Raw genomic sequence first — 288,358 nt, 5'->3', positions numbered from 1 at the left:
CTGGTGACAATACACAGCTGAGGGGGACGAGGGACTCCTGACGCAGATATCCTGCCCTGGCTTAATGGCCCTTGTGTCACTAAGAACAAAATGGGGGCCCTTTTAGCCGAGGCTACCTGCGTGGGATCTGAATGTGTCCACGGTTTACTTTGGTGCCTCCTTGGTTTTGTGTTGTCTTTGGACTGTTTGGGCACTGTCTCTTCCTTCCCTTTCCCTTGCCCCCCTGTCTGCTGTGTTGTGCCTGGAGTGAGTTGGCTGGGGCTGGGTTGAATGGATGTGTCCTGGGAACCTGACTGGTACAGCCTTGGCCCATGGGGCTGTATGACGGGGGACCCTTTAAAGACCAGCCTCATGAATTAGCCCTTATTAGTCTGCTGTCTGACACCCCGACTCGCCGCAGCCTGTCAAGGAAGCACACACATACACCACACACTCACACACAGTTGACAATGGCAGCCCTTAACAAGCAGAGCGCCAGCGAGAGCAGGAGGCATGGGAAGAGAGAAATTTGCCAAGAGATTGAGCTTCCTCCCCACAGACAGAAAGACACACACACACACAGTTCCACACACACACACACACACACACACACACACACACACACACACACACACACACACACACACACACACACACACACACACACACACACACACACACACACACTCAAGCCTGAGTGCCTCTGGTGGTATACTATGATGCTAGCTAGATCTTCTCAGGGTTTTCTAAAGCTAGCCACCTTCAGTTAGTTTCACATTCCAGCTCAGGTTACATCCATATTATGACAATGATTACTGCTTGTCCGCCTGCCGCTAAATCTAGCAGGTTGTAACTGCTCGTAAATGTCGAACGTGGCTAGTCGAATGCCGGACTCTTCATTAAGACAACGCGTAAATATCAATCCACGGGCGAGTCAGTGCCACATTTTCAGAAATCAACACGGAAGAAAAGTTCTCTCGCACATTCAGCAGGCTATGGTGTAAAATAGGCTACTGGAAGTGCCGTCTTTCTTTTCTAACGTAGCGTTAATGCCGTCTTTGGTGTGGTTATCAATGCACAAGCACCGTTTATCTCACGTCTATCGATCATTTGTTTTATATATAACATATATTTAGCTATTTGATTTTGAATTTTAGGACCCAAGGACCCAAAAATATTTTTTTTTAAATATTTGAAATATTCAATTTGGTCTACATAATACATTCATACATCGCAAAACAGAAATGGTGGTATGTTTTCAAGTGTCTGTCCTATATCTGAAAGATATAAGAAAGCAAAAAAAAAATATATATATTATTATTATTATTAACCCCTTTGTTTATGGCACATTCTACACACCATTTATTTGTGTTAATTTTTACCACCCAGTACCAGGTTACCTTCAGACTTGTTTATGGCACATTCTACACACCATTTATTTGTGTTATTTTTTACCACCCAGTACCAGGTTACCTTCAGACTTGTTTATGGCACATTCTACACACCATTTATTTGTGTTAATTTTTACCACCCAGTACCAGGTTACCTTCAGACTTGTTTATGGCACATTCTACACACCATTTATTTGTGTTAATTTTTACCACCCAGTACCAGGTTACCTTCAGACTTGTTTATGGCACATTCTACACACCATTTATTTGTGTTAATTTTTACCACCCAGTACCAGGTTACCTTCAGACTTGTTTATGGCACATTCTACACACCATTTATTTGTGTTATTTTTTACCACCCAGTACCAGGTTACCTTCAGACTTGTTTATGGCACATTCTACACACCATTTATTTGTGTTAATTTTTACCACCCAGTACCAGGTTACCTTCAGACTTGTTTATGGCACATTCTACACACCATTTATTTGTGTTAATTTTTACCACCCAGTACCAGGTTACCTTCAGACTTGTTTATGGCACATTCTACACACCATTTATTTGTGTTATTTTTTACCACCCAGTACCAGGTTAACTTCAGACTTGTTTATGGCACATTCTACACACCATTTATTTGTGTTAATTTTTACCACCCAGTACCAGGTTACCTTCAGACTTGTTTATGGCACATTCTACACACCATTTATTTGTGTTAATTTTTACCACCCAGTACCAGGTTACCTTCAGACTTGTTTATGGCACATTCTACACACCATTTATTTGTGTTAATTTTTACCACCCAGTACCAGGTTACCTTCAGACTTGTTTATGGCACATTCTACACACCATTTATTTGTGTTAATTTTTACCACCCAGTACCAGGTTACCTTCAGACTTGTTTATGGCACATTCTACACACCATTTATTTGTGTTAATTTTTACCACCCAGTACCAGGTTACCTTCAGACTTGTTTATGGCACATTCTACACACCATTTATTTGTGTTAATTTTTACCACCCAGTACCAGGTTACCTTCAGACTCGTTTATGGCACATTCTACACACCATTTATTTGTGTTAATTTTTACCACCCAGTACCAGGTTACCTTCAGACTTGTTTATGGCACATTCTACACACCATTTATTTGTGTTAATTTTTACCACCCAGTACCAGGTTACCTTCAGACTTGTTTATGGCACATTCTACACACCATTTATTTGTGTTAATTTTTACCACCCAGTACCAGGTTACCTTCAGACTTGTTTATGGCACATTCTACACACCATTTATTTGTGTTAATTTTTACCACCCAGTACCAGGTTACCTTCAGACTTGTGGAGGTCATAGAGCAAAACAGCCAACATCTGCAGATTCTCATCTTTCAATAATGGGGTCCAAATAGTTTGTAGCTCAAACTGGTTGGCCTAGACAGACGTTATAAGACATTAAAACAAACTATATATACACTATCTACCTCTATGATGCCTACTCATGTTATAACGTTTTTCATAAAGTTTCTCAGTGTGTTCAGTGTTTGTTTAGATGACCCCAGGGTCATTCTCCAGGGGTCATAGCTGAGGCCCTGATATATCCAGCTGGAATGTGGACAACACAATGTGGCTTGTTCCTCGGTTTCACTGCCCTCAGGTTCCAAGGTTCCCACAGGTTAACATACCTGGGCGTGGTGGTTGGACTGGGGGGGACGTAAACCCCCCAAAATCAGCAGGGGACCGTTGGGGTAATCAGCGAGGAGGAGGTTGAACCGTGGACGCTATGTGTAGCGATCGAAGGGGCGGTCGGGGATGGCTGCGTGCTGGGAGCGTGCCGGCCAGTAGGCCAGGAATCCCCCCGAGGCTGGTACTCATTACGCAGGGGTCACAGCCCACGCCTGGCCGCTTCCTGCCTGACGTCCCGCATGCAGCACGGCATGCTGGGCCATGGAACACTCGCGGGCCCCTGTCACAGAACAATCCCACATCCTGTCCCTGGGTTGCTGCTGGGGCTAGGGGCCTGCTGAGGGCCTTCTCTACCGCAGCTTGCTGTGCTCACTTCCCCTGCTCTCACACGCTCTCCCTCTCACCCTCTTTCATTCATTAAGCGCCCATTCATTCACCCTAGTCCAGTCTGGCACTGGTAACAGACTGAGGGCCTGTCGCAAATGGCAACCTATTACCTACAGTATATAGTGCACTACTACCTATGGGCCATGGTCAAAAGTAGTGCACTACATACAGAATAGGGTCGTATTTGGGACACCCACCACCAGGGATGTGAGTCACGCTTCTCCAGCCACTTTGAGAGGTCTTATACAGGGGACTGTGGTTCCTTTATGAACGGACAATAAATTATTTTAGTAGATGCTCTCCTAACCAGAATAACTTGCGGTCAGTGCGTATACAATCGAAACGTCACTAGACTAGAATTCCCTGGGTTTCCTGAATACGTCAAAAGCGTGGTTCTTTATGAGTTGCAAAAAATGCAACCTATGACTTGTGGGTAATTGCTCTAATAAATGCTTATGAGTGCAGTGCTGAAAATATTTCTTAAAGCCCTTTCAAAGTATTTTGCATTATTATGCAGATAAATAGTTTATGTATGTTCCAAAGAGTCTAGTTCATGTCATACTGACGATTGATTCATTAGTCTGTTACATGGGATGTACAGTATGTGCTTTATACAGTAGGTACTATTTCCATAGATGACAGTTACCGCACTCCTCAAGACTGAGAGACTCAGTGAAACAACCATGACCAAAACATGCCACAGAGATGCATCATCACGTTCCGACCATCTCCAATCTGAAGCGTCTGTCACTCACGTAGATTCTCGACAGCCATCTGTAAGGAATGTACGAACACACAGAGGGCCTTGTATCAAAAGACGCATGAAATGAAGACTGATGTTCTCAATAGCATCTCAGGACAGCTCATTCAGTCCAGATGGGCCCTCAGAGTGCTGGGTTGGCCCCCAGAAAGGCCCCTGCACAAACATTATTGTGTGCCTGTGTGCCCGGCCATTGTTGGGCTCTGCCTCTGTGGCCGCCACACCAGGCCGGCATCCTGCCAAATTAGGCCCAAGCCACAGGGGTGCCCCGATCCCCTCGCTTTCACTCCCTCCGGCCCATTTGGCCCCCTCGTCTTGACCATTGGCCCCCGAGGGCCTTTTGTCAGTGGTCAGCGGCAGCTAACCAGCTACAATGACCCTCCAGGAACCCTGGTGGCCCCCCTCACAGCAGGGTGCCAGCCAGGCATGCAGAGGGCTGGGAGAGGGACAGGGGGGCACGGGCTGGTGTGGAGCCCTTTCCTGGGTTGTTGACACTGGGGCCTGACCCTGGCCTCCCCCCTGTGTGCGGGTCAGGCCTGGTGCTCCAGGCCGGTCTCTCCTGTGGAGAGCAGAGGGATCAGGTCGTATTCAACACAGGCTAACTAGAGCTTGGACGGATAAGTGCCCAACGGGGAGGGACCCAACATGCAATTCTCCAGCTGCTGTCCAGAGCTCTGGACGTGAAAGGAATCACACTCATTTGTAGCCGCGTCCCGACTGGAAATATGTGTGAAAAGTCCCAATTAGGTGGAATTATGTATCAAGTGAGAACATGGCCTCAGTGGTCCCAATATGGCCACATCTTCATTCTGTGCATTAGATGTGTCACAATGATCCATATAAAAGTCCCAATTAGATGGTCTTGCACTTCAAGTCCGCACATGGTGGTGTGTGAGGTTGTGTGTAGTGCTGTGTGTGGAGCTGTTTGGAATGAAGTTGTGGCCTGCGGAGTGAAGAGCAGGCTGATTAGGCCGCCCTAATGGGGCCATGAACTGGGACTTTGGTGTAAATAGAAGGGACGTTCATAGTGATTGTGGAATATGTTCATTAGACAATTGTCATAGTGAACAGAAGATCCCAACGCAAACCTTGGATTAGTTATGAGGCCGTGGTGTGGGCTATGGTCATGCACTGATGACCCTGGTAGAGAATAGAGAGGGGGTAGAGAGGGAGAGGATGGAAGAGGACTGCCTGATAAGAGTATGACTAGGACGGGTTTCGCCTTACCCCCTCGGCCCCCTCAGCCCCCTTTTCAACCCCCCTCCTATACATCCATCTATCCCTGCCGACAGACAGTGTTTGACCGGGCACAAACATTGGGAGGAAGCCGCTGTTGAATTATGGCTCTTATCAGTATTGGGCCTTGCTGCCTACCTAGCTCCCTGCCTCCATCCATCAGCCAGAAAGCCGCCTGGAAGACTGACTACATCTCACCTCACGTTAGAAAGGCTAAACCTTGATTGGACTGCCTGTATCGCAGAGAGAGACGTGGCGGAAAAAGAGAGAAGTGTCGGTCATGTAGGCATTATACATGTATACAAAGACATACAGTGAGCTCCAAAAGTATTGGGACAGTGACAAGATGTTGTGGCTCCGTACTCCAGCACTTTGGATTTTAAATGATACAACGACGATGAGGTTAAACTAACGCACATTGATTCAGTACCGGTGTCCCCTGTATATAGCCTCATTATTGTTATTTTATTGTGTACTTTTCACAGTAAGGTCCACAGCTTATTTGAAGTGCAGGCTGTGAGCTTTAATTTGGCTGTGTTTTCATCCATATTGGGTGAACTGTTTAGAATTTATAACACTTTTTGTACATTTTAGAGGACCAAAAGTATTGGGACAAATTCAGTTATTTGTTTATTTAAGTAGTCAAAAGTTTAGTATTTGGTCCCATATTCCTAGCATGCAATAATTACATCAAGCTTGTGACTCTAGTAGTGAGTCACAGACACACAAATATCATACCCCCCCCAAAATTATAACCTCTGCTGTTATTGTAATGAGAGGTTAGCATGTCTTGGGGGTATGATATTTGTGCGTCTGTAACTTTCTCACTCATCATCATTCACGATTCATTCAGGACTATCTGTAATCATGGTAGCAGTGTTTAATGCAGAAGTGACTCTGAAATGACACAATACATTATTTACCATTCGTTTCTATTGGACACAGAAAAAACAGCATCTAACACATTTGTAGAGTCCCCGGCTTGGTGTAATCATGGCGTGCTAGGAATATCGGACCAAATACTAAAACTTTAATACACATATGTAAGAATTTTGACACAATACTTTTGGTCCCATAAAATGGGGGGGACTATGTACAAAAAGTACTTTAATTTCTAAACAGTTTAACCTGTTATGGGTACCCACAAATACCCACAAATTGAAGCTGACAGTCTGCACTTTAACCTCATAGTCATTGTATCATTTCAAATCCAAGCGCTGAAGTACAGAGCCAAAACAACACATTATTCACTGTCCCAGTACTTTTGGAGCTCACCGTAGATGGACATACTGTACATAAAACCTACACAATAATCATTAGATATACACGATACAATATACTCAACAAAATCTGTATGGCCACATAAACAATAGGCCAGGGGTACCCAAGTACTATTTGAGAAGATCCAGTCACACAAATTTCCTAGGTGGCAAAGGTCTGAATGGATATTGTCATTTCTCTGCGTGGGATCAAACCACCCACCTCACAACCCATGCAGCCCCAAAGTGTTCAATTGGTTCACACCCCTATTGTTGTTGGAGAGAACATTTAGCATTTTTAAAGCAAATTTCCTGCAAATCTACACTTTACCATGTCTTATGAGTTCTAAAAATATATATACAGTAGAGTATATACAGATTTTTTTTATTTGGACTGCGGTCTGCCAGTTGAGAATGGAGACGATAGGCTATGAGGAAAAACAAAACAAAAAATGGAAGAGCTTAAATGTATACAGTCTAGGCCTCTGCAATGGATAGCTGCCGTTTCACGGACTCTTGACCAATTCTGCTATTTTGTGTGTTTTATTGCACTGATCTGAACTTTCTTTTGTGCATAACGTTTCTGAAATTGTTTCCTATGACCCGAAAAGAGCTTCTGGACAGAACAGCGATCACTAACCTGGATTTGGATGAAGATTTCTACTTCAACGAGTCGGCGGCGCAGGACCTACTGCTCACCCCGGATAGGCCCGAGTCCCAGAGACTCAGAAAAGAAGAAGACGGCGTAATAGAGGCCGCCAACGTGCGGGCACCCTGACGAAACCGCGTCGGCGAATAAATAATCCGCTCTACTCTCTGTTCTATTGGCATGTCTATTCAATGCTAGTCTGACCAATCGGAATCCATGCCACAAGATTGTTCTGATCACGCGGACTGGGATATGTCCCGGATAGACTCTGGTAATAACATTGATGTATACACGGACACGGTGACTGAGTTCATCAGGAAGTGTATAGGGGATGTTGTTCCCACTGTGACTATTAAAACATACCCAAACCAGCAACCATGGATAGATGACAGCATTCGCGATAAACTGAAAGCGCAAACCATCGCATTTAACCATGGCAAGGTGACTTGGAATATGGTTGAATACAAATAGTGTAGTTATTCCCTCCGTAAGGCAATTAAACAGGCAAAACGTTCGTACAGAGACGAAGTGGAGTCGCAATTCAACGGCTCAGACAAGAGATGTACGTGGCAGGGTCCACAAACAATCATGGATTACAAATGGAAAACCAGCCGCGCCACGGAAACCAACGTCTTGCTCCCAGACAAGCAAAACAACTTCTTCGCCCGCTTTGAGGATAACACAGTGCCATCGACACGGCCCACTCCCAAGGACTGTGGGCTCTCCTTCTCCGTGGCCACCATGAGTAATACATCTAAGCATGTTAACCCTCACAAGGCTGCCGGCCCAGACGACAACCCGGGGCGCGTCCTCAAGGAAGGCGCAGGCCAGCTAGCTGGAGTGTTAACAGACATATTCAATCTCTCCCAATCCCAGTCTGATGTCCCCACTTGCTTCAAGATTACCACCATTGTTATTGTACCCAAGAAAGCAAAGGTAACTGAACTAAATGACTATCGCCCAATAGCACTCACTTCTGTCATCATGAAGTGTGTTGAGAGGCTAGTTAAGGATCATATCACCTCTACCTTACTTGACACGCTAGACTCACTTCAATTTGCTTACCACACCAATAGATCCACACACAATGCAATCACCATTGCACTGCACACTGCCATATCCCACCTGGACAAGAGGACTACCTAGGTAAGAATGCTGTTCATTGACTATAGCTCAGCCTTCAACACCATAGTACCCTCCAAGCTCATCATCAAGCTCGGGGCCCTGGGTCTGAACCCCACCATGTGCAACTGGGTCCTGGACTTCCTGACGGGCCGCCCCCAGGTGGTTTAGGTAGGAAACAACAACTCCACTTCACTGATCCTCAAAACAGGGGCCCCACAAGGGTGCGTGCTCAGCCCCTCCTGTACTCCCTGTTCACCCATGACTGAGTGGCCACATACGCCTCCAACTCAATCATCAAGTTTGCAGACGACACAACCATACTAGGCCTGATTACCAACAATGACGATACAGCCTACAGGAATGAGGTGAGGGCCCTGGCGGTGTGGTGCCAGGAAAAAAAACTCTCCCTTAAAGTCAACTAAATGAAGGAGCTGATCGTGGACTTCAGGAAAAGCAGAGGGAGCACGCCCCTATCCACATTGACGGAACCGCAATGGAGAAGGTGGAGGCTGAAGAAATTGGGCTTGGCCCCTAAGACCCTTACAGACTTTTACAGATGCACAATTGAGAGCATCCTGTCGGGCTGTATCACCGCCTGGTACGGCAACTGCGCCGCCCACAACCACAGGACTCTCAAAAGGTTGGTGCGGTCTGCCTAACGCATTACCGGGGGCACAGTGCCTGCCCTCCAGGACACCTGCAGCACCCGATGTCACAGGAAGGCCAAAAAGATAATCAGCCACCCGAGCCACGGCCTGTTCATGCACTTCTGACCCACTGGGAATGTGATAAAATAAATAAAAGCTTAAATAAATCACTCTACTATTATTCTGACATTTCACATTCTTAAAATAAAGTGGTGATCCTAACTGACCTAAGACAGGGAATTTTTACTAGGATTAAATGTCAGGAATTGTGAAAAACTGAGTTAAGGTGTATGTAAACTTCCGACTTCAACTGTACATTTAGCTCTTTCTATTCATCGTCAATACCGTACCGCAGCGTCGAGTAAGGTTAGTGGGAGGGGTGTGCTTCTTTGTTAACAACAGCTGGTGTGCAAGCTCTAATATTAATGAAGTCTCGAGGTTCTGCTCGCCTGAGTTAGAATACCTCATGTTAAGCTGTAGGCCATACTATTTACAGAGAGTTTTCATCTATATTTTTCAGAGCTGTCTATTTACCACCACAGACCGATGCTGGCACTAAGACAACACTCAACAAGCAGTATAAGGCATAAACAAACAATAAAGTGCTCATCCAGATGCGGAGCTCCTAGTTGCCGATAATTTTAACGCAGGGAAACTGAATTCTTACATAATTTTTTTTTTTTTTTTACATCATTTCTACCAGCATGTCAACTAGAGAAGACAAAACTCTAGAACACCTTTCCTCCACATACAGAAACGCAAAGCTCTCCCTCTCTCTCCATTTGGCAAATCTGACCATAACTCTATCCTCCTAATTCCTGTTTGCAAGCTACAAATTGAACAGTCCCAGATGAGCTAAATGCTTTCCATGTTTGCTTCGGGACAAGCAACACTGAACCATTCATGGTTCACCAGCTGTTCAGGACGAGTGTGTGGTCACACTCTCTGGGCGGCAGGTAGCCTAGTGGTTAGAGCGTTGGACTTGTAACCGAAAGGTTGCAAGAACGAATCCCCGAGCTGACAAGGTAAAAATCTTTCGTTCTGCCCCTGAACAAGGCAGTTAACCCAATGTTCCTACGCCGTCATTGACAATAAGAATTTGTTCTTAACTGATTTGCCTAGTTAAATAAAGGTCAAATAAAAGTAGCCGATGTGAGTCAAAGCTTTAAACAGGTTAACATTCAAATGGCCGGACGGATTACCAGATTAGGCATTCAGAGCACGCACTGACCAGCTGGCAAGTGTCTTCACTGATATTTTCAAGTAAAATCTAATTGTATTGGTTGTGTACACATATTTTGCAGATGTTATTGCGGGTGTAGCATAGTGCTTATGTTCTTAGCTCCAACAGTGCAGTAATTTTGAACAATACATAACAATACGTGCTATTCCAAAAAAGTTAAAGAAAGGAATTAAGAAATATAGAAATATTAGAACGAGCAATGTCAGAGTCCAGAATATAAATATACTGAACAAAAATATAAACGCAACATGTAAAGTGCTGTTCCCATGTTCCATGAGCTGAAATAAAAAATCCCTGAAATGTTCAATACACACAAAAAGCTTATTTCTCTCCAATTTTGTACACATCTCTGTTAGTGAGCATTTCTCCTTTGCCAAGATAGTAACAGGTGTGGCATATCAAGAAGCTGTTTAAACGGCATGATCATTACACAGGTGCACCTTGTGCTGGGGACAATAAAAGGCCACTTTAAAATGTGCAGTTGTGTCACACAACACAATGCCACAGATGCCTCAAGTTTTGAGGGAGCATGCAATTGGCATATTGACTGCAGAAATGTCCTTCAGAGTTGTTGCCAGATAATTTTATGTTTATTTCTCTACCATAACCTGCCTCCAACATCGTTTTAGAAAAGTTTGGCAGTACGTAAAACCGGCCTCACAACCGCAGACCACATGTACTGTAACCACGCCAGCCCTTGATCTCCACATCCGGACTTCTTCACCTGCGGGATTGTCTGAAGGGGGGTGGAGGGGGTGCTGAGGAGTATTTCAGTCTATAACTTTGATTGGCTGGGTCTGGCTCCCCAGTGGGTGGGCCTGGCTGTCAAGTGGTTGGGTCTATGCCCTCCAAGGCCCACCCATTGCTGCACCCCTGCCCAGTCATGAAATCCATAAATCAGGGCCTAATGAATTCTTTTCAATTGACTGATTTCCTAATATGAAATGTAACTCAGCAAAATCATAGAAATCGTTGCATGTTGCGTTTATATTTTTGTTCAGTATAATTCCATCTTCCATTGATTAGATATCTCCTAATTTTTGCTCCACACGAGGCTCTATGACTGTAGCCTATTGCCGTGCTGATGACTTATGGTTAGCCAACAACAAGCTACACCCTCTAGACTCCACTGTCGTGAAAAGCAAGAGCAGCATCATAAACGATAACATTTCTCTGTTTCAAATGCAGCTGTCGCGTTCGGTTTCTGAAACGGAAACACATACCCAAGACCCATGACAATCATATCAGAGACGACCAAATTAAAAACATATATCACTGTCCCAATACTTTTAGTGCTTGCTGTATCTACTTCAATTACCTCGTACCCCTGCACATCGACTCGGTACTGGTACCCCGTGTATATAGCCAAGTTATCATTAATCATTGTGTATTTATTATTATGTGTTATTGCTTTTCTATTATTTTTCTATTTTCTCTCTCTCTGCTTTGTTGTAAGCATTTCACTGTTAGTCTAGACCTGTCGTTTAAGAAGCATGTGATGAATAACATTCCGTGGTAACCTGGTGTCTGTTCCTTACATGCTGCCCTGGAACATGTTTTCACAACCGTGAGGTGCGGAAACCCTCGGATTCCTGGAGAGGCGCCCTCTCCTCTTCCTCATCTCGCTCTCTGTGTATTTCCCTTCATCAGAACCTTAGTGGGCCGAATTATGGATCACCCGAGCAACATCCATCTCCATCTAGCCTTTCCCTCCAAAAGTTGCCAATTAACGCCAAGATGGCCGTGTGCTGTTGTCCTGATCTGACTGTAGATTAATGACCGGCGAACAGTTTCCTTCCCCAGGCCCATTTATCAGGCAACTAGGTCACCTCATGATTAAACGTCCGGCCCGAGGCCTCCAGGGGCCCCTAGTCCCAAGCAATAGGCTCCAATTGGATTTAATTGCTCCTCTTGGTTGTGTGAGAGGAAAGAAAAGGAGAGAAAAGCCTTCCATTGGCCGATCCTATTAGCTTGTAAGGCGCCAGGGAACAGGCGTCCGGGCTCTCGCAAGTCCTCTGTAGAGCCAGAGGCCCAACATTGTGCGCTTCATTAGAGGAGACACACTGAGGTACAGTAGCTCTTCCTCCTAGGTCTGGCTGCAACGTCAGCCATTTTGTGTCTAACTGGGGATGAGTTTCTGGTGGTGTTTAGAGAGCAGGGAGATGCCATCTCATTAGGGTAATGAAGAGTGTTACTGGGAACCTACGTTTGTGTGTATATTCCAGGAAAGCATCAGATGTATTGTATCTAGGGGAGCGGGTGTTGATTGACTGAGACATCAGATCATTAGATCAATTTGAAAATATTATAATTTTAACTTGCAGCCTACGGACATTCAACCATCATCAGTTCAAATGACAGAGCCACACAAATTGCAATCCTCTGTAGTAAGGACTCCAGACAGACAATAAGCTACTGTAACCTGTGTGAAATGGCCAACTAGTTTGTGGTGCCCGCTAGTCGCGTTTCAATCGGTGACGTCACTCTCCGCTCTCCTACATCCCTCTCCGCTCTCCCTCATCACTCTTTTGTGGAGCAATAGCTAACGATGCTTTGTGGGAGGCGGTTGTTGTGTTCAGAGGTTCCCTGGTTCAAGCCCAGGTTGGGGCGAGGGGAGGGACGGAAGGAAGCAACACTGTTAAATTGATGCTGTTGACCCGGATCACTGGTTGCTGCGGAGAAGGAGGAGGCCAAAGGGGGGTGCGTATAACCGGCGTGAAATGGCTAGCTAGTTAGCGGTGCGCGCTAGTAGCATTTCAATTGCTGATGTCGCTTGCTTTAAGACCTTGATCTGCAAGGACCGCGATTTTTGTGGAGCGATAGCTAACGATTCTTCAAGGGTGACTGTTGTTGTTGTGTTCAGAGGGTCCCTGGTTCGAGCCCAGATTGGGGCAAGGAGAGGGACGGAAGCAACACTGTTGCACTACACTAATTCACCTTCAGATCGAAATATCTTATCCCCCAAACTGTGCTACACAAATATCTGCCACAAATCAAACCTAATGTTCCCTCTCCCGGTGGAATGTGTGTAAAAACAGTCAGTCCCTTTAGCTGCCTGACTTCACCCTGACTACTTTATCTCTCAGGGCACTTTATCTCTCTCCATTGATTACTATTAGTTGTACTGAAATGTGATTAGTATGTGTAAGTTAACACGGGACACTTGATGGAATTACCAGGCGCTGTGGAGCAGACAGCTCTAATAGAATTAGCGTTTCTAGGCTAGCTCTCAGAGGGGAGGCTAAAGACATTAGCGGCTGTGTTCAACCGACTTGGCCCTGTGCGTTTATCAGCCCTAATTGAGTTCTGTGTCAACAGATGGAGCACATGTCTGGAGTGTGGAGGGATTGGGGACTCCTTACATAGCTAGGGCTGCACTCAATTAGCACACCTCTAAAAACCTGTGTAAGGATACTGAGGGACTTGTGGTATTTGGAGGTATCTTTATGTCCTGTACAGACTGTGAATCCAATATAAAGCCATTCTGATTTACCTTCTGTCATAAGAATGTTTTAGTTATTTTTTGCTGATGGATACACACACCAATGTTACTATATGTGAAGTAACTATTGTCCGTAGTGTTTGTAACAACTAGTGTCCATGGATACTGTCGTTGCAGAGTGGACCGGAGCAGGGCAGGGCGGAGGGCGAGGAGCGTGAGGGCCGAGGAGGGGGTATGTATGGCATTTCAAAGGCAGTGGAGCACTGCGGCCAGTCTGACCTTTTCCTGCCCTCCCATTCAGCGCCAGGCCTTTGAGAGGGCAGCTGGACAAAGCCAGCCGGGCCTAGACCAGCCTCTGAGCACATTACAGACTGGACCTGCCACGGAGAGAGAACCCAGCTATGAGGCCCCCTGCCCTCGCTGGATCCCTATTACGCCCTGATGCTCCCGGGACGCCCTCTCACCCGGGGGCCACCAAGGGCCAAGGCCAGCGGCCAAAGCGACCTCTGACCTCCTACCATGTTTGGACACGTCCGGAGACAAAGCAGCACTGGCTCTAATCCAGCAGATTATAATATGTGGGGAATAAAAGAGGGCAGAAGGCTCCGGACCCTCGGTGGCGATGTGGGGAGGAGAGGAGGAGGGAAAGGGTTAGAGCAGGGTTGGCATGGATACGTGGTCAGAGAATGACCACCACCACCGGCCTGACTGGCTTTCTTTGTGGGGGCGGTGGGTGGGGGGGTGTGGGGGGGTCGGGGGCAGTAGGGCGGTATTACAGCAGGGATGATCCCATATTACTGGGCCCTCTCTGTCCTTCACTACTCTTTCAGGTTGGGCTTAGTTTTGTTGTCTAGCCTCAGTAGTCTTATCCTCCTTCCTATGTCTTCACCACTGAGCTGGGAGCTTTGATGTCCTGATACACTGACCAACAGGGTGGGATTGAACAGAAAGCTACAATACACATTTACCAGTGATGGAATGATATCCAGCAGAGCATGTGAGCAGAGTTGAGCGGTTGGAAATCCTGCTCATGAGTGCTAAAAACCACTCCAAGCTCACAGGAAGAAAATGAGCTCCATTCATTAAAATCACAATCTAACCAACACCCATCTATTTTTGTGACTACCGGAAATGAATTATTTAGGCTTTATTATTTCAAGGCTATAGCCAACAAAGAAATATATTGTGAAGCATAGGCTGGTAGGGACATAAAGAGCACAGCACTTAAACAACATTTCGTTGCATTAAATCCTTATAGTGTTTAAATTGTGCATATAGGCTGTGACTTATAATTAAATTAAACGAAAAATAACTTATTAGTGCCTTTGAATTCATTTTTAGAAACACGAGTTTGGCCAGTCTGTGGCCTCAGGCTCATGCTTGGAGAGCAGGCCAGCAGTGGAGAATAACCTCTCCACACTGGCAGAGCCATTGTTTCAAGCGGATCTCTTTCAGTTAGTCCTGGGGAAATAACTAAGTTCATCAAATTACATTGGTAACTGGTATACAGTACCAGTCAAAAGTTTGGACACCTACTCATTCAAGGGTTTTTCTTTATTTTTTTTAAACAATTTTCTACATTGTAGAATAATAGTGAAGACATCAAACCTATGAAATAACACCTGGAATCATATAGTAACCAAAAAAGTATTAAACAAATCCAAATATATTTTATATTTGAGATTCTTGATAGTAGCCACCCTTTGCCTTGATGACAGCTTTGCACACTCTTGGCATTCTCTCAACCAGCTTCATGAGGTAGTCACCTGGAATGCATTTCAATTAACAGGTGTGCCTTGTTGAAAGTTCATTTGTGGAATTTCTTTCTTTCATAATGCGTTGGAGCCAGTCAGTTGTGTTGTGACAAGGTAGGGGTGGTATACAGAAGATGGTCTTTTACCAGTCCATATTATGGCAAGAACAGCTCAAATAAGCAAAGAGAAATGACATTCCATCATTACTTTAAGATATGAAGGTCAGTAAATACAGAACATTTCAAGAACTTTTCAAGTTTCTTCAAGTGCAGTCACAAAAACCATCAAGCGCTATGATGAAACTGGCTCTCATGAGGTCCGCCACAGGAAAAGAAGACCCAGAGTTACCTCTGCTGCAGAGGATACGTTCATTAGTTACCAGTCTCAGTAATTGCAGACCAAATAAATTCTTCACAGAGTTCAAGTAACAGACACATCTCAACATCAACTGTTCAGAGGAGACTGCGTGAATCAGGCCTTCGGGGTCGAATTGCTGCAAAGAAACCACTACTAAAGGACACCAATAAGAAGAAAAGACTTGCATGGGCCAAGAAACACGAGCAATGGACATTAGACCGGTGGAAATCTGTCCTTTGGTCTGATGAGTCCAAATTTGAGATTTTTGGTTCCAACCGCCGTGTCTTTGTGAGATGCAGAGTAGGTGAACGGGTGATCTCCGCATGTGTGGTTCCCGCCGTGAAGCATGGAGAAAAAGGTGTGATAGTGTGGGGGTGCTTTGCTGGTGACTATCAATGATTTATTTAGAATTCAAGGCACACTTAACCAGCATTGCTACAACACAGCGATACACCATCCCATCTGGTTTGCGCTTAATGGGACTATCATTTGTTTTTCAACAGGACAATGCCCCAACACACCTCCAGGCTGTGTAAGGGCTATTTGACCAAGAAGGAAAGTGATGGATTGCTGCATCAGATGACCTGGCCTCTAAACACCCGACCTCAGCCCAATTGAGATGATTTGGGATGAGTTGGACCGCAGAGTGAAGGAAAAGCAGCCAACAAGTGCTCCGCATATGTGGAAACTCCTTCAAGACTGTTGGAAATGCATTCCAGGTGAAGTCGGTTGAGAGAATGCCAAGAGTGTGCAAAGCTGTCATCAAGGCAAAGGGTGGCTACTTTGAAGAATCTAAAATATATTTTGATTTGTTTAACACATTTTTGGTTACTACATGATTCCATATGTGTTATTTCATAGTTTTGATGTCTACTATTATTCTACAAAGTAGAAAATAGTCAAAATGTGTCCAAACTTTTGACTGGTACTGTATATTTATTTAGTATTTGGTACATGTGTGATAGATAAAAGGTATTAAATAACAAAGTTAGTAGGGAGCCTTAAGATGGTCTCTCTGTTCACTAACATGGGCGATGCCTATATCTGATGTGGGCCTACCTGTATAATAAAAAATAAATAACGGAAACTGTGGCCTTTTCCTGGCTGGGATGACGACGTGTGTTGACTGAGTATTGGTAAAATGCCATTTACCTTGCTTTGTATGTGTGTTTGCATACAGTGCCTAATTAAAGTGGTCACACTCCTTGCACAGCTTTCACATTATACTGCCTTAAAATGTAATCTAAAAATGTATTCAATTCGATTTTTGTGAAGACTGTGCAAGGGGTGTGTAGACTTTCACTAGTAACTAAGTGTATGCGCCCTGTAATAAATGTCATATCTTAGGGCTCCTATAATCTTGTCCCCAATCCTCATGGCCTGCAGCTGTCCTGAGTCCTGACCGCCCAATTTAGACTGTATTGACCTATGGCCCTCACTAACCCCTCACCTCTGTCTGTCTGGGTGGCTGGTGCGTGTTAGGTGGAGGGGGAGGGGTAGAAGGCCTCAGGCAGGTAGACACTCTTAATTGGTCCCTGGAGACCTCAGAAGAATTTTGTGCCTGTCGTGTGTGTGTGTGTGTGTGTGTGTGTGTGTGTGTGTGTGTGTGTGTGTGTGTGTGTGTGTGTGTGTGTGTGTTTATGAGGAGGGGGGTGGGGGGCTCATCTTGACAGGCGTGGAGCAGACTAGAGAGAGTAAAAGGTGCGTGTGTGTGCACGTGTGTGTGTGTGTGTGTGTGTTGGGAGAGGGAATGGTCAAGGGGGTGAGGGGAGTAGGATTGTCAAGAGGTCAACATTTAACAGGGGAAAAGAGGCCTGCAGGGAAACTCAACACTACGCTGGAGGTCAGGGTGTGTAGAGGTGGAACTAGTGGAAACGTCCTCCAAAAGAAGACAGCTTATGGAGACAGTCAAGCCATGATGAATGTGTCCAGCCTAGAGGTGTGTGTGTGTGTATACGTGACAGAATGCACGAGAGCAAGAAAGATATGTAACTCCAAGGTGCCAATCGACTGACTGATAGATGGATCAGTTTATTTTACTTCATGAGTCGTTTTTTTTTTTTAAATGTATTTTTTATTTAACTACGCAAGCCAGTTAAGAACAAATTCTTATTTACAATGGTTACAAGTCTTTCCACAGCATCAACATGATAAGACTGTCAGAGTGTATTTTCAGGACTAAGACAAGGCAACAGTTCACCACTGACAATGCCTTTACCCAGTGTCTATGGGCAGTTAACCAACCAGGTCAATGCCCCCAAGCCCAGTGTTCAGCATGTGAGGAGTCACCAGGTTATAAAATGCTGTAGGTCTGTTATAGGCTCCCATCCTATCTGCTAGCATGGGAGATAGTAAAACTTGAAGGGCCAGTTTCCTTGACTCAGATTAAGACTAGTCTTGGACTAGGAAGCACTTTCAATGGAGAATCTCCTTTGAACATTCATTTTAGTCTAGGACTAGGCTTAATCTGTGTCCGGTAAACTGGCCCAAACAGGTTACTACAGAACAATGCACAAAATGGATAAAGTCTGAATGAATAAACTGAACTGCAATTTATTTGGCCTTTATTTGAGCATGAATTCCTCATCACAAGCCCTCTATGAGCAAAAGAATCCCACTGTGCCAGTCACACAGTCTCGCCTCAATCAACAAAACCAATACAAAAGACCAAACTCCTCATCTTTCATTCTGTGCGTGTATGTTTCAGATGAAAGCCCAGAATGTGTGTGTTTCAGATCTTTAAAATCTCCCCGCAGTCAGATCTCTTTGGTCACTGTAGAGGGAACGTGCTGTAGCCTCCTGATCAGAGGATGGGCCTGTTTGCACAGTCCCTGTCAGCCTCTGCACCCGGAGACCACATTATCCACCTATTAAAGCCCTGCCATTATTTACCTTCCTCTTCTTAAAAGGAAGAGCCACGTCTGGGAGATAAAGGGGCCTCCTCTCGGCTCTCGCCAAGGCAGTGTCTGTTTGACGTGAGGCTGGAGAGGGGAGATGCAGGGAGACGGGACTACAGTTGATCTGTAGTGTCAGAGCAAACATTCCTGAGCACAGGACCACAGTGATAAGGGAAAGAGAGACATAGTGACAACACACACCCAGATGGATGCGCGCACACACATGGTGTATGCAGTAAACACACACACACCCCCTCCCCTGGTTTCAGAGGGCAGGTCCTGGCGTGGAGAGGCCAAGGGGCCATGCACCCGTCCTGGACAATAGGGACAAAGCCGTTAGCCAGCAACTGTCAACCACAACAGGCAGTGTAACTGCTTGCCCCAAGACACTGACTCAATATTTGAGGAAGCTAAGGGACGACCTGGTCTAAGAAGGGGCGTGTGGAGGCCGGAGAGGGGGCAGGGGAGACAGTACCTTATTGTCTCGCGAAGACTGTCTGAATCCTACATAGGATCAGATCAGACTTTTGTTTATATGTAGGGTTGCAGAATTCCAGTAACTTTTTTTAAAAATCCCCAGGTCTTCAGGAAATATTGGTTGGAGGATTTCAGATTTCTTGCTTATTTACTCCTGATTCCAGGAATCTTCCAACCGGGATTTCTGGGGGAAAAGTACCAGATTGTGTGTCCAAACCATGTAATATTGAGTTGCACTCCCTTTTGCCCTCAGAACAGCCTAAATTCGATGGGGCATGCATGGACTCTACAAGGTGTCGAAAGAGTTCCACCGGGATGTTGACCCAAATTCTTACCAGTTATGTTAAGTTGGCTGGATGTCCTTTGAGTGGTGGACCATTCTTTTATTTTGTGAATTTCCCCCCTTTTTTTCTCCCCAATTGGTAGTTACGATCTTTTCTCATTGCTGCAACTCCCCAACAGGCTCGGGAGAAGGATGAGTCATGCGTCCTCCGAAACACGATCCGCCAAGCCGCTCTACTACAGTACTTAAACCCTGAATCTCCCCGGCCAAACCCGGACGACACTGGGCCAATTGTGCACCACTCTACGGGGCTCCCGGCTGTGTGACAGCCTGGGATCAAACCGAGGCTGTAGTGGCACCGCGATGCATTGCTGCGCGACTCGGATGGTGAACCATTCTTGATACGAACGGGAAACTGTTCAGCGTGAAAACCCCAGCAGCATTGCAGTTCTTGACACACTGGCACCTAACTACTGTCTCTTCCTTTTCAGTGATTGAAATGGATTTAACAGGTGACAACAGACATGAATAATGTGCTAATGGTGTCCCGTGTGGCTCAGTTGGAAGCGCATGGCACTTGCAACATCTGGGTTGTGGGTTCGATTACCACAGGGGAACAGTATAGGAAAAAGTACCCCCCAAAAATGTATGCACTCACTACTGTAAGTCGTTCTGGATAAGAGCGTCTTCTGAAATGTAAAATGTAAAAATGGATCATAGCTTTCACCTGGTCAGTCAATGTCATGGAAAGAGCAGGTGTTCCTAATGTTTTGTATACTCATTGTATATGACCCATTGATTCGCAGTGAAGGGTCAGTCAGAGATGCCTGTGTGTATGTGGTTTATGTTATTTCTTGCTGTATGCTCAACCAGACACTCTGGTTCAATACTCAAGGCCTAAGACTGATTTTAAAAAAAAAACAACAGACCTCATTATTCACAGTTAGGGATATGTATTCATCAAATAGACAACAGTAATGTACTAATGTATAAAAACAGATTCTTAATGAGAAAATGCACAAAAGTAAATCACAAATTCAATGTACCCAAGGGAAAGAAATTGTAAATGTACAATAGCCATATGCACAGAAACAGGAAGGAAACATCATTCTCTAGACACATAGCGGCCATATCAGAATACCCGTACTTGCGTTCTAAATAGTAGTTTATAGTACGTGAAATTTGAAACATTTAGAATGCTTTCAAGGCCAGGATGTCATACACATTTCATCTAGTAGAATTCGCTGCACACTATTGAGGAAGAGAATAGTCTTGAGACCCAGGTGCGTCTGACAACGCGCTGTACGAAAATTCTACGCATTCAATGAAGCATTCTCAGCAGAATGAGCCTAGTATGCTGACACTTGATGGGCACTGCACATGTTTTCACTAAAAACAGTACGCTCCAAATAGTACGGAGTACGATTAGTACACAGTATGCAGGTTAAGTAAGTAGTAGGCAAGCCAGATTCCGGCCACGGCCACATGGCTCCGATTTATCCTAGTCTCAGGGAAAAAAGCTTCCCATTCTCTCAATGAAAGGTCGTCTTTTTTAATGCTTGACAGTTCCTGGCAAAAACAGATAACACACCAGTCCATTTAGAAATGCAAAGCCAATTAAGAGTATCAGTTCCATCTAAATCAGCTCAGCATTTCCTAAAAGGACACAAAAAAAGACCGTTTGGCATTGTTCACTTTACCAGCCGAGCTGTCATCTCTACTCGACTTTACCCCATGTCAACGCTGCCATGCTATAGAAGCCGGTCAGAGAACCCTAGCATTGAGCCTGTGTATTCACTCCGAGTCCCCCTGTTTGCATAAGGTTTTAGAGCCTGCTAAGATACCATTCTGGCCAGTCAAGTAATGTCGCCAGACCCTTTTTGCTGTGGCCACACTATGCCACTTAGACAGTGAAAGTGGGTCCTCAGTGTCCCCATCCCGGGACAAGTGTTGGCCCCATCAGAGCAACTCTACCGGGAGGGATCAGCCTACTGCCTCCCTCCCGCCACTGTGGACACAGATACACATTCATCCTGGCAACGCAGCCTGGACATGGCAACCCACCCCATCCTCCAAACCTGGCAACGCCAGCCCCACCAGAGCAGTTTACCTAAAGGATGAGCTAGCTGAGCCTAGACCTCACCTGCTGGCCCCCGGGTTTCCATGAATGCCGGTCGTAATCCCTCTAAGTCCATGCAAACCCGTTACCCCATGAACTAAAAAGCTCAGGCCAGCCCTCGCTTTCTCCTCTCGCTTTAAGAAACACTTTGTGTGGCGATGTGTTTTCCATGGCAACTCCTTATCAACACAAGAAAGTTCCTGGTCCCTGTCATGAGCCGTTTTTTCTCCCTTCCCTCCCTCTCTATCCCTGCTGTTTCAATGTGTTTCATTGGGTCCGTTTCGATATTACTGTTTACCCTCTATCCTGGCAGACGGCGGGTGTCTCGTTAATTGAATTCTAACAGTGTGTTAGCGTGGTTATTGAAAAGGGTGAACAAGCCCGGTGTTTTGTGCGTTGGGGGCGACCCTGTGCGTGAGAGTGGACAACAGCGGTCTGGGGAGAGATTAAGGCAGAAATATAGATCAGCCATTGGGAATCCATTAAACGGACCCATTTCCCTCACAAAGCGCTAATTCATTTATGGCTTTCCCTGCCGCGAGACGGTGAGGTCATTTTATGGATTCCCCCCCCCCCCCTTTTCATCCGGATCATAGGAATGAATGGTGAGAAGAAATGTGCCAGAGATACACCCTGCGTTATACACTGCCACCCTTGTGCTATCAGTGTCAGGCACACACAGGATTCACACAGGTTCACTGTTTTTACAATGCACCCATCAGATGGTCAAATATAAAGTCTAGGCATTTAGAGTAGTTTATAGCTGACCCAGAATCTGAAGACAGTGGTGATAGGATACTGTGTGTGTGTGTGTGTGTGTGTGTGTGTGTGTGTGGAGGGTCGCCGACCTCGGTGACTTGGCCGAAATCCCCACGGGCCCAATTCAGCGTTGGAATAGACCCCACAGCGCAATGGGAAGATGCCTGGGACATAATGAGCACAATAGCCAATTGTGACATCTTTTCTCCCCTGCACAGAAAGCACTGGGCCCTGGGGACAGTAAAGTGTTTGTTGCTGAAAATGGAGAATAGAGCCTGTTGCTTCTCTTCAGCCCTCTGTCTGATAAGATACAGATTGTCAGTTTGCCTGCAAGGGTGCAAATAAATTAAATACTTACTGTCCAATTGAAAGTGACACATACACGTGCTGAAGTGTTTTATTTCAATTCATAAGTTAAAAAACAACAAAACGAACTCTAATAGCAGATAGAATTGAAAAATGAGTAATGAGGTCAAAAATGAAAATGAGGTCAAACACTAAAACTTTTCAAGCATAGTTTTGGGGATTTGAAGTCTTAAATGGACCCCTTAAAAGCAGACCACAGTTCTCTCAACACCTCTTCCCTGATCTCCCTTCCATTGATGGCCCACTGAGTGTGGGGTTCTCAGTACAAGCTCTCTCCCACCTTGTCCCTCAGCCTCTCCATCTCCATCTCCATCCTTCGCTCTCTAACCTAGGACACAGAGAGCGGAGGAACAAAGCAATCCTCTCCAACAAGCCGGCAAACAAACGCTAACATGACCCAAACTGCTAGAAACCACAACCTCTGAATTTCTCGCTTTCTCCCCAAGACTCATTCACAGTAGTGCTGTCCACACCCACCCCTCACCCTGACCTCCCTATCCCGCCAAAATGCAGGGGAGGGAGGGGTGCGAGTGAGGGGAGGATTAAAACAAAAAAAAAGAACAAGACTACTCTTTTGAGAAGAGGAGAAATGAAGCTTTGTAAGCGTCTGCTGCAGTAGCACATTTGACAGGTCTTTACCAGTCTTCCATCCCCTTTGTGTCAGGCGCATAATGGTGGGGGGAAACAAACTGAGCCACTGTGCCGTTGTGTGGCCGACTATTAGTCAACGTGACAGCCTTTGGAGATGCTAATAGTTGTATAGTGTGTCCTCCCTCCTCCTCTGAACATGGTTATCTGATAGCACAAAGGCATTTTCGTCTGGAGGTTGACTTTCTCCCCATTCTTCTGAGACTCTGTACAGAGTCATTAGGTTAGGTTTTTTCTCCTTCTTTACAAACAGGGTACATAGCCACCCACGAATGCAAAAATAAAAAAATAAAGCCAGTTAACGCGGATGTGTGTACGCCCCCTCAAGTGGTGGCAGCGAGCAGGCCCCTAACGTCCCACTACCACCGCCCCCCTTTGCCCCCTGGCGACGTGGAAATGCAGTAACAACCAGGTCCTTGTGAAAGAGGAGAGGAGTGGAGGACCTCTAGCCCCTTTGTTATTAATCAGTCAGCCAGGCCTTACACCTCAGCTCCCTGCCTCCCCACATCTCCCTCCCCCATACTACCTCAGGGTGGGCCGCATCCAGGAGTCGAGAGAGACCTGGACATGCAGGCTGTTGGGCCAGACCAGGAGCAGCGAGGGCTCGATTACACAGGTCACCAGCACCGAAATACAGTACTGTAGCTTAAAGACAAGATACAGTTGAAGTCGGAAGTTTACATACACTTAAGTGTGAGTCATTAAAACTCGTTTTTCAATCACTCCACAAATACCTTGTTAACAAACTAAAGTGTTGGCAAGTCGGTAAGGACATCTACTTTGTGCATGACACAAGTCATTTTTCCAACAATTGTTTACAGACAGATTATTTCACTTATAATTCACTGTATCACAATTCCAGTGGGTCAGAAGTTTACATACACTAAGTTGACTGTGCCTTTAAACAGCTTGGAAAATTCCAGAAAATGATGTCATGGCTTTAGAAGCTTCTGATAGGCTAATTGACATAATTTGGGTCAATTGGAGGTGTACCTGTGGATGTATTTCAAGGCCTACCAAACTCAGTGCCTCTTTGCTTGACATCATGCGGTCTGGCATCATGCGGTCTGGCAAGTCTGGCTCATCCTTGGGAGCAATTTCCAAACGCCTGAAGGTACCACGTTCATCTGTACAAACATAGTATGCAAGTATAAACACCATGGGACCACGCAGCCGCCATACCGCTCAGGAAGGAGACGCCTTCTGTCTCCTAGAGATGAACGTATTTTGGTGCAAAAAGTGCAAATCAATCCCAGAACAACAGCAAAAGATCTTGTGAAGATGCTGGAGGAAACAGGTACAAAAGTATCTATATCCACAGTAAAACGAGTCCTATATCGACATAAGCTGAAAGGCTTCTCAGCAAGGTAGAAGCCACTGCTCCAAAACCGGCATAAAAAAGCCAGACTACGGTGTGCAACTGCACATGGGGACAAAGATCGTACTTTTTGGAGAAAATGTCTTCTGGTCTGATGAAACAAAATAGAACTGTTTGGCCATAATGACCATCGTTACGTTTGGAGGAAAAAGGGGGAGGCTTGCAAACCGAAGAACAACATCCCAACCGTGAAGCACGGGAGTGGCAGCATCATGTTGTGGGGGTGCTTTGCTGCAGGAGGAACTGGTGCACTTCACAAAATAGACAGCATCACGAGAAAGGAAAGTTATATGGATATATTGAAGCAACATCTCAAGACATCAGTCAGGAAGTTAAAGCTTGGTCGCAAACAGGTCTTCCAAATGGACAATGACCCCAAGCATACTTCCAAAGTTGTGGCAAAATGGCTTAAGGACAACAAAGTAAAGGTATTGGAGTGGCCATCGCAAAGCCCTGACCTCAATCCTATAGGAAATCTGTGGGCAGAACTGAAAAAGCGTGTGCGAGCAAGGAGGCCTACAAACCTGACTCAGTTACACCAGCTCTGTCAGGGGGAATGGGCCAAAATTCACCCAACTTATTGTGGGAAGCTCTGGAATGCTACCCGAAACATTTAACCCAAGATAAACCATTTAAAACTTCTGATCCACTGAGAATGTGATGAAATAAATGAAAGATGAAATAAATCACTCTACTATTATTCTGACATTTCACATTCTTAAAATAAAGTGGTGATCCTGACCTAAGACAGGGAATTTTTACTAGGATCGAATGTCAGGACTTGTGAAAAACGGAGTTTGAATGTATTTGGCTAAGGTGTATGTAAACGTCCGACTTCAACTGTAGATTTGAGCAACAAAGACAAACTAAACACAGCTGTCTAAAGAAGAGTGCTGTATACAAATGGTGTGGACATTTAAACGACTTCATCTACTCTCCGACAAGCACCAGCCACTTTTTGTTTTTCTCTACCATTCAAGTTGTACATTACTCAATGTCGACAAATGAGAAAGACCTGAAGGAGGGTGCACGGGGGTTTCTGCAGCTGAAGAGGATGCATACTATGTCTGCGAGGAAAAAGTCTTTAGTAAGGTGAGACCAACAAGAACGTTGGCCGTGCGCAGAAGATCGCCTGCTGGGTATTAACAGTTCAACATGTAGAAATCGCTGGGAAATTAACCAAAAAACGACGGCCCGATGTTCCGGGGTCAGAGGCGATCAGACGGCCACCCCGCAGCGCTCGGCCGAGGTTGTGTGTTAGTTTGTCTTGTCCTCAACATTTCGACAACACTGCGGTAGCAGAAGGTAGACGGATGTAGTCAACAGAACATGGACATAACTTCATGGAAAATGCTATTTTTATTAACGTCAATTTGATTTTCACTTATTTTCTTAAACACAATCAAATCTGTAATAAATAAAGCACATCTGAAAGGGTATACCATGCAAACACCTCAATCTACAACATAAGAGAACTGTACGTGCTGAACCAACCGATGGATATACTGTTACAAGCACATTGAACTCTGACATTCCTCCCATAAGCAATAACAGATGCATGATTGGTATTAACTTTACATGTACACAATGTACGGTATACATACCCACATACACATATGAATGAGCTGGGTTAAGAATGTGACTAACCCCTTTAGTGCATCTTATCATGAGATGCGCTTTAGAGCCGGGAGCAAAGAGTGAAGGAGAGAGGGGAAAGAGAGAGAGAGAGAGAGAGAGGGGAAAGAGAGAGAGGATGAGGTGGACAGAGGAGAAGAGAGGGCTTGATAGGAGAGGAAGAGAGAAGAGCGAGAATAAAGAGGCAGAAGATCATGGAGAAGCAGAGGCAGAAACAGTGAAAGTACGAGTCAAAGGAGGGGGGGATAGTGTGGTTGAGTCCAGTACCAGGAACCCAATCCGTGCATTATCATCACGTTTGAATCAAGCGAGGGTCACTAGCGTCTTTCCCCCACCAATGTGGTTCCATCCACTGCAGGTTGAACTGGATACTAGTCCAATAGAAACCAAAGCTGGATCTTTTCCAGAACGAACATCGTATAGAGGTTGCTTAGTCCCGTAGTGAAATGAAATGCTATCACAAACTCGTGATGATGATGTGCACACACACACACACAGAAGGTCACAGAGAGAGGTACTTAGTGGGCTCGTCCACACTTCCTACCAATAGCAGGCACAACTCTCAAATCAAGTCTGCTTCGACAAAATAAAAATCTATATTATATTGTGTGGAATAGATGCACCACTTTTAATATATGTGAGTTTTGGGAGGATGGAGGTTGACTGTTGTACCAGTGTGAACTATGGGGTTAAGTGAGCCGTCGATACGCTGCCAGTGTAGAGTTGGACTAGAGCTAGCCACTGGGCTAACTAAAGTGCATTAGCAATAAGACGTCCTAATTGGGGCTAGGGCTACAGGTATGGTTAGGGCTAGCATTAGGCAGGAGAATAGTCCATTCAAAAATCGTGCACTACATAGGGAGCCATTTGGGAAGCAACCCTCTGACGGGTGCTGAAGCCAATTAAACACATTCCCAACCAAAGGAAAGGAAAGGAAGTGTGAAGAGAGAGAAAACCTGTACAACATCCTCATTTATAAGAAACAGGGGAGCAAGGGGGGAGGGAGAGAGGGAGAGAGAGAGAGAGCGAGCGAGCCATGAGATGTCGCTCGGTCAGTCAGGTGGCTGTGTAACTTCAAGCTTGTCTTTTTTCCTCCCCATCTCTTAGTCTTCCGTGTCGAAAAAGTGAAAAGACGAGCAAAAGAAAAGAGAGCAGGAGACGGTTGTTGGATTGCTGTGTGAAGAGGACACGTCTGGTGAACACACTCGGGGCCTTTAAAGCCCTGTGGAGAAGGCATGAAGCTGTGATAGGGAGCCCACCCAGATCTGAGAAAGTGCTCTATGCTCTGCCACGCTGGAAAACGGACACAGCTCAGTTTAAAGGGCTCTGTCCGACACACTCCACTTCTTTTCCCTGTGCTGCGGCTCCTACTTTCCTTTCATTTCCCTCCTTTCTTTTCGGTGAGGTGTGTAAGGGGAGCGGTAAGCTAAGCCATAGACATTAAAATCAGATGTGGGGGTGGGGGAGTAGTCATTTACAGAGAGGGGGGGGGGGATTTGTTTTCTTTGATCAGTGCATTGCTTCTGTGATCCGCAGGTTTGCTTCCAATGGTTTCTGCAAGGACAAAAGGGTGAGATAGTTAAAATTATTCAACATAACACTCGTTACTGGTGGGACAGTGACACTATGAACCAGCACTGAGCTGCATCATTTGAATAGAAGCTAAGGGATGTGCATCTAGATACATGGACTCCGATACTGGAACAATACTCTTAGTTTGAAACCATTTGATGGAATTTGATTAGTGGAACAAATCGATGCGGTTTGATTCATTTCAATTCAATACAGCAACAATTGTTTTCTATTTTAAATGTATATCTGATACTGTTGGAGTTCAGGAGCTGAATCTGTCTGAGGGGGGTCAGAGAGAGAGAGGTGCGTGAATGATGTAGTGTTTGAGCTGAGCCATAGGGCAGACTGAGCATTTACCACTATAAGATTAGGGAGGGGGGCACTGTTTTTGTACCCCCACTTTTTATTAAAAAAAAAACTTTCATTACCCACTGATTAACTTGTCAGTTAATGGCCCAACACTCTTAACCGCTGGAAAAACTCTGGAATGAGTAGGTGTGTCCAAACTTTTGACTGGTACTGTATGTATTTACATAATTGAGGTATATTAGAGACATTTCTGTACAATGCTGGCCACTAATAGTCAATGTACTGTAGCACATGTGAGATATCTACAATGAGATCATTGAGAGTCAGATACCTGATGCTCTACTTCTCCTTGTGAAGAGCTTCTATGAAGGCTTCAAGTTTCTCCTGAATCTCACGGACTTTCTCTGCAGGAGGAGGAAAGACCAAAGAGTGGGTTAGTTGCGAATTTAAAACCAAAACCAAACAGTGGATATGGAGCAGGGTTGGGTCAATTCCAAATTGAAGACAGTCAATTCAAGAAGTAAAGTAAAATTCTGACTTTGTGGCAAAAAGGTCATGTATTTTCAATGACTTCTCAACAAATTGACAAGGAGAACCTATATGTTTATACATTTTTGAATTTTAAAATTAAAATAACTTCCTGAATTGACGGACTTCGACCCTGATATGGAGCATCCAAGATGCCTCATTTCATACAGTACATCACAGAAAACCACTTGTGAGTGGTTGATTCTGCTAAAAGAGGCCTACTCTATTCTACTGTGTTAGTATTTGCGAGACACCCCAAGGACTTTGAGATGTTTCTCAAAACCGTGGCTTCCAGTGCTTCCAACCACCAGTGACGGCAGTTACAGCTAAAATATAAAAACGCAACATGCGACAATTCCACATTTTTACCGAGTTACAGTTCATATAAGGAAATCAGTCAATTGAAATACATTCATTCGGCTCTAATCTCGGGATTTCACAACTGGGAATACAGGTATGAATCTGTTGGTCACAGATCCTTGCGACATGGGGCCATGCATTATCATGTTGAATCACGAGGTGAGGGCGGTGGATGAACAGCATGACAATGGGCCTCAGGATCTCGTAACGATATCTCTGTGCATTCAAATTGCCATTGATAAAATGCAATTGTGTTCGTTGCCCGTAGCTTATGCCTGCCCATACATTAACCTCACAATGGGGCCCTCTGTTCACAGCGTTGACATCAGCAAACTGCACACATACACTCTGTCTGCCATCTGCCTGGTAAGGTTGAAACCGGGATTAATCCGTGAAGAGCACACTTCTCCAGCGTGTCAGTGGCCATGGAAGGTGAGTCCACTGAAGTCGGTTACGATGCCGAACTGCAGTCAGGTCAAGACCCTGGTGAGGACGACAAGCATGCAGATGAGCTTCCATGAGACGGTTTCTGACCGTTTGTGGAGAAATTCTTTGGTTGTACAAACCCACAGTTTCATCAGCTGTCTGGGTGGCTGGTCTCAGACGATCCTGCAGGTGAAGAAGCCAGATATGGAGGTCCTGGGCTGGCGTGGTTACACGTAGTCTGCGCTTGTGTGGCTGGGTGGATGTACTGACAATTTCTTTAAAACGACGTTGGAGGCAGCTTATGGTAGAGAAATGAACATTGAATTCTCTGGCAACAGCTCTGTTGGACATTCTTGAAGTCAGCATGACAATTGTACACTCCCTCAAAACTTGAGACATATGTGGCATTGTGTGTGACAAAACTGCACATTTTAGGGAGGCATTTTATTGTTCCCAGCACAAGGTGCACCTGTGTAACGATCATACGGTTTAATCAGCTTCTTGGTATGCCACACCTGTCAGGTGGATGGATTATCTTTGCAAAGGAGAAAAGCACACTAACAGGAATGTAAACAAATTTGTGCACAAAATTGGAGAGAAATAAGCTTTTTGTGCATATGAAAAATTTCTCCGATTTTTTATTTTAGCTCACGAAACATGGGACCAACACCTTACATGTTGTGTTTATATTTTTGTTCAGTGTATATAATAGCCCATGGCATACCTTCACAGTCCGAGTGTGAAACCAACACCCTGAAATGTTGTATGTCTTTACTTGCAGAACAACAGACTTGTCACAGGCCATTGTGCCTCCACTGTCACCTCTTATTTCAGCCCAACAGCAGATGGTCCCCACTGACAGCCCTCAAACCTAAAAAAAAACTGACCACTTCAGTGAAATATTCTGATGAAGAGGAGAGTTGTGGGCCATTTCCAGTAAGCTCACAGCCACCACCACATCAAAGACCCCCCCTCCGAACCGATGACATGTTATGTCCCTCCAGGCACACGTCAAGCTAATGGACGGGAGATACCATGACAACATTCCACATGAAAGGGAAAATATACTGGAGAAATGTTGAGTCACCACGTCCCGCCGTTGGGGTCGTTTTGAGGAGAAATCCGTCCATATGACAACATGTACTGTCACACGAGGGGCTGCAGTAACAGAGACTCTTTAATCACTGATTTAACAATGGCAAGAGTAAGTCTATGGGCCAGCGAGAGAGAAAAGGAGGCCTACAGGGGACTAGCAGTGCCAGCTGCACCCATCCTTGGCCCCGTCTCTCCTTCGCTCTCTATTCCAGTAGACTAATCCGACTGGAGCTGCCCCAAGCACAAACTCAAACAAAACTCTGAGGCACAAACTGCAACTCAGCTACTTCCAATCAGCCTCACGAGATACAAATCAGAAGAGTATCTTCAAATACTTTTGACTCAAAAGGTCTGAAAGCTTCAAAACCATAAGTCTCCTTGATTTCCACGGGACAATAAATCATAGCGGTTTAGGCATGGGAACAACAATGTCTTAAGTGTCCATTTCAAGTCAACACAAAGGTGGGAGCTGCATGCGTGCTTTAGAGGGTAACCTTATCCTAGAGCGAGGGGCTCGTGCGAGACCCTTTGAGGGGGAACGGGTGCAGAGGTATCCCTTTCTGACTGATGAAAGGCACGCGGCAGCCTTTGAGGACGCGCGCGCACACACACCTCGGAGTCCTGAAATATAACACTAAAAGTGCTGAGAAAACACTGACCTCACACACACACACAGTGAAAAACAGCACAAGCAGTGGCAGAAAAGCACCTATCCCCTCCTCTCTCTCCCTCCACACACACACACTCCTGGCAGGTGGCAAAACGAAATTCCCCAGCCTTTGATACTCAGTTAACACGTCAGGGCACAATAGGGAGGCGGTAAGGGGAGATTACGACACCTAATGGAGGCATTAGGGCTGGGAGAGAGGGCACGCTGACACGGTTCCACGGCTCCACCACCACGGCAGGTGTGGCGAGGCTGAAACCTTACCCGGCTGTAGCCCCACTCTAGAACCATACCGCTCAAAAGAACGTTATGGAGCACACATACCAGGAGGAGGAGTGTGGGCCAGGCTCCGGCCGCAAAACATCATAATTCAAATCGGAGCCAATCGGATCAGGATTACTAGCAACATCTGTCTGAGCCAGACCCATGGGAGAAGAGAAAAAAAAGGAGGAGGAGAGGGGACATCTCTGTCACATCAAAACAAGCCCGGGAAAACCCCTGGCTCACCTTCAAAGCGTCACTGCTGAGCGGAGTCTAGATGTGACAGTGATAAGGGAGCTATTGTGTCGAGTTAATTGCTCGATGTGGTCCACTTACTGCACCAGGTCAACCACAGGGGGTAACCTTACCTGAAGTTCACTTTACAGTGTTATAGCAGTTCTCTTACCTTATAGCTGTAGGAGGTCTCAATATTTTTTTTTAGCAGAATTTGATAGGTAAAATGGTCCGCAATTCACTTTAATTTATAATGGTGTTATAATGAAGGGCCTGCCATCTTGCGGGACAAAAGCGAGGGCACGCACGGCTCTGAACGGCAGCTTTCAGAAAAAGCCAATATTTTGGGCAGCAACAGTGAGAAACAGATATTTATTTCTCTTCCCCATCTGTTTGTCCTGCAAGACGACAAGGGAAAGAAAAGGCCACAACAAGGCGGCTTTCCTTTTGAGGCGTACGGAAATGCAACACACGAAGTGGACAGAGTCGCCGTTCCTTGCCTGTTGCCTCAGAGGAATAAAAAAATAATCTATATAGGCGCATGTTTACCTAAGAGATGAGCCCTGAGACACTGCTATTCAGCCACCCTCCCCTTTATCTGGTCATGAATATTCCCATAATCCTTTGGCCTCTATCCCAGAGGCCCCTTTTCAGGTGGCGGGCTGAGGGGGGGGGGACGGGACTCCGGGCCTTTCCCAATCCCCTCTTTCAGGTCCCTCTCTCGGCTGATCTCCACATTAAATTATATCTCTTTCACTCCCACTCTGCTGAGCTGTAAAGGCTGTAAGCCTTCGGTGGCCGGAGCAGGAACAGGAGAAGGGACTGAGGGAAAAGCCTTTAATTGACCTGTAATTAGACTGTGAAACAGTGTGGTCCAGGCTGAACAACCGCACCATACAGATGGAGAGAAGAGAGGAGAGAGAAACCTTAATCTCTTTAATATGGGGGATGCCCCTCTCTGGAGTTTGACGTGAAAGGAGAAAGGCAGACGTTAGAAAAGGGAGACTGTATTAGAAAGTGTCAACGCAAGGCTTTCTGTGGGTAACGTTCGGTGCCAAGACTAGCCCCTGTTGTTTTTGCATGGTGCCCCAGTCCAGCATCAGCCAACTCAAGACAGGACCGAGTTCACTGCCTGGTCAGGAGGCTCCCGTCCCAAACTGTCATCATTCAAACAAAACGAGTTAACTTCTCTTCTCACAAGCAAGGTTACAGTCGGGGGGGGGGGGGGGGGGTGATCCGACTCTTTGAACGTCTGCATGCGCGATCCTGTCCTGACTGAAAGCCGATCTCTTAATGCAACAAACAGAAGAGTAGTCCGTCGCCATGTCACTTGACTTGTCTCTAAATCTGTATTGTAACACGCTATAAAAACGTAAGGGCTGCAGGAGGCGGACGCAGAAAGCGGGAATGTCGTCGGAAAGACGCCCCATCAGTGGCAAAGCCATGAATCAGGGCTGGCTCTGGAGGGCTCATCTAGGAACCAGATGCTTAAGGAGAGCAGAACCAAGGAGTCGAGCCCTGGGCCTGAACAGGTTCAACCTGGGGTCACCAAAGGGGCCAGACTAAACAAAGAAGCAGAGCGGGGAAAACAAAGCGTGACAACGCCAGGTGAAGACGTGTTGTGTAGTTTCGTGTACAGTTTTATTGACAGACATTGACACAGCTTTAAAGGGTGAGATGTCAACAACTTTGTGCATGCAGGGGATTGTAAAATTGGTTAACGAGCAAAATCTGGAGATTTCATTTCCTAAGTGGATTTATTTTAGCTAGAGGCACACTACTGGATTCAACAGGTTTGATGTTGGAAAACAGCAGTATGATCAAACACAGAGGACGATGAATTTGAGAGGGTTTTAATAAAAAGGAATCCATACACATCCCATATTTCTTAAGTCTTCCAACAAAATCACAACATCACTGCTCTTACTTTACCTGTGCACGATTGAGACTGTATTTCACATACAAGCGCAGAGTAATGACAAGTCTTTATACCGTAAAAACTGTGCAAGACACTCAAACTGGAAATTCAGAAAATATCTATGTAATTTGTGAGTTGTTTAGGGGGGGGGGGGGGGGGGGGGTTGTAAATCATGGTAAAATCACAGAGAGCTATAGTTCCCAGGCTTCTAAAGCCAACCTTTTGCACTCAGATGGTCTGTACTGCAGCTAAGTAGCCTGGACAATCAATCTTACTGGGTAACGTCGGCCTGATAATCTCGGGGTGACAGAGTGTTTATGTTAAATCACTGTCATAATCCCTCAGAGCCACAGGTGTGGACTGCCCGCCGCTGAGCACTGGGCGTGTGTGAACGCGCACATCAGCAGGCAGACAGACACATTGAACAGAATCAACTGTAATGTGTTCAATTCCAAGGCATAGTCTGATTGTGGCACACAGCACATCCACGGTCGACACCTTGGAAGAGCCCCCCCCCCTCTGTCTCTCAGTCTCCACGACTTCTATCACACACAGATGAATCTGGAGGTCCGACTCATGTCAGTCAGTTCCATGAAGGTAAGTACCATGAAGGAGCAGCGCCGGTCCCAAACGAACCACAGAGACGGCCGATGACACTCATCAGAAGACACACACCACTCCAACTCCCTCAGCTAAATACGGGTTTCCAGCTGGTCTTGAGAGCACACACCTGTCCCGTTGACACACGGTACAGCAGGAACTGCAAACAAACATTGAATTCCTTAACGCCACCGCAAGAGTGAAATGTGTCATTGCAAGCACAATCAAACTCCATTTCTGAAAACATACATCAAGTTTCTTCATCCATAACCAGGTTTTTATCCAACTATTTCATGCAGAGGAATTACCTGACGCATGAAAAAAGTCAGAACCGGCCCGATGGACACAGGAAATATTCATAAAAGCCGACAGACAATTTGTTCCTTCGGCATGGTGGGATCTTTTTGTTTGTAAAATGAATAATGTAATAAATGGCGGTGGAAACCATAAGTTCGAAGTAAACTTGGAACCACGAGGGATGATATGTTCTGTGGTCCTCCCACTACGACTCTGGAAAGCATGCAATTTATTAGGCTTCAGAAGACATGGTGACGAGCTTGAAGATCCTTTCCAATAAATATTGAGGGTCTTATTCTGGTGACATGATGTGCGATGCTTGGCTGCCATTTGACAAATAAAAATTCTCACTCTAACCCATAATAATCTCATCATGTTGGCTAGCCTAACTGCACCGTATCTGTGAGCTGCTGGCTAAAGCACATGTGCCAAGACCAAAATGGACACATTTTCCATATAACGCAATAGTTTTTGTGATAAAACCATCGGTGGAGTTGAAAATAAGTCTGGAAATTGAACTTGTATTTTTTATGTGGTACATTTAAATGGCAAAAGTGGTTTTTATGTGCACTATGTCATTACGCAAAGCCTTTTATCCGCAAAAAGTCCGTTTGATGGAAACATCTCTGGCGGGAAAACGTGCATATTGTTTTGATGCAGATTTTAGAATTCGTATTGAAAATCTGTCGCCAATTGGATGGAAATCTAGCTATTGTCAGTGGGCGACGGGAAGAGGTCTGATAAAATATCTAATACACAAAAACTAGAAGACCTGCCACCTTAAAGCATTCAGCAGTAAACTGAATCCAAATCTAACCCCTGGTAGCCAATGTGCAGGGAAGACATTGAGAAAATCCCCCATTTCATCTGTTCAAAAAACTAAAACAAAAGAGAAGACTTAAAACAGACTGCTCTATTTTTACCATGTGAGGTAGGAAGTGTGGTTTTCCTATTACCGCATCCTCTTATCCGAGCCGTGGACAGCTAACAGGGGCCTAAGTGTGTGAACAGTAACGGTGCTGTCAGACAATGCGTCCCAAATGGCATTCTAATTCTCTATATAGAGCACAACTTTTGACCAGAGCTCTATGGGGCCATGGTCAAAAGTAGTACGCTACATAGGAAATTTGGGAGACAGACAGTGTCTTGAGTGACAGGAGGATCTGCAGGAATGGTCCCCTTGGGGCCCTGCTGGGAGGGAAACAGACGGTCGGAATCCTCACTGGTCGCTCATCTGTCCCACATCACGACTTTCTACACTTCCTCTTTTCCCACCGAGCACCAGGGACGTGTCTCAACACTCCTCAGAGGCTTCCATTCCTCGTAACCTTTTCTTGATGATCACTGATAGGTGACAGGTAAGGTTGCGTAAACGTGTCCCCCAATGGTCTGAAACAGCTTCCATTGCCCTTTACTTCTTTCACACACATTAGTGCTTTCATTTGTTGCTTTTAGTGGTCTTGGAGGAGGCAAGGAGAGGAGGGTATGAGTATTGAGACAGGGCCTGGGAAAGGCAGGTCCAACAGCCTACTCCTTCTCTTTCTGGCTGAGTCTCTGACAGGGTGGACAGTCTCCAAAAATGTCCCCTGCCCCTCTATCCTCCACACACTCAGGCAGAGCAAGGAGAGATTTACAACCATCCGGGGACTGCTGTTGCGGGCCTGTGAAACAGATGCAGGGGAATAGGGGGATGTGGTAAGAGCGCGGGGTCACCAAAACACCAGGGACGTGTCGGCGGGAGCGTGGACAGCCCGCCCTGGCGCCCAGCCTCAGCGAGGAAGGAGGGGACAGGGGGAGGAAAGGAGAGAGGGATGAGGGAGGAGGTTAGGAGGTCGTGAGTGGGACTGGGAGCGGCTGGCTGGCCGGGTATAGGGAGGGCCTCTGATCCAGCTGTTGGGAAGACGGAAGTTGTTTCCTCCACTGGCTGTCAGGGAGGGGTATAAACAGTCCTCTGTTAGAGAGGAGGGGATTGGGGGGGGGGGAGACCCACATGTGCTTTTAACATCAGCCATGCTCCCTGTTCTACGAAAAAAAATATTTTAAAAACACACAAATATGTGTACGCATGTGTTGCGTGTGAGCTTGTGCATGCCGTGTGCGTGTGTGCGTGCAAGAGCCCATCCATGGTCGGGAGTTTGGTGTGTGTGAGAGAGTTAAGACAGGAAGAGAGCTGGCTGCAGATGAAAGGAAAGACAGAGCAGTATGTTTTAAAGCGGCGTTATGACAACTCTAAATGTAGTGTTTGTCTACTCCCAGCCCCGGAGAAAATGGACAAGTTGGCCCAGAGTCAATCTTTGATGTTTCCTCTTTACGAGAAAACGTCTAAACTAGCACTACAATTAATGCCAGAGTCTGAATCCCAAATGGCACCCTATTCCCTATGTAGTGCACTACCTTCGACCAGGGCCCATAGGTCTTCCCATTTGGGGCACAGTCAGAGGATATACACTCAAGAAAAGAAAAAAAACTCAGCTTTGAAAATACAGCCACTAACGTCCATTTATGATAAAAGCACTTCTTTCACCATCTATTTGTCTATGTGAGGACATGAGGGGAAAGCCGACAAAATGCTTTAAAAAAACACCAAATTGATGTAGAGATCTAGAGGAGAGTAAAAGCTTAACCTAAAGGGGCAGCCAATTAATTTGCCAACGCATTCAAACGCAACGGGGCCCTTGAGAGCAAGAGCAGCATCAAATGGCCCCTAAGTGATTAAAGGGACAATTCAAAATCTGAAAAATCAGACAGTGGTCATCCCGCCACTTTTTCTGGTAAAACGGCTGAGGGATTGAGGATTGGCAATCCGCAAAGGACAAAAAAAGTAGCTCCAAATCAAACATATAGCCCAAGCATCCTCCCATGTAAAACGCAACAGTGTGATGAAATGTTGCTCCTTAGGAATCCAAAACCTCAGTACATAAAACGAATGGACATGCTACATCGCTCCATATACACGCAACAGACAAGTGCCATCTTGTCGTACAGCAGATGCTTATGCTTCCTCTAAGAGAAGAGAGCAAAAAGATAGTGTGTGTGTGTGTGGGGGCGAGCCATTTCTGCGGTGACCTGCCGCCCAGAGCAAACACAGTAAAACCTTGCGCACACACACACACACCTAATACTCCTATACGTCTTCCACTACCGCAGGAGGAAACAATCACTCCAGAGGAAGAGCAGCTCAAAGGAGAGGAGGGAAGGGGGGGAAAAGAGAGACAAAGGGGATAGAGGGAGAAGATGTGAGATGGAGTAGTGTGTGAGGGCATTCCACGGAGCAGGTCCAGACAACCTAGAGTGCTATTGTACACACACACACAATACCAGTACTAAGCTCACAGGGAGAGCTAGAAAAGACCAAGGGATGAAGGTGAAGAGAAGTGCGTATGGTGTGTGTGTGTGGTGTGTGCAGGAGCACTCCACCTGCCTGTGTGTTGCAAGACACGCGCTCTCCATCACTGTGACAAGCTGCATAAACACCCGCAACTTCCCTTTCAGGGCCACAACTTCATGACATCTGAAAAGCAAAGACTTATGCTTTCAGAGAGGAGGAAGACCATAGCTGGTGGCGTTTACACAGCACATTTTCTCCCATCCTGAGGAGTCAAAGGGGCGTGAGTCTGTCACAAGGCAAAAATGATGACGGCGAGAGAGAGATGGGGAAGAGGGAAAGAGATAGCAGGGGGGGGGGGGGGGGGGGGAAAACAGAGCAAGGGTTAAAGAGAGGCACGTAGACAGAGGGAGAGTGTGTATTATTGGGTTGTTGTAATTGAGTTGTGTATTACTGGAATTAAGGCAGCAGCCCACATCCAGTCAGTCGTCTCCTGACGGGCCTGCAGTTCCATATTAGCACTGGGCTCCTTTCCAGGGAGAGAGAAGAGGAGGCATCCTGCCATGCAGCTGCTCTGGCCTGTGGTGCGCTCCTCTTCTCTCCCCCTCACAAATGCACGCTCCCCCCCCCCCAGTACACATACACACACACACACACACGTCGCTTTACCTCCACACACCCTGCACCACCGTTAATACTCCTACGATCCGCCTCCTACACACACACCTCCCCCGTGTGAAACCTGAGTGGCACTGGGCTCTACTCGTCTGCTGCGAGTAGGGGCAAATCGCTCTTAACACCAGACTGCCCCAGGGAGCACATTTCTGCCTTTGTTAAGAGAAGTGTGTCTCCCCCCCTTCCCCTCAAAGCACGCTGCCAGGTGAGGCTCAGGTCGTTTTGAGCAAGAGAGAGAGCATTGAAATAAAGTTTCCCTGCCCTCCATTAACGAGATGACCCCTGGCCTAATATCTTTATGAGGGGACGTCCTCTCCAGCCTTCAGATGACGATTGTGTAACACCGTGTTCAGTTTCTCTCTCTCACACACACACACACACACACACCTTCCCACCCAGCTAAACTGGTGGAATCTCCTCCTGTCGAGTCTTGCAGGGGGAGGGGCCAGACAGCACACAGGTGTGTGAGAGGAGGCTCACGTCAGAGTTCAGCCAGACATTAAAAGACGTTCACTTGTATCATGTCTAATATCGCCACTAAATACATCAGCTTAATATGTTCTATTTACCAGGAAAATGTATTGGATCTCGTTATATCATAGATGGTTAAAGACGATCCTCAGATGACTGTTGGATATTCCGACTAGATCGAGAGCCTCAAATTAATTTTTCCCGGGGCCTGCATTTGGCTTTGTGGGCCTGTAGTTTGAGACTAGATGGAGGGTAGAGTGGTATCCAGATTTTCATACCGTTCCTGTACCATAGCGCGGTATACGGTATTACCGGCAGTGCACACAAGCCCCGCCATTTTTTTCCAAATGTTTAAAAAAAAATCATAATACACATATTTAAGAAGCTGTAACCAAGAAGCTTGATCTTGCAATCTAGCCACTAAGCTAGCAAGTTAGCAAACCAAATGCATAGCTGGAGCCCTGAGCTGGTGATCAGTTATTTGGCACATCTCAGATAGGGCTCCCGAGTGGCGCAGCGGTCTAAGGCACTGCATCTCAGTGCTAGAGGCGTCACTACAGACACCCTGGTTCGAATCCAGGCTGTATCGCAACCGGCCGTAACTGGGAGTCCCATAGGGCTGCGCATAATTGGCTCAGTGTCGTCCGGGTTTGGACGTCATTGCAAATAAGTATTTGTTCTTAACTGACTTGCCTAGTTAAATAAAGGTTAAATTAAAAAAATGATGATTTAGGGTGCCTCAAAACATATACGTTTTTAAAGAGGTATTAAAATCATACCGTCTGTAGTTAAAAATACCCCAGTATACACGGTATACCGCCCAAGCCTAATTGAGGGGAGAAATGGCAAAAAATAGCCTAACTTTATAGAGAAGACCAAATTTCCAAGTTGGACTTCGACACTTAGTCTTGTGGCTGTGCGCTGAGCCGTATCTCAGAGCCCAGTAGAGTCTATCTGGTCATTTAGAGTGATGGGCTCCACTGCCCTTCTGAGACCTCCAGGGAAGCATCCCAAACGGCACCCGATTCCCTATATAGTGCACTACTTTTGACCAGGGCTCATAGGAAATAAGAGTGCCATTTGGGACACAGCCCCCTCTAGCACACATCTAGGTCTACATTGCTGACAGGCAACCACCTCCGCACTGTCAGAGGGCTAACCAGCACGATCCTCAACTCTTACCGCATCAAGACTGACAACCGTACATGAATGGACTGAACCCATTTGACCTAATGTAGCTAGGGTCTTAAAAAAGTGCTTCGCAAACTGTAAGGTTGGAGCGCAGAAGCGTCAGGAAAGTTCCAACGAACGTTTGAGTTCAGGAGCACCATGGCCCAACGCCTTGTTACATAAGGTAGTGTAGTCTATACCCGCTTGATAGTGTATCCTCCATCCCTTCAGAACCACTATCCTCCTCCTAAACAGCTTTTAATAAAGTGAAACTACACGGAAAATCAGCCTCTACTTCTGAAGCGTCACTTCTGCTGACTTGTACTCTGTATAACTTGTCACTTATCTTAAAGGGATAGCGCGGGATAATTCAAATAACAGTCAAATGAATTTCCAGATACATTTTAATGTCTTTTTATGCAGTATGAAGGGAGTTGAAAGCAGTTTCGTGAGCTATTTGCTAACTACGGACAATGAAAGGAACTCTATGGAAACAGATAGCGTTCTGGTTGTTCACTTAGACTTCCAGTTATTGTGCTAATGCTAGTTTGCAGCTAGCAACTAGCATGCTAGATATCCCTTTAAAAAGCAGAAATATTTGTAAAAAAAAAAAAAAAGTGGCGGCAACAATTTAGCAGCCACAGGGCTATAGGCGAAACGCGGTGTGTTTGTGAGTGTGTGTTGTGTGTGAGTTTTGAAGAAGGGTCATACAGTCAAAAGAGAGGCGTGTATGTGTGTTCAAGGCAACACCTGAAATGCCAGTCTAGCCGGCAAACACAGATAGGAGCCAGACACAGCAACAACCATATCATAGCTGCAAGTGGAAAGCGCCGTCAATGCACACACCTTTAACAAACTAAACTGAGGAGGAACTAACAATAGGCTAGCGTGTGTGTGTGCCCTGATTGGTTGAGGGTACCCAGCACCCTCATTTTTTAACTGTGTGTATGTGTGCGTCATGGTAAATGGTGTGTGAGCACGCATGCACGTGTGTGTTGGAAACAGAGAGGACAAGGCCCTGGCAGGCTGGCAGCACGCCTCTCCCATGCTGCTCCACTAATGCACTTAGCAGGGCTTCACTAAATAAGCAGGCTACTGTAGTGTGGACGCCTCAGTCTGTCACTACACAATAGCCTGTTATTATGGACCGCTCTCTCTGCCTACCAACAAAGAATTACCAACACTGAGCCAGTTAGCAACGACCCAAACACACACACATAAAAATATAGGCTACTGTAAATGCCCACACACTACAATACAAGATAGCCACAACCCCAACACACACTCTGTCAACAGGCCTGGACTTGTCTTTATTGGAATAGTCCTCTGTATGACTAACGGTCAGTTCCCGGGGGGTCAGAGTGTGTGTGTATCCCGGCCAACAGCATATGAATTCTCTCCCAGGGTCTCCCGTTACCACGGTGGCAGGCACAAACAGAGAGGAACAAGGCCTAGTGACTCATTGCAGCCCCACTGGCATACAGGAAAGAGACACGACTGACTATGCCTGCTCCTCAAGGGTAGGTATCGTATTGACCACGAGTCGAGACAAAAGTACATGTGAATACGCACAGAAACACATATGGTGCTAACAGACGGGTATATTGTTGACCACGAAACACACACCTCTGAATATGTATGAAATCATAAACAGATAGAAAATGGAGAACTAAGCTCGCGCACACACCCACCCAAGGAGGTGTTTTTTAAATTCACACACGCTGCAACCTCTTATCTTTTCCCTTTCACTCCTAGGTCTGCATCCCAAATGGCACCATATTGCCAGGGTTGCCTAGGCTACTTTGAAACAAGGTAAGACTTAACTCATAAAATGAAGTAAAACTTTCAGGGTTCAAATAATTAAGTAATAAAAAACTGAAATACCTTATTTACATAAGTATTCAGACCCTTTGATATGAGACTCGAAATTGAGCTCGGGTGCCTCTTGTTTCCGTTGAGCATCCTTGAGATGTTTCTACAACTTGATTGGAGTCCACCTGTAGTAAATTCAATTGATTGGACATGATTTGGAAAGGCACACACCTGTCTATTAAAGGTCCCACAGTTGACAGTAAATGTCAGGGCAAAAACCAAGCCATGAGGCCGAAGGAATTGTCCGTAGAGCTCCGAGACAGGATTGTGTCGAGGCACCGATCTGGGGAAGGGTACCAAAAAATGTCCGCAGCATTGAAGGTCCCCAAAAACACAGTGGCCTCCATCATTCTTAACTGGAAGAAGTTTGGAACCACCAAGACTCTTCCTAGAGATGGCCGCCCGGCAAAACTGAGCAATCGGGAGAGAAGGGCCTTGGTCTGGGAGGTGACCAAGAACTCGATGGTCACTCTTACAGAGCTCCAGAGTTCCTCTGTGGAGATGGGAGAACCTTCCAGAATGACAACCATCTCTGCAGCACTCCACCAAAATCAGGCCTTTACGGTAGAGTGGCCAGAGGGAAGCCACTCCTCGGCAAAATGCACATGACACATGATGCTTAGAATTTGCCAAAAGGCACCTAAAGACTCTTAGACCATGAGAAACAAGATTCTCTGGTCTGATGAAACCAAGATTGAACTCTTTGGCCTGAATGCCAAGCGTCACATCAGTAGGAAACCTGGCACCATCCCTACGGTGAAGCATGGTGGTGGCAGCATCATGCTGTGGGGATGTTTTTCAGCGGCAGGGACTGGGAGACTATTCAGGATTGAGGGAAAGAGGAACGAAGCAAAGTACAGAGAATCCTTGATGAAAAGCTGCTCCAGAGTGCTCAGGACCTCAGACTGGAGCGAAGGTTCACCTTCCAACAGGACAACGACCCTAAGCACACAGCCAAGACAACGCCGGAGTGGCTTCCGGACAAGCCTCAATGTCTTTGGGTTGCCCAACCAGAGCCCGGACTTGAACCTGATCGAACATCTCTGGAGACCTGAAAATAGCTGTGCAGCAATGCTCCCCATCCAACCTGACAGAGCTTGAGAGGATCTGCAGAGAACAATGGGAGAAACTCCCCAAATACAAGTGTGCCAAGCTTGTAGCGTCAAAACCAAGAAGACTCTGCTAAATGACTTAAATGTAAATGTAAGACTCGAGGCTGTAATCGCTTCCAAAGGTGCTTCAACAAAGTTCTGAGTAAAGGGTCTGAATAGTTGTGTAAATGTGATTTCATTTTTTATTTATTAATTTGCTAAAATTTCTAAAAACTTGTTTTTGCTTTGTCATTACGGGTTATTGTGTGTAGATTGATGAGAAAAAAAACTATTTAAATACATTTTAGAATAAAGCTGTATAACGTAACAAAATATGAAAAAAGTCAAGGGGTCTGAATGCTTTCCAAAGGCACTGTATATACACAGTATCAGTCAAAAATGTGGACACCCTACTCATTCAAGGGATTTTCTGAATTTCTTAACTATTTTCTACATTGTAAAATTCTACATTGTAGACATCAAAACTATGAAACATATGGAATCATGTAATAACCAAATAAAAGTGTTAAACAAATCAAAATATATTTTATATTTTTCAAAGTAGCCACCCTTTGCCTTGATAGCGTTGCACATTCTTGGCATGGTCTCAACCAGCTTGAAGAGATGGAATGCATTTCAATTAACAGGTGTGCCTTGTTAAAAGTTAATTTGTGGAATTCAAGGCACACTTAACCAGAATCTTCAGCGATACACCATCCATCTAGTTTGCGCTTAGTGGGACTATCATTTGTTTTTCAACAGGACAATGACCCAAAACACACCTACAGGCTGTGTAAGGGCTATTATACCAAGAAGGAGAGTGATGGAGTGCTGCTTCAGATGACCTGGCCAAAATCACCCGACCTCAACCCAATTGAGATGGTTTGGGATGAGTTGGACTGCAGAGTGAAGGAGTGCTCAACATACGTGGGAACTCCTACAAGACTATTGGAAAAGCATTCCTCATGAAGCTGGTTAAGAGAATGCCAAGTGTGCAAAGCTATCATCAAGGCAAACGGTGGCTACTTTGAAGAATCTCAAATATATATATAAAAAAAGTGCTTTCCCTATTATTCTACAATGTAGAAAATAGTAAAAATAAAGAAAAACCCTTGAATGAGTAGGTGTGTCCAAACTTTTGACTGGTACGGTATATTCAGATGGGTCATATAGTGCACTACCATAGTAAAATGATACTATGACCATGTTGAAAGTTATAGACGCACACGCACTTAGAGGTGGCAGGGGCTGTCACTTTGCTTACTCTGTTATCAGTGTGTGTGTGTGTGTGTGTGTAAGAGCAAGTCTGGGCTTGTCAACTCTCCACTCGGCCGCTCCACATATTGCTGTGTTTAAATCAGCAGAGCTTCTTACCAGAGAGCAGGGCTGGGCTAGTAGACATGACAGGCGGCGGGCAGCACACTGTTACCTAAATGCTGCTGCCAGACACTCTCTTTCCCGCTCTTTTGCTTACCACCTCCTCTCCTGAGAGCAGCAATTAAAGTCTCAAGTCCCAATGAGAGATGAAAGAGAGAGCGAGAGAGTGTGTGTGAGTGTGTCCATACGCACATGCATTCACGTGTCATGAAGTAGAGAGCGTGTCTGCTAAGTTCCTAAAGTGTAAGGTCATGTAAAAATGTGTGTGTCCAGAATGCACATGCGTGTGGTGGGGGGTATACAGTAAATTCAGCTACGCGGTGGTCAGAGCGTGTCTAAGACTTCAGTGGCACGAAGCAGACATCCCACTGTTAGCGGTCAATCCGTAGCAGTAACAGACACGGGATAGTGAAGCGCTGACATATGGTGAATGAGAAGACTTCACCTTTCCTTTACCACCACTGCCATCTAGTGGCGTCTGGTACGTTGCAAAAACACACGGTCGTCAAATCGGCGAAAGAGAAACGCACAGCCCAATCCATCATATTCAAAACAATATTTGTTCTACATAAATATTTGTTCTTCCACTAGGTACCATAATATAAGTGATCTATTCGTTAGTAAGGCATAAACAGGAGGGGCCACAAATGTGACTGTACCATTCTGGTTAAACCGAAGTGTGTGTATGTAGCTGGTGGGGGTGTGTGTGTGTGTGTGTGTGTGTGTGTGTGTGTGTGTGTGTGTGTGTGTGTGTGTGTGTGTGTGTGTGTGTGTGAGGTGACTCACTGAGGTCCTCTGCCAGCTGTACTCTGCGTCCGGTGATGAGGTGAACCTTCCTCTCGTTGTCCTCCCCAAAGTCCTCCAGCACCTCCTTCACGTTCTTCTCCAGGCGCCGCACTGAATACGTGAACACACACCACAAAATGTCAGACATCAAAGACACAGCAAACACAGACCTACAAAGAGTCTACAAAACATTAAGGACACCTGCTCTTTCCAAGACAGACTGACCAGGTGAAAGCTATGATCCCTTATTGACGCCACTTCTTATATCCACTTCAATCAGTGTAGATGAAGGGGAGGACACAGGTTAAAATACGGATTTTTAAGCCTTGATACAATTGAGATGGATTGTGTGTGTGTGCCATTCAGAGGGTGAACGGGCAAGACAAAAGACTTAAGTGCCTTTGAACGGGTTATGGTAGTAGGTGCCAGGAGCACTGGTTTGCGTTAAGAATGGCAACGCTGCTGGGTTTTTCACACAGTTGCCCATGTGTATCAAGAATCATCCACCACCCAAAGGACATATACATACATATATATATATATATATATACCTAGGAATATGGAGCAAGTGCTCTTTGAACAAGACAGTTGAGCTTACAATAAGGCTGGGTGACATATCAAAATCATTTGATTAGCTCAAATCTATATATTGTTTTTATGAGCGATGATGTCCGCTTGTTCTAATGTCGTCTTTTTGGTCTCGTCTCCTTCGTTCCGTCTGCGCTGTGTGCACCTTCCCATTTACACCAGATATCTACATAATGAGAAGATGCTCATGTCTCCTCCGTAACAATGGGAGTCGTTGTTCCAAAGGTGGGAGGGCAAGCGACAAGCTGAGGTCCAGAATAAGTCCATAGAAAGGCATTGGGGTTATTTTGGACAGAATGAAACCTCTCGCGTCACCTCTTCCTCTCGGTTCTCACACACACACACACACAGCCCCTACCACTGCCACTCACATCAACAAAATCTCCGACAAGCGGTTTCAACTCGCTATTTGCATTTGCGGTTTGGTCCAACAGAATAGATCATATGGACACTGAAACACAGTGAGAAGTTATTTTACTGTAATAAAGGTTAGCCTTCCTAATGATACCCTTTTTATGTCTCAACTCCTCAAATTGCGTGCTGAGCGAGACACTACTAAAAACGTGAGTACCAATGAACATCGACTCCGTTTGTCGCGCACGGCATTGCGGTATCACTTACTGCTAGCAGCATTTTAGCCTCAGACTGTTACACCAGGTGTCTCGTCTGTCTTATAAATGTACAATAATCATAAAGAACAATTATATAAGGAATTGGCAAGACGTCTACATTCGGAGAAATAAGGTACGCCGCTTGATTTCAACATGTGAACAAAGTAGACCGGATAGCACGCTGTTCAGACAGCTGGAGACGGACAGTATGTGTTCATAACAACTCGACTGTTCTGCCTTGTTAGCTAGCGAGTAGATTGAAGTCGGCTAAACTTCAAATAGAAAAGATCAGCTGGCTACTCACTAGCACGTGGGCTTGTGCTTGAGATATTGTTCATGAGACCCGTGTTAACTTGCAACAAGAAGTTATTCATTATTAGTGAATGTATTATGCATAGTTCTTTTTAAATTTGGAACAGAAAGGGCATTTTCATAGACCTGAAAGCCATTATATAATTACATTATTAGTGGGTCTTATGGTTGGTAAGGCATACAGTACATACGGAAAGTATTCAGACCCTCCTTTGACTCAATCTACACACAATACCCCAGAATGACAAGGCGAAAACCGCTTTAGACATTTTTGCAAACGTATAAAAAAATAGAAACAGAAAAACATTATCTATATACGTTTTCAGACCCTTTGCTATGACTCGAAATTGAGCTCAGTTGCATCCGGTTTCCATTGATCATCCTTGAGATGTTTCTACAACTTGATTGGAGTCCACCTGTGGTACAATCAATTGATTGGACATGATTTGGAAAGGCACACACCTGTCTATACAAGGTCCCGCAGTTGACAGTGCATGTCAGAGCAAAAACCAAGCCATGAGGTCAAGGGAATTGTACGTTGAGCTCCGAGACAGTATTGTGTCGAGGCACCGATCTGAGGAAGGGTACCAAAACATTTCTGCCGCATTGAAGGTCCCCAAGAACACAGTGACCTCCATCATTCTAAAAAGGAAGAAGTTTGGAACCACCAAGACTCTTCCTAGAGCTGGCCACCCGGTCAAACTGAGCAATCGGAGGAGAAGGGCCCTGGTCAGGGAGGTGACCAAGAACCCGATGGTCACACTGACAGAGCTCCAGAGTTCCTCTGTGGAGATGGGAGAACCTTCTAGAAGGACAACCATCTCTGCAGCACTCCACCTTTATGGTAGAGTGGCTAGACAGATGTAAAAAGCACATGACATCCCACTTGGAGTTGGCCAAAAGACACCGAAAGGACTCTCAGACCATGAGAAACAAGATTATATGGTCTAATGAAACCAAGATTGAACTCTTTGGCCTGAATACCAAGCGTCTGGAGGAAACCTTGTAGCGTCATACCCAAGAAGACCCAAGACTGTAATCGCTGCCAAAGGTGCCTCAACAAAGTACTGAGTAAAGGGTCTGAATACTTACATAAATGTGATAGTTTATTTGTAATCATTTGCCCAAAAAATGCAAACCTGTTTTTGCTTTGTCATTATGGGGTATTGTGTTTAGATTGATGAGGGGGGGGGGGGGGGGGGGGGGGAATAATTTAATCAATTTTAGAATAAGGCTGTAACCTAACAAAATGTAGAAAGAGTCAAGGGGTCTGAATACTTTCCGAATGCACTGTATATTTATCCTAAGTATAATTTCACGAGCTCTGAATTCAATAGATTATTGCTGTCTGTTTGAAGTGCAGCGTATTTGACCTTTAATTGTAGAATCAACTTATTTTCGAGAATACATTTGAAAAAAAACGTGATATACTGTGAAGTCTATAAAAGTTTTAGACATGACTTTTAGGCCATATCGCCCAGCCCTAGCTTACAGCACATCTGGTTCCACCATATAGCTCAGCTAGTGGCAATAGCTGCATCCCAAATGGCACCGTATTCACTACGGGCCCCGGTAAACAACTACGCACTAGGTCAAAAGTAGTGCACTATGTAGGGAATAGGGTGCCATTTGGGACATGGGCTATAATTCTTCTGTGTCTGCTACCTAGCTCCCCAGTACACCGTAGCTCACTCAGACAGGGTCAGACTGAGGGCAGACATTCTCCGTTCAAACTCTATGACTCAACGGACTGTTCACCGTCCCTCTCATTTGAACCAGTTAAAGAGTTATAAAGCCTTCAATTTCAGGCCGGTGGGGCCGGTATGCAGCTGCCTGCCTGTATGCTCTAGTGAGGGCTTGTGTGTTGGCAGACAGATGGTACATGACAATAATATTGACCATGGGCGGTTGGTTCTGCCCTGCTAAGCCCCAGTTCCTTGTAGCTCAGTCTTGGATGACCCCGCCCAGTTCTGTCTAGCCCCAACGTTAGCTAACTCATGATAATCACGCTAGCCATGAAGCCTATGCTGGCTTGGGAATCTCTGCAACAACGAACACAGGAAGTCTGTTCCACTGGTTTCCAGTTTGAGTTCCACATTTTGTAACGGCTGAAACCCTAATTCCCAGCCCTATACCCCGGTCCCAGCCCTACACCCCGGTCCCAGCCTACCCTCTGTGTTGGTTAGCTGCTGTCTGAGTGTGTTGGCTGTGATCAGCAGCATCCTCTGGATCCTCCAGAACAGCACTACGTCATTGCACTCCAGCTATGGAAGAAGAGAAACAGACTTTGAAACTGAGACAGGGTAGAAGTTTTTACTGCAGGCAGGGGAAAGGGTGGTGTAGATCGATGGACAATGGACTACAGTCCAAAGGTGCGTTCAACAAGGGAAATAGTTCGCAACCGTTATCTCACATACGATGACACGTTCCATTTATTTCGTGTTAACTGCAGCGTCAATGCAACAATGCTGCGTAATACATTCTTCAGTCAAACTGTTTTTATTATGCAATGCAATTTTTGAACTGAATACGCGTGCAACAACAGTTCAACATTCACCTTTTGCTTCCACTTCGGTCAAATCTACGCGTACAATTTGACCACACAGAACACATCGAAGACTGCCTCTGCATCTAGTAAGAATGAATAATCCTTACAAAAATGAGCTGTTTGTGGCTTCATCGTAACATTTTGGAACGTTCATTCAAATCGTTCAACTGGAATTGTTACTATGGTAACATGTTCGCCGAAACGGAAGCCTTGTCGAATTCACCCTCAATGTGTCTCTGAAATCTTAGTTGAGAACAGCTACCTCTGGCAGCTTACCTTGGAGCCTAGGTCACTTACCTCCGAGTCGACAAAGTGTCTCTGGTAGTAGTAGAAGCCTCGTCTACACAGGTTACAGTGCTGCAGGGCCTTCTGCAGGAAGTGACGTCTGTACAGTTGGTGCCATGTGTCCTTGATCTGGAACACAGGAAGTAGTAGAGGGCCAGAATGCGAGAGGGACAGGCTATGCTTCATGGTGTCTTGGGATGTGGGATAGTGTGTGTGTGTGCATCTATATACAATTTTATTTTAATTAACCCTTATTTTACCAGGTAAGTTGACTGAGAACACATTCTCATTTACAGCAACGACCTGGGGAATAGTTACAGGGGAGGACGAATGAGCCAATTGTAAACTGGGGATGATTAGGTGGCCATGATGGTATGAAGGACAGATTGGGAATTGATATACTTGTGTCTTTGAGTACTCATCTATCAGTAGTGATCTGAAAACACAACTTCCACCTGCCCAGTTCCTCAATAAATGCATACGTACTTATTGCAAAGTTATTACATGCATTACTCCACTGGAGTTCCTAAGACTTGTGACCAGAAAATGTGACCAGAGTTGGTCTCCCTCACCAGGGCAGGGTCCACCTCCACCCCTCGGCCCTCCAGGTTCTTGCGGACAGTGGTGACCTCGTCGTTGGCCAGGTAGGCCGTGTGGTCCTCGTGGAGCTTCAGCAGGCGCTCCAGCTCGTTTCTGGTTTCGTTGCGGGTGTGCTGCTCGGGCGAGCGGTTCTTCCAGCTCATCCAGCGCTGCTTCCAGTCAGGACCCACCATGTCATTTATCACAGAGTCCGCTAGGAGACACACACAGAGGTAGTAAGATCGTAGTATTAGAGGTAGTGTAGAAGTAGACCGGTGCAAAGAGGGAGGGAGGGAGGAATAGAAATCAGGTTTTTCACGATACCAATATCGCGATCCTCGGAAGTATCGCGGTAAGAAAACAAAACATAAAGCGGATTTCATTTCTTGAGGAAAACAGTCCCAGTGTTAGAAACAAACAGCATTATGTTGTCACCTCGAGTCACATTTGTTTATTTGGCAAGCTATAGCACCCACCATTTTACATAAAGTAGCTTTTTAATAGGACCATAGATTTTAGTCTAATTCCTGTTTCCGCCATGGAAAATTTGGTGTCGTAGTACAGCGATTCTGGTATCGTGACAACCCTAACAGAGATGGACAGGTGCAGAGAGAGGGAGACACACACACAGCAGCTACACAGTCAGTGAAAGATCAAGGAAGGGGTTGATTGTAAAGGCGGTAAGCCATGGTGAAGGTGGGTGTGTAACCCACTGTCTTTGAGGCGCGCCTGCAGGGTCTCCTCCATGAACTGGATGGCTGCGTCCCACTGGGGCTTGTCTGTGATGGAGCGGTCCTCCAGAGCATTGTGCTGGATCACCCTCTGACAACCCACACAGACAGGAGAACGGACATTACGCACAAGGGAAGACCGGAAACCTGAACGTATAATAATGTTTGCCTGCTGTATATGTGGTTGAATATGAGAAAGATAATTGCAATGTCAGTCTTTTTACTGTGTGTGTGTGTGTGTGTGTGTGTGTGTGTTTAAGTACCAGGCTGTCCATGGCCCTCTCGTTCCACTTGTGCCTCTTGATGCTCTCGTCCTTCACCGCCTCCTTGAGCTTGTCAAAGATGTCGTCCTGGTCCTTCCCTTTATACTCAGCCATAAAGCGGGCGAACTCCTCCTGCAGCGTCTCCCAGGCAACCTGGGAGGGAACAGAGAGGAGAGGATCGGGCCTTGTATCAACACAGCACCATGGCCGGCTACAGAGACAATGCCACAGTATCCGCATACCATTACTGTCATACCAATCAGAACGGTCACCGACATAGTGATTGCGAGGAAAACGCAAATTTGGAACAAAAAGGACATAATTGACTACCACAGTAAAACCATCCATCGCCAATAATAATACATTTGTTTCCATCACCTGAAATAATCACAACAGAGTCCTGACGAGACACAAACAATTCCTTATGACATTTACAGTGCATTTGGAAAGTATTCTGACCCCTTGACTTTACCCCCCCTCATAAATCTAAACACAATACCCTATAATGACAAAGCAAAAACAGGTTTTTAGAAATGTCCGCAAATGTATAATTAAAAAAAATAAAACTTTACTCAGTACTTTGTTGAAGCACCTTTGGCAGCGATTACAGCCTCGAGTCTTCTTGGGTATGACAGTACAAGCTTGGCACACCTGTATTTGGGGGAGTTTCTCCCATTCTTCTCTGCAGATCCTCTCAAGCTCTGTCAGGTTGGATGGGGAGCGTCGCTGCACAGCTATTTTCAGGTCTCTCCAGAGATGGTCGATCGGGTTCAAGTCCGGACAACTCAAGGACATTGAGTCTTGTCCCGAAGCCACTCCTGCGTTGTCTTGGTTATGTGCTTAGGGTCGTTGTCCTGTTGGAAGGTGAATCTTCGCTCCAGTCTGTGGTCCTGAGCGCTCTGGAGCAGGTTTTCATCAAGAATCTCTCTGTACCTTGCTCCGTTCATCTTTCCCTCGATCCTGACAAGTCTCCCAGTTCCAGCGGCTGAAAAACATCCCCACACCATGATGCTGCTACCACCACCATGCTTCACAGTAGGGATGGTGCCAGGTTCCCTCCAGACGTGATGCTTGGCATTCAAGCCAAAGAGTTTTATTAGACCAGAGAATCTTGTTTCTCATGGCCTGAGAGTCCTTTAGGTGCCTTTTGGCAAACTCCAAGTGGGCTGTCATGTGCATTTCACTGAGGAGTGGATTCTGTCTGGCCACTCTACCAAAGGGCTGAAAGGTGGAGTGCCACAGAGATGATTGTCCTTCTGAAAGGTTCTCCCGTCTCCACAGAGGAACTCAGGTGATCTGTCAGAGTGACCATCGGGTTCTTGGTCACCTCTCTGACTAAGGCCCTTCTCCCCGATTGCTCAGTTGGCCGGGCGGCCAGCTCTAGGAAGAGCCTTGGTGGTTCCAAACTTCTTCCATTTGAGAATGGTGGAGGCCACAGTGTTCTTGGGAATCTTCAGTGCTGCAGAAATGCAGCACCCTTCCCCAGATCTGTCTCAACACAATCCTGTCTCAGAGCTCTAGAGACAATTCCTTCGACCTCAAGGCATGGTTTTTGCTCTGACATGCACTGTCAACTGCGGGACCTTATATAGACAGGTGTGTGCCTTTCCAAATCATGTCCAGTCAATTGAATTTCCCACAGGTGGACTCCAATCAAGTTGTAGAAACATCTCAAGGATGATCAATGGAAACAGGATGCACCTGAGCTCAATTTCGTGTCTCATAGCAAAGGGTCTGAATACTTATGTAAATAAGTTGTTTCTTATTTTTAATACATTTGCAAAACATTCTTAAAAAACAGTTTTTGCTTTGTCATTATGGGGTATTGTGCGTAGATTGATGAGGGAATATGTTTATTTAATCAATTTTAGAATAAGGCTGTAACGTAACAAAGTGTGGAAAAGGGGAAGATGTCAGAATACTTTTCTAATGCACTATAGCTCCACAGCCATGAAGAGATTTAAAGAGATTGAGATGGCAGCAGTCTAACTCTACCTCTAATGCCTTGTGAGGCAGCTGCTTGTCCGTCCACTGTTTGAGCTTGATGTCCACGGTGGTGTTGAAGGTGCCAGAGTTCATGGTCTGGGCTGCCGGCAGGTAGATGTTCTCGATGACGTGTGTGGACACGCGCTCCCACAGCTTCTTCTGTAGGATGGCCTCCCTGCAGGGGCAAAGGGCAGATGGGCGAAATACAACCTAGTGAGCGCTTTGTGGTCGGACACCGCTTTGGAGACAACACTATGCGGGTGCATCCCAAAATGACACCCTATTCCTTATACAATGCTCTACTTTTGGTCAAAAGTAGTGTACTAGATAGGGAACAGGATGCCTTTTGGGACAAATCCCCATGAAAGCCCAGCAGCTTGTTAACTAAAGCTTGGCTCTTTATCTGACCAGGGCTGTATGACAATGGGACAAACCCCTACTCAATCCCCCTGGGCTGCTGGTGAAGACTCATTTATCACAAAACACACACACACTCATATTTCATACACAACCCTTTGTTTTTGCTCCCAGCTCCACTCGTATCAATACAACACACTTCTCAGACGCTTCGATTGCATTGCTGGCTAACAGGGCCATCTTGGCTCCCCCACCAACCCCAGTCGCACCGTAGCCCATTCATCAGATCATTGATCCAGTGCTACAGATGGGGCTCGGAGGGGCTCTTAGCCTCTCACCAACCACTGGACATCCATCTCATTTAGCCTACTGCTAACCTCTGGGGAGGGGGGGGGGGGGCTGAGACCAACACACATATACACAGACAGGCGCACACACACTAGCCACCTGCACCATTCAGAGCTTCTACAGCAAAGCCGTCTAAGGGCCGCGGAATTCCTGAATTAATTTAATGACCTTTGAATATGAAGCATAGAACACTCAGTTGATGTTGGCCATATTATTTGAATGTCTTATAAAACTAAATAATAATGTACATAAAGCTGTAGGTGATACAACGTCATTTGAAGGGGAACATAATTCATCACGGGAAACATGAGGGCAAACACTAACCAGTGTTTCGGTGTCACTTGACTCAAGCTAATAACTTCATCCAAAATTTCGTTCTTGGCTTTTTCGAAGAGTTCATTCTGGAGGATAGGATAAACAGAAAACTCATGATTAGCTGGTGGAATCTGGCACTGTTGACCATTCTCTCAAAATGTCAGAAAAAACCTAGACATGAAAACTGGACTGGTGAAGGACATTATTGTGGACAGAAGAAGACAGAGTCCTAACTAGACTAGTTACCTATAATTAAGTAAAACAATATATAGGCCTAAAGAAATATAATAGTACACAAGACAGAGATATATATATATGTACAGTGTATTCGGAAAGTATTGAGACCCCTTGACTAGTCCACATTTTGTTACGTTACAGCCTTATTCTAAAATTGACTGGATTAAACAAAGTTTCATCAATTTACACACAATACCCCATAATAACAAAGCAAAAACAGGTTTATTTTTTTTGCAAATTTATTAAAAAAAATAGGATAAAAGAAATCTACTCATTCAAGGGACTTTAAAATGTTTTACATGTTCTACATTGTAGAATAATAGTGAAGACATCAAAACTATGAAATAACAGATACGGAATCATGTAGTAAATCAAAATATATTTCATATTTGAGGTTCTTCAAAGTAGCCACACTTTGTGCCTTGACAGCTTCGCACACTCTTGGCATTCTCTCAACCAGCTTCATGAGGTAGTCACCTGGAATGTATTTCAATTAACAGGTGTGCCTTGTTAAAAGTTCATTTGTGGAATTTCTTTCCTTCTTAATGCATTTGAGCCAATCAGTTGTGTTGTGACAAGGTAGGGTTGGTATATAGGAGATGCCATGAGGTTGAAGGAATTGTCCATAGAGCTCCGAGACAGGACTTTGTCGAGGCACAGATCTGGGGAAGGGTACCAAAAAATGTCTGCAGCATTGAAGGTCCCCAAGAACAGTGGCCTTCATCATTCTTAAATGAAAAATGTTTGGAACCATCAAGACTCTTCCTAGAGCTGGCCGCCCGGCCAAACTGAGCATTTGGGGGAGAAGGTCCTAGATCAGGGAGGTGACCAAGAACCCAATGGTCACTCTGAAAGAGCTCCAAGGTTCCTCTGTGGAGATGGGAGAACCTTCCAGAAGGACAACCATCTCTGCAGCACTCCATCAATCAGGCCTTTATGGTAGAGTGGCCAGACGTGCCTTTTAATGAGGAATGGCTTCCATGACAGCCCAATTGGAGTATGCCAAAAGGCACCAAAAAGACGAGAAACATCAGACCATGAGAAACAAGATTCTCTGGTCTGATGAAACCAAGATTGAACTCTTTGGCCTGAATACCAAGTGTCACGTCTGGAGGAAACCTTGCACTACCCTTACGGTGAAGCATGGTGGTGGCAGCATCACACTGTGGTGATGTTTTTCAGTGGCAGGGACTGGGAGACTAGTCAGGATCAAGGAAAAGATGAACGGAGCATAGTACAGAGATATCCTTGATGAAAACCTTCTTCAGAGCACTCAGGACCTCAGACTATGTTGAAGTTTCACCTTCCAACAGGACAACAACCCTAAGCACACACCCAAGACAACGCAGGAGTGGCTTCGGGACAAGTCTCTGAATGTCTTTGAGTGACCCAACCAGCCAGAGCCGGGACTTGACCCCGATCGAACATCTCTGGAGAGACCTGAAAACAGCAACGCTCTCCAACCTGACAGAGCTTGAGAAGATATGCAGAGAATGGGAGAAACTCCCCAAATACAGGTGTGCCAAACCTGTAGCATCATACCCAAGAAGACACGAGGCTGTAATTGCTGCCGACTTACGTAAATGTGATATTTCAGTTTAGTATTTTTAAATGTAAAAATTTCTAGAAACTTGTTTTTGCTTTGTCATTTTGGGGTACTGTGTGTAGATTGGTGAGGAAAAAAATACAATTGAATCTATTTTAGAATAAGGCTGTAACGTACCAAAGTGTGGAAAAAGTCAAGGGGTCTGAATACTTTCCGAATGCATTGTGTGTGTGTGTGTATATATAGATATACTGCTCAAAAAAATTAAGGGAACACTTAAACAACACAATGTAACTCCAAGTCAATCACACTTCTGTGAAATCTGGCAGTGCTCCTCCTTGCACAAAGGCGGAGGTAGCGGTCCTGCTGCTGGGTTGTTTCCCTCCTACGGCCTCCTCCACGTCTCCTGATGTACTGGCCTGTCTCCTGGTAGCGCCTCCATGCTCTGGACACTACGCTGACAGACACAGCAAACCTTCTTGCCACAGCTCGCATTGATGTGCCATCCTGGATGAGCTGCACTACCTGAGCCACTTGTGTGGGTTGTAGACTCCGTCTCATGCTACCACTAGAGTGAAAGCACCGCCAGCATTCAAAAGTGACCAAAACATCAGCCAGGCAGCATAGGAACTGAGAAGTGGTCTGTGGTCACCACCTGCAGAACCACTCCTTTATTGGGGGTGTCTTGCTAATTGCCTATAATTTCCACCTTTTGTCTATTCCATTTGCACAACAGCATGTGAAATTTATTGTCAGTGTTGCTTCCTAAGTGGACAGTTTGATTTCACAGAAGTGTGATTGACTTGGAGTTACATTGTGTTGTTTAAGTGTTCCCTTTATTTTTTTGAGCAGTGTATATATATATGTGTGTGTGTGTGTGTGTGTGTGTGTGTGTGTGTGTGTGTGTGTGTGTGTGTGTGTGTGTGTGTGTGTGTGTGTGTGTGTGCGTGCGTGTATGCATGTATCGATGGTCCTTACCCTGTCCAGCTCTCGCAGACGGGGGTAGTTGTTCTTCCACTCTGTCTCCAGGTTGAAGCGGGACGCTGATGGAGGAGAGGACAGACAGTTCTTTGTCATAGTACAGGCTAATTCAAATAATATATACACCATGCTAGGGCTGTCCCCGACTAAAAGAAAATCTTGGTCGACCGAGAGTCATCTGTTCTTTCGACCAATCGATTGGTCGAAATGTTAAAACTAGTATTTTTCCATATATAGACACCTCATGTTTGAATAAAATCAACTACACGTAGGCTACTAAGCTTCTCTGATGCTTTAAGCACTGCGATTAAAAATGAAGACAGACAAATTACTAGTGGGAGTCAGATCAATATACCTAACGAAAATGTTAAAAAACTGTTCCGCCCCTCCTCCCGCTGCTGCTGGCCTTCACAGATTCTACTGTTATGCTCCTGAAGTTGCCAGTAATAGGCTACACTAGCGGTCAACAACCTTTTCCATTTGGAGTGCCAAGCTAACGTACCAGTTCTACTGATCTGCGTGCTCATTTTCATATGCACATTTTCCTGGAACAGTTTCATTTAATTTATAATAAAATTATATCTAAATGAAAATGATACAAATCTAAAAGTAACTTCTATTGCCATTGCAAATACGTAAAAAGAGCCTACATAAAGACAACAAATAAAAACATTGCAGCCCGCAGGTAGAAAACATCCTGATAAACACAACCTATAAATCACATAAGCCATGTCTGCAAGTTACTTGAAACACTGTATCAACTATTAACTTGGTCAAGCCTAAGCTAGTGCTAGCCAACCTACAACATTGTAGAACATATTCTGGGCCCTCAGAGTTTCCTGAGTCAGTGAGCTCCGAACAGACAGACACTGCTGTAGGCTATTTGCGCAAGGGATAAGAAGTAAATCAGATAGGCCTCTTATGTTTCCACCGGATCAGAGCATGACATTTTATACCCCTTTCATGCTGAGTGGTTATCGAAAGGGAGAGAGCTGGGACGATCTTTCAAATTGACAATAGTTCCTCAACGTAGCCTTTCTCAATGGACGTAAAAACAGACTTTGTTCACTTGCTGTTTGAGACAAAGAAAAAACGACTTTGAGAAGCTATACAGTGATGGCGAGTTAATAATCAGAAACAGTATCAAATCCCCAAATGGGCACATGTATAAGCCTACATTTGCGTGCAGGCCAGGTAGCCTAGGCCTACTTCTGTGTGTAATCAGGTGCGTGTCCTTACTCCAGATTGACAGGAGCGCTCCAAACATTAAACAATGAATAAATTGCCAACTCGTAAAAGGAATTAAATAAACCAAAACGGTGTAGCCTAGGTTGTGCGCGCCGCAAGCAACGTGTCCACTCCTATAACGACAACGGTAAGACCAATAATAATAAGTTGAACGCATGAAAATAAATTACCGTAACCAAACAAACATTGTAGGTTAGAAATGGTAATTAAATGTAAAACTGGTGATACTGGTGTGCCATACCCGTGGCCTCCGCAAAGGATTAGTCCACTCATACAGGTGTGAATCAGACGGGTGTCTCATGTGCCATCCTTTTTTACAATATATTTTACACTGCTTGACAAATGTTTTTAAAATATTGGTCGACCAACAGCCTATGGACCAAACAATCAACCAGTTGACTAAATGGGGCAGCCCAACACCATGCATATAGCGGATGCTTTTATCCAAAGCGACTTACAGTCAAATGTGCATACGTTTTTTTACATATGGGTGGTCCCAGGAATTGAATCCACTATCCTGGTGTTGCAAGCGCCATTCTCTACCAACTGAGCTACAGAAGAAAAAGGACAGAGGAGAAATATCCCCTTAATCAAGGACGGATTTAGATGTGGGACACCAGGTGGGTGTAATTAATTATCAGGTACGACAGAAAACCAGAAGTTTGGCCTAGGCTACTGTTGATTGCGAAGATCTTATTTTTCATTGCAGTATAACAAAAGTTAAACGCAGGCTACTGTGTGCTATTCAGTTAGGATGCAATTTTGGAATTTACATTTATTTATAAACATTTGTTTTACCATGATTATTATTATTATTATTGCATATCATTATTATTGTAGGCATATTTATTAATCTAAACCAGTTCTTTAAATATGCAAAACGTGTTTTGTTTCATTCTGTTGAGATATTTTTGCTGGCTAAATTCAGTATTTTTAAATTGTGTGCTCCGTATTTATACTGAACAAAAATAAACGCAACATGAAACAATTTCAAATATTTTACTGAGTTACAGTTCATATAAAAGGAAGTCAGTCAATTGAAATAAATTAATTATGCCCTAATCTATGGATTTCACGACTGGGCAAGGGCGCAGCCATGGTTGGAGCCCGGCCCACCTACTGGGGAGCCAGGTCCAGCCAATCAGAATGAGTTTTTCACCGCACAAAAGGGCTTTAATACAGACTGAAATAAGATTCAGTACCACCTCAAACGATCCCACAGGTGAAGAAGCCAGATGTGGAGGTCCTGGGCAGACGTAGTTACACATGGTCTGTAGTTATAAGGACGGTTGGACATACTGACAAATTCTCTAAAACGACATTGGAGGTGGTATATTGCAGAGAAACAAACAATTCTCTTGCAACAGATCTGGTGGACAATTCCTGCAGTCAGGATGCCAATTGCACGTTCCCTCAACACTTGAGACATCTGTGGCATTGTGTTGTGTGACAAAACTGCACATTTTAGAGAGGCCTTTTATTGTCCCCAGCGCACCTATGTAATGAACATGTTAATCAGCTTCTTGATATGCCACACCTGTCAGGTGGATGGATTATCTTGGCAAAGGAGAAATGCTCACTAACAGGGATGTAAGCAAATTTGTGCACAACATTTTAGAAAAATAAGCTTTTCTTTTTTAATATGGACAATTTCTGGGATCTTATTTCAGCCAATGAAAAATGGGAAAAACACTTTACATGTTGCGTTTATATTTTTGTTCAGTATACTTTCGGATCTAAATGCATATGGACGTCCGGTAAATTGATAAAATGTCCGGTAAATTTAAATCTTCCCGGTCACGTTGTCCGGAGCCAAATATTTCGAACGGAAACCCTGACACACACACACTCCCCGACATACACACTACCCATTGTCCCTCTCCTCTCCCTACACAATGAAGATGACGCTAATTGCCAGTGGGTGGGTTATTGGGCCAGAGTGGCGCCAGACACTGGGCCTGTGAGGATGGTTTTTGACGTGCAGCAGATCAATACGCCACACAATGGGAAGGAGAGCCACACCACAGCCACAGGGCAATAAATCTAGTCCTTGCTGCTACTGTTAGTGAGGACCACCGGCTGTCTGGGATAATTGCGGCTGGGAAGCAGCGCCAGTCGAGGGGAGAAGTGTGGCAGGGTGGTTGAGAGCAGGAGGGGGGAGCAAGTAGAGAGGAAAAGTGTGCATCGCTCGCTAACAAAGGTGGGTGGTGGTGGTCAGCCATGGCTGTAAGAGACTAGGACAGGAGTGTCAAACTCATTCCATGGATGGCAGAGTGCTTGTCCAATTAAGACCTACACAACCAGGTGAGGGGAGTTCCTAACTAATCAGTGACTTTAAGGCCAGGCACCACAGGCTGAAATTATATTTTTGCATCTACCTGTCAATTTTTAGATTTTTGTATTTTGGTCCATTAATAAAAGTATTATCAAAAAGTTACTTTTTTTTTTTAAATCATGAAAATGTATATTTTGTTTCGAGTATCATACTACCGTCATTAACATTAATACATTTGAACCACTTTGGACAATGAGTAGATGGGTGAGGCTTTCTTGTGCAAAGCAGTTTGGATGAAATTATTGAATAGTGCCTTCAGAAAGTATTCATACCCCTTGACTTTTTCCACAATGTTGGTTTACAGCCTGAACTCAAAATTGATTCAATATATTTTTTCCCCCTCACCAATATACACATTTTGAAAATGTATTGAAAATGAAATACAGAAATATGTAATTTACATAAGTATTCACACCCCTGAGTCAATACATGTTAGAATCACCTTTGGCAGGGATTACAGGTATGAGTCTTTCTGAGTAAGTCTAAGAGGTTTGCACACCTGGATTGTATAATTTTGCACATTATTCTTTTAAAGAAATGTCAAGCTCTGTCAAGTTGGTTGTTGATCATTGCTAGACGGCCATTTTCATGTCTTGCCATAGATTTTCAAGCTGATTTAAGTCAAAATTGTAACTAGGCCACACAGGAACATTCAATGTCGTCTTGGTAAGACAACGCCAGTGTATAATTGTCCTTGTGTTTTAGGTTGTTGTCCTGCTGACAGGTAAATGTCTCCCAGCGTCTGTTGAATACCAGGTTTTCCTCTAGGATTTTGCCTGTGCTTAGCTCTACTCTGTTTCTTTTTATCCTAAAAAAAACTCCCTAGTCCTTGCCGATGACAAGCATAACCATAACATGATGCAGCCAACACCATGCTTGAAAATATGGAGAGCGGTACTCAGTGATGTGTTGGATTTGCGCCAACCATAAAACTTTGTATTCAGGACAGTTCATTTCTTTGCAGCTTTTCTTTAGTGCTATATTGCAAACAGGATGCATGTTTTGCAATATTTTTGTATTCTGTACAGGCATCCTTTTCACTCTGTAGATTATGTTAGTATTGTGGAGTAACTATAATGTTCTTGATCCATCTTAAGTGTTGTCCTATCACAGCCATTAAACTCTAACTGTTTTAAAGTCACCATTGGCCTCATGGTGAAATCCCTGAGCGGTTTCTTTCCTCTCCGGCAACTGAGTTAGGAAGGATGCCTGTATCTTTGTAGTGACTGGTATGTGTGGGGTACAGAGAGGAGGTAGTCATTCACAAATCATGTTAAACACGATTACCGTTTAATCACGTTTTAACCTAGATACTGTTCTTCGGAAAAATGCACCAAAAAAGCCTTTTACATATTTAGTATTTTCCAGATCGATTAAAAAAATATTTATCCACAATCTGCTTTGTACAAGTCCGGTCCTGGAGTGTCTTAAAAAAAAAATGTAACTGAAAAATGTAGGCTGACTTCTTCCAGTTCAGAAAAAATGGATTTGCACAATATGCAAACACATAATGAGATGTTGCCTCATTTGCATATGTCAATTAAATATTTCAGAAAAATTGTATTAAAAAAAGTATTATATTTCTGTGTACAGTCAACTGGTAAAAGTTGATTGTGATATGACCAAGGAGAAAAAAATACCCTATAAGGGTGTGGTGCCTGGCCTTAATTCAATCAATCAAGTACAAGGGAGGAGTGAAAACCCGCAGACATTCAGCCCTCCGTGGAATGAGAGTGACACATGTAGGCTAGGAGGTAGATGCCTAGACGGCCTATCAGGAAGGAAAAGGAGGAGGCCATTTAAGCCTTCGGCGACCCAGCCTCATATAGACGTAGGCTGGACAATAGAACGAGTCAAAATTCACCCAAGGCTGAAAAACTTCAAAAGAACATTGGCTAAGCTGGAACACTAGCGCGAGCCCATGGCAAATGAATGGAATCGAACGTTCGCAGAGCCTGTTTTGACTGGAGTGATGCTTAGAATTCAATTTAGACAAAATGGCACAAAAAATGTATCCCTTATTTTACCACTGCAATCTGTTCGTCGGACGAAACTGGAAAAAAACAACTTGTGTAGAAAGTTAACATCCGCACCTTGATGGTGTCAACTGTGCTTATGTCTGCGTAATGAGAAAGTAGAGAAAAATTTAAAACTTCTATTTCTGGTCTAGTGATCGATGACAACCGAGTTCACTGCCCAGACTTACATAACTACAAAGAGGAGATTCTCCTGATTAAAAAGGTGCCTGACTTGAAAAAAATCTAAATATAAACATTGTGAGATATTTGGTGAAATAGAGTGGCATGCCTCTCCATAGGAAAACAATGAGGGGAGCTCAGCGTTGCAAGGGCAAAACTTATTTTGGGGCTAGCATTTCATGACAACCGAGCTTGCTGCACAGACTTGCATAATTAGAAAGAGGAGATTCTCATGATTAAAATGGCGTCCGACTTGAAATAAATCTATATATACACATTGTGAGATATTTGGCAAAATAGACAGACATGCCTATATTTCCCCTACAGGAAACAATGGGACGACCTCAGAGTTCCATGAGTATTTTTTTGTTGTTGTTTACATTTTAACTACCAACAACATGAGCAAGTCTCATTGCCAACAATAGCAAAGCAGGCATTGTGACATAGAACAATAAGCTGGGAATAGAGCGTTCGGAAGGAGAGTTGGTGCCACGGTGCTCAATAGAACTAATAGGAGCTGGCAGGGTGAAAAATGCCCTAAAATAAGGCCTGTTTTTTCGTGATTACTTCAAAACGACGGCAAGCAGCTGGGAAATATGGTCATACTATGAAACTGGGCTCCACGGCGGATGCAGTGAACTGGTTTATATCAGGAAAAAAAGCGTTGTTAAAAATGTCATGTGTCCAACCTAATAGAGATGTATTTTGGGATCCTAACCCGTCTGGTTACCTTTGAAGGCGTCGGCCTGCTGCTCCACTGACTCCCTGACCATCTTCCAGAAGCAGTCGGACACGGCCAGACTGAGGTTCTTAGTGGTCACCTGGTGGGCTTTCAGCATGCCATCTCTTTGAAGGAGAGAGGGACACAGGTCAGGATAACATGTTACATTTCAGCCAGATTTTAAAAAATCAAAAATCTAATTGAAAACCATTGCCGTTCACCAAATTAATGAATTTACCGGCTATTCATTCTCTAAACCAAATGTGCAATAATAGGGAGTCAGGACACCCACTTAAGAAGTCTAGAGTTCTGGAAGAAGTCCTCTTCGTAGTCTTTGATGGAGTCGATGCTTTCACCGGCACTGCCTTGGGAAGAAGGGACAACAGATGCACATGTCAGTGATTAAATACCTGACTAACTCAGGCCAGATTCAACTAATATACATTATTGTCATGAGGGAGGCAAAATTCCGGTAACTTTCCCCAAATTCCCTGATATCCTGGTGGCATGTTACTGGAATTTTGCCACCCTAATTGTAATGCATCTTACCTTTCCCCGTCACCACAGCAAAATAGCCCAAGGCCTTCATAGGGAACAGTTTCCCTTCAACAATCTGTTGAATCTGTAGGGAGAGAGATACATCAAATCCGAGACGAGGGCGAATGCAATCAAGTGTCATTGGATTTCATCCAGTCTGTACCTCTTGACTGTTTGAGTGTACCATCCAGCTTTTAAAACTAATGAAAGGGCACCCCTTTTTGGCTAAAGAGGATTATAATTGTTTTCAGACCATTTGAACTTCACAAATGCATTTCGTCCATGCTCGGTTTCAGGACTACCTAGACTTGTCCAACTCATTTCTGCTTCACGTCACAAAAAAGTTTCAAATCAAACATTTTGAACGTGTGTGTGCGAATCTCACCCGGTTAGGGCTGGCCAGGTTCTTCTCTGCCAGGTCTACTTTGGTCAGGACAAATATGGTCCTCTTCCCCTGCGGATCCATTTGACTGACCAGGTCTGTGACGATGCTGCGCTCCGCATCCACTGACCCATCTGAGGACGAGAAACAGAGATGGAGGGTTCGGGAAGAGAAGGTGAGGTAAAGGAATAGAGGCGGCAGCAGAGAGGAGAGATGAGAGAAGGGAACAGAGGAGCAGAGGGGAGGGGAGGGGAGGAAGAAAAGGAGCTCAAGGATGATCTGTTCATATTTGATCATGAAAGGGGGACTCCAGTGTTGACTCACCCTGGATGCAGAGGATGATGGCATTGGGGTTCTGCATGTAGTTCTTGCTGATGCTGAAGATGGTCTCCTTGGTGTCGGCTGCCATGCCCGCTGTCACAGTCTGAGAGGAATACATAGCATCACATTTCCTTAGAATCACTGCACCTACCACTGTATGGTCACTGTTTATGTACACAAGAGTGTGTGCGAGTGTGTTTCTGTATGCACCTCTGTGCGTGTGTAGCTGTGGGTGTGTGTGTGTGTATACACTCACACTGATGACTCCTGGTAAGTCCACTAGTACCATCCTCTGGATGCCTGGTCCTTTGACACTCAGAGAGATCGTCTGCCATATGGAAACCAACATTTAGGCACAAACTGAAGTATAATTTTTCAAGCTGAAAGCTATAGAGGCTCTGTCCTCACCTCAGGGCTGACTGTCTGTCCCTCCTTGACACTCTTCCTCATCCTCAGCTCGATCTCATGTCTCAGGGCAGCCAGCTTCAGGGACCAAATAATTAATGAATGAATGAGTGAATAAACAAGAAAACAATGGAATGAATTAAGATTTGTTTACAATCCAGTCATCCTTCCCGCACATATGTATGCTATATAAAACTTACGTCCTCCTCTTTGCCCAGGTCGAACTCTCGGCTGCTGTCCTTGAACATGGCTACGTGATGCGGACCCTCGCTTAGCGTCACCTAGTGGAGGGGGAGAGAACAGCAGGCGGCAAAATGTAATTGACCACTTTCAAAGTCCCCAGGCCAAAACCACAACAGTAGTCTGGTAATGCTGCCCATCCATCCAGACCACACAGGCCTCATTCAACCAATCAAACTGAGGACTAGAACGTCCCATATGGAACCGTGTAGACCTACAGAGCCTAAGAAGATATCCATCAAGGCATTGCCACAGCAGTAGGCAAGGTTTGGACAGGTTGCCTTAAAAGGGGCAATCTGGGATTCAAAACAACAACAAAGCAGTCACTCCGCCACTTAAAAGTTATATTCTTCAAAAATCAACAGCTATACATCAATTACAAAATGGATGTACCAAATCCCAGATAAAATAACAAACACCAAGTAAGCGTTGGATCTTACACATCTTTGATATCTTTATAGCTGCAGTACAGGAAGTTAGGGATCTTGAGGTTAAGGTAGTCTAGTAAATGAGTTCTTCTACCTTGACAGGAGAGCGAGTCATCATTTCTCCAGAGCCCCGGGGGAAGATCCTAGCCTGGGCGATCATCTCCAACACACTGGTCTTCCCTGCACTCTGGTCTCCCACCACCACCACCTATAGTATAGCACAGTGGAGGGAGGGAAGGAGGACGATGGAGGGGAGGTGGAGGGTTGGATGAAATGGGTGTGACAGACAGTAGAGGCTTAGCATTTCATAACAACGCCTTTACAAGAGGAAATAATGGGGCCATACTTGCAAACATAAGCAACCATTTCAATTTAAACAGTTTCTCCCGGCTCAAAATGCGTATCAGCCAATTAAAATTGTTGATTTACTTGCACGTGACAGAACGCTAAATTGTAGCTGGTCCCATCAGCTCAAATGGCACACGTTACTATGCTAACCAAGTGGCAGTGATACTATTCTGGAACAAGTTCTGCATCAGCCAATTCAAATTGTTCACGTAGCTGGTGTTCCAACACTTGTTCATGGGAGCGTCCTAAACCTAGAGAGCACGTTTTGAACATCAAAGCAACCATCACGTGTATATGACTGACTGCTCTCTGGTCCACGTAATTGTCGCAGATCGTAGCAATGGATCAAATCTCACACGAGTTTTCCCCCTCCGTTTGAAACGTAGATTCACATCTATTGGGGTTAGCGTGTTGAAAAGGGACGTAGCCTGCATCCAACAGCTTGAAGATCGAGAACGGATTTAGTACACACACCCACTGCTATTGCCTAATAATCATAGTGCATATGCTATATTACACGGACGTGCACACCTAAATGTAGGCGTACAACATTTTATTGCCAACTACTTTGTCACATACGAGTTATTTGACTCGAGGAGGATGGGCATTAGCGTACAGTAGCTAAACAAAGTGCACATAGCTATAGCATACATTCATTCACCGTTTAGCAGTGTGCCACCTAGAAGAGATGGTGATAATGGTAGCCTACATGACAAATCCATAAGGCTCTTTGGTTTTTATTTTTTGGATACTTCAAATGTTGTAAGGTCCTCATTTATCTGTTTTGCAAAAACGCACATGGATGTGTGTGAAACGGAAACACACACGTGGGATTTTGTCATATATGCGAAAGCTTGAAAATGTGGTCTAATGTTAGTAGCCTAGTCAAGGATGCATCAAATGACTATCCAGTCTTTAGATTTTCTTTAGGAATGATATATTTTTCAAGAAACTAGAGTATTTCTCAAATCAATTAGTGTATACTAGCAACAAAACACAACCACCAAACCAGACAGGCAAATTCAGGGCATCAAATACTTTCAAAATATAGAAATCATCTGCGTATGATACATTTTTGCATCATATGATTCTGCGTTTGCATCATAAGGGGATGATTTCTGTATTTTGAAAGTTACATATCTTGAAAACTTGCTAACAGTAAAACATTTTGGGACTATTTAAACAACGGACTAATGAAACAAATACCAAAAGTGAGTTTTTGGGTGGAATTTTCCTTTAAATGTTTGTAGTGCTCGACCGATTATGATTTTTCAACGCCCATACCGATATCGATTATTAGAGGACCAAAAAAAGCCAACACCGATTAAATCTGCAGATTTTAATTAATATATATATATATATATATATATATATTACATATATATATAAACAGCACTGTGCTTCAAGCATTACGAAGAGCTGGTGGCACACGCAGGAAAGTGCTGTTTGAATGAATGCTTAAGAACCTGCTGCTGCCTACCACAATTATAATATAAAAAACACACAGAAATACGAGCCTTAGGTCATTAATATGGCCAAATTCAGGAACTATCATTTCGAAAACAAAACGTTTATTCTTTCAGTGAAATACAGAACTGTTTCGTGTTTTATCGAACAGGTGGCATCCATAAGTCTAAATATGCTGTTACATTGCACAACCTTCAATGTTATGTCATAATTATGTAAAATTCTGGCAAATGAATTACAGTCTTTGTTAGGAAGAAATGGTCTTCACACAGTTCGCAACGAGCCAGGCGGCCCAAAATGCTGCATTTACCCTGAATCTGCTTGCACAGAACGCAAGAGAAGTGACACAATTTCCCTAGTTATATTGCCTGCTAACATTAATTTATTTTAACTAAATATGCAGGTTTAAAAAATATATACTTGTGTATTGATTTTAAGAAAGGCATTGATGTTTATGGTTAGGTACATTGGTGCAACGATAGTGCTTTTTTGGGGAATGCGCTTGTTAAATCATCACCCGTTTGGCGAAGTAGGCTGTAATTCGATGATAAATTAACAGGCACCGCATTGATTACTTGCAACGCAGGACAAGCGAGTTAAACTAGTAATATCATCAACCATGTGTAGTTAACTAGCGATTATGTTTAGATTGATTGTTTTTTTCTAAGATAAGTTTAATGCTAGCTAGCAACTGACCTTGGCTCCTTGCTGCACTCGCGTATCAGGTGGTCAGCCTGCCACGCAGTTTCCTCGTGGAATGCAATGTAATCGGCCATAATCGGCGTCCAAAAACACCGATTACCGATCGTTATGAGAACTTGAAATCGGCCGATTACCGATTAATCGGTCGACCTCTAGTTTATAATGTCTTAATATAAATTGTAATCTCTTTTTAGTTCTGTGTTGGACCCGACGAAGATTAGATTAGCTGACGTTATGTCGTCAGCTAATGGGAATCCTAATAAAATGTAAATGCAATATGGACAACATTTTCTTACAGACCAAAGGAACAAAAGTAAACCTTGAATTAGAAGTTTCAAAATATACTTCTAGTGGTCAGGGTTGACCCATTTTAAGAAATTCCATTAGTTGGTGGAAATAAAGTCTAAGATCTTTGATAGGCTGATGAAGAATTTGATCCAGGATATAATCACTGCCACCTGGTGAGGTTAGCATAGGGATAATGTGTGCCATCTTATTTAATGGGACCAGCTCCAATTTAGCGTTCTGTCATAAATCAATTTAATTTAATTGGCTGATACACATTTTGAGCCGAAGGAAACTGTTTAAATTTAAAATGGTTACTTCTGTTGCCAAGTATGGCCCCAATATTTCTGGTATCTACTAAAGAAACATGTACATAAAAAAAGAATGTCTCCCTAATTTGATTGCATTTCCAGACAGCCATGACCCTTTGGTTTATCTTTACCCTGGGTAGGTGGTCCTGGGTGTTGTAGTTGGAGTCAAAGTCTGAAAGGATGTCCAGGACCTCAGAGTACATGTCAATCAGAGACTTCTGTAGAAGGAACACAGATGGAAAAATACTTTAGGGTAATGCCTGATGGGAGAATGAGTTAGTTTCAAAACACTGTCTCCTGAAGAAATAAACGCCTTGATTAACTTGTACTACCATGCAGAACACTGGTGTGTGTATGTGCATGACTGTGTAAGTGTGTGTGTGGTGTGCGTGACTCACACACACCTTGATCTTCCTCTGGTGGATGCCCTTCTCATCTTTCTGCAGCATCACTTTCCTCAGGTCCTTGTTCTCCTTCTCCAGTCTCTCCAGCATGCGCTGGTACTTCATCTACGTACAAGAGAGAAAGACGTTCAAGCTTTAACAACTAATCCTCTCTTTCACTCAGTCCATTTATCAAAGTAAACTGGACTTTTCTAAACCTGACTTTACAAGGTCAATGTGGTACCTTACAAGTGGAGTCTATTTAAGGAAAGATATGGACCATTCAGTCCATTTACCAAAGTAGACCGGATGTATTTATTTTAAATCGGCCCATCCATTTGATACTGGATCCAGCGTGCCTGGCACCGACGATCATACGACGCTCAGGTCACTCGTTTCGCCCATTCTTACAATAAATTGAACGGTAACTGAACGCGTTGAGGCCTGTCTGCCTGCTTTGTTTAGCAAGCCACGGCCACGTGACTCCATTTTCGCGAAAGGGTTGGTGAACCTAATAAACTGTCTGGTGAGTGTATATAACATTCTGTTGGTGGCAAGAATTTCAGATAATAATTTAAACTGAAAAACTTCAAGTGTTGAATCAAGCGTTGTTTTGTGTATCAGTTCACACACAATGTGCCATGGAATCGTTACATCGGAAATCTCTTCCCAGCTATTTTGCAACCAGTAACCCGGATTTTTATTATGTGGAATAAAAACTTGGGGTCTATTAAACAAGGAAGGATATGGACCATATTTGGCTGTACCTGAGTTCGGAGCAGTTCCTCTTGAAGCTGGTCCACCTTCTCCTTGTCTGAAGACTGGAGACAGAGAGCAAGTTTATTAACCCTCTCTCTCTCTCACATGTCTGGGACATTTAACCTGTCACCCTCTGTGAGCCACTCCAAACCCACTGTGACCACTAGCATCATCACAGACAGCTAACGTGCACGTTACATTACACAGACCAGTGGGCACCGCAGCGGAGGAAAGCCAAGTTAATAGAAAAAAGGGGGAAAACTGATTCCAGTCCAGGTTGTAGTCATTGGTTTGGTCTTAACATGTAACACAGTAAATCATAGTGCAAAAATCACAGGCACAAGTAAAATCAGGCCCTGGAAAAGACGTCTGAATTATACCAATCATCAATCAAGAGATCATCATCAAGATTATTACAGCATGATTACAGCAGCCCCCCAGATTAAAGAGTTCCACATCTGCAATGCATTTTTGAGAGGTGGAGATCACAAAGCAGAGACAGAAGGAGACAGAGCACCAGTGAGCGGATGGATAGGGACAGCAAGAAGGGACAACAGATTAAACACACACACAAACAAGTACAGTACACACACTGATAGATGAGAGACAGGGGCTATAGCAAAGGTGATTGTGCTAACTACGTGCAAATTGCAATGTCTTGGTAATAGGCTATAGCAGTTCATCTGATTAGTGGACTAAGAAAGATCTAGTACTGATTCCTACATCCTGATATAGGCCTATACCCAATTAGATAGATTTCACCGTATAACTGACATTTAGGATAATTCCAGAAGTGCACAGCACACCATGCAGCGGGGTGTCCCTCCACTCCATGCAGTGTAGGTTGTCCGTACGTTAGTGAAGTGTTAAGGGAGGACCGTTGGCCGTAGTCCAGCGGTTCGCATGAGATAGGGAGCCTAGGCTATGTTACTGCGGTACTGAACTGGTGACAGGTGATTCTGAGATTTCCAGACATCAGACATGCCATCCCACCAGTGGCACAACATAGCGGTCACAGCACACTGCCCTGAGGGACACCATGTGGATGGATGATGTTTTCCAACGTCTGCTCACACTAATGGGAAGTTTGCGGGGGATGACAGGGTAGTATGTTTGGGAAGGTTGAATAAAGCGAGATGTGTGCTACTGCAATGCAGCATACAGTGCCTGGTGAAAGTATTCACCCCCCTTGGCATTTTTCCTATTTTGTTGCCTTACAACCTGGAATTAAAGTTGATTTTTAGGGGGTTTGTATCTTTTGATTTACACTACATGCCTACCACTTTGAAGATGTAAAATATATTTTTTATTTTCAAACAAACAAGAAATCGGCCCCAAAAAAACAAAAACTTGAGCGTGCATAACTATTCACCCCCCCAAAGTCAATACTTTGTAGAGCCACCTTTTGCAGGAATTACAGCTGCAAGTCTTTTGGGGTATGTCTCTAAAAGCTTGGCACATCTAGCTACTGGGATCTTTGCCCATTCTTCAAGGCAAAATTGCTCCAGCTCCTTCAAGTTGGATGTATGCTTAGGGTCATTGTCCTGCTGGAAGGTGAACCTCCGTCCCAGTCTCAAATTTCTGGAAGACAAACAGGTTTCCCACAAGAATTTCCCTGTATTTAGCACCATCCATCATTCCTTCAATTCTGACCAGTTTCCCAGTCCCTGCCGATATAAAACATCCCCACAGCATGATGCTGCCACCACCATGCTTCATTTTCGGGGTGATGAGAGGTGTTGCGTTTGCACCAGACATAGCGTTTTCCTTGATGGCCAAAATGCTACATTTTAGTCAAATCTGACCAAAGTACCTTCTTCCATATGTTTGGGGAGTCTCCCCACATGCCTTTTGGCGAACACCAAACGTGTTTTCTTATTTTTTTCTTTAAGCAATGGCTTTTTTCTAGCCACTCTTCCTTAAAGCCCAGCTCTGTGGAGTGTACGGCTTAAAGTGGTCCTATGGACAAATACTCCAATCTCCGCTGTGGAGCTTTGCAGGTCTTTCAGGGTTATCTTTGGTCTCTTTGATGCCTCTCTGATTAACGCCCTCCTTGCCTGGTCCGTGAGTTTTGGTGGGCGGCTCTCTCTTTGGCAGGTTTCTTGTGGTGCCATATTCTTTCCATTTTTTAAAAAATTGGATTTAATGGTGCTCCATGGGATGTCCAAAGTTTCTGATATTTTTTTTTATAACCCAACCCTGACCTGTATTTCTCTGTCAGACAACTTTGTCCCTGACCTGTTTGGAGTGCTCCTTGGTCTTCATGGTGCCACTTGCTTGGTGGTGCCCCTTGCTTAGTGGTGTTGCAGACTCTGGAGCCTTTTAGAACAGGCGTATCTATACTGAGATCATGTGATACTTAAAAAAAGTCCACCTGTGTGTAATCTAACTAATTATGTGACTTCTGAAGGTAATTGGTTGCACCAGATCTTATTTAGGGGCTTCATAGCAGGGGGTGAATACATTTGCACGCACCACTTTTCCGCTTTACATTTCTTTTTTAGGAAACAAGTTTTTTTTCTTCATTTTACTTCACCAATTTGGACTATTTTGTTTATGTCCATTACATGAAATCCAAATAAAAATCCATTTAAATTACAGGTTGTAATGACACAAAATAGCAAAAACGCCAAGGGGGGTGAACACTTTTACAAGGCACTGTATATAGGCTAAAAAGCATATGCAAACTAACTTAGTAAGACACAAGCAGCTAGACCAGAATGAATTCAAAACTGACCAGATATCTGCAAAGTGATACAAAAGATGCTGTTAATTAAATATTTGCTAAATATCATTGCATTGTATTCAGCGATCAGAAAGTAACAATGCACAGTACAATTTGTTGCTAGTAGCATATAGCCAAAGCTATAAAAAGACTGCGGTTTAAATCAACAATGACTAGAGATTCAATAAAGTGCACCACAGTGCCTTCTGTCCACATCACATAGGATAGTGAGCTAGGAAGGAGCTCTAGGGTTGCTAAATGAGACAAATCCAAACGGTATAGGACCATAGGAATTTCATCCACCAATCTCATAAACAGCATTCCATATTAAATTACTCAACAAATCTCCATTAGTGTGAATTTAAACGGCATGGGGTTTGTCCATCCTGGTTTTGTGGGCAGTTCTACTGTTTACGTTCTGAAGGGGGCTTCTACAGATGAGGGCTGGGTGGTGGGGGGGGGGGGGGGGGGGTAGGACCTTCACCTTGCGTTTCTGCTGAGGGGGGCTGGGACTGGGGTTCGGGGTGGTGGTTGGCATTGGCTCGGGTATCAGGCGCGGGGGCGGCGGCGGGCGTGGGGGTGGGCTGGGGGCGGGATCTGGGCTTGGCCGTGCGTTTTTGGATGCGGCGGCCCGCCGGACCTCCTCCTCGGCCTGCTGGATCTGCTGTTGAATGAGAATGAGCTCGCCGAGCAGACCCTGAGGGACGTCACAGTGAGAGAGAGGCAGGAGCAACACAGCCATCAACACAACCTAATGTACTCGTCAGTCCAGCAACCCACTGACCAACCAACTAAGCTGGAGCTGGGGCCAAGGCTGACCTACAGATAGACAACCCAATGTCGATCTATGCCTAGCCTATGCCAATCATCATCATCATCATCGATGGTCACCATTCTGTCAAAGCTTGGGGGTAAACTGAATCGACGTCTAGCTCCTAGATCTTGCCACCATAATCGGTACCCAACAAAGTCAGTCTTTCTCTGTCAAAGAGTCTCCAGAACAGACTTTGCCAGTCTGGAGATCTGAAAGCGGACGAAACAACTGATACCACAACCAGTGTCTCTCAGCCAGTGGCACACGGGGAAGGATTCTGTAGAGTAATGGTTTCTTAGCAGTCTTCCATCACTATGGCTTTTTTAGTCGTACCAAAACACAACTGATACCCTGCAACTTAAAGAATGATTATGCTCTACGAGGCAACGTAGATATGACAAATGAACACTCAAGAAATTATGGATTGAGGCCGTGAAGAAAAAAAGTAAATGTGTAGATGTACTGGATACATTATTGAAAGTGGATAAACTATTTCAAGTGTGGCTGATATTCAACACATGTATTTATATTGAACATGATATTCTCTGCTAAAATCAGCCTGATGATTAGCGAAGCAAGCTGCACTGGGAATAGGGTTGCACATTTCTCAGCTTTTCCAGAAATCCCATTTGGAATATTGCTGGAATCAGGAGGGAATAAGCAGGAAATCTGTGAATCCGCAAACGAGGACTTCTGGAAAACCTGGGAAATTTTGCCACCCTAGCTAGCAATGAGTGATCTGTCAAGGATGGAGCAGAAAGCTTGCTGCAGGCCAGTGGGAGATGAGCTAAGCTTCAGCCCAACAGTCCCCAAGTTGGTCTATGATCATGTTTTTTTTATTTTTTTAAATCACGTTGTGACCACTGCTTTCGATTAAAAGCAGGGTAGAGGTATATGGATGCCATAGATTGTCTAATATTCAGCCTATTGATCTACAATAGGTCACTCTTTTTAACATATGAAAGTCACTAAGGTTGAACAGTGTGAAAACATTAAAAAGCAGGACTATTCCATTGAACTCGAGGACAACAGCGGAAGAGCCCCTTGGGAGCAGAGGAGCAATACAAAATGGGCAGTATGTGAAGACAACGGGAATGGAACAGAGGAAGATACAAAAGTGCTGTTCAGAAGCTAAAGAGTATCATCTCCTGAATGCAGCATGAGACTTCTGGAAAAACAACACATAGAGGAGCATGAGGGGGGGGGGGGAAAGCAAGGGCAAATATCAGCATAAGTGCATATAGCCCATATGATTGTCTAGCCATGATGTAATTACTATGTAAGATTGAAGACTGAATGATCACCTCCATGTCACAAATGGTAAAAAAAAAAAAAAAAAAAACATACCTGCATTCCCTAGCAGGAAAAAATATAATTTTGTACATGTGACAAAATAAAAGCTGGTATACGAACCTCAGTCGTACAGAGTACAAATCTCTGCTATTTTCAATGGTCAACAACATACAATATGAAAAAACACTTATCCATAAACAGGCAGCCAGAATGGGGGTCAATTCCATACACAGCCCAGTAAAAATAAACAGAAATTCAGTTAACAACCTGAATACTGCCCTTTACCTCCAGTAGTTTTCAACTCAAGAACTGAATCTCACTTCATTTCCCAAATTGCCTGGAGCTGAAATGGAATTGCCCCAAACTGCGAACTCAACAAGCAGCAGTTTCTTTCTACAATGAGACACAGCTATATGTCACAGGGAGCGAGGCTGAGCGAGGGTAAGCCAGTAAGGCGGTGCAGAGCATACTTGCCTTCTTGAACTGTTTGTCGCTGGCCTCCGGTTTGGCGGTGACCGGGGCCTCTGTGGCTGCTTTCACTGGAGTGTCCCCAGGGGCTTCTGCTAGGAGACAACAACAAAACAGTCAATTATAACACTTGACAAACATAAGTTTACCCACACACGATAATACATTCTCTTTAATAGTTTATTAGTAATAAGTAATAATGAGTCAAAAGTATTGGCATGCCCAACATTACATAGGCCTTTACCTACGGCCCAGATCAGAAGCAGCACCCGGTCCCACGTGACAGAATCTCAAATGTTTGGAAAATATTGCTCACAATAGAATTTGCTGAAAGCCGTGGTATATAAGACAGTATACCACGGGTATGACAAAACAGTTATTTGTCCTGCTCTAATTACTTTGGTAACCAGTTTATAATTACAATAAGAAACCTCGGGTGTTTGTGGTATATTGCCAATACACCACGGCTAAGGGCTGTATCCAGGCACTCCGTGTTGGGTCGTGCTTTAGAACAGCCGTTAGTCGTGGTGTATAGGCCATATACCAAACCCCCACGGGCCTTATTGCTTAAAAACTGCCCTTGAGTGTCATGGAACAACAATCTCTCGTCCAGCCAATGAAAGCCCCGTCAATAACAAGCCTCGCACATACCGTACAAGGCTGCGTCCCAAATGGAACCCTTTCCCTATATAGTGCCCTACTTCTGAAAAGAGCCCTATGGGCCCATGTCAAAAGTAGTGCACTACATAGGGAACCACTTGGGACATGAAAGGAATACACCTATTGTTTTAGCAAGTCAAAGAAGAGGGAGGGATGTGGTTCGAGGTGTTTGCATCCATCAAAGACACTGCGCTTCTTCCAAACATCTGAGAAGCATCAGCTACCAGCAGACAAGGAGAGCCCTCTCAGCCAAGGATAAGGGATCCCATAATGTAAGTACAGGAGGGGGGAAGAGCCAAGTGAAGCCAGGGAGAGAGGAGGAACTTGAAAGTCAAAATACAGAAACACACAAGCAGAACAGACAAAAGCCACAGTCAGACTAAACGACATGACAAGGGAGAAGAGGAGATTGTGCAAAACAAACACACTGTCTCTGTTGTTAAGAGCACTGTAGACCAGAAGGATAAAGATCGTCATTATCATATCCAATTCAATTCATTCCAAGTATGTCCAATTCAGTTTTCAGAGGAATTGTGTTTTTAGAGGAATTCAATGACACAATGAGACAGTACACAAAATATCCTTCTCTGCGCCCTTTTGACATCAATATGACGTAAGGATAAATCCTCTGCATCAATTAAAGCCTATGTGTCAATCAAAGCACACTCTGGTACTATGGCCACCCAAAAGACAAATCCTTCCATTAATCATTTGTCATTGGCGTCTCAAACAGCAGCATAGCGTACCACAGCATGAGTCGTAATACCCATAAAACCTAGCAGTCAAACGGGGAAATGGTTCCAATTGTTTTTCCACCGTTCATTCCCCCCTCCCATTGGTGATTTTAGAAACACTTAAAATAATGTCTGTGTTTCATGTAGGCTTACCCTGGGGTAACGTTTTGATAACCGTGTAAGTCTCTCAAGGAACAGGTGACTTTTATCAATATATTCACTTGTATTGCCCCGCAAAAAATATGAAATGCTTATTAGCTTCTAACGTGGCTATCACAAAGAACTACAAATACCATCGTGATCTGGACCAGACTGCCGAATCGAGGCAAAGGTAAGAATCTCTGGATTAACTATCTAATGTTAGCTAAATGTAGTAATGAATAAATTGGAGACATTTCTTTAAATTGACAATTCCATGAACAGTCTTGTGCAACTTTTAAACAGCTAATTAGCATTTTCAAATATGAGAATAAATACAGCAGAATATATGTTAATAAAAGTCACCTTGTCCGAGAGAGATTTACATGGTTATCCAAACATACCACCTGTGTAAGCCTACACGAAACACAGCGCTTATTTTAAGTGTTCTAAAATCCCCAATGGGAAAAATGTATGGTTTAACTGCTAGGTTAAGGGTATTATGACATTTCCACTGTGATGCTCTATTGGACAGATAAATCAGTTGGTAGTCTGGAAAGCCAATCGTGTTGAGTTAGGAGGTGCCAATCCAGGAACACGTGACATCGTCTTTGGCTCCAAACCACTGTCAACCACTTCTGCAAGGGTGCTGCTGCACACACACCAACGTTGGGTAGTCAAACAGCACCAGGGAAGAGAGTGGAGGGGCTGAGTGTGGGGTGTACACACCTAACAACAGACGCAGACCAGAAGCTCCTTCACTACCCACACTCACACCTGTGAAGAATGCGGAGGGGGAGGGGGTGGGGGGGGAGGAAGAACACACACACAAAAAAAAAAATCAAAAGACTGAAGCAAAAAGGGGTCACTGCTGGACACATGTGGCAAGGCCCTGCTGTCAGAATGTGAGCTTGTTGTTGTGGCTGCATCCTGCAAGTCCAGAGGCGATGCCGTTGACTACTTGTGCAATCTGGGCACGTAATTGTGATACTACTCATTATACAGGATAACTAATCGATTGACCTAATTTGACTGTGTGAAATCAATGGATTGGTACTGTTCACTTATGCTCATCACATGCATACAATAGTAACATTGTAAAATTATTAATATTGACCCAAATTAGACCCAGTTACTTTGGAAATTATACTTAGCCCAGAGATCCTATTAAATTGCTAGAGGGGCAATGTCATAAACCATCAAAGTTCCAGAATAGGGTGAAAATGGCAGCCATATTAGTCAGGGAGAAATCCAAACTAGTCTAATAATTGGAATGAATGGCAGTAGAGGCCAAATCCCTCTTTTTACAGGACAATAAAAGGAATGTGATATCAGAAAGTGTGTAACACAATTGTCTACCTGAAATATTGTCATATAACTATAAATGCAATCTATAAGGGTTTCATACAAATTTGATGTATAAATAGCTTCTAAAATATCTGTAAACGGACCATAAATGTCTCCATTGTTTTTGTTTTCTTGGAAAACAACAGCAGTAGTCGTTGCATTTACAACTTGTCTAAGTTGTGACATCAACTGATTTCAGCCAGTGTATGGCTGTGGATTGACTGGATTGTTTGAATGGAATGTTGGCTGTTCATTTGAAACAGTTATGGAATCATTCCTCCAAAAAAAAAACTGTCTGGCTCGCTAGGTAACAAATATACAGTGCGGACACATAAAAAATAAATTACTTTACACAATATCTTATCACAGCACTGGAAAATCACCGATGCCCAACTCCCTGACCAAAATGGCTGAGCTTTAGCCCAGCATAAGAAGGTTCCTGTCCATTCTAGTACTCAAATGCCTAAATCTGTGACTTAGCCCACAAAAACAACCGCCGTTAGTACATACTTAATTATAGTATGCTTTGAAAAATATCAAATCATAGAGACGGGTGGAAATTGCTCCATAGCTCTCGAGGTGTATTCATTCGTGCACACCGTCAGAAAATGTTCTGCAAGGGAAAACGTTTAGCAATGAAGACAATAGTTTCTTATTGGACAAATTCAGGTAAGTCCCTCCCCATTTCAGCCCATTTGCTTCCAAGTGAATACACCCGACAGTATGTCGCCTCTCTCCTCACTTCCAGAAAGCAGCATATTGAGCTGCACTATTTCAACACAAGGCAGCCCAATTGTGGTGTAAGATGCACTTCACAAGAACATCAACGATGCAAAAGCCCATGTAGGAGGCGGGAAAGTGAAAAGTGATTGGAACTGGCACCCGTAAATTAGCGAAAATAAAACATTTAACTCTTTTGTTTGCTGGAAAGTAGATTACCTACTGTAGCAATGCAGGTGTGATTAGACAAGGATTGACAAAAGTAGCCCACTTCAAATTCAGATTACCAATGACGTGGAGTGTGACTTTCTACCACTTGGAGCAGGTGCTATAGCTATTCTGGATTCATAAAGCTCAAAACATTTAGCACTTTTGCCACTTCATCTAAGATCTATAGAAAAAAAAAAAAAATTGAATCCTGGGCAAAAACAGTTGATTAACTGGTTTGTCCAACATTGCCATTTTATGCTTCAGTATGCCCATCTTTTCTTTTTTATCTGACAAGACTGTGTACTCACCGGTGGAGAGGATGCTCTTGAGGAAGGTGAAGTTCTCTCCTATCTTATCAAAGTCAGGTAACTCGGGAAGGAGCTTGGCAATCTCCTCTAACTCAGGCAGAATTTTGGTTAGTTTATCTGTGTGTAGAAAAATGAGATATGTTTAGTGGAGTTCACCATTTGAACCAATGTTGTGCTCCTTGCGTCAGACTTAAATGAACCAAACTAAATAGGCAGCCTTAAAAGATGGAATCCGCAGCAGGGGAAACAGCGCCACTGTCCGCCCCATGGCCATTGTTATTGTTTTGTTAACAAAGCAGAGCTGGGGGGCGTTGCACATAGAAATATTGTTCTATCACGTGTGCAATGATGTCAGAGGGGGGGGGGGGGGGGGGAAACAGTGTTCGTTGTTTGCAGCAACTCCGTTGTTGGAATATCGCAAACGGACGTGCCAGTTTCACCAATAAGGATTCCAGTTTAAGAGAAAAATAGCAATGGCTCAGTATGAATGCTTATTTTTATTTTTTTTATTACAATTCACATCTGAACAACCACACACTACACTGACTGACAGGGAATAAACCAACATGACAAGATGTTTAACAGTTTCAAGTTCACAGACTTCTAATGAGGCATTTTATGGCATACAGGGGACACACCTACCTAGGTCAATATGATCACTCAGCTCCCAGACAAAATCAGGTATTACCCAATTGTATGCACTCATATCAGGCAGCATATCCTTCCACTCCTCATAGGTCTGGAAGAACAGAACATAAGTGGCATATGGTCAATTTACAATTCTATATGTGATAATGGGACAAAAAAACATACCTCCATTAAAGACTAACAAGAACAATATTTCAAGGGATGGGCTAAGAGACAATAAGTAAGGGGTATGTGTTCTAGCGGAGTGGCACTTCCACAGAGTTGCATTCTTTTCCAGAGAACTTTTCAGAGTTGATTATCCCGCTTATACCACGACTACAACCTAACTACGGCTGTGATGGTCATGGAATTGTGGATGATGGTAACTGGCCAACCAAAAGACCACGGTCACCGTAATAACTGTTAGAAGAGCAGCAAAAAAATAAATGCATGTGCAGCTATAGAAATAGAATGAATGGGGCGTCCCCATTCAAGACAATGGTGGCATAATGGGTGGACTGGCGGCCATTGCAAGTCTACGCATAGGAGCAAAGCAGGAAGTTATCACGTTGTTAAGAGTTACGGCAGAAACGGACTCAACTGAACGAATGCCCGGCCGTCCCTTCTTCAAGCATCTATTCGTTCCACAAAAAAAAAAGTATAATAATTCTTTAAAGGTTATTTTATTTTCATCCATAACTATCAGTTACACGGTTATAGAGTAATTGTGCCAGCCCTAAATTCAACACATTTGCACCTAGAAACGTGTTCAACATTCACTGAAGTAGCCAGCAAGTTTACTAGATAGTAGGGCTGTGCAGAGTACTCGGACAAAACAAGTATCATAACTGATATGGAGAATGTATGAATTCATGAATTGAATGTATGAATTCATGTATGAATCAGAATCTGTAGCTAGTCACTGTTGCTCAATCTAGTTATTTTCTGTCAACTTTATTCAATTGCTGACGATGTGATACAAGCCATGCTTGCTTGCTATTAATATTTATTCTTGCCCAGGCACGTTTACAGAGCGACAGATCATTAGAAAATAAAATTACAAATGTAGATAGTTTATTTTGATTGTACAAATGTTGAGGCATAAGTGTCGGGAGAAAAAAGATTTGCTCCTCTTGAAAGTGAAACAATATATGGGACAAACGAAGTAGACTACCTTCATCTAAACCTGTGTCTGGAATAAATGCAGGCAGTAGTAGCCAGCCAGCCATGCATTAGGCGAATAGCCTATTTTGTTGATAATTGAATAGGACTAAGTATGTAAATCATGTACATTTTCATCTGTCGGGGTCATTTAACTTTGAACAATGCGTGTAAATGAGTGAAGGAACATAACGATGTGCTCGGAGCTGTGATCTGAATGATGGTGCATTAATACATACTTTTTGTACTGTTTATGTTTACCGGCATTTAAAGCGCACCTCCGTGTATTCTGATCACAAGTAAATACGATTACAAGTATCAAATGTGATAAAACCGATACGATTACGATGAGATTAGCACACCCCTACTAGGTAGCTACAGTAGTTGCCCTGGTAACCAAACAAATAGACTTGCTAGCTTAGCTAACCAAACCATTAGTCCTATATTGCTATTATGAAAATGTAATTCAACAATGTCAATAATGTTTTCAAAATAGGCTTTTGCTTTCAAAAGCAGCTCAAACATAGAACATGTAAGAATGAACTTCATAGCCATTGAATTATACCGTGCATTATAGGGAATTATACAATGGAATACTCGTTTCTGATTGGCTTGAAGGGCATTCTAGAGTGTGCCCTATAACACACGGTATACCAGCACGGTAGAATTCAATGGGTATAGTTCCTTCTTACATGTTCTGATTGAGCTGCTTTTTCACTGGATGTTGAACACATTTCTACCAGCAAGTGTGTTCAATTATAACCATGGTATAAAAGGAATAATCAACTCTGAGCTCTGTGTTCTGTTGATTATTAATTAACTTGGGGCTCTATGCATTCGTAGACTATCCCTTAAATAATGTACGCTCTAGAATGCCCTTCAAGCCAATCAGAAACGAGTATTCAACAATGCCATGGTATTTAATAGGGCATATTTCCCATTCTAAGTGACATGAAAGGGTTAAGTCTTTAAAAGGTCCCTTATGTTTTCTTCTATCTTGAAAGAGTCTGGGTTAAAAATAGAGGCGTGACGGGAGTCTGGACATCTAGCCTACACAAGCTAAACAGAATCAACAGAATCATATGTTAACCTGGTGCATATAGTGAAATGGGTTTAAGATAACACGCTCGTAAGGGCATCTCATTGTGCTGGCAGCCTAGCACGTCACGTGACCTGAATAAATATACACCCTTGCAGAGCAGCAGTCAACTGTAGAGCAATTAACCCCGGTTTCACTGGATGTTAAGAACAGTAGGTGGACTCATACATTAGGATTACAAAAGCAGCATTCAAATTGAATATCACTTGATCCTATGCCCAGTGTGAATGGTAATAAACCACTTTATCTATGTGTTTGTTATTCTCAATGCTCTTACCAAGCAGGTAAAGCCAATTAGTGTCAGAGTGCCAACCAGTATCTAGATTTTAAACAGCTTCTCTATCAAAATTATGGGACAGTAACCCAGACACAGATTAAGCCTAGTCCTGGACTACAAAGCAGATTCAATTGAAAATCTGTGTCTATGATACTGGCCCTTAATTAACATTCAACTCTCTCTTCTCCACCTCAAATGTGAGGTACCTTTTTGGCGGTGTACCCGCCTCCCACTGCCGAGCCCAGCACGATGTACCGGAGCTTGAGCAGCCTAGAGGCTAAGCGCAGCATCCAGAAGTTGCGGTGCTGCTGGTAGCGCCAGCCGCCGTGGCCTGGGGGAGGCTTGGGAGGCCGCATGGGCAGTCGGGACATGGAGGTGAAGTGGCGGGCTGCCGAACAGTGCGGGGGCCGCTGGGGGTTGGCACTGGCGTTGTACCGGTGGTGGATGGCACGGGACAGCGGGTGCAGCTTCTGCAAGGGCATCCTGAACCTCACCCCCATGTTGTTGGAGACCAGGTTCTTGCAGGCCATGCTGACAGGCCAGAGAAAACGAGTCAGGGATTAAGACCCCACAAGTAAATTCAACACTGTACCTTCTGCAGACATCAGTTTGGTGTGATTAGTTGAAAGATTAATTATAACTGTACATTACAACATGATGATGAACAATGGCATGACAGTGTTGATTGAAAGAAAGCGAAAAAATGATGATCGCTAGCTGAACACCTGTCTGGCTAAATACACTACAGTAACGTTGGTTACCTAAAAATACTACAGTAGCTAGCTCATTTATTTGACTGTGTTAACTGGCTAATGTTAACTGGCTACCAGCCTTTGCTTTTGTTTTGCAGATGGCCAGCACACGCCCCATCCAACGTTAGCTAGCTAGCTGGAAAACTATTTACGAGCAGGCCGCTTGTCAGTGATTGCCATTTGTTTTACAACGTACGTTAACTAGCTAATGGCCAGTTAACCCACTTCCTGACCATCAACAGAGGAATATAAACATTTTCGTAATCAGCCGCTACCGGCTCTAGCCAACTAACGTTACCTAGCTAAGTTAGTCATTTAATTAGAAGTTGTACATCACTGCCATCAACTATTGCTGTTTGAAAACGTTTAGCTATGTATAATTGTTTAACTTGTCTAGCTAGTATTGTGGTCAGCATTGGTAACTAGCTGGATATAGCCTAGCTAGCTAAACTAGCCAGCTGGCGCTAAAGGTTGAGCTTTTGGAAATATTATTACCCCACTTACCAGGCCACTGCTCTTCCAACTCGTAACATAGCTAGCTATTGCTATTAAGTTACCAACAAGGGGTGAGTGCAAATGTATTATAAAGTCGCGCTTAGGCACTATTTAAATCATCTTTCCAGATGGTACACATTGGTTATTGCTAGCTAGCTAACAAGGACACGGCAAGAAATCGGAATGACAGGTCTACTTCCCGGCAATGAGTCCAACCTCCAAATTAGCACTGCCAAAACACAGTCTATGGTGGTTTAGGTTCCTACACAGTATCTCAGTCGTACATACTCAATCACATCTCATATGATATTACACTTTCTCTAATTTGTCAACATGTAAATCAATTGGATACATTATTATTTCAAACATTTATAGTAAGAATTTCCACACTGTAATCTGACTAAAAACACCATTGTGTCTTAATTGTTCTTCCATAGAATCTGTGGACCTCCCAAAATTGCTGAAAAAGTAGCACAAATCCAGTACTACTCATTCTCTAGGGTGTGAATGGTCTAATAATACACAATATCAACTTCATGACTCCTCAATGTTGTACAATTATGATGGGTCATTGCTTCGCTCTCTGAACCCTCCAATTTTTACAATGTCCAATTTTTACAGATAGCTTCTGTCCTCCTCTGGGTACATTGACTTCAAATCAAAACCTAGGAGGCTCATGGTTCTGACCCCATTCCATAGACTTGCACAATACTTATGACAACTTCTGGAAGACGTCCTCCAACCTATCAGAGCTCTTGAACTGACATGTTGTCCACCCAATCAAAGGATCAGATAATTAATCTAGTACTGAAAGCATAAGCTACAGCTAGCTAGCACTGTAGGGCATAAAATGGGGTGAGTAGTTGACTCAAAGAGAGAGAAAGACAATAGTTGAACAGTTTTGAACAAATTAATTTCTTCCAATATGAAGAAGAAGCAAGAGTGAGAGAGAGAGGTTGTCATTTTTTTCAATTTCACTTACTTAGCTAGCAAATGCAGCTAGCTAGTTTAGCCTACTCAAACACCCTGCCAAAATAGAGGGATGCTATGTTAGCTAGGTGGCTATGCTTGTCCAACATAACACTGGAACTCTTCCAAGTCAAGGTAAGCTTTTGGTTTTACTAATTTATTGCCACTGGGACCGCCGGTGTAAGTGCTAAACTGCTTACTGACTGTACACTGTAACGTTACTGCATGATTGTAACGAGTTTACTAACTCGTTAGTTCTATTAGCTATGTTAACTATGACATTGCTTTCGCTAATATGGTGACAATGATGTTGGCTGTGTGTAGCGGTTATGATATTGTTTGGATTTTTCCGCCTGGTCACATACAGCTGATGTGTTGTGCATTGAAGTCCACAAGTTTAGGGAAAAGGTGAGAGGAGGAGAGCACATAGATGAGAGAAGGAATACAATGTGGCTGCTATGAAAGTGAACTGTGTTTACGCTTTATCAGGGGTGTATTCATTCTGCCGATTGTGTGGAAAACGTTTCTTAAATGGAAGCAAACAAAACAAAACGGGGATAAACATACCCGAATTTGTCCAATAGAAACTCTCGTTTGCAGCTGTTGGACTCATGATTACACCTTAGATCAGCTAGAGTGTTCAAGGCGGTATTGAATGTGTCACTGTCTGTCACCTCAAATTTTTCTCTCGACCTGTGTGCACTTACGTTGTAAACTTTCATTCATAGGCTAGGTTGTAGCAACATCATAATGGGTATAGGGAAAATTTGAGTAACATGTAGTAGCCTAAACCAATCGCTGTTACATTGAACTGGGTGAATGGAATATGAATGACAGTCATCCACAGGGTTGGGTAAGTTACTTTCCAAATGTAGTCCGTTACAGTTACTAGTTACCTGTCCAAAATTGTATCAGTAACATAACTTTTGGATTATCCAAACTCAGTAACGTAATCTGATTACATTCAGTTACATTTAGATTACATTAGAGAAGACAAAAATGTATGTTACCAATTGAACAACATCTATTGCAGGATAAATCAATGTTAAAATGGACATAGCTGGCCATATATGGATGTTAAATGTTACTTTATGGGTTGGTTATGTAGGCTTCTTCTAATCCATCGCTTTCTACTACACATAATAATACGATTAAATTATATCTTTACATTAATATACAATATATAATTTATAAGTCCAAAAATGAATGTAGGAACTACAGATTGCCCCTTTAAGTCTATCAAAAGTGTGCGAGTTTGAACATGTGTCCATTAGGTCTATGGATTTTTTTTAAATATCAGCATGAATTAGATTGAGCAATAAAAGCCACACTTTTATTCCATAGGCTGGGATCCGCACTATGCAGCTGTTATTCCATAGGCTGGGATCCACACTATGCAGCTGTTATTCCATAGGCTGGGATCCACACTATGCAGCCGTTATTCCATAGGCTGGGATCCACACTATGCAGCTGTTATTCCATAGGCTGGGATCCACACTATGCAGCTGTTATTCCATAGGCTGGGATCCACACTATGCAGCTGTTATTCCATAGGCTGGGATCCACACTATGCAGCCGTTATTCCATAGGCTGGGATCCACACTATGCAGCTGTTATTCCATAGGCTGGGATCCACACTATGCAGCTGTTATTCCATAGGCTGGGATCCACACTATGCAGCTGTTGCAAGAGCGCATTTTCCACTGGCTGTCTACTGGTTTCAAAAACAATGATTTATAGGCATCTTAAACTTCTTGAATTCAACCATTTTTGGGTTCAAATACACATTTAGATTTGTGAACAGCAATCCACAACAACCACAATCCGTAAGGTGCAAATAGCTAAATGAGAGAGCAGCAGTGTGATTCACATCAATGCGCTATGTAGATATCAATAATAGGTGATATCTGTATCGCCGTAGACTACACCACTGTTGTCATCCTTACCTCCAAGCGTTTATTCAAATTGGATCATCTTTGGATGCCAACAGCAGTCGCATCATTGGAAGACATAGCTTGGACTGTAACCTACAAAAGCCTATTCCTGCTCTTTTCCCACGATCCATCAAACACATTTGGTGTGTCATCATAGTGGTCTCTGACTTGTGGTCAGACTCGCTCAGGTGGAACAAACTTACATTTGCGCCTTTTTTCAATGCTGATTTGAATGTCATTGAGAAAACAGAGAAGTGATATTAAAAGTAATCCTCGAAGTAATCTTCTAGTTTTTCAAAAGTATTTGTAATCTGATTACAATATTTTTGCTGGTAAAGTAACAGATTACAGTTGCCCGTTACTCCCCAACCCTGATCATCCAATATGCTGTAATGGAAATAAGGCCATGCTCATGAAAAAAATCATCCTCCCTCATCTTAAACGGCACCAACTGCCACTGACACACACACACACACACACACACACACACACACACACACACACACAATAACACAAAAAATGGTGCATTATAAAGGGAATAGGGTGACATTTGGGGCGCAGACTATAAACTGAGCAGAATACAACAAACGCATCCATATATTTATATGTATATATTCTTATTCCATCCCTTACTTGGATTTGTGTGTATTAGGTAGTTGTTGTGGAATTGTTAGACTACTTGTTTGGTATTACTGCACTGTCGGAACTAGAAGCACAAGCATTTTGCATCACTCGCAATAACATCTGCTAATCATGAACGAGACCAATAAAATAAAATTTGATTTGATTTGACATTTGTTCAAATGATTTAATGATTCTCCCATTAAATAAAGGAGCCAGAGGGGTGTCCGGGGTGGCATCCCTGACATCTGATTGGCCACTCCAAAATGTCATTCGCAACTGGCAGTTTCATGCTGATTGACCTCTCATTTCACCTCTTGTTGAAAGAAGCATTTATTTTGATGTTCGGCGGCGCAGGTTTTCAAATCGAGGACAAGGAAGAGAGAATATTAACGTTGGTTGCGAGATACAGAAGAAGAAGAGATAATATTTCCACAGTTCCACGAGCTCTTTTCGCGATTGGCGAAAGCATCATATTTTTAAAAAGTTTTAAGGTTTAGCACCGGGTTAGGTTTCCTGAACAACTTTTACGAAAGTTGAGTCGCTGTGTAAGTTAACGTTAGACATTTGGCTCCATTAACAGACAGTTAACCAGATAAGAGAGATCGGTTCCCAATTTAGCCTAACATTATGTTTACATCTGTGCTAGTAATACAAGCATATAATGTACAGTGCAGTGTCGTAAGTTACAGTATTTGAATGTTTAGCTAATGTGGGGTAACTAGTAGGCTACAGCTGTCAGTGTTCAGCAAGTTAACATTCAGCAATTTGAAATCCATTAACTCAGTTAGATTTTCGTACTTGAACTCAAAACGAACAATTGTTATTATCATCAATCTGTTAACGTTACTCAAAAGATTACCACCATTTGTAGATAGCCTGTTTGCTATTGTGAAGGTGTAACAAATTATAGCTAGCTAAGTTACTTACTGCAGAGTACAGTCGTGGCCAAAAGTTTTGAGAATGACACAAATATTAATTTTCACAAAGTCTGCTGCCTCAGTTTGTATGATGGCAATTTGCATGTACTCCACAATGTTATGAAGAGTGATCAGATGAATTGCAATTAATTGCAAAGTCCCTCTTTGCCATGCAAATGAACTGAATCCCCCCCAAAAAATTCCACTGCATTTCAGCCCTGCCACAAAAGGACCAGCTGACATCATGTCAGTGATTCTCTCGTTAACACAGGTGTGAGTGTTGACGAGGACAAGGCTGGAAGTCACTCTGTCATGCTGATTGAGTTCGAATAACAGACTGGAAGCTGCAAAAGGAGGGTGGTGCTTGGAATCATTGTTCTTCCTCTCAACCATGGTTACCTGCAAGGAAACACGTGCCGTCATCATTGCTTTGCACAAAAGGGCTTCACAGGCAAGGATATTGCTGCCAGTAAGATTTCACCTAAATCAACCTTTTATCAGATCATCAAAAACTTCAAGGAGAGCGGTTCAATTGTTGTGAAGAAGGCTTCAGGGCGCCCAAGAAAGTCCAGCAAGCGCCAAGACCGTCTTCTAAAGTTGATTCAGCTGCGGGATCGGGGAACCACCAGTACAGAGCTTGCTCAGGAATGGCAGCAGGCAGGTGTGAGTGCATCTGCACACACAGTGAGGCGAAGAATTTTGGAGGATGGCCTGGTGTCAAGAAGGGCAGCAAAGAAGCCACTTCTCTCCAGGAAAAACATCAGGGACAGACTGATATTCTGCAAAAGGTACAGGGATTGGACTGCTGAGGACTAGGGTAAAGTCATTTTCTCTGATGAATCTCCTTTCCGATTGTTTAGGGCATCCGGAAAAAAGCTTGTCCGGAGAAGACAAGGTGAACGCTACCATCAGTCCTGTGTCATGCCACCAGTAAAGCATCCTGAGACCATTCATGTGTGGGGTTGCATCTCAGCCAAGGGAGTGGGCTCACTCACAATTTTGCCTAAGAACACAGCCATGAATAAAGAATGGTACCAACACATCCTCCAAGAGCAACTTCTCCCAACCATCCAGGAACAGTTTGGTGACGAACAATGCCTTTTCCAGCATGATGGAGCACCTTGCCATAAGGCAAAAGTGATAACTAAGTGGCTCGGGGAACAAAACATCGATATTTTGGGTCCATGGCCAGGAAACTCCCCAGACCTTAATCCCATTGAGAACTTGTGGTCAATCCTCAAGAGGCGGGTGGACAAATAAAAACCCACAAATTCTGACAAACTCCAAGCATTGATTATTCAAGAATGGGCTGCCATCAGTCAGGATGTGGCCAAGAAGTTAATTGACAGCATGCCAGGGCGAATTGCAGAGGTCTTGAAAAAGAAGGGTCAACACTGCAAATATTGACTCTTTGCAACAACTTCATGTAATTGTCAATAAAAGCTTTTGACACTTATGAAATGCTTGTAATTATACTTCAGTATTCCATAGTAACATCTGACAAAAATATCTAAAGACACTGAAGCAGCAAACTTTGTGGAAATTAATATTTGTGTCATTCTCAAAACTTTTGGCCACGACTGTAGGGCTAGACATGATCTAACTAGTAACTTACATTTGGCTGGTAGTTGATTTTAAGGTACAGTTATGATAATGGGGATTTGTAATTAAGATTGAGATTGGACAAAAATGTGGGTAATTGGATGCTCACATGTCTTATTTTTGTATAGGGTCAATTAAACATGAAAAGAAAGGGAGAGAAATCAGACTTCTGTTCCAAAAGGACACAATGGTAGGCCAGGCCTATACTTTAAACTACACATTTTAGTTAGCAGCTCTTAGTATCTAATCTTGTGGATGCCTTAATTATACATTTCCATGGAGATATGACACATTATTTAACGTGTATTTCAGACATTTCAAGATCCAGAGAAGAGGGTCCTGTACAGCCGTGTTTGAAAACATTTCCCAGAACTCAGCGTGGTACTAGGAAAAGGGCTTTCAACAGCTCCTGGAATAAGGACAATTCATGGCTTGAATATTCTGTAAATCAAGATTCGACTTATTGTTTCGCCCGTATGCATTTTTCACAGTCAGGTTATTGTAACTGGAAAAAGGCGCTATTTGAAGATTCTGGGTTTAAGCTCCATTCGAAGGCAGAGCATCATAATCAATGCTGTGTATGCTTGGAATCAGCATAAAAGGGCTATTGACAGCAACTCATTAATGTTAGATGTCATAAATGAGGACCGGAAAAAGTAAGTGGAGGAAAACTGTACTTACATTTAAACAATTGCAGATGTGCTCCTATTAACTACCACTCAACATGGTCTGGACTACAGAAATAATATTGTGGGGAAAGGCTATGACGGTGCATCCGTCATGAGCGGAAAGAATTATTGTGTGTCTGTACGGATTCAAAACAGTGCAAGATTAGCATTTTATGTGCACTATAATGCACATTGTTTGAATTTGGTTCTTGTCGATGCTGTAAAATCAGTGCCTGAGGCAGTTCCCTGTTTTTCTCTCCTGCAGAAGCTTTATAACTTTGTATCTGGCTCATACGTTCATCTCAAGTTGCAGTTCAGAAAGAGCTGTATCCACAGCAGCAGACCAGGGAACTACAGAGACTTACGGATGTAAGGTGGGCCTGCAGATACATGGCATGCCGTAATCTGAGGGACAGGCTTTCAGCAGTTCTGAGAGTGCTACAGGATATCACACTTGAAAATAGTGGTGATAGATTAGTGGAGGCAAAGGGCCTTCTTTCTCAGATAGATTTATTTTGGTTACCTTTTGTAAAGTGCTTGGTGATGCCAAATGTCTTTCTGACATGCTCCAATCAAGCTCTCTTGACCTAGCAAGGGCTGTGGATCTAGTAGGTGCCCTTACAGACACATTACAGGACTACAGAAGTGAGGGTTACTTTGGAGAACTATGGAATGAGGTTGTAGAGATTGCAGAGCACTGCAAAATAAGTGTACAAACAGTGTGTAAAAGACATGATGATGAGCACTGTAGGACAGAAAAATAGTGACAAACGTGATGGTGAGAGCTTCCAAGGAGCTATCTTTTATTTGGTGCTTGACAGTCTCACAGCTGAGCTGCAGAAGTGTTTTTCAAAGCAGAATTGCGAGATAATGCAAGGGGTCCAGTCTCTCAACCCAAAGAGTACAACATTCTTGAATGAGGAGCCTCTGTTTGCATTTGCTCAGACCTTTGAGTCAGATTTAGAAGGACCTCAAACATGAGGTTCATCAAACCAAGCGGCTTCTTGATAGGAGAGAGAAAAGTGGAAGGGACAGACCGTCTGCTCTCCTTGACTTTGTTGTGTTTCTAGAACCTTATAAAGAGGTCTTCCATGAGCTATTTCGACTTTGCAAGATTTCTGTTGTTACACCAGTCAGCAGTGCTTCTTGCGAGAGAAGCTTCTCAGCTTTAAAACATATTAAAACCCACCTTAGGACAACAATGGTCGATGACAGGTTAAGTCACCTCGGAATTCTCAGTGTCGAGTCAAGGAGGGCACGCTCCCTCAACATGGATGAGTTTGTGAAACATTTTGCCAGTTCTCACCAGAACCGCAGAATGATGCTGTTTTAAATCTACCTAGGATAAATTTGGCACTTAGGCGATTCCTCTGCTCATGATTAAAACCTGCACTGTGTACTAGCTAGTACACTGACATTCTAAAATCATAAATCCAAAGTGTATCATGTCACACAGATGTAATTTGGTCTTGATTAGGCCAATTCCAAAACTTTTCTTAGCAATTAGTTAACATAATATATATGAACATAAATATGATACTGTAAGTCTGTAATATTGATAGGCTCCCAAATCATTGTTCAAGTCCATTTCTGCTTGATACTTGGTATGTCAAATTGCGGTGTGTTTTTTTTGTTGTAAATAAACTATGCAATTTTATGTCACACAAATGCTATCTTATCTCCTTGGTGCTTGAGCTTTATTTTCTGAAAATATTTTGGATGTTCAACATTTATAGACCCAGATTATATATTCATGAAAATAGTGACCCAAGTCTCCAGTATGTGAGTAAGAAATTGAGCTGCAGTTCGGAGGTAGAGACAAGGACTATTCATAGTATGTTATTAAAGAATTCTAGTGAAGTAACCATTTTGGGCCACACTACAGTATCTGCCACATTTGAAGAACTCAGAGTTAAGTGAATTATCACTTCTACCTCTAATCAGCAATCATAGGATTCATTCATGCTCCTTAGATGCCAGGTTAGGGTTACACACACATTTTCTGTCATGGTCTATGGACCCCCTGAAGTAGCCTTGGCCACCCCATTTATAACACTCTAGTTCTGCCACTGGCTCCAACATGTGGAGAACGTGTCTCACAACCTCTCCTCCTCCTTTCCTGCTGGCGGCTGCGTGTTTGCTCCCTCTGCTGGTAGAGTGCGATCTGGGCTGAGGCAGCGTGGGAGCGATGTACTGTATATAAACACTAGATTGCGGATGTTATGTATTGGACAATGAGAGGCTCGGAAGCCACCGTCCACCACTCTTCTGAAGGAGTAGTCCTCCATTGGAATAAATTAAACTCTACAGAACTTAAATGTAATGTTTAATTAACCCTTTACACTTGTGTGAATTGGCTTGTATGGCTAGGGATAAATTGAAATGTTTCCTACAGAATAAATATGAAAAGCATATGCGTAAGGAAGGCAGCAATTGAAAGGGAACAGTTTGGTAATTATGGGGAAATTATTAGACCAAAATTGAGGTCACAACGGTTCACCGGACACAATCTAAACATTACACTTTTGATTGTATATGCGTTTTACATTTACTGTACTTTCCGCGGCATTTGTTAATAACGAAATCTGAAAAACATTTACTAACATGATAAGAATATTTCTGGAAAATGAAGGGGTAGGTGCAACATAAGACAAATAATTGACAAGGGTTTGAGACAAATAATTGACAAGGGTTTGAGTGAGAGGACGAACTGGTGTCTCTAAGTAGCCGGAAATTCAGAAACGATTGTAATGGTGCTTATAGAAATTAGTAATGAACAGTGGCGATTTTAGCATGTACGTTTTTTTTTTGTTGCTAAAAATGTGGGGAGCCCCACCTGCCTTGAATTGATGGGTCGTCACTGGTAATGAATGCATTCAGGTGCGTGTTCCACAGTGCATTTTCTTCACAGTAGACAAACATATGCTCATTCTGTTCAGAAAAATAACTGAATATGGCTCCATATTCATATGCTAAGGTTGGAGTCATTGAAACTCGTTTTTCAACCACTCTACAAATGTGTTAACAAACTATAGTTTTGGCAAGTCGGTTAGGACATCTACTTTGTGCATGACACAAGTAATTTTTCCAACAATTGTTTACCGGCAGATTATTTCACCTATAACTAACTCACTGTATCACAATTCCAGTGGGTCAGAAGTTTACATACACTAAGTTGACTGTGCCTTTAAACAGCTTGGAAAATTCCAGAAAATGATGTCATGGCTTTAGAAGCTTCTGATAGGCTAATTGACAACATTTGAGTCAATTGGAGGTGTGCCAGTGGATGTACTTCAAGGCCTACCTTCAAACTCAGTGCCTCTTTGCTTGACATCATGGGAAAATCAAAGGAAATCAGCCAAGACCTCAGAAAACAAATTGTAGACCTCCACAAGTCTTGTTCATCCTTGGGAGCAATTTCCAAATGCCTGAAGGTACCACGTTCATCTGTACAAACAATAGTACGCAAGTATAACCACCATGGGACCACGCAGCCGTCATACCGCTCAGGAAGGAGACGCGTTCTGGCTCCTAGAGATGAACATACTTTGGTGCGAAAAGTGCAAATCAATCCCAGAAGAACAGCAAAGGACCCTGTGAAGATGCTGGAGGAAACAGGCACAAAAGTATCCACGGTAAAACAGGTCCTATATCGACATAACCTGAAAGGCCGCTCAGCAAGGAAGAAGCCACTGCTCAAAAACCGCCATAAAAAAAGCCAGACTACGGTTTGCAACTGCACATGGGGACAAAGATCGTACTTTTTGGAGAATTGTCCTCTGGTCTGATGAAACAAAATAGAACTGTTTGCCCATAATGACCATCGTTATGTTAGGAGGAAAAAGGGGGGGCTTGCAAGCCGAAGAACACCATCCTAACCGTGAAGCACGGGGGTGGCAGCATCATGTTGTGGGGGTGCTTTGCTGCATTGAGTGTATGTAAACTTCTGACACACTGGGAATGTGATGAAAGAAATAAAAGCTGAAATAAATCATTCTACTATTATTCTGACATTTCACATTCATAAAATAATGTGGTGATCCTAACGGATCTAAAACGAGGAATTTTAACTTGGATTAAATGTCAGGAATTGTGAAAAACTGAGTTTAAATGTATTTGGCTAAGGTGTATGTAAACTTCCGACTTCAACTGTATACATGGCCATAAAGGAGATGCTGAGAAAGAGGGGGATGTCTAAATCAAGTGGTCTCTATCACCTCAGACGGGGCCTCTGCCATGATAGGAAGAGAGAGAGGAGCTGTGGCACAGCTGAAAGAGGACAACCCTGATCTCACAGCTTACTACTGCATCATTCATCAGTCTGTCCTGTGCGCCAATCTGTCAGAAGAGTATGCTGAAGTGATGAATGCAATGATAAAACTCATCAACTTCCTCAGGGCATCCTCGTCTCATCAACATCGCCTGCTGAGAGAATTCCTGAAAGAAGTTGAGGCAAATGCAAATGACCTACTGCTGCACAACAAGAAAGATGGCTCAGTAAAGGCAGGGTGTTGGAACGCTTTTGGTCCATTCAAAAGGAAATAACAGCTTTCCTAGTACAGCTCAAGAGTCAGAAGGCAACACAGTTTTCACTTTTTTTTGCGAGACGAGAGCAACATGGATATTGTTGCTTTTTTGGTAGACAATTCATCACACCTTAATGAGCTCAACGTGAAACTACAGGGTAAGAACAATTCAGTTTGTGATTTCATGATATCTGTCCGCTCCTTCCAGAGGAAACTGGAAGCGTTCAAGGAAGATCTTCAAGGAGACTGCACACTTCCCAAAAGTGCAGGAACAGATTCAGGGTGAAAGAGATGTTCCTCCTCATGCTGACTTCAGAGATAAGCTGATTGGAAACTTCCGAAAAAAGCTTTGACAGCTTCAGCCTTGGACAGCAGCTCCTTCTAATTGAGAGTCCATTCCTCATCACAGATGTCAGGGGATTTTCAAAGGAGGTGACACAGACCTCCAAGTGGACACATGCTGGATCTCTACAGATGGAACAGATTGATCTGCAAGCAAATGTTGCACGAAGAGAGCACTTTCAACTAACTGATCATGACACTTTCTGGCTGCAGGCTGTGTCTGAGACTGTTTTCCCTGGTCTAACCAAAGTAGCACTAAACACCTTGACCATGTTTGGCTCCACATACAGCTGTGAGTCTTCTTTCTCCACTATGAACATCATTACAAATAAGTACCGTTCTAGACTCACCAATGAGCACCTACATATGTGCATGACAATGGCACTGACTCCATTCCAGCCAAGGTTCAAATTACTGGCAGGGCAAGCAACAGCCCATTTCTCTCACTAAAGAAGAAAGATGGACAAGTGAAGTGGGAGAGAGTAGGAAAGATAAATATTAAACCTGTGGTTTCTTATTTGTTCAAAAATCAAAGCACTTTTTTCTGAAACAGGCACTTTTGTTATTTTTTTGTGAAGATGCAGTCTTGTTTTGCTTGAAGTGAAAACATTTGTGATAGGCCTACTTTTATTTATGATTAGGCTGCATATTTATTTTACCTCATGTTTAATGTGTCTGCATTGAAAATGTGCAATAAATATTGTTGAAATGTTATTGAAATGTAGTACTTTGTTTATTAGCTATACATATACAATAACTACATATGACCGCAAATCATAGCACCCCTGCCTCACACCATGGCAACCCTGCCTCCCTACAAGCTATGGGTATGGGTTCCTGCCTCAATTAGAAAAAGGGGACCGTCTTAAACAGCTAAACCAAAGGGAAAGTTTTGGAATTTACAAACTACAGGCCACTAAGTACCCTGGTTTAAATGAAGATATGGATTTCTCACCTTTTCTGTAGGGTCGTGATAGGTCCCTTTGCTGTCATCTAGTGGACATTTTGGTCTATTGCCCTCAGCTATGTTTAGACTGTTGTGGTCCATGTTTGCTGTGTTCTAGTGTACTATAGAATAGATGGCTCTCCTATTCTTGGCACTTTGCCCAGGCATATTTAAGGTTAGAACTACCTTTTCTAGGCTTTTTGATGCTTCTAGCTTTGAGTTGAATTTTTTGATAACATATCTACAGTATTTCACTTTTTAATGTGTATAGTATTGCTTACTAGGTGTTGTCCAATGAATTCTGTAACCACTCCCTCTACTAATCAGGACTGATTGGAAAAAGCTGTTCGAAAGAGGACATTGTATTATCATTTCTTTGTACTCCCTACGAAGGTCATGCAGCCGAGTTTTTTTGCTTTGTTTCCTTTGAACATGCCATACAAATAAAGGCATTTTAATTAATTATATATAGAGTGCCTTGGTCCTCCTTTCTTTTCCCTTCACTATGAGACTTGAAATTGAGTTCAGGTGTATCCTGTTTCCATTGATCATCCTTGAGATGTTTCTACAACTTGATTGGAGTCCACCTGTGGTAAATTCAATTGATTCGACATGATTTGGAAAGGCGCACACCTGTCTATATAAGGTCCCACAGTTGACAGTGAATGTCAGAGCATTGTCCATAGCATGCTGAGGCAGGATTGTGTCGAGGCACAGATCTGGGGACGGTTACTAAAACATTTCTGCAGCATTGAAGGTTCCCAAGAACACAGTGGCCTCCATCATTCTTAAATGGAAGAAGTTTGGAAACCAAGGCTCTTCCTAGAAATGGATGCCCGGTCAAACTGAGCAATTGGGGAGAAGGGCCTTACTCAGGGATGTACCAAGAACCCAATGGTCACTCTGACAGAGCTCCAGAGTTCCACTGTGGAGATCGGAGAACCTTCCAGAAGGACAACCGTCTCTGCAGCACTCCACCAAATCAGGCCTTTATGGTAGTGTGGCCAGACGGAAGCCACTCCTCAGAAAAAGGCACATGACAGCTCGCTTGGAGTTTGCCAAAAGGCACCTAAAGGACTCTCAGGCCATGAGAAACAAGATTCTCTGGTCTAATAAAACTCTTTGGCCTGAATGCCAAGAGTCACGCCTGGAGGCAACCTGGCACCATCCCTACGGTGATGCATGGTGGTGGCAGCATCATGCTGTGGGGATGTTTTTCAGTGGCAGGGACTGGGAGACTAGTCAGGATCGAGGGAAAGATGAACAGAGCAAAGTACAGAGAGATTCTTGATGAAAAGCGGCACCAGAACGCTCAGGGCCTCAGACTGGGGCAAAGGTTAACTTTCCAACAGGACAATCCCTGAATGTCCTTGAGTAGCCCAGACTTGAACCCGATCGAACATCTCTGGAGAGACCTGAAAATAGCTGTGCAGCGACTCTCCCCATCCAACCGGACAGAGCTTGAGAGGATCTGCAGAGAAGAATGGGAGAAACTCCCCCAAATACAGGTGTGCCAATCTTGTAGCGTCATACCCAAGAAATAAAATAGGAAAAATATTCCTCTGTCTAATTATTTTACATTCTTCTCAAAAATGTCCAATGGTTGCATTCTTGTTAATGATTTCCTGTTTTTAGTTTTTTTATGAATAAACTTTTCATCATATCCCTCATTTGCACAAAATACTTACTTGCCAGCTTGCAATACATTATTTCAACCACTAGGTGAGTTGCGTGAGCATGTTCTCATGTCAGGTTAAAACAATTGAAATGCCTTTTGCATGAACTGGCACATGCACATTTTGGGCTCTATTTTGTATGTACGCACAGTTGATAAATGACGCCCCAGCTCCCTCCGAAAAGAGGTGACCGTGCCACCAGGCTCCTGAGAGACAGACACGAACTTAACTGCCTGTACAAACCGACTGAGAAACGCCACTACCCACTGCTGTCAGAATGTACAACAATAGCTCTTATATGTTTTCCCCAGAATTCCATTTTTAACAATCACATTTTAACATTTCAGTTTTCATCATAAAACAAATGTCCTGTAATGTTTTAAGTGTCCTGTGTTCTAATTATTCCATGTATTATGTATTTTAAGTCAGTGTTTAGTAGTTGTTTAATGGTGTAAATTCTGCATGTCTTGTATCTGTGAACAAGAATCAATCAACTCAAACTCACACACACACACACACACAATAACAATAATACTGGTAATCAGTAATCTGACTGTTTATTGGTTGTTATCGATAGAAGTTAGTGTGTGAGGGAGGGGGGAGGTATAAATAGTAATATGAAATGTGATGCATGTGAGGAGGCTGGATCCCAGCGTTGTTGATGATGACAATGGTGGTGAAGATTAGGAACCCCAAATAAACTTCTAAACACTGGCAATATAATTCCTTTCTACCTTCTCCTATCTAGATGGACGCAACACCGACAAAGATTCCTACAAGTGTGCGAAATGTCCACTTTAATCACTGGAATGAATATCTAAACACAGCATGTGTTTGATCATGTGTGTGTTTCATTTTTAATGGTCCTGGGGCCTCATTTATCAATATTGCGTAGAAACGATTTTAAAATACTGTGCCTCTGTGCTCTTGCACAGACCTTGGCTATTTGCGTTTCGAACCCCCCCATATATGGTCAAAATCCTGTTAAATCCTGTGGATTTACAATGAAATACAATGAAATACCATGAAATAGCCTGTAATGGCCCAACCGAAAAAAGCTAAGGAGAAAAAAAAAGAGAAACATTTTCTGAGACTGAAATGGAGGTGCTAGTGTCAGAGATTGAGTACAACCAAAAATGTTTTATTTGTCTTGCTCAATTGTCGTTTGACCAGTCACCAGTAAAAACAAAAACATAGCTACAAAGAAAAGACCAATAGGGTCAAGTTGCTTTAGCAATGGCAAATACACTCCGTATGCACCAGTTTATTAGGTACACCGCCCGTTCACTCCTACAGACAGTGAGTCACGTGGCCGTGGCTTGCTATGTAAAGCAGGGAAACAGGGCAACGAAGCATTCAGTTACTGTTCGATTTGAAAATTAGAATGGGCAAAACGAGTGACCTAAGCGACTTTGAGCGTGGTATGATGGTCGGTGTCAAGCGCGCCAGTTTCAGTATCTCAGAAACAGTCGGCTTCCAGGGCTTTTCACTCAAGACAGTGTCTAGGATTTACCGAGAATGGTATGACATCCAGTCAGTGGCAGTCCTGTGGGCGAAAGCAGCTAGTTGGTAGGAGGTAAAAGGAGAATGGCAAGAATTGTGCAAGCTAACAGGCAAATAACGACACAGTACCAACAGTGGTGTGCAGAACGGCATCTCGGAACGTACAACTTTGTCAGTCCTTGTCACGGATGGGCTATTACAGCAGACGACCAGAACCGGGTTCCACTCCTATCAGCTAAAAACAAGAACAAGCAGCTCCAGTGGGCACACGATCACTAACACTGGACATTTGAGGAGTGGAAAAACGTCGCCTAGTCAGGATTTGGCATAAGGTGCATGAGTCCATGGCCCAGTCCTGCCTGGTGTAAACGGTACAGGCAGAAGCGTGTGTTTGTAATGGTGTGGGGAATGTTTACCTGGAACAAGTTAGGTCCCTTAATACCAATTGAGCAACGTTTCCATGCAACAAATAATTCAAGCTGTTCTGGAGGCAAGGGGTACTGGCTGGGTGTTCCTAATAAACTGGTCACTGAGCGTGTACCTCCAAAACAGTTCCTTTCTTTAGGCCTATAGGCCAACATTGCTGTTCTGTTCCACGCGACCACTTTGCCACCACATTCAGCAGCGTATTTTGTGCATCACACATCAGTGGAAGCCTTTTCTGTTCACAAAGTTGAACTCGTTTTGGGATGGTGCTTTTATGGCGATGTGGGTGCCTTCTATTTCTCTGTTTGTAGGCTATTTGGGAACCCATTGATGGCAAAGAAACTCCTCTTGACTTCAACCTGTTGTATGTTACAGTTCGTTATGGTGAAGATTGCATCCAAAACATTGGTTTCATTGAGGGATGTTAGTTGCCGATTGGCAAGCTCCCGCTGAAAAGTTGCCAAAAACCCATGTTGCCAAAAACCCGAAGGTGGATAGCACTTTGATGTGCATCGGAATGGAATGTTTGCCTTTCTAAAGTTGGTCTTAAGTCCTCAGAAAGATCCTATAAGATTTTGATGAGGCAATCGGTAGCTTCTGCAAAAAAGCCACCCCCCTGCATTTCGCTCTCTGCGAAATGCAGCGTGCCTAATCTTACAATAGGGCAAGATCAGCCAACTCTCATTTAATTCCCTATAATATCAGTATTTTATAGTATTTCAACAATGGTTTCATGGAAATGTGAATTACTATGTGGATTATAATTAATGGACCTCTTTCGAAAATGAAGTCTGAAATTTCAAAGTGGATATAACAGACTCTTAAGCCTTTTAAACATCAAATACACTACAAGTTTAAAAGGTGGATTGCAGGAAAGTTCTCCTGCAACAGGGTGATCCAATTAAGATCCTACATCTGTACATGGTCTTGATTTGCTACACCATGTACAGAATCATGTGCAGGTGTACAGTATAGTTTATGGAAATGTATGTGTGGGTGTTGATGTCAGGAATTCCAACCCAGTCACCAGATTTCTGTCATCTGCCTTAAGATAGTGCTTGTCTTGATCATTCTATTGTGATCTGGCAGACAGCAAGGTCACCTCCCAAATAACAAATCAAGGGCTCACGTTTTACGATCTTCAATTACACTAATAAACCTAATATTTGGTGCAGAAATAAAAACAAGCCATGAAAAGGAAATAGAATTAACCTTTATGATCAATGTAAGTATTTTGCATACAATTGTTTGAAATTGCCAATTGTTTCCTCCTGGCCATATGTGAGTTAACAGTATAAAAGTGCACCTCTTATTCCAGCTGAATAAAACCTGCAGAACTTACCTGTGCTTCACAAGTCCTCTTCTCACCCCTACACCGTGTTGCTGTTTCAAGTTCTTTCTTAAATGTCCTCTGATTGTTACGTATTGTCATCGTATTTGTCTCATTTTCAAAAGTGCATCATCACCATGGCGATGTTGACAATTTCCCTGCTTCTCTATGCTGCCTTTTCTTTGAGTGGTGCAGCAGGTATGACACACAGCAAAGCACCTTCATACTTTACAATATTGACACTTTTTACCTGTCATTCTCATGGTATCTGTATTTTTGTTGTTGCTGAGGTCCAACCCTCACTGTAATGTTGCCTATTCTGTTCTGGTTTCAGAGCCCCTACTGGAGGAAAATATGGAACAAATCCCTGTAAGTGTTTCTATAGAAGTCCCACTGGGCACAGACGTCAAATCAACGTTTATTCCACGTTGGTTCAACCAGTGTGTGCCCCGTGGGTATTATTTTGTGTAAGGCCAGGATATTGAAACTCTACCCTTTTTTTGTGTCCATTCTGCTCATTCAATACCTTTCCTTTTACAGTACCCTTTCTGGAGACTCATATTGAACAGGTTCCTGCTATGGGTATGTTGATTATTATCAGTGAATACAACTAGTAGAGGTTCCACTTCAAATTGTGTTTCCCATCTCAAATAGTGTCCCTCCTCCACTGTGTTTTCCTCTGTTTTTATAGAGGATCTGAATGATGAGGGGAAACACCTTTGAACAGAATCCACCTCTTGGTAAGTCTGTACCAGGTAGACTCCCCTCACTAGTAGATGCTTTCTGTTGTCAGAATAAGGAGTGGGCAGTCGTGTGTAAACAAAGATACTGCGTTAACATTGCTATGACCGGTCTGTTTGAACTCCACACGGTGTCTGTCCTCCTCCCAGTGACTGAGCGGAGAGAGGAGGACGTAGAGGAAGATGTAGAGGACGTAGAGGAGGGGGCAGAGAGCAGGCAGCGATGCCCCACAGGCTGGTCTAAATACAGATCAAGCTGCATCACTGCAAATAACTGGGCTGAGCCTGCAGCAAACTATTACAGACTACAAAGGGAAGCACACTACCCACGACTGCATGGCCAGGCACAACTCCAACACCATCATTAAGTTTGCAGACGACACAACAGTGGTAGGCCTGATCACCGACAACGACGAGACAGCCTATATGGAGGAAGTCAGAGACCTGGCCGAGTGGTGCCAGAATAACAACCTGTCCCTCAACGTAACCAAGACTAAGGAGATGATTGTGGACTACAGGAAAAGGAGGACCGAGCACTCCCCCATTCTCATCGACGGGGCTGTAGTGGAGCAGGTTGAGAGCTTCAAGTTCCTTGGTGTCCACATCAACAACAGTAGAATGGTCCAAACTAGAGGTCGACCGATTATGATTTTTCAACGCCGATACCGATTATTGGGGGACCAAAAAGCCGATACCGATTAATCGCCGATTTAACAAAAAATAATAATAATAATAATAATTGTAATAATGACAATTACAACAATACTGATTGAACACTTATTTTAACTTAATATAATACATCAATAAAATCTATTTAGCCTCAAGTAAATAATGAAACCTGTTCAATTTGGTTTAAATAATGCAAAAACAAAGTGTTGGAGAAGAAAGTAAAAGTGCAATATGTGCCATGTAAGAAAGCTAACGTTTAAGTTCCTTGCTCAGAACATGAGAACATATGAAAGCTGGTGGTTCCTTTTAACATGAGTCTTCAATATTCCCAGGTAAGAAGTTTTAGGTTGTAGTTATTATAGGAATTATAGGACTATTTCTCTCTATACGATTTGTATTTCATATACTTTTGACTATTGGATGTTCTTATAGGCACTTTAGTATTGCCAGTGTATTAACAGTATAGCTTCCGTCCCTCTCCTCGCTCCTACCTGGGCTCGAACCAGGAACACATCGACAACAGCCACCCTCGAAGCAGCGTTACCCATGCAGAGCAAGGGGAACAACTACTCCAAGTCTCAGAGCGAGTGATGTTTGAAACGCTATTAGCGCGCACCCCGCTAACTAGCTAGCCATTTCACATCAGTTACACCAGCCTAATCTCGGGAGTTGATAGGCTTGAAGTCATAAACAACAGAAGAGCTGCTGGCAAAATGCACAAAAGTGCTGTTTGAATGAATGCTTACGAGCCTGCTGCTGCCTACCACCGCTCAGTCAGACTACTCTATCAAATCATAGACTTAATTATAACATAGGTCATTAATATGGTCGAATCCGTAAAATATAATCTCAAAAACAAAACGTTTATTCTTTCAGTGAAATACGGAACAGTTCCGTATTTTATCTAACGGGTGTCATCCAAAAGTCTAAATATTCCTGTTACATTGCACAACCTTCAATGTTATGTCATAATTATGTAAAATTCTGGCAAATTAGTTCGCAACGAGCCAGGCGGCCCAAACTGTTGCATTTACCCTGACCCTGCGTGCAATGAACGCAAGAGAAGTGACACAATTTCACCTGGTTAATATTGCCTGCTAACCTGGATTTCTTTTAGCTAAATATGCAGGTTTAAAAATATAGACTTCTGTGTATTGATTTTAAGAAAGGCATTGATGTTTATGGTTAGGTACAGTCGTGCAACGATTGTGCTTTTTTCGCAAATGCGCTTTTGTTAAATCATCCCCCGTTTGGCGAAGTTGGCTGTCTTTGTTAGGAAATAGTCTTCACACAGTTCGCAACGAGCCAGGCGGCCCAAACTGCTGCATATACCCTGACTCTGTTGCAAGAGAAGTGACACAATTCCCTAGTTAAAAGAAATTCATGTTAGCAGGCAATATTAACTAAATATGCAGGTTTAAAAATATATACCTGTGTATTGATTTTAAGAAAGGCATTGATGTTTATGGTTAGGTACACGTTGGAGCAACGACAGTCCTGTTTCGCGAATGCACACCGCATCGATTATATGCAACGCAGGACACGCTAGATAAACTAGTAATATCATCAACCATGTGTAACTAGTGATTATGATTGATTGATTGTTTTTTTATAAGATAAGTCTAATGCTAGCTAGCAACTTACCTTGGCTTCTTACTGCATTCGCATAACAGGCAGGCTCCTCGTGGAGTGCAATGTAAAGCAGGTGGTTAGAGCATTGGACTAGTTAACCGTAAGGTTGCAAGATCGAATCCCCGAGCTGACAAGGTAAAAATCTGTCGTTCTGCCCCTGAACAAGGCAGTTAACCCACTGTTCCTACGCCGTGATTGAAAATAAGAATGTGTTCTTAACTGACTTGCCTAGTTAAATAAAGGTGTAAAAAAAAAAAAAATTTAATCGGCCAAATCGGTGTCCAAAAATACCGATTTCCGATTGTTATGAAAACTTGAAATCGGCCCTAATTAATCGGCCATTCCGATTAATCGGTCGACCTCTAGTCCAAACACACCAAGACAGTCGTGAAGAAGGCACGTCAAAGCCTATTCCCCCCTTAGGAAACGGAAAAGATTTGGCATGGGTCCTGAGATCTTCAAAAGGTTCTACAGCTGCAACATCGAGAGCATCCTGACTGGTTGCATCACTGCCTGGTACGGCAATTGCTCGGCCTCTTACCGCAAGGCACTACAAAGGGTAGTGCGTACGGCCCAGGACATCACTGGGGCTAAGCTGCCTGCCATTCAGGACCTCTACACCAGGCGGTGTCAGAGGAAGGCCCTAAAAATGGTCAAAGACCCCAGCCACCGACTGTTCTCTCTACTACCGCATGGCAAGTGGTACCGGAGTGCCAAGTCTAGGACTCAGAGGGTCTGTCGGAGGGTCTGCAGCAGGGGACACTGCCGTAGGTTCTGCCAGACAAGGTGCCAGTCGGCCTGCAGACCCAGGACCATTTAAAATGCTTAGGCTTACACTCCCTTATACTGAGGCAAGCAACGCTGCTGATGCCAAATAATCATGTTTCCAGAACATTGTAATCTTTGCATTTCACATGGGGTTCCTTTCGATTATGGTGCTGATAAGGATCATAATGGATACTATGTTATAGCACTTTTCGAAAATGTACGTCTATTGTTTTTTGTTATATGCCGAGAAAATCATTCATTTTCTGTCACATGCTTTTTGAAAATTATTTGGTGCTGTGTTAAACAAAAGCTTAAGTCACTTGCTTGTACATTAATGTTGAGAAATTATTTTGTTTATTGTAAATGAAAAGAGTGTATACATTTTATTTCCTGTCAAAAATGTATTTTTTGTCATAATGTTCCTTCAATACACAAGAGGCTAAATGTATCTCACCGGAGAAAGCATCCAAGTAAGAAAAACAGAGCCTCTCTGCCTGTATGTGTAGGCCAACTAAGTGAGCTCAACTGTGAATGGTCCTGGCGCACCAAAACAAAGTGTCAAGGCAAGCCAGTTTGGATTTGTCTTCACTCTTATCACATCGCAACCAGATACGTGATTGAAAGAAACAACTTGAATTGTTATGTTCTTGTCCTCCGGTAGCTAGCTAGCTAAACTTGGCCCTTTACTAAATTAGCCATGGATGGAGATAGGGATTTGGGCTTGTGGTTTACTTGATTCTCCGTACTGGCCAATGATTATAACGGCGATTCTGATCCAACCATAAATTCATACATTGTGCCCCTGGACTGAAATGATTTAAGTTTAATATGTAGCTAGGTGTAGAAGTTTAACTAGCTAACGTTGCCCATGACAGGAAGTAAGGCTAGAGAACAAGCATTTTAGCCAAGTAGCCTAGGACAACAAAAAATAAAAGCATGTACTGTATGACAGAGACATAGACCGTTTCGTCAACATGAAAGAAAGGCGGATGGCATTGTCGTTTCTCCACAAATAGGGTGAGTGTCACGTCTACTCCTGTTGTCGCGGGTTTACTAAACCACCGGTCCTGGCAACCATCATTACATGCACTTGGCGTCAATCATTACGTTCACCTGTTCCTCATGATGAGGCACACCTGGATTCCCATTTCCTCACTCATTACCTCCCCTATATCTGGCACTCACGTTGGTTTATTCCCCAGGCAGTAATGCTGTTGTTTCTTGTATTGTTCCATGGATTGTTTATTATTAAACTCACCACTTGCTTCCCGAATCCCAGCGTCTACGTTATATTGAGTCAACATGTTTTTTCCTACTTGAACGCACGCACATATACACACACACACAAATCGTAACCATGGACCGCCACAACATATTTAGATTACTTTGATTGGACTAAATTGTTGTATCTTTTAGTTGACACTGTAATAGACTAAGCATAGTTGAAATGGTGCTGGAATAATGGAGGCAGCGCCTGTTTTCTTTGCGACTTCCGGTATCTCTCTGGGGTTGTAAATAGTTTAGTCCGAAAATGTCGGAAACATTAACTTGCTTGACCGTACTGTAGGTCATTTAACTTCTTGTTACGTGCATTATGCTTTGCTGACTTCACCGGACAGAGGTTGCGTTCCAGTTTTGTGATAAAACAATGTTGTGGTTGAATTTATTCTGCCACAGTCTTATTGTCTGCCTTGGGACTATAGTTCATAAGCTTTGCAACCATGGTGTAAAAGTGTCACGACTTCAACCGAGGCAGGCTCTCCTTCCCGTTCGGGTGGCGCTCGGCGGTCGTCGTCACCGGCCTACTAGCTGCTACTGACTCTTTTTCCTCCCCCTCCTTATGTGTTTATGGTTATCACCTGGTTTGAGGGAATTGGCAATCAGGGTGGCTTTATTAGTCAGCCAGCCTGTCTGCTTCTTTGTGCGGGATTGTTCGTCTGTTTCTTTGGATTTCGGGAGTGGTTCGTGTTTGTGTACTGGTTTTGTCTTCATGTTTGAAGACAGGTGTTTATTTGACACCCAGTAGTCCGGTTTGGACATTTTTGGTTTACGGGTTGGGAATTAAACTCAACGTATTGAAGCTCTGCTGTTCCTGCGTCTGATTCCACAAACACCCCGACACCTAGAGCGTTACAGAATCCCGCACCATCATGGAGTCAGCAGGAGCAGCAGCTAACCCTCTCCCATCGATGGAGGAACGGGTTCTCCACCACACCACCGTCCTCCATCGGATCGGATCCGCCATGGACCAAATGATGGAGAGAATGGAGCGATGGGAGAGGAGTGGGCTCCTCTCTCCACCTTCGGCTCCCCCTCCCCAGGATTCTCCATCCCCCGGCTCCAGCGCGCTCCGTCTTACGCTCCCGAGGGATTATGATGGAACAGCGGCAGGTTGTCAGGGGTTTTTACTCCAACTGGAGCTATACCTGGCCACTGTTCGCCCCACTCCCTCGGGAGCGGAGAGGGTGAGTGTCCTCGTCTCCTGCCTAACGGGTCGTGCTCTGGAGTGGGCCAACGCAGTCTGGAATGGCCCGGACTCCGCGAAGGAGTACTACCCGGAGTTTACCCGTCGTTTTCGTGCCGTGTTCGACCACCCCACAGACGGCCGAGCGGCGGGTGAGAGACTATTTCATCTAAGGCAGGAGAGGAGGAGCGCACAGGATTTCGCGCTGGAGTTCCGGACCTTGGCCGCGGGATCAGGGTGGAACGACAGGGCCCTTATTGACCACTACCGGTGTAGTCTCCGGGAGGACGTCCGTAGGGAGCTAGCGTGTCGGGACATCGCTCTGTCGTTGGATGAGCTCATCGACATGTCCATCCGACTGGACAATCTGCTGGCTGCCCGCGGGCGTTCGGAGAGGGTCCTGTGCGTTCCACCACCCAGCGCTCCGGCTCCCATCCCGATGGAGTTGGGAGGGGCCGCGCCTAGGGGTATCGGAGGACGAGGCCTCCCCTGCACCAACTGTGGTCGGAGAGGACACACGGCCGATCGGTGCTGGGGGGGTCTGTCTGGGAGTCGAGATGTCAGGCGGGACGCTTCTCGATCACCCCAGGTGAGTCAGCACCAAACTCACTCAGAACCTCCTGTCGGTCACATGTTTGTCTCAATTTTTTTCCTTGATTTTTTCCCCTCTTCTCAGCATAGGGCACTAGTCGATTCAGGTGCAGCTGGGAACTTTATGGATCGCGGACTCGCCCGAGAGTTGGGCGTTCCGCTTGTGCCGATAGATTCTCCCTTTCCCGTGCACTCCCTAGATAGCCGGCCATTAGGGTCAGGGGTGGTCAGGGAGGCCACAGTTCCCCTGGACATGGTGACGCAGGGGAATCATAGGGAACGTATCAGTCTATACATTATCGATTCGCCTGCGTTTCCAGTGGTGCTGGGTATTCCCTGGTTGGCCCGGCACAATCCCAATATTTCGTGGAGACAGGGGGTTCTCCAGGGGTGGTCAGAGGAGTGTTCTGGAAGGTGTCTGGGAGTTTCCATTGGTGCCACGTCGGTGGAGAGTCCAGACCAGGGTTCCACGGTGCGCATTCCCCCCGAGTATGCCGATTTGGCAATCGCTTTCTGTAAAAAGAAAGCGACGAAATTACCACCACATCGACCGGGTAGGGATTGTGCGATAGATCTCCAGGTTAACGCTGCGCTTCCTAAGAGTCACGTGTACCCTTTGTCCCAAGAGGAGACGTTGGCTATGGAGACATATGTCACGGAATCTCTGGGACAGGGGTACATTCGGCCCTCCATCTCACCCGTCTCCTCGAGTTTCTTTTTTGTGAAGAAAAAGGAGGGAGGTTTGCGTCCGTGTATTGATTATAGAGGTCTAAATGCCATCACGGTGGGGTTTAGTTACCCACTACCTCTCATCGCTTCGGGGGTGGAATCATTTCACGGAGCGCAGTTCTTTACAAAACTGGACCTCAGGAGCGCGTACAGCCTGGTGCGTATTCGGGAGGGAGACGAGTGGAAAACCGCATTTAGTACCACATCGGGCCACTATGAGTACTGCGTCATGCCGTATGGGTTAAAGAATGCTCCAGCCGTGTTCCAATCCTTTGTAGACGACATTCTCAGGGACCTGCACGGGCAGGGGGTAGTTATGTATATCGATGACATTCTGATCTACTCAACTACTCACGCCGCGCATGTATCTCTAGTGCGCAAAGTGCTTGGCAGACTGCTGGAGCATGACTTATACGTCAAGGCTGAGAAGTGTGTGTTTTCCAAACAAGCCGTCTCCTTCCTGGGTTATCGCATTTCCACCTCGGGGGTGGTGGTGGAGAGTGACCGCATAAAGGCCGTGCGTAATTGGCCGACTCCGACCACGGTAAAAGAGGTGCAGCGGTTTTTGGGTTTTGCCAACTACTACCGGAGATTTATCCGGGGTTTTGGCCAGGTAGCGGCTCCCATTACCTCACTGCTGAGGGGGGGTCCGGTGAGGTTGCGGTGGTCAGCGCCGGCGGACGGAGCTTTCAACAGGTTGAAGGTTCTGTTCACGGAGGCTCCCGTGTTGGCGCATCCGGATCCCTCTTTAGCATTCATAGTGGAGGTGGACGCTTCCGAGGCTGGGGTGGGTGCCGTGCTATCACAGCGCTCGGGTGCGCCACCAAAACTCCGCCCCTGCGCTTTCTTCTCTAGTAAGCTCAGTGCAGCGGAGCGTAACTATGATGTGGGGGATCGGGAGTTGTTAGCGGTGGTCAGGGCTCTGAAGGTGTGGAGACACTGGCTTGAGGGGGCTAAGCACCCTTTTCTCATCTGGACCGACCACCAGAATCTGGAGTATATTCGGGCAGCTCGGAGACTGAACCCACGTCAGGCAAGGTGGGCCATGTTTTTCACCCGGTTTAGGTACACGTTGTCCTATAGACCCGGTTCAAAAAACGTAAAGGCAGACGCACTGTCCCGCCTTTACGACACGGAGGAGAGGACCACTGAACCCACTCCCATCATCCCCGCCTCGAGGTTGATCGCGCCAGTGGTATGGGAGGTGGACTCGGACATCGAGCGGGCGCTACGGGCGGAACCCGCGCCTCCTCAGTGTCCGGCGGGCCGTAAGTACGTACCGCTTGGTGTTCGGGACCGCCTTATTCGGTGGGCTCATGTCCTACCCTCCTCGGGTCACCCTGGGGTGACGAGGACAGTGGGGAGCCTTCGGGGGAGGTATTGGTGGCCTACCTTAGCTCGAGACGTTAGGGTTTATGTCTCCTCCTGTTCGGTATGCGCTCAGAGTAAGGCTCCTAGGCACCTTCCTCGAGGGAAGTTGCAACCCCTCCCCGTTCCACAACGGCCATGGTCTCATCTGTCTGTAGATTTCCTGACCGATCTGCCTCCCTCTCAGGGAAACACTACGGTTCTGGTAATTGTGGATCGGTTTTCTAAGTCCTGCCGTCTCCTCCCGTTGCCCGGTATCCCTACTGCCCTACAGACTGCGGAGGCCTTATTCACTCACGTCTTCCGGCACTACGGGGTGCCGGAGGATATTGTTTCTGATCGGGGCCCCCAGTTCACGTCCCGAGTGTGGAGGGCGTTCATGGAGCGTCTGGGGGTCACGGTCAGCCTGACTTCCGGGTATCACCCCGAGAGTAATGGGCAGGTGGAGAGAGTGAACCAGGAGGTGGGTAGGTTTCTGCGGTCGTATTGTCAGGACCGGCCAGGGGAGTGGGCGAGATACATTCCCTGGGCTGAGATGGCCCAGAACTCACTACGCCACTCCTCTACTAATGTGTCCCCCTTTCAGTGTGTGTTGGGGTACCAGCCGGTCCTGGCACCATGGCATCCGAGCCAGACCGAGGCTCCTGCGGTGGAGGAGTGGGTACAGCGCTCCAAGGAGACCTGGAGGGCCGTCCGGGAGTCCCTTCAACAAGCTACTGGAAGGCAGAAGAGGAGCGCTGACCGCCACCGCAGTGAGGCCCCCGTGTTTGTACCGGGGGAAAGGGTCTGGCTCTCGACCCGAAACCTACCCCTCCGCTTGCCCTGCCGGAAGCTGAGGCCGCAGTGTGTAGGGCCATTCAAAGTCCTGAGGAGAATAAACGAGGTGTGTTATCGATTAAAACTCCCTTCCTATTATCGTATTAACCCCTCGTTTCATGTGTCTCTCCTCAGGCCGGTGGTAGCTGGTCCCCTGCAGGACGGTGAGGTACCGGAGGTCCCTCCTCCCCCTCTGGACATCGAGGGGTCCCCGGCGTACACGATACGGGCCATTCTGGACTCGAGACGCCGGGCGAGGGGCCTGCAGTACCTCGTGGACTGGGAGGGGTACGGTCCGGAGGAGAGGTGCTGGGTACCAGTGGAGGACATGTTGGATCCATCTATGGTAAAGGATTTCCATCGCCTCCATCCGGAGCGCCCTGCGCCTCGTCCTCCGGGTCGACCTCGAGGCCGGTGTCGGCGCGCTGCGGGAGCCGCGCGTCAGAGGGGGGGTACTGTCACGACTTCAACCGAGGCAGGCTCTCCTTCCCGTTCGGGTGGCGCTCGGCGGTCGTCGTCACCGGCCTACTAGCTGCTACTGACTCTTTTTCCTCCCCCTCCTTATGTGTTTATGGTTATCACCTGGTTTGAGGGAATTGGCAATCAGGGTGGCTTTATTAGTCAGCCAGCCTGTCTGCTTCTTTGTGCGGGATTGTTCGTCTGTTTCTTTGGATTTCGGGAGTGGTTCGTGTTTGTGTACTGGTTTTGTCTTCATGTTTGAAGACAGGTGTTTATTTGACACCCAGTAGTCCGGTTTGGACATTTTTGGTTTACGGGTTGGGAATTAAACTCAACGTATTGAAGCTCTGCTGTTCCTGCGTCTGATTCCACAAACACCCCGACACCTAGAGCGTTACAAAAAGGATATTATAGAGCTAATAACGCAATTATCACAAGAGGTTGTAATATGGCTTTTTCCTGGCTTGGTTTCCCCAGTGATTAAAAAAAAATAATGTTTTTAACGCTCGCACTGTTAATTTGTTAATGCATTCAGACATTGAATCATTGAGTTTTTGTAGCTAAGCCTCAGTTTTTCGCTCTAGTGTTTAATGTAGATTGTATCTTCAGTTAAAGTTGTATGAAGGGAAAAAGTGTAAAAGAGATGGTTGTCCTTCTGGAAGGTTCTCCCATCTCCACAGTGGCGCTCTGGAGCTCTGTCAGTGTGACCATCGGTTTCTTGGTCACCTCCCTGACCAAGTCCCTTCTCCCACAATTACTCAGTGTGGCAAGCTCCAGGAAGAGTCTTGGTGGTTCCAAACTTCTTCCATTTAAGAATGATGGAGGCAACTATGTTAGGGTGCCTTCAATCCTGCAGACCTTTTTTTTTGCTACCCTTCCCCAGATCTGTGCTTCGACACAATCCTGTCTCGGAGCGCTACGGACAATTCCTTCAACCTCATGGCTTGGTTTTTGCTCTGATGTGCACTGTCAACTGTGGGACCTTATATAGACAGGTGTGTGCCTTTCCAAATCATGTCCAATCGATTGAATTTAAAACAGGTGGACTCCAAGTTGTAGAAACATCTCAAGGATGATCAATGGAAACAGGATACACCTGAGCTGAATAGAATCTCATAGCAAAGGGTCTGAATGCTTATGCATGTTCTGCTTTTTATTTTCAATACATTTGCTAAAATTTCAAAACCTGTTTTCAGTTGTCATTATGGGGTATTGTGTGTAGATTGATGAGGATAACATACATTTTATCAATTTCAGAATAAGGCTGTAACGTAACAAAATTTGGAACAGGTCAAGGGGTCTGAATACTACTTTTTCATCTTTGGATTTGCGCTTTAAACAGCTGCATATTATCAAGATATCGAAGTGTCACCAACAGGTAAACAATAGGCCAATAGCAAATGCAGCATATGACATTCATTTTTCACATGTAAATAGCACTTTTTAGTAGTGCTGAAAGCATTCCATTCCATTATTTTGGAACTCGAATCAATGAGCCCAATCATTCCTCCAGGACAACAAAATCATAAACAACAGAGTAGGGCTGGCAAGTAAGTCGCTCGTTTTGGGGTTATGCTGAGGTAAAACAATTTAGCTAATCTACTTCCATATTTTCAATTCCTATCCTTGAAGATCAAGGGGTATAACATTTATTGGAATGATTGGAATTCTGATAGACTTTGGTTTTCTATGAAAATATATAATTTAATCGTATTATTATATGTAGTAGATAGCGATGGGTTAGAAGAAGCCTATATAACCAACCCATCAACATTTGGCCAGCTATGTAAACTTTAACATTGATTTATCCTGCAATAGATGTTGTTTAATTGGTAACATACATTATTGTCTTCTTCTAAAGCGTCTTAAGGAGTAAGTAATCTAAAAGTAACAATGTAATCAGATTATGTTACTGAGTTTGAGTAATCCAAAAGTGATTATAATTCTGAACAGGAAACCGTAACGGATTACGTTTATAAAAGTAACCTACCCAACCCTGGCTGTTACATGGACCCATGTAAACATCCATAAAATACCCATGCACACACCAGTGCTGTAACTTTATTAAAAAATAAATAAATAATTTCACCTTTATTTAACCAGGTAGGCCAGTTGAGAACAAGTTCTCATTTACAACTGCGGCATGGCCAAGATAAAGCAAAGCAGTGTGACAAAAACAACAGACACAAACGTACAGTCCAGTAACACAATAGAAAAAGCTACAGTTGAAGTCGGAAGTTTACATACACTTAGGTTGGAGTCATGAACTCGTTTTTCAAACACTCCACAAATTTCTTGTTAACAAACTATAGTTTTGGCAAGTCAGTTAGGACATCTACTTTGTGCATGACACAAGTCATTTTTCCAACAATTGTTTACAGACAGATTATTTCACTTATAATTCACTGTATCACAATACCAGTGGTTCAGAAGTTTACATACACTAAGTTGACTGTGCCTTTAAACAGCTTGGAAAATTCCAGAAAATGTCATGGCTTTAGAAGCTTCCTATATGCTAATGGACATAATTTGAGTCAATTGGAGGTGTACCTGTGGATGTATTTCAAGGCCTACCTTCAAACTCAGTGCCTCTTTGCTTGACATCATGGGGCAATCAGCCAAGACCTCAGAAAAAAATTGTAGACCTCCACATGTCTGGTTCATCCTTGGGAGCAATGTCCAAACGCCTGAAGGTACCACGTTCATCTGTACAAACAATAGTACGCAAGTATTAACACCATGGGGCCACGCAGCCATCATACCACTCAGGAAGGAGACGCCTTCTGTCTCCTAGAGATGAACGTACTTTGGTGCAAAAAGTGCAAATCAATCCCAGAACAACAGCAAAGGACCCTGTGAAGATGCTGGAGGAAACGGGTACCAAAGTATCTATAGCCACAGTAAAATTAGTCCTATATCGACATTAACCTGAAAGGCCGCTCAGCAAGGAAGAAGCCACTGCTTCAAAACTGCCATAAAAGCCAGACTACGGTTTGCAACTGCACATGGGGATAAAGATGGTACCTTTTGGAGAAATGTCCTCTGGTCTGATGATACAAAAATAGAACTGTTTGGCCATAATGACCATTGTTATGTTAGGAGGAGAAAGGGGGATGCTTGCAAGCTGAGGAATACCATCCCAACCGTGAAGCACAGGGGTGGCAACATCATGTTGTGGGGGTGCTTTGCTGCAGGAGGGACTTTATGTGGAAAATTATGAAAATTATGTGGATATTAGTGGAGAATTAGTGGAGAAGGTACGGTGGGATTCGAAATGGTTGGTGATCTGTTTATTAACTTGGCGTTCGAAGATTTTAGAATGGCAGGATGGATATAGGTCTAACAGTTTGGGTCTAGAGTATCTCCCCCTTTGAAGAGGGGGATGACTGCGGCAGCTTTCGAATATTTGGGGATCTCAGACGATATGAGAGGTTGAACGGGCTAGTAATAGGGGTTGCAACAATTTCGCGGCGGAGAATTTTAGAAAGAGGGTCCAGATTGTCTAGCCCAGCTGATTTGTAGGGATCCAGCTTTTTCAGCTCTTTCAGAACACCAGAGGTCTGGTTTTGGGTGAGGGGGGTGGATGGGCAAGTTGCTGCAGGGGGTGCTGAGATGTTGGCCGGGGTAGGGGTAGTCAGGTGGAAAGCATGGCCAGCCGTAGAAAAATGCTTATTGAAATGATCGATTATCGGTGGTGAGTGTTTTCTATCCTCAGTGCAGTGTGCAGCTGGGAGGATGTGCTCTTATTCTCCATGGACTTTAGTGTCCCAACGCTTTTTGGAATTAGTGCTACAGGAAGCAAATTTCTGTTAGGCAAGCTAAGGCTAGCTTTTTCAAACTGACTGAGTATATTGGTTCCTGACTTCTCTGAAAAGTTGCATATCGCGGGGGCTATTCGATGCTAATGCAGAACGCCACAGGATGTTTTTGTGCCGCTCAAGGACAGTCAAGTCTGGGGTGAACCAAGGGCTATATCTGTTCTTAGTTCTACATTTTTTTGAATGGGGCATGCTTATTGAAGATGGAGAGGAAAGCACTTTTGAAGAGCAACCAGGCATCCTCTACTGACAGGATGAGGTCAATATCCTTTCAGGATACCCGGGCCAGGTCAATTAGAAAGGCCTGCCCGCTGAAGTGTTGTAGGGAGCGTCCCGTCGCATCGGGAGATCCTGTTGAAACCCCCTCGAACGGTTACGTCGGCAGACCAGTCGTGATGGATCGACGGGGCTCCGTGTCGGCAGCAAAGGGTCCAGGCCAATTGGCAAAAGTGGTATTGAAGCCCAGGAATTATCTGATGGATCTCTTCGGCTAGCCGGGAGATGGGCCTAGCTCAAGGCTAGCTCCAGGCTAACTGGTGTGTAATATTCATATGTGTAAACATACTGAATTGTAATTGGATGCATTTTAGCGCCATATCATACTGTGCTATGATTGGTTAAGACCGCCCAAATGGTTAGGCGATGGTCAGTTTGATCCTGGTTGGCGATAAGTGAACATGCCAGTTACAGCTAGCTAATAAAGAGCTACGTTAAGAAATATCCTGTAGTACTGCATTTTATTATTTTGTACAAAGCGTGCAAAACAAGACATGCTTGCTTCGGATCATACCAGGAGTAGCCACTCGGATAGCAGCTAGCTAGCTGCGATGATCCGGAGTAAAGTTTCAGAGCTTGCGGTAGGAAGCTTTTTTTGAAAGGGTTAAAATTATAACCGTTGAAAAGTTTGGCAGGTTCACCCCTACAGAAGCCTATACCTTAAGCATCCAAATTTCATCCACACAAATTGAGGGCAGACTGTTACAAATCTGAGTAAAAGCACAGCTATTTATAGCCTATTTTCACTGTATTTACAATCCCCTTTTCCAAACGGATATCTCATTTACCTAACTCTTATCAAGTTGTAAATTAGTGTTATTTTGGTAACGCCTTACTTGACACCCGGTGTCATAACAGCTGACATAACGTGTCATAACACTTATGACCTGTATATTTTCACCTGTTGTGACATATATTGCCTTATTTTATGCTGGTTATAAAGCCTACACACGAGTGGGAAAACCCACATTTATTCCAATATATTTTTTTCCCTGCTAAGAAGTTTACTTTCATTTGAAAGTGTGTTTCTTAAATCATTTGTTGTAATTAATTATTTAGTCATGTTTATCATTTTAAATACAGTAACTTTTAGAAAATACATTTTGACACTGTCAAGAAGCAATATGACCATCCTAATAATCTAAGCCAGATAAGCCTATCACGTGTGTACCATTATCAGTCAAAAAGGTGTCTTGTCCTGCTTCTGTAATCTGCTCTTGCATTCAATCCAGTCATCAGCAACAGAGCATTCGGGGTAGGTGCATGTCTGACATCAATGTGTGCGCAGTTACAATGATCATTTAATATGTCTTGGTGTGTTTGGACCATTCTAGTTTGTTGATGTGGACACCAAGGAACTTGAAGCTCTCAACCTGCTCCACTACAGCCCTGTCGATGAGAATGGGGGCGTACTCGGTCCTCCTTTTCCTGTAGTCCACAATCATCTCCTTAGTCTTGGTTACGTTGAGGGATATGTTGTTATTCTGGCATCACCCGGCCAGGTCTCTGACCTCCTCCCTATAGGCTGTCTCGTCGTTGTCTGTTATCAGGCCTACCACAGTTGTCATCTGCGGACTTAATGATGGTATTGGAGTCGTGCCTGGCCTTGCAGTCGTGGGTGAACAGGGAGTACAGGAGGGGACTGAGCACGCACCTCTAGGGGGCTCTAGTGTTGAGGATCAGCATGGCAGATGTCTTGTTACCTACCCTCACCACCTGGGGGTGGCCCGTCAACAAGTCCAGGATCCAGTTGCAGAGGGAGGTGTTTAGTCCCAGGATCCTTAGCTTAGTGATGAGCTTTGAGGGTACTATGGTGTTGAACGCTGAGCTGTAGTCAATGAATAGCATTCTCACACAAGTGTTCCTTTTGTCCAGGTGGGAAAGGGCAGTGTGGAGTGCAATAGAGATTTTCATCTGTGGATCTGTTTGGGCGGTATACAAATTGGAGTGGGTCTAGGGTTTCTGGGATAATGGTGTTGATGTGAGCCATGACCGGCCTTTCAAAGCACTTCATGGCTACGGATGTGAGTGCTACGTGTCTGTAGTCATTTTGGCAGGTTGCCTTTTATGTCAGCTGTTATGAACATGTCATAAGGTGGTATGACACTGGGTGTCAAGTGTTATTTCTATTGGGGAAAATAAAGTAGATGTTTTTCCCACTTGGAACAGGTAGGCTCGCTAGACCTTGTTAATGGTTTCCTCGCGCGTGAAGGTGGTGGCATTATTAGGGAATTAAGTCAAGGTCAGAATATGGCATATCTGTAGACACACCTCCACCACACCTTCATTTATTCGAGTTCCACCTCGAACGAATAGTGGGTTAATAGCATGCTATTCTCATGCTTAAAGGTCAGAATATGCATAGATAGAAAAACGCATAAGGGAATTACGTTCCATTTACGTCCGCTTAACTTGGGTCGGAATCTGGGCCAAAGTAGCTGATACTTTGTCTACAGGTGGGATAGACAAAGACAAGACAGATTGAGAATATATGTAATATTCCATATGTTCAATATGAATAAATAAATAATCTTTAGCAAACAGAGCAGAAGCAGCTGGAAGTCCTCAATAGAGGATAAGCCAAACTGATCAAATCAAAATAAGTCCCAGAGAGGACCACAGCTCCAACAATCACTTTTAACCCTCAGATATAGGAGTAAAATATATTTTTCAAATACTTGTGCTACTTCATTTTGTTTGTCCAGTAAATTGTAAAGTACTGGGATGGTTACAAATCTCCAATTGCAAAATTCAAGCGCCCCTTAAAGTATTAGAAAATATTTGACCAAGGTCTGATAATCACTGCTTCATTCTTGTGCTTTAACATCCATTTAAGATATGTTAAATTCTGAGCGGGCACAAAATACTTGAGGATACCTGGGGGGTGGTCTGGAAGGGGGCTCTGTCAGGAAGTTAACATTTTTCTAACACCTGAAACGGCTTTTTCCTGAGAATTTAGAGCCCTAATCATTATGCTTAAGTCAGTAAAAAAATCTGCATATCTAACCATACCTTTTGAGCTGTCTGTATCCTGATTGGTGGTTATTTTGTTAAAGAAACTAAACATGCTACTCTGCATCGCTGCAAAAAATGTAAAGGAATGTGAGTCGTATTTAGTAATTGCTTGCTTTTAAAAAAAAGTCTACCAACCTTGCCAGTAGGCATGCCAGCTAAGATAATTAGGCAAGCTAGCTACTCTAACTTGATTGATAGCCTGCAATGGCATCTTGGTAGCTAGTTGGGAGATCGGAGACATATCTTGTCTAGCTAAATCCAACTTCATAAAATTGCTAGGTGGCTAGTAGTATTACATAGAAACACCAGCCCAAAATTCAACAACAAAAGTCACGTCTATGGCACGTTTATGGCAATGTCTGTGTATTTAGAGAAATACGTGTTGGAGAAAAACATTCACAATTTGGAGACCCAAAATCATGCTTTTTTATTTTGTGAATAGAGGGGAAGTGTAACTAGGCGTCAGTCTACTTAACTGTAGGGGAAGCACTGAATACATCTACACTCATAAAGCAGAGCGCTTCAGTTCATAGACCTTCTCTGACTTGCTGAATATGAGTAGTAATAATAATGTCACCATGATGAACTGCCATCTGGACACTGTTCCTCCATTACAGAGAGCACTCATTAGTGGCTACACAAGGCTACACACACACACACACAATCTCAGGTCATAAAGGGGACTGGGAGGACACAAACAGTGGAGGAGATGGAGAGCAGCTCTCCCCAGCTGGGGTGACCAGAGGTCACACTTCTACACACATCACACACTGAATCCAGTAGGAAGGCAACTGACCTTCAGAATAAAATGTACAATGTGGAAAGATTTAAAAAAAATGTACAACTGATATTTTGTAACACCATCATATTTTTAGACCACTTTGTCACTACATTTTCTGGAGAATGATATGCTTTCATTTGTGACCTCTAGATAGAGGTTTAATCACGGTATCGAGGTTCCCATTCATTTCAAAGACTGGATATTCCTCTGCTTATAATGCTCTTTATGGGTTTCTTGGCTGCTGCTGAGGAACTGATTCACAACAATCACTTGACAAAATAATTGGACAAGACGGGTTCAGGTTCAAGTAAACTCATCAGACTGAAACACATGGAAATGTTACATGCTGACCAAACCGGCTCTGCGCGCCATCATATGATTTTGTTTATCCCCATCAGATGCGTTCATGACACACAGGTTAAAATACCAAAACCAACTATATTCATTTGGGAACAGGTCGAAAAACAAACATTCATGGCCATTTAGCTAGCTCGCTGTTGCTTGCTAATTTGTCCTGGGAGAAACATTGGGTTATTTTACCTGAAATGCACATGGTCAATTTTTTGCTGGATCTTTTGACCCATTGAGTCATACAAAATCTTCGGTACTCTGACAATCCACAAATAGAGGGGAAACCTAGTTCAAATCAAATGTTATTGGTAACATACACATTTAGCAGATGTTATTGCGGGTGTAGTGAAATACTTGTGTTCCTAGCTCCAACAGTGTAGTAATATCTAACAATGCACACCTCAAAGTATAATGGCATTAAGAAATATATAAATATTAGGTTAGCCGTCTTCTAGTCAATGCCACTCTGACATTGCTCGTCCTATTTAAGCTCCTAAAAACCAGTAAGTAGATGGGTGAGGCGGGACTTGCTTGCGCAAGCAGTTTGGATGAAATTATTGAATAGTGCCTTCAGAAAGTATTCATACCCCTTGACTTATTAAACATTTTGTTACAGCCTGAATTCAAAATGTATTAATTATATTTTATTTCTCACTCATCTACACACAATACCCCATAATGACAAAGAGAAAACAGGTTTTTAGAAATGTAGCAAATGTATATAAACAAACTGAAATATTACATTTACATAAGTATTCAGACACTTTACTCAGTACTTTGTTAAAGCACCTGTGGCAGCAATTACAGCGGAGTCTTTATGGGTAAGTCTCTAATAGCTTTCCACACCTGGATTTTGCAGCATTTGCCCCATACATTTTTTTCCCTAAATTATTCAAACTCTGTCAAATTGGTTGGTGATCATTGTTAGACAATTTTCAGGTCTTGCCATAGATTAAAGTAGATTTGAGTCAAAACTGTAAAATGCTGACCAGACCACTTTGCGTGCATGTTGATTTGGTCCACCCACACCAGACGCGATCAGGACACACAGGTTGGAATATCAAAATGAACTCTGAACCAACTAAACTCAGCAAAAAAATAAACGTCCTCTCACTGTCAACTGTTTATTTTCAGAAAACCTAACGTGTAAAAATGTGTATGGACATAGCAAGATTTAACAACTGGGACATAAACTGAACAAGTTCCACAGACACATGACTAACAGAAATGGAATAATGTGTCCCTGAACAAAGGGGGGTCAAAGTCAAAAGTAACAGTCAGTATCTGGTGTGGCCACCAGCTGCAAGTACTGCAGTGCATCTCCTCATGGACTTTGCCAGTTCTTGCTGTGAGATGTTACCCCACTCTTCCACCAAGGTACCTGCAAGTTACCGGACATTTCTGGGGGTAATGGCCCTAGCCCTCACCCTCCGATCCAACAGGTCCCAGATGTGCTCAATAGGAATTGAGATCAGGGCTCTTCGCTGGCCATGGCAGAACACTGACATTCCTGTCTTGCAGGAAATCACGCACAGAACAAGCAGTATGGCTGGTGGCATTGTCATGCTGGAGGGTCATGTCAGGATGAGCCTGCAGGAAGGTTACCACATGAGGGAGGATGTCTTCCCTGTAACTCACAGCGTTGAGATTGCTTGCAATGACAACAGGCTCAGTCCGATGATGCTATGGCACACCGCCCCAGACCATGACGGACCCTCCACCTCCAAATAAATCCTGCTCCAGAGTACAGGCCTCGGTGTAACGCTCATTCCTTCGACGATAAACGTGAATCCAACCATCACCCCTGGGTAGACAAAATCGAGACTCGTCAGGGAAGAGCACCTTTTGCCAGTCCTGTCTGGTCCTGCGGTGGGTTTGTGCCCATAGGCAACGTTGTTGCAGGTGATGTCTGGTGAGGACCTACCTTACAACAGGCCTACAAGCCCTCAGTCCAACCTCTCTCAGCCTATTGCGGACAGTCTGAGCACTGATGGAGGGATTGTGCGTTCCTGGTGTAACTCGGGCAGTTGTTGCCATCCTGTACCTGTCCCGCAGGTGTGGTGTGATATTCGGATGTACCGATCCTGTGCAGGTGTTGTTACACGTGGTCTGCCACTGCGAGGACGATCAGCTGTCGGACATTGCAAGTTATTGCCCCGGACACATCTGCAGTCCTCATGCCTCCTTGCAGCATGCCTAAGGCATGTTCACGCAGATGAGCAGGGACCCTGGGCATCTTCTTTTGGTGTTTTTCAGAGTCAGTAGAAAGGCCTCTTTAGTGTCCTAAGTTTTCATAACCGTCTGTTAGCTGTTAGTCTTTTTTACGACCGTTCCACAGGTGCATGTTCATTAATTGTTTATGGTTCATTGAACAGGCATGGAAACAGTGTTTAAACCCTTTACAATGAAGATCTGTGAAGTTATTTGGAATTTTTGTTCATATTAATTTGGAGACAGGTCGAAGCTTGAAACATTTATTGCAATTTAGCTCGATAGCTTGCTGTTGCTTGCTGCTTGCTGTTGCTAGATATAAACATTAGGTTGTTATTTTACCTGAAATATTCTGACAATTAATCCACAGATAAAAGGGTAAAAGTTTGTTTCTAGTCATCTCTCCTCCTTCAGGCTTCTCTTTGGACTTTATATGGCGGTTGGTAACCAACTTTTAAGGTGCATTACCACTACCACCTGGAGTGTGGACCTCCATCTTTCAATCACCCACGTTGGTATATGCTCCTAAAAACCAATGAGATGGGAGAGGCGGAACTTGCAGCGCGTCACAAATAGAACCATGTTCTATTTTAGCGCCTGGCTACACAGATGCTCGTTGATGCGCGCTAGCAGTGTGGGTGCAAAATGTCGGATTTTACCTGTGCTAAGCTCCATTCTGTTTTTTCTTATCCTGAAAAGCTCCCCAGTCTTTAATGATTACAAGCATACCCATTACATAATGCAGCCTTTGCTGTGCTTGGAAATATGGAGAGTGGTACTCAGTAATGTGTTGTATTAGATTTACCCCAAACATAACACTGTATCAGGATGCATGTTTTGGAACATTTGTATTCTGTACAGGCTTCTTTTCACTTTGTCAATTATGTTAGTATTGTGGAGTAACTACAGTTTTCTCCTTTCACAGCCACTTAACTTGAACTGTTTTATCAGTCACCTTTGGCCCCATGGTGAAATCCCTGAGCTGTTTCCTTCCTTTCCGGCAACTAAGTTAGGAATATCTGAGTTAGGAATAGACAATGAATATCAAACGGATTTTATTTTTATGACCCATCTACCAACATGAGCCCGTTGGAAAACCTCCCTCGTCTTTGTGGTTGAATCTGTGTTTTGAAATTCCCTGCTCTGCTGAGGGACCTTAATTGTATGTACAGAGATGAGGTAGTCATTCAAAATCATGTTAGACACTATTATTGCACACAGTGAGTCCATGCAACTTATTTTGTGACTTAAGAAAATACTTGTCTCGACATTTTAGCTTTAAATGTTTTATTCATTTGAAACTATTTCTAAAAACATAATTCAATTTTGACGTTACGGGATATTGTGTCCAGGCCAGTGACACATTTTAATTAAAGGGGTTTGAATAGTTTCTGAAGGCACTATATGTACATTTATTTTGCAACACTCATACATTCAACGCTGGCGGTTTGGTCAGCATGTTAGGACTTGGGAGACAGGATACAGGTGGTTAGAGCAAATTATGTAATGCAGTGGTTGGTTAGAACAATGTAGAGCAGGATGCTGTCCTTTAAAACATGGTGAATGGTTTTGGTGCTTGGATGGACGAGAGGCATAAAAATCTCAAATAAAACAGAAGGGAAAAAAAGATCTTAAACATTGTCCTGGTGGTACTTCCTTGCTACATTATTTGTCCTAGTAGTAACCTACAACAAACACTCATCCCAATCAACATCAAATGTTAGTCTACAAACAGTCTCATTCAGAAACATTGTAGGTTAAAACAATTATGGGATATGTAAACGTCCAATTTGATTAGGCTTTTATCTCATAATGTCTTGTGAACAACAACTGACTACTTTGTTCACACTTGGCATGATATTCTCCCGCCAAACTGAACGAGACAGGAACATTGGACGCATAACATCAGGCGCCACAGCAGCACATGGCTGTAGCAATTCCTAACTAAGCAGTTTTCTATGTTGAGAAAGGCTTCTTTGCATTTTTTTTGTTTGTTAAATCTGACAAACGGCTATTTGGTTTCTGCTATCTATCGTGTGGTGTCCAACTCCGATCTGTGTTCTCTCAGTCATAATGTGGTGATAGAACTTTGTAAAACACAGTCCCGTTTCTGTCTTTGATTGTACTCTAATTTACATAATCTCGCGCCAAATTATCGGAAGACAAGAGACCCTAGTTTCGCGCGCTGAGGCTAAACTCCGGTCACAGTTTTGATTGACAGGCATTATAGCCCCTCAGAGAGCAACTCAGAAGTGCTAATAGCCAATAGTGAAACTAAGATTTTTTTTGGCAGGCGGGGAAACACTGTTGAAGATTCTTATTGATTCAGTCCCCCTAACAGCAGTGTATAGAGAGGAGTTGTGTACGGATTAAGCTTGACGGTTTACTAAACGTCATTTAATTATCTGCATTTGGAAGAAAAAACAGGTAATATAAATGTTTCTACTTTGACAAGTTTGGTATTTTGAAAGTTGCTGGCTAGCTAACTGGCTGAAACTTGGCACAGTGAATAAGCTAGCTATCGTTAACTTTGCTAACATTTGGGAGGGTGAATTCGAAATATTCTAGTTAAACTTTGTCGAGGGAAATGAACGTTAACGTTACATGCTTCACATTACTCACTAGGTACGTGTCAGTGTGATCAATGTAATAGTATTTCATTTGGTTACCTAGCGACCTACTTCAACTCCACAATTTATTAGATACTAACCTTCGTTATGTTGTAGCGTTATCTAGCTACTGTACGTTAGCTAGGCTAATGTAACGTGGTGTGCTGTCAATGTCGATTACCACATCCACCAGTAGTCTGATTTAATCAGGCTGTAACTACCTATAAGTACCTATTGTCTAGAACAGTAGTCTGATTAAATCAGTGAGTAATGTGAAGCATGATTAAATCAGACTACTGAACCCATTGCCTGATATCATAAATGTTCCCTACAAGCCAGAATTTTAAATAAAATCAATTTAAACGGCGCTCTAACTTTTTAGAGCGCCTGTAGGGTACAGTATATGGTTCGGCTTGGCACCGAGGTAGCCAGCAGTTCCGATCCGCTTGCTTACAGCAGCACTAGGGTCGGACAGGTTTCCTGTGTAGAATAAGACACCACGGAGCCAGCAGCAAGATATGTCTTGGCTTGGAAAAAACACCCCAATCCAGGGATTATAAATGCGTTGCACCCAGGATTGTCCCGTTATCCCAACTGTTGCACCGAGAAGATTGAAGGACTGCTAAAAAAAGAGACCTGGCTTTGTGGAATTAAGCTGCGACTACATCGATTTGCCTAAGGTCAATATTTTAACAAAATTTAATTATGAAACGCTTACCTTGAACACATGTCAATATTTTAACAAAATTTAATTATGAAACGCTTACCTTGAACACATGTTTGTTCTCTGTACTTGGGAGCCTTTCTTTGCCGAAATCAGTACTTTATTTATTTTATTTTTCTCAAACGTTACATGGAACCCAAACCGGCTGCGAGCGTGTGCCATCGTGCATGAATTAATTTTGTCCCCCCACACCAAACGCGATCACGATGCGCAGGTTAAAATATCAAAATAAACTCTGAACCAATTACATTCATTTGGGGCCCGGTCGAAAAGCATTAAATCTTTATGGCAATTATGCTAGCTAGCTTGCTAGCTAATTTGTCCTATTTAGTTAGCTTGGTGTTTGTCCTGGGATATAAACATTGGCGTTATTTTACCTGAAATGCACAAGGTCCTCTACTCCGACAATTAATCCACACATAAAACGGTCAACCGAATCGTATCTAGTCATCTCTCGACTTTATATTGCGTTTGGCAACTGTCATAAATATGGTTGCTTTACTGCAACCGACCTCGTTCGTCTTTCAGTCACCCACGTGGGTATAACCAATGAGGAGATGGCAAGTGGGTACCTGCTTCTATAAACCAACGAGATGGGAGAGGCAGGACTTGCAGCGCGATCTGCGTCAGAAATAGAACTGACTTCTATTTTAGCCCTTGGCACAGCAGACGCTCGTTGGCGCGCGTGAGCAGTGGGTGCAATAATTGAATAATATAGATATAATATAGTCAGCCTGTTAGTGCTACCATTTTGAACACATAAGCACCTAAATATTTTCCTGTGATACCTGGAAAAGATGTTTTGTAATTGATAACAATTTATACTATTAATACCTCAATATTGTGCTCCTTTAATTTTTTGCTCTTACATTTTCAATTTAGTAGCACGTGCTCCTTTAAATAAATAAAAAGGCAGTGTAGAACCCTGCTACTGTTTCCTTGTTGAGATTCAATTGACACATGCACATTTGTGCTTAATTCCACAAAGCCTGGTCTCTGCTCCACTCCGTTAGTTGAGTTCATCAATCTTACTTCACTGTGGCGTTTAGTCGGCTCGTGTTATATTGGATATTCGGTTTTCTCTTGTCAAAAGCAATTAAACCAAGCATGCCATGAACATTGTATATTCTGAATCAGGAGGATGGAGAAGGATTTTTTTTTAACTTAAAAAAAATCAAAAATTCACAAGTCGAATTGTTTCAATCCCCAGATTCAGAATATACAATTTTCATGGTCATGTCATGCTTGGTTCAATAGCTATTGATGAGAGGGGAACCAACTATCCAAAACAAAATTATTTTGACCTCGGTGCCAATATGAACCATATACCTACTGGCTGTGACACAGCGTGATTGGCCAAACCCTCCCCTAATAGCGCTGGGCCAATCACAGCCTGCCGTGATTGCGATCGAACCCGGGGCTCTAGTGACGTCTCAAGCGCTGCAATGCAGTGCCTTAGACTGCTGCGCCACTCGGGAGGCCCGTGGACCTGGGTCTTTTAACGAATGTATGTTAAAATGGTCGAAACAGTTCTACAGCTGAACATCAAGAATCAACAAAGTGCCTCCCCTGCCACAAATTGCTGAGTGATATGGCATATTATTAGTGATGCACTGATATGACATTTTTGGCCGATACCGATATTTTCCTTGCCAAAAAAACCCGATAACCGATATTTAAACTATTTGCGGCCTTTTAAGCATTCTAGTATAGTTAACACACACATGGACGCAGCGGTCTAAGGCACTACATCTCAGTGCAAGGGGAGTCACTACAGTCCCTGGTTCGAATCCAGGCTGTGTCACATCCGGCCGTGATTGGGAGTCCCATAGGGCGGTGCACAATTGGCCCAGGTTTGGCCGGGGTAGGCCGTCATTGTAAATAAGAATTTGTTTTTAACCGACTTGCCTAGTTAAATAAAGGTTACACTACACTGACCAAAACATTATTTTGTTGGCATTTACGCATGTCCCCATTACCAGTAAAACATAATCAATACCTATTTCTTTCACTTACTTGCTGTGCTGTTTCGTTGTTCATTTGTTCTTTCGTTTCATTCTCAACCAGGATTTCTATGGAACGCCGTTTTGGTCATTGCCTGTCAAAAAATCTATAATTTAACACTGTTTGACGTGTCAAATAACACTGTTTGAAAAATAATAAATAACACCTGAATATGACTGCACGTCACATAATAATTTAACGCGTTCAAATTTTTTCCCCCGTAGTTATTACAGTGTAATCAATCACTCGTATTTCATGTCACAAAGATTTATCGATACGTATGCTATGATTCTGGTAAAGTTGTCTCGCACACCTACAGTGCAGGTCATTTAAAAAAAAAAGAAAAGCTAGCTTATGGATGCAAACAATGTTCTTCCCCCAAACATAGCAAAACGACATCTGTTTCAGTAGCTATAGTTAGCTAGGTAACTATATAGCTAGGTGTCATCTAAAATTACCCTAATTTATAAGACAGTTCTTATTTGATTTAAACTGTTTGGGATAGGGGGCAGCATTTTCACGTTTGGATGAAAAGCGTGCCCAGAGTAAACTGCCTGCTAATATATGCATATTATTAGTATATTTGGATAGAGAACACAGAAGTTTCTAAAACTGTTTGAATGATGTCTGAGTATAAAATAATTCATATGGCAGGCGCAAACCTGAGAGAAATCCAACCAGGAAGTGGGAAATGTGAGGTTTGTAGTTTTTCAACTCATCGCCTATCGAATATACAGTGTCTATGGGGTCATGCTGCACTTCCTAAGGCTTCCACTAGATGTCAACATTCGTTAGAAACTTGTTTTATGCTTCTACTGTAAAGGAGGGGGGAATGGGAGCTGAATGAGTCAGAGGTCTGCCAGAGTGGCATGAGCTGACCGCACGTTCATGTGAGAGCGACCTGCGTTCCATTGCAATTCTAAAGACAAAGGATTTCTCCGGTTGGAACATTATTGAAGATTTATGTTAACATCCTAAAGATTGATTCTATACATCGTTTGACATGTTTCTACGGACTGTAACGGAACTTTTTGACTTTTCGTCTGGACCTAGTGATCGTGCGTCATGGATTTGTGAACTCAATGCGCGAACAACAAGGAGGTATTTGGAAATAAATGGACTTTATCGAACTAAACATTTATTGTGGAACTGGGATTCCTGGGAGTGCATTCTGATGAAGATCGTCAAAGGTAAGTGAATATTTATAATGCTATTTCTGACTTCTGTTGATTCCGCAACATGGCGGGTATATGTTTGGCTTGTTTTGGTGTCTGAGCGCCGTACTCAGATTATTGCATGGTTTGCTTTTTCCGTAAAGCTTTTTTGAAATCTGACAAAGCGGTTGCATTAAGGAGAAGTATATCTATAATTCTGTACATAATACTTGTATCTTTTATCAAAGTTTATTATGAGTATTTCTGTAAATTTGATGTGGCTCTGTGCAAATTCACGGCATGTTTTGGAGGCAAAGCCAAATGTAAACTGAGGTTTTTGGATATAAATATGAACTTGATCGAACAAAACATACATGTATTGTGTAACATGTGGTCCCGGGAGTGTCATCTGATGAAGAATATCAAAGGTTAGTGATTCATTTTTATCTCTTTCTGCTTTTTGTGACTCCTCTCTTTGATTGGAAAATGGCTCTATGCTTTCTGTGACTAGTTGCTGACCTAACATAATGATATGTTGTGCTTTCGCCGAAAAGCCTTTTTGAAATCGGACACTGTGGTTGGATTAACCAGTGTCTAATACCATAATAAAATGGTGTCTAATACTTGTATGTTTGGGAAATTTTGAATTATGAGATGTCTGATTGAATTTGCCGCCCTGCAATTTCATTGGCTGTTGGCAAGGGTAGCGGAACCCCGTTCCCAGACAGGTTAATGGCGGTCAGATTTGCGGTTTGCCTTCAAAAAAAAGTATGTCATTGACAGTGATGCAAATGAATACAAATAGTAGAACTATGCCATACTTTTATTTTGAAGGCAACCCGCAAAGTCCACACCTGCGCCTAATCCTTATTGTGGCTACATAACCTGGTCCGGTCGAGCCTCACTAGCCAGATGAAGCTAGCTGGCTGCTTATAACGTTAGCTTTGGGCAACAGGGTTAAGTAGCTGGCTAGCTATTTATTTTCATGAATTGAAGTTCAATTTCAATAGGCGAACAAAAAGTGGCAACCTAGCTAATACTTACTCACAAGGATTCCTAAATCATTGCTAAGAATAATGAAAATTACTGCAGTTTCCACTGGTCATTGTTTTCAGGCTGGTTGTATTGTGCTAGCTAGGTACCAAGCTAAAGCTAGCTACCCCAGAAGTTGCGGTCGAACAAATTATGCTTTATTACCAACGCGGTATTGTAAACACATCGTTCGTGGCCGGTGTTCGCTTGTTTGCAGACTTTTTTGTACCGCTTTGACAGTGCTACTGTATCTTTTTTGACACGCAAAGACCCAAACGGCATTCCATAGTATGTATGTCGTGACGCTATTACTGTGTAACTGCGGTGGGGCAACATTGGAAAAATAGCGCACTTGGTAGTGTTAACCGGTGTTTGACCAGTCGGCGAAATCCAACATCACCCACGACAGAGAACATTTGATTGTCAAGGGAAATTAATTCCATTATCTTGGCTTTAATGGATTTCGCCATTTGAGTTGTCTCGCTGAAATGTTGTTACTCTTTCAAATGTCTGCTTGACTTGTTGACTGCTTGATCCACACAGCAGACATTGTGGGCTAGTTTAGGAATGCTGTGTTGCACGTATAGAGTGAAATTTTACGTGGCGTCATTGTCATGTACCTACGTTATATAGATATGCACGGCAGCTTTGAGATTGGTTTGCTTATCGGCGTTAAACTAGACATCAGCCGATACCGATGTTGCCATTTTTAGCTAATATCGTCCGATTTCCGTTATGTTCACCGACATATCCATCTACTTTTTATAGTTCAGGGCTCTACGCTGATGTCCATCTAAGTAGAAATGTAGAAGCATACAAATCATTATTGGAGAACAATTGAAGTATTTGAGTGTTCTAATTAAAATAAATGACAAAGTTTGTATAAGTTTTTTTGGAGTGATCCCTGCACAATGATTAGGTGAGCCAAATGTTCAGCCTTCGCTTTAAGGGATGGGCTGTTACCATGGTAATTTGGGCACGCACTATGTGATGGAAAATATTCTGACTGCGAACTCAAACTAACATTGAAAAACAACCTACTTTGACTACCCTCCCACTTTTCTGAATTCTTTGCTCTTGTTTTCCGTAAGATGTCGGTGGGCGGCGCCGCGCGGGTTGTCAGCGATATGGGGTACCTGGTCTCGGGTGTGTCCCGTGTGAACAAAACGTAACTGGCCAAGAAACACAAGGATGAAGTTATACTTTCTTGTCAATTCAACCAACTTATACCTTTAAAAAAAATAAATCAACTGTCCCCAAATTCTCTGACCCACCACCGTGGCTGGTGAAATGGACATTCTTACGCGCCAATGAAGTCTAACGTTACCCACCTTAGGCGGGTGTTCATTTTAACCATGTGTGTGCCCCATCCTAATCGCCTCCAACTGCCAGAGGAAACAAGCCTTCTCCCAGCTGAACACTAAGCTCGCTAGCTAATGTAAAATTAAACAAATGCATGGGCTGTCAATATAACTTATGCTGGGTGTGCACTACACAACTTTCAATCTTAACATCGCTGAGCCTCTCATATTTAACGATTTTCTTTCCTAAACCATGTGGCACAGACGGGTCCCACCAAGATTCTTAATTTGGTCGTGAAGATTCTTGATACTATGCTGTTTCGTGAGAACATTGTCAGCGTAGCTAGAACGAGATGTGGCTCAAAAGCAAGCCTCAAACGTTTTCAGTCAGACATTCACACTTGCCATACGGAGTTGCACCATCTAACCAACATTTTGACTTGATTAACATTGCTTGTGAACTTCAGAGCTGTAACGATTTGATACTTTAGTTAAACACAAGTACAAACACATAGCCTACTAGTAGTAGCAGGGGATAAAATTAACTCCCTCCAAATGCAGGTAGATTTATTTATTGGTGTGTAAGAAAGTATATTTCACCCGCCACATTGGCGGGTGGTCAATTTGCAGGGCTCTACAGTGCAAGTATTACATTTGCGACTAGAAAGTCAAATATGAGCATGAGTTAGTTTTTTTTTTTTTTAATATTTTGCCTGGTTAAAGATCTGCGTGGCTGGTAGAATTTATATATTTTATCTACCTGCTACAGTGGCTGGTGGACCAAACCGTTTATTTAAGGCCCTGAGTTAGTCATGCTCAAGTCTACACATTCTGGGTGATGCGAAACAACGTAATTTCACGGGCTTCTTCTCTGGCGAGGTCTCATCACCAATAGTAATGGCGTCTTTATGTAGGCACTAACTCCACGGCTCGTTGGTCAATTCTTATGGGGAAATTAATGTTTTTGTTGATCAGGTCTGTGGTAAACACCGGCTTTAAGAGATCTTAAGTTTTGTACAATGAGATCATCAGCTAGTGTCACTTGTTTTGATTACAAATGCTTCAAAATTCACAAGCACAAAGGCTTCATTAAGGTCATGTTAACTGACTAATATCGCATAGAACAAAACCTATAAGATCTAAGCATGTGTTTACCTCAGACCTTATTTTCAGCATTTATCACAAAACCCCATTTCCTCTTTCATTTACCCCATAGGAATGGCTGAACGAACCAGGGGTAACTCATTTCTGTTTTTTAGGGCTATAAGCTGGTGAGGTCTTGGCAATTGCTGGTCACCATTATCAAAACTTGTCTTTGCACATCTCCCACTATGAGCGTTGCAGATTTTGTGCCGGTAAAATCAAAAGTTTGAGAATATTGGGATGGCTCAAAGACTGGATCGGTAGCCCTCAGATTGCGTCTCTGACTCGTTAACATTAAACAAGCGTCTGTGATTGCTTTGCCCCGAGTAGTAGGAAACAACACGGGGATTTTGTTTCCGATCTCAACTTGTCCTGGAAAGCTAAAATCTGAGCCCAAAATCGTGTAGTGTACGCCATACTTAGCTTATGTTTAAGTTTCGAGTCTGTAGTTATGTTTAGGCAGGGCAAGCCCGTTTGGTGATTTCAGGTATCATAAAAATCTATCACAGTATGTTTTGTAGACTCCTTCAGCAGTTATATTTTTTGAAGTCTTTTTTTTTTTACTAGATTTAAGTACAGTACCATTTGGATATGTTCAATTTATATTCCTAAGTTAAATGATGCTGCTTCCTATTGACAAGACATTTTGATAAATAGCCCAATGTCAAAACAGTTTGTGTCCAAATCAATATGTAGAAAGTTTGATATATTGAAAACATAAAATGTACTATCTACACATACAGTACATGTTTAAAAAAAAAAATAATTGTGACTTTTTATTTAACTAAGCAAGTCGGTTAACATTTTCTTATTTACAATGACGGCCTCCCCCGGCCAAACCCGGACGACGCTGGGCGAATTGTGCGCCGCATGGTCAATCCGACGTATGCATTGGCCGTGCAGAATTTATGGTGATACAGCCTCTGCAGAAGTCAGGGCATCCATACGACTTGTGTTTTGCACAGCAGCGCTGTTGTCAAAGTGAGTTTGTGTTTATACCCGACTTCCCGCCCCCACATATCGTCAACCAATCATGTCAATGCGGAGCTATACGGACCCCTCCGCATTCTTAAGAAATCTGAGAGGCTCACGGAGATGCGGTACGCAGCTCAATTTGGCCTCTGGAGGCTCCACAATTGTATCACACCCTCCATACAAAGCCATTTTTGGATCAAGCATAAATTGGCGGTTAATGTGTTGAAACAGTGTGCTTAAAACATTGTCAGGAAGTGAAGCCACATTGTTTGTTTGATACAAGGATGGGGTTGCAGTAGCTGCATTTAAAAGGGGTAGGAGTGGCTTAGTAATACAGTTTTCCACACTGTATTAAAATCAGTATGGCATGTTTGTTGAATGTTGTTTTGCTTTGTCATTGGGCATTTAAATTACTTGGAAGCCTTTCTTTACTGATATTGATCCACTTGATCAATGGTATTAATCAATAGTTGGCACAGTAATACAGTACTCAAAGGAAGGAAGTGGAGAAACATTGAACGACACTGCTTTTTCAACTTGAGTGTGTTAGATGTCATGCTGCTGTTAACCCACAGTTTGGCTCTCTTCTGCACAGGGCAGCTGCAATGTGGATTCAAGTGCGCACCATGGATGGCAAGGAGACTCATCGGATTGACTCACTGTCCAAGCTCACCAAGGTGGATGAGCTGCGCCTCAAGATCTCAGAGCTCTTCAAAATTGAGCCAGAAAGACAGAGGCTCTTTTACCGGGGCAAGCAGGTGTGGCAGATGGCTACTTTTCTGTTGCAATTCAGATACAAAAGAGTTGCTGGGGTCCTTACTAATCATGTCTGAATGTATATGTTTTGTTTCTGATCCCAGATGGAGGACAGCCACACCATCTTTGATTACAACGTGGGGCTGAATGATATAGTGCAGCTGCTTGTTAGACAGGCTACACCCCCTGATGCTGTCCTCAAGAGCAAGGACAAAGAAGCTGAGCTGTCTGACTCTGACTCTGGCTGTGGCTCGGCACAGAGCGAGTCGGACAAGAGCTCGACCCACTCGGAGACAGAGGTGCAAGCAGCTGGCACCTCTGCCCAAACAGACACACCAGACCTGGTCGACCCGGGATTTGGCTTTTACAAGGTAAACATGGAGCATCTCTACAAGGATGAATATTTGCTGTATTGGTATCATTTGATGTAGTGAAAGGATGCTTTTAACTGGATAAATGGTAAATCTGCTTCAATATTGTGGAGCCTTCTTGAATTGGCATTGCTTCTCTTGTGTTCAGTCTTAATTTTAAATTGCAATACAGATTTTAAATCTGTGACAGTAGCATTGCATGGTTCACTTTACAATATCAACTTATTTTTTTCTTCTCCAGATTAACGAGTTTGTTGACGCCAGAGACTTGAACATGGGCGCCTGGTTTGAGGCCCAGATTGTGAACATTACAAAGACCACAAAGACACCTGGAGAGGAAGAGGGCTCTGACTCTAAACTCGGCGAAGAGGAAGTTATTCACTACCATGTCAAATATGAAGAGTGAGAACTCCCTATTGTATTCCATATTTTAAAGATCTGATTGGAGACATTATGCCTCATTGGTGACATTTAACAGTTTTACCCTCAATGAACATGTATAGAAAAACGATTGATTATGTCTGTTTGGAAGGTGTTGCTGTCTATCGATGAGCTGGACCAATGGGAACATTGCTTTTTGGCGCCAGTGTGTCAATACCACAGGGTACCACTTGGTTTCCGTATCTGCGTCAGAGCGCTTAATTTGTTCCATTTCCTCCTACTCTTGACTTTTTATGTATTGCTTTTTTGAATGCAGTCCCACTCCATCGGTCTTTCCTGATAAAAGTATATGTAATTCCATAACACTGCAATTGGCAAATAAAACATTTGTGCTTGATAATTTGCACATTGCTCTGCCACATTGGTTTGCTTGCAAGTGTAAGAACCGGAGGAACATTGAAATGAACGTTGACTCGTATTGCATATGTTTCCAGCAGTCAAGGCCCTCAGAATTCAAACACTTATTTGACCCGTTTCTGTTCTCTCCCGATATGTCAATCATCTTACAAAAGCCGCATTATGTAGGAAGCACCTGCTGTGTGTCTGAACTGAATACTGACACTGCCTATGTCTGTGTGGTCTCTAGCTACCCAGAGAACGGAGTGGTGCCTCTGCAGTCCAAGGATGTACGCCCACGCGCCCGCACAGTCTACCAGTGGCACCAGCTGGAGGCGGGCATGGTGGTCATGGTAAACTTCAACCCAGACGAACCCAAAGAGCGCGGCTACTGGTACGACGCCCAGATCCAGAAGAAGAGGGAGACACGCACTGTGCACGAGATCTATGCCAAAATACTGCTTGGGTAATATAATTGGTCCTGTTAGTCTCCGCTGTAAACCCCCTCCCCCTTAAAGGGTCATACCATGATGGTAATAGCATTAAATGAGTTCAGCGACTCATCTGCTTGAATGGTGTGTTCTAATGATTTGTTGAAATTCATTGATCACTTGTTATACAGTATTGATACATCTACACAGTATGGTATGTACTTTAGTATTATGTGAATGTCAAAGTTTTGCCATTTAGTTTTGCATATTAGGACCATGAAGGGTATACCTAGAGTTCATGTTTATTTCAGGGTTGCCGGTGACTCCCTGAATGACTGTCGCATCATGTTCTTGACTGAGATCTACAAAATCGAGGAGCCTGGAGCCTTGGCTGGATCCGGAGCGGGATCTGATAGCCCATTGAAAAGTAAGTTGGCGCTGTTTGCAGGGCTTTAAATAAAATGTAATTGGTAGCTATTTAAAGTTAGGAGCACAACAATTTAGGAGTACCAGATTTAAAATAGTCTTAAAACGCTGGTAATCTGGGTACATTTTTTGTACGGTTTGGGCTAGAAACGAGCTGTTTCCTCTGTCGTAATGGTACTCGTCTCATATGCATATACTGCATTCTATACTATTCTACTATCTTAGTCTATGCCACTCTGACATTGCTTGTCCATATATTTATATATTCTTAATTCCTTTACTTAGATTTTTGTGTTGGGTATATATTGTGTAATTTGTTAGATATTATTTGTTAGATATTGCTGTACTGTCGGAACTAGAAGCACAAGCATTTCGCTACACCTGCAATAACATCTGCTAAACGTGTATGTGACCAATTAAATTTGATTTGAACCAAGACCGTCACGAATCTGCACTCACTTTTTATTCTAGGGCACTCAAACAGCGGTACAGTGAAGCATGGGTGCATTTTTCTTAGGCGCATGTTTCTTAGGCACACTGGTGCTTAGGTTTTAAAGAAGACAAAGGTTAAGAAAACAGAATTCTTATATCCCATAACTCTTTGCAACGATGGGGTAGTTAGCAACGCCGCTGGTCCCAGATTTGTGACGACGTTGTCTTAATCTGTATATTTTCTAACTAGACTGGTGCTCCCAAATTTAAATTCCAGGTCGCACAGCAAAATATTTAAGCGCATATGCGACCAAAATGGTTGCAATTTAGAGCCCTGGTCGTTTGACTGCGTTTAATTTTTTTGCAGGAAATTAACTCCTACACACTAGGCTAGTTATTGGATAAGGCTCATCAGCCCAGCATATTAGAAATCTCTAAAGTTTGTTCAAAGACAATATGTCACAATTTTAGTGTCAAATATTGTATGTGAATAATTGACTTGCACACAATACACCGGTACAGACAATGATGCGCCATAGTTTTTATTTCATCACATAGTCCACATCTCCAGTCTCTGTTACTCGTGTAGAGTCAGTGAGTGCATTTATCGGATTGATTTTCATGAAGGATGAGAGTGCATGTAAAGCACATGCAAAATTGTGAACATTTCCAAGACTCTGCAAGTAGGCTATAGTTTAACTTCTCTGGGGCAGGTGGGACGCAAATGTCCCACCGGCCAATAGCCAGGGAAAATACAGCGAGCCATATTCAAATAACATGATATAAAAATCAAACTTTCATTAAATCACACATGTAAGATACCAAATTAAAGCTACACTTGTGAATCCAGCCAACATGTCAGATTTCAAAAAAGCTTTTCGGCGAAAACACAAGATGCTATTATCTGATGACAGCACATCAGTAAACAAACAGAGTAGCATATTTCAACACTGCAAGCACGATACAAAACACAGAAATAAAATATAAATCATGCCTTTGATGAAATTCTTTTGTTGGCACTCCAATATGTCCCATAAACATCACAAATGGTCCTTTTGTTCGATTAATTCCATCGATATATATCCAAAATGTCAATTTATTTGGACCGTTTCATCCAGAAAAACACAGCTTTCAACTTTCGCCATGTCACTACAAAATATATCAAAAGTTACATGTAAATTTACCAAAACATTTCAAACTACTTTTGTCATACAACGTTAGGTATTTTTAAACGTTAATAATCGATCAATTTGAAGACGGGATGATCTGTGTTCAATACAAAACGAAACCAAACTGACGCAACTTTTTTCATAACATGACTATCTCCAAACATTTACTTCATGTGACCCTCATTTACGATAGCCCTACTTCTTCAGTACACAAAGGAATAACCTCAACCGATTTCCAAGGACTGGTGACATCCAGTGGAAGCGGTAGGAACTGCAAGCAAGTCCTTTAAACATCTGGTGTCTCTTAAAAAACTAATTGAAAAGACAGTGACATCAAACATAAAAAAAATACAAATTCTGAATGGTTTGTCCTCAGGGTTTTGCCTGCTACATAAGTTCTGTTATTCTCACAGACATGATTCAAACAGTTTTAGAAACTTCAGAGTGTTTTCTATCCAAATCTACTAATGATATGCATATCTTATATTCTGGGGATGAGTAGCAAGCAGTTGAATTTTGGCATGCTATTTTTCCCGAAAGTGAAAAAGCTGCCCCCTGCCCTCAAGAAGTTAAGTGGTGTCAGATGTTAGAAAACGACGAGACGCTATTGTTACCATAGAAACTCTGGGATTAATGTAGACTATGTTCATGATGCATAAGATGAATTTTAGTTGCCATGGCTGCACACCAACCTCTTAGACTTAGCGGTTTACAAAGTACGTAACATATTTTGTATGCTTAATTGGATACATCTAATAGACTGGTGCAGTTCTTACAGTAGGGGTTACAGTACCCATTTTAACATTAAGTAAAAAGGTTGACGTTCTCTTTGATCCTGCTCTCTCCAGGGTCAAACGGACCCGAGTGCAAACACTGCAAAGATGACCCCAAGAAGAACTGCCGCTGGTGCAACTGCCATGTATGTGGCGTGAAGCAGGACCCGGACAAGCAGCTGCTGTGTGACGAGTGTGACATGGCATTCCACATCTACTGCCTCAACCCCCGACTGACCAGCCTCCCCGATGACGACGACTGGTCAGTATAGACCCATTTCCCTGCCGCGTCTTGAAAAGTTGCGCGCAGGTTCCGGTTTCAGAAAAAGCAGTGGATAAGATCACATGCAACTTCAAAAGCAGCTTGTGCAAGTTAACACGTAATCAGATGGTTATCGTCTACGTCGCAATGTCATCAGATAATTTGATTATCTAGCGAGCCGACAAGATAAAAATCACAAATGGCGCTAGATAAAAAAAGCTATAGCCACAAAGCTATAGTCATCAGTCTTAGGTGTTTTCATGGTCGTCACTCACTCACTGTTAAAAGAACAATCCACTCAACAAATCTTTTGGTCTTTTTTTCTTTCTTCCACTGTTGATACAGTCCCAAAATGTTTGCATGTCAGCGATCAAGTTTTCAAAATGTAGAACTTTCAAAATGCTAATTCTCATAGCCAGCGTGATGTCTTTTGCATCATATGATGCAAAAATCCCCATACTGGCTGTATTTCTGCCTGCTTGGATGGAAATGGCTCAAATGAAATCATGAAATGACCCTGGGAATCGACAGAACATTTCTGAGAGAATCACAAAACATTCAAAATGCATCATACAGAATTTCATAATACATAAGGTGTCACAGTATCTTAAACTTGATTGCTGACGTGCAAAACATTTTTAGGAGTGTATCAACAGTGGACTAATGAAACCAAAACCTGAAGCGTTTGAGTGGAATCTTTAAGTTTGTCAAGCTCCCGACCTTAGCATAAGCGATCCTGCTACAGAGCTTTTTGGTACCGTTCTTGACGTCTGTAAACACAAAAATTGGTCTATACTACAGTACAGTCTGGGCTGGTATTCTGTCCGTCTCGCTGTTGCCAGCTTCTAGTGCTGCTTATGTGATGGTCATAGTCATGCCGATGTGTCAGATGCCGAGCACTTTCTCGAGCACTTTCTCTCCTCAAAATTGGAGTTTGAGGAGAGAAAGTGATGGTTTCTTCAGGCTGCTTTGTTTTGGCCATTTTGAGTCGAGCGTTATCAGCTTTCTATCGTGAGCACAAGTTAATGGTGTACAAGCACAAGTTCATCGGTGTCTGGCTAGACTGTAAACTCTCTCCTTTCAGACTCATATCAAACATCTCCAATCCAAAATCAAATCTAGAATCGGTTTTCTATTTCGCAACAAAGCCTCCTTCACTCACGCCGCCAATCGCTGAAGCTGGAGACTTACATTTCCCTCACTAACTTTAAACATCAGCTTTCTGAGCAGCTAACGATCGCTGCAGCTGTACATAGTCCATCTGTAAATAGCCCACCCAATCTACCTACTTCATCCCCATATTGTTTTTATTTACTTTGCTGCTCTTTTGCACACCAGTATCACTACTTACACACGATCTGCTCATCTATCACTCCAGTGTTAATCTGTTAAATTGTAATTACTTTGCTACTATGGCCAATTTATTGCCATACCACCTCATGCCATTTGCACACACTGTATATAGACTTTCTTTTTTTCCCTATTGTGTTATTGACTGTACGCTTGTTTATTCCATGTAACTGTGTTGTTTCTGTCACACTGCTTTGCTTTATCTTGGCAAGGTCACAGTTGTAAATGAGAACTTGTTCTCAACTAGCTTACCTGGTGAAATAAATTAAAACTGTCCAAATGACTTTTTGTCAGAACACCCACGGATGCTTGTGTAGCTCTCCCTGGTCTCCATATCTGTGCTACAGTGAAGTGTGGTCTGTTACCTCTGCATTGGTGGAGCTGTCTTCTCTCCTACATGTATTCAGCGGACCAGCACAACTTTCCCGTGCCACTATTAACTCTGCACGTGTGTGATGCAGTGGTTTTGTACTGCATCACACATTTTGGATGTTCTGTTGCCTGCTTGTTCTGATCTGTATTTATTTCAATACCTCTAGGTATTGTCCCGAGTGCCGCAACGATGCTAGTGAGGTGGTGCTAGCAGGAGAGAAACTCAAGGACAGCAAGAAGAAATCCAAGATGGCTTCCGCCAGCTCAACCAGCCAGAGGGACTGGGGAAAGGTAAGGGCATTTAGAAATGGTGCTGTGGGCGTACCTCTTAGTGGAAAAAGTACATTGTCTGAATAACTGTACTTGCTTTCTAAATAGTAGGCATTTTGAGTGTGGAAAAAATGAAGTTTTATGGTATGTGAAATCTTCTAAAATGTAGTACGCTTTAAATGCAAGGCGGTCATACACATTCCGGCTTTTAAATCTAGTTGAATTCATTGCACACTCTTGAGGAAGAGAATCCTTGTTTGAGATCCATGTGTGTCTGACAACAGGTGAGGGGACGCGCTGTGCTAAACTGAAAGAATTGCGGGAATCAACGCAATTGAGCATTAATGATGCATTTTTTTTTTATTTTTTTTTTTTATTTTACCGTTATTTTACCAGGTAAGTTGACTGAGAACACGTTCTCATTTGCAGCAACGACCTGGGGAGTAGTTACAGGGGAGAGGAGGGGGATGAATGAGCCAATTGTAAACTGGGGATTATTAGGTGACCATGATGGTTTGAGGGCCAGATTGGGAATTTAGCCAGGACACCGGGATTAACACCCCTACTCTTACGATAAGTGCCATGGGATCTTTAATGACCTCAGAGAGTCAGGACACCCGTTTAACGTTCCATCCGAAAGACGGCACCCTACACAGGGCAGTGTCCCCAATCACTGCCCTGGGGCATTGGGATATTTTTTAGACCAGAGGAAGGAGTGCCTCCTACTGGCCCTCCAACACCACTTCCAGCAGCATCTGGTCTCCCATCCAGGGACTGACCAGGACCAACCCTGCTTAGCTTCAGAAGCAAGCCAGCAATGGTATGCAGGGTGGTATGCTGCTGGTATGCTGCTGGCATTCTCAATAGGATGAGCTTAGTATGCTGATATTTGTTGCGTACTCCATTTTTTTTTTTTACTAAACGGTGTTCTAAATAATTTTGTACAATTAGTATACAGTTTAAGTAGGCAAGCTAGATTTCAGACACGGCCACTGTCACACTTCTAAACTTGACATAGATTTGTTGTTAGTTGAGTACATTCTTGTGTTTTTACACTACCTCTTCTATCAGGGCATGGCTTGTGTTGGCCGCAGCAAGCAGTGCACCATTGTCCCTTCCAACCACTACGGCCCTGTCCCTGGCGTCCCGGTCGGAAGTATTTGGAAGTTCAGGGTCCAGGTGAGTTGCTGCCTTTTTGCAGTAGGCTGAAAAGGAATGCAATAACTGCAGTCTTTTTTGATAATGTACCCCAAAAAATGAGAAAATAATTTGACAAATTATTTTTCAATGACTAGGTCCTGGTAGGTTGTCCGCTGACATTTTCACTCCTGTTTTTGTTTTGGCAGGTGAGTGAGTCTGGTTGCCACAGGCCACATGTTGCTGGGATCCACGGGAGGAGCAACGATGGAGCTTACTCCCTAGTGCTGGCTGGGGGCTATGAAGACGACCAGGTATTTAGACTATCTTCCATATTGCACATCACAGGAGGCTGCCGAGGAGAGGAAGGCTCATAATAATGGCATGAATGGTATTAAATGTTAAGTTCATGTTTTAAGTATCCCTATATTTCTGTTATTACGGGGCTATCACTCAGTCAAGAGTGCGCATGCGCTGGAAGTCTGTTCGTTGTTGGACCTAGCCTGGAGTGTAATGGCTACCTTGTAGTGTGTTCATATAGTTGAGTAAACTTTGTTAAACTGGAACCTTGTCGTTGTGTCATTTCGAGTTAACATTGGTAGCAGACGATGGCTTCTAACTACAACGTGCCACCTCGCTTCGACGAGAAGAGGTCGTACGAAAGTTGGAAAAATGAACTGGGAATCTGGACACGCGTTACTAATCTGGACGTGAAAAAGCAAGCACTTGCGGTGGTATTATCGCTCGAGGGAAGAGCGAGAGATACAGCACTGGAGATATCCGTTGAGGATTTGAACAAGGATGACGGTATGGGAACTTTGATCACAGCACTGGATTCTGTATTTCTTAAAGAAGAGAAAGACCGTGCCTACGAGGCATATTCAAACTTTGACAGTGTTACGAGAGATATTTCGGTTGCAATGGCGGACTACATCATTGATTTCGAACAGAGGTACAATAGAATGCGCAAGTACGACATGGTTCTCCCAGATGCAGTGTTAGGGTTCAAGTTGCTAGACACTGCTTGTCTAGATGGTAGGGAGAAACAGTTGGCGTTGACTGCTTGTACTGTGCTGACTTTTGCATCTATGAAGTCGGCACTAAAAAGAATATTTGGTGAAAAGACGTCTGTCGCGCCAATAACAGATGGAATGCAAGTGAGTGACGCAGCATATTACACCGAGCAGCACAGAAAAGGCGCCAAAAAGTCACGTTCTCAAGATAACCAGAAGAGGGCGCCATTTCCCGGCACAAATCCACTGGACACATATGGAAGGAGATCGAAATGTGCTATTTGTCAAAGCACTTACCATTGGGTTAAAGACTGTCCTCATAAAAATGAACAAGTTAAACTAACAGAGGAAAATGTAAACACAGAGATAGAGCAGTGTAACATTACACTGTTTTCAAATGAATCTGCTTCTGATACTGAGATTTTTATAGTTGAATCCTTAGGATCTGCTGTGATTGATACTGCATGTACACGGACAGTGTGTGGTGCAAAATGGCTTGATAGCTATGTCAGTGAACTAAATATGAAGGAAGTACAAAATATGATTGACACACCAAGCAACAGAGCTTTCAAATTTGGAGACGGGAGAATTGTCCATTCTACCAAGAGAGTTAAGATACCAGCAAAAATTGGTCAGACTAAGTGTCACATTGAAACAGAGGTGGTCCCTACAGATATCCCCTTACTATTAAGCAAAGCTTCCCTCAAGAAGGCAGAGGCTGTACTAGACATAAAAAATGACAAGGCAGTGATGTTTAAACAACCAGTGACTCTTGAACTTACTACCTCAGGCCACTATTGTGTAAACATTTTAGACAAAGACATCACACAGTGTCCATGCAAAAATGAGATTCTGACTGACACAGAGCACATGAAGATTCTGACAGTCACAGAGAACATGAGCACTAAAGAAAAACACAAAGTATTGTTAAAGCTTTACAAACAGTTTGGACATGATACAGTTAACAGACTTCAAAAGTTACTCAGCAGTTCAGGGAATAATGATGATGAGAAGTACGAGTCTGGAGACAAAGTGTACTACAAACGAGTTGACTGTCAAGAGTGGAAAGGACCGGGAGTAGTCATTGGTCAAGATGGTGTGGTGATATTTGTGAGGCACGGAGGCATGATTGTCAGGGTGCATCACTCAAGATTGCGGAAAGTAAATGATCAACAAGATAGAGGGGCTGTTGCTGAGAATCAGTCTCCTAATGAAAATGACAAAAAGGACACAGTAACAGACACAAACCTACCAGATGTCGCATCCAATGATATGGACACCGAAACTGACATAGGAAATGGAGCAGAGACCTTCAACCATGCCACAGGTAATACTGTTGAGCGTTCAAATGAGGAAAACATTCAACAGCCACATGTGTTAAGAGAACATGGTTGTTCCAATCTGAAAACTGGACAACCTGTTAAATACACGGACAGAGAAAGTGGTATTCCACATACAGCAACCGTCATTGGACGAGCAGGAAAAGCAAAACACAAGAACTGGTACAACTTGCAGTACTCTGAACCAGCTACACTTTCTGGTACAACAGGGTCAGCTGACCTGCCACTTGTAGATAATATCAGAATTGAACCAATGGAAAATCGAGAAAAACAGAATGACATTCAAAATGATGATGTACTTGAAACAAAGGACGTGTCATTTGACTCAGCTAAGCTAGATGAGCTCAGTAATTGGAGGAAAAATGGAGTGTTTGAGGAAGTCAAAGACATTGGCCAAAAGTGCGTCTCAACAAGGTGGGTGTGTACCCTTAAAGAATCCTTAACTGGAATAGTGCCCAAAGCACGTCTAGTGGCTAGAGTTTTTGAGGAGCTGGCTGCTAAAGAACTCCCAAAAGACTCACCGACATGGGCCTCAGAGTCACTCAGATTGCTGATGTCAGTGATCTGCCAGAAAAAATGGAAACTTAATTCCATAGACATCAAATCTGGATTTTTGCAGGGAACAGAGCTGTCAAGGGACATTCACATCCGACCTCCGCCCGAAGCTAAAAGTGAAGGAACACTGTGGAAACTAAAAAAGTGTGTGTATGGACTGGCAGATGGATCACTCTACTGGTACAACAAAGTCAAGGCAACAATGCTGAATACAGGTGGAAAAATGTCACAAGTGGATCCTGCAGTCTTCTATTGGCTTGATCAAGACTGCAATGTGACTGGAGTACTTGCCTGTCATGTTGATGACTTTATCTGGGGTGGCTCACAGACCTTTGCTTCAACTGTGATTCCACACCTCAAAGCTGTTTTCTAGGTTGGCCGTGAGGAGCATGATCATTTTTGTTATGTTGGCATAGAGTTTATTACAGTTGATGGAAAAATACTGATGCAACAGGAGAGCTATATCAAGAATCTTCAACCTATCCACATGGATTCTTCAAGAGCCGTACAAAGGAATTCCCCTCTGTGGAATTGAAGCTGGTCAATTGAGGTCAAAGATGGGACAAATTTTATGGGCTGCGAGACAGAGTAGACCTGGTTTGATGGTTGCAACTTGGCATCTAACACAAAACACGCCACTGTACAAACCATTCATGAGGCAAACAAAGTTGTTCGTAAACTGGAATCACAACAAGTGACGTTAAAGTTTCAGCATGTTGGAAAAGATGACTCTTTGAAACTAGTTGTCTTCAGTGATGCTTCGCTAGGTTATCACTGGTGGGACAAAACGGCACTTCCTACCTGTAGTTTGTGTCACTGACAACTACTCATTAGTTGATGCTGTGAAGTCAACCAAGTCTGTCACAGAGAAAAGACTTTGAGATTAGCAGCATCAAGGAACTTATTCAAGCACAGAGAATCCAGCGGATTCTGTGGTCGACCACAAAGGAACAGCTTGCTGACTGTCTGACTAAAAAGGGAGCATCCGGTCTTGTGCTCCTACAGGCTCTCGCTCCTACAGGCTCTCAGTAATGGAAAGTGGCAGCCTGTAACACAACCCATTTGTAATGGGGATCTTGAATAATACTTGGACCTTTAATTATGTTGTTGATGTTTTATTTGTCTTTAAAGAAAAGGGGGAGATTGTTAAGTTCATGTTTTAAGTATCCCTATATTTCTGTTATTACGGGGCTATCACTCAGTCAAGAGTGCGCATGCGCTGGAAGTCTGTTCGTTGTTGGACCTAGCCTGGAGTGTAATGGCTACCTTGTAGTGTGTTCATATAGTTGAGTAAACTTTGTTAAACTGGAACCTTGTCGTTGTGTCATTTCGAGTTAACATTAAACACATGGAAACATATGTTTGTTCGACACCATTCAATTTATTCCGTTCCAGCCATTACTATGAACCCGTCCTCTCCAATTAAGGTGCCACCGGCGCCTGTGGTGCACATGCACATCTATTACAAGCCCCCCCTCCCCACGCCCAACATTGTAGCTGCAGGGTTGGAACACCGTAAGCATGAAAGGTCACTGCACTAATGCTGGTTTTCAATTGGTCCCAGGATGACGGCAACGAGTTCACCTACACCGGCTCTGGAGGGCGAGATCTGTCTGGAAACAAGAGGACAGCCGAACAGTCGTGTGATCAGAAGCTCACCAATATGAACAGGTTAGTGAGCAAAACTAATCAGATCTCTTTGCACAGAGAACACCCACGGATGCTTGTGTAGCTCTCCCTGGTCTCCATATCTGTGCTACAGTGAAGTGTGGTCTGTTACCTCTGCATTGGGGGAGCTGTCTTCTCTCCTACATGTATTCAGCGGACCAGCACAACTCTTTCCCAAGCCACTAACTTTGTGTATGGGTGATGCAGTAGTTTTGTAAGAGGGGGAAATTGGTGATATGCAGATGGCCGGGCTTATTGGCTTTGCATGTCTGACTCTTTTGAGCACTGGTTTGTGACTGTTTTTAACAATCATTACTTGTTCTAACAATTCACCTTTTTTATTGATTTGCTAGAACGCAATGATTCAAATAGTACACGTCTTATGTTTAAACTGAGTGTTTATTTGATGATTCACAGCAGTCCACAATTTGGTTCATTCAAATGACACTCAATCTTAATTTGCCTGTGACCCAGGGCTCTGGCTCTGAACTGCAACGCATCGTTGAACGAGAAGGATGGGGCCACAGCAAAAGACTGGAAGGCAGGCAAGCCGGTCAGGGTGGTGCGCAGCTCAAAGGGCCGCAAACACAGCAAGTTCAGCCCGGAAGATGGCAACAGATACGACGGAATCTACAAGGTGGGAATTATGTTTTTTTTAATGTTTCATGTGAAATTAAGTTCCATTACGCTTGGGCAGTATACCGGGGTATTTGGAGAAAACCACAGGATGGTTTGGCCGTCAACTAATTATTTGAAGTTAATATATTTAAATATTTGTAGCTACTTGTGCAATACGTAGAGATGAAGCAGGTTCGTTCTTAATTTCACCTGTCACATTACTTTACGAAGCTTACCGTAGTTCCCAAGAACAGTTGAGCCAGTAAAATGTTTGTAAATAGCACGGCGGGAGCTGGTCCATAGCGTTCTATAGCCATCGGCGAGTCTCTGTTGAATTCAATTCACTATTAAATGTTTGACGTCAGATATCTTATGACTTTCTGCCAGAAGTCAAAGAGCTCTGTATTTCTTTCCTGTGCTTCCTGCTAGTGTTTGTTATTTTTATTTATAAAAAAAAAAAAAAAATCAGAACAGCATAACTTTATTAATTTGCACAATTTCTCATTCACTTTCACTTGTAAATGTCCGCGCTCACTGACAATTACATTTGGTAGCTACTAGCTTTGCTTTTATAACTGAGCTGGGTTTGCCTGTCTTAGTTTTTGCTCGTTAGCATTTAGCTAACAGCAGCTGTGATTTCACTATTAGTTAGTAATTTTGTTAGCATTCAGGTATGAATCCCAATGTGCTTTTTTTAGCACCCCCTTGTGTGCTACGCTGGTAATACTGTGAATTCCTGGGATGGGAAAAAGACTAAATGAAAATAAAATGTTATGTCACATGTGCCGAATACAACCGATGTAGGTAGACGTTAGTGAAATGCTTACTTACAAGCCCTTAACCAACAATGCAGTTAAGAAACACCCCCTCAAAATAAGAAATAAAAGTAACAAGTAATTCAAGAGCAGTGGTAAAATAACAATAGTAAGGTTATATACAGGAGGTTCCGGTACAGAGTCAATGTGCTGGGGCACCGGTTAGTTGAGGTAATATGTACATGTAGGTAGAGTTATTAAAGTGACTGCATAGATAATAACAGAGTAACAGAAGCATAAAGGGGGGGCAATGCAAATAGTCTGGGTAGCCATTTGATTAGATGTTCAGGAGTCTTATGGCTTGAGGGTAGAAGCTGTTTAGAAGCCTCTTAAACCTAGACTTGGTGCTCCGGTACCGCTTGCCGTGCGATAGCAGAGAGAACAGTCCATAACTAGGGTAGTTGGAGTCTTTGACAATTTTTAGGGCCTTACTCTGACCCCGCCTGGTATAAGGGTTGTGTATGGCAGGAAGCTTGGCCCCAGTACTGTACTGGGAAGTACACACTCCTCTGTAGTGCTTTGTGGTCAGAGGCCGAGCAGTTGCCATACCAGGCAGTGATGTAACCCGTCAGGATGCTCTCGATAGTACAGCTGTAGAACTTTTTGAGGATCTGAGGACCCATGCCAAATCTTTTCAGTCTCCTGAGGGGGAATAGGCTTTGTCGTGCCCTCTTCACGACTGTCTTGGTGTGCTTGGACCATGTTAGTGATGTGGACACCAAGGAACTTGAAGCTCTCAACCTGCTCCACTACAGCCCTGTTGATGTGAATGGGGGCGTGCTCGGTCCTCCTTTTCCTGTAGTCCACAATCATCTCCTTTGTCTTGATCACGTTGAGGGAGAGATTGTTGTCCTTGTACTACACGGTCAGGTCTCTGACCTCCTCCCTATAGGCTGTCTCGTCGTTGTCAGTGATCAGGCTGTTGTCATCGGCAAACTTAACGATGGTGTTGGAGTTGTGCCTAGCCGTGCAGTCATGAGTGAACGGGGAGTACAGGAGGGGACTGAGCACGCACCCCTGAGGGGCCCGTGTGTTGAGGATCAGCGTTGCAGATGTGTTACCTACTCTTACCATCTGGGGGGCGGCCCGTCAGGAAGTCCAGTATCCAGTTGCAGAGGGAGGTGTTTAGTCCCAGGGTTCTTAGCTTATTGATGAGCTTCGAGGGCACTATGGTGTTGAACGCTGAGCTGTAGTCAATGAATAGCCTTCTCACATAGGTGTTTGTTTTGTCCAGGTGGGAAAGGGTAGTGTGGAGTGCAATAGAGATTGCATCATCTCTGGATCTGTTGGGGTGGTATGCAAATTGGAGTGGGTCTAGGGTTTCTGGGATAATGGTGTTGATGTGAGCCATGACCAGCCTGTCACAGCACGTCATTGCTACAGACGTGAGGGCTGCTGGTTGGTAGTCATTTAGGCAGGTTACCTTAGTATTCTTCGGCACTGTGTTTGTCTGCTTGAAACATTGGTATTACAGACTCAAGACGGGGAGAGGTTAAAAATGTGTCACGATAATTTTCAATCCCAATGATAATAACAATCAATCAATAGCTTTGACCAATTCCTGAGGTTTGTAAGACCATGGGTTTAATAATAATTAGTCACTCAGCTTATGCAAAAGGCTAGTACAGTTTATTCAGAGAACGTTCTAAATCCATTATACAAAGACATCCATTTTATAGCTGCGCACATACTTCCACACAAACAGTAGGTATCCTACGCACATACTTCCACACAAACAGTAGGTGAGTTTTATCTCTATAGTTCTCACCACTGTATCGCTGCCCAGCCGACAGTTCCATTCCCCCGAGATTAGGGAAACCTTGGGAAGTACTCCCTGTCCTCATAAGTTTTCTCAGAGTTCCTGCCAGGTCGGTTCAAACAGTTTAATTGTTCTTCGGTATTTTCTTAGGCACACACACATTTCTCTCTCCCAGTCCAACCTAATTGGACTTATGTTTAATACTTTAATTATTCCTTATACATGCTACATAAACTATACTCCCTAATGGTTATGTTTCAGGGTAGAATTATTTCATCATTCTTTAAACATATCAATTATTTTCTCAATGTCAGTGAAGACACTTGCCAGGTTGTCAATGGATGTTCGGAGTACATGTCCTGGTAATCAGTTGACCTGTTTAAAGCTCTTACTCACAACGGCTGCGGGCAGCGTGATCACACAGTCGTCCGGAACAGCTGTTGCTCTCATGCATGTTTCAGTGTTACTTGCCTCGACACGAGCGTAAGTACATTAGCTCGTCAGGTTGGCTCGTGTCGCTGGGCAGCTCTAGGCTGTGCTTCCCTTTGTAGTCTGTAATAGTTTTCAAGCCCCGCCACATCCGATGAGCATCGGAGCCAGTGAAGTATGATACAATCTTAGTCCTGTTTTGACGCGTTGCCTGTTTGATGGTTCGTCGGAGGGCATAGCGGGATTTTTTTTATCAGCATCCGGGTTAGCGACAGCTCTACCCTTTTAGCTCAGTGCGGATGTTGCCTGTTATCCATGGCTTCTGGTTGGTGTATGTACGTACAGTCACTGTGTGGATGACGTCATCGATGCACTTATTGATGAAGCCAATGACTGGTGTACTCCTCAATGCCATCGGACGAATCCCAGAACATATTCTAGTCTGTGCTAGCAAAACAGTCATGTAGCTTAGCGTCTGCTTCATCTGACCACTTTTAAAAAAATTGAAAGTCACTGGTGCTTCCTGCTTTAATTTTTGCTTGTAAACAGGAATCAGGAGGATAGAATTATGGTCAGATTTGTCAAATGGAGGGCGAGGGAGAGCTTTGTACGCGTATGTGTGTTTTGTAAAGGTGGTCTAGAGTTTATTTTATTTTTCTCTTTTCCCCCTCTGGTTGCACATTGAACATGCTGGTAGAAATTAGGTTAAACGGATTTAAGTTTCCTTGTATTAAAGTCCCCGGCCACTAGGAGCGCCACCGCTGGGTGAGCGTTTTCCTGTTTGATTATGTCCGTATACAGCTCATTGAGTGCGGTCTTATTTCCAGCATCGGTTTGTGGTGGTAAATAGACAGCTACGAGAAATATAGATAAACTCTCTTGGTAAATAGTGTGGTCTACAGCTTATCACGAGATACTCTACCTCAGGCGAGCAAAACCTTCCTTAGATATCGTGCACCAGCTTTTGTTTACAAATATACATTAACCGCCACCCTTTGTCTTACCAGAAGCTGCTGTTATATCCTGCCAAATGTATTTATTTTTTTATTAATAAAATGAACCTTTTATTTAACTAGGCCAGTCAGTTAAGAACAAAGTCTTATTTTAAATTGACGGCCTACACCGGCTAAACTCGGACGACGCTGAGCCAATTGTGCGCTGATCTATGGGACTCCCAATCACGTCCGGTTGTGATACAGCCTGGATTCGAACCAAGGTGTCTGTAGTGATGCCTCTAGCACTGAGATGCAGTGCCTTAGGCTGCTGCGCCACTCAGGAACCCAGTAGTGTATAATCCGCCAGCTGTATGTTATTCATCTTGTCGTTAAGCCACGACTCGGTCAAACATAAGATATTCGTTTTTAATGTACATGCTTTTAGTTCGTCCACTTTAGTAATCGCTCTTCAGATGTCCAGAAGCTCTTTTCGGTCATAAGAGATGGTAGCAGCAACCTTATGTACAAAATAGCACGGTTGGTTAAGAGCCCATAAATTGGCAGCCATGCCCTCCGGCGCCATGGGATACCGTCCAAGCCTTGGTTCCATATGATCCTCTGTAATGTAACCCTATTAGCAATTTACAAGCCTGTATCCATTATGTCTTGTTTCTATATTAGTCGCATATTAATAACAAGTGTAAATGGCATCTCCGTTCCATGCTGACTAACCAAAATGCCTGTCTCCTTTCCAGGTGGTGAAATACTGGCCAGAGAAGGGCAAGTCTGGCTTCCTCGTCTGGAGGTATCTGCTTAAACGAAATGACGATGAGCCAGCGCCATGGACCCGGGACGGCAAAGAACGCATCAAGAAACTGGGACTCACCATGCAGGTAAAGCGACATGGATCGTCCATTAAAATGTCCATTATGTAGCTTTTTCGGCGACCTGACACAATTTACATAGAAATGTGAGTTATAGATCTCATTCTCATTGACAGCAAGTCTTAATTAAATTTTTCAAAGAATGTCTTTTGGTTTTGTACACCAGCTGAAAAATGTGTTTTGTGATTTGGTGTTCAAAACGTTTATTAGGAACACACCTCTTAGTACCAGGTCGGACCCCCCCTTTGCCTCTAGAACAGCCGGAATTCTTCAGGGCATTTTACACGGTGTTGGAAATGTTCCACAGGGATATTGGTCCATGCTGATGCTATGGCATCGCACAGTTGCTGCAGATTGAACGGCGGTACAGGCATGTTGTGAACATCTCATCTCTAAGATACTCTATTGGGTTGAGGTCTGGGGACTGCGCAGGCCACTCAAGTAAACTGAACTCACTGTCATGTTCCAGTTAACTTTTTTCAGCTCCTCAATTGTCCAGTGTTGGTGATCGTGTGCCCACTGGAGCCGCTTTTAGTTTTTATCTGATAGGCGTAGAACCCGTTGTGGTCTTCTGCTGCAATCGCCCATCTGTGACAAGGATCAGGTTGCGTGTTCCAAGATGCTGTTTTGCACAGCACTGTTGTACTGTGCCGTTATTTGTTGCTTTGTGGCCCGCCTGTTAACTTGCACGACTTTTGCCATTCTCCTTCGACCGCTCTCATCAACGAGCTGTTTTTGCTCACAGGACTGCTGCTGACTGGAGTTTTTGTTCGTTGCACCATTCATCGGTAAACCTTAGCTACTGTCGTGTGTGAAAAGCCCAGGAGGGTGGCCATTTCTGAGATGCTGGATCCGGCGCACCTGGCACAGACGATCATATCACGCTCAAAGTCTCTTAGGTCACCCGTTTTGTCCACTCTTGCGTTTTAATCGAACAGTAACTGAATGCCTCTGCATGCTTCGTAGCAAGACACGGTCACGCCGCTGTCTGTAGGAGTGATCAATTGAACGGGGTGGTGTATCTAATAAAATGTCCGGTGAGTCATGGTAATAAAAGTACTGAACATGTTCGCTAACTATTTAAAGATGGCGAACAAGCTACAGGATGAGAGAATTGACGCAGGTATAGCCAACGCTACCGAGCTATTTATTTTTTACGAATTGGTACTTGGAGTCAAATCAATATCGTCATAACTATAATTTTATAGATTTTAAGTATTTGTTATAATAATATTGTTTATCCCAACTACACAACGGTTTAGATTGTACCATGATTCACATACATTTCTTGTTTTGTGACTAACTGAAATTAGGTGAACATGATTATGCAGTTTAAGCTCTTGTTTTGAGGAATATGTTTGGTTTCAGTATCCAGAAGGCTATTTGGAAGCCCAGGCTGCCAAGGAGAACGAGGAGGTAACTGAAACACCCACCAAAGGGAAGCGGAAAAGAAAGTCTCAGTCTAATGGTGAGTGACTTCTTCAAAGTAGCTCTAGAATTATCTTTAACCACACAAGACACTGGTAAATTTCAGATTTCCAACTGAGAATACAGCTGCAAATGTTTTAATATAATTTAACAGGCTATCCTGTGTTAATTTCACATGTCTTCTGACACACTGTGGTGGTCTTTTTGTTGCAGAAGCTGAAGAGAAGTCATCGCCAGCCAAGGGCACTCCCAAGAAGATGAAGTTGGAGGCTTACAAACTGAGCAAAGAACAGAAGGCCTGGATCAAGGACGACGAGCCCAACAGGAAGGTGTGGGACGAAGCCATGGAGTCTCTGGCCCTTGGCCCGGTAAGAAAAGCCTTTCCAGATTTCACACTATTGGAATTTATGCTGATGCAAAGCCAATTGTTCTTTGTTGTGACCATCTGAACTAGGGTTATCACGATACCTGTACCACGATACGACTAGACCTGATTTTCCTTAACAAAGCAATCTAAACTCTTATGTTCCTTAAAATGTATTTAAAAAATTTTTTTTAATGTAAAATATTGTGTGCTGTAGCTTGCGAAATAAACACGTGACTGGGTGATAACAAGGCTGTTTGTTTCCATCATTAGGACTGTTCCTCAAGTGATTAAGTCTTGCGATACTGCTATCCGTAGAACCCTAATCTGAACCTTAGAATGCAGCCAGCATTGGTGTTGTTGTAATGCTAGTTCTTTCGATTATCTTCATCACTACACCAATATAAGCTTAGGTGGTGTATTAAAGCATGCAGGTAAAGCGACATGGATCATCCTGTAAAATGTCCAATATGTAACTTTTTTGGGCGACGTGACTAAATTCGCATGGAAATATGTGTTATGGATCTGTCGTTCTCATTGAAAGCAAGTCTAAGAAGCAGTAGATCTGTTCTATATGCGCTATTTCTATGCTTCCCATTTAAGTTCAATTTTTGTCTTTGTTTTGTGCTCAAGATGAAAATACAATAACTTTGGTTATGGAAAATATATTTCACAGCAGTTTAGATACGGTGTACAATGATTCTCTACACCAGGGGTCTCCAACCTTGTTTTTACATTTTTTATGATGGTTAATTATCAATATTTGGCCTGACAGGCCCCATTTTCTTGTTTTTATTTTTGGTGGTTTGGGATAAACATTTTACTCAAAATTACAATTATTCATAGAGGAACAACAAATGGATGTTCTGAGTCCATGTCAAATGCTTAAATCACATCAAAAGACAATTTGACGTATGTAAAAACAAATTCATTTGGCTTTGCGTAATTCCCCTTTAATTGTAAATCTAGAAAGAGAAATGTGTCGGTTTTGTGATGTTTCTGTTGGGCCTACTGCTGCGTCATGTCATGGCAGAGTTTGTAAAACAATGGCCGCCCAGTTGATACAAAATCATAATATAGTTCTCAGGTAAGCCTACTCTGCAGTTACCATTTAATTAGGGCTCAAGTGGCGCTGAGGTCTAAGGCACTGCATCTCAGTGCTAGAGGTGTCACTACAGACACCTTGGTTCGAATCCAGGTTGTATCACAACCGGGCATGATTGGGAGTCCCATAGATCGGCGCACAATTGGCCCAGCGTCGTCCGGGTTTAGCCGGTGTAGGCCGTCATTGTAAATAAGTTTGTTCTTAACTGACTTGCCATATTTAAATAAAAAATTTTAAAGTTTTTGGAGAAAGTTTGTCTGCCCACAAGACGGTTATCATTAGCATTGCTAACTGGCTACATAAGGAGTGGTAAACAAACGCGCGCACCAAACAGACATGCAGATACTGTTACGGTTAGCTTTTTTTAAGCAAATAGTGGTTAACCAGGAGTGGGATAATGTCAATGTGGATATGTTTGGCAAGTAGCTGGGAGCTTTGTGTATATGACAGTTTGTGATGGAACAAAATGGGGGAGAAAAATACATGTACTTTCAGAAATGCTTGGCGAGGTAGTCAAAGGTGGATCTACCTGTTGGAGACCCCTGCTCTCTACATTGCTTGTTTTGTCACAAACTGAAATTAGGCTAACAATTAAAATTTTAGCAACCAGAAGGAAATGGCATGCATTAAAATACTTTTTGGTTTTTCAGCTTCTGAATGGCTCAATTGCCTCACTTACTATGGTTTGGGTACTTAACAGTTATTTTTGCGTTTCCAGAAATTCCTGAACAAAGTTGAGGAGGTTTTCTTGTGTATATGCTGCCAAGAAGTGGTATTTCAACCTATCACCACTGAGTGCCAACACAATGTCTGCAGGGTAAGTTGATCTTTGCTAGCCTTGCACTGAGATTTTTCCTTTCCATCCATTAAGAGCAATACAAATTTAGCAAGAGGTATTGAAAGGTGCATTTTTCATTTATTTTAGGAATGCCTTCAGCGGTCTTTCAAGGCAGAGGTGTACTCTTGCCCAGCATGCAGGCACGATCTGGGCAAAAACAACCCAATGAGTGTCAACAAACCCCTCCAAGCCATTCTCAACCAGTTCTTCCCAGGATACAGCAGTGGACGGTGATAACTCGTTCCAGCTGCTTGACCAGCATGTGGACTACATGAACTATGAGGGCAGTTAAGCAGTAGAGGCAAAAAAAAAAAACTTTTCTTAATATAATTAGCAAATGTAAAACGCTGTCTGTTTGGTCGCTGAAATGCCACCCCATCTTCTCCGGTCCTATTTGTAATGAACTGTTGCTATGAAACTGCCTTGATCAAATGTATCTAACGTTATTCTGTAACAATGCATTTTAGCTTGACTTGCCAAAATCAATACACAAGTTTAATTCCTTCAAGCACATGCAGTTTTCAGATGTATACGATATGGATACTTCGCAGAACATTTTGTAATAGATGTTAATCAATTGCATACATTTCTATTTAGAAAACACTCCCTTTATAGAATGTATATTTTATCTTCTGTTTTATGTCCAATAGTACTGTTCCTAGCTCATGTATTTCATAAGCGAAGCACAACTGATAAATCCATTACAACCCTGTTTTGAGAAAATGTCCTCCATATCCAGGGCTTGAGTTAATGTCCTGATCTTAGATTGTGCCTGCCATCGCTCAATGGCTTGTTTTACATGTAGCCACTGCTTGACTGTCTAATGTAGCATCGTGTGTTGCTGCATCCATAACTTGTGCTTCAGTACATGACTGTGGGCTATAATAGAAGGAATGATGGGTTTGGATTTGATATTGAACCTTAAGGTTTTTTATTTTCTATTGAAATTATTTAGTTGTGGTGGATGTGATCATTTTATGTGTTGAATTAATTAACATTCCAGTAATGTACGTACTTTAAAATGTATGTTTACTCTTTCCGAAACCTTTTTTCATTTATTTTGCCATGTGTAATCTGATGGCGTTGCTGAACATTTGATTTAAATTTGAGCAGAGCAAAAATACTCCACAGAAAAGTATACCTTTCACTAATCTATAAAATGGCAGGTTTTTCTATTTTGTAGTAATTATTTCCTAATTGTAAAATGTATTTCACCTTAACCCTTTAACTGTGGTCTAAGCACACGTTTTCCATCTGAACAAACCCAAAGATGTAAAACCTGTAACCATTGTAGGGATGAGCACAATTTGGCGTTTAGGTGTGCCACAACCTTTTGATTCATGGCAGGGCTGTGGAAAACATCTAGCTCTGTTGAACTTGACCGTAGTGGTTCAACAGAAAAATATTTAAGATCCAGAAATGTAATTTAGCTCAATATCATATCTGATGTTTTATTGCAAAATGAATGCCAGTAGCTGCAGATGTTAGTAATACCTCAAATATTTACATTTGCATAGACTGGAAATGTATATTTTCAAAAATTGTATATTTTTAGCACATGTTTAAGTTGTTTGTAGTTTTAGAAGTAACTTCCTTGCACATGGTTTCCGAAGTGTAGAATTTTCCAATACATCTTCAACCTTTTTTATAAAATTGCAAAATTGAAATGTTACTGAGATATAAAGAATATAAATGGTGCCTTTTGTTAAATATTATGATTACTGTCGTTTTTATTACAATAAATGCATAGAGAACTAAGCATGTCCTTTTGAAAGTACCTATTCGTTATGCTGCCACATCTTACAATACGTTTATGGCAAGCGTTGCCTGGCTGAAATCCATAGGTTCTCTGCCATTTATAAAAATATGTACACGTCTTTCTTTTGTTGTAAAGGATGCTGCACTTCTATTAATAACATGGCCCCTATTTCGATCAAGTGTAAATTTCTTCAGAGAAACACCGTTCAGAGGACTTTTGTTGTACACATTTATGTAAATCTGTTTTTGGTAAGTTTTGATATTGCAAAATGACGCTTCCTTCAAGTTAACCCCTTCAAAACCGGATGTTGATTTAGCTCTTGCCATTGGTTCATCTATCCATCTATCAACGAGATCAGCCAAATAAAACCATTTAACGTATCCAGTGAATACCTACAAACGTGGTCTGGCCAATCATTGAGCTGAAGCTCGAGAAGGAGGCGTGAGGCCGAGCTCGTCTGTGTGCAACCAACTAGCTAATGCTCAACGGTAATCGATCGTGTGGAATTTACAAAACGAGAAATCGATTGAGAAAAATAAAGGAGAATAATTTGCTGCGGAAGGTAATGTTGAATGATTTGCTTAATTTTTGGGGGATCAATTGCACTTGGATACAAATGTTATTTCCGATGTGATCTAAACAGTTGTAGCTAGCCTAAGCCAGCAGCAGCAATGGTGGTGGTGGTGGTTGTTTTGTTGACTTTTATGGAATGGGGAAGGCGGACTGTGACTGTACGGGTTGTAGTGTACAGGCTGTCAACATTCAAATGAACTCATAACCGGCCATTCGACACTTAACGTTTGAGAGTTTACCAACAGCTGACATTTGTGTTTTCTTACACGTAGTGTAAGAACACCAATTTTAGCTAGCAAATATAGCTGTAAGAAATGTCAGCTGTGGTTTGCTAGCGCCAGGTAGCTAACGTTAGCTTAGCTTTAATTACATATCTCTGGCACCAAGGTAGCTAGCAATTAGTGCTTACACGAGTGACCCCACACAATCGTTTTTGATTGATCCATAGAATGTCATATTTTGTTTCTGAACCACGGTTCATTCTGAGTATCGAGTTTGCTAGGTACGTCACGACGGTCATCATACTCATTCACGCGAGCTATTTCTGCACGTAGCTAGTTTTCGTCTACCTTGAAAGACGTGCTAGTTATGCTAGCTAACTAATGTTACAAATAACTCAAGTTCACGATACTATTCATGTCTACTTTCAATCTCTTTGATACGTTTGCCAGTTTAGTCCGTGTGTTAATGCTAGCTACAACTTTTAGCTCTAATATGTGTGAAGCTAGCCAGTCAGAAAACGTAATTGGCTTTAAGCTCCCCAGTTTTTTTCCTCCTTTTTATAGTCAGCTGTAACTGCTGTGCGTGTCTCCTGTCATACCATACCACATGCAGAATTTAGAAAAGTGTATGAGTGAATTTAAGAACAAGGTTAGTGAGTGCTCTTCAATGTCGTATCTCCATAGTATTTACAATCAAAATGAAGAAAAAAATGTAATGTATAGTAATAACATCACAGAGTTCTAAGAAGTGACAGGATAAAGTGTTTTGATTCTAGATTAAATGTTCTAATTAGTGATGCACCGATATGACATTTTTGGCCGATACCAATATCCAATGTTTTCCTTGACAAAATGATACCGAAAACGGATATACATTTTTTTTTTGCGGCCTTTTAAGCATTCTAGTACAGTTAAATAGTTAACACGGACACAGCGGTCTAAGGCACTTCATCTCCGTGCAAGAGGTGTCACTACAGTCCCTGGTTCGAATCAAGGCTGTATTACATCCGGCCGTGATTGGGAGTCCCATAGGGAGGCACACAATTGGCCCAGCATCGTCCGGGTTTGGCTGGGGTAGGCCATCATTGTAAATAACAATTTGTTCTTATCTGACTTGCCTAGTTAAATATAGGTTACACACACACCACACTGACCAAAAGGTTATTTTGTTGGCATTTACGTATGTCCCCATTACCAGTAAAACATAATCAATACCTTTTTCTTTCACTTACTTGCTGTGCTGTTTCGTTGTTCATTTGTTCTGTCATTTCATTCTCAACCAGGATTTCTATGGAACACCGTTTGGGTCTTTGCGTGTCAAAAAATATACTATTTAACATGTCAAATAAGCTTGTTGACTAATCAGGACCTGAATATGACTGCACGTCACATAATTAGTGCTTTAATACATTTTTTACGTAGTTATTACACATTTATTACACGATCACTCGTATTTCATGTCACGCCAATTCATCGATACGTATGCTATGATGCTGGTAAAGTTGTCTCGCAGCTAGCTAGCTCATGGATGCAAACAATGTTCTTCCGCAAAAACATAGCAAAACGACATCTGTTTCAGTAGCAATAGTTAGCTAGGTAACTATATAGCGAGGTGTCATCTAAAATAACCCTAATTTATAAGACAGTTATTATTTGATCTATGTGAAGCTAGCCACAATAGTGGACTTTGCGGTTTGCCTTCAAAATAAAATTATGGCATAATTTTACTATTTGTATTAATTTGTGTCAGTGACATACTTTTATTTTGAAGGCAAACCGCACATTCCACTATTGTGCCTAATCCTTATTGTGGCTAGCTTCACAACACAACCCGGTCCGGTCGAGCATCACTAGCCAGATGGAGCTAGCTGGCTGCTTATAACGTTAGCTTTGGGCAACAGGGTTAAGTAGCTGGCTAGCTATTTATTTTCATGAATTGAAGTTCAATTTCAATAGGCGAACAAAAAGTGGCAACCTAGCTAATACTTACTCACAAGGATTCCTAAATCATTGCTAAGAATAATGAAAATTACTGCAGTTTCTACTGGTCATTGTTTTCAGGCTGGTTGTATTGTGCTAGTTAGGTACCAAGCTAAAGCTAGCTACCCCAGAAGTTGCGGTCGAACAAATTATGCTTTATTACCAACGCGGTATTGTAAACACATTGTTCGTGGCCGGTGTTTGCTTGTTTGCAGACTTTAAACTACACATCAGCTTTAAACTACACATCAGCTTTAAACTACACATCAGCCGATACCGATGTTGGCATTTTTAGCTAATATCTGCCAATTTGGATATGTTCACCGATATATCGTGCATCCCTAGTTCTAATACAGTTGAAGTCAGAAGTTTACATACACTTCGGTTGGAGTCATTAAAACTCATTTTTCAACCACTCCACACATTTCTTGTTAACAAACTATAGTTTTGGCAAGTCGGTTAGGACATCTACTTCGTGTATGACACAAGTATTTTTTCCAACAATTGTTTACAGACAGATTATTTCACTAATAATTCACTGAATCACAATTCCAGTGTGTCTGAAGTTTACATACACTAAGTTGACTGTGCCTTTAAACAGCTTGGAAAATTCCAGAACATGATGTCATGGCTTTAGAAGCTTCTGTTAGGCTAATTGATATCATTTTGATCAATTGGAGGTGTACCTGTGGATGTATTTCAAGGCCTACCTTCAAACTCAGGGCCTCTTTGCTTGACATCATGGAAAAATCAAAATAAATCAGCCAAGACCTCAGAAAAAAATTGTAGACCTCCACAAGTCTGGTTCATCCTTGGGAGCAATTTCCAAACGCCTGAAGGTACCACGTTCATCTGTACAAACAATAGTACGCAAGTATAAACACCATGGGACCACGCAGCCTTCATACCGCTCAGGAAGGAGACGTGTTCTGTCTCCTAGAGATGAACGTACTTTGGTGCAAAAAGTGTAAATCAATCCCAGAAGAACAGCAAAGGACCTTGTGAAGATGCTGGAGGAAACAGGTACAAAAGTATCTATATCCACAGTAAAACGAGTCCTATATTGACATAACCTAAAAGGCCGCTCAGCAAGGAAGAAGCCATTGCTCCAAAACCGCCATAAAAAAGCCAGACTACGGTTTGCAACTGCACATGTAGACAAAGATCGTACTTTTTGGAGAAATGTCCTCTGGTCGGATGAAACAAAAATAGACCTGTTTGGCCATAATGACCATCGTTATGTTTGGAGGAAAAAGGGGGATGCTTGCAAGCCAAATAACACCATCCCAACCGTGAAGCACGGGGGTAGCAGCATCATGTTGTGGGGGTGCTTTGCTGCAGGAGGGACTGGTGCACTTTACAAAATAGATGTCATCATGAGGCAGGAAAATGATGTGGATATATTGAAGCAACATCTCAAGACATCAGTCAGGAAGTTAAAGCTTGGTCGCAAATGGGTCTTCCAAATGAACAATGACCCCAAGCATACTTCTGAAGTTGTGGAAAATGGCTTAAGGACAACAAAGTCAAGGTATTGGAGTGGCCATCACAAAGCCCTGACCTCGATCCTATAGAAAATTTGTGGGCAGAACTGAAAAAGCGTGTGCGAGCAAGGAGGCCTACAAACCTGACTCAGTTACACCAGCTCTGTCAGGAGGAATGGGCCAATATTCACCCAACTTATTGTGGGAAGCTTGTGGAAGGCTACCTGAAATGTTTGACCCAAGTTAAACAATTTAAAGGCAATGCTACCAAATACTAATTGAGTGTATGTAAACTTCTGACCCACTGCGAATGTGATGAAATAAAAGCTGAAATAAATAATTCTCTCTACTATTATTCTGACATTTCACATTCTTAAAATAAAGTGGTGATCCTAACTGACCTAAGACAGGGAATTTTTACTTGGATTAAATGTCAGGAATTGTGAAAAACTGAGTTTAAATGTATTTGGCTAAGGTGTAGGTAAACTTCCCGACTTCAACTGTAGATACTGTATTCTATTGAAGGCCATACGTACTATTCTATCCTACGTATCCTATAGACTAAATACTAAATATTCTATCTACGTACTGTCCAAAATGTCTATATATCCCATCATATACAGTACCAGTCAAAAGTTTGGACACACCCACTCATTCAAGGGTTTTTCTTTATGTTTACTAATTTCAACAGTATAGAATAATAGTGAAGATTTCAAAACTATGAAATAACATATATGGAATCATGAAGTAACCAAAAAAGTTTTAAACAATTCCAAATATACTTTATATTTGAGATTCTTCAGATAGTCACACTTTGGCTTGATGACAGCTTTGCACACGCTTGGAATTTTCTCAACCAGCCTGATGTGGTAGTCACCTGGAATGCATTTCAATTAACAGGTGTGCCTTGTGAAAGTTAATTTGTTGAATGTCTTTCCTTCTTAATGCGTTTGAGCCAATCAGTTGTGTTGTGACAAGGTAGGTTTTCCATGTTGTGTTCGTGTTTTGGTTCAGTGTAGATGAGCTATCCAAGCAAGGATTGACAGTCGATGAGACCAAAATAATAATTTTATAAACATATTTTGGTTGTACATCGTTTGCGTCTAACTTTTCTCACTCATCATAATTTACCTCAGTCATTAGTCGTTCATTCGGCTAAACCTCTCTGTTGCTCAGGGGCCAAATGTAATTTTTTAAATATATTTTTAATTGAACCTTTTATTTAGCTAGGCAAACCTCTTGGCGCACAGATCCCTTTAGCGGGATCATTTTCGTCAACATCCGCTGAATTGCAGAGCGCCAAATTCAAATTAAATTACAAAAAATATTTAATTTTCATGAAATCACAAGTGCAATATACCAAAACACAGCTTAGCTTGTTGTTAATCCACCTGGCGTGTCAGATTTGGAAGAGAAAAAAAAGCTTTACAGCGAAAGCAAACCAAGCGTTTGTGTGAGGACATCGATCAGTAGACAAAACATTACAAACAGCTAGCAGCAAAGTAGCTTGGTCACGAAAGTCAGAAAAGCAATACAATTAATCGCTTACCTTTGATGCTCTTCGGATGTTTGCACTCACGAGACTCCCAGTTACACAATAAATGTTTGTTTTGTTCGATAAAGATTATTTTTATATCCAAAAACCTCCATTTGGTTGGCGCGTTTTGTTGAGTAAGCCACATGCTCGTGCAGGTCATGACGGGCAGACAAAAATTCCAAATAGTATCCGTAAAGTTCGTAGAAACATGTCAAACGTTTTTTATAATCAATCCTCAGGTTGTTTTTAACATAAATAATCGATAATTTTTCAACCGGACGGTAAACTATTCTATACAAGAGAGAAAAATGTCTAGCTAACAGTGTCGTGCGCATGAACTAATTGAAGGACATCTGGCAGTCCACTGACGCGATGTGATAAATCTCGCTAATTTTTTAGAATAAAAGCTTGAAACTATATCTAAAGACTGTTCACACCCTGTGGAAGCCATAGGAAAAGGAATCTGGTTGATATCCCTTTCAAAATAATATCCAACCAGGCACTTCCTGGTTGGATTTTGCAGGTTTTTGCCTGCAAAATCAGTTATGTTATACTCACAGACAATATTTGGACAGTTTTGGAAACTTTAGAGTGTTTTCTATCCTAATCTACCAATTATATGCATATTCTAGCATCTGGGCCTGAGAAATAGGCAGTTTACTTTGGGAACGTTATTTATCCAAACATAAAAATACTGCCCCCTAGCTTCAAGAGGTTTTAAGAACAAATTCTAATTTACAATGACGGCCTAACCCGGACGACGCTGGACCAATTTTGCGCCGCCCTACGGGACTCCCGATCAACGTCGGTTGTGATACAGCCTGGGTCTGTAGTGACGCCTCTAGCACTGAGATGCAGTGCCTTAGACCGCTGCGCCACTCGGGAGGCCCTATGTATCAAGCATCTCAGAGTAGGAGTGCTGATTTAGGATCAATTTAGCCTTTTAGATCAAAATGAATAAGTTTACATGGACAGGTGGGACCTGATCCTATATCAGCACTCCTACTCTGAGACACATGATACATACGGTCACAGGTCTGACTGTGTTTTATTGCTTTGTTGTTGTAGATTATAGTTTGTCCTTTTCTCTTTGTATTTTCAGTTCGACCTGCCTCCATGTCATTGGCAGTGCCCCCATATCCAACTGCCACCATGTCGCTGGAAGCGTCAGCCCCAGCACCAGACCTATCCCCAGCACCAGACCTAGCCCCAGCACCAGACCTGGTCCCAGATCCAGCTCCAGACTTAGCCTCAGAACTAGCCCCAGACCTAGCTCCTGAACTAACCCCAGATTCAGCTCAAGCCCCAGAGCTAGCCTCAGATCCAGCCCCTACCCCAGCTCCTCCAGTCCCAGTCATGAACCCGGGGTGTAAGATCATGACCTTCCGGCCAACCATGGAGGAATTCAAGGACTTTGCCAAATACGTTGCCTACATGGAGACTCAAGGAGCACACCGTGCAGGCCTGGCAAAGGTACACACATACACACACTTTTTATATAAATGGCTTTCTGACCTATTAGAACTGACCTACTCTGAAAAAGTAGTCCTGTTGTGTATATTTTGCAGTATAACAAGACAACAGTTCACACAGAAAATCTCCTGGGTGCTCTAGATTCTGACAGTTTTGTTTGAATTTAGCCATGCAATGTTACAGTAGCTCCACCTACTTTTGCCATATGTTTCTCTCCCTCTCGCTCTCTCTACCCCCTCCCCTCTCTTGCTCTGTCCCCTATTTTTTTTACTCTGTCACTTTCTCTCCATCCCTCCTTCTTTTCTTGCAGGTGATTCCTCCTAAGGGCTGGAAGCCGCGGCAGTCGTACGACACCATAGAGGAGATGGTGATCCCGGCTCCCATCATGCAGGTGGTGACGGGCCAGTCAGGCCTCTTCACCCAGTACAACATCCAGAAGAAGTCCATGACCGTCGGGGAGTACCGTCAACTGGCCAACAGCAGAACGTAGGCCCTCACCTAGCTACCAGCCATTCTACACTCAATGAGACACAGTCAAAATAGTGCAGAAGAGATAAGGGCTGGATGTATACTGTCTTTTACTATGTACCGATATTGATGCACTGATCGGTTTGGGTTTTTACTTTACCTTCTATAACAGTATTTCAATGTTAGGTTTGCTAATAATATTATTAATAATACATTTAATTTGTAATGCCCTTTTTATTACAGTTCTCAAAACTCTCTATTTTTATATATACAATAGAAACAACATATGTTTAGAATCAAGGTAGTTAAAATAGCAATAGTGTTAAATGAGATACGCAACTCCGGCGTGTGTAAGGTCAGTTTTTGTAGTTTACTCCGTTTGCTACTTTCAAGTTGTCTCTCTCCCTCTTCTTGCATGCTGCTTCCCACAACAAGCCCTGCCTCTCAAGGAAAGCAGTTCCCGTTCACTCTGCATTCTGCATGGTCAGACGCAACAAGATGTTGTTGACAATGATGCTGCTTTCAAAGCGTTCTGTAATAACACTATTAGTTTGTGTATATAACTGTCTGCAAACAGCTAGTTTGTCTTTTCTTAGCATGTTGTGGCAATGTTTTGTTGTTGCTGCTAATGCTAATTGCTAGTTAGCTGAACAGTTAGCTAGCTATATGTAATCAGTTAGAGGAAACCTAGCTAGATAATACAGCCTGATATCAGTGCTGGTGTAGGTCTAGATCAATGTGTTGTTTGTGCAACAGTGTCTTCTAAATCAGAGAGGAATAGGTGATTGGCATGAATATGGAATAGGCATGAATATGTTAGCTAGCTAGTTATCAATGCTGGCTATCTATACGAAAAAGTGGGATGTAACATCGAATAGGGTCCCCTGGGAAATGCTGACCAACACTTGGGTTCCTACCCTGTCACAATAATTCCTATTTATTTGTTGTCATGTCAAACAACAATGTATTCAAAGTGTTGCCCACTATATTTCAACTATTGAATTACAATAATCATTATACTTCTATGATTCCAACAGTACACCAATAAACAAGGCCTAGATTGTTTGCCCATATCATGCCACAGTGTGGAAATAATAACAAAAGTGCAGAAATTGATAAATGCTTATAATAAATGTTGGATTGAACAGTATTAAACAATCAGAATGGAGAAAGCCCACTTTGAAATCACGTATAATTTATGTGTTGCCACCCTAAAGTCATGAACAAAATTTAGGCACTGGGCAAATTTCCGGTCTGCTGAGCGCAAACTTGAATGTTGTGAAAATTCTGTGCACCTCTGTGAACATTGAGGGTGTACCCGCTTTAAGTTACAGTTTTAACAGTGGCCAAGTAGGCTACTATGGCCATTTGATCATAATGTAGGCCTACCACAGTGGCCTATCATCAAAAACAATGGACAAAAATGCATGCCATAACATTTTTAACATGGAAATAGCTGTTCTACCATTCAGTCTACAGTAGCAGCCAATGTGTGGTGTTCAATGTAGGCCTGCATTCCATGAGACTTGCAGGGCTTGCAAAATAAATTTCGTTATTATTCCCATACCAGTATTACAGAGAATCAGAGAAATTATGGTACGCTCTACGTATTGTTCAATACGTCTCAAAATACAACACTGCCCCTTTAAGACAGAAAAAACAGCTTTTTACCTGACTGCTTTTCAACGATGGCTAGAAATGCATACTTTTTGTGCTCTTGTAGGAAGCAACCACTCCCCCATTGTTGACTATAAATTAACTATAACTGGGCTAATAACTCACTAAGTAGCAAAGAATATGAACAAATGTGCACACGTGGTACATGCAGCTCTCGCTTTGATCTCAAAACAAGCGCATCTACTCATTACACACTCATGACTGCTCATACTGTAGCTTAAACAGTCCAGACGGGCCTGAGTCGTGCCTGTCAATGCAATAGAATCCTTCTCCAATGTGCGCTGTCCACAAGAAAGTCTCTTGCACGGCTAGTTTTGCATACTAATTACGTAGTTTGTTTCGGTACATTACATTGAAAGTGGTGAATATTGCGTTGATTCGATCACATTAGAGTGAAACCTTATTAGTGTTAACCGAAGGGGAAAACTCAATAGAAAGTTGAGTGAAGTTCAGTCTCGTGCTTCTCTGCGCTGGCTGATATTTCTTCTACGCGGCAGGGCCGAGTGGAGCTGTGCGCCCGCACGCAGGTTTGAGGGAATATTTGGTTATGAACTACTCTTAAAACATATTCTTAGAACTTTTTTACTCTTCAAAAACAGTAAAAGACCGTCCAAAATGTGAAAAATATTCTGATATGATATTTTGGCCATATCGCCCCAGCCCTAGAAAAGTATTTTTCCCCCTAGGTTGCGTTAGTTAGCGCTAGTCATCTGTACCTGCGCCAAAACGTCATTTTTAATTTTTAATTTTATAGCTTGTTCTCCATCTTGTTTTTTAAATAGCGAGCCAACATGTTTTCAGCGCTTTTATTTCCATGACTGAACAAAACACATTTTGTCATGCTCTCTCTTGTCTCTCTGCTGCAGACGTATAGTGAGCAATATGTTTGAAACATCAAATCTAAAAATAAAAAAAACTTATCGCAGTATGGAATCACAATATATAGAATCACAATACATATCTTATCGACATCTAAGTATTGTGATTATGTCATATGGTGAGGTCCCTGGCAATTCCCAGCTCTAATTGTACACCTTTGATTCATTCTTTAGATACTGTTATTATTGTAGTCATTAGATATTATTGGGTTGCTTTGCAAGAAAAATCAGTCTTCACGCTACAGGTTTTACTGTCTTTACCTCCAGTGTCTATATCCAATGTCTTGACTGGTCATAGGATGAAAGGCACTCATAAATCTCCCGACTGTTACTGGGTCATGTTCATTAGGGTACACCATAGAAAAAAGTGCTTCAATGTTGTTGTTTTTTTATTGGAAGAAATTGAGATGGTATCTCTTTCAAAGCGTCTTCTGTTTTGTGCCTACTAAACACGACCCTGTCCTCCTCTCTCTCAGGTACTGTACTCCCCGACACAAGGACTTTGACGACCTGGAGAGGAAATACTGGAAGAACCTCACCTTTGTTTCGCCCATCTACGGCGCCGACGTCAGCGGCTCCATCTACGACCCGGTAAGTCAGCCCGGTGACAGCATTTCTAATCACATACATGGGTTGTGTAGCAAAATGTTCTGCAGCAGAACAAGTAAATGAGCATTTGTGGGACAAGTTTAGATGGTACCTCCCTGGTTTTGAAAAGTTGAAAATTCTATTATATAAAAGTTACTTAATAAACTTCTTTGGGATATGTTGAAGCAAGTTCCACTAGGTACCCTTTGGGACAGAGTTACTCAATTGTGTTGAATTCCTTCCTTCCTTCCTACTAGAAATGAGCATTGTGTGCCAATGGCCTAGGAGATCCATTCTATCCATTCTGATTATTCCACTGAATGGAAGTATTTGAACTGAGTGTATTTCAGCGAAAAAGATGAACCGCTGGTATCTGTTCTCATTAGATCCGTGTATTTTATTTATTGATTTTCCCAGACATTTATTGAGTTTTTCAATTGACAAAGGATGCCTTTTAATTTGAGGTATTTTTGGGTGCATCCTTTTAGTTGTTTGGCCTTAATCCCATCTGGTGGTTAACATGTGTTATTACATGACCTTGAGAACTGCAATACAGTACAATGAACAAGATATTTCACCGGATTTATAAATGTGAAGTATCCGGTTGGCGTTTCCACCCACAACCAAATATGGTGATGAGAGAAAGCCCAGTGGCCAACAGTGGGAGAAGACGAAGCGAGATCGATTTTGGCCGCCGTTCTGCTAATTTTCATACAGTTTTTTATGTTTCCAAAACTAGATTCTGTAACAGAGTGAACAGCGTTTTGTAGACTTTACCCTTTGCTAAAGTTTTAAAAAATTGCGTTGTTTTGGAGTGCAAGGGTAAATAGAGTTATTGCACAAGGTGTTCCCTAACGGAAACATGCAAATAAATGCTAGGACACGCCAATAGGATCTCACTAGCTCATGCTTGGCTTTGCTCACCTCCTTGCTTGTTCTACCTTCTATAATTAATTTGCTCCCAATGGAAACAACAGGCCTCGGTCTATCTTGGGTTAGTTATACAAATCTACTTTATTCACTGGGTAAATAGTAACTGAAGTACAACTGTAACATAGAAACTCCATGTCGTAGGCCTTGGATTGTTAAATACATATTTATATAATTGTTTTCTTACCTTAAAAAAAAAACGTTTAGACTGTAATCCACTTAGGGCTGACCCCAATTAGTCGACTGGTCGATTATTTGGTCGTTAGGCTGTTGGTCGACCGAGATTGTTTTAGTCAAGCGGTAACAAATATATGGAGTACAAAAGTTTGGACACACCTACTCAAGTAGCCACCCTTCCCCTTTGACAGCTTTGCACGCTCTTGACATTTGCTCAACCAACTTCATGAGGTAGTCACCTGGAATGCATTTCAATTAACAGGTGTGCCTTGTTCATTTGCGGAGTTTCTTTCCTTCTTAATGCGTCTGAGCCAATCAGTTGTGTTGTGACAAGGTAAGGGTGGTATACAGAAGATAGCCCTATTTGGTGAAAGCATATTAACAGCTCAGATAGGCAAAGAGAAACAACAGTCCATCATTACTTTAAAACATGAAGGTCAGTCAATCCGGAAAAGTTTCTTCAAGTGCAGTCGGAAAAATCATCAAGCGCTATGATGAAACTGTCTCTCATGAGGACAGCCACAGGAAAGGAAGACCCAGAGTTACCTCTGCTGCAGAGGATAAAAACATTAGAGTTACCAGCCTCAGAAATTGCAGCCCAAATAAATACTTCACAGAGTTCAAGTAACAGACACATCTCAACATCAACTGTTCAGAGGAGACTGCATGAATCAGGCCTTTATGGTCGAATTGCCACTACTAAAGTACACCAATAAGAAGAAGAGACTTGTTCGGGCCAATTAACACGATCAATGGACATTAGACCGGTGGAATTATTATTTTTTCTTCTGATGAGTCCAAATGTTTGATTTTTGGCCAAGAAGGAGATTGATTGAATGCTGCATCGGATGACCTGGCCTCCACAATCACCCGACCTCAACCCAATTGAGATGGTTTGGGATGACTTGGACCGCAGAGTGAAGGAAAAGCAGCTAACACGTGCTCAGCATATGTGGGAACTCCTTCAAGACTGTTGGAAAAGCATTCCAGGTGAAGCTGATTGAGAGAGTGTGCAACGCTGTCAAGGCAAAGGGTGGCTACTTTGAAGAATCTCAAATATTAAATATATTTTAATTTGTTTAACACTTATTTTGGTGCCTACATGATTCCATATGTGTTATTTCATAGTTTTTATTTCTTCACTATTATTCTACAATGTAGAAAATAGTAAAAATAAAGAAAAACCTTTGAATGACTTTAATTTCCTATAATTTGTCATCTAAAATGTTTGTTACTTTGGTTACGGTCATTTCTTTTAAAGCATTCAATATTATTCCAGTCTTCCTGTTCTCATTGTCAGAGTGGAGACATTGTTTGCAGAGTGCGCAACCTATGCTACACTTGTGAGAAACACGTTTTGGTTTATTTCATTCCATTTATTTCATTCCATTTATGGGTTCTGTCAATTTAGTCTTTAGTCTTTATTCCATTGTCTTTTGTTTGGAGCGCCCTGTCAATGTTGAGTCAGGACGCACACCCATGAAAGTAAGCCTAAGCTTCTCAAAGTAATGTTTTCTTCACCTCAAGCAGCAAGCAAGCAAATTCTGTTTTTACATCCATTGAGAATTGCAATAGTTCCTCAATGTATTTGAAAAATCTTTCTAGCTCTCTCCCTTTTCCGATTACCACTCAGTATGAAAGGGAAAAATGTAATGCTCTGATCCAGTGGAAACGTCATAAAATAGGCTTCTTATCAGTGCTTGACATGGACTGAAATAGTTTCCGCTACTCATTTTGTGTGCTGGTACTGTTTATATTTAGGTGCAGGAGCTCCACAGTACTTTTGAGCTAATATTCTACAAGTGGAACAGGAGGTTAAGCAGTAGAACATTTGAGGTGCCTGTACTCAGCTCCGTTGAGCTCCTGTCCAAGTCAAGCACTGCTTCTTATCCCTTGTACAAATAGCCTACAGCTGTGTCTGTCCAGAGTTCGCTGGCACTGGAAACTGAGGGCCCAGAATATTTTATACAATGTTGCAAATTCGCTAGTGCAAACTTTGGGCCTGAGCAAAGTTAATAGTTGATACAATGTTTCAAGTTTGTTGCAGACAGGTCATGTGTAGCCAATGTGATTTATAGGATATTTATTGTATAATTTTTATTTCGATTTGGATAGAATTTTGATTAACCACATGACAATGATTTTGAGATATTATAAATTAAATTGTTTTTCGAAAATGTGCATATGAAGGCTATAACTGGCACACAGATGGGTAGAAATGGTAAGATAAATTTGGCATTCCAAATGAGAAAGTTTGCCGACTCCTCGTGTAGCCTGTTACCGGCAACTTCAGGAGAGTAATAGCAGAGTCTGGAAAAGCCAGCAGGAACTGGAGGAGAATAGTTGGTCCATGTTAAGTTATTTTTCTTCTGGTTATCTAAATCTCTGGCGCCCTCTTGAGGCATCAAAACGTAAGCTTATAGCATCAGACAAGCTCAATGAACGTAGTTGATTTTATTAAAACACATAGGGTGTGCCTATAAATGGGAAAAATGCACGTTTAAACATTTTGGGCAATCGATTGGTCGAAAGAGCAGACGACTTTCAGTCAACCAAGTTTTTTTGTTGTTGTCGGGGACAGCCCTAAATCCACATTTACATTTCATTGGTAAATGTAGCCAACATGCTTGAATCGGGTCACAGTGTTAAATGGATAGTTCACCCAAATTATAAATTGAAATATTTGAACATGAAGCGAGAGGCTAATATCGGAACCATTGACTTGAACAAAATGTGTGCCACAAATGCTAAAAAGTGAGCACTTGGAACAGTGGCCAGGTAAACAAAACAAAAGTACGGATTGCTTTCATAACTTGTCCATAGACTGCTTACAGGCTGGGGAAGGAAACTGTTATTTTAATTTTTTGTATTTGATTTGGGTGAACTATCCCTTTTAACCTCCCTTTTTTGTGTCTGTGTTTCCAGGAGATCGGTGAGTGGAACATCGGCCACCTGAACACGCTGCTGGACATGGTGGAGCAGGAGTGTGGCATCGTGATCGAGGGGGTGAACACGCCCTACCTGTACTTTGGCATGTGGAAGACCACCTTTGCCTGGCACACAGAGGACATGGATCTCTACAGTATCAACTACCTCCACTTTGGAGAGCCCAAGTCATGGTCAGTGGCTGTATTAGTGGTTTATCCATTGTCCTCTGTGTGCCATTCTTTCCATTCCATTCTTTGCATCTCTCTCGCTCTCTGTGTGTGTGTGTGTGTTACTTGTAGGTCTATAAAATGTGTGTGTTTTTCTGTGAATATGAGTGTCTCTGTGTCCTACAAGCAATTCGATTGTCCAGGCCCAACCATCCCATCGCTCGGTTGCAGGTAGCAGTAGTGACCTTTCGGTTACTGGCCCAACGCCGCTCTAACCGCTAGGCTGCCTGCCCACCCGTGCGACAGCTCTTTGCTTCAGTTGCATCTACATCAAAAAATGGCAAGCCAAAATTGTTCCTTGATTTCAGGATCTGGGCAGGCTTTGGCAGTTGCTTCTCAAGCATCTGTCATTCTTATACGTGTGTAAAACTTAATGTGAGTCCCTGTCTGTGAGTTGAGGAGACTGGTCATACATGCATTTGTGTACTTAAACAGATGGCCACTGGAGGACACTCCAGACTTACAAAAGTTTCTAAGGAGCCAGGTGGCTTCTGTCATATAAAGCGTCTTCAATATTAGCAACATATTGACTTAAATTTGGTACTGTGTGTGTGTCATTGTATGAGTCTGTGAACACTTATGAGAGATTCTGGAGCGGCGCCTGAGACAGCGGTTTCCACCACCATCAGCAAAACACAGAATGATGGAATTTCTAGTGGAAGAATGGTGTCGCATCCCTCCAATAGAATTGTAGGCCAAAGTGCATTGAAGCTGTTCTGGCTCGTGGTGGCCCAACGCCCTATTAAGAAACTTTATGTCGGCGTTTCCTTTATTTTGGCAGTCTATAAAATCTAGGTGTGTACGTGTGTGTATTTTTCTGTGAAGATGAGTGTGTCTGTGTCCAACAAGCAGTGAAATTGTCCAGGCCCAACCATCCCACCACTCGTCGCTAGGTAGCAGTAGCGCTCTTCGAACACCTCTCTTTCCCTCCCTCCCTCCCTCCCTCCCTCCCTCCCTCCCTCCCTCCCTCCCTCCCTCCCTCCCTCCCTCCCTCTTCCCATCATTTTCTAATTCCTCCTCTTGTAATACGACCGCCCTTCGAGACTCACTATTCCCAAAGGCCTCACTTGGCATCCAATTCTATTTCCTAGCGTTTATGGCTCTCCCAAAACAAGTCACATAAAGAGCCTCTATTTGCCGACACATCTCCATCACTTTCGCGGCCATTTCACGTCAAGCGAATGGGGGAAACCAACACGACTGCGTAGGCCCAATAGTATCACGCACTCAAGGGGTTCGTTCCAAATGGCAACCTAATCCCTATATAGTGCACTAGTTTTGACTAGAGCCCTATGGGGAGAATAGGGTGCCATTTGGGACGGGCCCAAAGACTTACAGCCACTCCCGGCTAAACGAGTTGCTCGGCGGCAAGGTAATGACGGTAGACGATAAGGGTATCGACAGAACGCTATTGGAGGGCGATGCTTCGTCAAAGTAACGGTAACGGAGGTGACCTCACTGGGTGACCTTGGTAGGGGCAATCCGGTGTAGGTGTCCGGCGCAGTCCCCGTCATCTGTAAACTGTCTGCAAGGTGAGAGCATGTCTTTCTCTCTCCTTCAATCTCTCTCCAGGGTCTCGCTGGGTGACTAATACCCGCTCCGCCATCAGAGAAGGATCGATATCCTCCTCGTCCATTTCTCCTCTGTTATTTTAACCTTTCATCCCTTAATTTTAGTCTACCTTTCTTGCTAGGGATGTATTGACTGAAGCCTAGCTGGGTTATGTTTTTGACCATAGAATGGCAGCTTTTTTCCCTTTTTATTTATTGGAGGATACAAGTCTGCAAATATGACTTGAATATGACTGTAGTGATACACATGGTAAAACATTTACCCTCAAGGAGTTTGCATTTTCCCCATCTCCCATTAACAAGAAAACACCCCAGCTTTCTTTCTGAAAGACAGAAATTGTCTTGTGGTAGATATCCTATACTTACTGTATATCGCTGGCGCTGTCATTTGAATGGGTACCTCAGACTAGGAGAAATGGCCATTATAATGTGTGGGTGACAAGGAGGTTTTCATGGTGGCATTAGAAAAAGGGGCTCTGAACTAGAGCTGCAGGTCCCGACAGAGATCATTGCGGCATGGTCAGCACTGTTCATGCTGCAGTTGGGAGCGGACTGACAACTTTGGGAAGGAAAAATATATTTTTGTTGTCCAGCAGATTATTTGGAAAGTGTCATATTTCTGCTTTGTATGCGTTAGCCTACATATTGTGTTAAAAGCACATCTTTGTCCCACGCACACTCAGAATTCGCTGCGTTAAGTTAAGTAGCCTACCTCTCTCCTAGTTGGGCGTGCGAGATCAAGTGTTCCTAGGACCTATATGTGGGTCTCAATGAAATGGAGTAGGCTACCTAATGCATGGGCGGAGAATCACGTGGCAGTTATCTTTTCCAAGGAAATGTAATCAAATCAAATTTAATTTGTCACATGCGCCGAATACAAAAACTAGATCTTATCGTGAAATGCTTACTTACAAGCCCTTAACCAACAATGCAGTTCAAGAAATAGAGTTAAGAAAATATTTACAAAAAAAAATAAAGTATAAAATAAAAGTAATAGCAATAACAACGCTACTGTATATACAGGGGGTACCGGTACCGATTCAATGTGTGGGGGTACAGGTTAGTCGAGGTAATTTGTATATGTTGGTAGGGGTAAAGTGACTATGCATAGATAATAAACAGCGTTAGCAGCAGTGTAAAAACAATGTAAATAGTGGCCATTTGATTAATTGTTCCGCAGTCTTATGGCTTGGGGGTAGAAGCTGTGAAGGAGCCTTTTGGGCCCAGACTTGGCACTCACCGCTTGCCATGTGGTAGCAGAGAGAACAATCTATGACTTGGGTGACTGGAGTCTTTGACACTTTTGACACCGCCTAGTATATAGGTCCTGGATGGCAGGAAGCTTGGCTCTAGTGATGTACTGGGCCGTACGCAATACCCTCTTAGCGCCTTATGGTCGGATGCCGAGCAGTTACCATACCAGGCGGTGATGCAACCCGTCAGGATGCTCTCGATGGTGCAGCTGTAGAACTTTCTGAGGATCTGGGGACCCATGACAAATAATTTCAGTCTCCTGAGGGGGAAAAGGTGATGTCGTGCCATATTCACGACTGTCTTGGTGTGTTTGGACCATGATAGTTTGTTGGTGATGTGGACACCAAGGAACTTGAAACTCTCAACCCGCTCCACTACAGCCCCCGTCGATGTGAATGGGGGCGTGTTCTGCCCTCCTTTTCCTGTAGTCCACGATCAGCTCCTTTGTCTTGATCACATTGAGGGAGAGGTTGTCTTCCTGGCACCACACTGGCAGGTCTCAGACCTCCTCCCTATAGGCTCTGTCGCTGATCAGGCCTACCACTGTTGTGTCGTCAGCAAACTTAATGACGGTGTTGGAGTCGTGCTTGGCCACGCAGTCGTGGGCGAACAGGGAGTACAGAAGGGGACTGAGCACGCACGCCTGAGGGGCCCCAATGTTAAAGATCAGCGTGGCGGATGTGTTGTTGCCTACCATTACCACATGGGGGCGCCCTGTCAGTCTAGGATCCAGTTGCAGACGGAGGTGTTTAGTCCCAGGGTCCTTAGCTTAGTGATGAGCTTTGAGGGCACTATGGTGTTGAACGCTGAGCTGTAGTCAATGAATAGCATTCTCACATAGGTTTTCCTTTTGTCCAGGTGGGAAAGGGGAGTGTTGAGTGCAATAGAGATTGCATCATCTGTGGATTATGGTGTTGATGTTGTTTCAAAGCACTTCATGGCTACAGACGTGAGTGCTACGGGTCGGTAGTCATTTAGGCAGGTTGCCTTAGTGTTCTTGGGCACAGGAAACATGTTGGTATTAGACTCAGTTAGGGACAGGTTGAAAATGTCAGTGAAGACACTTGCACGTTAGTCAGCGCATGCTCTGAGTACACGTCCTGGTAATCCGTCTGGCCTTGCGTTCTTGTGAATGTTGACCTGTTTAAAGGTAATACTCACATCGGCTACGGAGAGCGTGATCACACAGTCATCCGGAACAGCTGATGCTCTCATGCATGTTTCAGTGTTACTTGCCTCGAAGCGAGCTTAGATGTAATTTAGCTCGTCTGGTAGGCTCGTGTCACTGGGCAGCTCGCGGCTGTGCTTCCCTTTGTAGTCTGTAATAGAGTCCCGGTCCTTGATAGCGGCAGCTCTACCCTTTAGTTCAGTGTGGATGTTGCCTGTAATCCGTTTTCAATGAATATTGATTACTCATTTATTTGTCTCTGCCTGCAAATCATCTTCCTAAAGGTAGGCTATATCCTATATGTGACTCGTTTCAGGAAACTATGCGTATTTCACGCGTCACTACTTCACAGGAGAGCCATTTGAATGTAAACGGTTTATTTATTTATCAAAATGCGTTTTTTGGCTGAAATGCCTTCTGGAACATGTGAACTTCCATGTGCCTTAATAACTTGTATGCTATCTTTAAATACGGGGGAAAAAATTAAAGTATGAGCTTAGTTGGTTTAGCTCCGGAAACAGGCAGCAACCTTCCCGCTAGCCATGATTGGCTGAGATAATGAGTGGGCTGGACATGCCGAGAGATGAGTTTTGATTTGTCTGCTATGTAGCACGCTTCTGGCTATAATATGAGCTGGTCAGTATGTGTAGGTAATCCTTTCTAAGGCAGCTTTTTTGAAAGATATCACGTAGTAGAACTGCATAAGTGTTGCTCTCCACTTTCTGGAGGACCGAGGTTTGAAATCACTGGCATTTGAGTATGATTGCTAAGGAGATGGAGAAAATTCTGGCGTTTGATTGCAAATATGCAGACGGAGTCGAAAAGAGAACACACAGAAGGCTGTTGTATAAAACATCTGTCTCCGGATTACATCTTCAATCTAAGGGCAACCATGGCATCCGTGACAGTGGGAAAAGCGTCCATCCATGTTTACGGGTAAGAGAGTCTAGCTAGCTACATTTTCAGATATTCTAGGTTTCTAATTTTGTGCAGAAAGTTTTTATTTCAAGTTAGTGTACTGTTAGCTAGCTAGCTAATGTTAGCTGGCTGGCTAGCTAGCTAATGTTACGTGTATGATCTGTGTAGTAATATTATTCATATCTCAGAGCCATTTGCATTGCTAGTTATTAGCCTAATATTAGCTAGCTAACATTTAACCTGGTCGGTTAGCTACCTGCAGATTCATGCAGGGTAGTAACGTTATGAGTTGGGATTATGGTTCATTGTTTAGCTAGCTACATGTCTAAACAAAGACTCCACTATGCAAGTAACTATTTCAAAGGAATGTTCATGATGTCACTGCGACAACTGTCGATCGATGTAGCTGGTAAATTCGCTCGGGCTATCTACTCCGATTTTAGAGCAGGTCTCCGGCTGGCAAGTGAGCTGCGTCACATACGCCTAAAATAACATTGCGGGACTGTGATTGGGTTCGGGAACCAGTTCTTGCGGTAGCGTGTGGGAGTCGAACGGAAGTCAGACCTCTACTCTGAACAGAATATTTGCTGAGCCTCATATTTGCTGAACGCTCATTACTGCACAGGCAGACTTTTCTGCTTCTCACTCTTCCTCCTTCTCTCTTGCTCTCTTTCCCTCCTTTGCGCTCTCGCACTCAATTTCTTGCCCTCTCTTTCTGTTTTTGATTCTCTCTCTCGCTTTCGCTCTCTCTCTCTATCTTTTTGATTCTCTCTCTCTCACCTTCCTATTCCTCACTCTCTTGGAGGTCCCCGGCTCCTTGTCTGTGCAACTCAGAGGGAAAGACTCCGTTTTTCTTTATTTTCGAACTCTCATTAAGTCTCTCTCCCCTCCCTAGTTTTTAAAGCCGTCCCCTCAGTGGGGGGGTGGGGGGGGGGGGTCTACAGTACCTGCCCATGCTTGGAGCGTACCACTCAATACCAGCATCACACTGTGTGTGTGTGTGTGTAGGGCTGTGACGGTCATGAAATTTTGTCAGCCGGTTATTGTCATGCAAATGTTTAGCATCTCCAGGCCTCCACGCATTCAAGCCACTGATGCACGCCTTTTGGAACATGTACATTTAAAAAAAGTCGAGTGAATCCATTTAATTTACACCATCACAATAAATCCGTTATTTATTTTAGGCAAGTTTAAAGAAACCTTATATGATGAAAATGTATTTCAGAAGAACAGAATATGAGTTGGCCTACTGTATGTTATATGGCTATGTGCCATGCCATAGGCTGTAAGCTTATTCATTTAGCAGACAAGATATGCTTATAAGTCAAATGCCATTATTTTATGTTACTTGATTTTATAGTAAGAAGAATATAATGAACTTTGCTGAATAAAATAGAAAGGATATTTGTCCCATTCAGAGCGAGTGCGCATATGAAGTGGCTATGTTATAGACACATCCTATGTGTTTTGATCAAATCACTTGTCTGATGCTTTATAAGCTCTTTTTGATTAAATAATTAAAACACACAAATTACTAGAGGGAGTCCAACTGCAATTGATTTGTGCCGGTCTCAGACTGCGCTGTGGAGAAGAGGGGGGGGGAAATGGCAGCGAGTGACTGTGTGACTAGCACCCGTTGTCTCTCTCTCGCACGGCGGTGAGATATTTTGTAGGTAATATGTCAGCCTATTAATTATGATTGATATATGTTTTCCCCCCCTATTACTAGGCTATTCAAAATCAAATACAAATTCACTGTAATTGTAGGCCAACTCTAAGCCGTCCTGCACAATCAATGCACCAACAGCATCACCTACGTCTATGTTTTCTCTACCAGACTCATGGATAGAACGTTTGGAGCATAACATAAGGTAACTAGTCCATCCAGTATGCATAATAATACAGTCCACAATCAAAGGCGATTACTAGAAATGGTTTAATTTTGGAGTATAGCTTAGACCAATTATGTACCAAAGACATCTGAAATCTTTTTTTATATTTTTTATTTTTGCCGTGCGTAATATGTGGTAGGCTATTTAGGTTTTGTATTGTATACCGGCACCATTATTATTTGAATATTTAGTAAAAATTAAGGGGGGGCTTGGGCTCATAAATGGCCTATGCATATGCATAAGCTCTAATATGCATATGGGTGTTTTGAATGAACCTTAGAAAGCACTGTCCATTTCGTTATGTTTGGCTTTGAAACAACATCCACAACGTCCATGTTTTCCACTCAGTTTCAACCTGTCGTTGAACTTCTTTCTTCTAATTGATCATCACAGGGAGGTGAGTTTTAAAAGCATGATACTGTTTTGATGATAAGTGTTTGATGTGATTTTAAGATTGCATTTGCATTGATGTCAGAGTGGTTAGTGGGGCAAAAGAGCCCTGAGTGCCAGGCCATTAGTGACCTGATGGTCGTTTAGAGAGTTGGGTACTACCAACACATGTCCAGAGTGCATAAGAGGAGATTACCATGACTCAACGGTCACCTGGAATTTGACTGCGGTCGTGACTCATGGCTCATGTTTGTGTGCCTGTGTGTGTACCTGAGCCCTCTCCTGCACCTCCACTCTATCCCACCACTCTCCTCTTTTCCTTTTTGTCTCAGTGTGGTTCCTATTCGTCTCAATGCTTCTCTCATTGCTTTAGCCCTCTCCCTTAGGGCTGGTCTTGGGTTGTGCAACGAGGTGTTTGTGTGTGTCTCAGCGAGCGTATGGTGGCTACACAGGCCTGGAGTGTACCAATCAATACCAGCGTGTGTGTGTGTGAATATTTTGAATGCGTGTTTCTCCATGTCCCTGCTTCCCCATCCCTGCAGTGGGATGTCATTAGAAGCAGCAGCGCAGTCAGTCTGTGTCCCAGCCCTGCTCCATCAAGAGACATGTTCATAATAATATAGCATTTCGAGAGCACATTCCCCGTGCTCAATGTGCATCAGGTAGAAAGTTCAACACAAAAAAACGGCATCAATAAGTAGAAACTACAGTCACAATGCATCAAAACATTACCTCCTAATTACGACTAATGTTCCATTAGCCATCACTCTACTGCTCTATCTATAAAACCCATCCTTTACAGTCTCTCTTTATCTGCTAGAGAACTGCTTTCATTTTTAGAATGAAGCCTTTATGCCTGGGCACAAAAACAGAGAGGCGGTGTCCAAAATGGCACCCTATTCCCTATTCGGTACACTCCTTTTGATCCGAGCCCTAGTCAAAAGTAGTGCACTACACAGGAAATAAGGTGTGATTTGGGAAACAACCAGAGCCTCTCCATTATAATAGAGAGGGGTTGTCATGCTTCAGTAGCACCTCTTGATCCACTCACTAGTCTCCCCTCCTAGCAACCCTCTCAACCATCTGAAGATATCTTTTCCTCCTCCCCTCTTCTTCTTCTCCTCCTTCTCCCTCCCCATCATCTCCCTCTTCTTACACATGCCCCTGTGAGGAAAAGCAATATTTCCTTGTCACTCTTTAAAAGTAAATTTACTCACATGGATGCACCCCTCAACTCTGTTTAACTGTGAATGTGCGCTGCACACACACACACACACACACACACACAGTATATGTTTTACTATCCTTGTGGGGACCTAAAATAGATTTCCAGTCAAAGTCCTATTTACCCTAACCCTTAAGTTAACCCTAACCCTCAACCTAAAAAAACCTAGCCTTTGTCCTGGGAAATGTCCCCACGGGAGAGAATTTTCCTTTTTTAAAAAAAAACTATTTCTGGTACCCACAAGGATAGTAATACACACACACACACACACACACACACACACACACACACACACAGTCTATCCTCCTTCTCTTTTTGAAATTGAATAGTTTTCACTTTTGGGGTAATTACAGTATGTTAAACTGTGTGCAAGGAGCTGTTTGCCTAACCCCCCTGTGCAGCCACTGTGAAATTAACTCCATTCCCCTCCAACTCTGCTCCCATCAAAGTCATATTTCCCCCCCGAAGATCTGCTGTCAGATGCTTTAACGATTGGCTGGCTGTTTGCGAAGCATCGAGCAGAAAGTAAGGAAAACTGCTAAAAAAATAAATGTTAAGGTTGGGTGGAACAGACTTTAAAACGGAGCAAGAGTCCATTATTAATTCATTGTTCGCTCCTTTTTGTGGTTTTATTGGGTAGTATACGCCGTTTTTGTGTCTTCAGGTAGGAAAGAGATGAGAGTTCACTTAAGAGAGACGTCAGTGCTACAGTCTTGTTACAATGTAAGTGTTTCATGAATGAAGATTGGATTGGGAATAGTTCTAATCGTCTAATCGATGATATCGTGGTCATCCAGATTCATGCTGATCATTTCAGTAGCCTGGTCCCAGACCTGTTTTGTATTGTCTTGCCAACTCCTCTGGTCGTTGTCACGGCATTTGGTAACATAGAATAGCACAAACGGATCTGGGCCCAGGCTATCATTTCAGTTGTGTAGTTTAACATGGATATGACAACATTATTTGGCGTTAACTCAGCACATGTGGCATCCCAGTCAGCACAAGACGTTGAAAAGCAAACAACCAAAAATATGTCTTTTCAACATCCTTTTGTCCATAGGGATAGGAGGGATGGCCTTCTATCCTACAGTGCATTCTGAAAGTATTCAGACCCCTTGACTTTTTACACATTTTGTTACGTTACAGCCTTATTCTAAAATGGATTAAATAAATGTTTTTCCTCATCAATCTACACACAATACCCCATAATGACAAAGCCAAAACAGGTTTTTTGAATATTTTTCAAAGATATTAAAAATTAAAAACAGATACATTATTTACATAAGTATTCAGACCCTCTGCTATGAGACTTGAAATGTATCTCAGTTGCATCCTGTTTCCATTGGTCATCCTTGAGATGTTTCTACAACTTGATTGGAGTCCACCTGTGGTAAATTCAATTGATTGGACATGATTTGGAAAGACACACACCTGTCTATATAAGGTCCCACAGTTATCAGTGAATGTCAGAGCAAAAACCATGCCATGAGGTCGAAGGAATTGTACGTAGAGCTCAGAGATAGGATTGTGTCAAGGCACATATCTGGGGAAGGGTACCAGCATTGAAGGTCTCCAAGAACACAGTGGCCTCTTCATTCTTAAATGGAAGAAGTTTGGAACCACCTCTTCCTAGAGCTGGCCCCCTGGCCAAACTGAGCAATTGGGGGAGAAGAGCCTTGGTCGGGGAGGTGACCAAGAACCCAATCTCTGTGGAGATGGGAGAACCTTCCAGAAGGACAACCATCTCTGCAGCACTCCACCAGTCAGGCCTTTATGGTAGAGTGGCCAGACGGAAGCCTCTCCTCAGTAAAAGGCACATGACAGACCACTTGGAGTTTGCCAAAAGGCACCTAAAGGACTCAGACCATGAGAAACAAGATACTCTGGTCTGATGAAACCAAGATTGAACTCTTTGGCCTGAATGCCAAGCGTCATGTCTGGAGTAAACCTGGCAACATTCCTACGGTGAAGGATGGTGGTGGCATGATCATGCTGTGGGAATGTTTGTCAGTGGCAGGACTGGGAGACTAGTCAGGATCGAGGGAAAGATCAACGGAGCAAAGTACAGAGATTCTTGATGAAAAGCTGCACCAGAGCGCTCCGGACCTCAGACTGGGGCAAAGGTTAACCTTCCAACAGGACAACAACCCTAAGCACACAGCCAAGACAACACAGGAGTGGCTTCGGGACAAGCGTCAACTTCCTTGAGTGGCCCAGCCAGAGCCCGGACTGAACCCAATCAAACATCTCTGGAGAGACCTGAAAATAGCTGTGCAGCAACGCTCCCCATCCAACCTGATAGAGTTTGAGAGGATCTGCAGAGCTTGTAGCGAAGTAATACCCAAGAAGACTCTAGGCTGTAATCGCTGCCAAAGGTGATTCAACAAAGTAGAGTAAAGGGTTTAAATACTTATGTAAATTTGCCAACATTTCTATAAAAAAATATGTATTAAAAAAGGGGTTTTCTTTGTCGTTGTGGCGTATTGTGTGTAGAATTTTATTTTTTAAATCAATTTTAGAATAAGGCTAGGTACAGCAAAATGTTGAAAAAGTGAAGGGGTCTGAATACTTTCTGAATGCACTGTATATCTGCTCCAAATGTCTCTACTCTAATCTTAACCCATCTGCTCTGTCATTCCCTTATGGACATGAATACCCGAATCAAGACTCAAACAACCATATGTCTTCTGGCTGTTACCAATACACCCCTTTTTTTATAATGACCTTTGGATATTGATTGTGTTTCCTTGATGAAAGAGTTTTCCAGATGAAAAACGAACCCAATAGATGTAAGATAGAGTTTGGATGTATTGGAATTCAAGTTTCAGTAGTTTCAACACACACACACACACACACACACACACACACACACACACACACAGGAACACCAAGTAGCTCTCTCTGCCTTTTGCGACAGGGCTGGCTGAGAAAAGAGACATCAAATTAGTATCGACCGTCTGTGGCACTTCATGCACAAAATCAAATTTGCTGCTACTAATGTCCTCTTGAGTTGTTAGCAGGCGGGGCAGCAACAGGCCTCCTGGTTGGATATCTGGCGTGCATTCTGAATCCTTTTTAGAAGACATAGACAGGTGACTTTCCCAAAGTCATAAAGATTGTCTTTAGCACTAGATCATCTTGGTAGGCAATGGACGAATGGACGTTTTTTGTGAAACCCAGACGAGTAGAGGATAGAGAAAGAATATGACTACTCATGTCTGTTGAACTACAATGTCTCTGTGTGCTTTATTGACGAAGATCTTGATTCTTCATAGAAATGCAAGGTTGTTGCAGATCAATTGGTTTAGCTGTGTCAGCACGACCTAGGTTGTAATCCTTAGATATCAAAACCCAGATGAATTTAATAGCCGTGAGCAACAATAGTGAACACTGATGTACTGTGATTGATTTTAGAGTTTATTCTACAGGATATTGATTTTGTATTTTGAACATGCTTTGATGACTTTGGTTCCCTTGGTAACCCAGTTGAATGCATTCATGGTTTAGGTTAAAATTACAAATGTCGCTTACAAAATTCTATTTGCCTTTACCCATATCCTCCCAATTCTTAGCCATTCACAAGAATACCTCAATAGGATAAAGTTCAATCTTATTCATCGTGATCTAAAAAAAAAAAACAGTTTCCCAAACTCGGTCTTCCTAACTTGATGTAAAAGACTAAACTGATCCCGTGTCAGCACTTGTACTCAAACAGGCTTCATGCATATAGACTATGGTCAACATGACAAAATAGCATTTTGACAATAGCTGGTAGTTGACCCCTGTTACTAGTTTGTCGTCTACAGACCTGCCTCCCTGTCCATGTGTGTTTTAGTATAAACATAAAAATATGACTTGTTTCTCCTTTTTAATATGACACTTTAACATGTTAGACTCTGTAGCGAGGAGAGGAGGCGTGGGTTTTAAGAAGACAGCCCGTTGAGTGGCTGCGTTTATGCCATGTGGTGTTACATCGCAATTAGATTGTCAAGTTCAGTTTGTTTGTGCTTCTGCATCTCCTGTGGCGTGTGAAGGACAGAGCAGTGAATGTAGGGTTTTGTCATGTTTTAATGAATTTCCTTTCATGTTTGGTGTGTGTGTGTGTGTGTGTGTGTGTGTGTGTGTGTGTGTGTGTGTGTGTGTGCATGCGACTATGTGCACTCATGTAGTGGCAGAATGTGTCTGTGATTTTTAACTAAATGTGTGTGTGTGTGTGTGTGTGTGTGTGTGTGTGTTCATTACATTACATATGGATGTTGTAGGCCTACACTAGGGATTTGAAATAATTTCACTATTCGAATAGTATGATGAATTTTTGTCAGATATCCAGATAGTCGAAATACATGTGGATTTTAACCTGAGCACTGCTGAGCGAGAGGCTGGCGCTCTATTGCTGCAGCTGCTGTGGGGCTGGAGAGATGGGAGTGAAGAGAGAGCTGCAGTACCCAAGGCAACTAGGCTATAGCCAAGACTTGCTAACTTGTAGCAGCCACACTGTTATTTATCATCCCATATAACGGTGCCTGTCTTGACTGGAGTAACCTAGAGCAGATAGCTAGCTAGGGTATAGCTACCTAGGGTAATTATTGAGGCCACATGATGCGCTTTCTAACCCCATTCAGGTAAAACAACAGCCTAACTGTTGGTTGCTCATTGTAGCCTACTCCTTTTTAATTCTGTAATTTTATTCCATCTTTCATTCCATTAGTGAACTCTCACTCCACTTACTACACATTGAGCCTCTTTGCGGCTTTGGTTGGCCAACATGAACAACAAGCTACACACATGGAGGCTACTACACTAAAAAAGTTTGTTTTATTAAATTAATATTTAGAAATGTCACGGTATATCCTTGTATGTAACAATGTCACATGGATATTTTTATGTCATTTTAGAAAAGCATTTTCAGGGTTAAAATAGGCCTATCATTTTTTTGCGGCGCACAAATGAATACTCGCAAGTGTTCGAATGCTAACATCTGTTCAGATACTCAAATAACCGTGCACATCCCATAGTTTCCATATGATTTGACTAAGTCAACTTTGCCGCGATCTCACTAGAGCACTGGCACGTCACTTGATCCCCCCCCACACACACAAAGACTAGACCCCCCTCCCCCCCACACACACACAGACCAGTCGAACACTTACCTACAAGCTTTTCCTCAAACTGTCAAATATTCCCCCACGCAGCTTCTGACTCCTCTCAACAGTAGTAGTAGTAGCAGCAGCAGCAGCAGCAGCAAAAACAATCTCATCTCACTGCTGAAGAGAAAGGGAAAAGTTCACAGACCTTTCATTTACTCTGTGTTCTTTGTTTGTTTATTTCGGTCTGGCGCTGGCAAGGAGACGTGCCGCTGCCATGACAACAGTGGTCCAGGGAGGATGTAATAGAGGTAGATGTGATGATTGCCTGATTAGATGTTTGAAGGAAGGGCTCATCTGTGCACACACACTCGCACAATACACACACACACCTGACAAAGGCGTGTGTTAGTTAGAGAATGTGAGAATCCCCAGGGGGTGCCAGCAAGGTTTTCTTTTGATTCCCGTGAAGAGACACACACACACACAACTTATTAGCATTGTAATATTGACATCAACACCATTATCCCAGAAACCCTAGGCTCACTCCAATTTGCATAGTGCACCAACAGATCCACAGATGATGCAATCTCTATTGCACTCCACACTGCCCTTTCCCACCTGGACAAAAGGAACACCTATGTGAGAATGCTATTCATTGACTACAGCTCAGCGTTCAACACCCTAGTGCCCTCAAAGCTCAACACTAAGCTAATGACCCTGGGACTAAACACCTCCGTCTGCAACTGGATCCTGGATTTCCTGACGGGCTGCCCCCAGGTGGTAATGGTAGGTAACAACACATCCGCCACGCTGATCCTCAACACTGGGGCCCCTCAGGGGTGCGTGCTCAGTTCTCTCCTGTACTCCCTGTTCACACATGACTTCACGGCCAGGCATGATTCCAACACCATCATTGACTTTGTTGATGACACAACAGTGGTAGGCCTGATTACCGACAATGATGAGATAGCCTATAGGGAGGAGGTCAGAGACCTGACCGTGTGGTGCAAGGACAACAACCTCCCTAGTCATAGACTGTTCTCTCTGCTACCGGAACACCAAGTCTAGGTCCAAGAGGCTTCTAAACAGCTTCTACCCCCAAGCCATAAGACTCCTGAACAGCTAATCAAATGGCAACCCAGACTATTTGCATTGCCCCCCCCCCCCCCCCCCCCACGCTGCTACTCTCTGTTATTATCTATGCATAGCCACTTTAATAACTCTACCTACATGTACATAATTACCTCAATTTCCATAAACACCGGTGCCCCCCACACATTGACTCTGTACCGGTACCCCCTGTATATAGCCTCGCTATTGTTATTTACTGCTGCTCTTTTAATTATTTGTTATTCTTATCTCATACTTTTGGGGGGATTTTTTTTCTTAAAACTGCATTGTTGGTTAAGGGCTTGTAAGTAAGCATTTCACTGTAAGGTCCACACCTGTTGTATTCGGCGGCATGTGACAAATGGCATTTGATTTGATTTGAAACGTCTGCATGTTGGCTCTCTTCTACCTAACGGTGGTGTATTCCCCTATCTGCCCACCAGGTGGCAGTCTAACACAGCTGCATCTCGCCATATACTCCAGTAGATGTCTTTCTATTCCGATCACATAAACAGGGCTTTGGCCAGAGGGAGGGTGAGGCGCTAGTTTTGCTTTCCCTAAACTGGAGGAAATAATTGTGATAATGATGATGTTAATAACAAGAGCAATGAAAGCTCTGAGTCTCTAATGCGGATGGAGAGAGCTTTGGCCTCTCTTCTTCTCTTGTTTTCTGATGATTTCATTTGGAACAGGGGGGGAATGGAGCACTACAAAGATGACTACAAAGTCCTCAGTCATTTGATTTCTCCGAGATGTTTTTTGATTAAGTCCCTTTTAATGTTTGGAGTATTAGCCGAGTTAAGTGTGTTTTTGTGTGCGTTCGCGCGTGTGTAATGAGGATTTTTTTAAATATTTCTTTTTTAAATATTTTTTTAAAATAAATTTTACCCCCTTTTCTCCCCAATTTTCGTGGTATCCAATCGCTAGTAATTACTATCTTGTCTCATCGCTACAACTCCCGTACGGGCTCGGGAGAGACGAAGGTCGAAAGCCATGCGTCCTCCGAAGCACAACCCAACCAAGCCGCACTGCTTCTTAACACAGCGCGCCTCCAACCCGGAAGCCAGCTGCACCAATGTGTCGGAGGAAACACCGTGCACCTGGCCCCCTTGGTTAGCGCGCACTGCGCCCGGCCCGCCACAGGAGTCGCTGGAGCGCGATGAGACAAGGATATCCCTACCGGCCAAACCCTCCCTAACCCGGACGACGCTAGGCCAATTGTGTAATGAGGACTTTGACAAGAGAACTAAGCATAATAAGCTTGAGTATTCTCACTGGTGATAGCAGACTTATGTCTTTGGAGAGAGACGTGTATCTGGATGTGTAAAGTGGAGGTGAACTACTGTCTGTCTGTGTGTGCGAACAAGAGGTATAGCATTGTCCATTTCCTCTCCTAAAGACTGTAAAAAGAGGAGGAGATGGAGTCCCCTTCATTTCGCGCCATATTCACTCTTCTTTTCTCCCCGCCACCCACCTTATTTTCTCTCTTCTCCCTCTTTCCTTCCGTTCAGGTACGCCATCCCACCTGAGCACGGCAAGAGGCTGGAGAGACTGGCGCAAGGTAAGACTATCCTGGCGCACGCATACACACTGAGACAGACAGCCTTGATTCATGTTAAACAAATATCCACCTGATAGTTAACAGGCCACTCTATAGTCACTGTCTGGCCTCTCCATCAACTGCTGTTAAAACATCCCCCTAGCGCGATGCAATGGAAAAGGCCTTCAAAAGGCCGACGACGCAGAGAGTGTAGCCTTCCTCTTCACATTTCTCGCTCCTTCTTCCCAGGAAAGACAATGCACTACAGACTCCTATGCCCTTTTTGTTGTGGCTGTGAATAACGCTTAAAACGGCCAGTCAATTTCTTTATTTAATAGCGCTTCAAGTACTGTACAACACGTTGTGTTGTGAATGGGCAAGAACGTCGTGGAGTAAGGACGGTAGGGCGTGCGCAATAGTCATATAATCGTGTAACACACCATTATGGACAATAACTGTGGACTTAAGACCATCATCATAATTGTCTTAATACATATATTTTGTGTATACAGAAGTAGTAGAAAATATGTCTTTTCAAGTAGATAGTAGTTCACCCAATAGCAGTTTCAAACTTTTTACATGAGTAAGTTTAAAGTTGGTAGTCATTTTACGAGCAGAATGGCACAGTCGGGAGGAAAAACTTCCTTTCCAAAAGTTTCAAGCAGTCGAAACCGTTCATTTTTTGAGGACGGGGGTGACACCAAAGCTGTGTTGTATTCTTTAGGTATGTCGTAAATGTCTTGAATGCTTTGCTTGTGGAGCAGAGGGTTACACATTGTTTGGCTCCTCAGATCACTCACTTTGTAACAGTTTTGCTCTTTACTACTGTTGGTTGTATGCAACCGTACATAACGCCAATGTAACAGCAACGCAGATAGTCGTAACGCCAACGCCAACCACAGCCATGCATATGCTTACTTCCCACGCTTATGAGATGCTTTTTTATCTATTTTAACATGTTGTAGTCCATATGCAGAGTAGCTGTATGAACAGTTACACAGGACCACTAGTATAAAGCATCACACAGACATCATCACACATACCTGACGTTACACAAATAACTCAGCCAGTCACACCTGCTACCACTATCTCTCTCTCTTATCACGTCATTTCAGTCACAGCCTGGTTCTTTTTTTCAGTGGGGGGGGGGGGGGACTTAATTTCAAACTCAAAGGACAAAATGAAGCTTTAAGTTAATATTGCCCCGGGGAGAGTTCCACACTGCCGGCTGAATTTTAATGGGGATTAATACGCAGGCTTCGCCTGCACATTATTCACCTTTTATCAGCTCGCACAGCAGCCGCCAGAGAAAACGCCTCTTTGAGACGAAACAGGCTCTGAAACAATGCAATGAAAATGAAGGATGAAATGGGCCTCGATTATACTGTCAGTTATATTAAAGTTTAACTGGGCAGACGGTCTATCCATCCTTTGAGGCGCAGCACAGACTGCTCATCGGGAGAGCTGTGTGTGTGTGCGTGCACGTGTGTGTGTGAGAGAAACGTATTTTTCCCTTGTCTAGTAAGTTGAAGGCTTCAAGAAACTATTGATATACAAGAGGAAAGGACTGATTTGTTTTTGAAGAGGAGACTCTGGTCTTTGAGGCTATGGGCGTGAAATGAATTGTCATCTGAGGAGGAGTGAGGAAGAAAGACGGAAGTGAAGGGAGGGTTTTCACATGAGATCGGATGAGTTTATTTAGGCAACTTCCACCTCTCGCCTTCTGAAATGTGGTAAAAAGGGGACGTAAAGAAGCCGTAGCAATCGAGAAAAGACAAAGAAAGATGAAATGGTATGACGCAGAAAATAAATAAATAAAGGCCCGGTCAGAAAACGGTATTGTGCTGACACAAACTGTCACGTAATTGATTTGATATCATAGTGTGCCATTTTGGCACTGGTTAAATTTTCTCACTCTTCACTTTGGCTTGCCGTGTAGTCTGGCCCGGGGACCTGCTGACGTTGACCCGGGGTCTGGCGCGGAGGGAGGGATTGTGGGACCAAAGAAAACTATTATGATAATTAAAGGCTTTCTGGATGTGTACCACGTTGGACTCCGAGCACTGTGACCTGTACATCCTGCATCTGACCGAGAGGAGTGCTCTTCACTTCACCTCCAACCACCAATGCCTTCAGGAAGTATTCATACCCCTTGACTTATTCCACATGTTACAGATTATTTTTCAAAATGGATTATAGATTTTTATTCTCACCCATCTACATACAATAAGTCATTATTACAAAGTGAAAACATGTTTTTTAGAAATGTTTGCACATTTATTGAAAATGAAATATTTAATTTACATAAGTATTTGCACCCCTTTTCCTATGACACTCCAAATTGAGCTCAGGTGCATCCAATTTCCTTTGATCATCCTTGAGATGTCACTCCAACTTCATTGGAGTCCGCCTGTGGCCAATTCAATTGTTTGGACTGGTTTAGAAAGAAACACACGTCTATATAATGTCCCACAGCTGACAATGTCAGAGCAGAAACGATATCATGAAGTCCAAGTAACTGTCTGTAGATCTCTGAGATTGTGATGAGGCATATATCTGGTGACGGGTATAAAATATGTTCTAGTTTGCAAAAAAACATCATAGGGAAAAGGAAAAAATAAGGAACTACCCAGACTCTGCCTAGACTTGGCCCTCCAACCAAACTGAGCAACCGGGCAAGAAGGACCTTGGTCTGGGAGGTGACCAAGAACCAAATGATCACTCTGACAGAACTACAGAGTTCCTTGGCCCAGATGGGAGAATCTGCCATAAGGACAACGGTCTATAAAGCACTTCACCAATCTGGGCTTTATGGGAGAGTGGCCAGGCGGAACCAGTGGTGGAAAAATTACTCAATTGTCATACTTGATTAAAAGTAAAGATACCTTGATATAAAATGACTTAAGTCACCCAGTAAAATACTACTTGAGTGAAAGTAAAAAAATATTTGGGGTTAAATATACCTAAGTATCAAAAGTAAATGGAATTGCTCAAATGTACTTAAGTATCAAAAGTAAAAGTATAAATAATTTAAAGTTCCTTTATATTAAGCAAACCAGACGCCACAATTTTGTATTTTTTTATTGATGGATAGGCAGGGGCACACTCCAACACTCAAACACAATTTACAAAAGAAGCATTTGTGTTTAGTGAGTCCGCTAGATCTGAGGCAGTAGGGAGGACCAGGGATGTTATCTTGATAAGTGTGTGAATTGGACCATTTTCCTGTCAAAATGTAACGAGTACTTCTGGGTGTCAGGGACAATGTATGGAGTAAAAAGTACATCATTTTCTTTTAGGAATGTAGTGAAGTAAAAGTTGACAAAAATATAAATAGTAAAGTACAGATACCCCAAAAAACTACTTAAGTAGTACTTTAAAGTATTTATACTTAAGTACTTTACACCACTGGACGGAACCCACTCCTGAGAAAGGCACATGACAGCACGCCTGAGGTTTGCGAAGAGGGACGTGAAAGACACTGAGAGTGTAAGGTAAAAGATTCTGTGGTCTGATGAGACAAAAATGTTACACTTTGGTCTGACTGCAAAGCGCTATATCTGGAGAAATCCAGGCACAGCTCATCACCTGTCTAACACAAATCCTTGATGAGTACATGCTTCAGTGTGCAAACGACCTTAGACTGGGGGGGGCGAAGATTTGGGACAATGAGCCCAAGCGTACAGCCAAAGCAACGTTGGAATGGCTTCGGAACAAGAATGTGAAAGACCTTGAGTGGCCCAGCCAAAGCCCAGACTTGAATCACATTGAAAATCTGTGCCATTCACCGCCTCTCCCCATCTAATTTAACAGAGCTTGAGAAAATCTGCAAGGTTGAATGGGAGAAAATCCCCAAAACCAGATGTGCAAAGCTGATACGGACATACCCAGGACGACTCAAAGCTGATACGGACATACCCAGGACGACTCAAAGCTGATACGGACATACCCAGGACGACTCAAAGCTGATACGGACATACCCAGGACGACTCAAAGCTGATACGGACATACCCAGGACGACTCAAAGCTGATACGGACATACCCAGGACGACTCAAAGCTGATACGGACATACCCAGGACGACTCAAAGCTGTAATCGCCGCCAAAGGTGCTTCTACAAAGTATTGACTCAGGGGTGTGAATACTTACATAAATGAGATATTTCTGTATTTCATTTTCAATACATTTGCCAACATTTTCTAAAATTATGTTTTCACTTTGTCGTTATGGGGTATTGTGTGTAGCTGGGTTAGAGGAAAAAAAACTGATATAATAAATGTTGAATTCATGCAGTAACACAACAGAATGTGGAATACATCCAGGGGTATGAATACTTTCTGAAGGCACTGCATGTCTTCCGTTTGGGTGGAGAGCTTAGGCCTAAGTCCTGCGCTGTCTGTGGGTTATTCACTAGAGTGGGGTCATATGGTCATCATAAGCAGGAAGTCTATGTGAAACAGAATATAAGGTCCGTCATATGTTATATGAATCCATGTTGGAAGATTACGCTCTTGCACTGCCTTGATTTTGAATGTTGTTCCAATTTCACATAACACTTCACAGTTCCAATTTCACATAGAGGAATACTATCCAATATGGATGCCACAACTGGTAAATTCAGACAATGGGTTTAGGGTTGAATATTTTCCCGGTATTTTACAAATGTTCCATCCCGAGAATATATAACTTTTCTCCTGGGTAACCCGGTATTTCCCACCAAAACCAGAAGTGTCGTTCAAAAGAATTCTAAGCACATAAATAGGCCTATGTCTGGATTTGATTAGAGCTCTGCTCGCAAATTCAAGCCAGATGCTACCTGATCCATACAATAAATACTTTTTATGAGCTCTACATTTAATGAGCCCGAGCCCAAAAAAAGCACAAATGATTGTGCCGTTATACAATACATACAGTGCATTCGGTGTGTATTCAGACCCTTTGACTTTTTCCATGTTTTGTTACATTACATCCTTATTCTGCTGCTCTATCTTCAACAGGACAGTGAGCCCAATGAGCCCAAGCCGGCAGACAAAGCAACGCTGCTCTGCCTTCTTAACAACACTATCAACAAGGCAGGTCCTACAGGCCCTAGTTTTGTCGCACCTAGACTACTGTTCAGTAGTGTGGTCAGGTGCCACAAAGAGGGACTTATGAAAAATTGCATTTGGCTCAGAACAGGGCGGCACAGCTGGCCCTTTAAAAGTACACGGCGAGCTAACATTAATGACATGCATGTCAATCTCTCATGGCTCAAAGTGGAAGAGAGATTGACTTCATCACTACTTGTTTTTGTAAGAGGTGTTGACAAGCTGAATACCGAGCTGTCTGTTTTAAAGTACTTGCACACAGCTCGGACACCCATGCATACTCAACAAGACATGCCACCAGAGGCCTCTTCACAGTCCCCAAGTCCAGAACAGACTATAGGAGGCGCACAGTACTACATAGAGCCATGGCTACATGGAACTCTATTCCACATCAGGTAACTGATGCAAGCAGTGGAATCAGATTTTTTTTTAAACAGGTAAAAGTACACCTTATGGAACAACAGGGACTGTGAAGAGACGCACAATGGTACAGACACATGCATGGATTGTGATATTGTTGTATGGTGGTATTATACATTTTGTATTGTAGATATGTAGTGGTGTAATAATGTTATGATGTACTGTTTTATCTTTTGTTTTATATGTAATGTAACTGCTTTAATAGTTTTGGACCCCAGGAACAATTCCAGCTTTATCAGGAGCTTATGGAGATCCCTAAGAAATACAAATTCATTTTTTATTTTTTTGTCCTCATCAATCTGCACACAATACCCCATAATGACGAAGCAGAAACAGGTTTTTAAACATATTTGCAAATGTATAAATAAATGAAATATCCCATTTACATAAGTGTTTAAACCCTTTACTCAGTACTTTGTTGAAGCACCTTTGGCAGCCATTACAGCCTCAAGTCTTCTTGGGTATGACGCTGCACGCTTGGCACACATATATATTTGGGAAGTTTCTCCCATTCTTCACTGCAGACCCTCTCAAGCTCTGTCAGGTTGGATAGGGTGCGTCGCTGCACAGCTATGCTCTCCAGAGATGTTTGATCGGGTTCAAGTCCGGGCTCAGGCTGGGCCACTCCAGGACATTCAGAGACCTATCCTGAAGCCACTCCCACATTGTCTTGGCTGTGTGCTTACAGTCATTGTCCTGTTGGAAGGTGAACCTTCGCCCCAGTCTGAGGTTTTGAATGCTCTGGAGCAGGTTTTCATCAAGGATCTCTCTGTATTTTGCTCCGTTCATCTTTCCCTCACTCCTGACTAGTCTCCTGTCCCTGCCACTGAAAAATATCCCCACAGCATGATGCTGCCACCACCATGCTTCACTGTAGGGATGGTGCCAGGTTTACTCCAGACGTGACGTTTAGCATTCAGGCCAAATAATTCAATCTTGGTTTTATCAGACCAGAGAATCTTGTTTCTCATGGTCAAAGTCCTTTAGGTGCTATCATGTGCCTTTTACTGACTACCATAAAGGCCTGATTGGTGCAGTGCTGCAGAGATTGTTGTCCTTCTGAAAGGTTCTCCCATCGCCACAAAGGAACTCTGGAGCTCTGTCAGTGACCATTGGGTTCTTGGCCACATCCCTGACCAAGGCCAAGGTTCTCCCCTGATTGCTCAGTTTGCCCAGGTGGCCAGCTCTAGGAAAAGTCTTGGTGGTTCCAAACTTCTTCCATTTAAGAATGATGGAGGCCACTGTGTTCTTGGGGACCTTCAATGCTGCAGAAATGTTATGGTACCCTTCCCCAGATCTGTGCCTCGACACAATCCTGTCTCGGAGCTCTACGTACAATTCCTTCGACCATACAGGTGTATGCCTTTCCAAATCATGTCGAATCAATTTTAATTTCCCACAAGTGGACTCCAATCAAGTTGTAGAAACATCTCAAGGATGATCAATGGAAACAGGATGCACCTGAGCTCAATTTCGAGTCTCATAGCAAAGGGTCTCAGGTATATCTGTTTCGCTTTGTCATTATAGGGTTTTTGTGTGTAGATTGATGAGGGAAAATGTTTATTTAATACATTTTAGAATAAGGCTGTAACATAACAGAATGTGGAAAAGGGAAGGGGTCTGAATACTTTCCGAATGCACTGTATCAATCAAAAACAGGATTATCTATTTTTTGGATGCAATTTGAATAGAGTTGAGAGAGTGCTCGCGCGTGCACTGATTTTTAAAGTAACGATATTTGATTGACAGTCTGTTTTTTTTTAAATCTGCAGCTGCGATTGAAAAAAAATATATCTTTACAAAAAGAAAATGTGACCCACGAAAGCAAAGTAGAGATCGGTAAATTAGACGCCCATTCAGTCTTTATATTACTGTAGCATAGACTATGCTACAGCAAATGCAGGTCTACCTGTCACATGAAAAAGAAGTTACCATGATGAGTTGATAGGTCTACATGCATTGCGAACTGTGCTCCGTACTGAGATGGTCTGTCCGTAGAGAAGCCATATCTAGATGTTGCATATAATTTAACAGTTCCATTTCACGCCATGCTGTTCATATAGCTCATTTATTATAATTGACCAGTTTCTCACAGTTATTTATCCTGGGAAAAGGGAGTTGTTTTGGGTGGTAGATCCCGGTAAATCTCGGTAACCGGGTTCCCACCATTCAACCCTAAATGGGATGCAATTTAATAATGTGGTGTTTTTTAATTTAATTTTTACCTGCAGGTTTCTTCCCAGGCAGTTCCCAGGGCTGTGACGCCTTCCTCCGCCACAAGATGACTCTCATCTCCCCATCCATATTGAAGAAGTACAGCATCCCCTTCGACAGGGTAGGTAGCAGGACACAGTTGGGGGGGGGGGTTGAAATTGGGGTCTGGAAAAGGCCTGTACCTGAATTCATAAAGCATGTCACAACAGGAGTGCTGATCTAGGATCAGTTGCCTTTTAGATTATAATGAAAGCAACAGAATGGGGGGGGGGCCCTAATCTAAGCTCAACATCCTACTCTGTGACTCTTGATACATACAGCCCCTGGGCTCTAAAGTTTGAAAGCAACAGAATGGTCTGTCAGGGTTAATTGAGGAAGTATATGAAGTGATGTTACATTCTGTGACCACATCCATTTGACTGATGTCATACAATCATGTGTGACATTTAACCAATAACACATCTCTAACACCTCTCAATTTGACCATCTATATTTGACGGATATTCCGGTAATGCAATATAACTAATTTCATCACATAACCACTTTTAACCTGTCAAACAGCTCTCAGAAAGGAGACACTCGACCACCAAAGGCCGTTTTTGTAATAACCCCTCTGAATGGAACCCTCTGCTGAACCACAATTGCACTTCTTCAACCTGTAAGAGGACATGGAAGCTTGGTTCAGCGCATGTCTGTGTCCCAAATTGGCACCCTATTTAGTGCACTACTTTTGACCAGGGCCTATAGGGCTCGGGTCAAAAGTGGTGCACTATATAGAAAATAGGGGTCCATTTGGGACACACACACACACCATATGACTAGCTGACTCTAGCACCGACCGCAGATAAAAATTAACGGGGTGTATGAAAGCCTGCCATCGCTGAGCAAAGTGGAGGTTAATGGCACATTAGATGAGGATGGCTGGATGCTGAAGTTGGTGTCGGTGTGTGGGTGATCTCCTGTCAACCTACGGGACGAACGACAAGGAAATTGCAGCAGAGGAGTGGATGGATGGAGGACGTAGAAGTGAACACGCTAACATGTGCGCGAACATGTAGGCCTGTGCAAGTGTGTTGCTGACAGCTTAGCTTCTTCTGCAACATTTCAAGCTAGCTGGGGAATGAGCTTACCGTATGTTTTTAACTCCGTTACTCGCATAAATAGGCATATGCGGTGTAGACACACACACACACACACAGGGTATTGAAAAGTTGATAATGAGATTGATGACATCTTTATATAGACCATAGCTTCACTTCACACTAAATGATGATGGAGATTGAGCCATGAGTCTTGGTTACATTTCAATTTCCATATTTTCACATTTCCGCGATAGAAAATGAATCACTATGTTAATTTTTTCTGTGGATAATAATTGTAGGAGATAGAAACTCTCACGGTGCGAAATAAATCTGAGATAAAAAAAGTGTACGTTTCTAATACGGCATACACAGTTCTCTACTGTCTGCAGAGTTCGGCTTTTTGCCAAAGTTTTTTTTCTTTTTTCTTTTTTTCTCTTCCCTTTTTGCCGTTTTCCTTCGGGGTGTCGTTATCACAGGGACCGTGTTACCTGACACACACCGAGAGCGTCTCTCTTGATTTGAGTGTAAAAATAACACCGGCTTTGTGCTTTGTTGCAGCTACAAGAGGAGGAAAAACAGCCTTTGATATTGGGACTATTCTGTTTTACCTCCCACTCTCTCTCTTCCGTCGCACTGCCTGCCTGTCTCCCATCTCTACACTTCCTTAAGGCTGAGTTCATGTGCCTAGTCCTAACTAGTCAATGGTTATAGCGAAAATATTCTGCCTTCCTCTTGGAGAGGAGAGATGAGGTGAATTGATGAAGAGGCGGTTTAGAGCAAGGATCCAAAACTTCTAGCGTATTTGGAGTTCAGCTGTAGAAAACTTTTCTTTTTGAGTGCAAAAATAATGTAATATTTCTGGCAGGAGTTGCCAATGACCCTGAAGTAATAGTAGTTAACACAGAAAACCCAGGAGTATCGAAATAGAAACCTCAATCATTTGTCAGGCTTAATTTCGAAGAGATGCAGAGGGGACCGGTGAGCTGTGTCTTCTTCAGCCTCTCCGGCTCTCAGTAAATGATGTCCCTGCCTCAGAACGAAGCGCAACCAAATGCAAATGTTAATTTGCGCGGGCTGGCTAATTCCCTGCGCCATGCTCGCTGGCTTCAGTCTAATTGCGCTTGTACCGCTGCAAATGGTTCTCTAGGAGCCGGAGCCGCGAGGCAGCTCAAGTGAGGGAGAGGTGGAGGGAGGAAGAGAAGGGGGGGACGTTGAAAAAGCAAATCCGCCTTCCCATCAGCACTTAATGATTGTGGATATTAAGAGCTAGCCCCTGTGTTTTTGTTATCCATGGCTGGGTTGCAGGGCTTGCGAATACCCTGTTTTTGCGAAGTCTATCCGTCCAAATGGAGTTTCCTTGCGTGTAACTTACTTCCACATTTTAGCACATCTCCGCCCATCAAAACTTGGGTTAATAACACTGTTTTCTTATGCGATATCGATATGACGTTTTATGAGTTTGCATGCTCAGTCAGTTAATGTACATTTAATGTTGTGTGTTTGTGTTTGACTGAACATTTTAATGCAACTATATACAGTTTTCAGGGTCAGTCATCCAAACCGAAACAGAATGTTCAGATATGGATTCATGTGGAAGTAACACTAGATTATACGACTGCATCCTGTTGGTGTAATATCGCAGAGGGACGTTGTACATGTAACTCTTCCCTCTCTCCAGATCACTCAGGAAGAAGGCGAGTTTATGGTCACTTTTCCCTATGGCTACCACGCCGGTTTCAACCACGGCTTCAACTGCGCCGAGTCCACCAACTTTGCCACCCTGCGCTGGATCGACTACGGCAAGATGGCAACACAGGTGGGTCAATGCACACTAGACCAGACGGTCACCTCAGTGTCCCCTACGAACACACAGCACTATAACGGACTGCCATTTTAAGTTGCATCTAGACAGGTGTAGTTGGGGGCGTTTGCAGATAGATTTAGCGTGACGCCGTCGTCCCTTAGCCCTGAAGTTAGCTGTCACCTTGACGAAAGCTAGCTTAAGTTGTATTTGCGTTTGCGGACCGCTAGTGAAGATTGAATCCATCTGTTGTGCTCTACTACGTACGCTACCTTTCTCCTCATACACAATCGTGCAATTGCATACTTGGAATACCGGTTCCACAGCCCAGTGCTCACACAAGCTGTTTTACGCCTTGAGCATGAGGTAATCGGCGCGTGTTTCTGTGTGTAGTGTGTTTATCGTGTGGCAAAGGGGACCCGCGTCACAGGATCATCTGTAAGCTGTCTCACGTCGCCTGTTTCTTCTTCCCTCTCCTTTGTGATCTCCTTTTTTCTATTCACGTCTTCCTCTCCTCTCGCAGAAAGCAAACTAGGTATTTTTTTTATTTTTTTGCTGTTCATATTTTTTTCTTATTCTTGCACTTTGTGGATTTGATCGGGGCTTTACCTGTAAGGGACACGCACGCACGTAAACACACACACGCGCATATGATGCGACACACAGTCCCTCTTTGTCTCTGCTTGGCTGCGTGTCAGATTTATGAGGTCGCCAGTTCAGTGTGCTGCGGTAGTGGGCTCTGTTCTCTCTGTGCGGCCAACTGTTTTTAAGAACCAGAGGGCTACTAGAAGCCCCTCTCCTTCCCACATGGTTTCTCTGACGTACTTAACCCAGCCCCCCCCCCTCCCCCCGACCCTTCTCAGCACTGGTCACAGTCCACTGGCCAGGGAGCCCTCCCTCACAGTTCTGTCTGAATTTGATAGAGACGAATTGGTCAGCTTTGCGCTTTGCCCTCCATTTTGTGTCAGCGAGTTGACAGGCTGCTCCGGAAAGTGCCAGAGCAATGTGAAAGAAAGAACAGCTTGGGCACCAAGAAAGCCATATGTTGATTTCTCTCCTTCTCTTTCTCTCTCCTTCTCTCTCTCTCGCTCTCTCTCGCTCTCGCTCTCTCTCGCTCTCTCTCGCTCTCTCTATAGGATTCGTCTGTCCACTCCTTTTCCCATCTTTCGTTCGTCCCCCCGTCCTCTCTTCCTCTTGACGCGACAGGGAAGATGGTCCTTCGAGCAGGATCTGTCACTTTGGGCTGTGTGGCTTGTTGCAAGTTTACTAAAGCTGAGAGGCTGTAATAGCTGACCCATCTGTCCGCAGAATTGCATTAATAGAAACCAAGACTATTCTGCCTGGTTGTAGCTAGATACTTTCGAGTCACGTCAGGGGCAATTTTTACATTTTTTTTTTAGCTAACCCTTACCCTTTTCCTAACCTTAACCTAATTATCCTAACCTGTAACAAAAAAGTCACTTCTGCTAGTCAAAACTGGTAGACCTGCCCTGGAGGGCAGTGTGAGTATCCACTAATGCGATACAGCCATCTGTCCTGTCTACCAGCACCTACTAGTTACAGCCACGGTCTTCTTGTTTTTAGTAGTCCTCTTGCAGTCACTTCGGTAGGCTATGTTTGTTCACAGAGCAATGATACTGTGGCTACCCTTATCTCATTGTAGCCTCCCAAGGCAGTGTCAATGTAAACCCAAAATGCGTCTTTTCACGTCTTGTGCTCATGGAGAACGCTAAATAAACAGGCGAGAAACTACATGACAGTGGCACAGTTCCCTATGGGCCCCAAGAACGTAGTGTTGTGAATGGACGTTCATCACACTGTATGAATAGAAGATTCATTTCCCTTCCTTTCATCTTTCAAAGAGATTTTTAGATGACTCACTCTCCGAATAGTGATATTTGTTTGTGTACGCTTGTTTGTTTGGGTTAGAGCTGATGGGCTTTGATAAGGAGTGCTGGAGATGCTGAAGGCTAAAGCATTATCATTGTGGTTTGTGTGGGTGGGTGGGTTTGTGTGTGTGTGTGTGTGTGTGCGCATTCTTGCGTACGCTCTAGGCCTGGAGCGTTTCACTACACCCACAATAACATCTGCTAAATATGTGTATGAGACCAATAAAATGTTATTTGATTTTGAGCAGGCTATAAACAAAGTGTATGTATTGTCATTTCACTTCTTATTTGTGATAATGCCGGGTTGAACTGACAACAGACTGCCATGTTAATATCTGGTGGCTCTTACCAGAACATCAGAGCACGACGGCAGGCGTCAACATGGTGTCTGTCTGTGCGTCACTGAATCTGATATCCCCCACTAAGTTGTGCCCAAATAAGCTTGCGTTCTTTTTTTTCTTCTCCTGATGGCAGTTGTGACTGCTTCCTTATGCAATATGCATGACAATGTTAGCATTTGTTTTTGAGCTTTCCCCAGAAAACCACTGTCGTTCCTCTACCTGCTCAGTAACTTCCAATTCATTTCAAACGAATGGAGTTTGTCTAGTGCTGTTTGTTTTTCCTCTGGAAGTCTGCGCGCATCCAAATGCCAGGAAAAGTGTAGCCTAGCTGTAGTAAACTTGAAGGATACTCTCCTATGGGTGCAGACGAGAGGACAAGACAGTACAGTACACTACAGACTCATTAACGGTTGTAAACTAGATTATAATTACCCCATTACCCCAATTTCGATCTTGTCTCATCGCTGCATCTCCCCAACCGGCTCAGGAGGCGAAGGCGCTTCTTAACACCGGCCTGCTTAACCCAGAAGCCAGCCGCACCTCTGTGCTGGAGGAAACACCGTTCAACTGACGACGGAGGTCAGCCTGCAGGTTGCCCGGCCGGCCACAAAGAGTCGATTAGCCAAGAGCGCGATTAGCCAAGTAAAGCCCCCCCCCCCCCCCCCGCCAAACCCTCCCCTAACACGGGCGATGCTGGGCCAATTGTGCGACGCCCTATGGAACTCCCGATCACGGCCTGGGATCAGCCTGGGACCGAACCCAGGTCTGTAGTGACGCCTCTAGCACTTAGACGGCTGCGCCACTCGGGAGGCCCCGCCGGGGGTCTTTTTTGAAGGAACTCAGTCCCGGCTTTCAACTTACTCTTGAAAGTTGTAATAGTAGAATGCAAAAGGTGCAATTTTGAAATTGGCTAGTGAATCATCAGTCCTGTCATGTCAGTCACTGCAGACCGTAGACCTATTTATATCTTGTCAGCAATGTCCAGATGAGTTAGCCCATGTCAGCCAAAAAGTAGATATTGTTTTAAGTTTTGTGTCACTCAAATATCACATGAATACACATTAGATAGAATGAATACACAATATAGAATTGCAAGAAAATGTGCTTTACAACTGCAAAATGTTACTTGCACCCCATGACAAATTGTGTAGAATTGTAGAAAATAAGCTTTAAACCTGCACAATTCTCTCCGCCAGCAAGACGGGCGTGAACAGTTTGTGTCATGAATGGTGCTTGTACCCATAGAAATAGATGTGGCGCGCGCAGGGGGAGCAGGCTGTTCCCCAATGCTGGAAGGGGGGCCCCCCCGAGTGAAACATTTGGGAACCTCTGATTTTAGCAGACACTTTTATCCAAATCGACTTACAATCATATGTGCGTACATTTTCCTATGCTTTACCACCTGAGCCACATGGGACCATCTAGTGAGACTATTTTTCTCCAGCAGGTTGTAGAATCACAAATATTGGGATTTTTAAAGAGGAGCTCTATCAGTCACCGCTGCCAATGGGACCGGAGACAGTAAAAGTCCAGACCTATTTAGTAAAGGATGACAGACGGAGCCAGAGAGGTTGGGTGGCGGAATTTTAAGCGCTCCCCTAACGTCGGATATTATTCTAATACGGGGCGACATTGCCTCAGGACTTCTCCTACAATCATTAAACTTCATTAAGATATAAAGTGAAGTAGGCTATAGGGCTCATTGGTTAGAAGGCCTTGGGGTCACTCGTTGTTTTGGAGACATTTTGTACATTTCCAAATGCATTTTTATCCGATAATGAAGTCATCTAAGTATAGCATGTGCTCCCCCCCTCTAACCCACCCCTCTCGGAAATGGTACATTTCCCTTAATAGTTTTATACGACAGAAATGGGATCTTTTTGGTTCCTACTTCCTCTGGTGCGCTTCTTAATATGTCGTCCCCCCCGTTCCCAACACAGCCGTCAGTGCAAAGAGACACATTTATCTCCTTTTCATTTGTGTTGTGGCGTCTCGCACCTATTCCTCTGTTCCAGGTGACGTTTTTATGAAAGTCCCCAATCCGACCATGGTAACCAGCCGCCTTTTTCTTTCATCCGTCGGTGTGTCCCCCCCCTCCTTCCTTCCATCCCTCAAGTGCTGCCTAGATGAGATGTAGTGTGTGGATATTGGTTTGCAGTAGGGGGGCTAGCTCTTGTTGTTGTGGTTATTACTAACCCCCCACCACCACAACCACCTCCCCTCCTCTCCATCCAGTACCTCTCTCTCGCTCGCTCGCTCTCGCTCTCGCTCTCTCTCTCTTCCCCTTCCTTCCTTCCACTTGTTCTGCCTGTCTCTGTCTGAGGCGCGGCAGGCCTGAAGAATGTTCCCAGTAATTGAACATAAGGCCTCTCAGCGCAGCTCAGGAAATAAAGCAGAAATATAATACACCTACCGGGGCCCAAAAAGAAAATTAGTTTTATTTTCATCTCTTGCTCTCTTTCCATTTCCCCTCTCACCATCTCTCTCCTCCTTTCTTCTCTCTCTCCATCTATCCATCCATTCCCCCTCACCATTTCTCTTTCTCTCTCTCTAGAACGTCTATTCCCTGCCATTGCTAGTAAAAAATATGCCATTGTCATCCATTTAGTGTCATTTTTTATTTTATAGAGGGAACTCAAATGAATGCTATGAATTAAAGGTACTGGCTGTATAGTCCTGTTCAGTTAGACTTGATGCCACTAGTTCAGATTTCCTCTTGTTTGAAAGCACCAAGTCTATTTATTCATGTTTCCTGTCCCTTGTGAAAGCTCCCATTTTCAGTTTAGCTGGAAATAAATCCTTGAGGATTTGAGGCTCTGATCCTAGTTCATTTCAACCTGTAACGGTGAAATCTGTTCAACCCCATTGGCCAGTGACTGTTAGGAGCCTGAATAGGAACCTATTGAGAGTTCTGTTTTTTTCACCGCCTAGTAGTAGTCAATGTCAACTTTGCGGTATTCTTTGACGTTGAAATCTCTAACGAACATAGAATTCAAGGTCAAAGTGTAAACCCCCACAGAACCAATTCTGGCTGTATTTAGTATATTCTCAGTGACCGACACTAAAGAAGGATTTGACCGAAATGTCTGTGTGTAAGATTCGTGCTGCTGCTGCAACAAAGGAAATCATAAAAATAAAAAATAAATGCAAATGGAAGATATTGATATAGGCTAGATTTTGGATTTTGTCTACTTTGTGTGAACCTCCCCTCCTTTTTCAATGCTGTATCTACTCGCCCCCCTCTCTATCCCTCAGTGTTTCCACATTGTGTGGATAATAACGTTTTTCTCATTCCAATTCCCCCCCCCAGTGTACGTGTCGTAAGGACATGGTGAAGATCTCCATGGACGTGTTCGTACGCTGCCTGCAGCCCGAGCGCTATGAGCAGTGGAAACAGGGCAAGGACGGCACCGTGCTGGACCACCAGCGACCCACCACCCTCAACAGCCCCGAGCTGGAGCACTGGAGGGCCAACCGGGTCACCTACCGGGAGAAACTGCTCCAGAGGTGAGGGGAGACAGACGGACAGACAGCACAATTACAGAAGAATTACTATACAATTGAATTTCATAACCCCCCCCCCCAGGGTCAATACGAAGGGCATCATTGGCCGTACAAGAGCATAACTGCATACGTCCTCCCCACACTCCTTGATACATGTATTCCTACATGCATGCCACATACTGTACATTCATACTAAGAGATGGAATGACGAGGGTTAGGAAAAACTCCTGGGCACTCTGAGCTACAGTATGTGAATAGTGTTTCTGTGAACCGTGTCAGCCATGTTTCTGGTTGAGGTGACCGCATTACCACTACACTCGCAGTCATGAGTCACGACCGCAGTCAAATTCCAGGTGACCGTTGAGTCATGGTAATCTCCTCTTATGCACATGTGTTGGTAGTACCCAACTCTCTAAACGACCATCGGGTCACTAATGGCCTGGCACTCAGGGCTCTTTTGCCCCACTAACCACTCTGACATCAATGCAAATGCAATCTAAAAATCACATCAAACACTTATCATCAAAACAGTATCATTCTTTTAAAACTCACCTCCCTGTGATGATCAATTAGAAGAAAGAAGTTCAACGACAGGTTGAAACTGAGTGGAAAACATGGACGTTGTGGATGTTGTTTCAAAGCCAAACATAACGAAATGGACAGTGCTTTCTAAGGTGACGATTCATTCAGGACACCCCTGTGCACATTAGCGCTTATGCATAGCATAGGCCTATATATGAGCCCATGCCCCCCCCCCGGCACAAATAATGATTGTGCCGTTATACAATACATAGCCTACCAGCATATTACAGAAGGCAGAAAAACATTTAAAAACTGATTTAAGATATTTTTGGTGCATACTTGGTCTAGCCTAAATTAAACAAATTCAGAGTTAACCTAGGATATAGTGAGTTTGTATTTGATTTTGAATAGCCTAGTAATAGGGCATTTAAAAAATATATATATTTTCACAATTAATAGACTGACATTACCTCACCACCGGGCGTTTCCATCTCCTCCTCTCTCTCCTTCATTCCTTTCACCAGCGCACAGAGAGAGGGGCTGTCAACAGATGTTTCGTTGTGAAAACACAACTACTATCGATGTTCCCCAACAGATTTCACTTGGTTTCTCAAATGAAGCACAGGGTAGCTGCAGGTACAGGGTTGCAGAGCCAATGGCACACAGAGTTTGGGCAAAATAACAGGGATGCCTTCCCGACGTGGGTTGAACCAGTGGGAAAGTGGCTTCCGTTCCGATTGGATGATATGTGTTTTTCCTCTTGCCCCCTGTTCCTGCCCATTTGATAATGGGCCATTTTAAATCGAGACAAATGCTACATATTAGTAAAGACCAGATTTAAATTGAGAATAGTCTGACGGGTGATATAATGATCACTTGAGGAGAGCTGGAGAGAACAGCGTGTGCATCCTAAGGCAAGGAGCAGAGCGGAAGCTTTTTTTGCGACTTTCTCAAGTCATCAATAGCCTATAGTCGTGTCATTCAGCCCGTATATCTTTTAAAAATCTAAGGCATTCTAAGGTTTGTATCATTCACAACAAACGTTGCCAAATAACTCTTAAGTCTAGCATATAGGGCCTGTTTCAAATGACCACTTTTACGCTCAACGTAGCCACTTCATATGCGCACTCTAGCTCTGGAATGGGGAAAAATATCCTTTCTATTTTATTCAATTATAATCTTCTTACTATAAAATCTGATAGCCTAATATAAAATAATGGCATATAAGCATATCTTGTCTGCTAAATGAACAAGCTTACAGCCTATGGCATGGCGCATAGCCATATAACATACAGTAGGCCAACTCATATTCTGTTCTTCTGAAATACATTTTCATCATATAAGGTTTCTTTAAACCTGCCTAAAATAAATAATGGATTTACCGTGATAGTGTACATTCAATTGATTTATTATCCTTTAAAAAAAAAAAAATGCATGTACATGTTCCAAACGTGCGCATCGGCTACTTGTATTTGTGGAGGCATGGAGATGCTAAATGTGTTTTATGTTCATTAACGGTAAATTACCGTGAGACCGGCACTCTTTTGTATGACAATAACAGGCTGACAAAATGTCATGACTGCCACAGCCCTAGTTGCGGTCTCACTCAGGTGCCAGAACAACGGTCAGGTCGCATGGTGCCAATCACACTGTGGCATTACATCGCCGGGGGAAACCGTCACTGTCGATCACTTTCTCACACACTACAATTGTCAGGCCATGCTTTGCCAGTCAGACGTGTGGAAATGTGTGCAGCAAGAAAGCAACCTTTAGACTCTGGTGTCTCACTCTGTAGTACTGCATCTCTTTCCATCTCTCTTTCTTTCTCTCTTTTTCTTTCTCTATCGCTCTCTTTTTCTTTCTTTCTTTCTTTCTTTCTTTCTAATGAACAAGCCTCAGTCACTCATGTCCCAATCTCCCCCATCCCTCCGTCCCCAGAGCTTTGCAGAAGAAGGAGCAGCTGCGCCGGCTGAAGCTGGAGGAGGTCAAGGTGCTGGCGGAAGAGGGCATCGAGCTGGATGCCGTGGCCTACCAGCGGCAGGTGGAGGAGCGCGAGGCCCAGCGGCGGCAGGAGAGGGAGGAGAGGATGGCCCGCGAGGCCCTGGAGACCCTGGAGGCCATGGATAGAGAGGACCGGGAGAGGCAGGAAGCCCTTGCCGCCCAGGCCGCAGGAGGTGAGTGTGTAGGGCGAAGTAGGTTGAGGTCGCTGATCTTGGATCAGTTTAGCATTTTCGCCGCGAATGGTTAAGGTTCGGATTGGGGGAGGGGGAAGCTGATCCTTGATACGGGGAAGTTCACCCCCCAGAGCCAGGAGGTGAGGGTGGTGGAGGTATCACAAGGCACAAGTTGGCTACAGCGTTGGGGTCAGTTTCCATTTCAATTTGGTTAATTCGGGGAGATTAACTGACATTGCAGTTCCAAATCACACGGTGCCTGATCAAATAAGTATCCAAATAAATGCCTATCAGAACCAATACGCGGTACAGAGATTAGATAACACCTTTTTTCAACTTTTGAATTGGAAGAATTAATGGCAGGTTGGATTGAGGTTCCACGTTTCCCGCGGTACTAATCCCTTTCTTTTATTTATCTTGCCGAGTAGGCCTACAAGACCCCCAGGTAGACCCGCGGAACTTGACGGCGAATGGAGAGAAGAAGAAGAAGAAAAAGAAGAAGAAGAAACAACCCGCCCTGCCGTCCGACCCCATGAACTCTTTCCAAGCAGCTTTTGAGAAGTTTGCCACCTTTGAAATCCCGCAGCCCCCAAAGCAGCACGAAGGCAGCAATGACACAGACCTACCAGCAGAGGGCAAGCTTGATGTGAACGGTATGCAGCAGGTAAGCACTGGTGGAATGCTGTAGGGTGAAGTTGCCCCTATACCCCACTAATGGTTATGGTTAGGATTGGTGGATGGAAGGCTGATTCTAGATCTGTACCTATGGGGAAACTTCACCCCTGGACCATGGAACAACCATAACACTGGCAGCAAGCTTTGAATCGCACAAATTGTCATGCTGTGTTTTGAGGCTTCCTTTGAACATTTTACGTGTATATTTTAATCATGTAGTAGACACTTTTATGCAGAGCAATTTATAATTCGGCCAGTCATCTATCATGTTAATTGACCAATCAGTCTGAACATCTGCACACCTGCGGTCCAATGATTAGCGTGGAACGTTTTTGAACATTGCAGATAGAAATCTGTTGTATTAGAATGGTCACACCTTTCCATTAGTCTTGATAGAGTATTGTGTTTGATTTAATCCAATGCATATCTATCTGCACAGCTTAGCCACTGGGCTAAACCAGTGGCTTATGAAAAGGCATGACTTAAAACTAGCTGACACTCAACCCCAGTAGGTCCAGATTTGTCAGGTTAACGTAATAGATTAATTGATTATTAACCTCTCTGGTATCACTGGGACGCTAGGGTCCCACCTCGACAACAGCCAGTGAAATTGCAGGGCACCAAATTCAAACAACATAAATCCCATAATTAAAATCCCTCAAACATACAAGTATTATACACCATTTTAAAGATAAACTTCTTGTTAATCCAACCACAGTGTCCGATTTCAAAAAGGCTTTACGGCGAAAGCACACCATGCGATTATGTTAGGACAGCGCCTAGCCACAAGAAACCATACAGGCATTTTCCAGCCAAGGAGAGGACTCACAAAAGTCAGAAATAGCGATTAAATGAATCACTGACCTTTGATGATCTTCATCTGGTGGCACTCCCAGGACTCCATGTTACACAATAAATGTTCGTTTTGTTCGATAATGTCCCTCTATATTTCCAAAAACCTCAGTTTAAATTGGTGCGTTATGTTCAGTAATGCATTGTCTCAAATAACACCCGGTGAAATTGCAGAGAGCCAAATCAAATTACAGAAATTCTCATCATAAACATTGAGGAAAGATACAAGTGTTATACATAGGTTTAAAGATAAACATCTTGTTAATCCAGCCGCTGTGTCAGATTTCAAAAAGGCTTTACGGCGAAAGCACACCATGCGATTATGTTAGGACAGCGCCTAGCCACAAAACACCATACAGACATTTTCCAGCCAAGGAGAGGACTCACAAAAGTCAGAAATAGCGATTTAAATTAATCACTTACCTTTGATGAACTTCATCTGGTGGCACTCCCAGGACTCCATGTTACACAATAAATGTTTGTTTTGTTCGATAATGTCCCTCTTTATGTCCAAAAACCTCAGTTTTGTTGGTGCGTTTAGTTCAGTAATCCAAAGGCACAAAGCGCGCTCTCAACATCCAGACGAAAAGTTAAAAAAGTACAATAAAAGTTTGTAGAAACATGTCAAACGATGTTTAAAATCAATCCTCAGGTTGTTTTTGTCATAAATAATCAATAATATTTCAACCGGACAAAAGCTTCATCAATAGAAAAGGAGAAACAAGAAAGGCGCACTCCCGATCACGCGCTGGACTCATGTCTGGAAATGTCCATTGTCCACTCATTGAAAGTGCTGTATCTCCCTCATTTTTCAGAGTAAAAGCCTAAAGACTGGCCACATGTAAAATAAGCCATAGAGATAGTGAACTGGGTCCTAAGTCTTTGTATGGTGGATAGGCTTTCAATGGAAAAACAGCCTTTCAAAATAATAATACTTCCTGGATGGATTTTCCTCTGGTTTTTGCCTGCCATATCAGTTCGGTTATACTCACAGACATTATTTTAACAGTTTTGGAAACTTTAGAGTGTTTTCTATCCAAATCTACCAATTATATGCATATCCTAGCTTCTGGGCCTGAGTAGCAGGCAGTTTAATTTGGGCACGCTTTTCATCCAAAATTCCGAATGCTGCCCCCTACCCTAGTGAAGTTAATGTTGATTGTGGTTTGAGGTAAGTCTGATTTAGAAAAATCCAACAGGCTCAGTGTGGATATCAGGGTGTTGATTCAAGTGAAGTTTATTCAAACCCAGGACCTTGCCCATTAACCTGTTGGTGACCTTTGTTGTATGACCTTTGCCCCCCCCCCCCCTCAGTTGTCGTCTTACTCCAAGCAGCTGAAGATGAGGATGGAGGTGAAAAAGAGTCGCCGGCACCCCCTCAGCAAACCCCCCATGCGATCCCCACTCTCCATCGTCAAGCAGGAGACATCTAGTGACGAAGGTGGGTTCTGCGTGACGACGTCGTAGCACAGTCTTTATACTCAGTACAATATCAGTTTAATACTGTGGCTTTGTCATGATAGCCTGTTCCCAGGTCTGTTTGTGCTGTATACAGCCAACTGCTAGGGTTGTTATATTTGGCAAGACGACACGATAGGATCTGGGACCAGGTTTATTATCATGACGCTAAAAACATGTAAATGGTAGGGGGAAAAAACGAAACAAAGTTGGTCAGTCAGGGTCTTCGGGATAATGTATTCTGTACTGTTTCGGCCCTGCTACACTACAGCCAGCAGGCGTCCGGCATTGCCATCAGCAATTGAGGGAATGCTTCCTTTGAAATCAATCAAAGTTGCTGTATTTTCCGTATTGCGTCGCGTCCAAGCTCAAGAATCGCAGAGGTTCAATTATTGATGGCTGACACGCACGTTTCATTCTATCTCGTGAATTGAAATAATGAGGAATAAAGTTGATTTTGATCGGTTTCTGGAGGAGACAGAACGTCACATTGACACAATGCTGATGACGACACAAGGTGACATAGTGTAGTGTACCTGAAGTCTAAGACTCCTGTCTTTCCCTTCTTCCCCCACGCCCTCTCTCCCCTATTCTTTTCTTTCCTGACTGACACATATTGATCCTGGGATCATGACTCCGAATTAACTGCTTTCAAAGTGACTTTGAGCTGCCTGGCGATAGACGGGGAGAGAGAGGCAGAGGGAGAGGCGCAGGCGAAGGGATTGTAATTCTCCTCTCTGGTCAGGTCTAAACACAGTATTGCGGATTGCTTTGGGCCTTGTGTTACATGCATTGCAGGCCGGATAGAGCATATATCCTTGCATGCGTGCTTGTTTTGTGTTCATCCAGACCCACTGATCTGACTTGTCTTTTTTCTCCTTTCTACCTAAGCAGAACTTTTCTCCCCCTGGCCACTGGATGGCGACGTGAAGAAGGCAGGCCACCTGTGGCAGAACCGCAAGCCCAACTTCCTGGCCGAGAAGGCTTTCAACGCGGCCGTGGCCACCCTGGAACCCTACTGTGCTGTATGCACTCTGTTCTGTCCGTACACACAGGTCGGGCACATAACATAGACTAAAAGAGAACAATGTATATGCTGTAATGTATCGCAATGGCACAAACAATGTCAACATCGCAATCAAGGAAACAGTTGTCTTTGACTATGTCAAAGAAAGTTAACCATTTGCTCTGTCATTTTGATTGAAAGTTTAGTAAAGAAACATTTGTTGACGCACACCCCAAAATATATGTAGGGGTGCATACTAATGGAGGTCAACTGTATACAAGAAAAGAAGGTGGCACACTCTAAATATGCTCCCAGCAATTTCATGGGTACACCGAATCAATGTTTTGGCACGGAGTGCCTTCTTCAGGGTTGCAAACAGAGCGAAAATGATGGTGCCTTCATGTGGAAACTTAAATAAAATACAAATTGCACAATGAACCTTTGGGCACCACGATGTTCAAATAAACATATTATTTTTGCATTTAAGGTTCCATTTTGGATTTATTCTTCTTTTTCAACAGTGTACGGTGTCTCCATCTCTTTCAAGATCTGAACTCCACCCGGTAAACCCAACGATATTCTAACGTCCTTCCCTGTTTCATTCAACTCCAGAAGGACTCCTCATACCCGACCGACAGTCCCGGTGCCCCCAACCATCACAACGTGTCCCGCTGCGGCAGCCGCACCCATCCGCTGGTCCCCGAGATGTGCTTCAGCGCCGGGGCAGGCAACACGGAGCCGCTGCCCTCCAACTCTCACACGGGAGACGACGGCACCAGCCCGCTGCTCTCCTGCTCCTCCTGCAGCCTGCAGGTCCACTCCAGTGAGTAGACAGATGGATTGACGGGCGGGCAGACAGACAGGAGGACAGTGCCAGACAGACAAACTCACACAGTGTTTATATCGATCCAGTCAAAATGCTGCTATCAGTCAAAACTATCACACTTTATTTTTCTCTAACGTCCAATACCAACCAGATAAAACACCATGTTTACATAAGTCAATTACCAGCCAGACAAAACTCTAATACATTCAAAACTTCAATACCAATCGGCCAAACTCTCACCAAGCCCACGCCAACAAAGCTGGTGTATATTCTGGTAAATCCATGCCAGTCAGTCCGTACCAACCAGTCAAAACCAGTCATTTATTACCATTACCAACCAGTCAACTCCCTCACAGTATACCAGGCAACCAGCCAGTCAATACCAGTCATTCAACTCCCCCACCATGTTTACTTAAGACTGTAATTACTGTGTCTGTTCTCCCAAGTCTTGTATTTATTCAGCCAACTAATGGTCCGTAGTATTGCACGCCGTATTAATTTAAATTCCCGTTACATATTTGCACCCCCCCGGGCCCGAAAGCAAGGATTTTTCTCTCCGCGAGGATCAAAATGCCAATCAAATTGTTCTAGTTAATTTACTGCAACTCAGCCTGAACTGACTGGGATTGCTGTGCCAGTGTGCCCCCCCTAAAACTGTCCCCCTGCAGAAAAAGAGGTAAATAAAATAGTTTGGTGTCATTTTTTTTACTCAGCCAGTCTAAGCTGCGTAGCCAATTAGGCTTGCCTCTGTATGGTAAGGTGGCAGGGAGCGGTTAGCGTGCAACACACGGGGAGCGGTTAGCGTGCGCACACACAATGTTAGCCAGGTGACCCTACTCTGATTAGAGGATTTGGGAGAGGGGAAAAATCTCAAGCTCTCCTCGCCGGCCTGCCCCCCGTTGTCGTAGTACTATCAAAGATGGTGAATAAATTAAGATAGTTGAGTCAGGCCTTAGTATTGGAATTTTTTTCAGTTCCTGTCTACTTAAGGGGGTGGCTCTCCCAATTGAACCAGAAAAAAACTGACTGGTATGTCTCGCTTCTTCTTCCATCTCTGGTACTATTTTTCTTCCTTGAGCCAGATGGCAGCTCTCAAAGTAGCCACCCTTTGCCTTGATGACAGCTTTGTGCACTCTTGGCATTTTCTCAACCAGCTTCACCTGGAATGCTTTTCCAACAGTCTTGAAGGAGTTCCCACATATGCTGAGCACTTGTTTCCTTCACTCTGCGGTCCAACTCGGTGATTGTGGGGGCCAGGTCATCTGATGCAGCATTCCATCACTCTCCTTCTTGGGCAAATAGCCCTTACACAGCCTGGAGGTGTGTTGGGTCATTGTTCTGTTGAAAAACAAATGATTGTCCCACTAAGCGCAAACCAGATGGGATGGCGTATAGCTGCAGAATGCATGCCATGCTGGTTAAATGTGCCTTGAATTCTAAATAAATCACAGACATTGTCACCATCACACCTCCTCATCCATGCTTCATGGTGGGAACCACACATGTGGGGATCAACCGTTCACCTACTCTGCCTCTCACAAAGACACGCCGGTTGGCACAAAATTTGTACTCATCAGACCAAAGGACAGATTTCTACCGGTCTAATGTCCATTGCTTGTGTTTCTTGGCCCAAGCAAGTCTCTTCTTCTTATTGGTGTCCTTTAGTAGTGGTTTCTTTGCAGGAATTCAACCATGAAGTCCTGATTCACGGTGTCTCCTCTGAACAGTTGATGTTGAGATGTGTCTGTTACTTGAACTCTGAAGCATTTATTTGGCCTGCAATTTCTGAGACTGGTAACTCTAATGAACTTATCCTCTGCAGCAGAGGTAACTCTGGGTCTTCCTTTCCTGTGGCGATCCTCATGAGAACCAGTTTCATCATAGCGCTTGATGGTTTATGCGACTGCATTTGAAGAAACTTTCAAAGTTCTTAATGTAATGATGGATTTTCATTTCCCTTTTGCTTATTTGAGCTGTTCTTGCCATAATATGGACTTGGTCTTTTACCAAATAGGGTTTGTCACAACACAACTGATTGGCTCAGATGCATTAAGAAGGAAAGAAAATCCACAAAAATGCACACTTGTTAATTGAAATGCATTCCAGGTGACTACTTCCTGAAGCTGGTTGAGAGAATGCCAAGAGTGTGCAAAGCTGTCATCAAAATATCAAGAAATAAAGTGCAATACACCAATAAACATGCACAAATACTAACAGTGGTTGACTGAACAAGAAAATTTGAATTATGTCATTGTCCAGCTAACGGGCCTTCTTACGCTGTTCCCTGCTGCTCTGGAGGTGTACTGCCAGGTCGTCCTGGTCGAGCAGTTCCATCTGCTCCCTGCTGCTCTGGAGGTGTACTGCCAGGTCGTCCTGGTCGAGCAGTTCCATCTGCTCCTTGTTGCTCTGGAGGTGTACTGCCAGGTCATCCTGGTCGAGCAGTTCCATCTGATCCTTGGTGGCTACTTTGAAGAACCTCGTATATAACATATATTTTGATTTGTTTAACACTTTTTTGGGTTTCTACATGATTCCATATGTGCTATTTCATAGTGTTGATGTCTTCACTATTATTCTACAATGTAGAAAATAAAGAAAGAAAAACCCTTGAATGAGTAGGTGTGTCCACAGTTTTGACTGGTACTGTATAAATTCCCTGACTTCTGCGGAGGCCATATCGCAGGAAATGCTGTACGGCCCCTGCAGATGTCTGAATGACCATCCAGAGCCTTTAGGCGTGCTTTGATCTCCTCAACGGTAGTAGGCGCGAGCGTGTTGACGAGCAAGAAAACATGCTGTGTCGCGGGTAGTTCTAAGCGCGTTGCTGCGTCGGATGGAAACAGACGTGGCAGCGAGAGCTGTCCCGATAATACCGTCCCTCACAGAAAGTGATGTCAGACTTATTAGTAGGCCCGTTGAGATTAGTAGGCCTATGTTAATTCATCCGTTCTTGATCTGTCCTCTTGATCTAGCTGTATGTCAGTAAGGCTGCTAGTGATGTGATAAGTCAGTTCACCAATGACAACGAGGCATGTTAAATGAATGGTGGTCTGGTAGTCAGACCTAACTTGATGAATGGAGATCTGCAATGAGCTCATATAGGCCGAGTTCAGTTGGTTCATATTCCAAATAGCCTACAGGAAGCTAGACTACTGCATTGAATTATTCCCACATTTTCTCCCCAAACAAAGTTTATTAAGAAGCCAGTTTACATTTTCGCTAGACTATCCACATAAAGACACCTATTAATTACAATAATCATTACACCTAAAGTTAACAGAGACCTGTTTTCGTGTCATTGAGAACCACCTCAATTTGAGAACCACCTCAAATTCATTCACGGTCAAGCACAAGCCTTCTGTGTTGGCTACATTGTTTGATATAAACAAAGTGGCGCAGCGGGCTAAGGCACTGCATCTCAGTGCTAGAGGCGTCACCACAGACCCTGGTTCGAGTCGAGGCTGTATCACAACCCGGCCGTGATTGGGAGTCCCATAGGGCGGCGCACAATTGGCCCAGCGTCGTCCGGGTTAGGGTTTTAGCCGGGGTAGGCCGTCATTGTATATAAGAATTTGTTCTTAACTGACTTGCCTAGTTAAATAAAGGTAAAATAAAATGTTTATATAAACATTATAAACATTAACATTATTAAATTATATATAAATAAGAATTTGTTCTTAACTGACTTGCCTAGTTAAATAAAATGTTCATATAAACAGCGCAATACACAAGGGGTGGAACAGTGGCAAAGGTACCCACAGGACAAACAGAATAATATTAGTCTGAGGAGAGATCAAATAGCATTAAATTGTGTATTGCGCTGTCATGGTGTATTTGTATAATTTATATAATATATATAATTTAAAACTCTAGGTTTCAGGAAATGGCAGTTACAGGTTTTCCTGAGGGGAAAGTTGACTGACACCCTCCGGACCTCCCCCTACCCAATTTTAGGCCTACATCAGCACCACCTTGTCAGAAATGCCCAGGGAGAGCCCTGATTTGTACATTTAAACCACAGGAGGTTGGTGGTACCTTAATTGGGAGGACGGCTCTTGATAATAGCTGGAGCGGAATAGTGGAATGGGATCAAATACATCTAACGTGGTTGATACTATTCCATTTTCTCCATTCCAGCCATTATTATGAGCCGTCCTCCCCTCAGCAGCCTCCTGTGATTTAAACATTATTTCTAGTTAGCTACTGAAGAGCAGCCAATTACCAAGTACCCATAGCAGTCTATGGCCCACCATTTCTACTGAGGCAGTCTTCTGCCGGCAACATCATTATAAGGTTTAAAAAAAAAAGCAGTGGGTGTCCCACGTGCGCCGTCGTTTGTTCCGGGGGGGGCGGCACGGCGCTGAAGTGGTACTCGTAAAAAATCTTCAGGTTGTCAGGTCTGATTTACAGTTCATGTGCTGATTCTCCACCCACTGAAAATCAAATCTTCTTATTTGACATGTTGAACATGGGCAACTGTCTTTGTTGGCTTACTGCCATCTAATTACTCCAAATTGGACTATTCCCCAGCTTTGGTTAGAATGAGATAGTAATTACAGTATGTTCTTACCACACGCACACACCTCCCCAGCAGCTGTCTGTCCGGATCTGGCCGGCCCTGCGCCGGGGCTGCGTTCGGCCCTCGCCAGCTGCTGAGGTCAGGAACGGACATCCTGTAGAGGCCAACTCACCCAGGCCTTCAACACCAAATCAAATCAAAGTTTATTTGTCATGTGCGCCAAATACAACAGGTGTAGTAGACCTTACAGTGCTTACAGGCTCTAACCAATAGTGCAAAAAAGGTATTAGGTGAACAATAGGTAGGTAAAGAAATAAAACGACAGTAAAAAGACAGGCTATATACAGTAGCGAGGCTATAAAAGTAGCGAGGCTACATACAGACACCGGTTAGTCAGGCGGGTTGAGGTCGTATGTACCACACACACACACACCTTTATATCCTAGGTCCATCGAGCACCTACAGAAATCAAGAGGCGACTAAGACAGGGCCTTGACTGGGTTAAAGCAGCCATTGGCGGGCCTATAGCACAACAATGAGCCGGCTTCGGGGCTGTGTCCCAAATGGCACCCTATTCCCTACACCGTAGTGAACTATGCAGTGAATAGGGTGTCATTAAGGATGCCACCTCTTTCTTTTTTTATAAAAAATATATATAGAATTCCATTCCATATACAAATGTATACATACAAACAACAAATTACAGACGCACACAAACAATGGCTACATCTCATCTGCCCAGACCTGCCTGCTCACACCCCCATCCTTAGTGCCTGCATTATTGTTTGGCACTTAACCTTAAATTGTATCGATTTGTTTTTCTAGATTCACCCATGCTATTTCAATAATAAATCGTCAACCTCTTCCATTGTGTTAACGATGGTGGATTGATTGATTTCCAAGTTTTCAGTGTATGTTCTTTTTCAAGATGAGTGACGAGAAGAGACTCATCCAGCCCATTGTGTATCTCACTACGCCCCCATATGCCATGTCTTGAAATACACAGCCTCTCTTTCTATTGACAACACTCCAGAAAGTTCTGTCTCTCTTTATTTACCAACAAACCCACTTTCCCCACCGCTTGTTTTTTTTTTTCCACGGAGATGCCGAGAGTTCAATTTTAAGGGGCATGCGGCATCTGTCAAAGTGCAACATCTGTCAAAGTGCACACACACACACACACACACACACACACACACACACACCAAGTGGGCCTCCTGGGTTCTTATTAGCACTAAAGCGGAGCTCCCACCCCAGACAGGAAGTTCATTATCCCATCCAGGAGAGAGGAGCACCGAGAGCTAGCGAGACACTGGACAGGCAGCAGCACCACCGGGGTTATTGAGAAGAAGAAATGAAGCGGGGAGGCATCATGTCAAAAACAAACACGCTCTCTTCTCACCCCCCACTCTCGTCTTCTCTTCCTGGGTCATTGCTTGTAGTTGATCTAAATGCACGCGAGTTCAAATGCAAAAACAACAACCACAACAAAAAAAAACGTTTTTGCCGCCCAATAAGTGACTACTGCAGAACAGCCCGATGACATGTAGATGTGGGGATTTGTAAAAAGAGAGGAGGAGAAAGTTGTGCTTTGATTAACAGAACCCTTTTCTGAGCCCATGGCTCAGTAGGCTCAGTACCAATAAATGTGAATGGCAGGCCAGAAGATTCATTTAATGTTGACTTGTTTTTTTCTCTCTCTCTACCTCTCTCTCTCTACCTCTCCCTCTCTCTCTCTCTCCCTCTCTCTCTCTCTACCCCTCTCTCCCCAGGTTGTTATGGTGTTAGGCCGGACACGGTACACAACGAGGCCTGGAAGTGTTTGAGATGTACAGCGCTCGCCTGGACAGCGGTGAGTCCTCAATCAAATCAACACAAAACCACATTATGCCTTCGCTGGAAACAACTCCGTATGGACTCAAACCACTGGGCTTCTTAATTGACAATATCTATCCGTTTACCCAATTTGGAAACGTTTTTTATATGCAGGGATGTTGATACAACTGTCACTCTTAAACTGTCCTGACTTTCCCTCATCCAGTACTCCAGCACTGCACTGTAGCCAAACAACACCCCTCACTTCCCCTCTGTGCCCACTGCCTACCCACATCCTAACGTTTTCGCTTTTATGTGTCCTCACAGGACTGCTGTCTGTGTAACTTACGGGGAGGCGCTCTGAAGATGACCACGGACAACCGGTCAGTGTCCCCTTCCCTAACTTCTGCGTGACACTGGCCCGTACCCTATGTTACTTGTTGTACGCTGTGCGTTGTGAACAGTTGGGGGCTCGCGTCAAATGTGTCCACTCCCCACAGACACGTCATGTCTCCTCTCTTCTCCTCCCTCCAGGTGGGTCCATGTGATCTGTGCCATCGCTGTGGCCGAGGCCCGCTTCGTCAACGCCATCGAGAGGGAGCCGGTGGACATCAGCGCCATCCCAGAGAACAGGAAGAGTCTGGTGAGTGGAGGGAGCCCAAGAGTCATGCTCAATTGGCACCAAATGGCCTGAAACAGGGAAGGGGACTAACTGAACTTGTCCAATGAGTGGCACTAACAGTGTGCCCTAAAGTACATGACTCTGGTCCGAGATGGCCGATGTGTAAAATGCACGGCATTTTCGTCAGATGCTTGGGCGAGCCTTCTCAAAATTCGGCTGAGTAGTCTAGGATTATGCTCCTCCCAGCTCCTCAACTGCTGCGACTGCTCTGTCGCTACCAGGGCCCGTATCCACAAAGCATCTTAGAGTAGGAGTGCTGATCTCGGATGAGTTTTGCCGTAAATTATATGGACGGATCCTAGATCAGCACTCCTACTCTGAGATGCTTTGTGGATACGGGTCCTGGTCTCTCAACTCTTCTCTCACATACTACCTCGCGTCTCCCGCTCTCTTATCGGTCTCTCCCCATCACTCCTCCTCTCTCACAATCACTCCTTCATCATCTCTGTCAGTCCTTGGTCTTTTTCTTTCTTTCTTGCTTTCTTTCTTTCTCTCTTCATCTCCCTTCACTGTCACCTCTTTCTCTCTCTCTCTCTCTGTTCCTTTTTTTCTCATCACTCTCTCTGTTCCTTTTTTTCTCTTCACTCTCTGTTCCTTTTTTTCTCTTCACTCTCTCTGTTCCTTTTTTTCTCTTCACTCTCTCTGTTCCTTTTTTTCTCTCTCTCTCTCTGTTCCTTTTTTAATCTTCACTCTCTCTGTTACTGTTTTAATCTTCACTCTCTCTGTTACTTTTTTCTCTCTCTCTCTCTCTGTTACTTTTTTTCTCTTCACTTGGTCTTTTTCTTTCTTTCTTTCTCTCTTCATCTCCCTTCACTGTCACCTCTCTCTTTCTCTCTCTCTCTCTCTCTGTTCCTTTTTTTCTCTTCACTCTCTCTGTTCCTTTTTTTCTCTTCACTCTCTCTGTTCCTTTTTTTCTCTTCACTCTCTGTTCCTTTTTTTCTCTTCACTCTCTCTGTTCCTTTTTTTCTCTTCACTCTCTCTCTCTCTCTCTGTTCCTTTTTTTCTCTTCACTCTCTCTCTCTGTTACTTTTTTTCTCTTCACTCTCTCTCTCTGTTACTTTTTTTCTCTTCACTCTCTCTCTCTCTCTCTCTCTGTTACTTTTTTTCTCTTCACTCTCTCTCTCTCTGTTACTTTTTTCTCTTCTCTCTCTCTCTCTGTTACTTTTCTCTTCACTCTCTCTCTGTTACTTTTTTCTCTTCACTCTCTCTCTCTCTCTCTCTCTCTCTCTCTGTTACTTTTTTTCTCTTCACTCTCTCTGTTCCTTTTTTTCTCTTCACTCTCTCTGTTCCTTTTTTTCTCTTCACTCTCTCTGTTCCTTTTTTTCTCTTCACTCTCTCTCTCTCTCTGTTCCTTTTTTTCTCTTCACTCTCTCTCTCTCTCTCTCTGTTACTTTTTTTCTCTTCACTCTCTCTCTCTCTCTGTTACTTTTTTTCTCTTCACTCTCTCTCTCTCTGTTACTTTTTTTCTCTTCACTCTCTCTCTCTCTGTTACTTTTTTTCTCTTCTCTCTCTCTCTCTCTGTTACTTTTTTCTCTTCACTCTCTCTGTTACTTTTTTCTCTTCACTCTCTCTCTCTCTGTTACTTTTTTTCTCTTCACTCTCTGTTACTTTTTTTCTCTTCACTCTCTCTCTCTCTCTCTCTCTCTCTCTGTTACTTTTTTTCTCTTCACTCTCTCTCTCTCTCTCTGTTACTTTTTTTCTCTTCACTCTCTCTCTCTCTCTCTCTGTTACTTTTTTCTCTTCACTCTCTCTCTCTCTCTCTGTTACTTTTTTTCTCTTCACTCTCTCTCTCTCTCTCTCTGTTACTTTTTTTCTCTTCACTCTCTCTCTCTCTCTCTCTGTTACTTTTTTTCTCTTCACTCTCTCTCTCTCTCTCTCTGTTACTTTTTTTCTCTTCACTCTCTCTCTCTCTCTCTGTTACTTTTTTTCTCTTCACTCTCTCTCTCTCTCTCTCTCTCTCTCTCTGTTACTTTTTTTTCTCTTCACTCTCTCTCTCTCTCTCTGTTACTTTTTTTTCTCTTCACTCTCTCTCTCTCTCTCTCTTGTTCCTTTTTCTCTCTCACCAACTCCAATCACTCTCTTTTGCTCTTCTCTCTTTTGCTCTGTCACTCCGTTTCCTACCATCCGTCACTCCCTCTCTCCTCCTCCTGGATGGATGGATGGTGTATTAGTGAGCCGAGGAGGACGGTGGCAGAGTTAAATAATAGATGCACTGAAATGAATGGCTGAATAATCAGGTGTCATTCCTCAGTGCGCTAAATGAACTGCGTTGATCCCGCGGGCAGGAGGCAATTTCCCATTGAACACACTGCTCCCTTCCCTCCCTTTATCTCCCTCGCTTGATCCCTCCCTCCCTTCATCCGAAGCGACCTCAGTCGCACAGCCTCCGCAGTGGCATTGTCACAATCTACAAATATAATGTCCCCCCCCCCCCCCCCCCCGAATAATCTATCTAAAGAAGTGAAGATCGTCTTTTGAATAATTTACATCCGAGCACCGTTTCCTCCACCTTTTTGAAAAGGGTTGTTAAAAAGCTGCCACGCCCTCCTAATGATTTGGATGACTGGTCTTATCTCTATTGTAGAGGAATGGTGTGATCTAATTAATTTGGGGCACCACTTGTTATTAGTCAACAAGATAACTGTAATTATCATATCATTTGAAAGGTCATTAAGTTCTCAAATGACATGCTAAATGCATTTCTCAGAGGCCAGTGGATACTTTATAGACAAAGACTTATTCTAGGAGCATCAAGATAAGCGTCTACAGGATGAATGAATAGTGGCGATTTTACTGGCAAACTACTATACGGTACAGAATTAGAATCGAAAAAGCGGAACGGGAAAAGAATAAGGGGACAAGGTTGTAGAGCATTTGATCAAATGGACAAAGGCAAGATAATTGTTTGAAAGTAGTCAAAAGGAAGTGAGCCAGGTAATTCTAGGAGAACGACAGCCTTAATAAAGTAAAACGATGCCGATTTACACCCTCAGTCAAATCAAGGAAATCACAGGTGACCTGGATACTGTTACGTTTAGTCTGAATCCAGGCACTTCAGACAAACGGATTGTAATTGTGGTGCGCAGAGAATGGAGTCTCAACTTTTGGAACACAGATTCACCGCATGTCCCTCACTCAAACAACAAATATGCAAAAGTAGCCCAATTAGCGGGACGGATTTGGCCATCTTCTTGTCTCTGCAGTGCTCAGGTTTATAATGGCTGTCAGACAAAACCCATACAGCGCTGTGAAGCGGAGAATGTGACCTCTGAAGTTGTGTATAGCATGTTGCTGTACAGCCACTGCGTTCCAATTTAGGTGCTTATCAATGGCAAACTCTGCCATTTTTAACCCGTATACCGGATCACGAGCTGTGAGCGGAAAGGTCTACCAAACCCTCAAATCTGTGAGCTAACTTGGAACAAATAAAAGAGTACAGTCAAATTTAACTTGGTAAAGTCAGAAGCACTAATAAGAATTGTATAGAAAATGTAATTTTTTTTCAAATGGAGAAAGTTGATTTTGCATAGTGCCAAATATGCATCTCACGTGTAAGCATTTTGTCTCTCAAATCTAGTGGTAATTGGTAATGGTTATATTAGACTCAATTTGGAGTGTTAAAAGACAACTCTGGTAGTATTATAAACCTTAAACTATCTAGTTTCAGAGTTAGAAAAGGGCGGTTTCTATGAACCTCAGGCAGTAGGCTCAAGCAAGCCTGTTTCTTCCCCAGTCAGGCAGCCTGTCTGCAGCCTGCCTGTCTCCCAGACTCTGACCAACAGCAGCAACGGATCCTCTTCAATTGATGCCAATTCAAAGGCCAGGATTGTGGGGGTAAAATCATGTTTATGCAACCTAATAATCACCCTTAGAATACTTCCAGAACCAACTTAATTTTGTATTTCAATTTGAGAATCTACAATAGAAATTGGCCTATCCTAGTGTTCATTGAGCCCTGGTTTTGGGACAGATGGGATGAGTTCAAATCAGGTGCCAATCCTTTGGAATTCCCCCCCCTCGAGCTGTTTGATTGATTTTATCTGCTAGTTAAAGAAACGCGCACACACACACACACACATGACAGGGATATCACAAAAAAAGTCTGAGACTTATTTCCATTGTGGTCTTCATTGATGGAGATGGAGTTTGAAAAGTCTCTCTAGTAGTCAGTTCCGGATGATGGAAAGGGAGTTGATGCAGTGGGCTGGAAATGCAGTATAGCTTGAGTGGACGAGGCATCACTGGTACAGCCAGGGAGAAACGAAGACAGTCAGACAAACCGGCCCGGAGCTCTTCGTCAGTGTACCACAACCTGCTTCCCCGACGTTCAGTTCCTCCACAGGTATTAGTGCTCTATTGCCCAACATGTGGCAGCCACTTGGGTGACGCCACGGCTGCTGAATAAGTGCTCAAAAGCCTGGTTAGGAACAGTCCCCTTACCCTCTCGGACATCCCCGGACACTGCATGCGGTTGTGATTTGTTGTCATTCCCGGCAGATGAAACCAAAAAAAAGCTGGTGCTGCATAATGTAAATCCTAAAAGTCTAGCTACCAATCTGGCCAAACAAATATACTCTTCATCTCAGTCATGCAACTCCTGTGAGTCAGAACAACCAGATGTAAGTGAACAAAAGCCAGAGCAATCAAAACCCCCCACAAAAGAAGTTACTTAAAAATAACAAAATGTGTACAATATTTACAGAGCGCTCTGCCTAGGCTACCATGGCAACCAGCAGTAAACCTAGCGCAAACCCTTAAAGAATTCCAGAGTATCCTTGTTTTTGCTCTCAAGTAAAATATTCCTGATTTATTTGGAGTTGAGTGAGACACTTTGAATGCGTCGGTTCATTCATTAGTGCAGAGACTAGTGAGCACTTCAATTTAGGCTCCGTAGCTACAAAGAAACATTCCACAATATTTGTTTATTTTACAAGGGACCACGTACAATTAGAACGTACAGTTGAAGTGGGAAGTTTACATACACTTGGGTTGGAGTCATTAAAACTCGGATTTCAACCACTCCACAAATTGCTTGTTAACAGACTATAGTTTTGGCAAGTTGGTTAGGACATCTACTTTGTGCATGACACAAGTACATTTTCCAACAATTGTTTACAGATTATTTCACTTATAATTCACTGTATCACAATACCAGTGGTTCAGAAGTTTACATACACTAAGTTGACTGTGCCTTTAAACAGCTTGGAAAATTTCAGAAAATTATGTTATGGCTTTAGAAGCTTCTGATAGGCAAATTGACATCATTTAAGTCAATTGGAGGTGTACCTGTGGATGTATTTCAAGGCCTACCTTCAAAGTCAATGCCTCTTTGCTTGACATCATGGGAAAATCAAAAGAAATCAGCTAAGACCTCAGAAAAAAAATTGTAGACCTCCACAAGTCTGGTTCATCCTTAGGAGCAATTCCCAAACGCCTGAAGGTACTACGTTCAGCTGTACAAACAATAGTACGCAAGTATAAACACCATGGGGCCACGCAGCCATCATACCGCTCAGGAAGGAGACGTGTTCTGTCTCCTAGAGATTAACGTACTTTGGTGCGAAAAGTGGAAATCAATCCCAGAACAACAGCAAAGGACCTTGTGAAGATGCTGGAGGAAACAGGTACAAAAGTATCTATATCCACAGTAAAACGAGTCTTATATCGACATAACCTGAAAGGCCACTCAGCAAGGAAGAAGCCACTGCTTCAAACCGCCATTAAAAAAAGTCAGACTATGGTTTGCAAATCACATGGGGACAAAGATCGTACTTTTTGGAGAAATGTCCTCTGGTCTGATGAAACAAAAATAGAACTGTTTGGCCATAATGACCATCGTTATGTTTGGAGGAAAAGGGGGAGGCTTGCAAGCAAAAGAACACCATCCCAACCGTGAAGCATGGGAGTGGCAGCATCATGTTGTGGGGGTGCTTTGCTGCAGGAGGGACTGGTGCACTTTGCAAAATAAATGGCATCATGAGAAAGGACAATTATGTGGATATTTTGAAGCAACATCTCAAGACATCAGTCAGGAAGTTAAAGCTTAGTCGCAAATGGGTCTTCCAAATGGACAATGACCCCAAGCATACTTCCAAAGTTGTGGCAAAATGGCTTAAGGACAACAAAGTCAAGGTATTGGAGTGGCCATCACAAAGCCCTGACCTCAATCCTATAGAACATTTGTGGGCAAAACTTAAAAAGCGTGTGCGAGCAAGGAGGCCTACAAACCTGACTCAGTTACACCAGCTCTGTCAGGAGGAATGGGCAAAAATTCACCCAACTTATTGTGGGAAGCTTGTGGAAGGATACCCGAAACGTTTGACCCAAGTTAAACCATTTAAAGGCAATGCTACCAAATACTAATTGAGTGTATGTAAACTTCTGACCCACTGGGAATGTGATGAAAGAAATAAAAGCTGAATTAAATCATTCTCTCTACTATTATTCTGACATTTCACATTCTTAAAATAAAGTGGTGATCCTAACTGACCTAAGACAGGGCATTTTTACTAGGGTTAAATGTCAGGAATTGTGAAACTGAGTTTAAATGTATTTGGCTAAGGTGTATGTAAACTTCCGACTGTATTTCTATGAGGAAATTTGATGCATTGGTTCTACCTCAGCCGGCAAAGACCAAGCAAAAAAGGGGCAAGCTAAACAAACAAACAAATAAATAAATGTTTGTTGACGTCCATAAATCTCCTTCTGTGGTTCGTTCCGTTTGTGAAGCCTGTCTCATGATTCTGCCCAGTGGAATATTAAATCAGGCGACTGTGAGGCCGGTGAAATATCTCCTATCCGAGGCCCTATCGAGAGCTGTTGTGCATTTCCACCGCTGGCCCACGGGGTCTAAAATGAAGTATTGACATTTTAATAAATATTTTTTATTTTCCATCGATCTCCTGCGGGTCACGGCGGGCTATATGCAATCTGTCAGCGAGAGAGAAGGAGACAGAAGAGGGATGGGGAGCGAGCGAGGGGAGGGGAGGGGGGCAGGCAGGGAGAGGGGTTAAAGTGAGGGGGAGAAATGGGAGAGAAGAAGAAAGGGATGGAGAGAATGAGTCGGTGGGTTAGTAGTTGGGAGGGTGGAGATGGGATCGGAATAGGTTGAAAGAATGGGAGAAAGGAGAAAGGCGGATGGTGAGAGAGGGAGGCGAGTTAGAAAACAGGTATTGAGGGTGAAGGAGAGATGGGAGAAAGACAGAAAGAGATGAGCGACCGAGGTGAGGGAATGCCAGGTACGAGAGGATCAAGGAGGCAGGAAGAAGAAAGGATGGACAGGAAAATAACAGATGAAGGATAATATTAGTTTGAAGAGCCAACTTAAAATGTTGCCTCGTTTAAACTCCTGCTGTGCGCAACAGAGCGCACCACCTTTGTAACTGCATTTGATTATTGAGTGTTTCCCACCTTCTCATGACATTTACAAATATCAAAGTTAAAACAAAAGTTTCACTTGTAAACTTTAGAGTGAAATACTGTTTCGCCGAACTTACGGTGAGCATTTATTCATTCACCCCTGAAATATCGTTTTTGCTCAAACAATATTTGGATGTTTTTTTACGTTGACTTCGGACACAACGGGTACACTGTGTTGCTTCCGTATCAAAGTTAAGCATTTATTTTCAGCCAAGTTTCTTGCTCTTGTCGATATTGAAACATACTCCTGAAATACTACGTGCTCTGACAATAGTGTAGAAAGGTTTTTTTTAAGACAGACTTTAGACACTGTCAGTACGATGTTTTGATTCTAACACGCCTATTCCCTTCTCTGGTGTTGCAGAAGTGTGTGTACTGCCATAAAAACACCAAGCAGATGTGCGGCGCGTGTATCCAGTGTTCCCACGACAGCTGCTCCACCTCCTTTCATGTCACCTGCGCTCACATCGCCGGCGTGCTCATGAAGCCCGCCGATTGGCCCTACGTGGTGTCCGTCACGTGCCACAAGCACAAGAAGACCAATCACAAGGTGCGAGCTGTGTTACCCTGTGTGAATAGACATTTGCAAAACGAACAGCTTCTACTTATCTTTATGTTATGAATGTGTCAGGCTAAGTATTAGCTTCACTGCTAAGCTATACGGTTTTCAGATTAAATCTCATATCTCCCGTTTATGGGTTTTCTGCCTACTGAAATTATCATAGAATATGAAGGCTGTGCTCCACTGCTCTAACAACATATAAATACAATGGCAATAGATAGATTTTAATCAAGTATATGATATTTCCCTCAATGTCAAATACTCAAACACCCTCCTTCTCTCTGTCTGTCAAGGCGAGGGCGGGGCCAAGGGGGGAGTTTTCTCTGGGCCAGAAGGTGATTGGTCGGAACAGCGACGGCTGGTTCTACCCCTGCACCATCATCGGCATGGCGTCGCAGACCTTCTACGAGGTCAACTATGATGACGGCTCCTACTGCGACAACTTATTCCCAGAGAACATTGTGGTGAGTTCCACTCTACACCGCTCTGTGTCTTAATCAAATCAAAGTTTATCTGTCACATGCGCCGAATACAATAGGTATTCACCTTACCGTGAAATGCTTACTTACAAGCCCTTAACCAATAGTGCAGTTCAAGAAGAGTTAAGGAAATATTTACCAAATAGATAAAATAATAATAGAAAGTAACACAATAAGAAGAAGAATAACGAGGCTATATACAGGGGGTACCGGTGCCGAGTCAGTGTGTGGGGGTACAGGTTAGTTGAGGTCATTTGTACATGTAGGTAGGGGTGAGGTGTCTATTCATAGATAATAAACAACGAGTAGCAGCAGTGTACAAAACAAATGGGGGGGGTCAATGTCAATAATCTGGTGGCCATTTGATTCATTGTTCAGCAGTCTTATGGCTTGGGGGTAGAAGTTGTTAAGGAGCCTTTTGGACCTAGACTTGACGCTCTGGTACCGCTTGACGTGCGGTAGCAGAGATAACAGTCTATGACTTGGGTGACTGGAGTCTCTAACAATTGTATGGGCTTTCCTCTGACACTGCCTATTATATAGGTCCTGGATGGCAGGAAGCTTGGCCCCGGTGATGTACTGGGCCATACGCACTACCCTCTGTAGCGCCTTACGGTCAGATGCCGAGCAGTTGCCATACCAGGTGGTGATGCAACCGGTCAGGATGCTCTCGATGGTGCAGCTGTAGAAGTTTTTGAGGATCTCAGGACCCATGCCAAATCTTTTCCTGAGGGGGAAAGGTTGCGTCGTGCCCTCTTCACGACTGGCTTGGTGTGTTTAGACCATGATAGTTTGTTGGTGATGTGGACACCAAGGAACTTGAAACTCTCGACCCGCTCCACTACAGCCCCGTCGATGTTAATCGTTAAGGTTTAAAACAGTGAGGTGACCATTATATGGTGAAGTGTTGACCTAGTTGACGAACATAACAACAGGAGAGAAAATGAGCTCTTCAACTCAAAGCCGTGTTTATAGAGTGGCATATCGAATGGATATGTTGGATGCATCAAATCCTAACCTGTTCTTGTCTTCCCTCCGCTCATTCCCTCACTTCCCCTCCCTCCCAATGTCTCCCCTCTTCCAGAGTCATGACTGTCTTCGTAACGGCCCGCCAGAGATGGGCGAGCTGATGTTGGTCCACACCACGGAGGGCAAGGCGCTCAACGCCTCCTACGTCAAGGACCACGTCCACAAGCACTACCAGGTGAGTAGCGGTGGCCTCCCATAAACTCCTTTATTCACTCCCTCTCATCAACCCACTAGCCCACGAGCCCCGTGGCCGGTCACCAACCATTTACCCAGAAGAGCGACTATAGGCTTAGGTGCAGGTTTTTGATTCCAGCCCAACACTAATGTCAAGTTGATTAGTTAGAATCGGGATGGTAGAGCTAGTCTAGTACAGAAGCCTGTACACCCTGTGTACCGCCACGTGGATCCGGAAGGACTGGAGAGGTATATGGCTTAAAATCCTATCCCGGCCACTTTTTGAAGTTTGTACACATCTGACGTCTAAAAAGCGTCACTTTAGTCATAAAGTCTACATTAGCATAGCATAGGGCTAAATGGAGCTACTGTATATTATCGTTCTACTACTAGGATGCGCGGACAGGTTAAGAAGAATATATTTCCCCTCAAACCTGTTGTAACGCTTTAGTAGGCTTTATGAAAGGCATTTACATTGATTCCCTATCACTGCACGAGGTTGGTTCTACAGCTCAAGCCTCTTTACGACACAACTTACAACCTACAGGACTTTTACTCTCCAGCACGGTATTTATCTGCATGCGAAAAGGATGGCCGCCCTTGTAGGTTATGGCGGAGGATCTTGATACAGCGGGCATTAAAACGTAAAGTCGAGAGATTTAGCATTTGCGGCCGGGCATGTGGGGAATTTATTGGTGCGATGCGCAGAGTGCTTACGAGGTATAAAGCTTAGAGGAGAGGAGGGTGTTCCTGGAATTTGTACCGGCGCAACACAACTCCTCAGAAGACAAGTGGTGTGTACACACACACACGTACACACACGGAGAGAGAGAGAGAAAGAGCCTGTTATATTAATCTCGAAGCAAGTCAGCCTGGTCTTAGCCTTGTGAGCACTTCTGTGCGCTCACACACACTTTCAGCGCTCACACACTCTCAGAGCTCACACATACTCAGCATGGGCGATGTGTGATATGACAAGACAAATGCCACACACACCTTTCTGGTTTTGGATCACACAGACCAATCCCTTTTATCAGTGTGTGAGTCTGTCTGTATGTACAGTGTCTTCGGAAAGTATTCAGACCCCTTGACTTTTCCCACATTTTGATACGTTACAGCCTTATTCTAAAATGGTTTAAATAAAAATAAAAATACTCCGCAATCTACACGCAATACCCCATAATGACATTTTTGCAAATGAATCATTTAAATAAAAAACAGAAATACATTATTTACATATGTTTTCAGACCCTTTGCTATGAGACTCGAAATTGAGCTCAGGTGTATCCTGTTTCCATTGATCATCCTTGAGATGTTTCTACAACTTGATTGGACATGATTTGGAAAGGCACACACTTGTCAGTAAAAGGCACATAATAGCCCGCTTGGAGTTTGCCAAAAGGGACCTAAAGATTCTCAGACCATGAGAAACAAGATTCTCTGGTCTGATAAAACCAAGATTGAACTCTTTGGCCTGAAAGCCAAGCGTCACGTCTGGAAACCTGGCACCATCCCTACGGTGAAGCATAGTGGTGGCAGCATCATGCTGTGGGGATGTTTTTCAGCAGCTGGGACTGGGAGACTAGTCAGGATCGAGGCATCGATAAATGGAGCAAAGTACAGAGAGATCCTTGATGGAAACCTGCTCCAGAGCGCTCAGGACCTCAGACTGGGGTGAAGGTTCACCTTCCAACAGGACAACAACCCTAAGCACACAGCCGTGGCTTCGGGACAAGCCTCTGAATGTCCTTGACTTGCCCAGCCAGAGCCCGGACATGAACTCAATCGAACATCTCTGGAGAGACCTGAAAATAGCTGTGCACCGACGCTCCCCATCCAACCTGACAGAGCTTGAGAGGATCTGCAGAGAGGAATGGGAGAAACTCCCAAGAAGTCATACCCAAGAATACTCGAGGCTGTAATCGCTGACAAAGGGGCTTCAACAAAGTTAAATAAAGGTTAAAAAAACAGAAACAGTCTGAATACTTATGTACTTTTTTTACATTTACAAAATTCTCAAAATAACTGTTTTTGCTTTGTCATTATGGGGTATTGTGTGTAGATTGGTATGGGGGAAAAAACCTATTGAACCCATTTTAGAATAAGGCTAACGTAACAGAATGTGGGAAAAGTCCAGGGGTCTGAATACTTTCCCAATGCAGTGTAAGTGAGTTCACGGTTCTGCCTCTGTCTGTGCATGTTTGTGTGTGCGTTCTAATCTAGGAGTCTCACTGTCCTTGTATACATGTGTGTTTACACCTGCCTGCGTTCTCACTAGTCTATTTTTCTGTTTGCACAGCAGACCAAAATCCTGGTTTTCAAATGTTATTTCCAACATAACAACAACCACAACACTTTCAGAAGAAACATTTAAAAAACTTCTCAAAAAGTGTCTTCCCCCCCCCCCCCTTCCGTGTCCCTCTCTGTCTTACTGGCGGTGAGATGCCTGTGTGAGCCGGCGCTAAGAAGCTGTTAAAATCAACTCTCCAGCTGGTGCCTGTGTCAGGGTGGCGAGCGCGACCTTGTCTCGTAGCCGTCACCACCCCAAAGGGCCTCTCACTCACTCACTTACACACACACATACCAGAGTTTTCAAAATGCATACTCTCTCCAGCTCATTCCAAAGTGCTGGGTAACGAGCTGATAACCTGCCTACCATTGCCTATGTAATAGAATGGGGAATGGGAAGCACTCTTCAATTACTGGTTGAGAAAAAATCAAATAATTGTAGCTATTTTTAATCAACCTCCGTTTGCATTTGTTGAATTGTTACCCAATGATTGGGCTTATAAAAGCACATTTAGTCCAGCAGCAACGAATGAGCTGTTTGAGAAGCTGTAGCTGTTGCTCTCACGCTGTCTGACAGATTTTCCACTCATAGGCTCTGTGTCTAAATACACGCGCGCCATTCCACTAAATGATGCTAATTAATTTATGGACTGATAAGCATGACCAATCAAAATGTATTTCCATCGATGAACAGGCAAAAAAAACCTGTATTTTGCAATCAGACTTTTTTCATTGGGCGGTGGCAGTTTTTTATTTATCGGCTTTCCATTTTTTGGGCGCCCAAAAGCCGGCTATTACCTGCTAACGGGAACCCTGGTGTGTTTCTGTGTGTTTGTGTTTGTTACCTTCCAATCAGGCAATTCTGGTACTGTATTTTGTCCTATTGACTTATCCAACTTGGAGCCAGGGACTCTCCAAAAATCATAGGGTCTGTTTTTGTCGTTTTTCCAAGTATGACACTTCATCCACTTTTTATAAAAGCTTTTCTTTTTTTTCTCACTCTCTTGCCCTCTCTCTTTCTCCATCTCTCTTTTCTCTCTCCTCTTCTCCACTATTCAGGTGGAGTTCCAGGATGAGTCACAGTTGTTACTGAAGCAAACAGAGATCCACTCGCTGGAGCAGGACCTGCCCAAAAGGGTCTGCGCCCGCCTGGTACGAGATCACCTGGCACCCACCTACTAGGGCTGGGGAGAAGGAAGCAAGGATGGGCTAGGGAGAGGGAAGCAGGGATGGGCTGGGGAGAGGGAAGCAGGTGTGGTTTGGGGGAGAGGATGGCAGGAGTGAGCTGGGGGAGAGGATGGCAGGAGTGGGCTGGGGGAGAGGAAGGCAGGAGTGGGATGGGCTGGGTGAGAGGAAGGTAGTGCTGGGCAGGGCTGGGGGAGAGGAAGGCTTGGGGAAAGGGAGACAGGGGTGGGCTGGGGGGGGGCGGGAGACGGGTGGGCTGGGGGAAAGGAAATTGGTGCATGTACAATATTATTGCACACTACGTTATGATGCTCAGTTCAGTCATGGCTGTGCTGAGCCCTTTTATAAAATGTACTTCCCACCGTATGTACAGTGCAGCTGGAAAGTATTCAGACCCCTTATTCTAAAATTGATTAAATCGTTTTTTCCCCTCATCAGTCTACACACAATACCCCATAATTACATAGCAAAAACAGGTTTTTAGTATTTAGTGCAAATAACAAATAAAAACATATCTCATTTACATAACTATTCAGATCCTTTACTCGGTACTTTGTTGAAGCACCTTGGCAGCGATTGCAGTCTCAAGTCTTCTTGGATATGACGCTGCAAGCTTGACACACCTGTATTTGGGGAGATTCTCCAATTCTTCTCTGCAGATCCTCTCAAGCTCTGTTAGGTTGGATGGGGAGCTCCGCTGCAGTTATTTTCAGGTCTCTCCAGAGATGTTCAATTGGGTTCAAGTCCGGGCTCTGGCAATTCAAGGACATTCAGAGACTTGTCCCGAAGCAACTCCTGCGTTGTCTTGGCAGTGTGCTTAGGGTCGTTGTCCTGTTGGAAGGTGAACCTTCACCCCAGTCTGAGGTCCTGCTCTGGAGGAGATTTTCATCAAGGATCTCTCTGTGCTCCGTTTTATCTTTCCCTCGATCCTGACTAGTCTCCCAGTCCCTGCTGCTGAAAAACATCCCCACAGCATGATGCTGCCACCACCATGCTTCACCGTAGGGATGGGCCCATGTACTGTCAACTGTGGGACCTTTTATAGACAGGTGTGTGCCTTTCCAAATCATGTCCAATCAATTGAATTTACCACAGGTGGACACCAATGAAGTTGTACAAATATTTCAAGGATGATCAATGGAAACAGAATGCACCTGATTTCAATTTCGAGTCTCATAGCAAAGGGTCTGAATACTTATGTAAGTAAGGTATGTTTTGCATTTTTATAGATTTGCAAAAATGTCTAAAAACCTGTTTTTGCTTTGTCGTTATGGGGGTATTGTGTGTAGATTGATGAGGAAAAAGATATATCCATTTTATAATAAAGCTGTAACGTAACAAAATGTGGAAAAAGTCAAGGGTTTGAATACTTTCCGAACGCACTGTAAATAAACTATGTTCAGGTACTTATGACTTTTTTTAAACAGGGGGACTAAATATATGAAGTGCTTTCATTTCTAAATGATGAAACAGATATGTATGAAATTGCCCTCAAATAAAGGGTGACATTCTGTGCTGTCGCCTCATATGAAACATTTGATCTCAAATCCAAAGTCCTGGAGTACAAAGCCAAAATGTAAAATGTCAGCTTCACTGTCCAAATGCATATGGCGGGGAGTTGTACATAAATGTGTAAATACAAGAGTATGCGGACACCCCTTCAAATGAGTGGATTCGGCTGTTTCAGCCAGTTGCTGACACATGTATAAAAATCGAGCACACTGCCATGCAATCTCCATAGCTCAACATTGGCAGTAGAATTGCCTTTACTGAAGAGCTCAGGGACTTTCAACATGGCACCATCATAGGATGCCACCTTTCCAACAAGTACGTTTGTCAGTTTTCTGCCCTACTGGAGCTGCCGCGGTCAACTGTATGTGCTGTTATTGTGAAGTGGAAACGTCTAGGAGCAGCAACGGCTCAGCCACAAAGTAGTAGGCCACACAAGCTCACAGAATGGGACTGCCGGGTGCTGAAGCGTGTAGTGTATAAAATTGTCTGTCCTCGGTTGCAACACTCACTACCGAGTTCCAAACTGCCTCTGGAAGCACCGTCAGCACAATAACTGTTTGTCGGGAGCTTCATGAAATGGGTTTCCATGGCCGGGCAGACGCACACAAGCCTAAGATCACCATGCGCAATGTCAAGCGTCAGCTGGAGTGGCTTAAAGCTCGCCACCATTTGACTTTGGAGCAGTGGACACGTGTTCCCTGGAGTGATGTATCACGCTTCAGACAGACTAATCTGGGTTTGGCGAATGCCAGGAGAACACTACCTGCCCCAATGCATAGTGCCAACTGTAAAGTTTGGTGGAGTAGGAATAATGGTCTAGGGCTGTTTTCATGGTTCGGGTTAGGCCCCTTAGTTCCAGTGAAGGGAAATATTAACACTACAGCATACAATTACATTGTAGATGATTCTGTGCTTCCAACTTTGTGGCAACAGTTTGGGGAAGGTCCTTTCCTATTTCAACATGACAATGCCTCCGTGCACAAAGCGAGGTCCATACAGAAATGGTTTGTCGAGATCGGTGTGGAAGAACCTGACTGGCCTGCACAGAGCCCTGACCTCAACCCCATCGAACACCTTTGGGACGAATTGGAACGCCGACTGCGAGCCAGGCCTAATCGCCCAACATCAGTGCCCGACCTCACTAATGCTCTTGTTCTTTAATAGAAGCAAGTCCCCGCAGCAACATCTAATTGAACACCTTCAAAGAAGAGTGGAGTCTGTTATAGCAGCGAAGGGGGTACCAACTCCAAACTAATGCCCATGATTTTGGAATGAGATGTTTGACGAGCAGGTGTCCACATACTTTTGGTCATGTCGTGTACTTTACTTGATGCGCCTGACTTAAAAATGGGAAACATACATGCTTACAGTTTGGTTGAAAAGGTTGTAGTGGTTTGAATGGTGTATGTTCCAAAGGTATGGAAGAAGGGATTGTGTTGACTTCACGCCACTGTTTTAATCATAAGCTGTATCTTACCTCTCCAGGCAATACCAACCCAGGAAGGTGTTATGTCAGGAGATGAACCACAGGCAGCCAAGCGGCCTCGTCTCCCCGCTCCTCACCCCCCACCTCAAGCCCCCATGGACTCAACGCAGCAGCACCTCGGGCGCCACCCCCCAGCTCCAGCCCCAGCACCTCACAGTATTACACCCACCACGCCCAGCCATGCGCCTGTTCCCCCCAACACTGACATCAGTGCCCCTACCCTCACACAGGCTCTGGAAATACCCATCCCCGAGCCCACCCTTAACCCAATGTCCGCTCTCCCTGACCCCTGTCTCGCTGACCATCTCCCAGCCACCCCCCTGCTGCCCCTGTCCCCAGACATGCCCTCCCAGCACCAGGGCGAAGTCTACACGCCTAGCTCCAGCTATGTATCCTACATGGAGACTCTGCTCAATGCACATTTCCCCCCTCAGGAAGAGGGCCCCGGTCCCCTGTTTTAATGAGACACACCACTCAGCAGTGCTAGCTAGGCTCACAGGAGCTAAGCTAATGCTATGAAAGATAACTTAATCTATGCTAACGGAGGCTAGCTAATGGACAGTAGCATCCGCTACACAGGAGTTGAAAACAGGGCGCAGAGGAAGCACTCCTCAGTTGCATGTCTCTTCATTTGAATTTTATCACTGTGGTGATGGGCAGCTCCTGGAACTGCAGCGGAGGAGGAGGCTTCTTCCCCACCTCTGTATCTTTTCCATTGTGCAAGACACAATGTATAGACATGAATAGACTCTCGTGAGCATCAACGCCGTACCTCTCTGCATCCATTTATTTACCCATTTCCCACACTTTTACAGAAAGGAGAAACCCTTCAAATGGGCACGTGATGTCAGCAGTCTACGTGCATCAGCTTTTTGAGTTGTTCTATAAAACCAGCTACAAGTCTTTTTTAAAAGAAGCCAAACCGCTAACAATAAAACTGTAAATCAAATGGACGGAATATTTGTGTAGTTTCAATAATGTATTTTTGTTTTTTGCGAGAGGTCCTGGGAAAAGGGTGGGGGTGTATTACGGGGGGTTCACAAGTATTTAAATGTCTTAGGTCACATATTGATATAAAATATTTGTACAAAGAAAAACATGTTCAATGCAACCATGGTAGTTGCACTTTACCGTAAACGTGTCTGCAGAACCATTGAATTTTGTGAAGATGTGTCGCGGTAGTTACGAATGTGACCGTGCGTCGACTAAACCCAAAATGGTCATACACAAAACGGCTCACGTTTCCCAACTCCAGAACCTCTTCTCTGGGCTTGTTTTGTAGCATTCTTTGTAAGATGTCAAATCAATGTTACTATTCAATTGTGTCTGTCTGTATGGCTATTCTTTCTGTTTATTTTGTGAATATATTAACTAACCTCACGAGGTGACAGAGAAAATGGTTTGATTATCAAATTGTGATCCTTATTTTCTGAGATTTTAGAACCATAAATTCAATTTCTACTCCGGTGAAGAAATAAGGAATTTTATCAAATGGTGTGCTGACTCTTTTATATAGGTGCTGTAAGGTATCCTGGACTACTGAGGAAGCATGTTTCTCATACCCTTAGTCACATTGTACATAGTGCAAGCCTTGTGTATGTGAATCAAAACTGTCAATGTCATACTAGCCATCTCATTTACCTGTTAAAGAGGCTTTATTTCATAGGAATTAAACAGAGTTGCAATGATTACTAGCTTCCATGGTGTCCCTTTCCTTTTTCATGTTTAGAAACTCTCTCTCATCCCTCTTTCCTCCACCATCTGTCCGTCCTTGCTCATCCTGCGCACCACTCCCCTTCCCTGCAGGCCGCTACGGTTTGACTTTGCTCTAATGGTGCGATTGAGCACAGTGGAGGTATAACTACAGCTATTACTGCCCCCCCTGTCCTCCTCTGGCAACAACACAACCCGAATCCCAAAGAGGAGGCTAATGTTTAAAGGAGAGGGAAAGTGTTCCAGAGGCCATTGAGGTCACTATTGATTTTTACTGCCCATAGGTGTCGTTCTAATGAGAAGAGGGACAGTGACTGTTCCTCACCTCATCTGCCAATTGTGGCTTTCTGTCTGATTTTCTACCCTTCTCCAAAACTGTGCACTCGTACATTTCCCCTCTCATCGATTATAAAAGGAATGGACTGGTGGAAGGAATACGGTGGAAACTCCCTCCAGCCATGCTTGCACCAATCTGATAGCTTTAAATGCATGGGGGGGAGTGAGGAAGTGCACACTTCTGGATATAGGGTAGAGAATCAGAAGGCAACCAGTCTCAACATCTCTAAAATGCCGCCTTCTAGAGTTCCACCACAAAAGGCAGCTATTGCTGCATTTACACAGCTAGCCCAATTCTGATTTTTCTTTCACACACATTTTGACCAATCAGATCAGCTCCGAAAAAGATCTGATGTTACAAGCTCTGATGTGATTGGTTAATATCAGAAGTTGGCTGCCTGTGTAAACGCAGCCTATGGTTCTTACACGGTGAGGTCACAGATATTCCTCCAAAAAATGTAGAGGTAGTAATGTAGATGGTTTGCTCTAGCCCTATGTATTATTGAATACAGTTGAGTACATTTCAAGTACTCTAAAAGGTTGCCCCTGTTGGCAATCACAATCCACAATCCAAGGATGGCAACCACAATCACCAGAATATAGTCAAAGCAGAGACAGAAGACCGTATGAATAGGATCTAGTTAACAGATATGCAGTGCCTTCAGACAGAATTCATACCCCTTGATTTACTCCACATTTTGTTACAGCCTGAATTCAAAATGAATTTTTCACCCGTCTACACACAATACCCCATAATGACAGTGAAAACATGTTTTTATACATTTTGTTTTGCAAATGAATTGAAAATGAAATGCATAAATGTCTAATTTACATAAGTATTCACGTCCCTGAGTCAACACTTTGTAGAAGCACCTTTGGCAGCGATTACAGCCGTGAGTCTTTCTGGGTAAGTCTCTAAGAGCTTTCCACACCTGGATTGTGCAACATTTGCCCATTATAAATTCTTCAAGCTCTGTCAAATGGGTTGTTGATCATTGTTAGACAACCATTTTCAAGTCTTGCCATAGATTTTCAAGTAGATTTAAGTCAAAACTGTAACTCAGCCACTCAGGAACACAACACGTTGTGGTCAGGACAAAAAGTTAGCTGCTTTGCCACATTTTTTGCAGTATTACTTAAGTCTTGTTGCAAACAGGATGCACATTTTTGGAATATTTTTATTTTGTACAGGCTTTCTTCTTTTCACTCTGTCAATAATGATGTAGTATTGTGGAGTAACTAAAATAATACTGCAAAACATGTGGCAAAGCAAATTAACTTTTTGTCCTGAAATACAAAGTGTTATGTTTGGTGCAAATACAACACATTACTGAGTACCACTCTCCATATTTTAAAGCATAGTGGTGGCTGCACCATGTTATGGATATGTTTGTAATTGTTAAGGACACAGGAGTTTTTCAGGATAAATAATACACGAAATGGGGCTAAGCACATGCTAAATCCTAGAGGAAAACCTGGTTTGGTCTGCTTTCCACCAGACACTGGGAGATTAATTTGTCTTTCAGTAGGACAATAAAATAAAAGGCCAAATCTACACTGGAGTTGCTTACCAAGAACACAGTGAATGTTCCTGAGTGGCCGAGTTACAAGTTTTGATTTAAATCTACTTGACCTTTATTTAACCTTTATTTTACTAGGTAAGTTGACTGACAACACAATCTCATTTACAGCAACGACCTGGTGAATAGTTACAGGAGGGGGGATGAATGAGCCAATTGGGAGCTGGGGGTTAAGTGGCCATGATGGTATGAGGGCCAGATTGGGAAATTAGCCAGGACACCAGAGTTAACACCCCTACTCTTACGATAAATGCCATGGGATCTTTAGTGACCGCAGAGAGTCATTACACCCGTTTAACATCCCATCCGAAAGACGGCACCCTACACAGGGCAATGTGCCCAATCACTGCCCTGGGGCATTGGGATATATAGTTCATTTTCAATAAATGTGCAAATACTTCACAATGTATTTTTTGGGGACTTCGTCATTATAGGGTATTGTGTGTAGATGGGTGAGAATTGTTTTTGATTTAATCATTTTGAATTCAGGCTGTAACACAACAAAATGTGGAATAAGTCAAGGGTTACGAATACTTTCTGACGGGCACTTTATATTGTATATGACATGATGAGACATGAGTTGTGAATTATGGGATCCCTCTCTTCTTACTACAGAAATATTGACTATGTGCTTGCACTGTGACAAATGACCATGTTTAGAAAACCATTTGGAAATGTTTGAGTGAGGGTCCCCTAGGTCCTGGCATATATTTACTGAGTACAGATGAAAATGACTCGTCTGGACTTGCTTCAAATTGGGCCTTTTTCGTATTTTGATGCTCTCTTCAGCAGTGACATTTGTAGTGAGTGGATTCAAATATTTATGCTGGTTTCAAACTGCAGTCATTCTGGCATTATACAAAGGGTGAACCCAACACCGCAACACATGGCACGTTTGAGAATGTGGTCGATGTCAAACGCAACTGAGAGTTATATTAACATCTGCTCATATCATTCACTTCAGTTTTTCACTAAAGGGATGAAGGAAAACAGTACTGCTTGTCCCTTTCAGTCCACACTCGTTTACCCCTACGAAGGTTCATATAAATAAAACGTTCGTCCTGTTAAAGTAATTGCAGAGCTGGTACATCCCCAGCGCAAAGCAGGACTGAGAGCGCCACTTTGGAATGTTAATAGCTGTGCCGTTACAGAGGGCGACTCAGCTTTGGCATCGACGTGTGTGTGTGTGTGTGTGTGTATGTATGTGTGTGTGTGTGTGTGTGCACGTGCGTCTGGAGGATTTGTCACCGTGAGTCCCCCCGACCACCATCGTGTTCTGCCAACCCCCTACAACCCCCCCCTCAGTATACCAGCTATAATTAGAAACCCTGGCTCACATCAAACAGCTAAAACCACCCTCACCCCCCCCCCCACCCCCCCACCCCTCGCCCGTCACACCGAGAGAGGGGGTCACTCTGTGGAGACCTCATCCCCCTCGGTACGTCAGCCGGCTTTTCATCTGGCGACTTCAAAACAAGTTTCTTTCTGTGTAATGCCAGACGAGCAGGGCCACACGAGGAGAAGGAACCCTTCCAGCTAGACAACGACTTCAAAAGATCAGGGTTCAATAAATCCTCTCACTTCGCAGGGCGAGATGTGGCAGAGAGGGAGAAAAGAGCAGCAGTCACTGCACTAGCATTTCTTTCAGGTTTCTGGTCCCGATAAAAATTTGCTCTTCCTGTTCACTTTCATTTGAGCTTTAACAACATGACCAGAATGTGAATGTGGCACATACCAACAGTTTCTGATTTTAGCTGTGACATGGTTAGCACAGAGACAGACGGGGCGAGGGACACAGCAGATGTCACAATACCTAGACTAGACAACGTCCATACACCCCTCATTTATATACCCCCTAAAGTGTGTACGGGGTAGGTGATAAGATACCCCCTCTTAAGGGTGAAGAGGTCGATTTGGTATTGGATGCCTCTAACGTTCATATTCCCCCACCTATACACACACACACACACATATACTGTGTACAGTATACGGTTGTCAAGTGCCTACTATGTATCACTTTGATAAACAAGTCTCCCTCTCTCCACAGTCCACACACAGGGCGGCATGGAATCGTGATTTAGGGAAAACTCTATACATTTGGAACCAACAGCTCCCCGCATCTGCACAGTTGGGTGGTATTGTGACGAAACACAAAGTACAGACAGGAAGCAGGGCTGGTTCTAAGATCATAACATGTTCTATTAAAAAAAAAAAACACGTCGCTCTATGTGAGCCGCATCTTAGGAGACTGCCATAAGCAGACTTGTACAACACAGATGCTAAGACTAGTCTTCACAAACCCACAGCAGCCTCTTGTAGTAGAAACGGCAAGTTGCTTACGCATTAGGCCTACATTTCCGAACAAATGACGTACAACGACGAGCAATGATACCAGCACTTTTTGTTTACATTAGCGTTGAGGGGAAAAGATTCACAGTCAATCTCTCATTATTTAAGCAAACACCATGATTCTAAAACAGTTATTACCATTTGTAAATACACATCCCAGGGGCTTAATAACAGTTCAATATTCAGTCTAAATATATGGCTAGCCTAGCCCCCTAATTGACTCTTATCAACCGAATGCAAGAATTCCTTTGTGTTGTCCCCCCCCCCCCCCCCCCCCGTCACACAGAGGTTCTGTTGTCTTTACATCCTATAGGTCTGATATCTGATTGGAAGTTAACTCAACAGTAATGCTATTGGTTAATAACTCCGCTTTTGAGTCCAAACATGGTCAAATGGTTATAAAAGGGTCTTAGCTTCATTGTCTCTTTCTCTTTTGTTCCTGGCCTGCGCTGGTGAGATACACTCTAGATCTTTCTTTCTCTTTCCGCCCTAAAGACTCTTGTGACATGGTCTTTCAGGCTATGACCTCTCTCTCTCTTTTCCTCTCTGATCATGCCTAGAATAATGCCTTGTAATGCTTATTAATGCTTTGTAACTTAAGCGTTATGCATTGTATGTGATTTCATCCATATTACAATGTAAGTAAATATCTGCCTTTGATATAGACAATTCTAAGATCTTTCTTGACCCTCTAATTCCTGTAACTCAACTGTAGTCATATCATTGAGTCCGATAAATATTTTAACAGGCTAATTGCACATAGTCTTAAGTTTGGGCCGCAGGTTAGGTATATATAGTACCAGTCAAAAGTTTGGACACATCGACTCATTCAAGGGTTTTTCTTTATTTTTTACTATTTTCTACATTGTAGAATAATAGTGAAGACATTAAAACTATGAAATAACACATATGGAATTATGTAGTAACCAAAAAAGTGTTAAACAAATAAAAATGTATTTTATTTTTTAGATTCTTCAAAGTAGCCACCCTTTGCCTAGATGACAACTTTGCACACTCTTAGCATCCTCTCAACCAGCTTCATAAGGAATGCTTTTCTAACAGTCTTGAAGGAGTTCCCATACAGTATATGCTGAGCACTTGTTGGCTGCTTTTCCTTCACTCTGCCGTCCAACTCATCCCAAACCAATTGGGTTGAGGTCGGGTGATTGTGGAGGCCAGGTCATCTGATGCAGCATCATCAGTCTCCTTCTTGGTCAAATAGCCCTGACACAGCCTGGAGGTGTGTTTTGGGTCATTGTCCTGTTGAAAAACAAATTATAGTCCCACTAAGCGCAAACCAGATGGGTTGGCGTATTGCTGCAGAATGCTGTGGTAGCCATGCTGGTTAAGTGTGCCTTGAATTCTACAAAAATCACTGACAGTGTCACCAGCAAAGCAACCCCACACACCTCCTCTTCCATGCTTCATGGTGGGAACTATACATGCAGAGATCATCCGTTCACCTACTCTGCGTCTCACAAAGACGCAGCGTTTGGAACCAAACATTTCAAATTTGGACTCATCAGACCAAAGGACAGATTTCCACCGGTCTAATGTCCATTGCTCATGTTTCTTGGCCCAATCAAGTCTCTTATTTTTATTGGTGTCCTTTAGTAGTGGTTTCTTTGCAGCAATTCGAACATGAAGGCCTGATTCACGCAGTCTCCTTTGAACAGTTGATGTTGAGATGTGTCTGTTACTTGAACTCTGTGAAGCATTTATTTGGGCTGCAATCTGAGGTGCAGTTAACTCTAATGAATGTCTCTTCTGCAGCATATATCACTCTGGGTCTTCCTTTCCTGTGGCGGTCCTCATGAGAGCCAGTTTCATCATAGTCCTTGATGGTTTTTGCAACTGCACTTGAAGAAACTTTCAAAGTTCTTGGCATTTTCCGTATTGACTGACCTTCATGTCTTAAAGTGATGATGGACTGTCGTTACTCTTTGCTTATTTGAGCTGTTCTTGCCATAATATGGACTTGGTCTTTTACCAAATAGGGCTATCTTCTGTATAACACCCCTACCTTGTCACAACACAACTGAATGGCTCAAATGCATTAAGAAGGAAAGAAATTCCACAAATTTACTTTTAACAAGGCACACCTGTTAATTGAAATGCATTCCAGGTGACTACCAAATGAAGCTGGTTGAAAGAATGCCAAGATTGTGCAAAGCTGTCATCAAGGCAAAGGGTGGCTACTTTGAAAGAATCTCAAATATAACATATATCTTAATTTGTTTAACACTTTTTTCGTTAATACATGATTCCATATGTGTTATTTCATATTTTTGATGTCTTCACTATTATTCTACAATGTAGAAAATAGTCAAAATAAAGAAACCCCTTGAATTAGTAGGTGTGTCCAAACTTTTGGTACTATATAAATACGTATATATCAAATATTACCACACTATATGGCTCTAGTCTAATCTTGACACCGTTTTCTTTTGTCATATAGAGAATTTAAAAGACGTTGAATCTGAAATTGATCACACAGAAAGACAATCTCGAAAGAGCTAGCCTGGGGGAACAAGAAACAATAATTCCCTTCAGTCTACGAGGAAGCCTTGAGGCTAAGCATCAACTAGCCTTATATCTCTCTGGGTGGTATTGAGCAAGAGAGGCCACTTCAGATATAATTGACCTGCAACTCATGAGCTCCATTTAACATCTGTTTAAAAAATACATATACAGTACAGTACTAACAGTAACTACATCCAACGACAGGCCTATAGAGTATAACACTACAGACAAGACTGCAGTTTTTGGGAAGTTTGACATTTTTGAGTCATATCAAACTAGTAGGCTCAGCAGAAAAACAGGGGAGTACTGGGGATGTTTTCGGAAGATGGGCAGGTACTCTGCTGTCCTAGCTTCAGGGGGAAGCTGGTTCTACCATTGGGGTGCCAGGACAGAGAAGAGCTTGGACTGGGCTGGACAGGAGCTGTAGGGGTGGGAGGGCCAAGAGACCAGAGGTGGCAGAACGGAGTGCTCGGGTTGGGGTGTAGGGTTTGAGCATAGCCTGATGGTAAGAAGGGGCAGTTTCTCTTGCTGCTCCATAGGCAAGTACCATGGTCTTGTAGTGGAGGCAAGCTTCGACTGGAAGCTCAGGTCAATTATGAGAAACTTGGAGCCCGACCAAGGGGACAAACAGAACCAGAACCGCTTGAGCTGCCGATAGAACCACACACAACCATGGTAGCCCTTTTCCAGAAACTTCTCACCTGCCTTGAGAGAAGGGGCGAAGACCTCAAGCAGGAGTTCCGGGGCCTACGCCAATCTGTCCTCACAGCTCCTCACCAAGCGGAACTCGTCAGTGAGAGCCCAAGATTGGGTCTGCCAACACCAGAACGACTGAGGATCGACGCAGCAGGGACTTCAACTCCACAGCATGGTCCCCAAGCAGTGATGAGACCAGCACCAGGAGACCAGTCCAGCAGCGCCAACGTCCACCCTCCAGAATTCCTGAGGAAGGAGCCGAAGATGCCTTCGTACCAGCAGGGAGAGGACACTGAAAACGACCTGCTTTTTTGAAGTTTGAGTGAATGGCCAAGATGTGGCGGTGGCCGGAGGGAGAGTGGAACTACAGGCTTGTCCCATTGCTCACGGCCAAGGCCTTAGTGGCTTACACAGCAATGGAGGAGGGGTCGTCCAACATCTACATGGATCTGAAGGAAGCGATGCTGGTGAAGTTCGACATCTCCCCGGAGACCTACCGTCAATCTGGCACTGCAACACCTTAATGCACGTAAAGGGGGCCCACCACGACCTGCAACACCCGCTCCAGGGAGTTTCAGAGACACAAGGGACATCAGATGTGTCTGGGAGGAGGGAGGTAAGAGATCATGCAGTTCGCTCTGATGGGAGGGGCCTGACCTGTTTTTACTGTCAGCAGCAAGGGCACAAAGCATCAATGTGTCCACTACGTAAATCCAAGCTCTCGGATTACTGTTATGTGCCCAGAGAGGGGGATGGTGTTCAGGATAGGCAGAGTGGGGAAGGGTCAGTCTTAGTCCCTGTAAAGTGAATGGTGAAGGTCTTACTTCAATGATTGACACCGGCAGTTCCCTGTCTTTGATCAGAAAATATCACGTACCTGGTAATTGCATTGATTACGGTCATCCGACACTGATCCAGTGTGTTCACGGTGACCATTCGCAGCAGCCCACAGCTGAGCTCACAGTTGAGATTCTGTGCCAGTAGTACCTCCTCAAAGTTGGGGTAATAGAGAAGCTACCTTTTGAGATGATGTTGGGGAAGCTGTACTCGCTGATCTGCTGGGAAATGTGGGGGGTCAGCTACTGTAAATGAGCAGTCAGTTTGCCAGTCTGATGTTCATATGTCATGCTCAGTTGTCACTCGTGCCCAGGCCAAAGCTGGTTTACAACCTCTGTCTGACTTCTGGGATAGTCTGTGCGAGGGGGGAACCAAAGGGCCCAGAAAGTCATGCCGCCAGCAGCGTCTTGTGAAGTTTGTGGGGACCCCTGTACCTGTTGCTGATGTGTCTGGGTTAGTGGTGCAATGGGATGTTCCCCAAAATGTTACTATACTTTAGAAGTCTAATGGAACCTTGAAACATTTGTTTGACAAGGCCTTAGCTGGGGAGAGCCAATCTTCACGTGGGGAGATTTACATACAGTGCCTTGCAAAAGTATTCACCCCTCTTGGGCGTTTTTCCTATTTTGTTGCATTAGAACATGTCATTTAAATGGATTTTGATTTCATGTAATGGACATACACAAAAGAGTCTAAATTTGTGAAGTGAAATGAAAAAAATTAACAATAATAATAATAATAAATAAATGTAAAACTTGAAAAGTGGTGGGTGCATATGTAGTCACCCCCTTTGCTATGAAGCCCCTAAATAAGATCTGGTGCAACCAATTATCTTCAGAAGTCACATAATTAGTTAAATAAAGTCCACCTGTGTGAGATCTAAGTGTCACATGATCTGTAACATGATCACAGTATTTCTACACCTGTTCTGAAAGGCCCAAGAGTCTGCAACACCACTAAGCAAGGGGCACCACCAAGCAAGTGGCACTATGAAGACCAAGGAGCTCTCCAAACAGGTCAGCGACAAAGTTGTGGAGAACAGATCAGGGTTGGGTTATAAAAAATATCTGAAACTTTGAACATCTCAAGGAGCACCATTCAATCCATTATAAAAAATGGAAAGAATATGGCACCACAACAAACCTGCCAAGAGAGGGCCGCCCACCAAAACTCAGACCAGGCAAGGAGGGCATTAATCAGGGAGGCAACAAAGAGGCCAAATATAACCCTGAAGGAGCTGCAAAGCTCCACAGCGAAAATTGGAGTACCTGTCCATAGGACCACTTTAAGCCGTACACTCCACAGAGCTGGGCTTTACGGAAGAGTGGCCAGAAAAAAAGCCATTGCTTAAAGAAGAAAATAAGCAAACACGTTTGGTGTTCGCCAAAAGGCATGTGGGAGACTCCCCAAACATATGGAAGAAGGTACCCTAGTCAGATGAGATTAAAATTGAGCTTTTTGGATATGACGGAGCCGAGTGAATTGTTGTATAGAGAGAAAAGGAGAGGGCCTAGAACCGAGCCCTGGGGGACACCAGTAGTGAGGGTACATGGTGCAGACACAGATCCTCTCCATGTCACCCGGTAGGAGCAGCCTGCCAGGTAGGATGCAATCCAAGAGTGTGCAGAGCTTGAGACGCCCAGCCCTGAGAAGGTAGAGAGGAGGATCTGATGGTTCACACTGTCAAAGGCAGCGGATAGATCTAGGAGGATGAGAACAGAGGAGAGAGAGTCAGCTTTGGCAGAGCGGAGAGCCTCCATAACACAGAGAAGAGCAGTCTCAGTTGAGTGAACCGTCTTGAAGCCTGACTGGTTACCGTCTAGAAGATTGTTCTGAGAGTAATAGTTGGTCGGAGACAGCCAATAGTTGGTTGGAGACAGCACGCTCAAGTGTTTTGGAAATAAAAGAAAGAAGAGATACCAGTCTGTAGTCAGAGGGGTTGAGTGTTGATTTCTTGGGGAGGGGAACGACTCTGGACATTTTGAAGTCAGAGGGTATGCGGCCAGTGGCCAGGTATGAGTTGATTAGGGAAGTGAGGAATGGGAGAAAGTCTCCAGAGATGGTCTGGAGAAGGAAGGAGGGGATGGGGTCAATTGGGCAGGGAGAGAAAAGGAAACAAAGTAGTGATCAGAGACCTGGAGGGGGGTTACAGTGAGAATAGTAGGAGAACAGCCTCTAGTAAAGATGAGGTCAAGCGTATTGCCTGCCTTGTGAGTGGGAAGGGCCTGGGAAACAGTGAGGTCAAAAGAGGCAAGGAGGGGAAAGGAAGAGTTGGAAAGAAATGAATCGAAGGCAGACATCGGGAGGTTGAAGTAGAAAGAGCGGTGAGCTCATTAGCCAAAGGTGGTAAGCTGTCTACATATGAAACCTTCGGTACCCACAAATAGTGGGTGACAATTGGGTTGGGATTCAGTGCTGTGATATAGGCAATTGGTGTTTCCAGAAAACACAGTTTTTTCACAAAAAGCATAAACAAGTCCTACACTCAGCGGCAACCAAACACTATTTAGACTCCTAGCAATAGCACTTCTTAAGCCTCCCTGTTGCAGACTTGTTGGCTTGTCCTGAAAGATCTACATTATCCAACACAATCCAATGATGTGTCAGAAAATACACATGGTGCAGGTATTCCCAGTCAGTCTTACTTTGGGAAACATATATGACAATAGGCACATCAAATAATGGCAACCGACTAATTTTACTGTCAACTCAACAGATAAAACAAAGGACTCAATGAAGCTAAAAACTCAGTTTTTAGTTAATTCGTTTCCATGTTGGCAAAGTGATAGGCCTACTTTGCCTTGCATGGCACATAACAGCATATGAGATGGTTTTCAGACATAGCTATAAAGCAAAGTGTAGGGCTCTATGTCTGGAAACAGTTGGCTTTTCCAAAACTACACGCATTAGGTCAAAAAAATATTTTTAAAGGGGCAGTGCAGTCAAAAACGTGATTTTCCTGTGTTTTATATACTATATTTCCTAGTGCTGATCGATTAATGCTTTTTGAGGTCGGTCGATTTCAGTTCGATTATTAAAAAAATTATACCGTTTTTGATTTCAATTTCGATTATGCATTATGTGGGTTGAATGATGTAACAACAATGAATAAAAGTCCCATGATGATAGTGACTGCCCGTTACTGCTTATTACTTTTTAACCATCACATGACTTTACTTTAATAAAATACTTCAGTTGTTGTGTATAACATCTGTTTTATATGATGACTTTATTATTTCATTCCAAGTCATCATCTCATCTCTATAGAGCTGCTGCCTATACTGTCTGACAAAATCACTATTTTAGTAAGGCATACTTTTATGACTCCTGCATACCAACTACCAATCACAGATCGTGTATTTTCATGTCGAGATACCTTGGGAAGCAACTGCTCTCTATAATCCCCTCCCAATCGCACATTCTTTGGTCTCTTCCATAGTAGGCATAAAAGAAACACACATTGTAGTCATTATAGTTAATTACTGCGTTTTCTGCTCTAAACTATGTAGAATATTGGCCTGTTGGAAACTACATCTCCCTACTACATCACACACTTCAGGTTTGATCTGATTTATCTCTAGCGAAACGGAGCAACGTGCGCATAGAGCTCACAGAAAAGGACTGAATGAAATGGAAAATCGAATAATTGAACCGATGTCAGTCAAAAATAACCGACATTTCAGTTAATCACCAGGCACTAATATTTCCACACTATGAGGTTGGAATAATACTGTGACATTTTGAAAATAATGATAATACCCTTTTAATGTAAGCTGTCTGAAAGACCACCTGAAATGTCAGCTAGTTTTGTATGGGTGGAGATTTGGCCTGCCTGGTGACATCACCAGGTGGTAAATTAGACAATAGACCAACAAGAAAGTAAGTTCCCAACCTCTCTGCTATTAACAGCTTAATTTCAGCTTTCCCCTCCCCACTCAGACCACTCCCAGATAGGACTAACAAAATTGTTGCCGCAGAAATTGTTTTTTTTTGTATTTTTTTTTATTTTTGACTATTTTAATTTAAAACAATCACAGTAGCTAGATTTCCATCCAATTGGCAAGATTTTCACGTGAATATAAAAAAATCTGAAAAACAATGTGCACATTTTCCCACCAGAAATTAGTTTTCATCAAATGGACTTGTTGCGGATAAAAAAAGGCTGTGTTTAATATTTATATATTAAAAAATTGTTTTTTAACCTACCAGGGTGTTTACGAACCCTACAGTAACAAGATCATCCACATATATTGATCACACTTTTACTAATAATCACAATATCAATATAGTGGCTATATCCAGGAACGCCAAAGTTCCAAAATCTGAGAGTATAAGAGATCATACAGAAGATTTTGTTGTGACTTATGTGGATGATGTAAAACATATTTGTTGTTCTGATGTGATTTACAGTTGAAGTCGGAAGTTTACATACACTTAGGCTGGAGTCATTAAACTCGTTTTTCAAACACTCCACAAATTTCTTGTTAACAAACTATAGTTTGCATGACACAAGCAATTTTTCCAACAATTGTTTCCAGACAGATTATTTCACTTATAATTTACTGTATCACAATTCCAGTGGGTCAGAAGTTTACATACACTAAGTTGACTGTGCCTTTAAACAGCTTGGAAAATGCCAGAAAATGATGTCATGGCTTTAGAAGCTTCTGATAGGCTAATTGACATCATTTAAGTCAATTGGAGGTGTACCTGTGGATGTATTTCAAGGCCTACCTTCAAACTCAGTGCCTCTTTGCTTGACATCATGGGGAAATCAAAAGAAATCAACCAAGACCTCAGAAAAACAATTGTAGACCACAAGTCTGGTTCATCCTTGGGAGCAATTTCAAAACTCCTGAAGGTACCATTTTCATCTGTACAAACAATAGTATGCAAGTATAACCACCATGGGACCACGCAGCCGTCATACCGCTCAGGAAGGAGACGCGTTCTGTCTCCTAGAGATTAACGTACTTTGGTGCGAAAAGTGCAAATCAATCCCAGAACAACAACAAAGGACCTTGTGAAGATGCTGGAGGAAGCAGGTACAAAAGTATCTATATCCACAGTAAAACGGGTCCTATATCGACATAACCTGAAAGGCCGCTCAGCAAGGAAGAAGCCACTGCTCCAAAACCGCCATAGAAAGCCAAACTACGGTTTGCAACTGAACATGGGGACAAAGATCGTACTTTTTGGAGAAATGTCCTCTGGTCGGATGAAACAAAAATAGAACTGTTTGGCCATAATGACCATCGTTATGTTTGGAGGAAAAGGGGGAGGCTTGCAAGCAAAAGAACACCATCCCAACCGTGAAGCACGAGGGTGGCAGCATCATGTTGTGGGGGTGCTTTGCTGCAGGAGGGACTGGTGCACTTCACAAAATATCTGGCATCATGAGGGAGGAGATTTATGTGGATATATTGAAGCAACATCTCAAGACATCAGTCAGGAAGTTAAAGCTTAGTCGCAAATGGGTCTTCCAAATGGACAATGACCCCAAGCATACTTCTGAAGTTGTGGCAAAATGGCTTATGGACAACAAAGTCAAGGTATTGGAGTGGCCATCACAAAGCCTTGACCTCAATCCTATCGAATATTTGTGGGCAGAACTGAAAAAGCGTGTGCGAGCGAGGAGTTCCTACAAATCTGACTCTGTTACACCAGCTCTGTCAGGAGGAATGGGTCAAAATTCACCCAACTTATTGTGGGAAGCTTGTGGAAGGCTACCCGAAACATTTGACCCAAGATGAACAATGTAAAGGCAATGCTACCAAATACTAATTGAGTGTATGTACACTTCTGACCCACTGGGAATGTGATGAAAGAAATAAAAGCTGAAATAAATAATTCTCTCTACTATTATTCTGACATTTCACATTCTTAAAATAAAGTGGTGATCCTAACTGACCTAAGACAGGGAATTTTTGCTCGGATTAAATGACAGGAATTGAGAAACTGAGTTTAAATGTATTTGGGTAAGGTGTTTGTAAACTTCTGACATCAACTGTATAAGGAGCATCCAGACGCTTCACTAGATGAATTTATGGAATTGCTTCTTCCAATTATAGATAAACATGCACCTGTTAAGAAACGGACTGTTAGAACTGTTAAGGCGCCATGGATTGATGAGGAATTGAAAAACTGTATGTTTGAAAGAGATAAGGCAAAGGAAGTGGCTAATAAGTCTGACTTACTACAAATTGATAAATTATATCACTAAACTCAACAAAAAGAATAATAAACTATATTATGAAGCCAAGATCAATGATATGAATTATGGAAAAAGATCTTTGGCGTAAGCAGGAAATGCCAACAACGAACATTGAGCCATCGTTCTCATGCACAAAAACAGTAATAATAACAGACAACCATTGCAAGTTTGAATTTTGTAAAGGTAGTGTGGGAGAGGTGGGAAAATTACTGTTATCAATCAATAATGACAGACCTCCTGGCATTGGCAGCTTAGATGGAAAGCTACTGAGGATGGTAGCTGACTCTATAGCCACTCCTATCTGTTATATCTTTAATCTGAGCCTAGAGGAAAGTCTTTGTCCTCAGGCCTGGAATGATCATGTGGCCTTTACTGGTTCTAACAGCAGACCTATCAGCTTGCTGCCCGCCCTTAGCAAACTGTTTTCATGTTTTTTTGTTTGAACAAATACAATGCTATTTCTCTGTAAGCAAATTGGTAACAGACTTTCAGCATGCTCATGGAGAAGGGCACTCAACGTGTACTGCACTGACACAAATGACTGATGATTAGTTTAAAGAAATAAGAAGATTGTGGGAGCTGTACTGTTCGATTTCAGTGCAGCCTTTGATATTTTCTCTGGTTTGATGATATTTTCCCTGATTCTCTGGTCTGATGAAACCAAGATTGAATTATTTGGCCTGAATGCCAAGCGTCACATCTGGAGGAAACCTGGCACCATCCCTACAGGGAAGTATGGTGGTGGCAGCTTCATGCTGTGTGGATGTTTTTCAGCGGCAGGGACTGGGAGACTAGTCAGGATCGAGCGAAAGATGTACAGAGAGATCCTTGATGAAAAACCTGATCCAGAGCGCTCAGGATTTCAGACTGAAAGGTTCACCTTCCAACAGGACAACAACCCTAACCACACAGCCAAGACAACGCAGGAGTTGCTTCGGAACAAGTCTCTGAATTTCCTTGAGTGGCCCAGCCAGAGCCCGGACTTGAACCCAATCGAACATCTCTAGAGAGACCTGAAAATAGCTGTGCAGCAACGCTTCCCATCCAACCTGACAGAGCTTGAGAGGATCTGCAGAGAAGAATGAGAAAAACTACCCAAATACAGGTGTGCAAAGCTTGTAAAATCATTCCCAATAAGACTTGTAATCGCTGTCATAGATGCTTCAGCCAAGTACTGAGTAAAGGGTCTGAATACTTAAGTAAATTTGATATTTCAGTTTTTTTTTTTTTAATACATTTGCACCAATTTCTAAAAACCTGTTTTTGCTTTGTCATTATGGACTATTGTGTTTAGATTGATGAGGGAAAAAACAATTTAATAAATTTTAGAATAAGGCTGTAACATAACAAAATGTGGAAAAAGTCAAAGGGTCTGAATACTTTCTTAATGCACTGTACAGTCATGCCAAAAAGTGCAGCCAGAATAAGAGCAAAGTAACCACATTTGCATTTGTTCAAGCTGTTTTCTAGTGACATTTATTTGGACACATCCTTTACAATGGGCTAATGAGGCGCGATTTCGCTTGGCATAGAAAATGTACTTGCTCGTCGGGACACTGTTGTTCAGAGGAGCTGGCCAACAACATAACTAACACAATCACTTCAAACTGAAGCTGGAAAGACTACAAACTATTTTCACTTAGTTTAATTTTTATATTTTTTCAATTGTCATTTCCTTGTATATATCCATACAAATGATGCCAGCCTATTTCATGATTTCGAGTGGCTGAGAAACGCTGCCTGCCTGCCTGTCTGTCTCGTCACGACTCCCGACATGTTCATTACTATGTGACAGCTGGAAATCGAATTTGAATATTGAAACAATGTTGCAAATGTCAGAGAGACAGACAGCTAATTTTATACAAATCTCAGAGGTTGAAAACTAAATGTTAGCCTAAAATAAATGTGAGATAATGTCTAGAAGTTTTTTTTTATAGCGGAGATCAAGTTTATAAATTGCCTGGCTGGGCTAATGAGACAGTGGATTGCGCAGTCAGATGGAACAGAGTAAATAGGCATTTTAACATCATAGATTTAGCGGGTGGTAACTTGTGGAATAGACACCGGCTGGAATGCGGTTTTAACCAATCAACATTTGAGGAGAATGTGGCAACCTTCTCCTCACTTTCTCTTTTCCAGACAATCACATCTGTCAAGCTCCTGTGACTACTGGAAATAAGCATCCATACATGTTTATCTCTGCACTGCACTCGGTCGCTCCCACTTCTCCTCACTTCTCTATTGCAGACGGCACTATGTGCCTTTGCTCATCAGGGAGAGAAGAGAAAGAGAGGCCCTACAAGTTTAAATGAAAAACAGCACTGGTGAGTGTGTGGCCTATTAATAAAGTGCATCTTTATCCAGTCAGGAAAGACCAATAAATGGCTGCCCCCTCAAAGCTCTTAATCGTCCAATTAGTCTTAGAGCGGACGCAGCTCACCCCTTCTCTCAATCCATCAACCACATTCAATGTGCACATGTACACTTTGTCTCTTCACTTCGCTCAGATATGCACATGAGAATAAAGCCATTTGTTCAGTAAGTCGGCTATCGGTATGATCAGCAGACTCAGTCCTCTGTGAGGTAAAGACAACACACAAGTGCTTCGGGGAGTCTGCATGCTAATCTGTGAGTGTCGTTTGACCTAGGCTTATTTCCCTAGTCCCCCCCCCCCCCCCCCCCCCGTATCTCAGCCCCTTGCTCTGTACACTGTGTTCTCTGTTAATTCAGTAGCTTAAAACCTCATTTCAGACACAATTAGCCTTTAGCCTGTGTAGAATTTTGCTCCGGTTGTGTTTTTCTTTCTTTCTTTTTCTTTTTTTGTGCAAATTCCTAATTTCACTTCGCTGATAGAGATCGTTGTTGGAGCAAGAAAATTAATTATCTGATCGTTTACTGCAGAAAACATATTACAGGCCCTAAACACTTCAATTAAGGGGTGGGTAGGATAAATGTAACCACATGTAACATATGGATTTGCATCCCAATATAAAGTTACACCTCACTTCTCTATTTTTTGAGTTATTACATAAGACTGATCAGAATTCCGTAGAAGGCTGAAGAATGCCGAAGTCATGCCGGGGAAAAAACATTTGCGGGGTGTGACGTAATATGGAGGACCCGGTAAACCAGCTAATTCCATATAAGTTAAAATCCGAAAGGAAGAACTTCAAATGTATAATTTCACATTAAACCAAATCGCATGCGCTCATGACTACTGGTTTCAATGACATTTTCAGCCAACTTACAAGCAAATACTTTATGAATATATTGTTACAAATCAGCTTGCAAGATTGCTAGCCAACTAGTCTGCTAACATTAGCCCTACTAGCCTGTTAACGTTAGCCTTACTAGCCTGCTAATGTTAGCCATACCAGCCTGCTAACGTTACGTTAGCACTTCACGAGTCAGCCAGTTGCTATCAATACATAACTTACAGCTACATTAAAGTAAAGTTTAAAAATATATATTTAACCACATCTATCCAGTTATCAAAGAATGTTATACATATGCAGATAACATGATCTTTGCCAGCAAACTAGCTAGCCAGTTAACGTGAACTATTTTAACCAGCCAACTAGCCTAGCCAGCTAATGTTACAACAATGAAGACCAGCGAGCACAGGCCATCATGGTAAGGACTGTACGCTGAGTTAGCTACCAAACAAAGCGAGTGCCAGCGAGAGAGGCACTTCCGATGTGAGAAGCCTAGCTAGTTATTTTAGCCAGCTAACTATCCTTGCCAGCTAGCATATCACTGCAGAGGAAACTTCCGCCAGATATTAAATGTCAATCTCAGACAAAAGCAGCGTCTCCGAGCATAGCAGGAACTCTGCCTGACCTGTTTGGAGAATCTGATAAAGACGAGGTGGTGGTAGCTGAGCAGGCAGCTGAGGCAGGGATCAGATTTCTGTTTCGATTTGAGGCACCGAGAGCGTGCTGGGATTGAACTTGTAGTGCAGGATGCGGCTCCACGTGTGGGGAATGTTGATTGGTAATATGGCTAGCTAGTTTGCTACTGAGAATACACCCTATAATGTCACTTCCTTCGTAACTACGTCTGAACCATGTCAAAATAACTTGTTGTAGTTGCTCGTGCAGCAGGTGTATTCCCATGCCGACAGCCATTAGTCTGTGTGCTGTCAGGAATACCTGCAGACAACGTCCATGATGACAGAGGATGGAGTGGGTTGTATAACTCAACATTCTGGCTTCCCCACTGTCTGCCTGAATGTCAGTGTGCTGCGCACGGCCTACAAAAGTGGTTCCCAACTTTTTTTTGGTTACTGTACCACCAACTGAATTTTGCTCTACCCGGAGTACCCCTAAAGTACCCCCAGTGGTGGAAAAAGTACTCGATTGTTATACTTGGTTAAAAGCAAAGATACCTCAATAGAAAACGACTCAGGTAAAAGTGAAAGTCACCCAGTAAAATACTACTTGAGTTAGAGTCTAAAAGTATCTGGTTTTAAATGTACTTAAGTACAGTGGTGGAAAAATTACTAAACGATCATACTTTAGTAAACGTAAAAAGTTAAAGTTTATGCTATACATTAAAAAAAAGTAAAACATTTTTTATTAAGGGACAGACAAGGGCACACTCCCACACTCAGACATGATTTCCAAACGCAGTATTGAGCCTGCCAGATCAGAGGCAGTAGGGATAACAATACTTTTTATTGATAGGTGCATGTATTGGACCATTTTGCTGTCCCTCCTGAGGATTTGAAATGTATCAAGTACTGTTGGGTGTCAGGGAAAAAGTACATAATGTATTTAGGAATGTAGTGGCATAAAAGTTGTCAAAAATATAAATACTAAAGTAAAGTACAGATACCCCAAAAACCTATATGCCCAGAATGCCAATAAAGTTCATAGTCAACACGAGCTAGTTAATCTATGAATAGAATACTTACAAATCGAATGCAATAATAAAATCTAATTTTGTTACAGCACTCCCCCTGCCAATAGCAAAAACTTTTTCCCTTTCTTTTTAGAAAGTTCAGGTACAATTGCCTACAGACAGTTCATCAGCTGGAATTGGAGCTATCTGGGGCATGAGAACCATGTGCCAATTCCAGCATGTGAAGTCAATGGGATAAGAAATAGGTTCCCAAATGAGGAGAACATGCCCAACACGGGATTCATGTTACCATAAAAAGAAAAAATAATTTACTTTTTTATTAGCAGTTATAAAAATATACACTGTGTGTACAAAGCATTAAGAACACCTGCGCTAGACATAGACTGACTAGATGAATCCAGTTGAAAGCTATACTACCTTATTGATGTAACTTGTTAAATCCACTTCAATCAGTGTAGATGAAGGGGAGAAAGCAGGTTAAAAAAAAACTCTTAAGGATCCAAACCTTTTTTTCAATTTTCACCTAAAATGACATACCCAAATCTAACTGCCTGTAGCTCAGGACATGGATATTCTTGATACCATTTGACAGGAAACACTTTGAAGTTTGTGGAAATGTAAAATTAATGTAGGAGAATAACATATTAGATCTGGCAAAAGATAATACAAAGAAAAAAATGATTATTATATATTTTTTTTGTACCATCACTTTTGAAATGCAAGAGAGAGGCCATACTGTTTCATTCCAGCTCAGGTGCAATTTAGATTTTGGCCACTAGATGACAGCAGTGTATGGGCAAAGTTTTAGACTGATCCAATGAACCATTGCATATCTGTTCAAAATGTTGTGTCAAGACTGCCCAAATGTGCCTAATTGGTTTATTAATACATTTTCTAGTTCATAATTGTGCACTCTCCTCAAACAATAGCATGGTATTCTTTCACTGTAATAGCTACTGTAAATTGGACAGTGCAGTTAGATGAACAATCATTTAAGCTTTCTGCCCATATCAGATATGTCTATGTCCTGGGGCATTTTTTTTGTTACTTACAACCTCGTGCTAATCACATTAGCCTACGCTAGCTCAACCAACCCGCGGGGGACCCACTGATCCCGTAGAGGTTTTAAAGAAGGATTTTTAAGCCTTGAGACATTTGAGACATGGATTGTGTATGTGTGCCATTAAGAAAGTGAATGGGCAAGACAAAAGATTTAAGTGCCTTTGAACGAGGAATGGCAGTAGGTGCCAGGCGCCCTGGTTTGTGCCAAGAACTGCAACACTGCTACGTTTTTCACGCTCAACATTTTCCCGTGTGTATCAAGAATGGTCCACCACCCAAAAGACATTCAGCCAACTTGACACAATTGTGGGAAGCATTGGAGTCAACATGGGTCAGCATCCCTGTGGGACCCTTTCGACACATTGCAGAGTCCATGCCCCGACGAATTGAGGCTGTTCTGAGGGAAAAAGGGGGGGGTGTAACTCAATATTAGGAAGGCGTTCCCAATGTTTGGTATAGTCAGTGTATGTCATACCAATACTGATACACCACTTTTGTCATGGGTCTTTTTTTAAATGTATTTGTCACATTCCACTTTGGGTCACAGTCCCCACAATAATCATAGTTAACATGCAATAATAATGAAATGTTGAAATACAATAAATACTTTTATATATTTCATACATTTCTTTATGGATAATTGAGTTCTACTCTGAAAGATTGGCAGCAGAGACGTGCAAAGCTTTGTGTGAGGAATGTCAAGGAGCCCAACGTCCGATAAACATAAACCATGATAGGTGTTGAGTTAGGCTTGTTACCGGCTCAAAGTGCTGCTTACACTTATCTCAGCTCAGTAATGGGAAGTAAACCAGGGCAGAGGGTACAAGGGAACAAGTTCTACCCTAGCAAGGCAAGCACCAGGGTCTTGAAGAGGCGAGCTTCGATTGGAAGCCAGTGGAGTGTGCAGAGGAGCGTGGTGGCACCTAAGAAGGTTGAACGCCAGGCGGGCTGCGGCATTCTAGATAAGTTGCAGTGGTTTGATGTCACAAGCAGGGAGCCCAGCCAACAGAGAGTTGCAGTAGTCTAGAGGGGAGATGACATCTGCCTGGATTAGGACCTGCCTGCTTCCTGTGTGAGGAAAGGTCGTACTCTACGGATGTTGTAGAGCATGAACCTGCAGGAGCGAGTCACTGCTTTGACGTTTGCAGAGAACCACAGGGTGTTGTCCAGGGCCATGCCAAGTTTATTTGCACTCTGGAAGGAGGACACCGCGGAGTTGTCAACCGTGATGGAGAGGTCTTGGAGCGGGCAGGCCTTTCCCGGCAGGAAGAGCAGCTTGAGATTGAGGTGGTGGGCCTACATCCAAGCTGAGATGTCTGCCAGGCACGCAGAGATGCGTGTCGCCCCCTGGGTGTCAGAAGGGGGAAGGAGGAGAGGAGGAGGAGAACAGAGGAGAGAGAGTCAGCTTTGGCAGAGCCTCCATAACACAGAGAAGAGCAGTCTCGGTTGAGTGAACCGTCTTGAAGCCTGACTGGTTAGGGTCTAGAAGATTGTTCTGAGAGTAATAGAGAGAGAGTTGGTCGGAGACAGCACGCTCAAGTGTTTTAGAAGAGATACCAGTCTGTAGTCAGAGGGGTTGAGTGTTGATTTCTTGGGGAGGGGAACGACTCTGGACATTTTGAAGTCAGAGGGTATGTGGCCAGGTATGAGTTGATGAGGGAAGTGAGGAATGGGAGAAAGTCTCCAGAGATGGTCTGGAGAAGGGAGGAGGGGATGGGGTCGAGTAGGCAGGTTGTCGGGTGGCTGGACATCTCTAGTCGCAGGATTTAATCTGGAGAGGGAGGGGAGAAAGAGGTCAAGGCGTAGGGTAGTTCTGTGTGAGTGGGACCAGTGGACTCAGTAGGCTGAGTGAAAAAGGAGCGGATGTCGTCAACCTTTTTTTCAAAGTGGTTGACAAAGTCATCCACAGAGAGAGAGAAGGGAGGGGGAGGATGTGGTGGATTAAGGAGGAAGGAGAACGTGGAGAAGGGTTTTCCAGTGTCGTGTCTTTGACTATACCAGATTAATTGCTATGACATGCTATTCTATAAAATAATTTCTCCGTAATTAATATTACCTGATTGAACTAATCATGTAAATATTAATTAACTAGAGAGGGACACCACGAAAGAATATTTATAGAGCTGTTATCTTCCGAATAAACTCTTAAAGATTTAGTAATATTTTACATCCATAGCAGTCACCTTAATCGTCATTTTATTCAGTCTCATCTGAAAGTGGTAAATCCTTGTTTCTGCAAGAATCCTGGCTAACAAGTTGAATCAGCAATACAAAATTGGGTTTAATTATTTATTTACTAAATACCTAACTAATCACACAGAATCACACATACACAATGAAATCATAACTTGATCACAAATGACGTCATACAGAAAAACGTCCCTAGCGGGCGGAATAGATATGACAGCTTGTTACACAAAGAAAAGGGGCGGGATTTTAGTGAAAGAGCGGGAGACTGGAACATAGGCGAAGCTGTACCATCGTAAATACAGTATCTTATGCATTCTATATTACCGCCCATTTGAAGAAGGAAAATGCAATAAATATTTACTCTGAGCTGCGCTTCAGTAGGTTGGTGGTAGATGGAAGACCGTATCGCCAACCCGAGTCCTCTGTCCTTTGAAGAATGTCTCTGGTGGTCACTGGATTCGTTGGAGTAGCGTCGTGTGTAGTAGACGGGATACTCTGACTGTCCTTCCTAACCTGCGTTTGTAGCGGCTGTTGCTAACTCAACGGCTAGGCGGTATCACTTCTGTAGTGAATACGAGTTCAAAGTTCATACCATTTGCAACCAAAGTCCATGCTGATGTTGGCTTAGTTCTGTAGTTATTGTCTGAACCATTCTGACATCGGATCGTCATCCTAGTGTCCCGGAACAGGAAGTTATATTTTTGTCAATGGCTTTTATAGTGGAGGGAGAGGGGTGTGTCTGAAAAGTTTATAACCCATGTCTCTTCACAGGGGCGGGCCCCTGGTTGAGCAGAAGCCAAACTAATGAAAACCCAAATCTCTCATTTGGAAGCTAAAATTACATTTAATCTCTTCACAAATAATTTCATATTCAAACATTTGAATTAAACAACAATTCCATGTGAATCCGATACCTCTGATGTTTAGACTTTCCACAGTAGAGTTTATGTCATTCTATCATTGATGAGAATGTGTCAGAGGGCAACCGAACTGACATAATATACCTGAAGTACCACCGCATATGTTCAGTTGGTCGGATTACCAGAATATAGTTCATTCCCCCCCACCTTCTGATGTCCCCAGAATCTCTATGTTAACCAAGGGGTTTTCTTATGTCACATCAGTAGGGAAGAGAAAAAGGGGGAAAGAGGTATTTATGACTGTCATAAACCTACCCCCACTGCCAACGTCATGACACCAGGGTTGGAGGCAGAAGCTGGACATTTTGAATAACAGAAAGTGACTTTAGCAGCAGATATGGAGGAAGAGAGAGGAAGGCGTGAATGGAAGATAGTTCCTCGGGACGTTTAGTTTCCCTCCATTTCTTTTCAGATGCCTGCAGTCCTGTTCTGTTAGCATGCAATGAGTCTCTCAGCCACGGAACGGGAGGGGAAAGTCAGGCTGGGAGGACATGGACAGTGAGAGTCAAAGGATGCAGAAAGGGAGGTCAGTAGGGCCGAAGAGGCAGAGTCAGGAGACAAGAGGGAGAAGGATTTAGCAGAAGGAAGAGAGGATAGGATAGAAAAGGAGAGAGTATAGAACAGGAAACAACAACTTGAACTATTTTGGCAACGTAGTCTGTAAAGACACATCTAATAAACAGGAATTTAAACATTATTGTCAGACTGTAATAATAAAAGAAGAAAATTTATATAATTTGACGTGATAGAATATAAAGAAGTCTTACTGTAGGTTTGGTCTTCACTGGCCCAATTGTGTGTCCACACTTCTTGGCCGTCCACTGTTCTCATCGTAATCTAAGGCTTCAAGGTATGATCTAAAAGAAAAATATATAAAATAACAAGCACAGGATACATTTGATGGGTTGGTGGCAATTGAGAGACAAACATTGAAATTGTCTGATACATTTAACTGTAGTAATGACAATTTCATTAGTTAGAAAAACTATTTTGAAATGGCTTTACCCAACCTTGCATGCATTCCCTTGTAGGAGAAGGCGGTGTTCTTCGGCAGGAAGTGCAGCATCAGAGAGTGGTACTCCTCTAGCCCTGATGTCTGGTAGTCAGTGGATAATTGAGAGATGTCCTTCAGGATCAAGGCCCCATGTAGAATATTCTCCAACCCCACTGAGGTGCCACAGTCTGGAATTCAAATTAAAAACAGAATGAACCATTATATTCTCAGATTGGCTGTTCTGTAAAAGCAAATGTACTACATGTTGGATATGGACATTTACATGGTTCCAGCCACTCCTTTGTCCATTCCTCTGCTTGCAGTGATGTATGAGGACACAAAGGCATGAGTGGCATCGGTAGGTTGGTGCAACTTTTCATTTTGGCACAATCTATTCCTGCTTTCTTCAGGAGTCACATGACCAGTAGAGGTGGTTGATAATGGAGTTCTGCCACAGCCCGACATCAGCACACCCTCGCTTGAGTGACATAGCGTCAATTTTCTTGCCTGCAGCTAATCCCAGTAGAAAACAGGTAATACAAATGTACACATAGATGAGTAGAATAATCATATCCATTTATATGACACAAAAAAGTTGGTGTCTTGGTTCTGTATGTGGTACAGTGCAACCGCCAGTGCAACCGAACAAATATCAAAGCGATGATTTTTATCTGGCATGTTCTCCCGGATCCATTCAGTGATCTGCCTGTCTCGTCAGTGGTGAGGGTTTCAACCACAAGCTAAGATCTGTCAACGAACTGCTTATTCCTCTTCAACCCCTCCTGCTCACACCATGTGCCGCTCTTCACTTCATTGCTCTGAGATACAAACAAAAAAACAAATACACGTCAATGCAATTAAGCAAATCAGATTTGACAAATCAATAGAGCAAATTGGTGAACGATTTTACAGTAGAAGAGAAATTGTTCTTACCTGAACAATTTCTATGTTCAAAATCTTGTTGATTCTCTGTTCAACAGCAGTGAATGTCCCAAACCTTGCAGAGTGCCTGGGACTATCACTCCTTCAATCTGCTGCCAAGACCAGATCTCCACCCATTTTCTGGAGGGTTTTGAAGGTGCCACTCTGTTTGACATCCCATGTCTTGAGGACTGCTGACTCAAGGTGACGGAAGAATGTGCTGCGGTGAATGGTGGCCACTCCCATCTTGTCGAGCATTCGGAGGACTTTGGTCGGCATACAACCTCAAATCAAATCAAACTTTATTTGCCACATGCGCCGAATACAACAACTGTAGACTTTATCGTCAAATGCTTACTTACAAGCCCTTAACCAACAGTGCAGTTCAAGAAGAAGAAAATATTTACCAAGTAGGCTAAAATAAAAGGTAATAATAAAAAGTAACACAATAAGAATAACAATGACGAGGCTATATACAGGGGGCACCGGTATCTAGTTAGTGTGCAGGGGTGCAGGGGTACAGGCTAGTTGAGGTAATCTGTACATGTAGGTGGGGGCGAAGTGCCTATGCATAGGTAACAAACAATCAGCGAGTAGCAGCAGTTTACAAAAGGGAGAGGGGGGGGTCAATGTAAATTGTCCGGTGGCAATTTTTATGAATTGTTCAGCAGTCTAATGGCTTGGAGGTAGAAGCTGTTGAGGAGCCTTTTGGTCCTTGACTTGGCGCTCCGGTACCGCTAGCCATGTGGTAGCAGAGACAACAGTCTATAACTTGGGTGACTGGAGTCTCTGACAATTTTATGTGCTTTCCTCTGACACCGACTATTATATAGGTCCTGGATGGCAGGTGATGTACTGGGCCGTTCGCATCACCCTCTGTAGCGCCTTAAGGTCAGATGCCGAGCAGTTGCCATACCAGGCGGTGATGCAACCGGTCAGGATGCTCTCAATTGTGCAGCTGTAGAACCTTTTGAGGATCTGGGGACCCATGCCAAATCTTTTCAGTCTCCTGAGGGGGAAAAGGTTTTGTCGTGTCCTCTTCACAACTGTCTTGGTGTGTTTGGACCAGGAAAGTTTGTTGGTGATGTGGACACCGAGGAACTTGAAACTCTCGCCCCGCTCCACTACATCCCCGTCGATGTTAATGGGGGCCTGTTCGGCCCTACTTTTCCTATAGTCCACGATCAGCTCCTTTGTCTTGCTCACATTGAGGGAGAGGTTGTTGTCCTGGCACCACACTGCCAGTTCTCTGACCTCCCCCCTATAGGCCGTCTCATTGTTGTCGGTGATCAGGCCTACTGTTGTGTCGTCAGCAAACTTAATGATGGTGTTGAAGTTGTGTTTGGCCACACAGTCATGGGTGAACAGGGAATACAGGAGGGGACTAAGTACACTCCCCTGAGGGGCCCCAGTGTTAAGGATCAGCGTGGCAGATGTGTTGTTGCCTACTCTTACCACCTGGGGGGGGCCCGTCAAGAAGTCCAGGATCCAGTTGCAGAGGAAGGTGTTTAGTCCCAGAGTCTTTAGCTAAGTGATAAGCTTCGTGGGCACTATGGTGTTGAACGCTGAGCTGTAGTCAATGAACAGCATTCTCACATAGGTGCTACTTTTTTCCAGGTGAGAAAGGGCAGTGTGGAGTGCGATTGAGATTGCGTCATCTGTGGATCTGTTTGGAAGGTATGCGAATTGGAGTTGGTCTAGGGTGTCCAGGGGGATGTTATTGATATGAGCCATGACCAGGCTTTCAAAGCACTTCATGGCTACCGACGTGAGTGCCACGAGGCGGTAATTATTTAGGCAGGTTACCTTCGCTTCCTTTGGCACAGGGACTATGGTGGTCTGCTTGAAACATGTAGGTATTACAGACTCGGTCAGGGAGAGTTTGAAAATGTCAGTGAAGACACTTGACAGTTGGTCCGCGCATGCTTTGAGTACACTTCCTGGTAATCCTTCTGGCCCAGCGGTTTTGTGAATGTTGACCTGTTTAAAGGTTTTGTTCACATCGGCTACCGAGAGCGTTATCACACAGTCATATGGAACAGCTGGTGCTCTCGTGCATGCTTCAGTGTTCCTTGCCTCGAAGCGAGCATAAAAGGCATTTAGCTTGTCTGGGTAGTTCGCGTCTGGGTTTCCCTTTGTAGTCCGTAACAGTTTTCAAGCCCTGCCACATCCAACGAGCGTCAGAGCCGGTGTAGTAGGATTCAATCTTAATCCTGTATTGACGCTTTGCTTGTTTGATGGTTTGTCTGAGGGCATAGCGGGATTTCTTATAAGCATCCGGATTAGTCTCCCGCTCCTTGAAAGCGGCAGCTCTAGCCTTTAGCTCGATGCGGATGTTGCCTGTAATCCATGGCTTTTGGTTGGGATATGTACGTACAGTCACTGTGGGGACGACGTCATCGATGCACTTATTGATGAAGCCGATGACTGAGGTGGTGTATTCCTTAATGCCATTGGATGAATCCCAGAACATATTGCAGTCTGTGCTAGCAAAACAGTCCTGTAGTGTAGCATCTGCGTCATCTGACCACTTCCATATTGAGCGAGTCACTGGTAATTCCTGCTTTAGTTTTTGCTTGTAAGCAGGAATCAGGAGGATAGAATTATGGTCAGATTTGCCAAATGGAGGGCGGGGGAGAGCTTTGTATGCATCTCTATGTGTGGAGTAAAGGTGGTCTAGGATTTTTTCCCCCTTGTTGCACATGACATGCTGGTAAAAATTTGGTAAAACTGATTTTAGTTTTCCTGCATTAAATTCCACGGCCGCTAGGTACGCCGCTTCAGGGTGAGCATTTTCTTCTTTGCTTATAGCCTTATAGAGTTGGTTGGGAGCGGTCTTAGTGCCAGCTCCGTTTTGTGGTGGTAAATAGACGGCTACGAATAATACAGATGAGAACTCTCTTGGTAGATAATGTGGTCTGCAGCTTATCATAAGGTACTCTACCTCAGGTGAGCAATACCTCAAGACTTCTTTAATATTAGACATCGCGCACCAGCTGTTATTGACAAAAAGACACATACCCCCACCCCTCGTCTTACCACCCCTCGTCTTACCTAGACCGCGATGTCTGTTCTGCCGGTGCATGGAAAATTCCGCTAGCTCTATATTGTTAGAATCTTCGTTCAGCCACGTCTCGGTGAAACATAAGATGTTACAGTTTATAATGTCCCGTTGGTAGGATAATCATAATAGTAGGTCATCAATTTTATTTTCCAATGATTGCACGTTAGCAAGAAGAATGGAAGGCATTGCGAGTTTACTCGCTCGCCTCCGGATTCTCAGAAGGATCCCCGATCTGCGTCCCCTTTTCCGGCGTCTTTTCTTCATGCAAAAGGCATGGATCTGGGCCTTTTCCAGTGAAAGCAGGATATCCTTCTCGTCAGACTCGTTAAAGGAAAAAGTTTCTTCCAGTCCGTGGTGAGTAATCGCTTTTCTGATGTCCAGAAGTTATTTTCGGTTATAAGAGATGGTAGCAGCAACATTATGTACACAATACAAATAGTCCGGGTAGCCATTTGATTACCTGTTCAGGAGTCTGTTCAGGAGTCTTATCGCTTGGGGGTAAAAGCTGTTGAGTAGCCTTTTGGTACTAGACCTGGCGCTCTGGTATCGCTTGCCATGCGGTAGTAGAGAGAACAGTCTATGACTGGGGTGGCTGGGGTCTTTGACAATTTTTAGGGCCTTCCTCTGACACCGCCTAGTGTAGTGTACTGGGCCGTACGCACTACCCTCTGTTGTGCCTTGCGGTCAGAGGCTGAGCAGTTGCCGTACCAGGCAGTGATGCAACCAGTCAGGATGCTCTCGATGTTGCAGCTGTAGAACCTTTTGAGGATCTGAGGACCCATGCCAAACCTGACACCAAAATGGCAGCAGAAAGGAGCAGATTGCCTGCTGGCACCCTCCCGATTAGCTGGACCATTTCCTCACATGGTTGCACGACCTGCAGATCTGCGTGATGTTGAGCACTCTTCCTCTGGCTGTTGACGTAGTCTCTGGACTCTCCCCACCACACCCAACACAGACTTGGAAAAGCTTCATCAGTTGGGACTGGAACACAATAAACATATTTTCCTCATTCAGTCTGGCTGAAGCCTCAGGCTCCATATGAGTGAATAAAATATATGTCAGACATTATTATAACATCAGACATGTTTACAGACGCTGTAGGACAAACAAAGGTGTGTTCACAATTCAAAATATGTACACCTATCACGTGTGCTCCCTCTTCAGCCTCTAGGTCACCAGGCTACACACCTGTCACCATCGTTACGCGCATTATGACACTCACCTGGACTCCATCACCTTCTTGATTGCCTGCCCTATATATGTCACTCCCTTTGGTTCCTTTCCCAGGCGTCATTGTTTCTGTTTCTGTGTCATGTCTGTGTGCTGTTCGAGTTTCTTGTTTTATATTATGTTCCGTTTAGTTATTAAAACACTCACTCCCTGAACTTGCTTCCCGGCTCTCAGCGCACAATGTTACAACACCACTACTCACCCAATGATCACATCTTCTTCATCCTCAGCTGGGATGTAGTCCTCATCCTCCATGTCATTTCCATCGCCGTAGATTTCCTCGTTCCACTCCTCCAAACCGAGGTCCAACTCTTCCTCTTCTCCAATTGAGGTGAATTGCACAAATTGGGATTGCGCCATAGTGTTGATTGATTGGGATGTAGAAAATACAGTATATGAATTATCTGAAGATGTCAGATCAGTAATCAATCCACATCCATTTACTGCAATGCAATGACATTGACCAATAGGACCATCTGCAAAAATTACTTTAGTTGACGTTAGCCAGCTAGGCAAGTTAGAGAGGTGGCTGGCTAGCTCCCATGTCTTAAACCCAGGAACGTGTCAATATGTTTTTTCGAACACCGTCAGAACTCGACAAGCTGGATAAGTTAGCTAGCTAGCAGGGAGAGAGGCTATGACACGTTAGCTTAGTTATTTGGTCAAAAACATTGCAGGCAGCGTAGCCTTACCTGTAACGTTACTAGTATACAGGCAGCAACCTTATAATAAACGTTAGTTAGCCAGATATAACAATATAGAAATGTTTGCTAGATGGATAGATGTCATTTATACAAAATACATAGCTAGTTTAATTAGCCATAAAGTATAGGTATATTGGAGGTTTACCACATTGAACTTACTTGGTTTATCTCCATCACTGCTGACACTTGCGATGTACTGGTAGGTTGGTAGGAAACAGAAGTTGCAGGCTTGACAAACACGCTCGGCACAGCACCTGGTTTCAGTCAGAGTCTCATTACTAATCCTGCATTCTACTGGTTATAGCCATCGAAGTCCTGCAGGGTGAAATAAGCAGTTCCCTTAACATTACTGCAATTTGCTTGCTTCAACTGGGCAAACCGGTCCCACTTCAAAGCTAGCTTCTCGTTTTTGGGCCACAAATGAGTCGTAATCTTGTCCTTCTGGGTATTACTGCAATCAACCACTACCACTACCAAATGCACAGGAGAAGAGCAGATGCAATTTTTCACATAAATGTAGCTATATGGTCTCTTTTTCGGGGATGTACATAGTAGCTCACCAGCGCCAACACTTGGTTTTGAATGTAATTACATGCTAGCATGGCTAGTAGCGAACGTTAGCCAGCTGGAACTAGCCAGGTAGCACCGGTTCTCCATATGACATTGAGAAATAGTGAATTGTGGAAAGTTCCAAAGAAATAAGTTAATAACTCTACAAAAATGCAAAAACATATATTTGTATTTATAGGTAACCAGATCATGACTACAACTAAGTTACCAAGTCTTTGACCACACTGTGTTGTTACTTTGGTGAGTAAAAACTCATGCTTCCTACCCTTTAAGGCCTACTAACTACTGTTAAAACCCCTAGTTGTTGGTACACTAGAGTTATCAATGCTGCCGAAGCCTTTTATTCATTCTTTGAAAGTAGTTTTAATAACATTTCAAGGGAGAGGTTTCAAAGAAATTCCTGGAAAAGCGTCAACATCGGCTGCCGTTTTAATCTTTGTGCTGCAGCACTGGTGGCATGACGAAGACGTTCATTTGGCAAAAACCAAGATGAAAAACAATTCTTAGGCCTTGTGTTAATGTCAATGGAAGATGAGCATAAAGTTTGGAGTTGTGCATGTAAACTTCGGGTTTGAAATATCATTTTCACAAAGGTCTAGTTTGTGACCAACGTTGAATGTGAAGAGAGCTTGGTGTAGACTCAGCGTTTGAGTTTAGCGTTTATAACCAAGAAACAGACACAATATCACATCCACAGCTTCCCAACATCTAGCTTTGCACTATGTGCCGGTTTAGCGATCTCGACCCCAATATGCATCACCCTTTTTGGAGTGTCATATACCTTTGGTCCTGAAGTGGAATAGAAACCTTGATTGTATGTCCTTTTATATTATAGCGTCTGAGAGTCTTGATGGTTCAGCAACACTGCCGTGTTCAGTCCCTCTAAGCCCAGTGCGTCTCAGCTCCCCCATATCATAATATATGCAGAGATGGAGGAGTGGAGTCACATAATTGCAGCACTGGGGATTAGCACGCACTAAGAGCTCAGGTCTTCATAGATGAAGAGGAGAAACCAGGCCAACCAGGAACAGAAAGCCTCCTGACAACAGTATTTGACTGTCATAACACTTGTTCCAGCTCTAGGTGTTACGCTCGTCGAAATGATCGGACCAAGGTGCAGCGTGGTAGGCGTACGTTTTATCTTTATTAAAAATGAACACGCCAAAAACAACAAAAGGAAAACAAACGTAACGTTCGGTAGGCTACACAGAGCTGTACAAAAACAACATCCCACAAACTAAGGTGGCAAAACAGGCTGCCTAAGTATGATTCCCAATCAGAGACAACGATAGACAGCTGCCTCTGATTGGGAACCACACTCGGCCAAAAACAAAGAAATATAGAACATAGAATGCCCACCCAAATCACACCCTGACCTAACCAAATAGAGAAACAAAAAGACTCTCTAAGGTCAGGGCGTGACACTAGATTATTAACTCAATCCATTATTCTGACTCCATGCAATCCTCTCCAACGTCTTCATATGTCAATTACTACTGATAGTTGTGATTGTGTTCAATATTGAATAGTTTGGGGGATGTGTTAATAGGGAAATGCACTTCTGCTGTAGTCATAGACGCGTCAATGTTTCACGAGGCTACTGGCTAGTCTTGTAACTGGATCACAGTACAAGGTGCACATTTTCTTTATTGAATTAGAGTTCTTATAGTTCCCTAATAACATGCTAACATGTCTTCAATCAGGAATGAAAGCCCTGACACAAAACAAACATGGAATATGTGTACATATTTTACCGAACCCTACATATCCCCTTGAGGAAAGCCTCCATTTCCTGTGCTTTTCCTCTCAGCACTTTTGAGCTGGAGTCGTAATTAAAAAAGCAAAGGAGGAAAGGAGACACTTTCCTCATGTTAATTATCTGCCACCATACACTAGCGACTCTCCTCCAACAGCATGGAAGGGATTTCATTTGAATAAAATTGAATTTAATCAGAGTGCTGAGAGGGGGAGAGAAAAGAGAGAGTGAGGTAAAGAGAGAGCACAGGAAATATTTGCAGCCTCCCCCCCCGGGGGGAGCGGGGGGACAGGTATTAAGTTGATTAACTTGTGTATGAATACAATAAAATAATAATTCCTTAGGTACTCTCTCTCCCCCTTCAGTTTGTCACTCTAGCTCGTTCCCTGTTGCTATCCATTTCCCTGTTCAGGATATGCTCACAAGGCCCCGATAACAGGGTTTCTAGTATTCTTCTTGTACAGCAAGCAAGCATGTTGGAATTGATAAGACATTGATAAGACTGTTGTTTCACACTGGAAACATTGCACACGTACACAAATATGTTTTCAACTGCCATAAGGGAAATTTTGTTTTTCTTATCTCAGAAACCCAGTAACAAGTTTCAATTGAACAGAGCCCTCCTATATTAACATTGCCACAGTCCCTTGTCTGTCTCCCCTGCCTGTCTGGCAGAGCCACAGTGAACGGCACCAGTCAGTAGAGCAGCACTGTGACACTGCCAGAACAGATGAACTGTCTGGAGACATGTAAACAGAAGCACTCCAAGTGGTAATGGAGACATTCACCCTCAGTGAATCTGATTGGCTGTTCCTCCCTCTCTGACAGATTGCACCCCGGGAGGACATGCTCTCTATTCTGCGATCGCAGAATTTCCCCTCTTTCCTTCCCTCCCTCATTCGTTCCTTATCACACCCAACACTCCTACCACCTCCACGTCGGCGCCCCTTTCGGTGGGAGTGTTTTTGTCGCTATTTCAAAGAAACCAAATGCTTCCTTCCTACATCCACTTTATCAATGTTAATTTTCCAAAGGGCTTAATCTTATTTAACACTTGTGTGATTTTTGAGTCTGTGGAACCCATTTTCAATGTTTACTAAAATAAAAATGATACAATGCCGTTTTATTTCAACCTGAGACTCATTGGCCTTGGCTCATTTTCTGTGAAGAACATGTAAAAGAACACATTTTCATTGAGTGCACACTGTGCACCCCCCTACACATTTCTATGAGATATGTGGTGTTCGGGTCCCGAGGGTAATAAAAGTGTGGGAAAGTGTGTAGGTGAAAACAAATATAAATGAAACAAAAAGGTTTGCTGTGTGCCTTCACTCTGTCTTCCTCCTCCCTGGGCCTGCTGTTTCAACATAGCACCAATAGCTTGTCTGTCTCCCTGCCTGTCTGCCTGTCTCCCGCTTTTCTCACACTCTTTACCCTTTGTAGTGTGTGAAACTACACAATGTCTTGTGGGAACCTGCACAACGTTATTACAATAAATTATTTCGATACATTATATCGATACATTGTAAAAAAATTCAGTATTTTCCCACACTCTACCCCAGCGAGGTACAAATTGGGGGACGGACACAACAAATAAATACCTTTGCATGTGTGGCTCCTTGTGTGGCCCTGCCGATCCATCACGACTGGTCTGCCGACGAACCGTCTGGGGGGGCTTCAATATACTCTTCCATTGTGACGTCCCCTAAAGCCCTTCTGTTAGCCTGCTATCCCCGGCCCGCTAGCTGTCTGAATCGCTGTGTCTCCAGCTCGCCTAGCTACTCACTGGACCCTATAATCACTCGGCTATGTATGCCTCTCCCTAATGTCAATATGCCTTGTCCATTGCTGTTTTGGTTAGTGATTATTGTCTTATTTCACTGTAGAGCCTCTAGCCCTGCTCAATATGCCTCAGCTAGCCCTTTTGTTCCACCTCCCACACATGCGGTGACCTCACCTGGTTTAAATGGTGTCTCTGGAGACAAAACCTCTCTCATCATCACTCAATGCCTAGGTTTACCGCCACTGTATTCACATCCTACCATACCCTTGTTTGTACATTATGCCTTGAATCTATTCTTCCGCGCCCAGAAATCTGCTCCTTTTACTCTCTGTTCCGAACGCACTAGATGACCAGTTCTTATAGCTTTTAGCCGCCGTACCCTTATCCTACTCCTCCTCTGTTCCTCTGGTGATGTAGAGGTTAATCCAGGCCCTGCAGCGCCTAGCTCCTCTCCCATTCTCCATTCTCCCATTCTCCATTTGTTGACTTCTGTAACCGTAAAAGCCTTGGTTTCATGCATGCTAACATTAGAAGCCTCCTCCCTAAGTTTGTTTTATTCACTGCTTTAGCACACTCTGCCAACCCGGATGTCCAAGCCGTGCCTAAATCCTGGCTTAGGAAGGCCACCAAAAATCCAGAAATGTCCATCCCTAACTATAACATTTTCCGACAAGATAGAACTGCCAAAGCGGGCGGAGTTGCAATCTACTGCAGAGATAGCCTGCAGAGTTCTGTCATACTATCCAGGTCTGTGCCCAAACAATTTGAGCCTCTACTTTTAAAAATCCACCTTTTCAGAAACAAGTCTCTCACCATTGCCGCTTGTTATAGACCACCTTCAGCCCCCAGCTGTGCCCTGGACACCATATGTGAATTGATTGCCCCCCATTTATCTTCAGAACTCGTACTGTTAGGTGACCTACACTGGGACATTTTTAACACCCGGCCGTCCTACAATCTAAACTAGATTCCCTTAATCTCATACAAATTATCAATGAACCTACCAGGTACAACCCCAAATCCGTAAACACGGGCACCCTCATAGATATCATCCTGACCAACCTGCCCTCTAAATACACCTCTGCTGTCTTCAACCAGGATTTCAGCAATCACTGCCTCATTGCCTGTGTCCGTAATGGGTCTGCGGTCAAACGACCACCCCTCATCACTGTCAAACGCTCCCTAAAACACTTCAGCTATCAAGCCTTTCTAATCGACCTGGCCCGGGTATCCTGGAAGGATATTCAACTCATTGCATCAGTAGAGGATGCCTGGTTATTCTTTAAAAGTGCTTTCCTCACCATCTTAAATAAGCATGCCCCACTCAAAAAATGTTGAACCAGGAACAGATAGCCCTTCACTCCAAACCTGACTGCACAAAAACATCCTGTGGCGTACTGCATTAGCATCAAATAGCCCCCGCGATATGCAACTTTTCAGGGAAGTTAGGAACCAATATACACAAGCAGTTAGGTAAGGGAAGACCCCCATGAAATGGACAAAAATGAATGGCAACATATTGCCATAGGGTGAAACATATACACGATCGCAAATACCACTCAAATGGACGGCAGTTCATTCAAACCTTATGGCAAATGCCAATTGTCATACAGCAAAAATCCCAAAGATGGCGAGCTCGCTCCACCGTAAATTTTCATATTGCAAATGGACATAGTCATAAAGTCTATTTGTTTGTGTCAATAATACATATACAACAACCATATGAACATACCTTTGTCTTATTTTATTGAGTTTGTCCATAAGGCCTATGTTTTGTCCATTTGCAATATATAAGAATTCAAAAGTCAGTGAACCATAGGAAGTCAGTGAACCATGACCAAATGGCATAAGAAATGTCCAAATGCCATACATTAGTATTGAAAGTGCCAAATCAGGATGTTATGTCCATTTGCCATATATGATCATAGGAAGTCGGTTTCCGAACCCAAAAGTCAGTGAACCATGTCCAAGTGGCATAACAAATGTCCAAATGGCATTCATACTGACCAAATTACATATATCACTATGTTAAGCCCTGAATCAACCTAGAATGTTTATTTGTCATGTTTGATGAGAGAGAAGTGGGGTGCTCCCTACCCGGCCATGGACCCCTTGCAACCCCCTAAAGTCATTAAAAACAATTTTTAAAATGTGCTCCTGGTAACCCGTTCCGATCACCAGGTGCACGGCTGTCCATTTGCAATGTCTTACAATGGGCATTTACCATCACGAATTTGACATGCTCTAATATATGCCCAATTGACTGGCCCGTTGAACTCGGGATGGTCGGGCAGTGATAGTGGTTCCTCTCCATCACTCGTTGGTGTTGATTTTCAGTATGTCCATTTGGTGATGGTTCATCACTGTTTAAACTTAATGCAAATGGACAAAAGTCAGCCATCAAGTCAGCGTTCATCAGTCAATAAGATATCATTCTGACACCAAACTGATACAAATGGACACCAAACCCACTTTGTCCAACTCGTTTAGAAGCCAACTATCACATATTTCAGAGCAGGCCCAAAATTCACAGCACCTTCTGTTTAAAACACATAGATACGTTCCGACATTATGTGTAGGCCTAGCTGAGGCAACCCCGAATCCCGAGTTTCGGCTCGATAGGTCATTCGGACTCAGAGCAGCGACCCTAATTAGTGCTGAAAATTCACTTTTTCCGGGCATTGCTACGGGGTCCCCAAATGAGCTATCGGACAGTAACTTTAGGGTCCGTCTCTATGGGCCGAGGCGGTTCCAACGCACCTAATCTTGTCACTCTGGACCTTTCCTAAATGTCGTCATTTTCGCGACGGTCAAAATTAATTGAAGTCATTGCAAATGTACGAGGCTGTTTCTCCGCCTGAGAACCTTCTAGAGCCACATAACTCACCGTGCACTATCGACTTAAGCTCTATAACAGGTTTCTAAAGTTTCCGAGCTCTAGATCTGACGGTTCTTTGATGGTGCAAACTCCGGTATCTATTGCAGGCTCTGTGTCTGTAATCCCCACACTGTGTTACTCCATCCTTGCTGTGTGTGTGTGTGTGAGTTTTTCTTGGACATATGATGGGAGAAATGACTGATTTACAGTTCATGAGGGGTGCCTATTCACACATATGAGGTTTTGGAAAGATGTGACCTTTTTAACCCTTCGAAACAACCCCTATGACCCCAATTTAAGGCACTTCCGGTTGGCACAGGAAGCTGAAAGTGAACACATATCCTCCTTGGGTAGGCTTTTACAGAATCCTGAGTTTGATGTCTTTGCGTTAAGAACTGACGGATTTACAGACGGTTGAATGCAGTGTTTTTCACAAACTGCAGGTTGGGTATATCAAAACACTTATAGGGTGAATTTAACCACTTCCGGTTGCTCCAGGAAGCTTAGAATCAACACAGGTAGTCCTCATAGTGGCCTGATGGATTGTCATCGGAGACAGTTTGATAGGCTTCAGGTTGAAGTTAGGGGAGCAGGCAATGTATTCCTATGGGGAGAGATGTCATTGTAAACTGTTAGATGAAACACCCTGAACATAATAAATGGCTCCCTATCCACCGGATGTGTACCAAACTCACTAAAAGTGGCAGTAATAAAGCCTTTCTTGAAAAAGCCAAACCTTGACCTGGAAAATATGAAAAACTATGGGACTATTCCTTTCAAATTTGGGGGAAAAAGCTGTTGCGCAACCTTCCTGAAGACAAATAATGTCCACAAAATGGTTTTAGACCCCATCATAGCACTGAGACTGCACTCGTGAAGGTGGCAAATAAAAATTTAATGGTGTCAGACCAAGGCTCTGCATCTGTCCTCGTGCTCCTAGACCTTAGTGCTGCTTTTGACACCATCGATCAACACATTCTTTTGGAGAGATTAAAAACCCTAATTGATCTACACGAACAAGTTCTTGCCTGGTTTATCTGTCGGAGAGATATCAGTTTGTCTCTATGGATGGTTTGTCCTTTGACAAATCAATTATACGTTTCGGCGTTCCTCAAGGTTCCGTTTTATGACAATTATTGTTTTCACTATATATTCTACCTCTTGGTAATGTAATTCGGGAAACACAATGTCAACTTTTACTGCTATGTGGACGACACACACAGCTGTACTTTTCAATGAAACATGGTGAAGCCCCAAAATTGCCTACCCGGAAGCCTGTGTTTCAGACATAAGGAGTGGATGGCTGTTGGATCTGACAATTAATCTTGATGGTTGTACAGTCGTCTCAAATAAAGCTGTGAAGGACCTCTGTGTTACTCTGGAAACCGATCTCTCTTTTGACGAACATATCAAGAATATTTCAAGGACAACTTTTTTCCATCCTCGTAATCAGAAAGTTTTTGTCCAAAAATGATAAAGATAAGCTAATCCATGCATGTCACTTATAGATTAGACTACTGTAATGCTCTACTCTAAATACACTTCAGTTAGTGCTTAACACGGCTGCTAGAATCCTGACTAGAACCAAAACATTTGATCATAGTACTCCAGTGCTAGCCTCTCTACATTGGCTTCCTGTTAAGGCTAGGGCTGATTTCAAGGTTTTAGACCACACAAGGGTTAAAGTCTACCCCGTTTGCGGGGGCCTTGTAAATTCATTACCATCATTCACGTTGGCAAAGGCCACAGCCTGTTCCCAGTCCCACTACCCCTTTTATAAATGGGATGGGCGTTCACCTAATTAAAACCAAGATGCTCCAACATAATTCTTCATTACGCCGTATTGTGATAAAGGCGAGATAGCAAGACAAAACTGCTCCTTTAAGGAAAAGGAGCCCTTTGTAATGAGGTGATTAATGGAGTTGGGGAAGTGGACGTAATTGCCTGGCACTTCCTCCCAGCTGGGATGCAGTGGTTCTCCGGGAGGCTGACCGTCAGTTCAGGCTGACCTGAGCACAGCTCCCTTTTATAGTGGCTCTTTGAGAAATACCATTGAATTCTCCATGTCCTATGTTACAGTATGATGTACAGGTGTGGTATATTTTGGATTCAATCCCCCAACAGTTTTGATGGCCCCCTGTTATGACCTACCGATGTACAGTGTTGTTGAACAATGTGTTGTCATGGGTTTCGTCCTTTATTGCAACATAGTATGTATTTCAAGGCTTTGCTGGTGTGTATTTGTGTCTGGAGTAACTGTAACAATTTTATATCCCCACTCCCCTGGTCAAGCTGGACATATTTTGGTCAATGCTCCCCGGCAACGACAGCTGGGTAAGGCTGGCACATCAGCACAGCCAGAGTCCACTGTGGCATGCCAGTTTGTCGTGACTCAGAGAAAGGGCACAAGGTGTGGGAGGGAAGAGGAGAAGAGGGCAGAACTTGTCAGATGGCCAACAGGCTCCAGTTGAGATGGGCAGTTTCGCCTCACCAGCCTGTGGAGCCATCAGCGCACTGCGTTATCCATGTGGCTAGGGCCACACGAACATGCACACATAGGCACACACACACTGCTCTGATGTGGCTGCCTGGAGCATTGAATTGTGTGTGTGTGCCTGCCTGCCCAGCTAACAACATACGTTCCCACGACTTTAAAGAACATTCCCATTAGGTCATTAACTAACATCTAGTATTGTTTCCAAGAGACCATTCTAGGAACGTTTCAGGGGAACGTTGCAAGAACATTCATGTGAGATTCAACTCACATCAACTTCCCACCAAACATACATGGAACATGGTTGCCATGTTCTCAGAACATAAGATATTAATATTCTAGACACGTTAAATGAGAACGTTGCAAAAACATGAATGTGTCCAGCTCCCGAGTGGGGCAGCGGTCTAAGGCACTGCATCTCAGTGCAAGAGGCGTCCCTACAGTCCCTGGTTTGAATCCAGGCTGTATCACATCCGGCCTTGATTGGGAATCCCATAGGGCGGTGCACAATTGGCCCAGAGTCGTCTGGGGTAGACCGTCATTGTAAATAAGAATTTGTTCTTAACTGACTTGCCTAGTTAAATAAATAAATAACAATATGTATTCTGTTGGTTAGGAGAACATTCCATCAACATCCCACCAAAAATACACAGAACATGGTTACCATGTTCTCAGAACATCAGATATTAATGTTCTAGACACGTTATCATGAAACATGTCTAGAACATTAATATTGTATATTCTGAGAACATGGCAATGATGTTCTGTGTATATTTGGTGGGACATTGATGGAATATTCTACTAACCCTCAGACAACTGGGCACATGAATGTTCTTTCAACGTCCCATTAAACGCATCTAGAACATTAATGTTGTATATTCTGAAAATATTGTTACCATGTTCTGTCCTCTTAAGGACCCCCTTTTTTTCAATTTTCGCCTAAAATGAAATACCCAAATCTAACTGCCTGTAGCTCAGGCCCTGAAGCAAGGATATGCATATCTCATATTCTTTGTAACATTTAAAAGGAAACACTTTGAAATTTGTGGAAATGTGACAGGAATGTCGGAGAATATAAAACAATAGATCTGGTAAAAGATAATACAAAGAAAAAAACAAACGTTCTTTTGTATTTTTTTGTACCATCATCTTTGAAATGCAAGAGAAAGGCAATCATGTATTATTCCAGCCCAGGTGCAATTTAGATTTTGGCCAGTAGATGGCAGCAGTGTATGTGCAACGTTTTAGACTGGTCCAATGAATCATTGCATTTCTGTAAAAAAAATGGTATCAAGACTGCCCAAATGTGACTAATTTGTTTATTAATAACTTTTCATGTTCCAAATTGTGCACTTCCTCAAACAATAGCATGGTATTCTTTCACTGTAACCGTTACTGTAAATTGGACAGTGCAGCTAGATTAACAAGAATTTAAGCTTTCTGCCAATATCAGATATGTCTATGCCCTGGGAAATTTTCTTGTTACTTACAACCTCATGCTAATCGCATTAGCCTACGTTAGCTCAACCTTCCCGTGGATGGGACACCGATCCCGAAGAAGCTATATTAATTCTGTTTGACAGTAAAGGAATATTCTCTCAGTTTTAACACCAAAACATACTAAAAAGGTTCTTAGAAGGTTTTAGCTAAGATAGATAAAATGTTTGCCTAACTAATGTAAAACTGGATACTCAAACATTAGGGGAACATTACGGGCAACATTACAAAAATGTTCTCTATCCCTAGAATTGTTAGCTGGGTGCCTGCCTGCCTGCCAGAGCCCGGGGTCAAACACCCCAAGGACACGTGTGGTGGCTACGCTGGCTGTGCTGTCCCCAGCAAGCATATGTTCCCAGCCTCGGCAGCCCTGTGTCTGAAAGTTAAAGGGTCGCTGGCGCTGCTGCATTTTAATCTCCTAAATGGGACATCTCTAAATGCTATTATCTTCCATCTGCTGGTCCCCTATACTCAGGGAAGCTGGCAGGCGCTTCCTCTCTCCCTCGCTCTCTGAAAGTCATGACATGACTGAATTGTATACAACCGGTGCCTCACGCCCCATATCAATTTCTCTTACACAGACACACCCAGTACAGTACAGCATACAGCACACATTCTTAACGCTTGAATATATTATCCCATCTTTGTATGTGCCAAGGTTCTGCGGAACTGCTAGATCAAAGAGGTGAATGCTAGAAGGTGGATAGGGCAATAGGTCTGTTGTTGTATCTAGAGATAACTAGCGCTCAAGGTTTGAGTTTACCCTCACTCCTCAACCCTCAAAGATATAGATATGGATAGTTTTTGGGGAATTGTCTCACACATGCACACGCACAGCCACACACACACGCGTGCACAAACACACACACACAAATACACGTTGACTGTGCGGTAGATTCGGCTCTGTCTGTTTTAGGGGCTTGTGAGCAATCTTCTCTTTGGATTCAGTGTGGATCTCATTCCAGGGGGTGGAATTAAACCTGACTATAGCCTAATCCCTGCGTAATTCCCTCTGTCCCATTTCATGGAGCTGGGTAGGGGTGAGGTGACTGCCCAGCAGTGAATCTGCAGAACTGCACACAAAGAGAGAGAGAGACCGACATATGTTTCTTATTGAATCTCATTATAGAATATGCAGAAAATGCATCCTCTAATTGCAACTGCCTATGCACAGACATATTGTCTCAGTAATATGTTCTATTGTTAATACACTCAAACACCAAGTTAGGCATACCTTATTTCAAAATAGACCATCATCATTGTCAATCTGAAGCGGCAGGTAGCCTAGTGGTTAGCGCGTTGGGTTAGTAACCGAAAAGGTTGCAAGATCGAATCCCGAGCAACAAGGCAGTTAACCTGTTCCTAGGCTGTCATTGAAAATAAGAAATTGTTCTTAAAAAGGATACTTCAGGTCACATTTTACCGGTGAAACTGACTGCATCTGCATGCTAGTCATTTGATCTAAATCAGTTTCATGGGAATATGCATTTATAACTTGAAATACTGTTTCGTGAACAAACTAAAGCAGATGCTGGTAACAAACTATAGCCTAGCCCACAGCCTTCCTGTATTTTGTTTCAATCCAACCACATTCTACCTAGTGGCGCTCGAGGTTGAGTTTTGGCCGCATGAGAAAAAAAGTGTGTCTATTCAGTTAACCATCCTAAAATCTAATGAGAAATGAGGTGGTGTTTTTGACATAACAGTAACATTACATGCTATTGTATTTGTTTATGTTATGTAGGATACAAATTAATCATTATGTGGTCTTCTAAGACATTGATTCAGCTTTGATCTAACCATATTAAACAAGCACCATTGTGAGAAGTGTCTGAGTGACATTGCCACTCCGGTGCACGCCAGCAACTCTACACCCCTGCTCCCACTGCACGAAACGAGCTAATTGAAGCGCACCTAGCCTACTCTTTTGCCTTGTGCAACATTTGGTGACGCAAAAACGAGACCACCTGTGGGATTGTTTTATGAAAATATGGGAATATTTGGCCAAGGAAACATTTCTGGTTGGTCTAGGTTAGGAAGGGAGACTTTTAAAACGGGATTGAGTGAAGTAGAGCAACTCATGAGCATGGAGAGCCTCACACGTTTGACGAAATTACCTTATTTCAGTGTAATACGGCTATTTATTTAGGCCTACTTCTGTAGCTCATCAGAAGCACGCTGTATGTTAGTAGTTAGTCTAACTGTCCTCTCCAAGTTTAGCTGGAATGTATTAACCCGAAAGCATTTGAGAAATATGATTGGTTGATGATAGGCCTATGACATTGGCCTACCCCTGGCCTTGCGCTGCACAAAACATCTCAAAAACCACCAGAGAAGTGTTTAACGTCACCAGTACCACGTACTAACTCCAAGAGACAGGTTGGAATGTCTGACTCTTTTTCAAAATGAGTGGTGCTTGAATTTGTTGATCAAATGCGGGACATGATTGTTTGGTTGTCCCGCACAATCTGGGACATGTTAGCACCCTATTCATAACCAAAAAAGGGATCAAGGTAATTGATAACAGGGTCTTTATTAGTCAGTTGGTTTACAGGGAAATGATCCTGTTGCCCATAAAACTGCCCCGAATCCTCATCAAGTTGTGTCTTGCTAAGCCCTGTTGAAACCGCTGCTATTGGAGTAGCACTAATAAGCTTAGCACACTGTAAATATGCAAATCATATTTGATGATTAATTGACCTCTCGGTTGTGCTGCCAAGCCTAGAGGCCCTGTACACATTAAAAAAACAGCTCAAATGTCAACAATGGAATTTGGAAACAAGTTATTATTTTAGAATGTGAAATAGATTGCTTCTCATACTTACATTCATGTTCCTGAATATGACAAATTGATTCGCCGGAAACGGGGAGTTGCGAATCCACTAGACAATTTTTGCAAACACACACTCCATTATAATTGAAGTCCTGTAGCTCGAGGGGATGTTCCTTTTCCAGACCTAATTTGTTCTCTTAACAGCGTTGATTTTCATTCGGTCAATAAAACACAGCTAAATCATCATTTTTTTGTTGCTCTGAGTAGGGAGAACGAACAGGAGTGACTATTCAATATTAAGCATTGGAAGTGCCAAGATGTTTCGGCACGATAAGAGCGCTCATAATGTTAGCTGGTGATGACCCTAAATGCGCTGTTACTCCTGTGGCAGGACTGGGAGAGCGTGCTATGCCACCGAAGCATGTTTCAACTAAAGTGGGAAAAATCCATTATGTTTCTGTACAACCAGTGAAATTGGCTCTGCTCTTTCGTGTTTCATGTCCATGGGATATTTTTCCTCCTCTCATTTTTCTTTTTTTCATGATGTCATACTCTTCTCCTAGACCTTCAGCTTGAAGGCTCTGGCAGCCTTCTATCCTCTTTCATCTCTTCCTCCCTTTTTCTCTCTCCATCCATTCACTCTGCCAGCAGGAGGGCCACGATCTCATGAACTTGGTTGGATGCTTGACTCCAGGGGCACAAAAAATTGCTCCGGTTTATCAATTATATTCATCCATCCTCAACAATAGGTTAATGAACTTTTTGGAGGATCAAAACGTTCTGGTCGAAGAACAAAATGGTTTTCATCAATCCAGAGCTTGTACAGATCATATCTTCTCGGTCTGTACAATAATTAGAAATAGATTACAAGAAGAGAAGCCTACTTTTGCATGTTTAAGTGATTTCCAGAAAGCTTTTGATTTTGTAAATAGGGATGTTTTAGCCTATAGTTTGTTAAAGACAGGGGTTGATGGGAAATGTTATCATGCAATCCAGTCTCTTTACAAAGTACCAATTGCTTGTGTCCGTCCGTGTTAATGAATATCTTACAGACTGGTTTCACACACCCTCGGGTGTTAAACAAGGAGACGCCTTATCACCGACTTTGTTTGCTATGTTTTTAAATGATTTAGCAAACAGTAAATGGCAAAATATTGGAGTAAGATATGATGATGAAATGCTAAGTAACCTTTTATATGCTGATGATATGATTTTGATGGCAGAAACTGAACAAGACCTGCAGAACATGTCATTATGTGCAGGTCAATTGGTGTAAAAGATGGAGACTCATGATCAACCAGACTAAAACACAGATAATGCATTTTAGAAAACCAGGTACTAAGATAATTGTTTTTCAGGTTTTTTTAAACTGAAGAAGACATTCTTGAATTTACTAGCATTTATAAATATTTGGGTATTTTTATTGATGAACATATTACCTTTCTATAGGGAACATCTGCCCTGGCCGAATCAGGAAGTAGAGCTCTTGGGGGATTTATAGGAAAAACAGAAACACTCAAAGATATTGGTTATGCTACGTACTCCAAACTGTGTCAGACATGCGTGTGTCCTGTTCTGGACTATTCAGCAGGAGTGTGGGAGTGTGCCATTAGGTGTCTTAAAAACGAACATGTCCATAACAGAGAAGTTCGTTACTTTTTAGGTGTCCACAAGTTTGCACCTGTTCTTGCAATAACTGGGGACATGGGCTGGGAACCCTGTGAGGTGAGATGGAAGGCGTGTATGGTGAGACTTTGGAATAGAGTGTTGGATATGCCAACTTCCAGAATAGCTAGTAAAGTTTTTCAATGGGCTCTATCTATAGGGGGAGCCCGGGCAACTGAAATGTCTGACCTTTTTCAACAGTCTGACTGTGAACATCTGTACGAAAACCAAATTAAGGGAGACATAGATATGATTTTATTTTTAATGTTGATGCAATATGAAAAAAAATGGGCGGAGGAGATTAATCATAAACCCAAATTGAGAACCTTTTCTTTGATTAAGGGTGAATTCGTGTGTAAGATATATATAATCTATAACCTACCTAAAAGCAAGAGAGGACCGAGCACAACCACATTCTCATCGACGGGGCTGTAGTGGAGCAGGTTGAGAGCTTCAAGTTCCTTGGTGTCCACATCACCAGCAAACTAGAATGGTCCAAACACACCAAGACAGTCATGAAGAGGGCATGACAAAACCTATTCCCCCTCAGGAGACTGGATTTGGCATGGGTCCTCAGATCCTCAAAAGGTTATACAGCTGCAACATCGAGAGCACCCTGACTGGTTGCATCACTGCCTGGTACGGCAACTGCTCGGCCTCCGACCTCAGGGCACTACAGAGGGTAGTGCGTACGGCCCAGTACATCACTGGGGCTAAGCTACCTGCCATCCAGGACCTCTACACCAGGCGGTGTCAGAGGAAGGCCCTACAAATTGTCAAAGACCCCAGTCATAGACTGTTCTCTCTACTACCGCATGGCAAGCGGTACCGGAGCGCCACGTCTAGGACCAAAAGGCTTCTCAACAGCTTTTACTCCCAAGCCATAAGACTCCTGAACAGGTAATCAAATGGCTACCAGGACTATTTGCATTGTGCCCCCCCGCCAACCCCTCTTTTACGCTGCTGCTACTCTCTGTTTATCATCTATGCATAGTCACTTTAACTATTCATGTACATATTACCTCAATTAGCCCGACTAACCGGTGCCCCCGCACATTGGCTACCCGGACTATTTGCATTGTGTCCTGCCACCCCCCACCCCCCACCCGCCAACCCCCTCTTTTATGCTGCTGCTACTCTCTGTTTATCATCTATGCAAAGTCACTTTAACTATACATTCATGTACATATTACCTCAATTAGCCCGACTAACTGGTGCCCCCGCACATTGACTCTGTACCAGTACCACCTGTATATAGACTTGCTACTGTTATTTTCACTGTCATTTTACTTTTTACTTTTTATTTCCTTACTTATCTATTGTTTACCTAATACCTATTTTTTACTTAAAAATTGCACTGTTGGTTAGTAAGCATTTCACTGTAAGGTCTACACCTGTTGTATTTGGCGCACGTGACAAATACACGTTGATTTGATTTGAGATCACTATGTGAACAGGTAAGATCAGGGATACTGTCTCTGCGTATTGAAACAGGTAAGATCAGGGATACTGTCTCTGCGTATTGAAACAGGTAAGATCAGGGATACTGTCTCTGCGTATTGAAACAGGTAAGATCAGGGATACTGTCTCTGCGTATTGAAACAGGTAAGATCAGGGATACTGTCTCTGCGTATTGAAACAGGTAAGATCAGGGATATAGTCTCTGCGTATTGAAACAGTTAAGATCAGGGATACTGTCTCTGCGTATTGAAACAGGTAAGATCAGGGATATAGTCTCTGCGTATTGAAACAGGTAAGATCAGGGATATAGTCTCTGCGTATTGAAACAGGTCAGATCAGGGATACTGTCTCTGCGTATTGAAACAGGTAAGATCAGGGATATAGTCTCTGCGTATTGAAACAGGTAAGATCAGGGATATAGTCTCTGCTTATTGAAACAGGTCGGTATGGTGGTGAAATGGAAGAGGAAAGACTATGTAATTATTGTGACCTCGGAGAAATAGAGAATGAAACAAATTTTATCCTCTATTGCCCTTTCTACCACGACATACGCTTGCTCTTATTCCAGAAAGCACACCAGATATACCCTGGCATTATGTGGCTGAGCGATGAGGAGAAACTGAAATGTTTTTTTGCCCATTGTGTATTTCCGTTTGCAGAATATTTAGATAAAGCCTGCAATAAAAGAATAAGAGCTACCTATAATTAAATTGTAAAAAATATTTAGCTTCTATGTGGTAAATAGTACGTGTGTATATAGATTGTGTGTAGGCTTGTCTCCCATTTGAATCATCTCTTTGTGCCAGACTGGGTTCAAATGCCTTCTGTTTCTTTTTTTGTATGTATGTATGTATGTATGTATGTACAGTGGGGCAAAAAAGTATTTAGTCAGCCACCAATTGTGCAAGTTCTCCCACTTAAAAAGATGAGAGAGGCCTGTAATTTTCATCATAGGTACACTTCAACTATAACAGACAAAATGAGGGAAAAAAATCCAGAAAATCACATTGTAGGATTTTTAATGAATTTATTTGCAAATGATGGTGGAAAATAAGTATTTGGTCACCTACAAACAAGCAAGATTTCTGGCTCTCACAGACCTGTAACTTCTTCTTTAAGAGGCTCCTCTGTCCTCCACTCGTTACCTGTATTAATGGCACCTGTTTGAACTTGTTATCAGTATAAAAGACACCTGTCCACAACCTCAAACAGTCACACTCCAAACTCCACTATGGCCAAGACCAAAGAGCTGTCAAAGGACACCAGAAACAAAATTGTAGACCTGCACCAGGCTGGGAAGACTGAATCTGCAATAGGTAAGCAGCTTGGTTTGAAGAAATCAACTGTGGGAGCAATTATTAGGAAATGGAAGACATACAAGACCACTGATAATCTCCCTCGATCTGGGGCTCCACGCAAGATCTCACCCCGTGGGGTCAAAATGATCACAAGAACGGTGAGCAAAAATCCCAGAACCACACGGGGGGACCTAGTGAATGACCTGCAGAGAGCTGGGACCAAAGTAACAAAGCCTACCATCAGTAACACACTACGCCGCCAGGCACTCAAATCCTGCAGTGCCAGACGTGTCCCCCTGCTCAAGCCAGTACATGTCCAGGCCCGTCTGAAGTTTGCTAGAGAGCATTTGGATGATCCAGAAGAAGATTGGGAGAATGTCATACGGTCAGATGAAACCAAAATAGAACTTTTTGGTAAAAACTCAACTCGTCGTGTTTGGAGGACAAAGAATGCTGAGTTGCATCCAAAGAACACCATACCTACTGTGAAGCATGGGGGTGGAAACATCATGCTTTGGGGCTGTTTTTCTGCAAAGGGACCAGGACGACTGATCCGTGTAAAGGAAAGAATGAATGGGGCCATGTATTGTGAGATTTTGAGTGAAAACCTCCTTCCATCAGCAAGGGCATTGCAGATGAAACGTGGCTGGGTCTTTCAGCATGACAATGATCCCAAACACACCGCCCGGGCAACGAAGGAGTGACTTCGTAAGAAGCATTTCAAGGTCCTGGAGTGGCCTAGCCAGTCTCCAGATCTCAACCCCATAGAAAATCTTTGGAGGGAGTTGAAAGTCCGTGTTGCCCAGCAACAGCCCCAAAACATCACTGCTCTAGAGGAGATCTGCATGGAGGAATGGGCCAAAATACCAGCAACAGTGTGTGAAAACCTTGTGAAGACTTACAGAAAACATTTGACCTCTGTCATTGCCAACAAAGGGTATATAACAAAGTATTGAGATAAACTTTTGTTATTGACCAAATACTTATTTTCCACCATAATTTGCAAATAAATTCATTAAAAATCCTACAATGTGATTTTCTGGATTTTTTTTCTCATTTTGTCTGTCATAGTTGAAGTGTACCTATGATGAAAATTACAGGCCTCTCTCATCTTTTTAAGTGGGAGAACTTGCACAATTGGTGGCTGACTAAATACTTTTTTGCCCCACTGTGTGTGTGTGTGTGTGTGTGTGTGTGTGTGTGTGTGTGTGTGTGTGTGTGTGTGTGTGTGTGTGTGTGTGTGTGTGTGTGTGTGTGTGTGTGTGTGTGTGTGTGTGTGTGTGTGTGTGTGTATGTATGTATGTATGTATATTATTTTACTGCTCTAGGGATATAATTAATGTTTGGATAACCTTGTTTATTATTATATAGAGATTTTTACCTCCATTTTTTTTGCTCTTTGTGCGATGCTCAATGCAGAGAACACCAGAAGAAGAATTATCATTGAATTACCACAGTGAATTATTGTAATGTTTGTTTGTGTCAATTAATCCTATAAGGGATGGGTTGCCAATTGACGATTTGACACAAAATTAAATTTAATTCATTCATAAGATTCAAATGGCAGGTTCTTGGACCTCCTCAGGCCTATGACCACCTTTTACACCCCTCCTCCCCTCTTTATACACGCACACACACACACACACACACACACACACACACACACACACACACACACACACACACACACACACACACACACACACACACACACACACACACACACACTTACTTCCCAGTCTCTTCCAATCAGTGTCAGTTAGTGAAAGGGTCACAATCGTTAAACATAATCTGTGTGGTAATTACAACCAGATGACGCGTCCATTCCGGCTGGCTGGAGGCACTCTTCCCCTCTACCCCTCTCTCCCGTCACTCTACTACTCCCCCATTTGTTGAACTGCTCTCTCAGAAGAGAGCAGCCTTTTAAATAACTTTAGGCGTCTGGTTGCCTTTTTGCCCCAGCGATCAGCTTTATCCCAAGTTGGTCGATAATTAGACCATTTAAAAGTTTTGCCCAAGTTACGCCCTGCTCCTGCCAGGCAACACATGTACTTGTGATGTGAGATGTGAGTGCACTCAACGCCTGCAGTGGAGACATAAAATCCCAGCACAGAATGGCCATTTTGTTTCTCCCGCTGCAGGAGTAACTGAAAGTATACACGTTTTCATTACATACTGGCTGCGTCCGAAATGGCACCCTATTCCTATAGTGCACTACTTTCTCCCAATGGGTCATACTGTAGTCCAAAGTAGTGCACTATTTAGGGAATAGGGTGCCATTCCAGATGCAACTGTAGTCTTCAATGTGTTTAGGTCCACAGTCATTTAATTTCCTTCCTTTTAATGGATTCAGCAGTACAGTCAGTTTTTACCTGGCTCCAGGCGGCAGGTCATTCCTTCATCAGTCATACAACAGCAGCCAAGCCCTTTTCCCTGGTTGAACTCTCCACTTGCTCATTTAGCACGCAGAAAT

General features: G+C 43.4%; 3 protein-coding genes and 1 non-coding gene across 14 annotated transcripts; 3 read left to right on the top strand and 1 right to left on the bottom strand.

Annotated features, from left to right (window-relative positions):
- Positions 1-26,171: 26,171 nt before the first annotated feature.
- On the bottom strand, positions 26,172-84,282 carry LOC120054619 (dynamin-like 120 kDa protein, mitochondrial). Of its 10 annotated transcripts, none has more exons than XM_039002098.1 (30): positions 84,095-84,282; positions 83,045-83,369; positions 80,317-80,413; positions 79,675-79,791; positions 77,819-77,866; positions 75,564-75,652; positions 73,467-73,679; positions 70,266-70,319; positions 69,514-69,624; positions 69,247-69,333; positions 66,097-66,210; positions 65,535-65,615; positions 65,338-65,412; positions 65,186-65,257; positions 64,933-65,032; positions 64,612-64,742; positions 64,239-64,311; positions 63,982-64,054; positions 63,699-63,814; positions 57,185-57,249; positions 54,433-54,509; positions 53,413-53,578; positions 51,418-51,570; positions 51,137-51,245; positions 50,417-50,637; positions 49,857-49,973; positions 49,182-49,275; positions 45,501-45,611; positions 28,679-28,751; positions 26,172-28,020 (listed from the first exon to the last, which is right to left on the bottom strand). In XM_039002098.1, exons 1-29 carry the CDS (start codon positions 84,121-84,123, stop codon positions 28,687-28,689), a joined length of 3,183 nt encoding a protein of 1,060 aa, XP_038858026.1. In that variant the 5' UTR covers positions 84,124-84,282; the 3' UTR covers positions 26,172-28,020; positions 28,679-28,686. The 10 variants fall into 10 exon arrangements, with proteins under 10 accessions (XP_038858026.1, XP_038858028.1, XP_038858027.1 ...); XM_039002100.1 differs by having other exon boundaries at positions 69,520-69,624; XM_039002099.1 differs by having other exon boundaries at positions 75,564-75,649.
- A 40,287-nt stretch (positions 84,283-124,569) lies between these two features.
- On the top strand, positions 124,570-157,165 carry LOC120054618 (E3 ubiquitin-protein ligase UHRF1-like). The gene is made up of 17 exons (XM_039002097.1): positions 124,570-124,663; positions 133,774-133,936; positions 134,039-134,305; positions 134,547-134,707; positions 135,333-135,548; positions 135,825-135,940; positions 138,389-138,575; positions 140,465-140,588; positions 141,639-141,746; positions 141,914-142,018; positions 146,177-146,283; positions 146,755-146,917; positions 151,592-151,729; positions 153,089-153,188; positions 153,362-153,516; positions 155,336-155,434; positions 155,543-157,165. Exons 2-17 carry the CDS (start codon positions 133,784-133,786, stop codon positions 155,687-155,689), a joined length of 2,346 nt encoding a protein of 781 aa, XP_038858025.1. The 5' UTR covers positions 124,570-124,663; positions 133,774-133,783; the 3' UTR covers positions 155,690-157,165.
- On the top strand, positions 146,312-146,449 carry LOC120055222. Its single transcript, XR_005477676.1, has one exon. It is a non-coding gene; the product is annotated as a small nucleolar RNA SNORA22 (small nucleolar RNA).
- Positions 157,166-157,658: 493 nt separating the features above from the next.
- Positions 157,659-237,200, top strand: LOC120054617 (lysine-specific demethylase 4B-like). Of its 2 annotated transcripts, none has more exons than XM_039002096.1 (22): positions 157,659-157,776; positions 164,112-164,482; positions 164,793-164,968; positions 167,982-168,096; positions 172,126-172,319; positions 188,482-188,531; positions 196,248-196,351; positions 198,991-199,128; positions 204,654-204,850; positions 207,308-207,543; positions 207,972-208,207; positions 210,385-210,511; positions 211,423-211,583; positions 212,147-212,357; positions 218,652-218,731; positions 219,022-219,077; positions 219,229-219,337; positions 227,160-227,345; positions 227,651-227,821; positions 228,921-229,040; positions 232,388-232,480; positions 235,511-237,200. In XM_039002096.1, the coding sequence occupies exons 2-22, from the start codon at positions 164,126-164,128 to the stop codon at positions 235,970-235,972; spliced, it is 3,579 nt and encodes a 1,192-aa protein (XP_038858024.1). In that variant the 5' UTR covers positions 157,659-157,776; positions 164,112-164,125; the 3' UTR covers positions 235,973-237,200. The 2 variants fall into 2 exon arrangements, with proteins under 2 accessions (XP_038858024.1, XP_038858023.1); XM_039002095.1 differs by having other exon boundaries at positions 211,420-211,583.
- Positions 237,201-288,358: the final 51,158 nt, after the last annotated feature.

Source organism: Salvelinus namaycush, chromosome 10 (assembly GCF_016432855.1).
Source record: "Salvelinus namaycush isolate Seneca chromosome 10, SaNama_1.0, whole genome shotgun sequence".
In the NCBI taxonomy this organism is placed as follows: domain Eukaryota; kingdom Metazoa; phylum Chordata; class Actinopteri; order Salmoniformes; family Salmonidae; genus Salvelinus; species Salvelinus namaycush.
This window is presented reverse-complemented; position numbering and strand designations above follow the sequence as displayed.

Bases quoted from the DNA above. Each gene is read 5' to 3' on its own strand.
- LOC120054618 (XM_039002097.1), top strand. From the start codon at position 133,784: ATGTGGATTCAAGTGCGCACCATGGATGGCAAGGAGACTCATCGGATT. The intron at 133,937-134,038 runs GTGTGGCAGATG...TTCTGATCCCAG, and splicing joins TCTTTTACCGGGGCAAGCAG to ATGGAGGACAGCCACACCAT. The intron at 134,708-135,332 runs GTGAGAACTCCC...TGTGGTCTCTAG, and splicing joins TACCATGTCAAATATGAAGA to CTACCCAGAGAACGGAGTGG.
- LOC120054617 (XM_039002095.1), top strand. From the start codon at position 164,126: ATGTCATTGGCAGTGCCCCCATATCCAACTGCCACCATGTCGCTGGAA. The intron at 188,532-196,247 runs GTAAGACTATCC...TTTTACCTGCAG, and splicing joins GCTGGAGAGACTGGCGCAAG to GTTTCTTCCCAGGCAGTTCC. The intron at 227,346-227,650 runs GTGCGAGCTGTG...CTGTCTGTCAAG, and splicing joins ACAAGAAGACCAATCACAAG to GCGAGGGCGGGGCCAAGGGG.
- LOC120054619 (XM_039002098.1), bottom strand. From the start codon at position 84,123: ATGTTACGAGTTGGAAGAGCAGTGGCCTG. The intron at 49,974-50,416 runs GTGAGGGAGACC...CCTGTGTTCCAG, and splicing joins TGGAGGTGGACCCTGCCCTG to ATCAAGGACACATGGCACCA. The intron at 28,752-45,500 runs GTGAGTCACCTC...CTCCTCCTGCAG, and splicing joins ACAGCTGGCAGAGGACCTCA to AGAAAGTCCGTGAGATTCAG.